The 288,358-nt window shown below is 39.5% G+C and overlaps 3 protein-coding genes, 2 non-coding genes and 1 pseudogene across 9 annotated transcripts; 2 read left to right on the top strand and 4 right to left on the bottom strand.

Moving 5' to 3' along the window:
- Window positions 1-14,209: 14,209 nt before the first annotated feature.
- Window positions 14,210-14,373, bottom strand: LOC128050118 (U1 spliceosomal RNA). The gene has a single exon (XR_008199630.1). It is a non-coding gene; the product is annotated as a U1 spliceosomal RNA (small nuclear RNA).
- Window positions 14,374-32,390: 18,017 nt separating this feature from the next.
- LOC128050129 (U6 spliceosomal RNA) lies at window positions 32,391-32,497 on the bottom strand. The gene has a single exon (XR_008199639.1). It is a non-coding gene; the product is annotated as a U6 spliceosomal RNA (small nuclear RNA).
- Window positions 32,498-53,446: 20,949 nt separating this feature from the next.
- USO1 (USO1 vesicle transport factor) lies at window positions 53,447-128,950 on the bottom strand. 2 transcript variants are annotated; one of them, XM_052641890.1, is made up of 25 exons: window positions 128,739-128,950; window positions 110,578-110,664; window positions 110,436-110,500; window positions 103,233-103,309; window positions 91,074-91,174; window positions 90,574-90,676; window positions 90,172-90,227; window positions 85,835-85,955; window positions 80,002-80,180; window positions 75,713-75,853; window positions 73,195-73,283; window positions 72,667-72,821; window positions 72,046-72,257; window positions 70,391-70,411; window positions 66,460-66,570; window positions 66,078-66,196; window positions 65,761-65,942; window positions 65,173-65,294; window positions 62,476-62,614; window positions 61,197-61,360; window positions 60,540-60,623; window positions 58,202-58,300; window positions 56,145-56,252; window positions 54,943-55,158; window positions 53,447-54,427 (listed from the first exon to the last, which is right to left on the bottom strand). In XM_052641890.1, the coding sequence occupies exons 1-25, from the start codon at window positions 128,802-128,804 to the stop codon at window positions 54,338-54,340; spliced, it is 2,907 nt and encodes a 968-aa protein (XP_052497850.1). In that variant the 5' UTR covers window positions 128,805-128,950; the 3' UTR covers window positions 53,447-54,337. The 2 variants fall into 2 exon arrangements, with proteins under 2 accessions (XP_052497850.1, XP_052497851.1); XM_052641891.1 differs by lacking the exon at window positions 70,391-70,411.
- A 260-nt stretch (window positions 128,951-129,210) lies between these two features.
- Window positions 129,211-217,497, top strand: G3BP2 (G3BP stress granule assembly factor 2). Of its 4 annotated transcripts, XM_052641882.1 has the most exons (13): window positions 129,211-129,343; window positions 129,443-129,561; window positions 200,478-200,596; window positions 202,796-202,877; window positions 203,597-203,770; window positions 204,225-204,315; window positions 205,178-205,280; window positions 205,800-205,980; window positions 206,969-207,067; window positions 211,350-211,452; window positions 212,680-212,808; window positions 214,079-214,197; window positions 214,528-217,497. In XM_052641882.1, exons 3-13 carry the CDS (start codon window positions 200,502-200,504, stop codon window positions 214,798-214,800), a joined length of 1,449 nt encoding a protein of 482 aa, XP_052497842.1. In that variant the 5' UTR covers window positions 129,211-129,343; window positions 129,443-129,561; window positions 200,478-200,501; the 3' UTR covers window positions 214,801-217,497. The 4 variants fall into 4 exon arrangements, with proteins under 4 accessions (XP_052497842.1, XP_052497845.1, XP_052497843.1 ...); XM_052641885.1 differs by lacking the exon at window positions 206,969-207,067; XM_052641883.1 differs by lacking the exons at window positions 129,211-129,343; window positions 129,443-129,561 and adding an exon at window positions 180,402-180,551.
- Window positions 217,498-229,769: 12,272 nt separating this feature from the next.
- On the top strand, window positions 229,770-266,440 carry CDKL2 (cyclin dependent kinase like 2). The gene is made up of 12 exons (XM_052642099.1): window positions 229,770-229,937; window positions 240,919-241,113; window positions 243,364-243,542; window positions 245,206-245,318; window positions 248,028-248,167; window positions 250,548-250,636; window positions 252,414-252,549; window positions 253,984-254,282; window positions 256,448-256,541; window positions 259,889-260,012; window positions 260,238-260,344; window positions 266,375-266,440. The coding sequence occupies exons 1-12, from the start codon at window positions 229,770-229,772 to the stop codon at window positions 266,438-266,440; spliced, it is 1,710 nt and encodes a 569-aa protein (XP_052498059.1).
- A 17,757-nt stretch (window positions 266,441-284,197) lies between these two features.
- LOC128049550 (fatty acid-binding protein, heart-like) lies at window positions 284,198-285,647 on the bottom strand (annotated as a pseudogene).
- Between the last annotated feature and the right edge of the window lie 2,711 nt (window positions 285,648-288,358).

Raw genomic sequence — 288,358 nt, 5'->3', positions numbered from 1 at the left:
AATAAATACAAATAAATATTTCTTAAAAACCTGTTAGAAAAACAAAAGAAGACTGTCAGAAAAGCAACAGATTTGAGTCAAACGTAGCAGGGAACCTCGCCTGGCCTCAGAGCACAGCTGTGGTTCTCAATCTTGGCTGTACTTTGGAATTGCTTGGGAAACTACACAAGTCCTAAGGCCTGGGTCCTGCCCTCCCAAGCCTGACTTAATTGGCCTGGGGATGCAGGCATCAGGATTTTTATCATCTTACCAGGTGACTGTTTCACTGGGCAGCCAAAGTTGAGAAGTGCTGGTGGAGGAAGGGGTGTTGACTGCTCTGGAGAGGCCCTTGATGAACTCTGAGACCACTGGAAGCCCCATGGTGGTTTAGGAAGACTGCAGCTCAGGTTGTTGCCATGAACAAAGCAGAAAGTGAACACAATGAGACAATTACAGGCTTACCTCGGAGATATGGCGAATTCAGTTCCAGACCACAACAATAGAGCAACTATCTCAAGAAAGCGGGTCATATGAATTTCAGTTATGTCTATATTATAACCTATTATGTATGTATGCAGCAGCGTTATGTCTGCCAAACAATGTGCACCTTAATTTTTTTTGTTCGCTTAAATTTTTCCTTTTCTAAAATTTATTTTTAAACCACGTGTGCTTTTATTGAAAAATAATTTATTGCTAAAAAACACTAACCATCATCTGAGCCTTTAGCAAGTCCGAGTAGTAACATTAAAGATCACTGAGCACAGATCACCATGACAAATATAATAATAATGAAAAAGCTTGAAAGACTTGAGAATTATCCAAATGTGACTCAGTGAGCGAAGTGAGCGAGTGCTAGTGGAAACTGGGACAGTAGACCTGCTCGTCACTGGGTTGCCACAAACCTTCGATTTGTTTTGAAAAATATGTACTCTCTGTGAAGCACAATGAAACTAGGTGTGCTTATATTTGAGATAATGTTTTTGGTACTAAAACAGATTAGTGACTGATGTTAACAGATATAATATTCATTTGCTTATTCTAAAAACAAATGTTTCTTGAGATGGACGATCATGCAAGGTGCCAGAACTACACAGATGACAAAACATAGTCCCTGCCTTTTGGGAACTCAAAGTCCAAGCCTCCTAGTTAATTACTCTTATTATCATTACATCTATTTCCTCAGTCTCCATATTCTGTCTCTCAATTTTCACAGGTACAAGAATTTTATCCTGGAATTCACCATGATTACTTCTTAAACTGGAAGGTAATTGTGTGCGCGCACGTTTGTGTGTGTGTGTGTGTGTGTGTGTGTTTTAAAAACCACCTAAATTAGGAATATTTGCGGTCTCCTAGGAAAATGTGATTTAAAGAGAAAATATGTGAGACATTTTCAAGAAGTAATATTTTCAGGAGCATAAAGTATGATTACAAGATTTTCTCTTAGGAAAGGGAACCCTCCTACACTGTTGATGGGAATGTAAATTAGTGCAGCCACTATGGAGAACAGTATGGAGGTCCCTCAGAAAAATAAAAATAGAACTACCATACGATCCAGAAATTCCACTCCTGGGCATATATCCAGACAAAGCTATAATTTGAAAAGACACGTGCACCTCTATGTTTATAACAGCACTATTTACAACAGCCAGGACATGGAAGCAACGTAAATGTTCACTGAGAGATGAATGGATAAAGAAGATGTAGTATATATAGAATGGAGAATTAGTCATAAGAAAGAATAAAATATTAATAATGCCATTTGCAGCAACACAGATGAGCCTAGAGAGTATCATACCAAGTGAAGTTAGGTCAGACAGAGAAAGACAAATATAATACCACTTATGTGTGGAATCTAAAACACGACACAAATGAACTTCTCTACAAAACAGAAATAGACTCATAAAGAACAGATTTGTAGTTGCCAAGGGAGAGTGGGATGGAGGAGAGATGGATTGTGAGTTTGGGATTAGCAGATGCAAATTATTATGTATTAGAATGTGTGTGTGTGAGTCACTCAGTCGTGTCCAGCTCTTTACGACCGCATGGACTGTAGCCCACCGGGCTCCTCTGTCCATGGAATTCTCCAGGCAAGAATACTGGAGACGGCTGCCCTTTTCTTTTCTTTTCTTTTCTTTTTTGCCCTTTTCTTCTTCAGGGGACCTTCCCAATCCAGGGATCAAAGTCGGGTCTCCCACACTGCAGGTAGATGCTTTACAGTCTGAGCTACTAGGGAAGCCCACACATAAAATGGATAACAACAAAGTTCTACTATATAGCACAGGGGAACTACATTCAATATCCTACATTGAAAAGAATATGAAAAAGAATATATATGCATAACTGAGTCAGTGTGCCATACAGCAGAAATTAATACAATACTGTAAATCAACTATATTTGAAAAACATTAAAAAAAATATTTTTTCCAAGGTAAAAATGAAAAAAATCTAAGGTAGGAAGCATAAGAACCAGCCTCACTGGCATAGCTAGGAATTCTGTGGACAGTTCCTGCCAGTTGGGAAAATCATCTCCAGAGAAACAGACCTCTCTAGGCCTGTGAAAATCAGAACATCAGCCTTGAGTTATCTCTTGTCTGAGTGAACACCACCGTTCTCAGTGTGCAACTGATTTAGATTCTTCTCTTTTGCAAATAAGGGGACAACATAAGTCATGAAACTGCTTTTACAAGTTTAGCGTAATCTGACCTCAATAATCTAGAACTCAGAAATCACCAGAATATTTTGTTTTTACAACGTAATATTATTTACTTTTCAGAGGATACATCACAGAATGAGACCATATCAACGATTCCTGTATCACATGGTAAACTCATTCAATCTAATATCTAAAAGTCCTCATTAAAAAGTTACACATGCGATTAATTCCTTTTAGAAGACTTCATCTCAACTGACAAATGTCTTTTTTTTTGCTAAACAAGCTCAGAGATAAATTTATACTTATTTTCAGGAATTATGTTTCATATAGACTTTTTGATCTGTAAATGGCAGCTTCTTGGTATATTGCTTGCTTCTTTGCATCTCCCTGAAGATGCTTGGAACATCTTTGAAAGTTCAGGTTTCTGCTCAGAGAGAACTGCCAAAGCATATAGCTCTCTGTTCCTCACCTTGGTACTTGACTGCCCTTTCCTTTCATAGGCAGGGATGAATCTCTATGTTTCTATGGATCCTTGTTGCTTTTTTTTTTTTCAGTGAGGCTGCTAATCTCTGGAAAATTTTTGTACCAGTACTCTTCTCGGCTAACTCCTAACTCCATTCTCTTCATATGATTGTCCAATTAACATTACAACAAGCCCCTTTATTATTCACAGACTTTAAAGTAATTTTTGTAATTTCCTCTTGGAAGTAATTTTTTTTTTTGAGAACTTAAAAAAATATCTTTGAACTGAAACAAAATTTCCTAACAATTAAGTGTCAGATAACTGTTTTGGTTTTTCTTTTCCCCCTTACAGTGCCTTCAGAGGCTTTATGAGCTCTGCAATACCTGTGTAAGTTTTCATTCTTGATTTTCTATCATTATCAGCACTTGAGAGAAGAATGAAGGCTCAGGAAAATAAAGGGAAAGACATAGGAAACGTGAAATCATGTTTGAGGGTTTGTCATCATAATATTGGCTAATTTCCCATTTATATCTTGTTTTTAATACAACTTTAAGTCACTTATTATGAATTAAGAATGTTCCACATACAACAAAATTACTAATTAATGGAAGAACTAACATTTGTGAATTTGTTTGAAAAGCCTTAGAATTTTTTGAAAACGTTGAAGACAGTTATTAAGCCAAAGTCCTCTCAAATTTTCATTACATGTATCCTACTAATAATATCTGAGAAGGAACTTCAATTTTTAAAAAAATACATATATTCATATATTTAAATATGTGAAATTATTTAATAAATCATATTATATTTCCTTCCTTCCACTTTTCAGCTCTAAAATGTCCATTTTATGTCAAAGTCACCATCTTATCTTTTAATCCCTTGAACATTTTAATCATAGCTATCTTAAAGTCGGTGTCTACTTTTTTCCATAACATGGTGATGTATTTTGTAGCTGTGTTCCTTGGCTGGTGGTTCCCTCTTTGGTATCATTTATTCATATTCTAAGACAGTGTTCGGCATACATGAAATCTCATCCTCTCAGGGGAAGTATAAAGCATTTTCCACCTGTGCATCTCACTTCTCAGTTGTCCCCTTATTTTATTTAAGGTTTAGGAGTATACCTTAGCTCTGCTGCTACCCACGGCTCACACTCAAGCCTAACAACCTCAGTGATGTACACTGTGGTCATACCCATGCTGAACCCCTTCATCTACAGTCTGAGAAATAAAGACTTAAAGAGAGGTTTGAAAATACTCTTTGGAAAGGTGACTCTAAAAGGGCCTGTTTATCCCAGGACTTATGAAGCATCCTGGGTAGCAGAGCTCAACACAAGAGCCAAATGTTGCCACTCTTCGATGAGACTATAAACATAGAACATGCCTCTTTCATTTCTTGGTGTGTGTGTGGGGCAGGGGTGGAATTCTACTTTGATTTCAAATTCTCTATACAATGTATGTAACTCTATTTTATGTTTTGTAATATCTCTCATAACCAGGATTTTTCCCTTTTTCATTTTTCAACTCTCATCATTGTATTCCCAAACTTGTTTGTGAAATATTTGGAAATTCCCACTTATCCCAAGGGACCACATGGATTCCCTTCAAGGATAATTTCTTCTCAAATAAAATAGATCATATGGAGTAAAAAATAAATAAATAAATAAATAAAGTCGGTGTCTAATAACTACAACTATTTGGATCTCCTGAGAGTCTGCCTCTCTGATCTAATTTTTTTTTTCATAGTCAGTCCAATCTTGTCCCTACCACTCCCTCTGATACTTTTTTTAAACCTGGTTGTTGTTGATTGAGCAGTTAACATTGTTTTTGAAAACTGTAGACAATTTGAGGTTCTAGATGAAATTGCCTTCCTCCAAAGAGAAAGTATTTTTTTTTCTTAGACTGTGTAGACTATGGGCACAACATTCACAGACCACCTCGATCCATACAGAGACTGAGTTGATTAGAACAAGTCCTGCTGGTTGACTCTTACTCCGAGGGTGAGGTCTTTGGAGTTCTAGCTATAAGACTGGTTACTTATTAAATCTCCTTCTCCCTGCATGCTAAGTCGCTTCCGTCTTGTCTGACTCTTTGCAACCCCAGGAACGTGTATAGCCTACCAGGCTCCTCTGTCCATGGGATTCTCCAGGCAAGAATACTGGAGAGGGTTGCCATGCCCTTTCTTCACTCCTTCTCCCTGGCAGCCCCTGAACTTGGAACTTTTGTTCCCTAGCCCTGTGAGTTTGTTAAAAGTCCTGCTCAGCCTTTCAGCCACTACTTTTGAGATTGCCAATTGCCTCCCTGGGATTCTTGCCTCCCCACAATCTTGAGTCCATAAGCTCACTTTCTTATAACTGTTACCTTCAGAAGCATGCTTAAACATTTGTGGGGGTCGTGGGGTGGGGGTCCAAGTCATCCAGTTGTTCTTCCCGAAGGGATTGGCTGGAACAACAGGTTGGAAAGAAAGTCGTTGATTTTCTTTTCAACTATCAAATACAAACAATGTGAAATTTCATTAATTGTCTTACACATACAGAGAACTAGAAGAAGCTGATAATTTTAATAAAACTTTTTAAACACGGTACTGGTTGAAAATTCTATCTATAGTAAATTTAACAATGTTTTATTATTCAAGCAATGGCTGTGTAATATTTGTATGTTGAGTATTTATAGATGCATTCTTGTGTCTGGATTTTTGTCTTATCAGAGGAAACCACCAGTGACCAGACAGACTACCGTAGACTCCTTGCTACCATTCTCACCAGCGACAGAGATTGGTCCTCCTCTGAGTCCTACCCCATCAGGCCCCTTTACCCCACCAGGCCCCTTTACCCCTGACACACGGGGAGACATATGATTCATGAAGTTCCACAGAGGCTTCCTAGACAAACACAGCATTCTTTCCCCTGCATTGTTTATCACCACTACTGATGATCAGAGATTCTCTCTGCTCCTTGGACCACAGCGCACCCTTTTCAGTATCCTGGATAAAACGGCAACGCTTCATTAAAAAAATGCTTTTATCACTCCTATTATTCCTGAGTGGAATGTCATTTTCCATCATTATTGACATTTAAAGATAGATCAGGAAAAGGAGCAGAGGAATCTCAGAAACAGGGTCTCTTTCTCTGGGAAGTCACAGGCCTATAGTTAAGAACCAGAGGTTCTATGACAAAGGAAGGAAGGAAAAAGAATTTCGGGGAGGGGTATGCAGCCTGCAGTCTCTGCCAAACATGGGGAGGTGAGAGGTGACAGGACCATCCCCAGCCTACATCCAAGCCCTTGAGAGACTTCTGGGATGCTTTCCAGCAAGAGGAGATGGCGTTTTTGACCCTTTTAACTGGGAGGGAAACTGATGAACCCATGAAGAAATGCACTTAAAATTTATTTTTGTCTTATTTGAGAGGCAAAGTTACAAGTTTCTCCCTGATCTGTTTATCCAGATGTACAAAGCAAAAAGGAAGAAAGATTTTATGGCTATGACTCCTTCTCCATCTCTATAAATACCAGGCCCACTGTTCAGGAAAGAGAATGGTTACCTTGGCACCTCTGAATTAAGAACAATGATCACAATCTATTAGTCTGTTCTGTTCCTCCACAGTGAAAAACCACTACATGACATTCATAGGGGACTTTGGTTTTGTTGGGAAGTTTCCCAAAGGTCTCTCCTTACACCGGGTTGCAACAGGCTATACCTAGAAACCAAAGGAAACGAACTCTGCATAGGAAAGGTGTGTGTGCATGCTACGTCTCTAAGTCGTTTCTGACTCTTTGTGGAGAGAGCCCGCCAGGTTCCTCTGTCTGTGGGATTCTCCAGGCAAGAATACTGGAGTGGGTTGTCATGTCCTCCTCCAGGGGACCATCCCAGACACAGGGATCGAACCCTCATCTCTTATGTCTCCTGCACTGGCAGGAGTTCTTTACCACTAGCGCCGCCTGGAAGCCCATAGGAGAGGACACACAATCAGCTTCACAGAAGTCAAAGTCTCAGACTTGAAAAGAACCTTAGAGGCTCCTGAGTTGACATGACCTGGGAGCTTGTTAGAAATGCAGGTGAGATCAGGCTCCACTGGGGACCAACCCAAGCAGTATCTGCATTTAATCAGGAGCCCCTGATTAAGTGTTCCTCCACAACATCACTGACATACAGACAGCTGCCAGAATACCTCAGTCTATGCAAGAGAGCCATTCCATAGTCCTTTCTTGGCTAACTTTGATCTTGGGAAGTTATTCTTTAAAACAACAATACAGTATACTAACGCATATATATGGAATTTAGAAAGATGGTAACGATAACCCTGTATGCGAGACAGCAAAAGAGACACAGATGTATAGAACAGTCTTTTGGACTCTGTGGGAAAGGGAGAGGGTGGGATGATTTGGGAGAATGGCATTGAAACATGTATATCATATAAGAAACGAATCACCAGTCCAGGTTCGATGCAGGATAAAGGATGCTTGCGGCTGGTGCACTGGGATGACCCAGTGGGATGGTACGGGGAGGGAGGAGGGAGAGAGGCTCAGGATGGGGAACACGTGTACACCTATGGCGGATTCATGCTGATGTATGGCAAAACCAATACAATATTGTAAAGTAATCAGCTTCCAATTAAAATAAATAAATTTTTTTAAAAGTTATTCTTTGTATGGAATTTAAATTTGGTTCTAATCCACTCTTTGTGGTCATATCGGATAAATCCAGTCTGTTTTCTCAATGTTAACCTTTCAAATCAATAAAAATAATTTAAACAGTCCTGCATTCCTCCAAGCAAAACTTGCCCAGTCCTCCAACTATTCTCTGTGTGACATGGTTCGATTTTTCCCCCACATCCTGGGAGTCTTTGCCAAATATTCTCTAGTTTTTATATTGTCCCCACCCTCAATGGTGGTTTTCAGAACTGCACATAATACCACAGATGTGATGTGGAAAAGGACAAAAATGGGATGATTGCTTCTGACATTCCAGATCCTACACCTGTTAATATGATCCAGGGCTGTCTCTCTGGGTAACCACAAAGTCCTTTCCATGCATTGCTGAAAACACAGCAGATGTCTTCTGTGCCTGGACCCTTGGACAGAAGGATGGGACCTCACTTACATTTACTCCTGTTATCACTTATGTGATCAGACCCAGATCAACATTCTCACACACAGATATTTCTAATCTAGTTATTTAAATGTATCCTCTAGTCTTTAAATGTATTCAAGTTCATACTCAATGTTATGCTGTTAGGCAACCTGGATAGAAGGAGAGTTTTGGGGGAGAATGGATACATGTATACGTATGGCTGAGTCCTTTCACTGTCCACCTGAAACTATCACAACATGGTTAGTTTTGTTTTGGTATACAAAAAAAAAAAACAACAACAGTAAAAAATAAGTTTAAAGTCTGAAAAAAAAATTTTTAAGTATCTTTTTAAAAAGCAATGAATAAATTCAAGTTCAGTAGTTCAATATATGGTCTTAACCCAGTTTGTTCACCTATCCATCCAAAAAAATTTAAGTATCTCCTCAGTTTCAGGGGAAACAGATGGGAAAAGGACAGTCTGGGCTCCTGTCCTCATCTGATTCTACTGCTTTGAAGCAGTATTTGCCATCCCTGGGAGGGTGCTTTTAAATATAATGAAATATATTTGATGGTATAGCAGATACCCTAAAGGCTGTAAATTACAGTTTCATAAGCACCGAGAATGAACGGAGGAAGGACTTAGTAAAGCAAATATTTACACAGCTAATAAAGGATATGTTACATGCATCTTGACAGCTGGGTCCTGTACGAAAATGCTTATCCAGAACTACCTAGCCCCGGCTCCACTTCAGAATCATCTGGGGACTTTAAATACACCAAAGTCCCATTCCAAGCCTACTGAATTGACCATTTGTGGTTGCGGAAGGAACCAGAGCATCACCATTTTTTAGTTGCCTGGGGTGGTCCTAACATGTAGTGGGGTTTGAGACCCACAGCTCTAAACGGATTCTCGGAAGCACAGATATCCCTCTGCTCTCAGAGATTGGCTCCAGGACCTCCTCCCCAACAGATACTAAGACCTGGGGGTGCTCAAGTTCCTTACATAAAATGGCCCAGTATTTGCATATGACCTATATACATCCTTCCTCCCTGAATACTTTAAATCATTTCTAGATTACGTGGTGGGTACACAGTTGCTCAGTCCTGTCTGACTCTTTGGGACCACATGCACTGTAACCCATCAGGCTCCTCTGTCCATGTAATTCTCCAGCCAAGAATACTGGAGTGGGTCGCCATTTCCTTCTCTGGGATCTTTCCCACCCAGGGATCCAACTCCGATCTCCTGCAGTGGCAGGTGGATTCTTTACTACTGAGCCACCAGGGAAGCCCACTTATAATACCCAATACAACGTTAAGTACTATGTAAATAGTTTTTACATTGTATTTTTTAGGAAATAAGGATAAGAAAAAAGAAGTCTGCCTGTGTTCAGTACAGACACAACCATCATTGGCCTAACTACATAGTACAAGTCAAAAACAACCTAACATTTTCTTTCAACACTTAGACTGCTTCTGTTTAATGACCTCAAAGAGAACTACAGAGAATAAAACAGTATTTAAAACACAAGTACATAGAGAAAATATAAAGAAACTATAAATTCATTCCCTCTGTCTTCCACACACACACATACACTGTTAACACTCACCAAAACCCTGGTTTTTCTCTCCTGATAAACCTAGATAACCACATCGATGATGCTGAGGACCACTGCCTGTATGGTGCCTACAGTGTCCATGTGGATGTCTGGCACTGAGATTTCAGGCTAAGCTGAACTTCTGACAGAACATCAGAAGGATCATCTCAGTGGGAGAAACTGAGTCCTGATTATAGATTATGTATATTTCAGAGGAGGTTCAGTAACAGCCAGGACCTGTTATATAATAGAAAACTGTTCCCTTTGGAAGTGTCACTAACCCCACGCTCGATGAAAATCAGACCCCTCAACACTTGCACCTGTTGGAAAGCTGCCACAAACTTCTCAAATTTCCAAACCAAGAAAACCCACTGTAACAATTCTATCCAAGGCAAACCATTCAATATCACGGTAATCCAAGCCTATGCCCCAACTGGTAATGCTGAAAAGCTGACGTTGAATGGTTCTATGAAGATCTACAAGACCTTCTAGAAATAACACCCAAAAAAGCTGTCCTTTTCATTATAGGGGACTGGAATGCAAAAGTAGGAAGTCAAGAAACACCTGGAGTAACAGGAAAATTTGGCCTTGGAGTACAGAATGAAGCAGGGCAAAGGCTAATAGAGTTTTGCCAAGAGAATGCACTGGTCATAGCAGACACCCTCTTTCAACAACACAAGAGAAGACTCTACACATGGATATCACCAGATGGTCAATACTGAAATCAGATTGATTATATTGTTTGCAGCCAAAGATGGAGAAGCCCTATACAGTCAGCAAAAACAAGACTGGGAGCTGACTGTGGCTCAGATCATGAACTTCTTATTGTCAAATTCAGACTTAAATTAAAGAAAGTAGGGAAAACCACTAGACCATCCGGGTATGACCTAAATCAAATCCTTTACAATTATACAGTGGAAGTGAGAAATAGATTTAAGGGACTAGATCTGATAGACAGAGTGCCTGATGAACTATGGATAGAGGTTCGCAACACTGTACAGGAGATAGGCATCAAGACCATCCTCATGGAAAAGAAATGCAAAAAAGCAAAATGGCTGTCTGAGGAGGCCTTACAAATAGCTGTGAAAAGAAGAGAAGCAGAAAGCAAAGGAGAAAAGGAACGATATACCCGTTTGAATGCAAAGTTTCAAAGCATAGCAAGGAGAGATAAGAAAGCCTTCCTCAGTGATCAGTAAAAAGAAATAGAGGAAAACAATAGAAGGGGAAGACTAGAGATTTCTTCAAGAAAATTCTCTTCGGAGAAGGCAATGGCAACCCACTCCAGTACTCTTGCCTGGAAAATCCCATGGATGGAGGAGCCTGGTAGGCTGCAGTGCATGGGGTCACTAAGAGTCGGACACGACTGAGCAACTTCACTTTCTCTTTTCACTTTCATGCTTTGGAGAAGGAAATGGCAACCCACTCCAATGTTCTTGCCTGGAGAATCCCAGGGACGAGGGAGCCTGGTGGGCTGCCGTCTATGGGGTCGCACAGAGTCAGACACTACTGACTCTCCTGACACTACTGAAGCGATTTAGCAGCAGCAGAGATCTCTTCAAGAAAATTAGAGATATCAAGGGAACATTTCATGCAAAGATGGGCTCAATAAAGGACTAAAATGGAATGGACCTAACCAAAGCAGAAGATATTAAGAAGAGGTGGCAAGAATACACAGAAGAACTGTATAAAAAAGATATTCATGACCCAGATAATCATGATGGTGTGATCACTCACCTAGAGCCAGACATCCTGGAAAGTGAAGTCAAGTGGGCCTTAGGAAGCATCACTACAAACAAAGCTAGTGGAGGTGATGGAATTCCAGTTAAGCTATTTCAAATCCTAAAAGATGGTACTGTGAAAGGGCTGCACTCAATATGCCAGCAAATTTGGCAAACTCAGCAGTGGCCACAGGACTGGAAAAGTTCAGTTTTCATTCCAACCCCAAAGAAAGGCAATGCCAAAGAATGCTCAAACTGCCGCACAAATGCACTCATCTCACACACTACTAAAGTAATGCTCAAAATTCTCCAGGCCAGGCTTCAAAAATATGTGAATCGTGAACTTCCAGATATTTAAGCTGGATTTAGAAAAGGCAAAGGAACCAGAGATCAAATTGCCAACATCCTCTGGATCATCAAAAAAGCAAAAGAGTTCCAGAAAAACATCTGGTTCTGCTTTATTGACTATGTCAAAACCTTTGACTGTGTGGATCACAATAAACTGGAAAATGCTGAAAGAGATGGGAATACCAGACCACCTGACCTGCCTCTTGAGAAATCTGTATAAAGGTCAGGAAGTAACAGTTAGAACTGGACATGGAACAACAGATTGGTTCCAAATAAGAAAAGGTCCCTCTAGTCAAAGCTATGGTTTTTCCAGTAGTCATGTATGGATGTGAGAGTTGGACTATAAAGAAAACTGAGCACCCAAGGATTGATGCTTTTGAAATGTGTTGGAGAAGACTCCTGAGAGTCCCTTGGACTGCAAGGAGATCCAACCAGTCCAACCTAAATGAAATCAGTCCTGAAAATGCACTGGAAGGACTGATGTTGAAGCTGAAACTCCAATACTTTGGCCACCTGATGCGAAGAGCTGACTCATTTGAAAAGACCCTGATGCCGGGAAAGATTGAAGGCGGGAGGAGAAGGGAACCGACAAGGGATGATGGTTGGATGGCATCACCAACTCAATGGGCATGAGTTTGAGTGAACTCCAGGAGTCGGTGTTTGACAGGGAAACCTGGCGTGCTGCAGTCCGCGAAGTCGCAAAGAGTCGGACACGACTGATTGACTGAACTGAACAATTTTACCTCGTCATTGAGCTCTCAGTGGTTCACGTCGTACCCTTCTCCAAACACCTGAAGTAAAAAGTGCACCCGACACCCCCTACCTTCAGATTCCGAACACTCCGAATATTCGGTCATTCTCTTCATATAAGCTCTAGTCTGTCACTTACAAAAGAAAGACTTCTCCGAACTACAAAAGCCAAGCAATAATATTTTGGATCCCAGAGTATCTGCGAAAATCGTACAATGTGAACAAGGCCAGAAGACGCTCCGCAAATTTACATGCTCCACACCCATTTTAAGTGACGTCATTCTCTAGCCCCTGAGAATGACAAAAAAATCCGCAGGTTTTATGAAGGTGGAAGGCTGAATATGACAGCCCACCAAAATTGTCCACATACCAATCTCTGGAACCTGCGAATATGTTCGGTTCAGTCGCTCAGTCGTGTCCGACTCTTTGCGACCCCATGAACCGCAGCGCGCCAGGCCTCCCTGTCCATCACCAACTCCCGGAGTTCACCCAAACCCATGTCCATCCAGTCAGTGATGCCATCTAACCATCTCATCCTCTGTCGTCCCCTTCTCCTGCCCTCAATCTTTCCCAGAATCCGGGTCTTTTCAAATGAGTCAACTCTTCGTATCAGGTGGCCAAAGTATTGGAGTTTCAGCTTCAACATCAGTCCTTCCAATGAACACCCAGGACTGATCTCCTTTAGGATGGACTGGTTGGATCTCCTTCCAGTCCAAGGGACTCTCAAGAGTCTTCTCCAACACCACAGCGAATATGTTACTTCATACAAAAAAAATTTTGGCAGATGTGATTAAGGATTTGAGCGGGAGAGCAGTACTGCAAATTACCAAGACGGCCTTTTAATAGGAAAGGCCAGAGAAAATAGAAGTCAGCGGACACAAGATGCTAACATTGTTGGCTTCAAAATGAAAAAAGGCCAACAGCAAGTAATTCACAGAGGTGGCAGAGAAAGAAGAGTGTAAATTCTTCCCAGGAAAAGAAAGGGAGCTCCTACATTTCGACGTTCGACCTGTAAAAACTGATTTTTCTGAACACTTTCAAAGCCGCGGTTAACGTAGTACATCCTCAGAAAGTAGTACTTTGTAGATCAGAAACCAAAAACCAGCGGCAGCTCTGGAGTCTGACATCCGCCTCTGCGCACACCCACTAGAGGGCGGAGCTAATGACGGAAAACAGGACGCGCGCTTTACTCGCTGAAGTACTGAAGAGAAAAAAAACGATTCATGGGAAAAGGCTGATTCTGGGAACGATTGAAAACGAAAGAGAAAGGAAGCGACAAAAAAGATTGTGGGAGAGGAGCGTCAGCAACTCAACGAACGATCTTTTTGTAAAGTTAAGGAAATTCCAGAAAATAGTTAAGGACAAGAAAGCGAGGTGTGCTACTGCTACGTCGCTTAAGTCGTGTCCGACTCTGTGCGACCCCACAGACGGCAGTCCACCAGGTTCCCCCCATCCCTGGGATTCTCAAGGCAAGAATACTGGAGTGGGTTGCCATTACTACAGAATCGTAAAACACCGATTTAGTATCTAAATAATAGGTAACAACCATCACGCCTATATAAGAAAAAGTGAAGACTCATCACTTAATTTTCAGTGAGTAATAAAAACCCAAAGAGTCTATTTTTAAACAAAGAAAGACTAGGGGAAAGCGCGAACGCAGTCCCCCACTACCACAAATTATGCAGTCGAGTTTTCCACATTTGGGGAAATCGCAGGGGTCAGCACAGCCAGAGTACAATAGATGAACCTCGCCCTGGGAAAACCACCTTCGTGATCATGGTATCTCCCCTGCCAGGTAAGTATGAGTTGCTACCGCTGCTTGGTACCACACCATCAGACTCAAATCACTCTCTACGTAGGACGACTTTTCTCATGCAGTCTATACCACTCCCCTTCTGAAGTATAAAGAGTTTCCAAGAGATAATTACCACCAGCAGCATTTGACATCTGGAAATTGTCTAAACTCTTAGGAAATATATATGTTGCTTAAGCACGACCAGCAGTCACCGCGCGTATCTACATATTCCACACCCCTTTCGTGATCTCATTTAACGCGCGTCCTGTTCCTAGCAGTTAGTGGCGCAGTTCCAATAAAATTTACAAAGGTAAAGACGCTGCACAAACTTAGGCAATATAAATAAGCTTCTATCTTGAAAGCCTTGGGACAAGTGACGTCGATGTTGACATCTGGCGCGGTTCAACAAGCCGCTGTCCACGTAACTAAAACAGCAAGTCAGGAAAGATGAAACTTGACAAAAAAAAAAAAAAACACCCTACGTTTGACGGTCCAGTCCTTGGGTCGATAAAAGTAGGTTGTCAGTTTAAAGCTTCAAGCCCAAGGGCAAAACACACTTTCAAACAAGCAGCAAATGATCGCCCTTAACCTGAAAGGTCAGTTGCATAAACACTCACTTTGACTCTGGCAAACTAGACGGACAAGCTCACACAAGCGCCCCCCTCCCTCATATCTGTGCAGTCTCCGGACTTTGCACAGCCGCAGTGATCACACTCCGCCAGCGGAAACCAGCTTCGTGATCAGTGTCTCCCTTCCCAAACAAGAATAAACTGTGTTTCCTTGTATTTTTAAACCCTCGTGCTCAGCGCTATAAGCACAGGGTCATCTGTTCCCTTTTTCACAGACCTTTGAAATCCAAAACAAGACTGCAGGAGAATCCATCTTGCAAGAAAAAAACTTCCGAGCCCTCCTAGACTCATATTAAACTTCCCAAAGAGCAAATCCTGTCTCAGGCAGCAGTTAGTAATTCACATTTCCACGTTCACGAAATAAACATTATCAGTGTCCCCAGTCCTCTCCCTCCCTCTGTTAGGAAACAGAGGTCTTGGCCTTCCCCAATCAATAGAAATCGACTAGCGGCCCATGCTGTGGCAGAAGACGGGGAGAATAAACAACAGGTCCCCTTGATTGCTGGTTCCCAAGAGTGGGGGAGAAGCTTATTCCTTATATGGGGTGAGGGGAGGGGTATATGGCTGGGGGCAAAGGAGTGGTTTAGGTGTTTTGCCCACTCCTTCAGGTGGTGCAGTGTCCAAGGTGAACGCTCAATACTCCGCTTTTGCTCCTAACAGTTTTTGCTCCAGGCTCCTCGAAAGGGGAAGTTGGATTTTTTGACCTCTCTGCATCTTTTTGGTCCCAAATTTGCGGCAACTGCATGCACACAGTTATTTTTAGTCCCATAGAGTTTCTTTGTATTTTGTTGTTCCAGGAGAGGTGTGTCCAGGTGCAAGCATTGAAACAAAGTGTCCCAGGTCCCAGCCTGACTCACTTCTTCGCTGTGAATTAGAACTGGAGTTTCCAAGTTTACCTAGTCTTGAATCGTCTTTCCAGGGATTGCACTGAAGGAGGAAACAGAACAGGCTCTATCTTGAAAGCAGGACTCTTATCTTGGGCCAGACTATGGATTTTGAGCTATATGCCCAGTATCTATGGAAACAACATACACCTGGAAAACCAGGACCCTGGAAGGAAGAACCCCAAAGCTCTCCATCGCCTAAAAGAATACCCTAATTATCTGTGTAACCTAATAGAATCATACATTCTGTTATGCTTATTGGGATATGACCACAGGCCTATTGATAATTGTTCACTGTTAACTACCTAGGCTCAAGGCATATGATCACAGATTAACTTTGATTCTATCTTTCTTTTTTCTTTGTTCAGACTAGTTTCAGGGAAACTTATACACTTAGGGTATATAAGCTTTTCCCGAAAACTGGTCGGGGTCCTTGCCTAAGAGGAGACTCTGCCTTGGACCCGCCGCTGTAATAAACTGCACTCCACTATCTGCAGTATCCTTCTGAGTGAGTTTGTTTCTGGGAATGCGTGGCTACAACAGCACCAGTACTATTTTGGTATTCTCCCTTTGGCCAAAATAAATTAGCCAGAGTTTTGTATCTTTAAAACAGGAAGAAATATTGCTGTTTTTTAAAATCTTAATAAAAATGAACCAGAATAATTGAGAAAACAGAGGTGTCTGAGGTGGGTAGAGACACAAATATTATTAGAGCAAGAAAGGCGCGAGCTCTGTTGTTGAAGGGAAAAGCCAATTCTGACTCCATGTTGGAACTGTTCTTTGACTTGCATTTCCTCACGTTTATTATTATAATCATACAGAATGGCATGCCTCAGAGAATCCTGCCCTCTCAGCGTGACCCTGTCTACCTGCTGGATGGGGCAAGAGGAAGAAATTAACACATCCCCTTGCCTGAGGCTTGCCATTCTAGGACATATTAGAAAGCATTAATGACCTTTTTACTTTGTTTCCTCACCTCCCCCATCTCTGTTCAGTAAAAGAACCTGGCACTCAAAGGACCCCCCCACCCTGCAGAAGATGGTCATTTTGAAACATTAGTTTGGTATTTTCTCAGTGGGAAGCTTTCTGAGCTTTCCCAATAAAGTCATATTCCTTGCCTCAGCACTTCCTCACTCAGATTCACTGGCCTGTCCTGCTGGGAGCAGACTTGGTAATAATGTGAGCTGCAACTATTCCTGAAATCTGACCTTTTGACAGTCTACTAGTTTGATTTTTTACAGACTATCTCCTCCAAAGTATTATGTAATATAGACATACATATGGTACATACATCACCCACATAAACTTATATATAGATAAAATCTATATATAGTTTGTTTTGTGACATAAAAGTGAAGATACTTGGAACTCTGGTTTGGGAACCACTCATGTAAGGGGAAAAAGTGGTGCTACACTGGGCTTCCCAGGTGGTTCTAGTGGTAAAGAACTCTCTTGCCCGTACAGGTAGACTTAAGAGATGTGGGTTCAATCCCACATCTTGGGAAGATCCGCTGGAGGAGGGCGTGGCAACCCACTCTGGTATTCTTGCCAGGAGAATCCAATGGACAGGGGAGCCTGGCAGGCTATGGTGATCACACAGAGCTGAAAACAACTGAGCGACTAACACACTATACTAAAACAGTAGTCTAGTGTGTGTGCGCGTGTTTGCTAAGTTGCTTCAGTTGTGTTCAACTCTGTGCAACACTATATACTATAGTCCGCCAGGCTTCTCTGTCCGTGGATTCTCCAGGCAAGAATACCAAAGTGGATTGCCAATCCCTTCTCTAGGGCATCTTCCCAACCCAGGGATCAAACCCATGTCTCATGCATTACAGGCAGATTCTTTACCAACTGAGCCACCAGATTACTGTCACCATCAAACAAATTTTAAATGCAAAATGCCATTTTCATGTTTGCAACTAATAGTCGTTTCTTAAATAACAGAGCTGTTTAAGAGCCCATAGTCTTTCAAGACTAGTCTCAATATTTTACAAAAAAAATTCAGGGGCTTCCCTGGTGGTCCAGTGGTGAAGAATGCACCTGCCAATGCAGGAGACAGAGGTTCAATCCCTACTCAGAGAACTAAGATCCCACATGTCATGGAACAACTAAGTCCATGCACCACAAGTGTTGAAGCTTGTACACCATTACTCCTGAAGCCCCCTAGAGCTGGTGCTCTGCAACAAAAGAAGCCACCACAACTCGAAGCCCGGGCATCACAATGAAGAGCCCCTGCTCACCCCAACTAGAGAAAGCCCACATGTAGCAATGAAGAGCCAGTGAAAGTGAAAGTGAAGTCGCTCAGTCGTGTCCCACTCTTCGCGACCCCGTGGACTGTAGCCCACCAGGGTCCTCTGTCCATGGGATTCTCCAGGCAAGAATACTGGAGTGGGTTGCCATTTCCTTCTCCAGAGGATCTTCTCTACCCAGGGATCGAACCAAGGTCTCCCACATTGCAGGCAGATGCTTTACCCTCTGAGCCACCTGAAGAGCCAGTGTAACCAAAAATAAATAAATTAATTTAAATTAAAAAATTTTAAATAAATTCATTGATTTTGGCCTAGGAATCAAAATATTTGTCTAAGACAGTCTACCTCAGGGCAAGAAGGTCCTCCACTCTCTGGTAGTGGGTTAATTAAAGCATTAGCGTTATAATCCTCACAGAAGCCCTGAAGATCTGGATATCCTTTGAGGAGAGTCGTATTTGATTAGAGAAACATAAGGAAATATACATGTGTGTTCAGTTCAGTTCAGTCACTCAGTCTTGTCTGACTCTTTGCGACCCCATGAATCGCAGCACGCCAGGCCTCCCTGTCCATCACCAACTCCCGGAGTTCACTCAAATTCACGTCCATCGAGTTAGTGATGCCATCCAGCCATCTCATCCTCTGTCTTCCTGCCACCAATCCCTCCCAGCATCAGAGTCTTTTCCAATGAGTCAACTCTTCACATGAGGTGGCCAAAGTACTGGAGTTTCAGCTTTAGCATCATTCCTTCCAATGAACACCCAGACTGATCTCCCTTAGGATGGACTGGTTTGATCTCCTTGTAGTCCAAGGAACTCTAAAGAGTCTTCTCCAATACCACAGTTCAAAAGCATCAATTCTTTGGTGCTCAGCTTTACAGTCCAACTCTGTGCAGTCTGTGACTACATGACCACTGGAAAAACCATACCTTGACTAGACGGACTTTGTTGGCAAAGTAATATCTCTGCTTTTCAATATGCTATCTAGGTTGGTCATAACTTTCCTTCCAAGGAGTAAGCGTCTTTTAATTTCATGGCTGCAATCACCATCTGCAGTGATTTTGGAGCCCAAAAAAATAAAGTCTGACACTGTTTCCACTGTTTCCCCATCGATTTGCCATGAACTGCTGGGACCAGATGCCATCATCTTCATTTTCTGAATGTTGAGCTTTAAGCCAAAATTTTCACTCTCCTCTTAGATACTAATATAAGTTAGCATAGAAAAAGCTTCTTTAGTCATTTTGCAAAGGTTGAAAACCTCATGCCAAAACCAAAGTAGACATAATAATCTCATAGATAAATCTCATCTATGAACAAAAATGTAAAACTCTTAACTAAACCTATAAAACCTTTATGCACTGAAGCTGCTGCTGCTACTGCTGCTAAGTCGCTTCAGTCGTGTCTGACTCTGTGCGGCCCCAGAGATGGCAGCCCACCAGGCTCCCCCGTCCCTGGGATTCTTCAGGCAAGAACACTGGAGTGGGTTGCCATTTCCTTCTCCAATGCATGAAAGTGAAAAGTGAAAGAGAAGTCGCTCCTGGAGTGGGCTGCCATTGCCTTCTCCGGCACTGAAGCTAGTAGGGTATTATTGAAAGACATATGCAATAACTAAATAGGATTCACACCAGGAACGTAGGCCTGAAGTACACGTAAGTATACTGTACATATATGCAGGATACAAATTCACTCTCTAGAAATCTCTGTTGGAGGAACTCCCCTTGCAGGTTGTGGATGTGTACATTTTCTGGTACATTTCTATGTGCCTACCAAGGGTAACATTGGAGCACAGGCCAGCACAGGAGATGTGATGTAACTTGCTGCTGTTGCTTAGTCACTTCAGTTGTGTCTGACTCTGTGCTACCCTATGGACTGCAGCCTGCCAAGCTCCTCTGTCCATGGGATTCTCTAGGCAAGAGTACATGCCCTTCTCCAGGGGATCTTCCTGACCCACAGATTGAACCTGGGTCTTCTGCACTACAGGCAGATTATTTACTGCTGAACCACCAGAGAAGCCCCATGATATGACTTAGCTTCACTCAATTAGAATTTGACATCTGCCTTGTATTTTTCTCTGACAACAGTGGTAGTTTCAACTTGGAAAAAAAATAAAACTGACACACAAAGCATTTCAAATGTTACTCAACTGCAGTATTTGGTTCTGTTTCTTTGATGGGTTCTCTGCTGGTTAGGAATTCATTGTCGGTTCGTGTTCAGTACACCCGGGCCTCACCCAGCTTCTGACGTGTGCAGTCCCCTCCAGCCTCCGTATAATTATGTGAAATCAGGGATGTGTGGTTGGCTGCAAAGCCAGGGGTAAGCAGTTCTCTTAAAAGCAAATCCTGAAAACAGACTGTCACTCCCCATCTGACATCATGTTTTGTAAAGCCTCCAGTCTAGCGAGCGCAGAAAGCCATGGGCATTTTGTGGGGCTAAGAGGCCTGGTCGGTGTTACTCTTGGTGGAGCTTCCTGTCTATCTCACAAAGCTCCAGCGGCAGCAGGTGAGTCTTGAGGAGTCTGGAGGGAAACACCTACCCTCAGATTTGTTGATTTATGGATCTGAGGCTTAGTGAACCTTTTGGTGTCAGCTAGAGGGGGAACGCCTTCTGGTGGATGTGGCAACAGGAGATGGTCACTGGAGTAGAGTGTTTGTATCCTGGGGGTGGGCAACAGACCCACTGGGGAAGGAAAATATTTTAAGATTTTTGTATTTTTAAATTCCATACTTTAAAACTTATTTTTCAGTGATTTCTATAATGTACATAATAAATATGCAGTAGAACATGCTTAAGGATGGATACATAATTAAATAATATCTATATCTATAATTTATATATACATAGTGCATGCTCAAAATTTTTTACTGATGAAATGTATGATAAAAAACAAGAAATAAGACCACGGTGGTAGAAGTCTGTGGGCCTGATTTCCCTGCAAGGTTTCCAGTTCCTTCTCCCAAAAGCTCTCCCCCTGCAGTTTTGCTGAAGGGAAAAGGGAGAAACGAATCAGCCAAGTTTGTGGCTGCGAATGCAAAAGATTTCTCCTTACATTTCTTTGTTATTCAAACTTGAAATGGTAAGACTAGGTCATTATATGTTTTCCCTTTTGTCAAACATCTAGAGGAGTGTATAGTTTAGTAGAAGTGCTGCTGCTGCTGCTGCTAAGTCGCTTCAGTCGTGTCCGACTCTGTGCGACCCCATAGACGGCAGCCTACCAGGCTCCGCTGTCCCTGGGATTCTCCAGGCAAGAACCCTGGAGTGAATTGCCATCTCCTTCTCCAATGCATGAAAGTGAAAAGTGAAAGGGAAGTCGCTCAGTCGTGTCCAACTCTCAGCGACCCCATGGACTGCAGCCTACCAGGCTCCTCTGTCCATGAGATTCTCCAGGCAAGGATAATGGAGTGGGTTGACATTTCCTGCTCCAGGGGATCTTCCCAACCCAGGAATCAAACCCAGTTCTCCTGCACTGCAGGCAGTCTCTTTACCAACTGAGCTATGAGGGAAGCCCCTTGTAGTTTGTTGGGAAGGTCAAACAGATAGCACAGTGCCTTGGCTGTAATGAGACCTTAGTGAGGATTAGTTTTATTATGATTGGTTTTTTAATTATTATTTAAAACTTTTTATCGCTATGACAGAGCTCCCCACTTGGCCTAACTTTCCTGAGGTGGTTCTCTAGATTTCTGGAAGCTATTTGGGACCCTGAGAAATGTATTCTCTGTGACCCTTTCTCCAGGCAGTTCTGGCTTCACTTCTCATTGTCCCTGACCAAACATGAGTGCATAATTCTCCTCTGACATGGAGCATTCTTAATAAGCAGATTGGGCCAGGTTGCTTTTCCTTCATAAGTGCCCAGTGTAACTGGCAGACCTGACAAGCCTTCAGTAAAAAGATACTAACTGTCATCTCTTTATCCCTATCACCTTTCACAGTAAATGTTTATTGGATTGAACCAAATATTAGGAGAGGCAGTAACTTAAGTCAAAGGAATGATTATTTAAAGGTGGACTATCAGACAATGTCATAGGGAGGGACAGAGAGCTCATCTCTGTGGGTTAACATTTCTCAGACAGAGAATCAGCTTAATCAGCCTCCATAAAGTCAGGCCAGCTGTCCTTCATTAATACAGAAGGCTGAATGGTGGATGGGGAATGGCCCACTCTGGGGAGTGCTGGTCTGGGGTGTGTTAGAGGAAGACCCTAGATTCATGGGAAAATAAAAGTAGACAGTAACATTGTGCACGACGGGCAAGTGGCTCCCAGGTACAGAGGTATCCCAGCACCTGGAACTGTACCACACTAGAACCAAGGGGCTTGAAGAGCAAGTCTTGGGAGCAGTACAGCGGGCCTATGTCTTAGCTTGGGCTCCTATAACAAAGTACCATACGCTGGGCAGATTGGGTATTTATTTCTTACAGTTCTGGAGGCTAGGCATGGTCAGGGGCCGGCATGGTCAGGGGCCAGCATGGTCAGGTTCTGGTGAGGGCTTTCTTCTTAGCTTGCAGGCAGCCTCCTTTTTACTGTATCTTCACATGATAGAGACACAAAGAAAGAGAAGCATGCAATCTGTCTGATCTCTTCTTAAGGGCACTAATCTTACCAAGGGCTTTCCTAGTGGCTAGGCGGTAAAGAACCTGCCTGCAGAGACCTGGGTTTGATCCCTGGGTCAGGAAGATCCCCTGGAGAAGGAAATCGCTACCCACTCCAGTATTCTTGCCTGGGAAATCCCATGGACAGAGGAGCCTGGCAGTGTATAGTCCATGGGGTCGTAAAGAGTTGGACATGACTGAACAAATAACACTCATCTTATCAGGAGGATCCCGGCTTTATGATTTTCATCTAAATTTACTCATCTCCCAAAGGCCAACCTGTAACTATAATCCCAGAACACAATGTTTGTCAGCTCCGTGGCTTCCAGGCAGACTTCCATGAATACAATAGGCACTTGCAAATGTAAGTGGCAGGCAGTTTGGCCACTGGCATTGTGATTTTCCAAAATGGCGGACGACTCCTGGGAAAATTCCAAATAAAGTTCAATTTTGCCTGGATCTACCTGAGAACCACAGCTTTAGGCTGTTTTGAGAAAAGGATTGTGTAAATGGTAAAATATTTATGCATGCCCATTACCCTGTCCAACTCCAAAGAGCCTAGTAAGAAACAGAGGCATGGGGATCAGAAAAAATCAGCTGGAATCAGACAGACATTCAAACCCTGCTGTACCACCTCCTTTGGTGTGACCTTGGAGATCTTATTAACCTTTCTAACCTTGACTTCCTCATGTACAAAATGTGCATATAAAATACCCTCCTGATGCAGTCACTGAAAGGATCAAATGAAATAATATGTGGAAAGCGCACTACATGGGACCTGGAGTATAGAAAGTTCTCAATAAGGGATTTTGGGGTGGAACTTCCCTGTGGCTCAGTGTATAAGAATCTGCCTGCCAATGCAGGGGACATGAGTTCGATCCCTGCTCCAGGAATATTCCACATGTTGCGGAGCAAATAACCATGCACACCACAACTAATGAAGCCCGTGTGCCCAGAGCCTGTGCTCCAGGAACAAGAGAAGCCACTGCAAGAAGAAGTCCTCTCACTGCAACTAGAGAGTAGCCCCCTGGCAGAAACTAGAGAAAGCCACACATAGCAAAAAGACCCAGTGCAACCAAAAATAAATAAAAAGGATTTGGGGGTGACAGGTAGGCAGGAAATAGGGAAGGGAAAAAATCCATTTTTTCCTTTACTCATTTTAGGATCTCCAGTTGGAACCCTGGAAGACTAACAAAGACAAATAAACAAGAGAAAAACAAGCAGAAGTTTGTTAACATGTGCATTGCACATGTGCATAGGGAGCACCCAGCGATGAGAAACCTTAAAGGTGTTGTTAGAACTGGGGCTCATAACCTATCTTGTGCTAACACAAAGGAAAGTGATTTGGGGCTTCTGAGTGCGAGGGGACAAGTTATGCATGTCAAGAAGCATCCAGGACCTCAGCAGTGTCCAGTGCTTAACCAGAACCTGATTTTCTAGGACCCATGCACCACTAGGTTGCTTTAAATATTTTTCAATGTCAAAAGATTCATCTTCTGATCTAGACAGCTGTGCAAGGCACTGTTCAGGTCAAACTCACTCTGAGTTGCATCCAGTTTATGGATCCTCTTTATCTCATTTCCCTAGTGGCTCAGTTAAGAATCTGCCTGCATGAGGGAAGACCCCAGTTCCATCCCTGGGTCAGGAAGATCCCCTGGAGAAGAGAATGGCAACCCACTCCAGTATTCTTGCCTGGAAAATTCCATGGACAGAGGAGCCTGGCAGGCTCTAGGCCATGGGGTTGTTGTAGGAAGGGGTTGCCGCTCTCCAGGGCCCCAAGAGTGGACTCTGGTCTAACACTTGGAAAAGAATTGTCTGAGGAGACACGTGCTGACAAAGCAAGAGACTTTATTGGAAGAAGGCACCCGGGCAGAGAGCAGCAGGGTAAGGAAACCCAGGAGAGCTGCTCTGCCACGTGGCTCAGTCTTGGGTTTTATGCTAATAGGATTAGTTTCCGGGTTGTCTTTGGCCAATCATTCTGACTCAGAGTCCTTCCTGGTGGCACACGAATCGCTTATTAGTTCCGTATTCCTTACCAGGACCTCCTGTCATAAAATGACTCATGTGAATGGTTACTAGAGAGCCTGGCCAGGGTGGGCGGTTTCAGTCAGTGTGCTGCCCCTAACAGGGTCACAAAGAGTTGGACGTGACTGAGCGACTAACACAAGGGATAAAGCAGTAAGCAATGGAGGCAGAAATCCACTCCTTTTATTTAGTCTCTTGGACAGACTATAAATTCTTCACAGCTTGGCCTCTGTTTTATTTCTCTCTCTATTTGCTGCCCAGCTCAAAGCATGGTAATAATAATAAAAGCTAAAAACGTATAGAGGGCTGCCGTGTTCCTGTACTATTTTAAATGCATCATATGAACGTCCTCATTCGAATTTCATAATCACCCTTGAAATAGCTTTTAATATTATCTGCATTTTATAGATGAGAAAAATAAGGCACAAAGAGGTTAAATAATTTGTCCCAGGTCTCACAGTTAGCAAGTGTTTCAAAGTGAGGATTTCAAACCCCACCTGCTCTAGTACCTTGTGCTCACGGTACATGATCACTGCTAAATAAAGACTGATCAAGACATCATCTGTGTTATACACACTTGTGTTCATTTACATGAATAACAAAGTTTCTCTTGTGCTTTCAGCCACTCAGCATGGCGCAGCATGTGAGTCTTCTGGTCTTTCTCCACGGAGTTCTCACATTTCAGATGGTGAGTCGCCACTGATGTCTTCACATTACTTTCCCTTCCAGGTCATCTAAATTTACCTATAGGAACGCAAAGGCACGTGACATCTAGATTTCTCATGCTCTGGACATAAGAGTGACTTTATCAATTCTTTTTTTTCCCCCTACATTCTCCACCCTTTTATATCCATTCCCTCTTTCAAGAAAGGATCTAAATTCATTTATGCTAAAATGAAAGCAACTAAGGGTAACTTGCATGCGTGCTCAGCTGCTTCAGTCGTGTCCAACTCTGTGCAACCCCATGGACTGTATGTAGCTTGCCAGGCTCCTCTGTCCATGGGATTCTCCAGGCAGGAAAACTGGAGTGGGTTGCCATGTCTTCCACCAGGGAATCTTTCTGACCCAGGGATTGAATCTGTGTCTCCTGCATCTCCTGCAATGCACGTGGATTCTTTACTGATGAATCACCAGGGAAGCCCTAAGGGTAATTTAGGTATCCATATGAATCCCAGGGACAGCGGAGCCTGGTGGGCTGCTGTCTATGGGGTCGCACAGAGTCAGACACGACTGAAGCAACTTAGCAGCTTAGCCGCAGCATGATGAAAGTGAAAGAGGATCGTGAAAAGTTGGCTTACAGCTCAACATTCAGAAAATTAAGATCATGGCATCCGGTCCCATCACTTCATGGCAAATAGATGGGGAAACAGTGGCTGACATTTTTTGAGGGGCTCCAAAATCACTGCAGATTGCATGATTGCAGCCATGAAATTAAAAGACACTTACTCCTTGGAAGGAAAGTTATGACCAACCTAGACAGCATATTAAAAAACAAGAGACATTACTTTGTCAACAAAGGTCTGTCTAGTCAAGGCTATGGTTTTTCCAGTGGTCATTTATGGATTTGAGAGTTGGACTATAAAGAAAGCTGAGCGCAGAAGAATTGATGCTTTTGAACTGTGGTGTTGGAGAAGACTCTTGAGAGTCCCTTGGACTGTGAGAAGATCCAACCAGTCCATCCTAAAGGAGATCAGTCCTGGGTGTTCACTGGAAGGACTGATGTTGAAGCTGAAACTCCAATACATTGGCCACCTGATGCGAAGAGCTGACTCATTTGAAAAGACCCTAATGCTGGGAAAGATTTGAGGGCAGGAGGAGAAGGGGACGACAGAGGATGAGATGGTTGGATGGCATCACTGACTCAATGGGCATGAGTTTGAGTGAACTCCGGGAGTTGGTGATGGACAGGGAGGCCAGGTGAGCTGCAGTTCATGGGGTCGCAAAGAGTCGGACACGACTGAGCGACTGAACTGAGCTGAACTGAAATGTTCAGAAGTGATGTTTAAATTACTCCAAGGCATGAAGAGAGACTAACTTGGATAAAGGGAAGGTGTGTCTCCTCAAGAATAGTTCCACAACACATTCTACCTAAAAAATATTTAAGTTTAGGGTTTTTTTTGGAAGACTCAGAGAAGAGCCCATAGGCACAGAGGCAGAAGAAAAAGGAGAGCAACAGAGATCCTACTCAGTCTCCACTGTTGCTGCTTACTTCCTCTGAAATATTTTTGCCCTCCAGCCTGCCCCAGAGATGCCCTCCTCCCCATCCCCAAACCCTTCACTGCTAGTCATCCCTAGGAGTGTGCTTTGAACTTCACTTCCCTGATCCTCCCTCCCCATCCCCAGTCTAGTCAAATCGCCCCAGGCTCACTTGCACTCCCTGCAGTTCTTTGTAGCACTTCTAACAGTCCTGGCTGAATAATCCATGCTGTACTTAGTTGTTTGACATGTGTCTTCCCTACTATAATTTATGTTCCCAAAGATGGGGACTCTGTCTTGCTCAATACTGTGACCCCCGCGCCTGGCAACATAGTGGGTGCTCAATGAATGTGTGAGTCGTGTGTTGAATGAACTTCCCAGTATTGTGGTGTTGGGGGACTTGGTGAGCAGTGTGAATCCTCTTTCTGTGCCTCTGTCTGCCTTCGGTAGGACCTGTAAGGCATGTGAGCATGGCAGGAAGTGGACACCATCTGAAGCCTGGATGGGGTTCAAGTCCCCTCTGCATCACTCACTAGGTTCTCGTCACCTTGGGCAAGCCTCCCAGTTTTGTCATTTTTTTTTTTCATGAACTGTCTTGAGAATCAAACAATCACACACGTGAAAGGGCTTTGTGTGCCAAAAGGCACCTTGTAAACTTTGCCCTCTGTGGGGATTCATTTATGTTGTGTGGCATGAAGCCAGTTCTGCTCAGAGACTAAAGGTCCTCTTGTGGAATCCAGGTACCTTACAGGCAGGTAGGTAGAGTCAGGTGATAAGAAAGTGTCTTCTCAGTGCCCCAAATCATACTGAATTGGTGGCCACTAACATAAGGCTTGTCATGGAGAAGGAACTGGCACCCCACTCCAGTACTCTTGCCTGGAAAATCCCATGGATGGAGGAGCCTGGTAGGCTGCAGTCCATGGGGTCACTAAGAGTTGGACACGGCTGAGCGACTTCACTTTCACTTCTCACTTTCATGCATTGGAGAAGGAAATGGCAACCCACTCCAGTGTTCTTGCCTGGAGAATCCCAGGGACTGGGGAGCCTGGTGGGCTGCCGTCTATGGAGTCGCACAGAGTCAGACACGACTGAAGCAACTTAGCAGCAGCAGCAACATAAGGGTTGTCGAGAAGAAAACATCCGAAGAATAAAGGCAGAGTAAAGAAAAATCATGAAACACCGAAATTTAGTGACAATCTGGCTAGTGCATTTATTCCAGTTATTGTCATTTTGCCTTTGACTGTTTTATTTTAAATTTTTATTTATTTATTTTTGGCTGTGCTGGGTCTTCGTTCCTGCGCAGGCTTTTCTCTAGTTGCAATGAGTGGGGGTTAACTCTTTGTTGCGGAGCACAGGCTCTAGGGTGCACAGATTTCAATAGTTGCAGCATGTGGGCTCAGGAGTTACAATTCCCGGGCTCTAGAGCACAGGATGAACAGTTGTGGCACAGGGGCTTAGTTGCTCCAAGGCATGTGGGATCTTCAAGGACTGGGGATGGAACCCTGTCTCCTGCAACAGCAGATGAATTCTTTACCACTGAGCCACCAGGGGAGCCCTGCCTTTGACTGTTTTAGAACACTGGAGAGATAGAAGTTAACTTGCACAAAACTGATAGTAACGTAATTAAATCCTGTGCATAGAGATGAGAACTGTCTGGTAGGACACAATTGATTATCGCCTGTGGATATTGACCAGTTGTGCCCATTTTGCACTATCTGTAAATTCATTTCAGTTTCCCTTATCTGAGCAGAAATGTGTGGTATTGAGTTCTTTTTTAAAGTGTTGTAACAGCTTGCCAGTGCCCCCATTAATTAATGAATTAAATATGATGCTTGACACTTGTTCCTTTTATGTTTGTGTAAGAATCATGGCTACATTCTCTTTTTCTAGTGAAAGTGAAAGTCCCTCAGTCGTGTCTGACTCTTTGTGACCCGATGGACTATACAGTTTGATCCCTGGGTCCAGAAGATCCCCTGGAGAGGGAAATGGCTTCCCCCACTTCAGTGGGAAGGAGATACCCACTCCAGTATTTTTGCCTGGAGAATTCCATGGACAGAGGAGCCTGGTAGGCTACAGTCAGTCCATGGGGTTACAAAGAGCTGGACATGACTGAAGCAACTTAGCCCCCCCCCACACACAAACTCTCACACAACACTCTGGACCTCCCTGGCGGTCCAGTGGTTAACACTCCATACATCCAATGCATGGGGTACGGGTTTGATCCCTGGTTGGAGAACTAAAATCCCATGTGCTGCGTGTTGCTGCCAAAAAGTAAAAATTATTTAAAAAGAAAGAAAACCACCATGTGAATCCATTAAATAACATTATAATAATGTTTTTAATGTTTACAAAGTCAGAACATTAAAGATCACCTCAGCATCTTAAACACTGCTTATTCTGATTTTGTTTTCTAATCAGCTCTCTTTCATCAGCCATGTATAAAATGCTTTTTCCTTTTCTAGCATTTTGTGGATCATTTTCAAAGTTTTAAAATATATGTATCTGTTAAATATTTGAAAAGGAAGCCACAAAATAACAAAAGGGGTTCTAAGACAACTGCATTTTTCTGTTTACAGAAAGGGGTGCTTGGTTTGTCTGAAGAGAGCAGTGACAGCAGTCCTGGCTACAGAAAAAGCTACTATATAGTTCCAGTGCTGGTAAGTCAGGGGAGTTTATGTTTCCTCAAAGAATTAAGTTACTTTGGATCAGTGTGTCTCAACAGCAGCACTTTGGGGCTGGATAATTCTTTGTTGCTGGGTTGTGCTGCATTGTAGGATGTTTAGCCAGCATCCCTGACCTGTCCCCTCTAGATGCCACTAGCACCCTTTTCCTCTATTGGGACAGTCAACAATGTCTCCAGACATTGTCAAATGTCCCCTGGAGGGCAGAATTTCTCCCAGGCTAGAATCCTTGTTATAGATCACTTACAAAAGTCTGTATCTGAATTGTAGAAACAGCACACTGCTAATATTTGAGGGACTGGTAAAATTAAGGTGTCTAAATTTTTCAAACTTCTTGTGTACTGAACCCAAATAGAAATGTTTTAGATTCAGTGAAAACAGATTTTTTTTTCTTATCATATTCTTCTATCATAGCAGAAAAGTTCTGTACTGGGAATTTTAGTTTAGAAGATATAAAGTTGAAACTATTTCAATTCCAGTATCATCCTGAAGGAAATCCTAAGTCTACAATAACAGCTACATCAGGAAAATATTTAATCATTTAGGACACAATGACTAGGATGTTTGTAGGCCACTTAAGAACTCTGTGGCTCCCTCAGCAAGAAAGACCAACAGAACTTGGGCTCAGTAAAAACTACGTGAGACTTTCCTGGTGGTCCTCTGGTTGAGAATCAGCCTTCCAATGCAGGGGACGTGGGTTTGTTTCCTTATGGGGAACTAAGATTCCACATGCCATGGGGCAACTAAGCCGTGGGCTGCAACTACAGAAAGCCCACACACTGCAATGAAGACCCAGCGGAGCCAAAATACAAAAAGAAAGAAAAAGTTTGACCTATTTGTATTTGCTTGTGGCACTTTACCATTCTAATAGGAAACTGGTGACAAAAAATAGGTCAATGGAGACAAGAAAGATACAAAATATTAGACCAAATTAAAGGACACTGATTGGTGAAAGGGTTTGTAGAATATAGCACAGTAGTGCCAAGAGGATTTCTTTGTTGAAAATGTCCTACCGTTTTGACACACTAATACTAAAGGGGAGAAAAAATGAAAGGACAGGAAATATCTGGCCCACTGTAACTGTTTGGTCAAAGTACCAGCATGGACATGACTCAGGCCGTGGGTGGCATGGATGAGGGTACAGCAGGGATTTAAGGACACTTTAGAAACTTTCTCCTTGGGGATGTTGACGTGGACTTGTCCTTGGGACGTGCTTCCTTATGCTCTACGTTTGTATCTCTGGGGACAGATGGCATTCAAAAACTCAGCAAAGCAGGCAAAAGTCAAATCAGTTTCCCAGTTTAGCCCAACTTCAACCACACCTACCTTTTGCAAGTCACCCCAGTCTCAGACACCCTCTTCATCTCCTGCAGCGGCCATACACGCACTGTGTATGTGTTTTAGTCACTAAGCCGTGTCTGACTCCTTGCGACCCCATGGACTGTAGCCCTCCAGGTTCCTCTGTCTATGGGATTTTCCAGGCAAGAATACTGGAGTGGGTAGCCATTCCCTTCTCCAGGGTATCTTCCCGACCCAGGGATCGAACATGGTCTCCTTTATTGCAGGCAGATTCTTCGCCACTGAGCCAATTCTTGTGCACTGCTCCTTCCAAAAAAAAAAAAAATGTTCTTTCAGGCCCAAACAGTCAATTAGCACAGAGCGGCCTGTATATTCCAGCCAGGAAGTGTCTTCTCTAACTTGGTCTTTCCGTCCTCCTTACAGCCAATTCAAAGACCGATGGAGCAACCAGAGTATGCTTACAACAGGGAGGCAGCGGCCTTGCTAGCTTTGTGGCCATCCAGCATTTTTGGAGTGCCAGATGGAATTAGGCCCAGAGTCAGCACGGTGGCACGCATCCAGCTTCAGCCAGTGCCCGTCATTTCCAGACCGAGTGCGTCCACCCGGGCCCCTTCCTTGTCTGGGAGCACAGCTGTGAGCGGCCCTGTCCTCACACCCTCTGCCCAGCCCAAGACCTCGGAGGGGAACAGAGAGGCCTCTGCACCTGGGAACCTGGGGACCTACTGTGGCATGTCAGCCAGGTTTTCCCCGACACCCCAAGTTCTGACAACTCCAGGTCTCCCCACAAAGGGTGCACATCACAGCACTAGCTCCCCCACCTCCTCTCCAACTAAGGAGCCTCGAGGAGACGTGTAAGCTGAAGTCTGGGAGGAGGCCAGGCCCCACGTCTGCAGGGACTGCTATCTGTATGTGGAAGCTACCCTCAAGGGAAGTCTTCAAAGCGCAGGTGTTCCTGGTCACAGTCATTCACCCTCGGGGATGTATCCTCTGAACCTATTTTTATCACAGGATTCACCTCAATCACCAACTCCTATAGAAACGAAGTTCCATAAGGAAGCTCCATAGAACCAGGAAAGTGGCATAGTCTTTGAGGCAATTTCTCAGTTACCTAAAAATAAAACAGCACAACTTTTAAACCACCTCTGAGCTATTTATTTTATTATTTTTTTAAAGCCGATTGTAGGCAAAAGTGGGAAGCCATAGGAATTTGCCATCTGCCGCCCTGTCCTATCTTTTTCTTTTTGCTTCTTTTTCCTGTCTGAGGGATTGGAATCTCCTGTTCTCAGATTGTCTCTACCACATCTGGAAACATTCTGATGTTGGTAATTTATAATTTTAATTCCTATAGTACTCTTTAGATTATTGAGATTATCTTGATGTCATTGTTTTCCAACATTTGAAATCTAGCTTCCAAAGAAAAGGAGAAAGCCTGGACAACAACAAACGGAATGATTCTAAATTGCAGAATTCTTTTTTTTTCTCATAAAAGTATGGAACACTTCATGAATTTGCGTGTCATCCTTGTGCAGGGGCCATGCTAATCTTCTCTGTATCATTCCAATTTTAGTATATGTGCTGCCGAAGCGAGCACTAAATTGCAGAATTCTTAAAAGCCTCAGAAAACTATGTACCATTCTGGCAGGAAATTAAAAAAAAAATACATTAGTTTTCTTCTCGGTTAAATCAGAGTCTCCTTCAAATGGAAATAGCTGTGTTGACAAAGTATCTTCAGAGAGTGAATTGGGAGACTTCCCTGGTGTTCCAGTGGCTAAGACTCCACACTCCTAAATGCAGGGGGCCCGGGTTGGATCTCTGGTCAAGGAACTAGATCCTGTGCGTGCTCAGCTGCTCAGTGGTGTCTGACTCTGCAACCCCATGGACTGTAGCCTGCCAGGCTCCTCTTTTCATGAGATTTTCCAGGCAAGAATACTGGAGTGGGTTGTCATTCCTTTCTCCAGGGGATCTTCCTGACTCAGAGATCAAACCTGTGTCTCCTGTATCCCCTGCATTGGCAGGCGGATTTTTTTATTGCTGAGCCACCTGGGAAGCCCTCTAGATAGGGAAATCTACCTAGATCCCACATGCCGCAACTAAAGATCATACATGCAACCAAGACCGAAAATCCCAAGGGCCACAACTGAGACCCAGTGCAGCCAAATAAATAAATAAATATTTTTTTAAAAAACAACTGTATTTAAAAAACAGAGAGAGAGAGAGAGTGAATTGGTAGAGATGATAAAAGAATAGTGAGCATGAGTTAGAAACTAAACTATGCTAACTATGCAGATGACTGTAATTGAAAAGCTGCAACAACTACTACACTTTGATTACGGTACAACTGCCAGAGATTCAAAGAGTTTAGTGGTGCTTGTGTGCAACAAATGAAATAGAAAACTTAGAGCTGACTCAAAGGAAGAAGCTCACCTACTCAATGAGACAGACGTTGATCTTCTGTTAGCCAACTTCTGTTGTCTAAACCAACGATAAAATTATCCTGTTTAGCCAAGGTTGAAAGGACAAAGCATATGACTTGGTAGAAACCTTCCTATGAACTGATTGCACCAATCTTGAAACTGGAAGGAAGAAGGATGATGTTGAGCACCTCAAAAGTTAGGATTTGGTCATTAAAACTTAATAAATGATCAAGTAGATTTTTATAGGCTTAGAGCAGTGGTGTGCTGGCAAATGTTTAATAACAGGCTTTCTAGGGGGATTGAACTCTAAATTGTGGCTTTTGCCCTGACATCACTAAATACGGAGTTGGAAAGAGGTAGGCAGTAGCACACCGTATACAGTGTTGCCTCCACGCGGATTGATGTATGTGAGTGCGTTCTCAGTCACTTCGGTTGTGTCCGACTCTGCAACTGCATGGACCATAGCCCACCAGGCTCCTCTGTCCATGGAATTCTCCAGGTAAGAATACCGGAGTGGGTTGCCAGGCCCCCTCCAGGGGATATTCCTGGCCCAGGGATTGAACCCGGGTCTCCTGCTTTGCAGGCAGATTCTTTACCACTGAGGTACTGGGCAAATCCCATGCAGATAGATAGAATCAGCATAAACATCCTCAAGAGCACAGATAATAGTATAGTAAAATAATTACAAAGTGTTGGGTTGAGTTTGGAGTACTTATTACCTATGTTTTTAGCATAATTTATTTAATTGCAAGTTTATATAAGTCAATTTTTAGTAATAGCCATGTTTAAAAACCAGTTCACAAAATCCCTGAAAAATTAGCAAGCAGATCCAGCACACCACCAGGCATGAAGATTAAATCAGAAGACAAGGAAATCTTGCCATACCGGAATGGCTATATTATTGTGTTTCTATATGTAACACAGGAACATTAAAAGAAGATGAAAAATGAAAGTGGGAAGTAGACATCCTGGTGCTTACAGTTGTAAAGTACCACAGGAATTTTCTACACTGTACTGTAGGTAGGAAAGCATGTGCATTAATAAAGAATCCAGAGGAAGAAAGTGAAGAGAAATACTCAAACAGATGAGGCTGTGCTAGAATGGGATGAAGAAATAGAAGGAAAGGAAGAAAAGGACGCAGCTGGTGAAAAATAGAGCAATCTGAGAGATTTAATGTGGCCTTTCTGTAATTTGGAATAATTTTTTGTATTTTGGGGTCTTAGACAACATAAAAGCTCTTGCAGTGAGAAACAAAATTTAGAAATTTAAGTTGATTCACTTGCTTTATAGACCTGCTGACTCCCAGTGGAGATTGAGAGGAGACAGTGTCTTCAAAATCCAATTTAAGGAGCTGGGAAGCAATTGCTTCCTTCTTCCACAGAAATCTTCCACTCTGAAAATAGGTGAGCATTTGAAAAGGATCAGGATGCACCCTCTGCCCGCCACCCGCCAAGGATGCCACTTTGGCACAAGGATTATTTTGAGCTGAAGGCAATTGAGAATCAACAGCTACAGGGAAGTTCTCTGCCTTCCCCTTATCTGCCTGAAAGCAAGCTATACATTTCCCTTTAGGATGGTATAGTAAAACAATAAAATGTATAGCAAGCTTTACATTTCCCACTGTACTGGGAAGAGAAGAGCATTCTTATCATCAGAGACTGGGAGTCAGCACTGTGATGAGTTTACGTAAACAGGCTTTACTAAAATAACACTGTCTTCCATTTGTTGTTGTTGGTAGTGGTCAGTCGCTAAGTGGGTCCATCTCTGCGATCCCATGGACTGCAGCACGCCAGGGTTCCCTGTCCTCTACTATCTCCCGGAGTTTGCTCAAGTTCATGTCCATTGAGTCAATGATGCTATCTAACCATCTTATCCTCTGCTGCTGTTCTTTTTGCCTTCAGTCTTTCCCAGCACCTTCCACTAGTTCTTCTATAAATTTCCTAGTCACTTCTCCATAATTTATCTTCCTTTGAACTTCAAATGCCCTTTCCTTTGTTAAAAATGGTATAAAGTCCCCAAGTCTAGCCACTTTAACTTTTTTTTGTCCTGTGCACATAAAAAACCCAGTAAATTTAGGGACTTCCCTAGTGGTCCAGTGGTTAAGACTGTACCCTCCCAACTCAGGGAGCACGGGTTTCATCTCTGGTCAGGGAATGAAGAGCCTACATGCCATGCAGCAGGGCCAAAAACTCCTCAAAACAAACACATTTATATCTTTTTCCTCTCCTATTGCCCTGTCTTTTGTCAGTAAAATTCACAGACCCCATTCATTAAACAAACCTAACAGTGTAATGAAAAGTTTTCCTACTCTACACATTAATGGTAACTCAGGGTCTTTCAAAGTTTATCTAAAAGCTTAACTGTGCTTGGGCACAATCATAGAAACTGAGCCTACTGTTAATGGCCTGTGTATCCAGTTGCCTTTAATGGAGATAAAATAGCCATTAGGATCTTTTCCAATTCCTTGGGTATTTGATGAAAATTTTGCAATTAGTGTAGCAGGAGCTTTTGGCTTTGAAGTTTGACTTTAAGCAGCTGTTTACTTTCTGAGGCGGTAGATAGATGATTTATGTCTGTTTCTTATGACCACTTGAAATTTTTATTGTTTTTAGAATCATTTGAAAGTGAGTTTATTGTTCCCTCCCAAATGGTTTATCTTTCTCCAACACGTCACACACACACACACATACACAAGAGAAAACTTAAAAACTCAAAAAGAAGGAAACTCTGAGAACAAATGTTTTAAAAAATCAAGGAGTGCTTAAGTTTATTAAATGGCATTTTAGCCCATAGAGAACTTTTTGATTCAAGAAGGTAAAGTTAGTGGACAGCAAACACAAATGAACCATAAAGGTCCACATTACTCCTTAACTAAGATGGGAAATTATTTATCAATATCTCTGTATTAACAAATATTAAATACTTAATCAGAGGAAAATACTCATTATAATCAAAACAGATTTATCATGAATAAACACTAGTGGATAATATAAGAAAAATTACTATTAATTTCACAAAATGCACAGGTTAATTAGCTACTTAAAAGGGCATTCCTTTGAGCATTTTGGAAGAAAAAGGCCTTTTGAAGGAAAAATAATGAATGTTCCCTGTAAGTTAAGCATAAAACCAAGCAATTCTATGCCTGCTGCTGCTGCTTAGTCGCTTCAGTCGTGTCCAACTCTGTGCAACCCCACGGACTATAGCCTGCCAGGCTCCTCTGTCCATGGAATTCTCCAAGCAAGAATACTGGAGGGGTTTGCCATGCCCTCCTGCAGGGGATCTTCCAGTCTGCCCTCCTCCAGGCAGACTACAGTCCCTGTGGTTGCAAAGAGTCAGACACAATTGAGTGGTCTAGTGGTGATTGTGAGGGTGTGGCCCCATGATGGGATTAGTGCCCTTATAAGAAGAGACACCAAAGAGGCTTTCTCTCTCTCTCCCTCTCTCTTTCTCTCCTTCCCTCTTCCTTTTCCTGTCCTTCTCTTCATGTGTAGACCAAGTTAGGATGGTGGCAGCTGCCTACAAGCTAAGAGAAAGAGCCTCAGAGGGAAACCTACCTTTAGGGCACATTGATTTTCGATTTCTTGGATTCCAGAAGTGAAAAAATAAAATTCTGTTGCTTACGTCAGCTAGTCTGTGGTATTTTGTTTTGGTAACCTGAGCTGATGTAGACATGCAGACATTTGAAAGTATAGATGCAAGGGTTTGTACTTAAGTCTGCCTATTCTTTGGGCTTCCCTGCTGGCTCAGATGGTAAAGAATCCGCCTGCAATGTGGGAGATTTGGGTTTGATCCCTGGGTTGGGAAGATCCCCTGGAGAAGGACATGGCACCCCACTCCAGTACTCTTGCCTGGAGAATCCCATGGATGGAGGAGTCTGGTAGGCTGCAGTCCATGTGGTCGCGAAGAGTCGGACATGACTGAGTAACTTCACTTTCACTTTCTGCCTATTCTTTATATTCTTTTTAAGTATCGAATCTGTTTGCTCACCTCCATTACACCTGTAGGATAAATGGGAAAACAAGTTGAGACTAGTGCCCACCAGCTGTGGAACACAATGTTTCTAATGAACTCATTCTGCAGGTGAATTACTGCTTGCTGCCGCGGCCAGCACAAGCAAGAGTTGCACCTGCACAGGGAGAGAACGGAGCGTCCCCGCTAAGAAAAATAAGAGATAGAGACAAAAGATGGGGTTGAGAGGATCAGACCACAAATGGCTGATGCCTTTTTTTATTAGGCTACAATATTTATAGGATAAAATACGTGACTTAAGACATGCACAGGATTATTTTTTAACCTCAGGATACAATCACCAGACCCTTACCATTGTGTACAGAGCACTATAAGATTATCTGTCTTACATGTTGCAGAAACAAGACATCTTGGGGCTTTAAGGGCTATAAAAATTCTTGAGGGTGGCGGGACAGGGAGCTTAGGAACGTGCCTAAGGCTCTGCATATCTGCCCAGCAGCTCCCAAAACTTAACCCTTTACGGGCAGTCCCCCGCAGCTCCCCTCTCTTTATTATTTAAAAGTTCCATAAGATGTCGGTGTTGCAACATGTTTTTATGTATCAGAATTTTTACATGTAAAAATTCTTTAACAATACTACGAATAAAACAAGGAGCCAAACAAATCACGATAAGTACAACAGTCAAAACCACGCCCACAGCAATTATGCTTTGCCACAGTGAATGCAGGCTAGGGAAGTTAGAAAATAAATTTTGTAAAAAATTGTTGACAGTATCAGCTATATTTAAAGTAGCCTTAGGAGAATTTTCAATATTAAGGATTTCATTATGTAATTGCAATAGATCTAGAGAAACATTAGTATTAAACCAAATTCCTTGTAGATGTTTTTTCACCTTATCTCACGGAAAGTCAGATGCATTATAGGCCTTTTTAGTAACACAAATCTATTTATAATTAGCATGACATTGAATTTTTATACGAAAGTTAATGCTCTGAACTTGTTCCCCTAGAACTCTAACCACATCATATAAAGCTGATAATCTATCTTTTATTTTTTTATCTATATCTTCTTGTGTTCCCATTACTTTAGTAACGTTATATGACAAGGAATCTATAGTATGAGCAGCTTGAATGTATTGTGCTAGAGATACAGAAGCGGTAACAGCAGTTGCTATAAGGGTGATTAAAGATACTATACCCAGAACAATCAGGCTCACACTTCTTTTAGTGCGGCTAAGAGCCGTGTTAATGCATTGTAGCAATTCTAAAGCAGTCTCGTCATACCAAGCTTCAGTTATTTTAACTGGTAACATTACAAAAGCAGGTTGTTTTACTATTATAACTTGTTCTCCTTTTTCAACACCTCTTATGCAATTGGTAAGTATGCAATTAGAACAATTTAAATGATAAATATTCAATGACAATGTTATTTTTATATGGCCTTGTATCAACATGAATGGGTAAGGGACACAAGCTCGGGGATATAAAAACCCCGTAACTCCTACATTACCATATTTACTCCCACTGATATTGGGTTGCAAATATAGACTATTACCATGACCAAAGGCAGCCAAAAGTTTCCACAGTTCTGTTTGATATACATTAGCAGTGTTTACAGAGAGAATGGGTGGATGCTGTCCTCGATTTTCAGGAAAATCAGGTTTTCCCCCAGGTGCCCAATCCCACAAAAAGGTGGTATTTGCATTGTTGATGTTGTACACCGACGCAACCCGGGCTCGACATAAAGTCCAAGGAGTGTCTATTCCTATGCGGATGCTTAGATGTTTGTCACAAAACGGAATGTCGAGAGGTCCAGTTCCGTCACGGTGCGATCTTTTTTTGGTTTTTTTATCAATGCCAGAAATAGTCACTCGAGGATAGGATATATCAGCTGACACCTGTATACAGTGAAGATGTTGTAATTGATAAGAAAAGCATATAGGATATTTCGTAGTAAGACCATAAAAGGAGATATTGGCTTGCTGAGGGGAAATATGAGTGTCTGATTTTTCTCCTAAAAGACTTGTGTCGTTGACATAGACAGGTACTATTTCTTTATCCCATCTTAATGATTGAATCATAGGCGGGTCAGGAATGTATGCCCAAAAAGCCGTAGCCTCTCCGTTTTGTATCCGCTGTAACAATAATAATAACATGATCAATATATTTGTAGGTGTCACTGGAGGTTTGTATACCTTGCTGCCGATTAACATCGGCTATACGAGCACACTGTTCAAAATATTTAGATTTTCACAATAAATAATCTCCCCCCGAAAGACAAGCTCTAGCTATTTGTTTTTAATCATTTGGGGGTAGATTTTGAGTACCCAAATTTTTTATCATAGCAACAGTGAATGGAGCGGTGGGACTGTATTGTGAGCAAGCAATCTTTAACTCTTTTAATTGTTTGAAAGGCAGCGCTTTATAGAAACGCTCGTTGTTATGTTCAAAGACAGGAAAAGCAAGAGAAAAATCGGAGACAACCTCACCAAGTCGTTGTGCTTGTCTTAATGCCTTTTGTAGCGGAGACACAATTTCAGATGGCGGAGGAGGAGGAGGCCCCGGAGGGGGATCGAGACCCGCAACAACAGAAGGAGCATAGGCAGGGGGAAGAGGCGGAGCAGAAGCGGATTTTAAATTGTTATTAGGAAACTTAATTCTTGAGTTCTGTAAAGCAACAGTGAGATTTTTTAAACATTTAACCAATTCATCTTTAGATGTTAACGCCCCCTTTTCTTGTGCTAAAAAACCCCAGTCTTCTCGATGGTATTTAGCAGCCCCTTTGTCTAATTCCACCTCATCTGTGGAGGAAAGTGAATCATCATTATCCGAAGGACGCGATAAGTTACAAAATGGAGGGTCACCTTTAATTCCCTCGGGAACAGCATACTTGGGCTCCGAATCAGGAACATGAAGAGGATTTTCTTCCTGTTTTAAAAAATTTTCTAAACGTTTTAATTCATCATTATCAAAGTCCAAGCAATCACGAATTAGTGTCCAAAAAGATAAAGTTTCTACAGGAACCTTTTCAGGGCCATGTAAAGTATAATGAGTCCGAATTTGTTCCCCTACCTTCTTCCACGTCTCTAAACTTACTGTGTCTTCTCTGGGGAACCAAGGGCAAACTTCTTCAATAAATGAAAGAAAATTGATGAATTTAGGTTTGGAAATAGTAATTCCCCGGTGTTTTAACATTACAGATAACATATGTGCAAACAATTGACGACTATGCGTCTGTCCCATATTTATACTCTCAACTATATACCTTACTACTCCTCCTTAATTTAAATCACTTGTATACTTATATACTCACTCTTTTCAGCTTAATAAGAGTAGTGGCGAGGAAAACTGTCGATCTGCCCCACGTTGGGCGCCACCTGCCGCGGCCAGCACAAGCAAGAGTTGCACCTGCACAGGGAGAGAACGGAGCGTCCCCGCTAAGAAAAATAAGAGATAGAGACAAAAGATGGGGTTGAGAGGATCAGACCACAAATGGCTGATGCCTTTTTTTATTAGGCTACAATATTTATAGGATAAAATACGTGACTTAAGACATGCACAGGATTATTTTTTAACCTCAGGATACAATCACCAGACCCTTACCATTGTGTACAGAGCACTATAAGATTATCTGTCTTACATGTTGCAGAAACAAGACATCTTGGGGCTTTAAGGGCTATAAAAATTCTTGAGGGTGGCGGGACAGGGAACTTAGGAACGTGCCTAAGGCTCTGCATATCTGCCCAGCAGCTCCCAAAACTTAACCCTTTACGGGCAGTCCCCCGCACTTGCTAAAAAAGAACTGTCATGAAGGGGGAAATCTCCCCCACCCTGTACCCCCCTTGTGTTCTTGCTGCTAGACTAGTAATAAAATGGACACAGGACAGATTAAGAGGACAAAAAAATTTTTTTTTAATTTGTGCATAAAGAGGTTTCATAGAAATGGGACAAAAGGAAGCGGCCAAAGTGGGCAGCTTTTATACTTTTTAGACAAAAACTATAAATTTGAGAGGAATTGTCAGGACAAAGAAATTGAGGTTTGGGATGCTCAATTAGCAAAGGATCTAAATAGAATTGGGGCTTAAGGTAGAAAACTGAAGAAGTAACGTATTTGTAATACAGGCCTCTCAGCCCTCATTCCCTGTCTCTGACTATTAGGGGTGTCCTTCTACTTCCAGATGTGGGGTGGGGGTCAGGGGGCACCTTTCACAGGAGAGATTTAATTCCTATTTCAGGGAGACAGAAAACGTCTCCCATAGTACCCTCCTTATGTTGACCATTTCTTAAATAACTTTAATTCAAAATCAGCAATATGCCATCGAGGCCCATGTTGGTGACCTACACTGGGCCCCATCAAAACCAATGAGTAAAAAGTAAATTTAGGAAGATAACTGATACTGTAATGAATTTTTCAATTAATCTTCAGACATTGGTAACTTTGCAGTACTTTATGCATGACAATCACAAAAATATACATTAAATAGAGATCATTTGATAGGGCTTAGCATTCAGAATATTTTTAAAGCCATAACATAAGAATTTCATATAAGTGTGACCATTATATGAAACAATGGGAAGAGTGGGTTTGGTGCTTGAGTTGCATATCTGGTCTGTGATATAATTCATGCCTAACATGAAATAGCCAACTTTTCAGTAGGATTTTTGACACTAATCCCCATCTCAGCAAACAGCTACAGAGACCTGAGAGAAAATTCAGTTTTACCCTGATAGTATGTACGTCTTAAATATACACAACAGAGGCAACATATTGCCTACCCAACCTCCTTTCACTGCCAGCCCTTGGTACCTGTCTTTCCTTCTTCTTAACATAACCTTTGTTGTGTCCAGTATGTCCCACGCATACAAAGCTGTGGGCTTTCAGAGAAGCATTCCCCACTTATCCACACACCCCAGTGTGAGTTGCAATTAGTCCATGCAATCACTGTGGTCTCGTTTCCTTTGCCGTTAATCGGTTTGCCAGTAAATGGGTCTGTGAGCCAATTCTGGCCATGACACAGGAAGACATAAATCGAGCTAAGGATTCAAATGTCAATCTGTTCAAATGCCATGCTTTCCCATATCAGCAGTAGCTTGGGTTTTGACTGTCAATCAAACTCATACAGTAGACTTTATTCTAATACTTCATTTTTCTTTAACTTTACAGAGGGATGAAGAGAGGAGTGTTGAGTGCACACTGAAAGTGAAAGTGAAGTCACTCAGTCATGTCCGACTCTTTGTGACCCTGTGGACTGTAACCTACCAGGCTCCTCCGTCCATGGGATTCTCCAGGCAAGAATACTGGAGTGGGTTGCCATTTCCTTCTCCAGGGAATCTTCCCGACCCAGGGATTGAACCCAGGTCTCCCGCCTTGCAGGCAGACTCTTTAACCTCTGAGCCACCAGGGAAGCCCCAAGTGCACAGTACCTTCATGCTATCCACAAGTTGAGGGACTACCAATACACACAGCCTCTTGGCCCCTGTAATCTACCCGGGTCACGTATAGGAAGTTCCAGGTGCATGGATTCATTTGATTGGCTTCTCACCAGTTTCTCTCTGGATGCCAGCTTAGAGCTTCCCCTCTGCAGGCGCAATTCCACAGACCGGGGATTTCACAGGAAACAGGCAGATAGCTTCCAGCGCAAAGCATTCCTCTCTAGCTGAACGTGACAGTTGCCAAGGAAACAGTGTTGTGAGAAGTAAGATCCCAGGTAGGTCTAAATCTCTGTGGAGCTCCAGGCCTGATGTTAATTCTTACTCATAGGCACCTGGCTGGGAGCTTCAAGGAAATGCTTCCAGGCTCTTAAGAAGGGACAAAGAAGAAGACAGTCTTATTCCTCCTCACGTTTTTACGTCTGAAATTGATGCCTAGAACTACATTTTCCTGGTTCATTGAATTTCCCAGCTCAACTCTAAGATATCTGTTTTCACGACTTCTCCACTTTCTTCAAACCTCTTTTCCCAGTTCTTACTTCCAACTGATATCTTGCTTTCCTACTTAATGGAGAAAATAAAAGCAGTTAGAGGAGAACTTCCACACACACCCACCACCACCACATACCAAAAGGTCTCCACATCCTCCACCTCCCCTCTTGTTACTGAAGATGTATTGTCTACCCTCACTCTAAGGCCACCTTCCACTTGTACTTTATCTCCTGACCCCAGTCATCTATTCACGGACATCACTTTAGCAACTGTAAACCCTTCTCTGCTCTAGTTGGTTATTCCCATCTGCAAACAGTCATTAGTATTTCCTATCTGAAAAATCTTTTATACTGGACCCCACTCCTAGTTCAACTGTGGACTATTTCTCTACTCCCCATTAGAGCAAAACATTTCTATGTCTGTTATCTCCAATTCTTCTAGTGTTATTTTTCATAATTCTTTGTAAATCAAGTTGCCTTAAATATTATTGCATGAACTCAATAATTTTTTCATTAAATACTGTAGTTACTATGACTCAAGGTTATCAAGTTGTGAGAAAGAATGCTTCAGTATGAGAAATCCATCACTGAATAGTAGTGTATTGGATTAATTTTCGAATAGGACCCAACAAATAAAAGAAACGTTCATATCCAAACTTGAACAAGGAAGTTACTTCTTTGAATCGCTCAGTCATGTCCAACTCTTTGTGACCCCATGGCCTGTAGCTGCCAGGCTCCTCTGTCCATGGAATTCTTCAGGCAAGAATACTGGAGTGGGTTGCCATTCCCTTCTTCAGGGCATCCTCCTGACCCAGGGGTTGAACCCTGGTCTCCTGCATTGCAGGCTGATTCATTACCATCTGAGCCACCAGGGAAGACTTTGAATCTTATATCCACATATTTTTTCATAAATGATTTATTGCCTTGGCCCAATATGGGAGTATTTGAGAGATTATGATTGACAGCAAAGTATAGTATTATCTTAGCAACCCAATTATATGCTTTGTCAATTTTTGGGCACAAGATGCTACCATTTATCAATAAGAAAAACGTTAATTATACAAGATTAGAAAATTTAAGTTATTTGACATGTCATGTATGTATTAACTCTGTGGCATGATTAGTTGCTTCAGTCTTGTCCAACTCTTTGTGATCCTTTAGACTGTAGTCCACCAGATTTCTCTGTCCATGGGATTCTCCAGGCAAGAACACTGGGATGGGTTGCCATGCACCCTCCAGGGGATCTTCCTGACCAAGGGATTGAAGCTATGTTTTCTGTCTCTCTTGCATTGCAGGCAGATTCTTTACTCACTGAGCGATCACGGAAGCCCATGTATTAACTGAGGTAGTTTAAAGTGAGCTTCAAAGTTCTGTTATCTTTATCACATATTTATTAAATATCTTTATGAGATATCTCGGAGAAGGCAATGGCACCCCACTCCAGTACTCTTGCCTGGAAAAATCCCATGGACGGAGGAGCCTGGTAGGCTGCAGTCCATGGGGTCGCTGAGAGTTGGACATGACTGAGCGACTTCACTTTGACTTTTCACTTTCATGCATTGGAGAAGGAAATGGCAACCCACTCCAGTGTTCTTGCCTGGAGAATCCCAGGGACAGGGAAGCCTGGTGGGCTGCCGTCTATGGGGTCGCACAGAGTCGGACACGACTGAAGCAACTTAGCAGCAGCAGCAGCAGCATGAGGTATCTTATTAGCTGCTTTAATCCATGAGTGATATCAGTTATGTTGTATGTTTATAGTATTTCTTTAAAAATTATTTGGCCATGCTGTACAGCATGTGAGATCTTAGTTCGTTGACTAGGGATAGAACTGATGCCCCCTGCATTTGGAAGCACAGAGTCTTGACTACTGGACTTCCAGGAAAGTCTTATAATTTTTCTTAAATAAAAAACAAACTTGAAATTTTATGTTTTCCCTTGTGTGAGTATACTGAATTATGGCAATAACTTGGTGAAGTCAATGAAAGTGTTAGTTTCTCAGTTGTGTCTGACTCTTGCGACCCAATGGACTAGAGCCCACCAGGCTCCTCTGTCCTTGGAAATCTCCAGGCAAGAATACTGGAGTGGGTAGCCATTCCCTCCCTGGTGGCTCAGAAGGTAAAGAATTCACCTGCAATGCAGGAGCTCCAGGTTTGATCCTTGAGTTGGAAAGATCCCCTGGAGAAAGTGAAGTCAGTAGAGCAAAACAATTCTTCCATTTTTTTTAAAGAGGTGGCTAAAATGAAGTGCTTATGATAAAAACCAGGATATGATAAACATCCAAAAAGGCTGAAGAAATGCAGGGGAACCACATGCAAGTCTAAATTTAAGCAGGTATAAAAGATTTTATCCTTTGGAGTCCAAAGAACAACTACACAAGTACAGAACGGCTGAACCATAGCACTGATGGAAAACAGGGCAATGAGCCTGCAATTATATTTGTCTGCAGTTGTATTTCAAAACTCTACCAAAATCTTAGATTGAGTTGAGAACAGGATTTTTTGTGTTTGGCCTACATTTACTGAGCATTGTACTGGCCTTGCTTTACAAGGAAAAAGCAGCTGTCATACAAGGAATACTCAGAATATGGAGGTGATTGTTTTTTCCACTCAATTTGGGCACTATGTACACAGACACGGTTTCTCCCAGGAACCACTAAAGAACACCTGAAGGAGCAGGGAAGATTTCTTGGAGTGCAGCCCCAGGGATACATGTTTGCTGTTTAAGTCTGCATGACCGTAATGACTCAAGCTATGATCAATGAACAGGGCCACGGGAAAACAGATTTCATCCCAGTAAATATGGCAGAAATTTGGGATGGTAAAAAGCACCAAAATTAGCAAAGAGAATTGAGAAAGGAAAGGGAACCAGTACTATGTACCATACAACACGGATGAGCTCTTTATTGCTGCATCATAAATTATCCCCAAACGCAGTGGCTTAAAACAGCACACACTTATCGCCTATGGTCTGCAGGGTAGGCTTTGGTCCATAGCTTTGCTGGGCCTTTTCCTACAGGGTCTCTCAGAAGGCTGCAATCGGGTGGCAGCCAGAGATGGCGTCATCTCAAGATTCAGCTGGGGCAAGAACTGCTTCCAAGTTCACTTTATGTTTGTTGGGAAGGACTAAGTTCTTTCTGGGCTACTGGACCACAGGCCTTAGTTGGCTGTTGGTTGGAGGCTGCCCTCAGTTTCTTGCTAGAGGTGCCTTCTTCATCAGAGCAAATGCTTGGGGAAAGACTTCTCAGGTGGTGCTTGTGATAAAGAACCTGCCTGCCAACACTGGAGACATAAGAGACATGGATACGATCCCTGGATCGGGAAGATCTCCTGGAGAGGGGCATGGCAACCCACTCCAGTATTCTTGCCTGGAGAATCCCTGGATGGAGGAGCCTTGGCGGGCTCTGGTCCATAGGGTAGCAAAGAGTCAGGCACAACTGAAGTGACTTAGCACAGCACACACACATACAGGGTACCCTAAAATGGAAGAAAATAGACAGAAATGAGAACTTCTTAGTAACTGAAACCAAAGTTGAGAGGTAGGTATTAAGGATGACTGAAATTTCTTGTTTGTGCAATAGGAAAAAAGGATGGCACCAGTCCACCTGAAACGAGCCTACAAGAGGACCAGGCTTAGGGAGGGAAGGAACATAAATTTGGTTTTTTAACATGTTGTATCTGAGATAGCTTTGTGATACCACTTGGAGACAATGAAGTGGACATCAGCTCTGAGCACAGAATTGGCCTGAACATAAAAAAATTTGTGACAGTATGTCTGGATGGTGGTTGACAGCTTTACACTGTTACACTTATTACTGACCACTGTTACAGTTACTCTGACTTGTTTAATCATTCATTTGCAGGGACCCCAGCCTGGAATAAGGTGAGGTTAAGAAATCAGTCAGTTCAGTTGCTCAGTCATATCCGACTCTGCAACTACATGAACTGCAGCATGCCAGGCTTCCCTGTCATTCACCAACTCCCGAAGCTTGCTCAAACTTACATCCATCGAGTTGGTGATGCCATCCAACCATCTCATCCTCTGTCCTCCCCTTCTCCTGCCTTCAATCTTTCCCAGCATCAGGATCTTTTCCAGTGAGTCAGTTGTTTGCATCAGGTGGCCAAAGTATTGGAGTTTCAGCTTCAGCATCAGTCCTTACAATGAATATTCAGGACTGATTTCCTTTAGGATTGACTGGTTGGATCTCCTTGCAGTCCAAGGGACTCTCAAGAGTCTTCTCCAACATCACAGTACAAAAGCATCAATTCTTCAGTGCTCAGCTTTCTTTATAGTCCAACTCTGACATCCATACATGACCACTAGAAACACCATAGCTTTGACTAGATGGATCTTTGTCAGCAAAGTAATGTCTCTGCTTTTTAACATGCTGTCTAGGTTGGTCATAGCTTTTCTTCCAAGGAGCAAGTGTCTTTTAATTTCACCATCTGCAGTGATTTTGGAGCCCAAGAAAATAGTCTGTCACTGTTTCCATTGTTTCCCCATCTATTTGCCATGAAGTGATGGGACCGGATACTGTGATCTTAGCTTTCTGAATGTTGAGTTTTAAGGCCACAGGACTGCAAGAGGTCAGTTTTCATTCCAATCCCAAAGAAAGGCAATGCCAAAGAATGTTCAAACTATTGCACAATTATACTCATCTCACCCCCATGTGGCTCAGCTGGTAAAGAATTCGCCACCAATGCAGGAGACCTGGATTCGATACCTGGGTTGGGAAGATCCCTTGGAGAAGGGAAAGGCTACTCACTCCAATATTCTGGCCTGGAGAATTTCACAGACTGTAAAGTCTGTGGGGTCGTAAAGAGTTGGACACTACTGAGCGACTTTCACTTTCACATGCTAGCAAAGTGACGCTCAAAATTCTCCAAGCCAGGCTTCAACAGTACATGAACTATGAACTTCCAGATGTTCAAGCTGGATTTAGAAAAGGCAGAGGAACTAGAGATCAAATTGCCAATATCCATTGGATGATCAAAAAAGCAAGAGTTTCAGAAAAATATCTACTTCTGCTTTATTGACTATGTCAAAGCCTTTGACTGTGTAGATCACAACAAACTATGGAAAATTCTGAAAGAGATGGGAATACCAGACCACCTGACCTGCCTCCTGAGAAATCTGTATGCAGGTCAAGAAGCAACAGTTAGAACAGGACATGGAACAACAGACTGGTTCCAAATCAGGAAAGGAGCACGTCAAGGCTGTATATTGTCACCCTGTTTATTTAACTTATATGCAGAGTACATCATGCAAAATGCTGGACTGGATGAAGCACAAGCTGGAATCAAGATTGCTGGGAGAAATATCAGTAACCTCAGATATGCAGATGACACCACCCCTACGGCAGGAAGCAAAGAACTAAAGAGCCTCTTGATGAAAGGGAGAGGAGAGTGGAAAAAGTAGGTTTAAAATTCAACAATCAGAAGTTAAGAGATACTTGCTATTAAATTTATTACCTCCTTCCAACTGCACTCATCATGCCCCCCACCCTCAACACCTTGTTTAGGTGTTAAGGTTCAATAAAATAAAAGCATGCAGCATCCCATGATCTCCACATCCTGGTATTCATGCCTCTGTGTAATTCCTTCTCAAGAGTGGGCAAGATTCGACTTGCTTCTAGCCAACAGACTATGGCAAGGTGGTGGATGCCACTCCTGTGATGTATTTTGTATAAGACCCAGTCTGCTGTGGCTAGACCTTCCCTTGCTGTCTTGATGAAGTCAGCAAGCATGCCGAGGGAGCCCATGAGAAAAGGGAACTACGGGTGACCACTAGCTACTGAGAACAGGCTTTGGTCAACTGCCAGCAAGAAACTGAAGCCCCACTTCTACAACTGTAAGGACATGAATTCTACCAACAACTGAATGAACTTTGGAAACCGATTCTCCTCTAGTTGAGCCTGCAGATGAAAACACAGCCTTGCTGCCACCTTGACTGCAGCTTTGGGACAAAGGCAGAGGATCTAATTAGCTGTGCCCTGACTCATGACCCAGTGACTGTGGAGATAGTGAGTGTTAAGTCACTAAATTCGTGGTAAGGTGTAATGCAGAATAGAAACCTAGGTAATATTTAAGCTTTTATTCAGCTCATCCTACTTTTAAACATGCTAACCATTTTTGTTGCATAACACTTGCCTGCTTTTTTTGTTTCACAGGCTTTATTTATGCTATCTCATTTTGGATCTAGAACATAAGGGTGAAAAAAGGATCAGAAAGCCCTCATCATGTCCACTGCAGCAACTAATTTACATCTCACCTTTTCCCTGATATTTATTATTATTTCAGGGTATTAGCAACATGAAACCATAGAGAGGTGAGAGAGCTTATTAAGAGTCACAAAATGGTGAGCTTTACCTCTATAGATATCCCACTAGATTCAATACATTTAAATAAATCTAGAATTAAAAGCCAGAGCTAAAAAGAGACTAGCAATTAATGGAACTCCTGTTTACATTCTCATAGGTAGAATAATGTAATTACAAAGTTGTCTCATGTTTTTGTAATAAGAAAAATCAAAGGTAATATATAATTGTACCAAGGTTGCTGTGTAAAACTTTTTCAAACTAAGGCTAGTCACAACTGCTTAGAGTGAATATGGAAAAACTTACATCAAGACAAAAAAATGAGTTAATCCAAAGGAAGGGAAACTACATTTAAGATACGTGTGTCATACCTCAATGTTTTTCCCTCTGCAAACAGTTATTTTCATTCTGAAAGGTTACAGAAAACCATAAAGCTTCTGAGTTGTAGACATAGAAAACTGCAAGAATAATTTTAGAGTTTCTGGAAGGGAAAGTCACTAATCCACAAAAGGGACAATTTGATAAAGTAACCTGCATTAAAATGAAACCTTTCAAAGTATATTATTTTCTTTAGATATATATCTTCTATTTGGTTAGCAGGGCAGATTCTTAATAAGAAGACAGTTTGATTAGGTTCACTAGTAAAGAACTAGCCTACATTGATGATGTCTTTCATTAAAGCTGTTGGAAAAGGCTTTTTTCATTTTTCAGAATTGCAGTAAGAAACCAGTTTGAAGGTCATAGCTTGCTGTTCCCTTAATTCCAAGGCTCAAATTTGCTGTGGATAAGATGATTTCATTGTGCATTTAATGTATCTTAAGACCCTTCCCCAGGACTCAAGGCTGAGCCGTCCAAAGGTATAGTCTTCTCCCTATACTCACTCTCTGTAAGAACTTACTCTGATCGGTGGGCTTAAATTCCATCTATATACTATTTTTTCCAGCCCTAATTAGCTCCAAACAGCCTACCAAACATCTATTTGCAGAAATATATCTCCTTGAGTTTCAGATTTAGCAAGCCTAACACACAACTTTAGATCCCACACCAAACCTGCTCCTCCCACCTTCCCTGAGTTATTCTTGTCTTGCTCCTCTACTCCCCAGACACGTGCAATTCACCAACCAATCTTCTTGAGTCTACCCGTAAAATGTATCCCCAATCCCACCATTTTAGACCCTACCACCCCTACAGTGTAGTCTGAACTATATCTGTTTTTGCTTAGATGAGGCCAATAGCCTCCCACTAGTCCCCTGGCTTTCTCTTAACCTCTTCCCCAAAGACAATTCTTGATATAGTGGAGAAAGTAATCTATTAATACAAACCAGATCTAATCACTACTCTGGCTTCCCATCAGAGTAAAATATAAACTCCTTTCTAGAAGCTACAAAGCATTTGATACTTACGTACGTGTTTACTGTTGTTTACACTGCCAGATATATGGGGAAGTTAAATGGGGAAGGGACTTTTTCTCATTTATAAACTCAGTAAATTTTCATTGAATGAATGCATTTTGCTCTAACAGTAAAGCTTTTTGTTCTGATGAGCATTATGAGGCCTCTACCTCGCTGCAACAGAACTTTCAAGAACAGGTTTGATTTTCTATCAGCATAAGTTCAAAGTAACTAAGTTGATGATAGATAGGGAGGCCTGGCATGCTACAGTCCATGGGGTTGCAAAGAGTCAGACATGACTGAGCGACTGAACTTACACACTGAAAATGTGAGCTGTTACTTAACCTCTTGTAGTAATCTTGGATGATTATTCTTTTCTGACATGCCAGAGACATGCAACTGTACTTGAATAAAACTTAAAATAAGGAAAGGTATGTTTTGTGATTTATGATTACTCCACTGTTGTAGTTTCCAATACATGGGAAGAGGCGCCCTCCACCTTTTTCTTTCTTTTTTGGCTGTGCCACACAGAATGTGGGATCTTAGTTCTCTGACCAGGGATTGGAACTGTACCCCCTGCATTTGCAGTGTGGAGTCTTAACCACTGAACCTCCAGGGAAGTCCAGAAATAGCCTTTAATGTGAAGGCTGACAGTTGAAAGAACATGTTCAAAAGCAAAGTGAAGGATGAAAAAGAAGGTTATGTGCCCTGATAGTTAATATATTGGTATAGATCTAAAATATTCTTGAAGGAAGCAAAATTAAAGAGTGGTAGAGCACTGAGGGTCTTATTCTTCTGGCTAAGGACTCCAAACAGTAGGCAACTGGAGTCTCTTTGGCTCCTGTTTTCATTTCACGAAGCTTCAGTTCAGTTCAGTCGCTCAGTCGTGTCCCGACTCTTTGCGACCCCCAAAACTGCAGCACACCAGGCCTCCCTGTCCATCACCAACTCCCAGAGTTCACCCAAAATCACGTCCACCGAGTCGGTGATGCCATCCAACTATCTCATCCTGTCGCCCGCTTCTCCTCCTGCACTCAATCTTTCCCAGCATCAGAGTCTTTTCAAATGAGTCAGCTCTTCCCATCAGGTGGCCAAAGTACTGGAGTCTCAGCTTCAACATCAGTGCTTCCAATGAACACCCAGGACTGATCTCCTTTAAGATGGACTGGCTGGATCTCCTTGCAGTCCAAGGGACTCTCAAGAGTCTTCTCCAACACCACAGTTCAAAAGCATCAATTCTTCGGTGCTCAGCTTTTTTTATAGTCCAACTCTCACATCCATACATGACTACTGGAAAAACCATACAGCCTTGACTAGACAGACTACTGTGGTGAATACTGAGGACGGCCCGGAGAGGCAACAACCAATTGGAGGTGGAGACTGGGTTAGGAGGCTTCAGAAGCAATTCAGGTAAAAACAAACAAACAAACAAGACCCCCAAACTATGGCTACGTTAGGAAGGTGTCCTTTTGGGCTCCAGGCTGGACTGTGCAGCTTCAAGGGCTTCTTGCATCTTCTCTACTCCAAGCCAGCCTGACTGAATTCTGGCAAACTCTCACTGATTTTGCAGCTCTTTCTTTCTGAAGATCTTTGGTATTCTGTTATTCTTGGAAGTCTTCTTCTTTCTCCTGACCCACTTTTCTTTATTCTTATAATATTGGCCTGAAAAGGTCACAACATGGTGTCAACTTTAGAATAAACGTCACACAGTGTGAGCTGGTCTGGTAATAATCACATGGTCCTCTGATGGCTGATGCCATCTCCAGAGGCGTGGCAGTGTGAGGGGGTGGGATGTGCTGCGTATTCATGGGCGCTCTGTAACACACAACCATCTTCCTTTTCAATACTTCCTTTAAACGTTTGTGCGTCTTTATTGGATTCCTCAAATTATTACTGAAACCAGGAGGTAGATGAAATATATTATGCCCCAACTCTCTTGCTGTTTTGCCTTTAAATAAGCCTGTTGTCATTGTTCAGTCACTAAGCTGTGTCTGATTCTTTGTGGCCCCATGGAGTGCAGCACACCAGGGTGCCCTGTCCCTCACCATCTCCCAGAGTTCACCCAAGTTCATGTCCATTGAAATGGTGATGCCATCCAACCATTTCATCTTCTGCTATCCTCTTCTTTTGCCTCCAATTTTTCCCAGCATGAGGGTCTTTTCCAATAAGCTGGCTGTTCACATCAGGTGGGAAACGTACTGGAGCTACTATAAGTAAAAATCATTGTGAAGAAAGAACTCCACTGCTCAGTTTACAAACCCTACTTCATCTGTTTTTGTTCCAATTAAGTCCTCTCCAATCTTATGGAATCCCAATTGTTAGATTTAAATGATAAGACTGCTGTTATCACCCAGTTATAGCCAAGTCCTCTTAGTAAGAGAAAGACGCTTCTCACCGCTTCCCCCTGCCTCATCCTTTACAAAGAACAAAATACTACTCTCAAAATCTTAAAAAGGGAACCAAGACTAGGGATTAAGTGAACATAATATCTATTTTTATTACGAAAACATTAAATTTTGACACATTGCTTCATTGCTTTTTTAAAAATCTATGATCTGACTTAAACCTATTCAGCAAAAATGCCAATAAATTATATAAACCATAGTTTGAGTCTTTTTTAAAACTAGGAACATAATATGTTTTATAATAATCAAACAATAATACTAAATCTGAGTTGTATGAGCTGTTAATTTGTAATGTGTTTTAATGTTTAGCTAAAAATAAAACCAAAACCAAACACATGCTAATACACTGTTGGAAAAGTTTCTCAGAAACCTCCTCCTCTTCACTGCGTGTCTGCAGCCTTCTTCACTGAGGTACAGAACACCGCCGTGTCAAGTATCAAGGCACTCACTCTGAACTGTCTTGTCCTGCTCACATTAGGAGTCATACTGGGTGAAGGGCTGATGACGGGTTACCCCCAGACCATGCTATCTTGCCTTTAAGTACATCCATTTCTTCAAAAGGAAATCATTAGCTAGGAACTCCAATACTTAATTTAGAAACAGTGATTCCAACATATATTAAATCAAATGTGTTAGTACTTAAAAATCACAAATTCTGAAAAGTAAAAATAGCAGACAAACACAGAACTTCCATAAACAACCAACGAACTAAGGCAAATAGCACTGCCACCACATGCCTGAAAAAAGAAAAGGTATATTTTTGGTGTCTATAGTTCTTTGCAAATTATATTTTGGGATAGTTCGGTTCAATAAAAGATGTATATTCTACATAAAGTTAGAGTAACAGGATTATCAACATGGGTGGCATCATTTAAAAAATACATCAATAGTCATATTAGTGAATGTTTTCCACTTGGTTTCTAAATCTTTATTTTCTGTGGAGGCAAACCAGAGCACTGTCTTAAGACTCCATCTTCAAAGTTACAATACAGTCTCTATCATTCCTAGAAATTTTAAAGCTAGATATGACCCTGTTCCTTGCCATCATCTTCATCTTCATCATCCTCATCATCTTGGTCTCCGGATTCAAGTTCATCCTCTTCTTCAACCTAAAGGGAAAATACTCATTTAACATTATGAAGATCTGGTCACGTCACATTCAACACAAAATGATATCTATTCCATGGATAAATTCTTTACTCTAGTAATTATAGTAGATTATGGGCCATCTAATTTCCTTGATTTAATATTCAAGGTTTCCTGTTATTTTTAATATGAGACAAGATACACAGGTAAACTTGCTGCCAGATGGCTACAACTCTCTACACATAAACCTGAACCAACACAGCAAAATGGGGATGGTACATTTGGATGGTGAGTATCTCTGTTACCACAGGAGCAAATAAATCAAGTCACTTTCCAGGCTCAGATTCCGAAAGAGAAGAGTTAACAAAAGCTGGAAACTGCATCTAATCTGTGTCTTAAGTCAATTCACATATCTACAAATCTATGCCTGTAGTGCTGATATACAAGCATAATAACATTCCCAGGACACAGGACAATGTTTAAAAACACATCATACAGAAACACATATAAACCATTTTTTGAAACATCACAGTCTTACTGGATGACCAAGTTCCTTGAGTTTATTCTTTAATGAAAATATTTTCTGATCTTGATCGGCCAACAGCACCAAGAGATCATCTTGTTCTCTTTTAGCATCTATAATGTCCACCTCGAGCTTGTTTTTCTCATTTTGTAAGATGGCAATGGTACTGTTAGATGAATCCAGCTGTTCTTTAATAGCAGTTCTTTCCTCAGACAGAGCTTTAATTTCATTCTAAGAGAAAAATGGTGAAAATCACAATCAAAAATTAGTATTCACTCTCCTATGGTTTTAACAAATATATTCTTTCTATGACAGATCTCTGTACTCATGCAATCTGAAGAGTTTGGGGTTAGGTGTTGGGGGGACAGGAGATTCAAAATACACACACACACAAAGTCATCTAGTAACATGAGAATTTATGTTAGGCTATATACATCAAAGATGATGGCTGTGAAAATCAGAGTTTGACAACAAAAAAAATAGTTTTAATTACCTACTCCTCAAAAAATCCTACTATTTCAGATAATCAGAGGAATAAATAAAGACATTAACATCTTACAGCAGAAGCCTGGTTAGCACCAGAGTTAGGACTCAAATTAAAAAAAAAAAATTTTGTCCCAACTTCACATATACAATTAAATGGGAAAGAAAGATAGCTTCAAGTAAAATCCATAGCTTAAATATAAAATAATTTGACCACAATCCAAAATGCAAAATCACATGTTATCTTCCTCTTGCCATGTTTTAATTCCTACCTTTCTATTTTTATTACTGTTACCTCATTCTTTACTTCATCCTATCTGTTTTGATTTTTCTGTCACACAATAGGCTGGCAGGATTTAAGGTGTCTGTGTTCTTTAGCTTATGGCTTGTGTATTAGCCAAAGCTATATTCCTTGTTTCTTACTGTGATTAGAGATCGATAAGAAAACTTAACTCTTTTTTACTTTGACTAAACATGTGCTTTTACTTTCAAGTACACTCATATACAATCTTATTTTACGTATTTGATACCATTATTTGAAACAGCATTTAAAAATATTCATTTGTGCCACCTTTAGTCATCAAAATAGGAATGGACTTATTGTGAGGTAAGATTATGTCCCATTTACTTTCTTCATAAATCCAAGAATTTGAGAAATTAAATGAAATAAAATCAAATTCCCTGGAATTCATTTCACATAATATACAATGAATAAAAAGTTTCACCAAACCAACTTTTAACTCTTTAGTTTCTTGTAATAATGCTGACAGTCTTCCTTCTACATCAGTAGTTTTTGTAGCTATTACAGTTTCACTCTCTCCTGGTACAGGAGCTGATTTCACCTGAAAGTAAAAAGTGGGAAAAAAAAAAAAAGTTTCTTTAAAGTTATAATCAATATGAAATTCTAATGATGATTTTTCTTGCTATTTTGAAATTTTATTTCCAGTAACAGAAAAATCTAATTCCCTCAGTATTTACCCTCAGTATCGTGCTCTCCCTAACAGATGAGTTGCCCTTACAGTGGAGCAGGAGGCTGGGTCAGGAGGGGTGTTGTATAAGCACTCATCAGAGTATAAGGAAGGTTGGTTTAAGCAGCCTCAAGGCCAGGTCAGGCAAGTTATCAATGACGCAGCTCTAATGTAGCTACGGCATAGCATTTAATACATAGAGAACACTTTTCAGTCTTTTCCTCATAAAATTCCTATAAGTTAAAACTTTACTATCATTTCAGAGAGACAGATGGGGAAATTGAGTTGAATCCCATTAACTGGTAAAATGCAAGTATTTTCTTAAGAGCTATAAGAAATAATCCTAAATCAAAAATTTTCAGTCCTTCCCTCATCTTTTTCCTTCCAAAATACTGGGAAGTGGGGGTGTTGATCTCACAAATACCTTAAAATGAGGAAAGGGCTTTGGAACTGGAAAAGAATTTTGAGGTTCATGTTAGACTAAGTCTCAACTGCCTTGAAGACACTGTTGGTAGAAATATGAACATTAAAGGCAATACCAGTAAGGGCTCATAAAGAAAGAGGCAGCCTATAGAGAAAGTTTCTATGGTCTTAGAGAAAACACATGGCATCATAAACAGAATGCTGGTAGAAGTATGGATGTTAAAAGTTTCGGTGAGGTCTCAGATGGAGGTCGAGGCTTCCCAGATGGCTCAGTGGTAAAGAATCCACCTGCCAATATAGGAGACTCAGGTTAGATCCCTGGGTTGGGAAGATCCACTGGAGTAGGAAATGGCAACCCACTCCAGTATTCTTGCCTGGAAAATCTCATGGACAGGGTCCCCTGGCAGGCTGTAGTCCATGGGGTCGCGAAGAGCTAGACACAACTCAAGTGACTGAGCACGCACACACAGAAATAGAGACAAGGAACATGTTATTGGAAAGTGGAGAAAAGGTGATCCTCGTTATAATGTGGCAAAGAACTTGGCTGACTTATGTTCTAGTGTTGTGGAAAGCAGAATTTGTGAGTGATGAACTATTCTAGCTGACGAAATTTCTAAGCAAAGCATTAAAGGTGTGACCTGGTTTCTCCTCGCTGCTTATAGTAAAATATGAGAGGATGAAGATGGATTGAAAAAGGAACTGTTAAGCAAAAGGGAGTCAGAACTTGATGATTTAGAAAATTCCTGGCCTATCCCTACTGCAATCAACAACAAAGCATGTCCCAGTGAAACACCAGTGTGTGGCTGCACAACCATTTGGGAAGAGGTTACTCGTGTGACACACGGACCCAATCAACCATCTCTGCAGAAGCTGGAATAGAGATGCGGTTCCCCAGGAGAGATCCAGGAGAACCTTCTTGCTTGTTGGCTTGGAACCCTGGGAATTGCATGGGTCACCAATAAGGTTTTTGATAATTTTATACCAGTAGAAAACCTGCCAGCTTAGACTGAAAGATGGGGTGAAATATAAAATACCAACAGGGACTTCCCTGGGGATCCAGTGGCTAAGAGTCTGCCCTCCCAATACAGGGGTCGGGGTTCAAAGCCTGGTCAGAGAACTAGCGCCCACACACTGCAACTAAGACCTAGGGCAGCCAAATAAACAAATAAAATACCAACAAAATGAACCATAACTAACTGATAAAACTGACCTGGCAAGTCTGACTATAATGCACTGTTTGCATGGCCAAGAAGTCTATGTATCTGAAACTCTGGCTAATGAATAACCATGGAAGGTGCTATCTAACAAATTTGCTTCTTTTCCATAGTGGCTGAGAAATAACCTCCTGACCTTGTATATACTACCTTTCAGAACAAACAAACAAACAAAAAACAACTTACAAATGCTTCAGTTTTCTGTAACAGCTCCTGTTTTTCGGTCTGTAGTTTGGCAATCTCCACAGACTGTGAGTTTAACTGAGACTTTAAAGTTGCCAGTTCCTAAGGGACAAAAATAGTTGGGTTGTAACATTAAATAGTATTAATTTCGTTAAGGAAACGTCTATTTACAGGAAGAAATTATTTCCTTCCTTGGCCCTTCTCTCTAAAATCATCACTTCCAAGTTTTAAAATTAAGTGAAAGAACTACTCTTGAACTTTGGGTTCAAGATGGAGAATTAAATGCATACATTAAACATGTTCACCACTGCTTCCTTGCAAGATCCAGTGTAAAAAAATCACAAAGGGAGGATAGAAGGAGGAAAGGAAGAAAAGGTGGGAAGAAGGGAGGGAGGAAGGTGGGGAAGAAGGAGGGAGAGAGGGAGTGAGAAAGGACAGGCAGGAGGGAGAAACCCACAGAGACAGAGAATAAAAGAGAAAACAGCACTAAAGTGTGGAATTTCAGAAAGCAAATGACAGTGGTAACCAACTGGCACACCAGAGAGAGCTGAAACAGTAGCTGACCTTTAGAGAGTCACTCTGCTGCCTGATTTATAATGCAGAACTACCAAAAGGCCTGGGAACTGGTACCACCAGATATTTTGGAACTGTGAGTAAAACTGGGGTCAAAAACAGTAGGGTTGGAACTTCCCTGGTGGTACAGTGGTTAAGAATCCGTCTTGCAATGCAGGGGACGTGGGTTTGATCCCTGGCCCAGGAACTAAGATCCAACATTCCACGGAGCAACGAAGTCCAGACGCCGCAACTAAGACCCGATTCAGCCAAATAAGTAAAAACAACAGTAACAAAAACCCAGCAGGGTTGGCTGAAAGTCTGCTTAGAAATAGAGCACTGAATCCCTGTCCTAACTCATGCCTCAGGTAATGTCTCCTTTTCTTTTGTCTAAAGACTAGAGGTATATTATTTGGAATGGGCAAAATAAGATGGTTTTAGACTAGGGGGCCACCAAACACTGATGAAAGTAGTAGCACTGTAGTGAAAGTGGTGGAATTAACTGGAAGTTTATGTATTAAGGTTGAAGTTTCCAACCTTCTTGCTCACTCCCCTCAAAACAAGTCCAGGAAAATGAAGCAACACCAAGGGCAATCTTCCCCCATGATATCTGGCAGTGTCTGGAGATACTAGGATGCTGTCATGTAAAAAGTTTCTTATTCTCTTAATATTTTCCATCATGTACATGTATGTCTTTTCTCTGACTGTTTTGTTTCTTTGGTTATCAAAGTAAATTATGTAAAAATTATGGACCATTTGGTCTTCTTTCTATACTCTATTTTACTATATATTATAAAAAAAACCCAAAACTGTTATTTAAAATATATCTTTGGCAAATATGAAAAGTAAATTTTTACTTAGGAGTTATAGACTAAGAGTATATATTAATAAATTAATTTCATTTTAATATAATTTTATATTTCATAAAATCAGAACAGCATATTAACTCTTCCTCATAAGAAGAAAACATTATGGCCACATTATTGGAGAATTGTAAATCATTATTGACAAATTATTATTATTTTTTAAAATGTTTTATTGTAGAATCCACTCTAGGGTACAGAGGCATTACCAAAATAAGACATTTTGCTTCTCTCTGTCCAGGCATTCCCATCTGAACATGCATGTCAGAGGGTGAGGACCAGCTGACTACTGGAGAAGGAAGTCAGTCCTAGGTTGGTCAAGCTGTTAATTTCTCTTTTTAGTATTACTTTTTTTTAAAAAAAGAAACATATATTCCTTTTATAGAAAAGGAAGGAAGGAGAGGGGGATGGAAGGAAGAAAAGGCACATTTGCATTACTACAGCAGAAAAAGTTATTTTGCTTTATTTTTAGCTAGAGTCATCTAACTGAAATGTATACAACTTTACTTTCTGTTTTTCCCTTTTCCAATTCTAATAACCAACATTTTTCTGGATAGAACAATTTAAATGCCTGATACATTTAACCAAGCAGTTACCAAGAAAATTAAGCACAAGACTTTGTATGTTCATATTTGCAGCTTATAAATATATTTAAAGTTTCCTTAATTGCTTACTGGTAATCTACAAATAATCTGGGTAAGATGCTGAGATCTATTAAAAAGAACACCGCTGAAAAATAAATATACCATAAAAAGCAAAATACCATTATTGTACAATTAAAACAGCTTCTGTATTTTCAAATGGCTGTTTTCACTTGATAGAGAAGTGAAGACGCCTGACAAAGCAGTTCTAGATTAATGCAGGGCTGTTATGCTATTATAATTAAAACAAGACAAAACAGAGCCTGAATCAAGCTGAAAAGTGACCTGTTTTAACTCTGCAATTTGTTCAGAATCTCCTGCTGTTGCTGAAGACTGTTCATTTGTGCCAGGTGATGGTTGGGAAGATTTCTACAAAGAGCAGAGAGATAAACTGTGAAATAAATTCAGTTTAAATAGTTAGCAAAAACCGAAACAAAACTGTACACATATAAGCTATGCCTGGTACATGTACACCAAAAAATTCCACACTGACATTTAAAATTTTATGCCCAAAATAACATTTCAACATAGCACATCTTGTCAACAAATTTTCCATAGCTAATCAACTCATACCAAGTAATTTATTAAATCTAAGCACTTAACTGAGATAATATGAAGAAAAGAGCATAAAAGCAGGTATTTACTGAGTGATTTCCATGTATTAAAAGAGCTTCATATGGAGTACCTCATTTAAATCGCACAGCAATGGGACAGATACCACCCCACCATTTTACAGCTCAGGAAACAAGTTTAAAGAGGTTAACTAAGTTGCTCAAATTCAGTTAGCTAGGATGCACTCATGCTTTAGACAGTCTGACTCCAGAGCTCACGTTCTAAAACCTTAAAATGATAACTTTAGCTTAAGGGATCCAGAAATAGAAACAAGCAGGATAATGAGAATTATTTTTGACCTCGTTTAAAAATTTTATAACATTCACTTACCAAATTTTCAATCAAAGAGTCTTTTTCAGCCAGCTGACTTTGTAAAAGTTCCCGATTACTTTTTAATTCTTCTATCTCTTCTCGCAGCCTACTAATTTCTTCTGGCTGAACGCCATTCATCTGAGCCCCATCACTGTAAGGACCTTGATGCTGACTGTCTTTTCCTATTAGCCATGAAATTTGAGAAGTCAGCATGAAACTTTTCATTTTTTGAGCTGATAATTCAAGTATAAAATAAATACATAATTTCCTGAATAATTACTTTGGAGGCACTTTTGTATGCACATTTCATCTTTGCAAACCAGTGCACTGACAAAAATAACGAACTGATGTTTCCACGGTTTCTGGGAGGAAAAACAGCATAGTCTTAAGACTAAACTGGCTTAGTGATCTAAAATTAAGAATTATAGTAGTTTCAATTCCATCACTTAATATAAGAGAAAATAAAATCTTTTTAGAAATCTTCACAAAAGAATAGCTTCCATTAAGGCCTAAAAGAACTGACGAATTATTGTCATAAATGGAGGAAGTAAAAGTTTTTTTCTTCTGAAAATTTTGGTTACCTTCATATAAATAAAGTGAAAGTGAAAGTGAAGTCGCTCAGTCGTGTCCGACTCTTTGTGACGCCATGGACTGCAACCCACCAGGCTCCTACGTCCATGGGATTTTCCAGGCAAGAGTACTGGAGTGGGTTGCCATCTCCTTCTCCAGGAGATCTTCCTGACCCAGGGATCGAACCCGGGTCTTCCACATTGTAGGCAGACGCTTTTACCGTTTGAGCTACCAGGGAAGTCAAACTATGTTTCTAAGTAGCCAGCATTCCAATCATAAGCAGTATAGAATGAGACTATTTATAAGCATTTGAGCCCTTAGCATGTGCCAGACACCAAACCAGAATTTTATGTATATTATTTTATTTAAATCTCAGCTCCACTTTGCAGATTAAAAAAAAAAAAAATGGAAAGGTTAGACCAGTCCTTCAAAACTGGCTATATACATTAGAATCACCTGGGGAGCTTGTAATAATCACTGATGCCTGGACCCAATCCCTAACTAATTTAATTAGAAACTTCAGTGGGGGTCTCAGTATCGGTATTAAAAAAAATCTCAAGGGATCTCAATGTGCAGGTAGCTAAGGTTGAGAATCAATGGAAAACAAAGAGATTAGACTTCAAATTCTGACTTACACTTCTGTCATAGCGATTAAAGTTAAAGAAAGATGAGTCCACAAGAATAATCTCTAGGGGACACTACAATAGGAATGGCTAGCTGCACTTACCTAGCTGTACTTTAAGAAGATTATATTGATCCTTGTGTTGCTGAATCTGAGATAGTTGTTGTGTGACTGCTGTCTGGAGCTGTTCATTTTGACATTTTAATGTAGAAATCTGCTGCTTTAATTCCTCCAGTTGCAGATCCTGTGAAACAAAACATAACTCAAGTTTTTTAAATTCATACTAATGAGCTAAAATTAAGAACAAGTTAAAAATTAGAGATTACTTTGGATGAGGATGTTAAACTATTCAACATTTTCAAAATCATTCAATAATTAAGCAATAACATATTAATATATGTACTAAGGCCAGTTAACATGTAGCAGAACTGTAAGATTTCAAGGCCCCACTACAAGATACAACCTGCAATCTCACTGTGAGTTTTGGTTTGGGGGCAGCGGTGGGAGGGGGGTGGTGGTGTCAATTTTGAAAACTTCATTTTATGGTCCATCAAACTAAAAAATGTACACACACAAAAAAATGTACACCAAATTATTTAAGCTTAGCATATGTATGCACCTCTATTACTTTTAACACTAAAAGACATTCAGGGGACTTCCCTGCTGGTCCAGTGGTTAGGTTAGGACTTTGCCTTTCAATGCAGAAGGTGTGGGTTCTGTCCCTGGTCAGGAGCTAAGGCCCCACATGCCTCTTGGCCAGAAAAACCAAAACATAAAACAGGAAGCAATACTGTAACAAATTTAGTGAAGACTTTAACAATAGTCCACGTCAAAAAAAAAAAAAGACAATCACAGAACATTTAGAATTAAAAAAGAAGGCTTTCACTTCTTACCACCTCCTAATTTAACTGGTTGGAATGTGATCTGTTTTTCCAATCCAAGTTTTTTAAACTTATCATAATCAGTCCATACATCATTTTTTAACCTTTAATCTGCCTACTATTCAATCATAATTTCCTCATATTAATCAGGAGATACAATGTAATTTATATTCAAAAACAACACGAAGGCTGCTCTCCATTTTTCTAAATGATAGTATCATTACAATAAATATCTTAGTCAATATAACTGTTTTCCTGAATTTTGGAGAATTTCCTTAGGATTGATTTCCAAATATAATTCAAAGTTTATATAAACATTTTATAGCTCTTGAGGCTTGTTGCCTAATTGCCAAATGATATTCTAATTGGTGAGAATATTTAAAATTAACATTTCTAAAGAAGAGTCATTATAGTAATTGTGTCAAATCACTCTTTTCTTCTTCCAAATCAACCATATTTATCAGCTCCAAGTATAGGCTATAATATTGCCTTCCAAGTTCTTATTTCCCACTGCTGTAAAGATTACATTTTTACCATCTGGAAATGACTGTCATTTTGTACTAAGATAGATGAAAAATTCTAATAACCATGAGCAGAGTAATGATTCAAATTTGGATCATTCAAAGATGATTCTAATTTACTAATTTGCTTATAAACTGAAAAGCTCAGACTGAATGCTAAATATACCTCCAGTATATTTTTATTCTTTTCTAGAGTTTCATTCCCAGCAGTATACATTGTGGGGAAAAGAAAGTGAAGTTAGCTCTCATTTACAGGGCTCTACCCTAAAGCTCCTTCTTGCCACACCTGCCTCAGCTGTGCACAGTCAGCAGGGAGTGGAGGGCAGCGCAGGAAAGGGATGGTGGACCTGCCTCACGTGAAACTGTCTTCATGACCCTTGAACTTTAACACCAGTAATCTCATTTTACAGATAATACTGCAGCACTTTCTAGGATTCCGTTCCAATAAAGGTACATATGCCACAGTGAGGAATTAAATGAGAGAAGAAAATCAAGAAACACAGCTTGAAGGAATAAGAAGCTAAAGTGCTGAATACTATTCAAGTGTGGGCTTCACTGGTATCCTGCAGAGAAAATGTCAGTTGATGACTGTGAAACTATAGTTTCAACTTCAATCATTACCTACTCTAATAAATCAGCTCCCCCTACTTTGTAGGGATATTGTGAAAATGCTGTGAAAATTAAATGTGACAGTATTTAAATGTGCTCAGTGAGTACCCACAACACAGGAAACAAAAACCAGCAGTCACCATCATCACTGTCAGCTCCCTAGTTTCCACCCATCACCACCATATCCTTCCTTCCCTCCAGCCCTGCCTCTCAAATTTCCCTTTATATAGCCAACAAAGATTCTGTGTACACATCAGCAACAGGTGTCTTCCTTCTCTTTCCTTTTGCTAAGCTTACTCATAGTTATCCTTTTAGGGGGACTCAGCTTCTCTGTTTTCCCCAAGCTTCTACCTAGATAAATTAGGTACCTCTCAGTGCTGCTATACACCTTTGATTCTTTACTACTCGACTTGCTAAACACATATTAAGCTCTCAGTTTGCTGAACACTCAGATGCTTTTGAATTATTTAGGTAAATGATGAGTTTTACTTTGTGTATCCTCTTGCATTTGGAAATGCCAAGAGAAATTCTTCCCTAAAGCAGAAAAGTATGAGTGCTTAGTCATGTCCAACTCTGCAACTCCACAGACTGTAGCCCGCTAGACTCCCCAGGCAAGAATATTGGAGTGGGTAGCCATTCCGTTCTCCAGGGGCTCTTCCCAACCCAGTGACTGAACCTGGGTCTCCTGTGTTCCAGGTGGATTCTTTACCATCGGAGTCACCAGGGAAGCCCCAGAAAAGTATCTAAGCTTCTAGTATAACAGAGACTGTATACCATTTATCAGTACATACTTGCTCTCGAATCATATTTTTGTAGTGAGTCACAATACTGTCATGCTGCTCTAATGTTTTCTTCACCTCTTCTTCTTTTTTATCTTCTTCACTGGACTTATAAATAGCCTTAGTTATCACACCTATAAAAGAAGACATTTAAAAATACTGTTTTATTATCAAGACTTCTCAGTAAAAACACATGGCCTAACTGCATGAGGCTTTGGGCTTCCTGGCGGCTCAGCAGTAAAGTCTTTTGCCAATCCAAAAGACGTGGGTTGAGTCCCTTGGTTGGGAAGATTCCCTGGAGTAAGAAATGGCAACTTACTCAAGTATTCTTTTCTGGGAAATCCCATGGATAGGCTACCGTCCATGGAGTCACAAGAGTCGGACATGACTTTGCAACTAAACAACAACTGCATGAGAGATCAGAAGTCATCTTTCCAATCTTACTGAATGCCAAAAGTCCTTGAATGGGCTACAGACCAAGAGCTAAAAAAAGGATACTTTTAGGCTGATCATATAATCTGCATGCATCCAGAATATACATATAAAGTAAAATCACAGGTACTTTCTAATGAGTGTCAAGATGAACTCTTGTCGTCTTACCTTCAAGTTCTTTCACCAGTTTTGTAAACTCATGATCAAATATCATGTATTCTGGACTGGGGAAGTTTGGCTGGGGTTTCTGAGACGCTCTGGAATACAGCTCATGTTTGCTAATAAATCCTAGTTTCTCTATGAAATTCTCTTTGCCAATCCTCTTCTCTATCAGTTGTTTTAGTTTCTCTCTACAGAGATAAGTATATTGAGATGCTTAAAAAGTCATAACAAAACAGAAAAGCCTGGTCTACATTATGCTTTGGCAGAAAAAAATTTATCATTATCTATTGATGACATCAGCAAATCATTTTCCCCTTACTTACTTCATATAGGTCTCCAGAGAGTTATCATTGAAGTAAATTGAAATGCCCAACAAGAGAGCACATAAGCCTTGGACCAACTGTTCTTCTTCTCCAAGATTTTCTGCAATTTGTCCTGTAAGCTGAAATCTTTGTTAAGGAAACTAATGGTTCATAGTATCAAGAATAATTCGTTTTACAATTTGAATCTGACACGTATTTCATGTAATTTTCAACAAGAAATTCTATATGCAATCCAAGAAAACATAAAACAGTGGTATATATGTACACACATGCCCCCCCCCCCACAACACACAGCTTAAGCAAGCATCAGCTACCTCTAATCGAGAAGAAGAAATAGAAAAAATAAATACTTACATGTATTTTACTAAAACATAAAGGATACAAATGGAACATTGGCTGAATTGTGAAGAAAGTGTGTCACTGCAATGGGGCAGTTGCTAAGCCAGGTACAAAGCAACATTAGTAATCCAACTCTTGTCTGTATTTTGCTTCCCTGCAATAAACAAGTTAGCAGAAATCTTTTTATGTTTTTCAAACCTGAAGTTGCCCTAAGATCCCTCCCCATCTATATAAAAAGACATTTAACAGCCTATAAAAGATGTACCGGGAATCTGGATTTTAAAAATTGAACAAGAAAATGCACTCTTGTGTCCTCTTTGGACTGTACTTCCGAAACAGCAGAAATTAGACTTGATCCATGTTTATAATCATATACCAGGTTATCTAAAATATTGTTAGTGGAAAACCTGATATGCTCAGGAAGAAATATATGATGTGGATGCTTATAATTTATCAATCTTAAAACACTTTAGCATAAATTTGCTGGTAAATTTAATATGTTTCAATAGGAATTAAAAAAAAAAACTAGTTCCTAATAAAAACACAAATCCTCCCTCCTTCAAAAAATATTAAAACAAAACAAAGACATAATCTCCTGAATTATTTAGTTAAATTCCATTAAAGAATATATTTCTCTAATAGGAAAATAAATAAACCACGTTACAAACTCCTGAGAAATGCCAAATAATGAAATCACAAGCATAATGGAGAAGAAAAAGATTTCTTTAAATTAACTAAGTGCCTCAAACCTCTAACTATACTGCTGCTAAGTATGTTAAACAATATTGAAAACTAGCATGTCCATCAACATTACACTTTCCTAAATTTCCATACAGCACATTTATATCCCTTATATGAGGTATTTTCTTAGCTCATAATATTCAGTTCAGCTCAGTTGCTCAGTCGTGTCAGACTCTTTGTGACCCCATGAACCAGAGCATGCCAGGCCTCCCTGTCCATCATCAACTTCCGGAGTCTACCCATTCATTCCATTGAGTTGGTGATGCCATCCAATCATCTCATCCTCTGTCATTCCCTTCTCTTTCTGCCTTCAATCTTTCCCAGCATCAGGGTCTTTTCAAATTAGTCAGCTCTTCGAATCAGATGGCCATAATATTGCCCTTGCCCAAATTATATTACATAACCTGCATTTCTGTTTAAGCAAAACAAAACTTGCTTGAAAGAAAATAATGGAAATTAGCACAATAATGCATTGCTCTGGGATTAATTTCAGAAAATATCCAAAATACAATTGTTTAAAAATCAAGACAAGGGAGGGATTCAAAAGTAACTATTACTATGTTTTGAAAAATTTCTATCACTCATCCAGACTATTCTAATTTTATGAACCTTAATATCAATATCTTGGCCTTTCTATAACCTTTTTTCAAGTATATTTAATTAAATTCAAATTAGACCTCTTCAAATGCCAAGTAAGCATTTATTAGCATGATTTAGTTTTTACATAAAGCACTAGTTTTACTTTTTCCTTGCCTTTATGTCATTATTGTGTCCACAGTATATCTTCATGTTACCCAGGTAAACTGAAAATAAAATTTATTATGGGAATACCATTTGCAGGTACCAAACATACTGACATTGTATAAACAAGGGCATCCTATCAAATCACTGACTGATGTCTGAGCAAACAAAAACGGAATTAGGTTCAGTTTTGAAAAGTATGTCCTTTGGGGTCTAGATGAAGGTTAAAAAGAGCAAAGTCAAACACTACTGGTTAGAACCAGGTAGAAGATAGAATGGACCACCTTGTTTATTACAGCAACAGTTCTGATTAGGAATGAGCCTAATCAAAGTTGTATATGTACACTAGTATATGTAAAATAGATAGCTAGTTGGAAGCTGCTGTATGCACAGGGAGCTCAGCTCAGTGCTGAGATGACCTGGGCAGGTGGGGAGAAGGAGGGGTGTATGTATACATATGGCTGATTCCTGCTGCTGTACATCAGAAATTAACACAACATTATAACACAATTATCTTCCAATTAAAAACATCAAAAACAAAACAAACAAAATAGGAGGGAAATTCAATTAGAGTAGTCACGGAGGGCTCTTTTTATTTAGAAATGAAAGTTCTAAAGATGTTCTCATCAATAGTATTATAAGAATAATAACAAAATGTTAATTTTTTAATATATGATTTAGAAAAAATAATTCACTGGCTATATCATGATGTCATTTAATTATACTGAAGCTAACTGCTACTAAAATCTCTCTCTCCTGAACTTCCCTGGTGGTCCAGTGGCTAAGACTCCGACTACCAATGCAGGGGGCCCACGTTCAATCCCTGGTCAGGGAACTAGATCCCACATGCTGCAACTAAGGGTTCACATGCCACAGGTAAAGATCCTGCCTGCCGCAATGAAAACTGAAAAGTCTGTGTGCCTCAACTGAGATCCAGCACAGCCAAAAATAGAAAAAAAATCTCTCTCTCACTGTTATCAATTATTCCCCACTGTAAGAAACAACCAAAGTCAAATATTTCTACATATTGACAACATGGATGTACTCATTCTACTACTCGAATTTTTTCCAGCTTGAAAAAATAAATAGATAAAAGTATCATTAAAGGGAGCCTTAAAAAAGTGGGAGAGGCTAAAACTGACCAAAAATCTTAGTTTGTTAACTAGTGAAAAATGCTCTCTTTTTTTAGGGAGGGGGGGAAGCTCTATCTAAACTAAAAATGTTTCAAAATACTGTTGGAACCTTTGTCTATCTGAGAATACTTTTGCCTGCCATTCACATATTGCATGATGCATTTGAGTTACACATCTACTGAAAAAAAAAATGGCTGAGAATTATTTCAAATCTTGTTGCAGAGAACCTCGAACATTTCAGAAGAAATAAAGTATTATTTCTAAAAATACATTAATAATAAAAGATATGTAAAGTTAACATTTTAAACAACTAGTGTTTAAGTTATTAAAATGAGGTTCAAGAGTGTTATGATCAGATTTACTTTCTAGTGGTGGCCTCTGGAGACAGAGAACTAATAGGAAAGGGACAAGATAGAACTTGTGGGATTATGAACACTATGATGCATATTTTGTCTTGGGTGGTGGTTACAGAAATATATTCAACCATGAAAATCATCAGACTGAGTACTTAAGGTCTGTGCATTTTACTGTATATAAATTATACTTTCCAAAATTTCCCTTTTAAATGAATGACATGCACACTTATAAAATTCTTTACTTAGTAATGAAAATTCTGACAGCTAAAGCTGCCAAATCTGTGTGTGAGGTATTAACATGCGTTAAATCATGCTCATACACAAAGATACAACTCCCAATAGAACTTCAGTTATTAGTATCCACACTGCATAACTGAATACATGCCCAAATATGGAATTAAAAGTACACACATTTTTGGCCAAATATCCCAGAAAACAGATCAAAATCAAACACAAATCACACTCTCCCCCAGCACACATCAAAAACGAATCCGAAATGGTAGTGTAGCACATACGTAACACCCAGAATAACTCAAAATGTTTAAACTCTTTCAAATTACAAATTTATACTTACTATTGTATATTTTCAATAACCTATATAATATAAAAGTCATCATATTCTTCCATATGCTGATTAAAGACAAAATTTTTAACTCTTAAATTTTACTACCTCTGAAATGGTTTCACTGGAAATAAAGCAGCAAGCTTGGGTGAAAAATCACACCAAAAACCCCAAACCAAGGAATTCCAGAAAGTGCAAGCATCCCCAGAGGAAGCACAAGAAGAGCTTCAGATGCTCACTCCCACAGTCCTTAGTAACACCACTACAGTACCCAGAGAGAAACCCGAGAGTCATGGTAGAGATTAACTTGCTGACACATACAAGTGTGAGTAGGATATAACTTCAAACAAGCAGTTAAAAAAAAACAATTAACAAAACCCAAGACAAAGAAAAAGGCTGGCTGTAGGAGGAAATGCCTAAGCCCAAACAAGTGATACATACCCGTCGGTTGATCTTATCGCCCTGCAAATTATACATTAAAGATTATTTGAAAATATTACTGCTTGAGAAAAATGTATACCCAGAAAAATCCCTCAAATACAGTCTCTCTAGCAACCCAAGCCAACAGTTTGGAACAGGATAGATCTAATCTTTTATTTTACCAACGTATGTACATTTTAGAGGAGAAAGGCTAATTTTATAGCACTGTGATTACTTAAAAGTGGGAAGACATCACTATCTTGAGGATTTCTCATTATGCATTAGTTAGAATTGCAATGTTAGAGCTAAGTATGTGGTGATGATGGTCAGACAGTTAATTACTATTTGGCTTAAGAAAAGCTGTTAAACACCACTATATTTAAAATAAGTAACTAATAAGAATGTAGTGGGAACTCTACAGGGAACTCTACTCAATATTCTGTAAAAATCTTTATGGGAAAGAATCTAAAAAAGAATGGATATATGTATAACTGATTTACTTTGCTGTATACCTGAAACTAACACAACATTGTAAATAAAATATACTCTAATACAAAATTAAAAAAAGAAAAGCTGTTTTCCATATACAGCAACGAGAGAAAAACAAGTATTAAATAAATAAGACTATGAATATTTTGGACCACTTCTAAAAAATCACTAAGATAGATAATAAAGATAAAGCAGGCTTTCAATCAAAGTACACTGATTCTAAGTAACAAAGGAGAGTTCAACTCTCTTTTCACTAGCTAATTTTTAAGCCTTCATTTATAACTCCCTATGGATGGTAATGATGTTTCTTTAAAAGCTCATAATAAAACAATTCAACAAGTATGGCAAAATTAAAAACTGAGAAGCACTCCACATATCATGGGGAAGGAATAAGATAATACCAGTGGATAGAGCAATTTTAGACTTATGGACATTTTCACTCTCCTTGAATGACTCTGAACATCTATGACTTTAAAGTTTTGCTTAAGCATCAACCTGAATCATTCAACAGCAAGGCTTCCACATGTGGGCAAATCATCTAAAAATAGTAAGGGATATTCCTAAATATCAATCCTTTAGCATTCACGTTTCAATGAAGCTTTGCTACTTTCATTAGGCGTCTAAAGGAATGCAAACATTTTATGTTTATTTGCATCTTACTAGGTAAACTATACACCTTGGGGTTCGGAGGATTTGGGAGCTCACAAACATCAAGGGGTGTACTGTTTAACTATGTAAGCAATGGATTGGTATTTTATTTCTGTTTTCTGAAAGGAAGATCAATTGCCCTGGGAAGAGAAAGAGCAAGCTGTGAACCACTCTGTTCTATTCCCTCTCATACACTGACCCGAATTCAGCTATTGAACAGTAAGAGAAACTGTGTGGATGATATAAAAAGAAAACAAATACCCCCGCCTTCAAAAAAAATCCACCACCTTCTGTCCAGAACATGTGATTCCATCCTGATGCAGACCTTATTCATTATTTGGCAAAACCATTCTGACAGGAGTATTATTTCCTGCTTTCTCTCCACAAAACCATTTCTTGTAACAGTGAGCTAATGAGCAGTCTTTGCCTTGTTCCCTTTCCATCTGTATCTACTAAGGACATCCTTAAATCCTTGTGTCACTGACATCAAAATGAAACCTCCCACCCCCTCCCTAGAGAAGTCTTGCTGGTCACTTTACCTGTGAAAGAATGTTGGTGCACTGCTGCAACAAAGAAACTGGAGGATTGCCGATGCTTGTAGCAAGCTGAACCCTGAGCAGCTGTTCTTTCTGGGTAGCATTTTCTTGCAAAGCGTGGGCAAGGGCCACGGCAGCACACCAATTTGAAAGTGAATCAGTAGAAAATAAACCTCCGCATAACAACTGACCAGCTGAGACCGTATTGCCTGTTGCTAAAAAGGTGGCAGGCAAATAACAATAAGGTGAAAATGAATTATGTTGTTTCCAAACACACAAAAATAATATGAAATAATACTTAAAAATCTATTAGCAGCATTAAGTAACACTTTCGAAAGTCTGTTTTTACAAAATAAAATTTAAAAGATGACAAAGAAGTATCTTGAAAGAAAAGTAGCAAAACAAAGAAATATTAGAACACTTCAGGCATCAAACTGATGATGGTATATTCCAGAAATTATGACCTTAATTGAAAACTATACTTCTAAAACAGACTGAGAGGAAATGTTACATTTTAAACATTATATTACATACTAATATTCTACATTTTAAATATCTACTGCACTTTTTTTTTACTATTAAAAGATAATTATTTATTTTAAAAGTTAGAATTAAATTATTTACCATCAATAGTGGAAGGCAGAAGTGTTGACACAATTTCTCCTTGTCCTTTCTGATTTTTATATAAGAAACACTGGAAACAGTAGAGAACAGCACAGCGTAACACAAACGGCTGCCTTTCGTTAACCATGGACATGAGCAGCACTACGATGGCCGGTCTGTTGCATTTAAAAAGAAAAGAACAGAAATACTGCAGTCTACGTACATACATCGATAGCTAGTCATTTTTGTTGACTGAAAAGCCACAGCCAGAATACCAGCAAGCTAACAATTTCATCTCCATTTCACAGAAAAGATATCTGCAGCTGAGAGAAACGAAGTGATCTGCTTGCTAAGGCACACAGCTAGGAAGTGATACCCAAGTACAAATACATAGGTTCTAAAGACTGGAAACTCTTGAAATACCAACATATTTATCTTGTCAGATAATTTCTTGTTTCAAAACACAGAACTGAACTCCTTAAAAGAATAAGACGTGCAGACAAGATATACTAATTCGTCTGCAGGATCTCAGCATTTCTCTTTTCCTACCTTGGTGGGTTTGAAGGTGCATTTACAGAAGCGAAGTAGTCTTGGTTTACTTGGCAGCCTCGAATAACTTCTGATACAGTATTAATGGTCTGAAATGAACATGAGTGGAGAAGAAAATTTAGAGAAAGTGAGTTGAAGGAAAAACCCTGTTTTTAAAAGAAGAAAATGTTATATTCTTTTGCTTTTAAACAACAAAACTTAGATAACAAAAATGTCAGTTACAGCATTATAATCTTGTATCACTTCTGTGAGATTATATTTTAAAACACTGAGTGCCTCCAATTAAACTTGACCACATGCATTTAAAATCTCAAAAAAACTAAAATTAATAATATCCTCTAAAAGAGAGAATCTATTTCTACAAAGCAAGAAAAAGGATGCTTAAAAATAAAATCAGAGAACAAATTTAAAATGTAACAAATTACAAATTCAATTTAAGGATAAGGCTGAGAAAAACCTCCAAGTAAACAGAATAAAAAGACACTGGGTCCAGAAAGTCTAATAATCTATTAATGAAGTTCAAGACACAGAAAAGAGGAAACTGTCAAGGAACACATAAAACTTCCTCAGAACTGAAGTACTTATGTCTCTAGTTTGAAAGGGCCCAATGAATACTAAAATTTAGTGGGGCTGAGAGGTAGAGTCTGTAATAGAGCACATCATCAGTAAATTTCAGAAACCAGAAAGAAAGATTCTAGAGAAAGAAAGTAGGTTACATAAAAAGACGCAAAATGGCTTCAGACTTCTTAGTAGCAACACTGGAATAATGTTCTGAAAGTTGAGCGTTGCTGCTGCTGCTGCTAAGTCGCTTCAGTCGTGTCTGACTCTGTGCGAACCCATAGACGGCAGCCCACCAGGCTCCCCTGTCCCTGGGATTCTCCAGGCAAGAACGCTGGAGTGGGTTGCCATTTCCTTCTCCAATGCATGAAAGTGAAAAGTGAAAGTGAAGTCGCTCAGTCCTGTCCGACTCTTCACAACCCCATGAACTGCAGCCTACCAGGCTCCTCCGTCCGTGGGATTTTCAGGCAAGAGTACTGGAGTGGGGTGCCATTGCCTTCTCCGAAGTTGAGCGTTAATGATTTCCAATTCTGAATTCCATACCTAACCAAACACTAGACTAATTCTGAAGGTGGAGGAATGACATGAAAAAGCTAAAACCAAATTATCTTGCCATTCACCCCCTTTCAGGAAGTTAAGTAAAATAACATAATGAACCAAGGGGTGGTAGAAAATGACACAGAATCTAGATAACCAAGGAATCCCCTGAGGGCTCAGACGGTAAAGAATCCACCTGCAATGAGGGAGACCTGGGTTTGATCCCTGGATTGGGAAGATCCCCTGGAGGAGGGCATGGCAACCCATTTCAGTATTCTTTCCTGGAGATTCCCAATGGACAGAGGAGCCTGGTGGGCTACAGTCCATGGAGTTGCAGAGTCGGACTTAACTGAGCGACTAAAGCATGGCAAAAGGATCATTAGAGAAAGTGAATCAAAGTCCCAGGACAGGGACCTTCCTGGTGGTCCAGGAGCTAAGACTTAATTAATGTTCCCAATGTAGGGGGCCCAGGTTGAATCCCTAGTCAGAGAATTAAGATTCCACATGCCACATACAACGAAGATGCAAATAAATAAATGAAAGGTAAGTTCCAGGATAAGAGCTGTGTGATGGAAGAAGAGAATAAGCAGCCCATATGGGAGCAGGAGGATAGAGGACTTCCAGAAGGTCTGAAGTGGGGAACATACTGTTAAGCACATGACAGTGTTAATATGCATAGATAGACAGAAAATCAGTAAAATGAAAAAGAATCTTATTATAACTCAGGAAAGAAAAAAAGGTTATTTTTAAAAAAAAGCATGGGGCTCTGTCTGGCTTAGCAAAAAACAGTACTGGAATAGTGACAAAACTATAAACTCTGATTAGCAATTTAAAAATAAATTACTAGGGTGACAGGAGGAAGTAAAGTGGGACAGTTAGTTATACAGGGGGAAGTGAGGCTTAGATAGGAAGGAGGGAGTCCAAAGATAGTTTTTCTTATAAAACTTTCACTATTATCTGTACTTTTAATGTACATGTGTTAATTTGAGAAAAGAAATTTAAACAAACCTTTCTTTTCTTCAAACTAACTTCTTTTTCTTAATAGGCAGGAAACAGAAAATGCGATACATCAAGGAAAAAGAATTTATTATTCTACGAATAAGATTCACGTCTGACTTGACTAAGTCATAATGTTCTCAAAATTAAAAATATAAATCATTACTGTGCACTCCTGTTGAATACAATAAAATTAACAAGAAATGTTCTAAGCGTTAACATTATTTACATGCCATTTGCGGAATGAATACACCTTTTGGAATTGCTACTGTCTTCATTATGCTAATTATACTTTATAGTGTCAGTAAGGAATTTAACAGATAAGAATGGTTAACAATTGCTGTTTCTCATTCAGCTGATATCTAGTTCTTCCCAGGCTTCCTGATTTCAGCTTCCACAGAGTGGCTTCTGCCATCACTTGGTTTACCTCAGTCAGGATGTCAGCAGGAACTCCAGTGGCCATTAGGATAGTACAAAGCTGCTGCAGTAAGCCACACTGGAACATAGCTTTTTGGCAGCTACTGGTAGCACCAGGAGGGTTGTTGGGAGATACTAGTACACGAACAAGCTGCAAAAGAAAGAGAACACAAAATCTGTCTTTCAGAGACTGGAAAAGTCTTGAGACAAATTTGATCTATATGAATAGAAAACCTGTGTAATGGATTCCCCAAAATGCTCAGCCAGATCTATAGCATTCAATGCTTTGACAGCATTTTACACACACTTCTTTCAAAATTGGTGTGAAAGTGTTAGTCACTTAGTCATGTCCACCCCATGGACCTGCAGCCTATCAGGCTCCTATATCCGTGAAATTCTCCAGGAAGAAAACTAGAGTGGGTTGCTATTCCCTTCTCCAGGGAATCTTCCTGATCCAGGGATCAAACCTAGGTCTCCAGCACTGCAGACAGATTTTTTACTGTCTGAGCCATCTCCTCTCAAACCCTGACACTGCTTAATCAGCTAAGTTTTTGTAATATCCCGTGCTGTCATTTCCTCCTCAAGGGGATCTTCCCAACTCAGGGACTGAACCCACATCTCCTGCATCTCTTGCACTGGCAAATGGATTCTTTACTACTGTGTCACCTGCGAAGCCCCATCAAAGTCCTAGATGGCATCTTTTTCCAAGAGAAAGCTGTTTTATCTGCATTGAAAATCTGTTGCTTTGTGTAGCCACCTTCATTAACTTGCTGCAGCTTCTACATCAGCACTTGTTTCACCTGTGTTAATACTTCTACGTTATGAAGAAGATGGCTTCTTTCCTTAAACCTCATGAACCAACTTCTGCTAGATTCAAAATTTTCTTCTGCAGCTTCCTTACCTTTCTCAACCTTCATGGAATTGAAGAGAGTTAGGGCTTTGTTCTAGAGTAGGTTCTGGCTTAAGGGAATGTTATCACTGGTTTGATCATCTATCCAGGCCACTAAAGCTTTCTCCACATTAGCAATAATGCTGCTTCAGTTTCCCATCACTCATGTATTCACTTATTCTTTCCTTCAATAACTCTTCCTCTGGATTTACAATTTGGCTAACTGGTACAACAGGCCTAGGTTTCAGCCTATCTTTGCTTTCAATATGTCTTCCTTACTCAACTTAATCATTTTTAGCTTTTGATTTAGAGTGAGAGACATCCAACTCTTCCTTTCACTTGAACACTTAGAGGCCACTGTAAAGTTATTAACTGGTCTAATTTCAACACTTATGTCACAGCAGATAGGGAGACCCAAGGAAAGGGAGACAGGGAATGGTCCATTAGAGGAGCCATCAAACACACACATGTATCAATTAAGTTGTCCATTTTACAAGGGCGTGATTTGCGGTGCCACAGAACAATTACAACACTTATAGCAAAGACCACTGATCACAGATCGCCATAACAAATAATAATGAAAAGGTTTGAAATACTGAGAATTACTAAAATGTGACAGAGACATGAAGTGAGCAAGTGCTGGTGAACAAAAGCTGACAACTTGCTTGACACAGGGTTGCCATAAAACTTCAATTTGTAAAAAGTACAATTATCTACAAAGCACAATAAAGTGAAGCACAGTAAACTGAGATATACCTGTATTTAAAACAAACACCAAATTATGTGTCATCTTTCCCGTAAATATTTCCATATGCCTCCGATAAAAAGATTTAAAAAATATAATCATGCTATTATTATACCTAACAAAATCAACAATAATTCCTTAAGTAAGTAAGTGTTAGTCACTCAGTTGTGCCCGACTCTTTGCAACCCCATGAGATTTTCCAGGCAAGGATACTGGAGTGGGTTGCCATTTCCTTCTCCAGGGGATCTTCCCAACCCAGGGATTGAACCTGAGTATCCTACACTGCAGGTAGATTCTTTTTTTTTTTTTTTATGTTTATTGCAGGTAGATTCTTTACTGACTGAGCTACGAGGGAAACCCAATAATTCCTTAATGTCATTTAATAGCCATTGGGTATCTTAACTGATGCTATAAATAATCACATTTCTAGATAACAAATAGTTATATTCAAATACATTATAAATATGCAAAATATCACAATAGATTGACTTATATTTTCCCAGAGAGAAAAACCAGGGGAAGTTTGTAGATGTTATATCCAGGCAGATTTTGACTCATTATATAGATTAAGCTTTTTATAATTAGAACTATCCAACAACAAAAAGGAGGCTCTCATTAGGTAATGAGTTTTCTGAGAGTCAATGGCAGTATCGGTCCAAAAAATGAAATAGAAGGGATTCGTACAGGTAGAAACAATCATGAAATTACCATTCCAGGAAAAAATTTAAATGTTTCACAACTAAAAAAACTTCAAAAAGACGCCTTCTTCACATTTAATTTGCGAAATTTAAATGAACGATCCTCAAGTGGATCAATTTCAATCTTTAGTGGCTTAGAATTCTATCATAATTATAAGTGGGATGATGAATAATTCCAGTTTGGACATATATATCCAAAAAGGATTGTTCATCACCATTTACAATGCATTTTCACTTGTTATATAACCGAGAACTTGAAATATAAGCAACCCTAAATATAAGCAATAAAGCTATCAAGAAAGCCTTCTAATAGTTTGAAAAGCAGAAGATAACCTGTGGCCTGTGAAGCTATGAAATACATCAACTACTTCGTCTTTGAATGGAGAATACATTACAGTGAATTAAACTCAGTTTATTTCGAAGTTTATCTTCTTCAATAACTACTATCTACTTTATTCACTTTCTAGAAGAATACTGAAAGAACTAACTTACTTCTATATATAACTAGAATACTGTTTTTCTGTTTATACGCAGCATTCTATTCTAAATTTTTTTGGTAAAATAGTGCTTTACTTTTTAACAAGTGACTTTCTTGTTAACAATTACTTTTTGCAAAAGTTAATTCTTTAGGTATTACTCAAAGCTATAAGACATGAGTAAGCTCCTCAAGCAGTTTAGATTTTCACTCTGGAAGGAAATATATATATATAACTGGTACATCATGAGAACCCTTCATTTTCTCTAATCACATTTTGAAAATCATTTTTCTAGAGGAATTTCCTTTGTTAAGAAGGCAGTGTTGAGCAAAGATATCAACTTTACCACTGGGACACTATTTCTGAAACGTTAAAAACTAATAGCCTTGAAATGTGTGATACTGACATGTAAAAACAGAAACAATGAAGTTGGGAATATCAACAGATTCTGCCCATGTTCCCTGTAAAATATTTCCCTAACAGTTTTTAAGGCATATTCTAAATAGGCTAACTATAGTTTATTATCCAAACTGGGACACTTCTGACGTGAAAGAGGACATGATTAGTAATTACAAAATGAATACTGACCTGGTAAACTGGGGCATATGGTCACCCTAATTATCAATCAACCCTATGTGGGAAACTCCCAGAGAAGGCAACAATATGCAGATTCTAATTATCAGTCTGATTAACCACCTAGTTTTGAGAACACAACTTTAGGAACACAGGGACATTCAAAGACCCACAAGAATCACTAGAGAGTAAGTCAGGAAACCGGTATAAACTTAAGGGTCTGGAGAAGGGGGATTCAATAAAGGGATAAATAAGTAAAATACTTAAAAAATGTCATAATTTTCTGATACAGAATTCATTTGGGATCCTACTGTCTTCACCTTTACTATCCATCACCACCAAGCTTTCACCACAGAGCTTAAATGAAATTACATGTGACTTGTTAATTTAACTTATATTAAATTAAACATAAAACTCAAGACTATTAATCTTTGAGGGTAGGGACATCTTCATCCACTTCCAAGCATCCAGGGTCTGGCTCTCAGTAAATGTTTACTGAATGAATTTCTATGCTGAACTTAATATTCTGAATACTAAAATTTATGATATTAGAACCTTAAATGAAGAAAATAGATTTAAAAAATTCAACTCAACTTATTATCTTCTAGTGCAAAACCTATCAGGAAACTATGTTTGGATGTGCTTTAAAATAACCCAACAGGGCAAGAGAGGGGAATAAAAGATGAAACAGTATTGTCAGATGTTAACAGTTATTGAAACAAAGCGTATGTGTGGGAGGAAGGGAATCTCTATTTCTGAATATAACTGCAAATCTCTGTATCAGAATGTTCTTACTCTTTTTTTAAAGCTCACCTGAAACCAATTCACCATCCTGGATTGACCAAAGGCAAAACATTTTTTTTTTCTTTAAAAGGACTGTTGTGAAAATTATCACATTTATGTCTGAGGACAGCGTACCTGTAACATTAGGTGCAGATTAGTCACCTTCTGTGCGGACCAGCCAGAATTTTCATCCCCAACTTCAAACCAAGGTTTCATACGCTGAATATACGAGCCTTCTTTAAAAAAATTTTGATTGGAATTGTTATTTTTTAACAAGTTTTGGAGCAGAATCAGACAATCTTCCACTACTATACCTGGGGAAAGAATGTAAAAAACAGAAATGTGAAGGCTGACAGAACCTGAAGGAAAATTCAATCCCCAAACATTTTAAAAACAAAAATCTCCATGCACAGCATCTCCTCAGCTTGCACGGCAGTGAGCCTGCTCTTCCTCAGGTCCCCCTGGGATCTCTTGACTTCTCTTTTTGACTAGCCACTCATCTCAGTAACTCACACTGTTTCTTCACATTTAGCTTACACGTCATTTCTTCAGGAATGATTAGTGAGATCCAATGACTACGTTAGGATCACGAGCTATATGCTCTCACAGTTGCCTGCTCCTTTTATTATTATGTAGCATCTGTCTTCTCCACTAGATTGTAATTCATGAAGACAGGAATTTGTGAATGTCCTACTCACTCTGTATTCTCAGCAGATATAGAGATAAGACATCAGACATGTACAAGATAAAGTGAAAGTGAAAGTTTCTCAGTCGGGTCTGACTCTTGGCGACCCAATGGACTATACAGTCCATGGAATTCTCCAGGCCAGAATACTGGAGTGGGTAGCCTTTCCCTTCTCCAGGGGATCTTCCCAACCCAGGGATCGAACCCAGGTCTCCCGCATTGCAGGTGGATTCTTCACCAGCTGAGTCACAAGGGAAGCCCCACATACAAGGTATGCACGTATGCATGTGAAGTTGCTCAGTCGTGTCCGACTCTTTGCAACCCCATGGACTGTAGTCTACCAGGCTCCTCTGTCCATGGGATTTTCCAGGCAATAATACTAGAGTGGATTGCCATTTCCTTCTCCAGGGGATCTTCCCGACCCAGGGATCGAACCCGGGTCTCCCGCGTTGTAGACAGACGCTTTACCGTCTGAGCCACCAGGGAAGTCCTCCAATATTTAGTCCTACTAAACATTTGTTAAATGAATCAATCATTGTAATCTCTAAGAAGCACTTGACATTGTTGTCTCAGTGTCTCTTCCTTGAAACTTCCTCTTCTCTTGGTTTCTAAAACGCTAATGACTCCCTCCCTGGTTTTCCTTACAGATGTCTGGTCACTCCTCAGGCTTCCTAGGCAAAGAGCTCTCTGTTTCCTCTGCAAAGCCTATGACGAAGGCTGGATGCTTATACTGAGTAGGTTCCTCTGTATATATACCCACACTTTTGTGCCTACTACTTGAGCTGTATGATTATAAGAATTAATTGCTTTTTAAAAATTAAGACTATTTTTTCAGAGCACGTTCAGGTTTAAAGAAAATCTGAGCAACAAATATAGGGAACTCCCACATACTCTCTCCCTGCCAGTGTCCACTACTCTTACTATTTAGCATTAGCGTGAGGTACATTTGTTAGACTGATGAATGAATACTGATACATTATTAACTCATGGTCATAGTTTACACTACGGCTCATTCTTTTTAAGTTCTATAGGTTTAAAGTATGTATTAATTTTATGTACCCACCATTACAGTGTCACATAGAATAGATTCACTGCTCTAAAAATCCTGTGATCCACCTATTCATTCCTCTTTCTTTTCTTCAAGACTCACTCATGATAAAAACTCTTAGCAAAAATCAGAGTTAAAGGTGAAACATCAACATTCTCATTAAAGTCAGCAATTATTCTAACACTGTATTAAAGATTCTACTGGGCTTCCCTGGTGGCTCAGATGGTAAAGAATCTGCCTGGAATGCAGAAGACCTGGGTTCGATCCCTGGGTCAGGAAGATCCTCTGGAGAATGAAACAGCAACCCACTCCAGTATTCTTGCCTAGAGATCCCAAGAACAGAGGAACCCGGCAGGCTACAGTCAATGGGGTTGCAAGAGCTGGACACCACTTAGCGACTAAACCACCATAAAGATCCTAGTCTGTGTGATGAGAGAAAGAGGACAAGAAAATTGGTACAAGAAATGAAAGAAAGAAAACAGGATTACACTATTTGTGGAAGACATCGTATCTACACAGAAGGTCCAATGAGAACTAATGATTCAATAAGATAATTGGATTCAAAATCAATATATAAAAAATCAAATAGCAGCCATTTGAAAGTGTAATTAAAAAGAAAGATCCCATTCATATGTAACAAAAAGTACAAGATGCCTAGGAATGAACCTAATTAAAAAAAGGTATATAACTCTTGTGTTTAAAATTATAAACATTACTGAAAGAGATAAAAAGACGACTTGAATAGATTAAAAGATATACCTGGGTTCATGGAGAGAAAACGTCAATGATGATTCTCTTTAATCTTTAAACTCTGTATATGTTCAATAAATATTCCAACTGGGATTTTCAGACAACTTGACTAGCTATTAAGTTTCACTTAAATGAAGAATAAAGAAAACAGACACTAAGACAAATTATGAAGAGGGCCAAGACAGGAAATTCTTTCAATATTCTAATAGGAGATTATTATGAAGCTTTAGTAATTAAGAAAGTATGGTTTTAGTGCAGAACTAGACAAACACTAATGGAATAGAAAAGAGAACTCAGAAAGACCTTCACATGTATGAAATTTGATTAGAAATCTTATACCATCATTCAAAAGAAAATCTCTATTAATTAAATGCAAAAGGCAAATTTTTAAAGCCTTTAGTACAAGAAAGTGATGGAAACTCTTTTTATGACCATGAGATAGAGATAGATTTCTTAAACAAAACCCAAAAGCATAAACTATAAAAAAATCTAACATGATTATATTAAAATTTTAAACTTTAATAGAAACACTATAAACAGACTAAGAGAAAATAACTAAAACTTGTATAATCAACAAATGATTAGTGTCCAGAATATATAAGAGGTTCCAAGTAATCAACTGGAAATGGAAAAATGATCTTATATAAAAATGGGCAAGAAGGTAATTCAGAGGGTTCAAGGATATACAAAAATAGACAGTGACTATACTGCAGATGGTGATTGCAGCCATGAAACTAAAAGACACTTACTGCTTGGAAGGAAAGTTATGACCAACCTAGATAGCATATTCAAAAGCAGAGACATTGCTTTGCCAACAACGGTCCATCTAGTCAAGGCTATGGGCTTCCCTGGTGGCTCAGAGGTTAAAGCATCTGCCTGCAATGCGGGAGACCTGGGTTTGATCCCTGAGTCAGGAAGATCCCCTGGAGAAGGAAATGGCAACCGACTCCAGTATTCTTGCCTGGAGAATCCCATGGATGGAGGAGCTTGGTGGGCTATAGTCCGATTCTTTGTGACTCTTTGGGGTCACAAAGAGTCGGACATGACTGAGCAGCTTCACTTCACAGTCAAGGCTATGGTTTTTCCAGTGGTCATGTATGGATGTGAGAGTTGGACTGTGAAGAAAGCTGAGCGCCGAAGAATTGATGCTTTTGAACTGTGGTGCTGGAAAAGATTCTTGGAAGTCCCATGGACTGAAATGTGATCAAACCAGTCAATTCTAAAGGAAATCAATCCTGAATATTCACTGGAAGAACTGAAGCTAGAGCTAAAGCTCCAATACTTTGGTCACCTGATGTAAAGAGCTGACTCATAGGAAAAGACCCTGATGCTGGGAAAGACTGAGGGCAGGAGAAGTGGTGACAGAGGATGAGATGGTTGGATGCAGCAACTCAACAAACACGAGTTTGAGCAAACTCTGGGGCATAGTGAAAGACAGGAAGCCTGGCATGCTACAGTCCACAGGGTCACAGAGTCAGACATGACAGTGACTGAACAACAACATACCCATGAAAATATGCTTAATCTCAGTATTAATTTAAGTAATGAAATAAAATCTCAGTAAGATAACTCTCTTTCTTTGCATGTGCGCTCAGTCCATGTCTGACTCTTTGCAACCCTGTGGACTATAGCCCGCCAGGCTCCTCTATCTGTTGGAGAGAATACTGGAGTGGGTTGCCACTTCCTTCTCCAGGGAATCTTCCTTACCCAGAGATTGAACCTGTGTCTCCTGCATTACAGGTGGATTCTTTACTTGCTGAACCATTGGGGAAGCCCTAAGTAACTCATCCAATCTTTTCTGCTTATCTAATTTTGTTTCATCTATATTCTAATGACCCAAATCTTTATCACCTGCATGGCCCTGCCCTCCAGATTAGTGAGCCTACTCTCAACCATACTATGGTACTTACTAACTCCAGTTCAGTGAATGCAAATATACTCATTTGTCTCCTCTGACTCTGGTGCTAGGTTTTTTCGATCAATTTCTCACTAAAAATATCTAAAAATGCTGAACTAACAAAAACAAGTCTAAGAGCAATGAAGTGACAGTACAGCAGGCTAAAACTGACAAGAAAATGGTATCTACACAGCTAGCTAAGTATAAAAATGCCTTTTGGCTGGTGGTACATTTCTTGATTTTGATAAATCTAAACTTTTCATTTTGATAGTCTCATGGGACAGAAGGAAAATAAATCAAAGCCAAGGGTATACACAAGGTAGGCAAGAAATCTAACAGAAAACTCTTCATCTAATAAACCAGAACCTCAAAAGGACATATCCCCAGGGGGCAAACAGTGAAAAGTTAACCAGTACTCATAGATTGGCCTGGGTTTGCCTTGCCTGATGGTCCAGGAAATGTCAAGCCTTCAATCGGGAATAAGGTGATCCCACATAAACTGCAACCCCAGGGCTTGCCAAAGACAAACACATTTTCTATGCAAGAAATTACCTTCATCCTAGGATTCAAATTCCTGTAACTAATTCTCTTAAGTACGACACAAAACACAGTAAAAGAAAGCCACGTACACAAAAAACATTGTACCATGTGTAAAAACCAGCAGAGCAAAGTACCACCAAGACTTAAAATACTGGGATTATCAGAGACCATAAAATAATTGTTTCTTACATTTAAAGAAATGAAAAGATAAATTGAAAATATATACAGAAAAAAGAAAAGTGAAAGTGAAGTCACTCAGTCGTGTCTGACTCTTTGCGACCCCATGGACTGTATAGCCTAACAGGCTCCTCAGTCCATGGGATTTTCCAGGCAAGAATACTGGAGTGGGTTGCCATTTCCTTCTCCAGGGGATCTTCCAGACCCAGGGATCGAACCCAGGTCTCCCGCATTGTAGGCACACGCTTCACCGTCTGAGCTACCCAGAGAAGCTCCATACAGAAAAAAGGAAGTTGTAAAAAAATTACCTAGCAAATTTGCCAAAGTACCAGACAGAACTTATAGAAAGGAAAAATTTTAAACTCAATGATACATGCAAAAGCTGATCAAATACAGGTGAAGAGAGAATTGGTGAAATAGGAAATAGATCAGAAGAAATAATCCAGAAGAAACTCTGGAAAGATAAAAAGACAGAAAAAATAGACGAGAATGTATGATGATAAGGTGAGAATCTAGTCAGATGTCAGAGAACTGACTCTGAGTTTAGGAAGATTTCAAAACACGTGACAAAGCAGTATTGGAAGAGCGATAGCTGAGATTTCCAGAAATGAGGAAAGACACCAACAGATTCTGAAAGTCTAAGAAATATTAAGCAGGATAAATAAAAAGAAATCTATACTCAACAAACCACAGAGGAAGAAAGAAAGACTATAAAGCATCCATCCTCCCTCAGGAAAGCCTCTTTCAACATCTAACAAAACAACAAAAAAAGGCATAAGCCCTCCTTTCTCCCTTCAGTTGCATTCCTCAGAAGTTAACAATTCAATGAGAGCAAAAGGAACCTTCTCAAATCAATCTCTTCATACTATACCTCCATCACTGTTCCCCTCCTCTGTAATAATGTCCAGTAGTCTCTCAAAAGCATTTTCAAAAGCAACAATTTTCTGGATTGCTCCATTGCTTCTTGTTAGTGCCTGTAGTAGTAAGACGCCCTTATGGAGAAGAAAGATAATGTTGAGTGCAATACAACTTTTTAAAGACATTTAAAGATTACTTTAAAAATCACAGAGATTTAGAAGTGGCAGGAATTTTACAAGTCCAACTCCTTTGCTTTATAGATATGGAAAAAAAGGATACAGAAGGTGAGCAATTTGCCTCCCTAAACTATACAGACTTCAAAAGACAGACCCCCTGACTAGAATCCATGTCTAGCAATTCCTAATTCAGTTCCTTTTTTCACCACTCAATTACAAATATACAACAATTCTTGCACATTCATCAGTCTATATTACATAGTTTTCACTGTGGTCTAAGAGAGCTGAACATGATTTTATCTATTTCAGTAATGCCTCTGTATGGACTTCACAACAGTAACAGTAAGAAACTGTGAAATCAATAATATAAGTCAATAAACATCACCACATTCTAGCAGGGAAAGTTCAACTATTCTTGTAATTATTCAGCCTGCAAATTCTCCAGATTTAATTCTAAAAGTTGACAGGTGGGAAAAAAAAAGGAAGGATGAGAATTCATATCTCATGACTGGCATGTCTAGTACAAAACAATTCTCTGTAGTCTTTGATTATGATTTTTAGTTTTACTCAGTTCCTATTGAGCCAGATTTAGTTTATATATCTGCAACCACTTAATCATTCAAGAAAAACTGTTAACCATTTCTGCTTATTTCACTATCAAACAAGAATTTTACGAGTTCACAGGGAGTCTAAAAATATCATAATGGTCAAAGAGATAGAAAATATTTAATGAAAAAAGCAGATATTACTTAGAGGAAGAGGAATAGCAACTAATTCAAAAGTGCCTAAGAGGCCAATTAGCTGTTGGCTGTCCATACTTGGCAGGTCAGTATTCATACAAGACAAAAAATGCCCAGAGCCTTATTGCACTTTTCCTACTCATCTTTCTGACTGTCCACTCTCAACATTAATATGAGAGAGAAAGAGAAAGTGGTTATATCAAATTCTCCTACTTAATGAGTTTAACGGCTAACAAAGGAGGAAGAAATACAGTGGAAGAACACTAAGGCTATGAATTAGACACAGTGGGTTTTTTAAAGTTCTGGTTACTGCTTGTGCAACTTGAAGCAAATTACATAAATTCTGTGTGTAATTTATACAATGTAAGTCTCAGTACACCCATGTGTAAAACGAGGATGGTATCTTTGTCAGAGGGTTTTAATGAGGACTAAAGGAAATAAAATAGCCCCTACAGAGCCCAAGTTTTCACTACATATCAGTTTCTTTCATCTATTATGAGAAGTATTCCTCTATTCAAACATATCCACTAAAATGTTATTGAAAATCAAAGTATACACTCATTGGTCATTGAAAGTAAGTGGGCACCAATTCCTGACTTTAAAAACTGGTAATTAAAGGGATTTATCAATTTATCCTTTCTTTCATGTATGAATTGTAATTCAGGGTAATAAAATACACTGTTCCATGAAGTAAACTTCCTCTTTGAGGAAGATTACAGCTGAATAAATGTGAAAGAATGACAAGTTCTAGAAATAATTTTGAAACTCTTAACAAAATAACTGGTTCAGGCAATGTTCATTAATGAATGATAGGCTATAATGGACGAAAGGATCCATGCAGGGATCCGAATGTGATCACCTGAATCAAATCCACTGATCATACCAGTGAGACAGCCAGGTATTTCATTTCCTGTTGTGTTGCAAACTGCATCACCCAGGGGACATCAAAGCAAAGAGGTGAACCAAACCCTAATCAAGGCCTTTAGAAAAGTAACAGACATTAACAATCAAATGTAATGAGAGAACCTTGTCTGGATCCTGATTTGCAAACCAACTGTGAAAGACATTTATGAGAGAAATGGGAAACTTGAGTACAGAATAGTTATCGTATTTAAACTGAGGGCTAAGACAAACTTGTTATCTCATTGTATGTGATAATTGCATTGTAGTTATATAAGGAAACACATACACACTACATGTATACTGAAGTATGCAGTAGTGAAATTATACAGAAATAGTGAAATCAGACAGGTTGATTCTTTTTAAATATTTCAGTTAAAAATAAAGGAGAAGAAATAAATTTAAAAAAATAAAGGAGAACGGTAGATGAAGCAAGTATAAAATCTTGAAAATTAAGGGGTTTAGGGGATGGGTTTGTCTGTGTTTTCTCTACTTTTGTGTGTGCTTACATTTCTCATAAGAATAAACTAAAGAATGCAATTACAGACTATCACTTAGAAGTGAGCTGGTACCTAGAGTTTTCTCAACCTTTCTCACTAATTTTTAAGCACTAACTTGAATAAATATGATATTTCAGTGCACCTATGAAAAATGACTAACTAATTCTCTAAATCCAGATCAAAATCAATTTTTCAAATACAGAACAAACTGAGACTAAAAATCTTTACCAATAGGCTCCCTGAGAGATTTAGTCATGTTGGTAACTATCACTGAATGCAATGAGAAATATTAAAAAGAAAGAAAAGAAGGAAATCAAAGTTTTAAAAGGATGAAGAAAGAAAACAATACAAAAGAGCGAGGGGAAGCAGTATACTATTCTAGGCAGTCACAGGGTGCCACTAGTGACCGCCAGGGTGCCGGTTAGTTTCTTCTGATTGCTATATGGTATAATACGCTGCTTACTACATAACACTCAATAGTAAGTATGCACAAAAAAATCAAATGAATTTGTTAAACCACAGGAAAGATGGCTGTAAAACTCCAAAATCTAAGAAACATTATAGCAAAAATATAACTTAATCCCTAATTGTAAAATCAATGAAAACCAACATAAATAGAGAATAATTTTATCTGTCTCAAATAGAAACAGGAAAAAAGGTTAGAAGTAGGAAAAAAGAAAAACACTACATAGTTAAAAGAAGTGCTGTATTTAAAAACCAAGATAATGCAGTTATATACACACACAAATTATATCTGAAAATGAAAGTAAATGATAATAATACTAATAACAACATAGGAAGAGAGAATTTCTTTATTAATTGCTTTGTATGTATGTAATAATTCTTTATTAATTGGTATGTATCTTATTTGAACTGAGGACCAAGAAAGGAGCGGAATAACAAATTTGGGTTTAAGACACATAGTAGTATTTTAGTCAAGAAAAGACACTCAAAATTCCTAATAGGTACACAATTCTTTATTAAGGAATAAAAAAATGTCCTCAGAAACCAATAAATTTTAGAGCAATTTTCCTCCAATTAAAAAATAAATTAAAAAAATAAAAAAGCCCTTCTTACGAGTTTTATTACTATATTATTTCATCACTTATAATACTGCATTCACATACATACTACAAAGTTTTAAATACAAAACTAAAAATACTATCTATATGGATAAGAAGTCAAGAGCACTTCAGTTTTGTCTTTGCTTTGCCATGAACCAGTTGTGAGACCAAGAACAATCCAAATGGTATTTATTAGCACTTAAGATGAGGAAGGAACAAGGCTGGGTGCCACAAATACAAAGATCTTAAGACATCCCTAACAAAGAATAAGTCACTTGGTTTCTGTGCATCCTGGGTCTCTCAGTGTGAATATGGAGACTAAATTAGTTTGATAAGATCTCCTAGCTCTAAAGTTTAATTTTAAAGATTTTTCCAATTGCCATCTAAAGTAATGTGGTTTGGTCAAGTTGTAGATAACAGAAAAAAACGGTCAAGCAGCAAAACAGTACTGCATCAAAACAAAACAGTACAGGTCAACATAAAATACTCAAATGTATGCAAATATTAAAACAAATCAGAATGAAGAATTAACTCCAGAGCAAATCATGTGAGTTAAATAGAGATTACAAGGAAAATCCTTTGAAATATATTCAATCAATTAAGGGTGGAGAGTTCAAATGCAGCACTTTGTTAAGTTTATGCAGTTCAATGTCTAGGGATGCTTCCTGTACTCTCTCTGGAGACACAGTTTGGGGTCAGTACAACCTTTCAGAAAAAGATGGAAGAAATCCTAATCTTATAGAAGGCATAAATTCGAATAGCAAAATCATCTGTCTAACCAAAATACTGAATAGGCAGAAAACAAAGAAATAATGGGGCCTTGTATATAACTTTAAAAGGTCTAAACCATTAACCCAATTTTCCAAATCTAATTTCTTATAACTCTGAAAAAGGGTCAACAAAGATTTCATTTGCAAAGAGAGAATAAAAGCTGCATATTCTTAGGCTTAAAAAAAAAAATTTAACTTACATCATTACGTATAACTTCCCTGGAATCTGCTAGTAAGTCCATCAATCTTGAAACACCTAGAACATATAACCATGTGTAAAACACTGGCAGATCAAAAATACCAATAGTGATTCAAATTATAAACAATTTATTAACACATCATTTCAGTTATAAAAGTGATCCTTACTTTTATTTTCTTGTTATTTTGTTTTTTGTTTGTTTGTTTTGTTTTTTATAATCCTCACTTAGAAAAAAAATTTTTTTTTGCCTTGTCATGAGGCATGTGGGATGTTAGATCCCTGACCAGGGATAGAACCTACACCCCTTGCATTCAAAGTGCAGAGTCTTAACCACTAGACTGCCAGAGAAGTCCGTGATCCTCACTTTTAAATCAAAATAATATAAGGAAGATGAGTCACTTACCCATGGGACTGACTAAAATAATCTGCTGAACCTGAGGCCCTAGTTGTTTTAAAAGAGAAGTAAGAAGCTTCACACCAGGCCAGCGGACATGGAAATCAAACTCCTACAATATAAGAATTTGAAATATTTAACATCTGTAATTCATATTTTCAAGAAAAACTTTTTTTTTCAATTAGTAGTATGGTACCAAAAACTATAAGCAAACAAAAAGAGTTTAGCAAACTTTAAAAAAGTAATTTAAGAAATAAAAAGAAAAGTTATAAATGATCAAACCGATTAAACTATTACTGACTAGATATAGTTGTACTTTGTAAAAATGGAAACAAGCAAGGCACTATTTGAAGAGATTATTTAGGTCTTAAACATGTGAACCTCTTGCAACGATACAACAAATTTCACTATCTTAAAAAGGAACATATGTATTGCTTCCTCAATAACACCCAAAAGGGCAACAAAAGAAGTTTATTAAGATGACAAAAACAACAAAGTTCTTTACATACCTCCAATAAAGATAAGAGAAGAGTGACATTTTCTTGCTGCTTAATGAAAATTTCTGTAAACTGGCTTCCCAAATCCTCACTCTGTCTTGTGGAGTTTTCTTCTGTAACATTCAAAGATAAAGTACTTGAACATGATGCTTTATTATTTTAAAGTATCTGTTTTGCTGAAGATGCTAAGCAGAAACGATAATTTTCTTGGAACAGTGTGGCTGGAAGTGGTATCACGATTATGCTGGAAGGACATATCCCTAAAATTACTTTCAGTGTCATTTAAATAAATGTTTATTCTTTAAATGTTTATGATATTCAAAGAAAATGTATTTAGATCTCCACATTTTCTCAAGGTCATTTTTAGGTTAAACTTCTAATTAGAGTACAAGGGAACTTACTGGGGTGATGAAAATATTCTATCTCAAATGTGATACTGGATACTGGTTACGCTACCATATACATTTGACCAAACACACAGGACTATACAACCCCTAAGAATAAATTTTAATGGACGTAAATCATACCCCAAAATCCCCTCCCCGAAAAAGATTACTTAACACACAGTCCTTGCTGACTCTTAGTCTCTTAGTATTACTGAGTTAAATAATTTAATTTTAAAGTTAAACCAAACATCTAAAGATTCTTCAGTATCTTTTTCAAAAAAATTAACACATACATCCTAGAAAGTTATTTGGCAGTAAAACCAGAATTTGCATGTAATTTTTCATTCATTTTTTTAAAGATTTTATATTTGTCCTTAAGATGTAATTCTTTATCCGTTGTTTCAATGTACTCTGTCAAAAAAAATAAAGGGTCACTAAAAACTGAGACAACAACTGCCAAAGCAAATTAGCATTTAAAATCTGCCTACCCTATAAATGCAATATAGAGATGGCAAATACACTACTCCCATCCGCTCACCTATTCCAGACACACCCATTCCTTTTCCACATATTGCTCCAGGCAGTGACTACAGACAATGGAGTTGGCAGTCAAGATCAAGCATATTTATTATCTCTCAAATTGTTCCTTATTCAAATGTTAGGTTTTAATATTAATATACTTTAGAAATAGAAAAAACACAGCAGACCAAAAAAGCAAGACAATCCAACACTGATAGTGATAATCTCATTATTTGAAGAGAAAAGAAAGAGACCAAAGTAGAAAACAAAAGTTTTCACAAAGTTATTAATATAACCTAATTTTCTAGCATATTAATTAATATGCTGGGTTCATCCTTCAGAAATCCTAATAAATATGTCTCTTATCATCTTTTCTTATCAGTAGAAGAATTCACTGTTTCTGAACCTTAAAACTATATTACTAAAATATACTTTACTTTTAAAAGGACTAGTCTGGCTGTGCTAAGAAGATGCCAAGGGAAGGAGGGAAATAATAGGCAGTTCATTTAGAAGGCAATAATCGAGGTAAGCAGTGAAGGTGGCTTAGAGAGTGGTCATAATTCTCATGAAAACAGAAGGAACAGGATTTGTTGGCATATTCCTTAGAGGAGTGTGAAAAGGGGAGAAAAATAAAAGGAAGAGTGATTCTAAGGTTTCAGCCTGAAGAAGTGGAAGGATGGCACTGCCACTTACTGAAGATTGCAAACACTGGAAGAAGTAAGCTGACAATACATAGAGAACCAGAGGTTTAGTTTTGAATGTGTTCAGTTTGAGGCACATAAAAACTTGAGTGGGGTTATCAATCAACTGGATAAATGAAAGCATAACTGTTAGTGGATAGGTTTGGGTTGGACATATATATTAGAATGGTAAACATAAAAATGGTTATAGTCATAAGACTGGATGATAAAGGGCATCTACAAAAACCATAGCTAACATCAGAACTTAATGGTAAAAGATTGAATGATTTTCACTTAAGATGAGGAAAAAGGCAAGAATATCCACTTTCACCAATTCTAATCAACATCATACGGGAGTTCTTAGTGTCACAGGGCGGAAAAGGAATAAAAGGCATACGGGCTAAAAACAAAGAAGTGAATTGTACTTATGCTTGTCTATGTAGAAAATCCTATGGAATCTACAAAAAACCTATTAGAGAGTGAGTTTAGCAAAGTTTCTGAATAAAACGCCAATATACAAAATTAATGGCATTTCCTATATATTGATGATAAAAAACTAGAAATTCAAAATTTAAAAAATAGCACTAATTAGGAGTGCCAGAAAGGATTAAAGACTTAGGGGTAAATCTGATAAAAGATGTATAAAATCTATATACTTTGAAAACTCCAAAATGGTGATGAGAGAAATTAAGATTTAAATAATATACACTCTGCATTCCTGTATTATTGTTGTTATTTAGTTGCTAAGTAGTGTCTGACTCTCTTGTGACCCCATGGACTGTAGCCCACCAGGCTCCTCTGTCCATGGGATTTCCTAGGCAAGAACACTGGAATGGGTTGCCATTTCCTTCTACAGGGGATCGTCCCAATCCAGCATCTCCTACATTTGTAGGCGGATTCTTTATCAATAAGCCACCAGGGAAAAGCTTTTGTATTAGAAGGCTCAAGATTGTTAAAATTATCAGTTTACTCTCATATCAATCTCCAGATTTAATGGAATCCCAATCAAAATATCAATAAGCTTTTTTTAGGTAGAAATTGACAAACTGCTTCTAAAATTGATATGGGAGTGTTAAGGACCAAAAAGAGCCAAAATAATTTTGAGAAAGAACAAAGTTGGAGGACTTACACTGGTAAAGATTTACTATAAAGATAAGAGTAACCAACAGGGGCTTCCCAGGTGGCGCAGGGGTAAAGAATTCACCTGCCAATACAGAAGACACAGAGACACAAGTTAGATCCCTGGGTCAGGAAGATCCCCTGGAGTAGGAAATGGCAGCCAACTCCAGTATTCGTGCCTGGAACATTCCACGGACAGAGGAGCCTGGCAGGCTACAGTCCAGGAGGTTGCAAAGAGCTGGACACGACTGAGCATATTCACACGCACAGTAACCAATACCATGTCATGCAGGCAATATGAAAGACACAGAGACCAACAGAATAGTAAGTCTAGTAACAGACCCATTGGTTCGCAGACCTAATTACAAGAGTTAAAACTATACAACTTTTAAAAGAAACCACAGGAGAAAATTTTAATGATTTTAGGTTTGGTAAAGATTTCATAAATAGGAAAAAAAAAGGTTTCATAAATAGGAAACAAAAGGCCCAAATTATATAAGAAAAATAATCAATAAACTGGAATTAATGAAAATTAAAAATTCTGCTCTTCAAAATACGTTAGGAAAATAAAAAGGCTCGAAGACTGAGAGAAAGTATTTGTGAAACATATATCACAAGGGCTTTTATCTAGAATATATACAGAACTCTTACAAACTGAAGTATAAGAAGACAATCGAGTAAAAGAAAAAAGAACAAGGGATCTGAATAAACATGTCACCAAAGAAAGTAAAAGGGCTTCCCTGATAGCTCAGTTGGTAATGAATTCACCTGCAATGCAGGAGACCCTGGTTCAATTCCTGGATCGGGAAGATCCCCTGGAGAAGGGAAAGGCTACCCACTCCAGTATTCTGGCCTGGAAAATTCCATGAACTGTATGGTCCATGGGGCTGCAAAGAGTTGGACACGACTGAGCGACTTTCACTTCACTTCACAGAAAGTATATGGGTTGCAAATAGCCACATGAAAAACTGTCAATATAATTATTTATTATGAAAATATAAATCAAAACTACCATGAGATACTGTTTCACGTCCATCAGAACCGCTAAAATTTAAAAAGATAGAAAGAATTGGACAGGATGCGGAGGAAATAGAATTCTTATACACTGCCAGTGGGAATGTTAAATGGTATAACTACTTTGAAATACAGTCTGGTTATTTCTTGTAAAGGTAAACATACATCTACTCTATCACTTAGCTAATCTATTCTTAAGTATTTGCTCAACAGAAATGAAAATATATGTCCACAAAAAGACTTGTACATGGAAGCTTCACGGGTAACAGCTAAAAACTTGGACAAACAATCCAAACGCTCACCAACAAGGGAAGGGATTAACATATTGTTATATATTCATACAACAGCAATAAAAAAAGGATTAAACTCTAGATACTCACTATGAATGAAACTCAGAATAATTGTGCTGAGTGAAAGAAGCCAGACCAAAATAAACCAAAAAGAGTATATATTGTATGATCTTATTTACATAAAAATTCCAGGAAAATGCAAATAATCTACAGTAATCACAGATCTATGATTAAATGGGGCTAGAAGGAGGAATTGATTACGAACAAGCACAAAGAAACTTGGGTATGTTCATTATTTTGGTGGTAGTGATGGTTTCATGGGTTTGTACATATGTCAAAATTCATCAAACTGTATATTTACACATTTATTATATTTTAATTATAATTCAATAAAGTTGTGTGTGGGAGGAAAAAATTTAATTGGAGACATCAAGTTAAATATTTGAATATACATATATGGATATCAGTGGAGAGGTCTGGGCTGGACATACATATTTGAGAGGCAGGCATCCAGACTGTACTTGAAGTCACAAGCCTAGATGAGGCTACCGAAGGAAAAAATAGAGAAGGAAAGAAATCCATGCCCTGGGACATTCCAATGTTAAAGACTGGCGAGAAAAGAAAGAAAACAACAAATGAGACAAAGAAAAAGTAGCCCAGTGAGATCGGAAGAAAATTAGGGAGACTGAGAAATGAATGAAGAAGTGTTTCAAGGAGAAAGGAGCAATTACCTGTCAAATACTATCTCTGAACTTAACATGACTGAGAAATAAAGTAGCACTGCTAACACAGGCAGAATTTGTTTATGAACAGAATGGCTAGCGTGTGTGGTGTGGTCAGACACTTTTCTGAAAGGCAGTAAAGTGAAAAGAAAGCTCACAAAGGTTTTAAGTGAGACTGATTATACCCATATTCATCCATTTAGTAACATTACTTTGGGCAAAGAGCCCTACTGTATCAAGCTTCAGATTCCTTACTTGTAAAATGGGAACAGTTTTCTTTTACACAGGGTTTCCCTTGAGGATCTGAAGTAACTAAAACATCTAGCACAGTGTTTGGTGAATAATAAGTGCTCAGTAACAGTAACAACATGGTCATCATCATCCCTAACACAGGATTTCTCAACCTTGGCACCACTGACAATGACATTGTTGTGAGAGGCTCCCCAAGCATTGCAAGATGTTTAGCAGCACCCGTGGCCTTTACCCACAAGATGCCAATTGCAATTCATTACAGTTACTCAAGTTGGGACAACCAGACACGTCTCCAGAGGTTGACAAATGTCCTTCAGGTGGCAGGAGGGGCCGAACTGCCCTTAAGAACCACAGTCCTAAGATTTGTAACATACTATATATCTACATGCATTGATATTATCAAGTTTTCTTTTTTTCGGTCAGTTTCTCGACCAGGGATCCAATCTGGGCCCTTGGCAGTGAAAGTGTGGACCACCAGGGAATTCCCTCAAGTTTCACTGGACCACCAGGGAATTCCCTCAAGTTTCAAAATTATACAGAACATAACAATCTTCTTTTAATGATTCAAAAAAATTTTCAGATTCTTATAAGGTTACTATCAATGAGTATTATACCAAGATGCAAGAGATGTCTAAGAAGAAGTATAACCTATGATATTCCCAGAAACATGCTTATCTGTAAACAAATCCTGTCACTGATATTTTACCTTGTATCTTTCTCGTAAAAGTTATATGCAATCTACTAAAATAAGTAGTTATTTGAGTTCATGATTGATTGGATGCCAAATAAACTTGTTTCATTTTTTTTAAACATTAGTGAACAATTTTTTCTCCTTTTAGTTCAATTTTTTAGATTAATGGTGGCTTCAGAAGAATTGCCTAGGTAAGCGGTATTATTTCCATTGAAATACTTCCATTATTTCAGGGAAAACAGGTCAAGGACGACATGAAGGGATTAAAAAAACTACATTTGAAAGCGATCATCATGTTACTGCATAATTATTATGTCAAGGGTACTAAATTAAAGGGGCAAAGGCTTGATGCAAAAAAGGCCTAATAAAATCATAAGGAAGTCTAATACTCAAACATAACTCGCATAGACTCAAGGGACAATATCTATCACTGATCTGCTTAAAAGAGTTTCTGCTGTTCCTTTGGGAGCAGATAAAATCCTGTGCCCTGATTATTCACACATCTCTGAAAGTAAAATTCTGCATGGTACATTGTGGTTTTCAATACTCAAAGCTGAATTTATCTACAGAGTTGGAAAAAAACTCAGACTAGGTAAGTAGCAGGAACTGCACTCCCTTTCCATTTTATTTGCAAGGTGATGTGATGATGGGAAGGGAGATAACAAAGAAACTGGGAAAGATATGAGAATTTGGAAGCTAATAAAACCTTTTGAAGATCTCCCTCTTTAGAATCAGCTATGAAAAACAGCCCTGATTCCCATGGTATGGTAAATGCCCTTTATCCCATAAAATTTCACAAGGTTTGCTGGGCTAATGAGTCTATCTTGTTTATAGCTACCCTGGAACCCTAACAAACCATGGCTATGTGGGGGATGGTACCAAGAACAAATACTTAGCCAAAATCTACAGATAAAAAAAGCAAAGAAAACTGTGCAAAAAGTGGCCCACACATGTCAAGAGAAAAACTCCATATACATGAGAAATGTTGAAAAGGCAAGTAGCTTAACTGTCTCCCCCTTAGAACTGTTTCCTTCTAAGAGAGTATTAATACAATCACGGCAATCCAATGACCTTATTGTGATGCTTTGAAGGTTATTTTACATTTGCATATTTTCATATTTATTACATGAAAGCACACTGGGGTATATAAGTAACAATGTTTTTGAAATATAATTTATTTTAAAATGGTTTTTATGAGTGCTGTGAATATAGTAGAGAATATAAACTCAACTACAGGGACAAGACAGTAATGCACATGAATGAAGCAGGCCAGGTGTAAGACTATAAGGAGGATGGAGACTATGTGTTTGTCTAAGGAAAGCAGCAGTTACTCAGCTCCAAATGACTGCTGCCATGGGACAGTGCAGGCCCAGGTGTCATCAGTCTTCAGACTTTTTTAGCAGTTCAAAATCTAAAAAGCGATATCAAAGTACCCCATTTTTAATGTTAGCGACTTGTTTATTATTTAAAATACTAAGTGGTCAAACAACCTTTCATGTAAGACAGACAATGCCCTTGGTCCCAAAGACTGTGACCTCTAGAGAAGGGTTCAAAATAAAATAAAAGTCAATGGAATTTGGGGGACTTCCCTGGCGCTCCAGTAGTTAAGAGGAGTCCATGCTTCCACTGCAGGGTGCATGGGTTTGATATCTGGCCAGGCAACTAAGATCCCACATGCCACAGAGTGCAGCCAAAAAAAAAGATTGACATTTGGGAGAATATTCAAACTTATAAGTTAATCTTAAAATGAAGGGAGGAAAACCAAACACAGATTTGATGGATTCTTCCTATGAAATATTTTTATGTGGACAAATGCAAATAACCAAGCTGTAGGTTTGTTTAAGTCTTGGTTAGTATTTCTCAAAATCCAGGATTGCGTGGCATGTGTTAACAGGTATCTCATGAAAGCAAGCACAGGTACACAAACATATCTGGATTAAACAAAACTGAATAGGCTCCTTTTTGCAGAATTCTCAATATTTTCTACACTAATGTAAATTTTGTGACATTTCAGAGGGAGATATAGTATGTTATGGTTAACTACAGACACCTTTTAATACAGAGAACTCTAGAACTTTTGTGCTATACTATAAGGAACACAAGTTTAACCGAAGAAAAAGTTTAATTTAGTGTAGGCATTGAGCACAAGCTAATAACTTAGCAAGAAGTAGATTTAATACTATACCTGCAATTTATTCTGTAGCTATACTCTATAAAATACTATAGCTTAGCAGTATATAATTAAGATCTATGTTTTGAATTGAACTAGTAAAGTATGAGCCTGTTCCAAGGATCTATTGTTCCTTCTGATTTAATATTAACTAAAAAAGTGTTAGTGAGATGTACTCTACTTCCTTCAAGTTACAGTCATAAGACAGTGCTTCTAGATTTTAATGAAGAGTCCCACAAAAATTTGCTAAGTGATTAAAGTAACATACAAAGCTATTTTGATGTAGAAGTTAGTCAAGCTAAAACTACAACACTAATTATATCTAAAGATTGTAAAACAAAACTATATTCATGAAATACTACGTTTTTATAAGTAGGCAAAAGAATGAAACATGTAAACAATCCCTTTTCATCCAATATAATTATTTAAAAATTTCCAGAGTTAAGTCTATTTTTTAACATCCTATAGGTTATGCACTATTTGGTATACTTATTATAACTTGTAAAAGTAAATATCCCTTTGTTGTTGTTTAGTGATTAAGTCATGTCTGACTCTGTTGCGACCCTATGGACTGTAGCCCGCCAGGCTCCTCTGTCCATGGGATTCCCCAGGCAAGAATACTAGAGTGGGTTGCCATTTCCTTCTAAAGGGGATGTTCCCACCCAGGGATTGAACCCCAGTCTCATGCACTGGCAGGCAGATTGTCTGCCACCAGGGAATCCCAAATGAAAAATTAAGAACAAAATGACCTTTTGAAATTATAGTGAAAATAAACCTAAGACAGGCATATCAAATTAAAGATTGCTTTTTAAAAAGTCCATATAAACCTCTGGAAACATTTCACACCTATTTACGTGGCTTTTAACTAAATATGTATATACACATTTACTCTTCAAATGTATTTACAGTTGTGTTCTTCCCAGTTATTTATACAATATTAAAAAACATTTCTGGACCTTCTCGTTGAAACTCCACATTGAGTTCATAATCCGTATTATGGAGGACAAAAGAGATATTCTGGTAAAAGTAGTTATAACTCAGAGTGAGGGAATACCAAGTAATCTTTTACACTGTGGTCAATTAGTGAAAGAAGCAGACCTATACTTTTAAACATCTGTCTGCTTTTCTGATTATTAAATCAGAAAACTATGGAATTCAAAAAAACGTATAAAAAATTTGTTACCCTATTTAGTAGACAATATTATGTAAATTATCTATCTCTGGGGTTTCTCTTTAGTAAAGAGAAAAATATTACCTACCTCACAGTTTGCTAACAGGATCAAATAAGATAATGGACATAAAAGCACTGTAAAATTTAAACTCTATAAACAGGACGAAACAATAATAGTACTACTCAACAAGGACACAGCATTTTCGCAAGAGTCAAGGCATATTAATTAATTAGGCAGTCAATATTCTCTACTTTGAAACAAGGGGTTCAAATTTCACAAAAGGTAATGTTATATAGCTTAAAAGTTAGTTTCTTTGTTAGCTTTTTGTTAGGTTTAGGAAATTTTGTCCCATTTTAAACCTACTTTAGATGAGGATTTTTTTTTCTTCATTTTAAAAAGTTAAGGATCTCAGGAAAAATAGTAAAACAAAAAAAGTGTGGTTACTTTAAATTAACTATGAGGAAAAAAGAATCAATGTTAAAAAGTAAATGGAAATTGAATCAGACCACTAGAAAAAAGGCAATATTGGTGAGTTTTATAAATTAATATTAAAAAATGTCAGTAACCAGGCCTTGTGCATGCATAATTTTAAAGGGACAATATCAACATATAAGTATTCTCTGAACTGGAATACCTTCCAGTTCTTCTTGAATATAGGTAAAATTTATATGTATACATGTATATATATGTATACATATTCAAATATTATTTTTATTTTTAAATAAACTGGCTCAAAAATTCCCCCTGGAAACACATAAGAAGTAATTCTAATAAACTGTCCTACCAGAGAAAAAACTTTAATTTCGTTAAAATATGTACTAGAATATTTTCTGTGTCCTGGACAATAAGTAATTTAGTAGTCATAGAAATGATAAATAATAAGATTATAAAATATTCCTTTTTAATGAAGGAATTCTTATATATTAAAATAAATCTCAAGATTTTTTTTTTACCAGCCAGAAGAAACTCACTTGACAGTGTCCTTTTATATTATCAGAAATTATGCCTAAAAGCATCATGCATATTAAATGCAATCTTTTACCTTCAACATCATCTGAAAAGGTAGACAAAATAAATAAAAGTGGGTGATAAAACTTCTTTATGTAGTAGTATTCACAATAAAATAAATACGAGCTTAAAAACATCAAATAAGCAATATCATTTCTTAAGGGAAGCACTTCATACTCATTTTACTCAAATATTTTAGATATTCTAATAGATATAGCATGTGCTATATATGCAGAGTTATGAGACATATTTACCAATAAATTGAAGGATTATTAAAATAACTACAATGAAGTTGAATTCATTTTAAAATGAAGTTCATTATGTCCACTAAGAAATATCTTTTAATGAAGCAGTAAAGAGAAAGTATCAATAATAGAATTGAAGGCCCTATTTCTCAGTATCTAGATTTCTAAAAATTGACTCAGGCTATTAGCCTAAGTTCATATTTTAATCTTTCCTAGAAAAAAATGACTCCACTATTGTAGTTTCTAGAATTGTTTACCTGGTTTCATCCAAAGAATCACTTTTTAGATGGTAAATTAAAAATAAGGAGCCCAAATATATTAAACAGAAGCAAAAAAATGGACTTAAACATCACTAGATTATGAATTTATAACAAAGGAAAATCACCTGCTGCTGCTGCTAAGTCGCTTCAGTCGTGTCCGACTCTGTGCGACCCCAGAGACGGCAGCCCACCAGGCTCCCCCGTCCCTGGGATTCTCCAGGCAAGAACACTGGAGTGGGTTGCCATTTCCTTCTCCAATGCATGAAAGTGAAAAGGGAAAGTGAAGTCGCTTAGTCGTGTCCGACTAGTAGCGACCCCATGGACTGCAGCCTACCAGGCTCCTCCGTCCATGGGATTTTCCAGGCAAGGGTACTGGAGTGGGGTGCCATTGCTTTCTCCAGGAAAATCACCTAATTGATGCTAAACAGTTTCTTAAAAACACAAAAATTATAAAAAAAAAGAGCGAAATTTTCGATCTGAAACAACTAAGAAAAAATTTAATGTTTTCTAATAAGTATAACTACATCTAATTTTCTGAGAAATGACTAGTCGAAATAAGTATCTTTTTCTTCAAAATGGTGATACTGTACTTAAGTACTGTTATGTAACTGACAGCCTCTTTTTCAATGAGAACAAAATTCTGTTTACTAAAGATTTTTTTACCCATGAGAAATTAATAAAGTTGTGAGGTAGATATCACAGAAAAATAAAAATTTAAGAGAAAGGATATTCAACTCTAAGAAATTGTGATTATGTAACACAATCCAGTTTCAAATGTTATTACTGGTATTTTGTGAAATTAGTATCTATATATATTTCTGTTCCACTTTTACTTTAATAAAATATGTGTAAACAATAGTATCTATACATTTCTTTATGTTACCTACTCAGATTTTGGAGGATCCTATGATTTCAGTCTAAATTAGACTTATAATATACATGAATACCACCCATTAGATTGTCTAGAAAAATGAAAAACCCACTATGTCCTACTGCAACAGTCAATGTGAAATAAGGAAAGCACTCTTCAATAGCATTGTAAAATGTTACTCAGTGTCTGTTTTTACAATACATGGAATAAAATGTACGGACTTCCAGTCAAGTATTTCACATGCTGGGATTTCCCTGGTGGTCAAGAGGTTAGGATTACAGGCTTTCATTGCCATGGCCTGGGTTCAATCCCCAGTTGGGGAACTGAGATCCTGCAAACTGCATGGTGCGGCCAAAAATCAAACAAAAAACCTTCTAAATATAAAAAAGTTAACATAAGATCTGTTAGAAATTCAAGTATATATCAAGAACAATTCCTCTAACTTCATACTGCTCACCATATAACATATAAATAAAAGTTTGATTTTTAATCAATAGCCAAAAATGATTATTTAACTGAGATTACTAATATTCATTCTGCTTAACTAAACCAATAAAGAGAGAATAATATATTTCAAAAAGAAGAATCTAATTCCACCTCCAAATCACATACAAAGCAGTCATCTTAAAGATATTTTCTAATGTTTTCCCTTTATTGATTAGAACAAAAGAAAAAAAATCTTAAAAATAAACTTATAAAATCAATCCTAAACAGCAAAAATGGCACAATCCAGTTAATTTTATGTACAGAAAACACAGTGAAAGAAACTTACCTACTTCTTCCTCTTCATCATTAGATATTATATTATACAGTGTGTCCAAAGCATAACCTATTATTTCAGAATCCGAACTGGAAGAAAGAAATTGTTACACTTACACACTGCCAGTTTGTATAGGCTGTTATGACTATTTTAGACTTTTCTTTAACAAGACTGTATAAAACACTAATCTCACTTCTGAAGACCCTACCCTAAGAAAATATCAGAGTGCAAACTGTGAAGACATATAAAGGTCTATTTTTTGTAATAATACTGAAAAATTAGAAGCAACCTAAATGTCCAATAATATTTTTAAAAAGTGTGGTAAATCCATATATAGCAGCAATTAAAAAATGTATTTTTAAAGAATGTTTAATGACATGGTAATTAAAACACCCCTGATTTAATGCCAGTAGGAAAAAAATGGAATACAACAATCAATGTGAAGAATGATCCCATCTATGAAAAACCATATATATATTCACGTGTGTAAGTATATATTTTAAGGAAACCTTATAAATCAATTTGGAAAAGAAACCCAACTTTAAAACAAGCAAAATCAGCATAAGCCAGGTAATTTTTTAAGTCCGTGTGTATGTTTACATATATGTTTTATAACATAAATATGTTATAAAGTGTTATCTCTAGTTGGATCTCTAGAATTTGTTTCCTTGATCTGTATTTTATTTTCTTAAAAAAAAATACAGTAAACATTTACGACATTTAAAACATCAGGAAGTATAAAATTTTTTCCTTTTACTCATTTGTTTCAGGAGGTATAAGATTTTTTTTATCTTTTTCTCTTTTGTTTCAGGAAGTATAATTTTTTTTTGTCTTGCGGCATGTGGGATCTTAGTTCCCTGAGCAGGGATTGAAACTATACTCCCCGCATTCGAAGTGCAGAGTCTTTTAATCACTGGACTGCCAAGAAGTCTAAGGAAGTAAATTTTTGTTGTTGATAAACAGAAAATTTGAAAGCACAGTGGAAGATGATGGCATTCAGAGTGAAAAGCAAGAATGAGACACAGGTCAGAAAGATTTAATAAATATAAAGAAGTGATGAGGAGTGAAAGCAAAAATGAGGTACAGAGGGTCACAACCAGAGGATGCAAATATCAAATAAAACAGATCTTTAAAATTATTATTACCTGTTTTTGAGAAACTTAAGAGGGACATCTCTTAAGAGACCTTTGAGAAAGCAGGAATAGAAGGAAACTTCCTCAAAATGAAAATCTGACAACTAACATCATATGTAATGGTGAAAGACTAAATGCTTCACCCCTAAGATTAATAATAAGATAATGATGTCTCCTCTAGCCACTTCTACCCAACATTGAACTTGAGGTTCTAGCTAGAGCATTTGGCAAGAAAAGGAAATAAAAAACATACAGATTAGAAAGGAAGAACTAAAACTATCCCATTCACTGATGACATGACCTTGTACATAGAAAATTCTAAGGAAACCACTAAAATCCTATTAGAACTAGTGAATAAATTCAGCAAGGTTGAAGGACACATGCTTAACATAAAAAAAAAATCAACTGTACTTCTCTATACTAGCAACGAACAATCAGAAAATAAAAATTTTTAAATTCCATTTAAATAACATAGAAAAGTTTTAAATACTTTGAAATAAATTTTACTAAAGTCCAAGACTTGTACACTGAAAACTACAAAACAGTGTTGAAAGAAATTATCTAGAACTCAAATAAATGAAAAGATATTCTGTGTTCATGAATAGGAAGATGTAATGTTGTAAACATGGTAATATACCCCAACTTGACTTACAGATTCACACAATCCCTACCCAGCTACCAGCTGATAGTAAACCTGTATGGGAATGCTGGGAATGCAACGTATCTAGAATAGCCAAAATAATATTCAAAAAGAAGAATGAAGTTGAAGGACTCACATTTTCTGATTTCAAAACTTCCTATAAAATTATAGTAATGAACACAATACTGGCATAAGGACAGACACAGATTAATAAAGTCAAACATTTATTTCAGTTTATTTCAGTTGATTTTTGGCAAGGGTGCAAAGACCACTCAATGAGGAAAGAACAGTGTCTTCAACAAATGGTGTGATGGACAATTAACACCCACATGCAAAAAGCTGGATTCTAATTTCACACCTTATATAAAAATTAACTCAAAATGGGATACAAGATTTAAAAATAAGAGTTAAAACTATAAAACTCTTAGATGAAAGCACAGGTACAAATATTCAAAACCCTGGATCAGGCAATGGTTTCTTAGATATGATACTAAAAGCACAAGCAAGAAAAGATAAAACAGATAAACTGGATTTTGTCAAAAGTAAAAACATTTGTCCTTCAAATGATACTGTTAAGAAAGTGAAAAGAAAACCCCAACTATGGGAAAAAATACTTGCAAATCATATGTTTATTAAGGGATTTGTATCCAGAATAATATACAACTGAACAATAAAAAGAGAACTTAAAAAAAAAAGACAAGTAAACAAATTAAAATTAGGCAAAAGGCTCAGTCATTTCTCTAATAAAGACACATGAATGGTAAATAAGCACATGGAAAGACACTCAACAATAATTAGGAATATGCAAAGCATAAGTCATTAGGTATGTGCAAAGGAATACTACAAGCTATACTCACTAGGATGGCCATTTTTAAAAAAGGGCAATAAAAAATGTTGGTGAAGAGAAACTGGACCTTTACACCTGCAGATGTAAAATGGCACAGCACCCCCCCCCCCCCCATGTAAGAGTTTGGCAGTTTCTCAAAAAGTTAAGACTACATGACCCAACAATTGCATTCTTTTATATAAAATATATGTTCACACAAAAACCTGTACACAAATGTTCATAGCAGCATTATTCCTAACAGTCAAAAAATGGAAATACCCCCAAATGTCTGTCAACAGATGAATGGATAAACAAACAGGCAATATCCGTGTGTGTGTGTGTGTTAGTTGCTCAGTTGTGTCCTACTCTTTGTGTCCAAGGAATTTCCCAGGCAAAAATACTAGAGTGGGTTGCTATTTCCTTCTCCAGGGGATCTTTCCTGGAATATTATTCAGCCATCAAAAGGGATGGAATATACTAATATATGTTACAACATGGATGGACTTTGAAATATTATGCCAAGTGAAAGAAGTCAGACATAAAAGTCCCACATTTTCTGATTCCATTTATATGAAATGTTCAAGACAGTCAAATTTATACAGACAAAAAGTAGATTAGTTGTTGCTAGGCACTTGGAATGGGGTTGGTAGGCATTAGGCAATGACAACTAATGGATACTATTGTTTTTGAAGTGATGAAAATGTTTTGGAACTAGACAGTGGTGATAGTTAGACAACTTTGTGAATATACTAAAACCACTGAAAAGTTAAGCCACTCAGTCGTGTCCGATTCTTTGCGATCCCATGGACTGTAGCCCACCAGGCTCCTCCATCCATGGGATTCTCCAGGCAAGAATACTGGAGTGGGTTGCCATTTCCTTCTCCAGAGGATCTTCCTGACCCAGGGATCGAACCTAGGTCTCCCGCATTAGAGGCAGACACTTTAACCTCTGAGCCACCAGGGACTGAAATGTACACTTAAAAAAAAAAAACAACTATTGAGATGACATGGTTTGGAAACATTAGTTTCTATCAGACAACTTTCAAGCCCTGAATGTGAGACTTGGGAGAATAAGGAGTCGCTCCTCAAGTTTTAATAGAAATGGACCCATGGACAGATGGAGTTTCAAGACATGCCAAGAAAGGGAACACAGCTCTCTGTGATGCAGCTAAGGATGAAGGGGATTCAGTTGCAGGATTCTTAGAGTATTAGTTAGATGGCCAAGAGCATAAGCATAAAAGAGTAATGAAGATGAGAAGTGGGAAGAGATGGCTGCAGAATATATACCTTTGCAATCAATGAAGTCAAGAAAGCACTCGTAGCATGTTTTGAGAATAGAAGATAACAGATAAATATAGAAGACAAATGGATATGGAATTTGACACAAGAAAAGAAATAAAACACAAGAAGGTTCACAGACGTTTGGCTCTGTTGTGTAAGATGCATAATACAATACCCATCAGCCTCTAATACGATCAATTATTAGTTCACACATTCACAAGGCTACGTGGTAAACCTTATTTCTATATGGTACACCTTATGATGCCTGGCACAGAGTAAATGTGCAGTAAATGTTTTTTAAAATGAATTTCTTAACCTTTATATCAAGACTATTATTTTCTACTGTGCCCTAAAAATGACAATAAGGGCCACTTTATATAAGGGGTAGCATTCTGCTTTCTGTATCAAGATAGTAGTTGTTTCATAACCAATTTTGTAAGACTCAATGAGAAATGGCATGCATAAAGATACATGGAAAAAAATTACATGTATCTTTAATAATCACACTAATTTTTTTGATCTAACATTTGTTTTCTCATAACTTATTGTTTAAAGCAGATAGCATTCTTGGGTTACTTCATTAGTTTTCTATTGACGCTGTAGCAAATTACTACAAATTCAGTGGTTTATACAACACAAATATACTGTTCTGGAAGTCAGAGAGCTGAAATGGACTAAAGTCCATTCAGTGGACTAAAGTCAGGGTCTCATCATGGGTGCCTTCTTTTCTGATGCCTTTCAGGGAGAATCCATTTCCTTGCCTTTTCCAGGTCTAGAGGTCCCCTCTCACTTCTAAAACCAGCAAAGACAGATGGAGGTCTTTTCATTTTACCTCATTCTGACCTCCTCTTTTGCATTCCTCTTCAACTTTTGAGAAGCCTTAGGATTACCCTGGGCCCACCTGGCTACTCCAACATAATTTCTCTATCTAAAAATCCATAACTTAATCATATCTCCAAAGTTCCTTCTGCCATCTAAGGTAACATTTATAGGGTGTGCTGAGAGAATATAAACATCTTTGGGTGACCATTATCTTCCTACTGCAGTTGCCCACCTGGTGTTAAAGTAACAGATAGTACTGCAGCTGCCCACTCCAGTGTTAATAACAGATAGTTCTAGAATAACATCTGATGAATTTAATCAAACACATTAGAATTAATTGGCTTTGGGGGGCTTTCCTGGTGGTCCAATGGTTAGGACTCTGCGATCCCAGTGCAGGTGGCCCAGGACTGATCCCTGGTCAGGGAAGTAGATTCTAAATGCAACTAAGAGTCCACATGCTGCAACAAAGAGCAAAGATCCCATGGGCTGTTAAGACCCAGTACAGCCAAATGAATAAGTAACAAAAACAAAAATTAGTTGGCTTTGAAAGGTGGCCAACATGAGTTACACTGAGGAGGACAGCAAAGATTCTATTCAGTATGAACAAGCAGCTGGGCATTGATGACATACAATTTTAAAAGAGGTTATGAGTTTTGACAGACAGGCAGTGTCTAAGCCTTTAAAAAGCTTACGTGCGGGACTTCTTTGGTGGTTCAGTGGTTAAGAACTTGCCATCTGATGCAGGGGACATGGGTTCAATCCCTGGTGAGGGAAATAAGCTCCCCCATGTGCTCAGAACCACATGCTGGAACTACTGAGCACACAAGCTCTGGAGCCTGTGTGCTGCAACTAGGACCTGATGCAGCCAAATAAAGAAAGAAATATACATATATTTTTAAATGCTTATATGCTTTGCTTTGTTTGAGGAACTTGGACTTCACACTGCACTCAGTTGGTTAAATGCATTAAACAGGTGAGTAATAGAAAATTAACACTTCAGACAGATAATTCTTGAAATGAATGGAAAGACAAAGAGGTCAGAGGCAAAGAATAGAGTCTGGAGGTGGTGGGTGGTTTTAAATTATGTAAAAAAAAAAAACCAAACCTCTCTGTTACAGCTCTCTTCAAAAGGTGGACCCTAAGTCTCCTCTTATTAAGTACAGGCTGTATTTATTAACTTGCTTCTAGTAAAGTAGAATGTAATGGGATTGACGATAGGTGACTCCTAAGACAAAGTCCTGAAAGGCACTGTGGCTTTCTCTCTATTCTCCCTCTAAGATCACTTGCTCTGGGAGAAGCCAGTTTCCCATATCATGAGGATGCTCAAGCAGTCCTTTAAAAAGAGCAACAAGGTGAGATATTGAGGCCTCTCGCCTCAGGTGAGTGCGCCATCTTGGAATCAGAAACTCCAGCCCGAATCAAGCCTTCAAATGACTCCAGTCCTGGCTGACATCTTGTGCACAACCTCGTAAGACACCTTGAGCCAGAACCAGCTAGCTAAGCCACTTCTGAATTCCTGATCCACAGGAACTGTGATATAATAAATATTTGTTATTTTGAGCCAGGAAGCTTTGAGGTAATTTATTACACAGCAATAGATAACTAATACAGTGGCTGTGAAAATGACTTAAGTGATTGATACTGAGAGCCAAAACTAGGACTGACAACTGAAATCAAGAGAATTCATGGATTCCAGCTTTTTTTTTTTTTTGGTCTGGATGGGCATAATGGGTTAAGCAGAGGGATGAGTTCAGCACAAAACTTTCAGTTTCTTATTTTAATGGGAAGGTGATACTGGGATGAACTTGGGTCAAAGGCAGCTGAGGTGGATCAGGCGGGTGAGGGGATGTGGTGGAGTATTATATTAGCAGGACAACCAGAGACATATTAACTTTTGAACATTTTGAATTTAAGACACCTGTGAAGAGATCTTGATATGGTGGAAATGTAAACTGAGCAGCTAAAGCTTGTAAGGTATTTTTAACTAGGGATAAGATCTAAAGTTGTTCAAGCACAGTTGTTAATTAAAAACAAAGATGCAGATGCTCTTTTAAAGAGAAATTGAAAGAACAAAAACTAGGTTGAGTGACTTTTCTCTTAAGACTTCACTCTATTAGTATGAGTTTAATTCTCTCCCCTCAGAAAAACAAAGTCTAGATAAGTGATATAACATATAATATGTATATTACCGAATAGTACGCTATAGTATATCTAAGTGAAAATCAATACACTAATTTGTTCAATTCAAACTCCAAATTTTAAACCTTTAATTGACAGTTACTTCACTCCATTTTTATATAATGGTAAGCTCTCAATCCCTGAAGATTTAGATTATGTCTGTCCTAAATGCTTAGTAAAATGGTTTGGATCTAGTGTCCAATAACTGTTTACTGAATGACAACTGAAAGTAAAAACTTAGGTAGCCTTAATCATTTCTGGAACAGTGACTCTAAAACAAATTAATTAAAATTTTAAGAAAAATTAGGGAGAAAAATCATTAAACAGAGACATACCGATCTGTTTGTAGAACACGAATAAGATGTTCCATAGCTTGAATACCCACTTCCAAGCGGTATTTCTGCACAAAAGAAAAATGTTATTTAAGAAAGGAATATCCAACTTAATAACCTTACTAACTGATAAAGTGTTACAGACCTTAGATAACGATTTGAGGGCTCGCACAGCATCTCTTCGATCATCCAGTAAAGTAGATGAAGCTACTCTGTCACAAAGCTTTTGAATCTGTCATGGAAAAATGAAATAACATAAATAGAATAAAAAGGAAACAAAAAGATAGATAAAGTTTCCTCCAAAATTTATACCATTTAATCTGAGGGGGAAAAAAAGGACGTCACTATTTAGGTAGTATTACAGATATCAAATAGATTTTTCACAGAGACTTGAAAAATGGAAGTGGTACAAGAGAAGTCAAATAAAGTTAAGTCATATAAACTAAAAAATTGAAAGAAATTAGTAGAATCAGAGCTTTGCAAATGTACCTATTACAGCTCTTTGAACTAAGAAGGATCCATTAGGGCTATGGTATATGATGTGTTAATAAAGTTAATAAACAAAAATTTTCAAAGTGATGATTGCTTACATCATAACTTCACCCTAATGTTTCCACTACATATCTGAATGAGAACAGTCAGAAACTGTTTATCAAAAATTTAGTTTTAAGTGTGCCTCAAAAATCTAGAAGGGTAAAATGTTCTAAGCTTCTAATAAATTTTCAGGAATTAAAATCTGAACTGAATTTTAAAATAAACCTTGGAGCATTATTTAGAATAGAAAAAAAATAGAAAGAACTGTCCATCAAGAGAAGAAAAACTAAATAAATTATGGTATATTTGCCAGTCAAATACTATTAAAACTACTCAAAAGATGTTAACTGTACTGACATAAAAATACTGATTTAATAAATAGTGAAAAAAAAAGAGCAAGTTGTAAAACTATGTAAATTGTGAGCTCACTGTGACAAAAGAACCAAACTATGTATGTATGTAAAACTGCACTAAAGAAGAATCTGGAAACTTAAAAGCAACTATAAAACTTCTAGAAGAAAGCACTGGAGAAAATGCTTGTGGCTTCAAATTAGGCAAGAGTTCCTCAGACACATATACTAACAGTACAATCCATAAAAGAAGAACATAATAATTTGGACTTCATCACTCCTGTTTTTCAAAAGACACTGTTAAGGGAATGAAAAGATAAGCCATAGAAAGGATGAAAAAACATGGAAAACATGTGATAAAGAACAGTTTTTAAAACCGTTACACTCGGGTCCTTTATAGCTCCAACAGTTTTTTCCTATCTTATTATGCTGTTATTCACTCTAATAACAGTTTTTACTCAGATTCTATAAATGATTTTGGCATGTCACAAATTTTGCATCCAATGTATCAAAATTAATGGTGTTTAAATACATATAGTGTTTTCCAAATTATGTTCTGTAGACTTCCAGTGTCCCAGACGATATTAACAGACTTCTAAGATCACAACCACTGGGAAACATAAGGTTATATACAAAATTAGGTTTCTGCAATGCAGAATTTCTATGTCTTTACTATATTGATTTCCATTTCTTCACACTACAGATGCAGTATGTTAACCAAGCCTAGCCTGACCTTTTGATTTTATTCTCAGTTCAGTTTAGCTCAATCGCTCAGTCGTGTCAGACTCTTTGTGACCCCATGAACCAGAGCATGCCAGGCCTCCCTGTCCATCACCAACTCCCAGAGTCTACCCAAACTCATGGCCATTGAGTTGGTGATGCCATCCAACCATCTCATCCTCTGTTGTCCCCTTCTCCTCCTGCCCTCAATCTTTCCCAGCGTCAGGGTCTTTTCAAAAGAGTCAGCTCTTCACATTGGGTGGCCAAAGTACTGGAGTTTCAGCTTGAACATCAGTCCTTCCAATGAATACCCAGGACAGATCTCCTTCCTTTATGATGGGACTGGCTGGATCTCCTTGCAGTCCTAGGGACTCTCAAGAGTCTTCTCCAACACCACAGTTCAAAAGCACCAATTCTTCAGTGCTCAGTTTTCTTTATAGTGCAATTCTCACATCCATACATGATTGGTCAATAATTTCAATGATTTTGGAGCACCCCAAAATAAAGTCAGCCCCTGTTTCCACTGTTTCTCCATCTGTTTGCCATGAAGTGATGGGACAGGATGCCATGATCTTCGTTTTCTGAATGTTGAGCTTTAAGCCAACTTTTTCACTCTCCTCTTTCACTTTCAGCAAGAGGCTTTTTAGTTCCTCTTCACTTTCTGCCATCAGGGCGGTGTCATCTGCATATCTGAGGTTATTGATATTTCTCCCGGTAATCTTGATCCCAGCTTGTGCTTCCTCCAGCTCATCATTTCTCATGATGTACTCTGCATAGAAGTTAAATAAGCAGGGGGACAATATACAGCCTTGACGTACTCCTTTTCCTATTTGGAACCAGTCTGTTGTTCCATGTCCAGTTCTAACTGCTGCTTCCTGACCTGCATACAGGTTTCTCAAGAGGCAGGTCAGGTGGTCTGGTATTCCCATCTTTTTCAGAATTTTCCAGTTTGTTGTGATCCACACAGTCAAAGGCTTTGGCATAGTCAATAAAGCAGAAATAGATGTTTTTCTGGAACTCTCTTGCTTTTTCGATGATCCAGAGGATGTTGACAATTTGATCTCTGGCTCCTCTGCCTTTTCTAAAACCAGCTTGAACACGTGGAAGTTCACGGTTCACGTACTGCTGAAGCCTGGCTTGGAGAATTTTGAGCATTACTTTACTAACGTGTGAGATGAGTACAATTGTGCGGTAGTTTCATCATTCTTTGGCATTGCCTTTCCTTGGGATTGGAATGAAAACTGACCTTTTACAGTTCTGTGGCCACTGGTGAGTTTTCCAAATTTGCTGACATACTGAGTGCAACACTTTAGCAGCAGCATCTTTCAGGATTTGAAATAGCTCCACTGGAATTCCATCACCTCCACTAGCTTTGTTCGTAGTGATGCTTTCTAAGGCCAACTTGACTTCACATTCCAGGATGTCTGGCTCTAGGTGAGTGATCACACCATTGTGATTATCTGGGTTGTGAAGATCTTTTTTGTATTGTTCTTCTGTGTATTCTTGTCACCTCTTCTTAATATCTTCTGCTTCTGTTAGTTCCATACCATTTCCATCCTTTACTAAGCCCATCTTGCATGAAATGTTCCCTTGGTATCTCTAATTTTCTTGAAGAGATGTCTAGTCTTTCCCATTCTTTCCCATTGTTTTCCTGCTCACATTTAGAAATTATTCATACCTTAAATTGAATTTATTTCTTAGTAATTATACTGACTTTAAAAAATGGAATAAAACTTTCTCTTTATTAAGTAATTGGTTGACAGTTTTTCTCATTTTTTTTTAACCAGGAGAAAAACTACACAATTATCTTCTGCAAACACGAATCTCACTATTCTCAGCTTAAAGAATTCCTAAAGCTAAAGAGTTTTCCTGAGTATGACTGTAAAACTGTTAGCTAAAGATAGATTTCTTTTCTAATGAGTTCAAATTATATATCTTCAATTAACTTTGATTAATAAATAAAATCACTAGTTTTTTCAGAAAGTTGTAAAATGTAACTTAAAAACTAATTACTAAAGTGTACTATGTATATATGAAAATTCCTGAGTTTGGGTAAATATGTCTCAAGACTATTTTTAAGACGACAAACATGCTGGGAGTTCCCTGATGGCCTAGTGGTTGAGATTTCAGGCTTTCACTGCTGTAGACAAGTTCAATCCTTGGTTGGAGAACTGAGATTTTGCAAGCCACCTGATGCAGCCAAACAAAACGAAAAGAAAAAAGACTATAAACATGCTTTTTATCTATTAAACTTGGGTTTTAGTGGCAAGCACATATTCTTCTCAACTGGTGATTTTAATCCAAACTTTCTCTTTAGTGCCTTAAAACAATTAAATCACCACGCTGCAAAATCAATAAGTCAAAAATGAATGTAAGAACAACTTATTTATCCAGAGCCATAATTAAGCTATTTCAGATACTTTCGGTCAGCCACCAAAATGGCCTTTTCATTTTAATGATTTCTGATAGCAATCTAAAACTAATTACAACCTTCTCTGGCTTCTTAAAGAACATAATTATAAGCTTTCTTGGCATTTAAACCTAAGTCCTCTCCAATATCAGATACAGGGATGTTTTAGGTGGTAAATGAAGAAATGAATATAAAAATCTTTGAACAGTACCTGGCACTATAAATGCTCAATAAATGTTAACAAACTTAATTATTACTAAACTTCTATGATTCCTTTGTATTATTTTTCTATCCTATTAGGCTTTTGACCATCATTGACATCACGTACGTTTCTAACAGATCATTCAGATTTTGCAGATTTTCAGTGAGAAATCTGATCATTAAGCTAGAAAGTAATATGTCTATAACTCCAAACTATTCAGGTTTCAACTCAAGACTGAGTACATGGACTTTGCAACTTCTACTTTTGCTGTGAGAAAGCCTTATTACCTTGTAATAATATTTCACAGAGTTGGAGTTTCTGAGTAAGTGATCTCTCCAAGATGAAGTGTTATGCTCCTAGTTTTTAAAGACAATGGAAACCAAATGAAGGAAATTATTATATATGTTTCAAACCTTACAAAGACTTAGCCATATTTTAGGTCAAACACAGGTCTGTATTTTTTAGGTGACATTTCAGTCCAGTTCAGTCACCCAGCTGTGTCCGACTCTTTGCGACCCCATGAACCACAGCACGCCAGGCCTCCCTGTCCATCACCAACACCCGGGGTTCACCCAAACCCATGTGCATTGAGTTGGTGATGCCATCCACCCATCTCATCCTCTATCGTCCCCTTCTCCTCCTGCCCTCAATCTTTCCCAGCATCAGGGTCTTTTCCAATGAGTCAGCTCTTCGCATCCGGTGGCCAAAGTACTGGAGTTTCAGCTTGAACATCAGTCCTTCCAATGAATACCCAGGACTGATCTCCTTCCTTTATGATGGACTGGTTGGATCTCCTTGCAGTCCCAGGGACTGTCAAGAGTCTTCTCCAACACCACAGTTCAAAAGCACCAATTCTTCAGCGCACAGTCTCCTTTACAGTTCAACTGTCACATTCATACATGACTACTGGAAAAACCATAGCCTTGACTAGACGGACCTTTGTGGTCAAAGTAATGTCTCTGCTTTTCAATATGCTATCTAGGTTGGTCATAACTTTCCTTCCAAGGAGTAAGCACATTTTAATTTCATGGCTGCAATCACCATCTGCAGTGATTTTGGAGCCCCCCCCAAAATAAAGTCAGCCCGTTTCCACTGTTTCTCCATCTATTTGCCATGAAGTGATGAGACAGGATGCCATGATCTTCGTTTTCTGAATGTTGAGCTTTAAGCCAACTTTTTCACTCTCCTCTTTCATCAAGAGGCTCTTTAGTTCACTTTCTGCCATAAGGGTGGTGTCATCTGCATATCTGAGGTTGTTGATATTTCTCCCATCAATCTTGATTCCAGCTTGTTCTTCCTCCAGCCCAGTGTTTCTCATGAGGTACTCTGCATATAAGTTAAATAAGCAGGGTGAGAACATACAGCCTTGATGTACTCCTTTTCCTATTTGGAATCAGTCTGTTGTTCCATGTCCAGTTCTAACTGTTGCTTCCTGACCTGCATACAGGTTTCTCAAGAGGCAGGTCAGGTGGTCTGGTATTCCCATCTCTTTCAGAATTTTTCAGTTTGTTGTGATCCACACAGTCAAAGGCTTTGACATTTACCAAGAAAAAAATCTGTAGCACAAATATACTTAACTCCTATTCAGAGTATTTCAAATACTTCAAAGACCACTGAATATTTCAAAGACACTTATTCTATTTATTCCTGACTTGAAACACGAACGAAATGCAGTGTAATTGTGTTCATTATCTATTCTTTTCTTCTTGAGTTATTAGAACCCTCTGTGTTTTAGCTGGGCACAAAGGCTGTCCATCTAGACTACCTTCCAAGCTCTCCTTACACCCAGGCATAGAAAGTGACTAGCTTCTGGCCAGTGAGTTGTACCTTCCAAGTCATGTCCTTAAAAGGAAGCTATATGCCCATTTCTCTTTCTCCTTCCCTTAGCCTGGGACTTGAACCTGATGCTAGTGAAGCATCTCCCACAAGACACTATCATAGGGGATGGCAGAAAAAAATAAAAAGCAGCAGCCGGGCCCCTGGACAACCCTGAGGAGCATAACTAACCTACCCAAGGGATCACCTTCTAATGAGACTTTTATTGGAGAAAGACACAAACTCTTATCCTGGTTGCTGCTGCTGCTGCTGCTGTCACTTCAGTCGTGTCCGACTCTGTGCGACCCCATAGACGGCAGCCCACCAGGCTCCCCCGTCCCTGGGATCCTCCAGGTAAGAACACTGGAGTGGGTTGCCATTTCCTTCTCCAATGCATGAACATGAAAAGTGAAAGGGAAGTCGCTTAGTCGTGTCCGACTCTTAGCGACCCCATGGACTGCAGCCTACCAGGCTCCTCTATCCATGGGATTTTCCAGGCAAGAGTACTGGAGTGGGTTGCCATTGCCTTCTCCCTTATCCTGGTTAGACCTCTGTTATAGTAGCTGATCCAATACCTAAACTTATAAGACATTTTACAGGAGTGGAAACTAAGGTTCAGGGGTGAAGAAATGCACCCCAAAGTACACTGCTAGTTCGGTGGTATGGTCCAGATTCTAAATGAGCCATAGAGGTCTTATTCCAAAGCCCACGCTGTTTCTACTACCCTTACACTGCCTAACACTTATCTTACACTGTGCAGGGAAATGTGAGCCTGAGCACCTGCTGCAAACTACAGGCATTGCAAGATTTCTTCCTTGGAAACAGGGGAACATGGTAACACAGTTTCTGTGAAATGCTTCCACTAGCACTACACCCCACCAACGATGCTGATTAACCTTGGCCTTAACTGCCTAGTCACAGTACAGATGGAATAGCCCCTTGTTCCAAGGGAGTTGGAGCTTTACATTGGGAAAGCTATAATCAGAAGCTGCTGCTGCTGCTGCTAAGTTGCTTCAGTCATGTCCAACTCTGTGCGACCCCAGAGACGGCAGCCCACCAGGCTCCTCCATCCATGGGATTTTCCAGGCGAGAGTACTGGAGTGGGTTGCCATCGCCTTCTCCGATAATCAGAAGCTATCAGGTATTTAAGAAAAAGGCAGCACCATATACAAGTACTTCAGAAATTAATACACTCACTTTGAAAGAATCTGGCTGAGATAATAAAGACAAACTGGAACAGAAGGAGGTTATAGAAAATATGTCAGTTCATTATAACAACATGAAGTAAGGTTTTTTTAAAAAAAAGACATTAGGGTGCGGACAATGGGCAAAGAGCTGTAGAGATAGATAAGGCAAAAGGATACTTGAAAAAACTGAATTTAAGAGGCCAAGAGGCTTGAGAAGAATAAACTGTCTGAAACAGCTACTGTTTAGAATTCAACTTCTAGCATTTTGTCCTTGGGCAATACATGCACATGTGCATTCATAATTACAAGAACAACCACTCCAGCACAGTAACAGAAAGGGAACAAGACAGAAGTACCTTCAATGCCCATTCCTGGAGGACTTTCATTTTTCACTTTACATACGTCTACAGCTTTTCCTTCAACAAGTATGTATTCAAATGTCTCTCTTATCATTAGAAAAAAAAAAGATTCAGAGAATCAAAAAGCATCAGTGAATAAGCTAGTTGAAGTTTGACATGAATCAGCAATCACTCTTCAATATCTCAGAATATTCTAGCTTTGATAAGGTTAAAGGAATGACAGAGTCTGAAGAAGTCAGTGCCGTAATTTTGAAGCTGGTAATTCATTCATTCATTCATTCAAAAAATGTTACAGAGTACTGCTACCCTCATGGGAACCATGGTCAGTGCAACCAGAGTTGTGTTTGTGACAAGGTAAATTCAGAAACTGGACTAAGCAAAGGTGTGAGGGATGAGTAAAACAGTGAGGGAGATGAGGTACAGTTATAAAATAAGTCACAGAGATATAATGTACAGCATAGGGAATATAGTCAATAATACTGCAGTAGCTTTGTATGGTGACAGATGGTAACTAGACTTATAGTGATGATCATTTTGTAATGTATAAAAATATCAAACCACTACATCGTACACCTGAAACCTATATTATAAATCAATTATACTTTAATAAAAAAGAAAGAAACTATGATTATAAATTAGCAACTTCCGTAACAATTGGTTACGTTTATGGTTGTTTAATTAAAAATAACTGGGCTTGCATATTATATATTCATGAGTATGAGTGTCTGTGTTGTCATTTCATTTTTCCTAGCAATCCATTTTTACTATGTTTTACAAAAGTATTGGTCTGTGATGAATTGGAAATTAGGGGGCACAGGGAAACCAATCCACTGGTCCTTCAACACAGTCGGTTTGAGAAATACTGCTAAATTGCTTAATATTTTGCTGGGGCCTGCAAAATTCTATTTTGGGAAAACAGCAGTGGATCACTTTAGAAAGTACATACTCAAATGAAACTATAAAAGCAAGGAGACAACAGAATAAATTAAAAACAAGTAAGAAATATACAGAAAATACTAAGTATGATGAAGGAAATGATTATAGAGAAATGAGACAGAGACTGGAAAGACAATACTGCTTTGGATAGCACAGCCGATCAGAAGGCCTCAAGTTAAGCAGTGATTTGGATCTGGTGGACGTGTGGGTTAAGGGTAACAAGAATACAGCAAGCAGAAAAGCAGAGTGAAAGAGGACCTTACCATCAGAAGAAAAAAGGACAGTATTTTAGAACTGAAGAATATGTTTATTCAGTGTCCCAAGTGGGATCCTGAGGTGAGGGACTTTGTTGCCAGCAACTCACTCACTCTCTCAGAAACTGACCAATGAGGCCACTTAGTAATTTAAAGGAAATGCATGAATTTACTAGTCAAAGGCTGTTATCCTAGTTGACACTCTTACCTACAAAGGAATTACAAGTTTAAATCCCACAGATTTTAATGCTACCTTGCTCCTTTTCAGGTAACATTTTGCTGCCATTATTGATGAAAAGAATGAGTTACAATACAGAAAATATGAATCCAGTCTACTTTTGTAAACAGTCAAATATTTCCTAGGCCTTTTACCAAAGTACTCATTACAGCATACTACCAAGGCACAACATTTCAGATGACCATTCTGCAGACTTGAAAAAAGTGACCTTCGAAGAATTTTACTGCCTGAATCAACAGAGATGCAAATGTGGTTGACCCTTGAACAAAAGATCTGAGCTGTGCAGGTCCACTTATATTTGGATTTTTTTCAACAGTAAATACTATAGATTCTCAACCAATTAAATCTAAGGATATGGAGGAACAGAGGATACACAGAGACAACTATAAATTACAAGAGGATTTTCCACTGTGCAGAAGGTTGGTATTGTTCAAAAGTCAATGCATAGTCAATACATGTAAGGTTATACAACAGAATACTGGTAACAACCAAAAAAGACACTTCAGCCTATTTACTTGAAACAAACTTTTAATTAAAAAAAAAAAACACAACTCTTGCTGTGGGGACCCAACTATGTTCATTAATTAGTAAACAGAAATATTCTAATACCTACTGCTAAAATTAGAAAAAAATCAAATATCTGTGAATATAACTATCTTAGTTTATAAATAAACTCGTTTATGTGATAAACATTGGTAAATGCAAAGCAAACACTCTGGAAGGATGTACACAAAACTTCCTTTGAGATTACTCCTAGTAACAGGAAATAAGATTGTGGAGAGAGGAAGAAAGGGGCAATCTGAGCCTATATATTGATTTGGATTATTTATAATAAGCATGTTTTCAACTAGTGCTTCAATAACAGAAACATTTAAAGACACTTCCAGAATATATCAGCCCTTGCTCTTATTCTAGTACCTGCTTTAACAGATCACCTGACTGACTCATCATCTACTGTTCATCTACTGTTCTCAGATGACTGTTCATCTACTTTCTGAATACAAGTGGTGCCTGTAATTCCTGATAGTTATGCTCTACAGTTATCATGGACACTGAATTGGCAGATACTTAACCACTGTACTGGAGAAGGCAATGGCAACCCACTCCAGCACTCTTGCCTGGAAAATCCCATGGATGGAGAAGCCTGGTAGGCTGCAGTCCATGGGGTCACTAAGAGCTGGACACCACTGAGCGACTTCCCTTTCATTTTTCACTTTCATGCATTGGAGAAGGAAATGGCAACCCACTCCAGTGTTCTTGCCTGGAGGATCCCAGGGACGGGGGAGCCTGGTGGGCTGCCGTCTATGGGGTCGCACAGAGTCGGACACGACTGAAGCGACTTAGCAGCAGCAGAACCACTGTACCTAAGGGAAATGCAGGCCCAGGATGTTATAAGCCTCTGGTAACATTTTCATCATTGGATCAAATACATAACCTTGTTTAATGTGTGCTTCTGTTTAAAGACACCTTGCTCAATATATATCTTGATTCATTAACACTGAACTCACAGCTAAAAGTGCTATTACTCATGCCTGAGGGAAGTTAATCTCACAAACATATTTTCTCCATAAGGTACATCACAACTTCCTTATCCTTCGCAACACTAGGTAAGAGCTCAGCACTATACTTGGGGCCAGTTTTAACTGTGAAATCAACAAAAAGCACAAAAATGCAAAACACATGACACTAAACAGACTGTGAAAAAGACGCATGATTACAGTATGGGGATGGGATTTAAAACCATTAAGGTCTGCAGCAACTAGGTGAAGCTGAGCACTAGCTACATTCTCAAGGCAGGATGTGCAGGCTTCAGTTCCATCCCAGGCCTCTCTGCTCTCTTTTCTAACCTGATCTGCTTCACTGAATAATGATGTTACCCAGCTGACACTGCTGGGATTTGATATTGTGATTCTTGCATTAAACAGAGAACTATGTATTAACAACAACAACAAACCCAGTTCTAATGAGAAAACATACATATGAGTAAAATTTAACTGACAGTTTTATTTAAAAGGATTGAAGGGAGTAATTAAGAAGGAAAAACTTCAGAGACAGCAGTATTTCAACTAATTCATACTATGCTAACTAGGTACTAGATTTTCTTAGAGATAAATACAATGATGAACTAGACATGAGTTGAAAAAGAGCCAGACAAAATTGAACAACTGACCACTCACTCTTGTTATCAAGATATAGTCTCTTAGAAGAAGGTACGTAGTTAAGAAAACGAAAAATCCGGTGTCTTAAGTAATTTCTAATAAAGTAGCTTTATGTTTTAATATGCAAAGATCTCCAAGACATACCAAAGAAAAAGATAGCTGCAGAACCCTATAAACAGTGTATCATTTATGAAAAAGAGATAAACATGCTCATACAAACATATAATTCCATACTGAATAAAGCGTGTAGAAGGATTTATACCAAAATAAGAGTAGTAATTATTTCAGGAAACAGAACTGAAATTGGAGACGGTAGTCAAAGAGGACTTAAACTTTACCAGTATTGTTTGCCATTTTGTATAATAAAATTAAAAGGCTAATTAGTAAAATAATATGTATAACATCATGTAGCTCATGGAGGTGATTATGTATCAGGACCCTTGCCTGATGAGATTGTCATGTGAAATTCACAAGTTCACTTATCAAGAAAAATATGAAAAGGACAAAAAATTCCATTAATAACTGGTAAAGCGGGCATAGTCAGAATTACAACCTCATAACCTATGGCACAGTGGTAAAGAATCTGCCTGCCAATGCAGGAGATGGGGGTTCAATCCTTGGATCAGGAAAATACCCTGGAGTAGGAAATAGTAACCCACTTCAGTATTCTTGTCTGGAAAATTCCATGGACAGAGGATCCTAGTGGGCTACAGTCCATGGGATTCTAAGAGTTGGACACAGCATGAAAGCACAGCATAATCTGAATTTGTTTGCTTGTTGTTTACTAATAGTGCAAATTTGTTTACTAATAGTTTATTTTTACTCAGTGATACACAAAAGAGACCAAAAAAGAAGCAAAAGGAAAAGGAATGAATAGGGAATAAAATTTGAGATGAGGAATATGAAAATAAGAAATCACTGAGAATTAAGAAGGGAAAAAGAAAAGGTACCATAAAACTAGGATGCTGAGGTACGTTTAAAGGACTCTGACATAAAGCAGTTTGCAATATTTTTCACAATTCCTAATAGAAATTCATATTTTCTAGTATTCAGTAACTATTTAACTGACATGCGAAAATGAAAGTCAGTAATGCCCATTAAAAAAAAATCAAATTCAACCATTCAATCATTTATTCAACAGATACCTATCAAGCACCTAACACCAACTTTTTTCTTTTCTTTCCTTCCTTTTTAAAAACATCTTTTTGGCTGCTATGCATATAGGATCTTAGTTCCCCAACCAGGGATGGAATCTGTACCCCCGGAACTGGAAGCTTAGAGTCTTAACTATGAGACTGCCAGGGAAATCCCCCAAGTTATTTGATATAACTTTGCCTTCATGAGGTTTAAAACATAGTTATAACTTCTTTTGAGAGAACTTTCCTAACTATGACTATAGGACTAAAATAATTCATGCTAATCAACAGTCAATTTGATTTATGTTGTTTTAATGAAATAAAAAGTTACTGGTTTTGATTACAGAAAGAGCCAGAAATTTGTTTTAAAACAAATTCTATCACTGAGAAGATTTTACTAAAAAAAAAAGCAAGAGCCAGACTTATCTTCAGATGATCTGAACTGTTTCAATCTTAAAGTGCGGGGGTGGGGGCGGGGGGCAGATTTCAAAGTCAAACACCAGTCTCTTTTCAGATCAATCCATAAACCTAACACAATCTATTTCCATTACAATTACTAATAAGTTAGCCAACATAATATACTGCTTCATGTATTCCCCATGCTTTCTCTAAGAAATCACCTGTTTTCCAAAAGCAAACGCTTTTAAGCAAGGCATCATACTGAAACTTGTCTAACAAATAACCTATCACAAATGCTAGCATTTCAAAGTCTAACAGTATATAAGCTTCCAAATTATAAACTTTAATTATAAATTTTATAAATTATAAAAATTTGTGACTTTTTATACAGAGTTTATGGCATTTCTGCCTGAGGTATAAAAATATAAGCATGCCTTTTCTAGGATATCTACAACAGAAAAACCAGACAAAGCAGTATAAATAATAAGAGGAACATGTACAAAAAGAAAGACAAATTTATATAAGAAATTCTTATATTCTGTCCTAAAAGATAATTCAAGTGATTACAATTATAAATCATAAAACATCAAGAATTATTTAGTCTTTAAGGTTACCCAAACGGCAAGAGTTCATGGACTCTATAAAACTGATGATAACAAAGGACTTCTATTTTAAATGCAACATTCCTTTAAAAAATATATCCTCTAGGAACATTTTATCCAATATATGTTTCTCAGAACACTAGACCTACATGGTTTCCTGGAGGGAAAAAAAGGATATGATCAATCAGATTTGGCAAACACAACTTACTTTCTAACTCCATCTTGAAAATATTTGAAGCGTAACATACTGTCTATTTAATAAACCTTGTACAAATATCAGGTTTTCTGTTTTGTTTTTGACCATCACACAGTATATGTCTTTAGTAACAAAATCCTTTCAACTACAGCTACTCACATTCTTTGGGATACCCTTTGATATGTAAAATTTAAATGATACAAATACTCTACATAATTAACCTTCAAGAAAGCCATGTAGTTTTCAATAGGCACTACTTTTAAAGACTATGAGACACCTTTGGTTGGGTATAGTGGTGGGCTGTAGTCCATGGGGTCGCTAAGAGTTGGACACGACTGAGCGACTTCCCTTTCACTTTTCACTTTCATACACTGGAGAAGGAAATGGCAGCCCACTCCAGTGTTCTTGCCTGGAGAATCCCAGGGACGGGGGAGCTTGGTGGGAGGCCGTCTATGGGGTCACGCAGAGTTGGACACAACTGAAGCGACTTAGCAGCAGCAGGGATCAAAACACAAATCATTATTATGGCTTTCTCTGATACTGTTATTGTAAGAGAGCTAAGAGAGAAAACACATACCAGTTCCAACACTGACTGGGTTATTAATACAGAATATGAACCACGAATCCAGATATAGGAGTTTCAGGCTACACATTTTATAGTAACGTGGTATATAATGTGCTCGACTAAACCAAAACTATGTCTAAATTTAAGCACACATTCCTTAATAACAATTTTTATTAAAAGAAACTACAGCTGTGTCCATAAAGCCCTTTTGCTTTTCAAGTCAGCTGACCAAAGTCTGATCTAAAAAAAGACACTTTAGCAGTACAGTAATTGTACATATCTTTTCTGGACTTTTGCAGCTTTCATGTTTTGGGACACAATTTGAGAGGAGAACCCCACCCCTATGATTTATCATCACAAATAGTTAACATTTTTCTTGGAATCTGCAAGAAACTCACCTTCAAAAAAGAAAAGAAGATATTAGTTGGAAGGCAGATGGAAAATTAAGCATGTCTGAGCTCTCAAAAGGGCTTCCCAGTTTGAACTAGTAGTAAAGAACCTGTCTTCCAATGCAGGAGACTCAAGAGACTAAGGTTCAATTCCTGGGTCAGGAAGATTCCCTGGAGGAGGGCACTGCAACCCACTCTGGTATTCTTGCCAGGAGAATTCCATGGACAGAGGAGCCTGGTGTGTTACCAGTCCATTGGGTCACAAAGAGCTGGACAGGACTGAGGTGACATAGCACTTAGCATGAGCACTCAAACAAACAAGTAGGATATTTACTATAATCAGTGTTTATCTGGACCTAGCAAAGTATGCCAAGGCTGCTGCTGCTGCTGCTAAGTTGCTTCAGTCATGTCCGACTCTGTGCAACCCCATGGACTGCAGCCTACCAGGCTCCTCCGTCCATGGGATTCTCCAGTCAAGCGTACTGGAGTGGGGTGCCACCGTCTTCTCCCATGCCAAGGCTAAGGAGGCTTTAATCATCAGAAATCAGTTACTGCCTTTCTCTACTGAAGTAAAAAAGAGAAATCAAATTAAAAAGTATTTGACGCTATGAAATATGAAAGGTTTAATGTGAATGAAACTCCAGACTTAAAATATTTCAAACTTTATAGAATTATTGACCATCATATGATATAAACACAAATATTTACTACTTTGTTTCGAGAAAACATCTTAATACCAGTCCAAAGTTACTGTTGACTGAGTATGAAAAGCTAGGTAACATACAATCAACAATACAACTCAAATATTTAGAAGAAATTTGAGGTAAGGAAAAGCAGGAAAGCAGTCAAAGCACAGCAAATCTGAAAAATCCCTGAAGTAAAAAGTTTGACATAATTAATTTCAATCATTTCAGAATTTTGATTTCTACAGTCTTTAAAAAGTATTGTTTTAACACCTATTAATTTGCACTTGCTATGATTATAGATCTGTGATTTCTTTCATAATACTGTAATAAATAATATAACAAATATTGAGTACTACTATGGAAAAACAGTTTAAAATATATATGAACACTGCACCAAAGATGCTTAAGAATGTAGAAGAGATGGGGCAGATATAAAGGGTAGAAAGTCTAACAAATGCACAATCTAGCTAATCTGAAGATTAATCAGAGGAGAAATACTATCTGCAGTTAACTGGATGGAAAAATAAGGGGTGCAAATTAGGGAAGGGATCCATGATGGATTTGAAGGAGAGGTAGAACTTAAGACAATGAAAAGAGGCTTTCCACTGGAAAAGATGAGGAAGCAAGAAGGAAGGGAAACCACAATGGAAATAATGTAATTTTGCAGAAATGGACAAAACTACAAAATACTGATAAAGCAGAAGTTAGAAATTCTAAGCTCTGGCAACTAGAATATCCAGGTCACATCAAATCACCAATTAAAAGATCTAATATTATACCAACAGTCTACCAATGCTCTATAAATACTCCTAAATTAGCGGCTTATGATGCTGTATACCAATTACTCTTCCTGATGGAATGAGATGGTGAAATAAATTTTATTCATACTGAGTAAATAGTGTAATAGTAACTCAGAGTAAACTATTAATTCTCATCAGAAGACATTGGTTTTCCAATTTTGAATATACACGTTCAAGGTTAGGCAAGAACAAGGGCCCCCCACTTCCCTTTCAGTTTATATACACGTGATACACAAGTGATTCCAGTCTCACTTTGAAATCATGATATAAAAGCTGTGTTGTTCCATTCACTATGGCAAGATCAAAGTGCTCTAGTCTCAGCCCTGCATTACTGTGCAAGTGGCTTCAGTGCTTTGTGCTTCAGTCTCCTAACTTGTAAAATGATGGGGTTCCACCTGGATGACGTGCAAAGGGCCTTTCTGCTTTAATATCCTATACTCAATTAGTCGTACACCATCTTTTCTGGAGAGGACATTGTGACAAGACTATAACAACAACAAAAAAGAAAGTATTCTTTTCCTGAAAACATGTAATAAGGGACTTCCCTGGCAGTTCAGGGGTTAAGACCTCAAGCTCCCAAGGCAGGGGGTGCAGGTTTAGTCTCTTGCCTGGGAACTAAGATCACACATGTTGCATGGCACAGCCAAAAAAGAAAAAAAAAAAAAAGTAATAAAAACTTAGCTTTTATTGAACACATACTAAGTGCTAGTTTCTTTCTATTTTTTATTTCACTTAATCCTCATTACACCCATCAGAGTAGGCATTTTTCTGATTTTACTCATTGGGTATTAGTCATCTCTTGCCTGTTCAATCTAATGAGAGGTGGAAGGCAAGGATTCAAATCAAGTTCTAATAAACCACACTTTAAAACCTAGTGCCTCAAACAAAAATATCTGATATATAAAATACATGAACAAAAGCTGAAGAGGTGGGCTGTGACTATGGTAACCTGAAGAGAGCATGTGTATGTGTACGTGCGCGCGCATGTGTGTGTGCACATGACCGTGTGTGAAATCTCCTGATTTTCAAATGAAGGAAAGCAGATTCACCAGCTTTCAGCTTCTGCTTTAAACAGTTCTAACTCAGATGACATAAATTCCCAAAATTCCCAGATATGTATTAAAATACAGACATCAGCAATAAAGTCTAGGCTTTGATGTAAGGCAAGCTTTGGTTGAATCCTGGCTCCATTACTACTAGCGTGACTTAGGTCAAGTAACTTCACCTCTCTAAGCCTCAAGTTTTCACTTGTAAAGTGAGGATACTATCACCTATCCTACAAGGTGGTTGGGGAGCTAAGGAAAATGAGAATGTAAACTACAAAGAACACAGAACCCAGCAGAAGGTAAGAACCTGGCAAATGAAAGCTATTATTGAACCTTCAGGATCCTAGTAACACAGAACATAGGATCAACATTCACAGACAATCCAGCAGTGTCTACGAATACTAACCACAGTTTACTTTTACAATGCCATACTTTGTCACTTTTTTTGTAGACCTAAAATTACTCTCAAACCAATAGTTAAAAAAAAAAAAGTCATACACTTATTCCTAACAGACACTAACCAAATTTCGAGATTTATCCTAAACCTAAAGTCGAACCAACTTATCAAAAATTGTGTTGAGTAGCTAACAATTTTTTTAAAGTGACGCTGCAAATCCTGTTACCACGAGTTCAGACTTCTGAATGGGGAGAATGGAAGGGACGCGTGTTCCCAAAGCATTTTGAGCGCGAAAGATCCCCACAACGTCCAAGCGAGTATTTCCCAAATAGTGGGCGAGGCTGAAAAACGGGGTCCGAACTAATGACACCTGAAAGAACGACCTGCCTCCAGTTGAATGGGCAGGGGCAGGTGGCTTTGTGACCCAAACTATCGTATTATTCTCAGCCACTTGCTCTGGTCAACTGCTGGGTTTTAAACCTTCCTGCAGTCTTCCTCAAAGCCCCATTCCAGACTGCGAGGGAGGTGGACTTTAGGTTCATCACCGCCAGTGAAGACACTGGCGAAAAGGGAGGGACAGGCTCGCGGCCCCGAAGAGCGTGGGAGGCAGGTCAGGCCACTTCTGCCCAGGATGGATGCCTTTCCCGGCGGTACCACCGCGGACCACCACCAAGCGGCCTGTGGAGCTTCGGGGCGCGGCTGCTGTCAGCAGGGCCAAGCCGCCGCGCTGGGGGTTGTGCTGCGGGTGTGAGGGAATAACTTGCGGGTTTCAGGAGAGGAAAAGAGGCACGGGGGCAAAAGGGGAGGCGGCATGTAGACTCCCGGCCCACGGTGACGCGCAAGGGGGTGACCTCCGGGCCCCTATGTCCTCCGTCCCGGTTTCTGCCCGGACCCTTCCCAAGTCCCGGACCCGCCGCTCCTCTCACCGTCTCGGCTTCTGTGTGCTGGGGTCCGGCACTCTGACCCCCCATAACCCCGCGGAGGAAATTCATCTTGCCGCTCAGCCACGGGCTCTACCGGCCTTTTCGGGAAAGAAGAGATAACTTCCCCTGTCCTCCGCAGGGCCTGACCCCCAAGCCTGCACTTTGCACTCCCCGGCCGCCACCGCCACAGCCTACTCGGCGGCCGCTCCAGCCCCCTAAGCCCGGAAACAGCGTCCGCCACCAGTTGAGATGCGCATGCGCGGCGACGTGGCATTACGTGGCGGCTCGAAGGGCGAAGGCAAACGAGGAAAGTAGGCGAGAGGCGGCTGGTAGCCCAGGTCCTCCTAAGCCCCGCCCACTGCGAAGGCTCCGCCCTCCCCCGTAAGAACACGCCTCCCACTCCCGCCTTCGGCTGGTGCCTCCTGCTGGCCCCAACCACCCACGTGGTGCGAGCCCGGCCCTGCCGGCAGGGGACCTTACGGATTGTGTACGCATTTTGGCTTGCAAGGTGTTTAATTGTTGCCGGGCGGGACTTACTGCAAACTGTCAAGTCTGGGGTTGTGTTTTGTTGAGTAGAAAGAGAAATTTTCCTTCGGCCGACGTGACAGGTAAGGGGTCCCGGCCTCTGGGAGGGTTCATTTGGTTTTGCGGTATAGCAGTACGAGCTTTGTGGCCTTCTCATCCCCACAAATTGCATTTCTTTACAGGGCTTTGTTTGGTGAAAAAAGGGTACTTGAGCCCCCTCATTCCATTGCCACGGGAGGGCGCATTTCTCAGCTTTTGCTCTTCCAACCTGCTAAAAGGAATTCCTGGATCTAAACACCAGGTACACCGCTATTTTCTAGGGGTGTGAAGAGGAAACCAATCCAACCCTGCGTTTGGCTTACTAGATTAAATACGTTGATCTGCAGTGTCATTTTGGCAGCAGGGAACATGATGTTTTGTTATTAATGCTAAACTCTTAGATTTTCAGCGTGTGTGTGGGGGGTTAGCATGAAAAATATTCGTTTTTCAAATCGGTATGCCTTGTTTCTTTTGAAATGAGAGTGCCAGATACACATGCTTATGGAGTAGTCTTGTCAATGTCTTGAACGTGAAAGCGCAGAGTCTAGTTATAACTGATTCATACACCACTCCCCTTGGATGCCCCACAGGTCTTAGACTCCCCAACCTTCCTTTAAAAAAAAAAAAAATCAGTATGCTTCGTTCATGTGCCCTGCTGCACTCATCAGTACCACTAGCCAAATAATTGCCTAAGCTGGAAGGAGGAGGCTGGGAGGAATCTGAAACTCTGGATTTCACCCCCGCATGTCCAGTAGTCAAATCCTGTCATGCCTATTTATAGACTATTTTTCAAATAGGTCTCTGCTCTCCATGCTCTCTGCGTCTGACATGGTTTATGTTCTCATCATTTTTCACCAAGATTATGGGCAATAGCTTCCTAACTAGTTTGTCAGCATTTAAGCCTTGGGTTTCTTCCAGTCACCCAAGTCCACTCTTGGGTGAGCCTGACAATGACAAAACATCTGTCCATGTTAGTCCTCGTCTGAAAATCCTCCGGTTGTCGCCCATTCACCCCAAAATAAAATCCAAACTCCTTAGCTTGATGTATAGGCCTGTTATGTTCTGGCTCTTGCCTGTTTGTTCAGCTCCTGCCTCCCACACATACTCTGGATATATGCCTGGATAAGTCCTTCCCCTCCCTCCACTTCATCAAGGAAACTCCTGCTAGTTCCTTAAAATTTAACTTTGGTATCTTCAGAAAGCTCTCCCTGAAATCTAGATACATGTGTATATGCTATTCCTTTGCAGTTGTTGATATGTGGGAAGCTCTCAATAAATGCCTATTGAGCCAGACTGTTAATGGCAGAATGTGTTATTCATTTTTATATCTTTGTGGCTTAGCATTGTCACATAAAAGGTGATACTGATAGATACATGAAGAAAGCATTAAAGGGTATATGAATATAATGATGAGGAGGAAGGTCCTTTTTTTCATCTGTAAGGTGGGTTTGCAGATAACACATATCACAAAGGCTATGGTGCAGTTTCCTTTGCTAGTGCCAAGGTTTTAAGCTTCTGTGAGTTGGAGAACAGTGGGGATCATACTGCCAAAAATATTGTACACTAAGCATTGTCCTCTGTTTTAAAACTGGACACTTGACAGTTTGCTTTAGACATTTTCCACCAGGGCATTTCCTTGCAGCCTAAAAAAAGTAACCAATAAATGCTCAGCATTTTTATTACCAAGTAATATCTGCAAAGAACTTCATCTAGTCCTTAAGTGTCACCCCTCCCTGAGCCTCTCCTAACCTCTAGGGGTAAAGCTCTGAGATGGAGTGGGGCTCATGGATGTTTATTACATGTATTATTTGGTAATAAAAAGCAGCGCCTTCACATTTTAACAATCATTTTAAGGCACCAACCTTTCCAAAATGCCCTGCTTTGTTTTAACTTTCCGTGAGTATAGCAGACGCTCAAGAACCATTTCTTAAATAAAGGAAAAGAAAACATGAAAAATTGTGACTGCCCGACTTATGCCGTTATACTTCTCACTTTTATAAATCTAAATATTCAATGGAAGAATGCGAATCACTAAAATACATATAATTCATGGCTCAACTGGTAAAGAATCTGCCTGCAATGCAGAAGACCTGGGTTTGATCCCTGGATTGGAAAGATCCCCTGGAGAAGGGAAAGACTACCCACTCCAGTGCTCTGGCATGGAGAATTCCATGGACTGTATAGTCTGTGGAGTTGCAAAGAGTCAGACACGACTGAGTGCCTTTCAGTTTTCAAAATGTTAACTTGGGTAAATAAAAGTGATTTTTCTGAGAACAGAACGACTAACAAAACTCATTGATTTGAAATTCATTTTTAGATTTGCTTGCTTCCAATCCCCTAGCTCAGTGGCTCTCTTCAGTGGCCCACTTTCCTCATCCTTTTTTATTTTCTATAGCAAACTCAACAATAACAATGAAATATCATTGTACAAGATTGGTTGAGGGTGGTGGTAATGCAGTGGAGTTTTGTCCATACCTGCTTTGGAGGATGAGTGGAGGTGATAATTTGTGTCTAAAGTGTATCAGTCACATACAGGTTTTTAAAGACTAGTTACTGGAAAAGTCAGGGTTCAAAAATATTGTTGATAAAATTTTGCATTAAGTTTTATTCATTAACCAAACAACACACAGCAAAATAAATTGATAATGATGAAGCAGTAATTGACATTCAGAACCAACCAATAATGACAGTATCAAATACACTTGTGCTCTTTCTTTGCCAGACTATTCAAAGGACTTTACAAGAAATGAATTGCTTAATTCTCCCAACAACCTTATGAACTGAATAATCTTATTAGCCTCATTTTTCCCGTGACAAAACAGGGACAGAGAGTAACTTGCCTGATGTCATATAGGTAGAAAGTGGCAGAGCTGGAACATAAATTGGTAATCTGACTCCAAAGCCTGTGCTCTTATGTACTACCCTGTCTGACCTCTCTAGACTCAAGACGATGATCCTGCACTAAGTAGACAGGTGGTCTACAAGTCCCTGTGGAATCTGGCCTCTCTGTTGTCTCCCTGACCTCACTCACTTCCTGCTTTATTCCCTCCACTCCAGCAACACTGGCTTCCTTAGGTTTCTGAAACTTGATTTCCCCTCATGGCCTTTGTGCTTGTCTTTGCTGTGTTTTGGATGCCTGCTCCTCTACCTACATAGAGAAATGCCTCACTCCCTTCACCTTATTTAAGTCTGCTCAGATGTTACTTGGGCTTCCCTGGTGGCTCAGATGGTAAAGAATCTACCTGTAATGCAGGAGACCTGGGTTCGATCCCTGGATAGGGAAGATCCCCTGGAGAAGGGAATGGCAACCCCTCCGTTATTCTTGCCTGGAGAATTCCATGGGCAGAGGAGGCTGGCAGACTAAGTCTATGGAGTTGCATAGAGTCAGACACAACTGTGCATGGACGTACACGTAAATGTTACTTGGGTCTCTCCTGACTGTTGTAAGTTGCCATCTCCCCATACTCCTTCTTCCTCTGCTCTGCTTGTGGTCCCCTGTAGTCCTTATTAGTCTTACTTTATTCATCCATATATATATATAATTTTTCCATATTTCATCAGATCTAAGATGCCATCAAGTGTACCTCAGAGAAAGAAAAAAAAGACTGTTATTGTTATTCATTTGCTAAGTCATGTCCAATTCTTTTTGACCTCATGGTCTATGGCATGCCAAGCTCCTCTGTTCTCCACTGTCTCCCAGAGTTTGCCCAAATTCATGTCTACAGAGTCAGTGATGCTATATAACCATCTCATCCCACCTCCTCCTACTTTGCGTTCAATCTTTCCCAGCATCAGGGTCTTTTCCAATGAGTCAGCTCTTCACATCAGGAGCTTCAGCTTCAGCTACAGTCCTTCCAATGATTATTCAGGGTTGATTTCCTTTAGGATTGACTGGTTTTATCTCCTTGCAGTCCAAGGGACTCTCAAGAATCTTCTCCAGCACCACAGTTCAAAAGCATCAGTTCTTTGGTGCTCAGCCTTCTCTATGGACCAACTCTCACATCCATACCTGACTATTGGGAAAAAAACCATAGCTTTGACTGTGAGATGCCACCTATCAAAAAATGCATGCCAATTTTAGGTTTCATAAAATGTGAAGAAATGTTCATCATAGGATTAATGGAATATAGTATTTATTTTACATCTTTATTTTGTTTATAGTATATTTCTCCACTGTCACCTGAATGTAAACCCATAAAGGTAGGGATTTTAAATGCTCCCTTTTGTAAATTGCTCTTCCTTCAGTAGCTCTCCCTGGTGGCTCAGATGGTAAGGAATCTGCCTGCAATGTAAGAGACCCGGCTTTGACCCCGGGGTTGAGAAGATCCCCTGGAGAAGGGAATGGCAACCCACTCCAGTATTCTTGCCTGGAGAATTCCGGGGACAGAGGAACCTGGCAGGGTACATCCATGGGGTCACGAAGAGTCAAGACACGACTGAGCGACTAACACTTTCAGGTTCTGTCTTCAGTGCTTAAGCACAGTATATGACACATGGTCAGCACTTAGTAGCTCTTTAAGGGATGAATGAACTCCTCAAATGAAGAAATTCCCAGTTCAGCTTGTGTGCATGGAAGCAGAAATTCTGCAGTGCTGTGTTGCATGGCATCCACACTTCCTCAACAGAGTCTGAGAAAATTTTCCTCCGAAAATTTGATTAACTAAATTTAGTTTCTGAATATTTTGTTTGCTTTCAGCAATCAATTTAGTAATTAACACTTAGTCATATGTAAAGATAAATGTCGAAGAAAGGAGTTAAACTTTGGGGATCAGATAGCAGCCCATTGGGAGAACCATTTCAACCTCCCAGTGGCAAGCTCACTTTGGCTTGAAATTCATTACACTAATGCAATTATTGTCATCATGGTGGTCTCCTCCTCCTTCTTTAGGACAGGTAATACATTCACATGGTTAAAATATAAGTGACAAAAGTGTACTTAGCAAAAAGTTTCCCTACAATTCCTTGGCCACCCAGGCAAATATAGACAATTCTTGTTTATCCTTCCAGATACACATATATGTATATGTACTCTCTTTTAATAACACAAATCAATGTAGCACATTGTATAAACTGTTCTGCACCTTACATTTTCCTGTTTAATAATTCTTGGAGATTGTTCCATACAAGAAGTATTCTTTATCCTTTCTTATTGTGTTCTGTGGAATGCTTTTAAAATACTTTTTGAAGCCCTAGGAATTCCTTGGAAGAGAGGGGTGCAAGACAGAGGGTTCTGGGGCCCCATCCTGCTCCATTTGATGGATTTCATTTGTTTATACTTCCTGTGTCATTTGGAAGAAAAGAGGCTAAAATGTTGGATAGCCACCTCTCTTAAGAGATGTGAAACGTGACCAAGGCAAGGACCTGAATAGCCAAGTAGTTTCACATGCTCTAGAGTCCAGGATGCAAATTCCTGCTCTACCTGTTTTGAGAAGGATAATAATATCCTCCTCATGTGGTTGTTGTTAGAATTTTATTACATAATAGCTTTAATGTGCTTAGTACTTTAGTGCATGAAACAGAGTAAATACTCAATAAAGGTCAGAGTGGAGACCTAGGTATCTTTGGTGCATATCATCAATTTCTTAACAACTGAACATTTAAAGATATTACCCTGTAACAGTACTCACTTCAAACTGTTGGCTCATGTTACAGAAAAGTCCATTACTTCAGACATGGCTTGCTCTGGGGAACATCCAGATAATCTCTCGAGGATCTGGACTTTAATTATTTTATCTGGACTCTGCTCTTTCTGTTGGTTTCCTTCTCTGACTCCGTGCAAGGGCAAGTTTGCTGTCAGTTCCTGCAGTCCTGTAACCTCCGAGGACCGAGTTTATAGAGGAAGACTCCTTACCTCTCTCCTTCGAATCCCAGCAAAAGCCCTGCTATTACTCACTGGACCTCACTGGGGCATGTACCTTTGTATTGGACGAGTTCCTATAGTCCAGTGTGTGAGATGCTCTGACTAGCCTTGGTTTACATGCCCACCTCTAAAATAAGCAATGGGCATATAGCATAAGAACAGAGAAATAGGGACTTTCTTCAAAGGGAAGCTGGACTACTGTGCCAGCAGAAAATTTATCAGGATAGGAAAAACAATAGATGCTTGCTACATCCCTGATGGACTTGACTGCTTGCCAGTTTTTTTTTTTTTCCTGCAGTGCCACTAGCACTAGCTAGCATAAGCACTGTTGCTCTACAAAATGTTCAAAAGATCATGTTGCATTACTTAATAAAAGTAATTTCACGTTGCTTTGTATTTATATCTGCAAGCAAAGCTGTAGCTATACCCACTTTTTACAAGAGTACAGTCCAGGTGTGTTTCCATTCTTTGGAAAATATAAGAGAAGTGCTTATTTAATAAAACACTTAAATTAGGAAATCCCATTTTCAGTTCCAAAGGACTTTTTGTAAGACTGAAATTTTTAAGTTAATTAATGTATTTTTGGCTGTGCTGTGTCATCATTGCTGCAAGTGGAGAGCTACTTTAGTTGTGTGTGGGCTTCTCATTGCGGTGGCTTCTCTTGTTTTGGAGCACAGGCTCTAGAACGCAGGCTCAGTAGTTGTGGCCCTCGGGCTCTAAGTATGTGAGCTGGGTAGTTGTGTCATGCAGGCCTAGCTGCTCCACAGCATGTGGGATCTTCCTGGTCCAGGGATCAAACCCATGTCCCTTGCCTTGGCAGGGGGATTCTTAACCGCTGGATCACCGGGGAAGTCCTATAAGAGTGTTTATTGAGCGATAAATTTATCAGCTCGAGGCCCAGGCACTCTTATCTCCTGTAGAGAATTTGACTGTCATCTCTCCACACCCACTGTGTTCCCCAACTCTCTGCAGCTAGCTAAACAGGCAAGTCCTGAATGGCCAGAATAGGGTTGAAGATTTTACTGCCCCATTCCACAGCTAAACTGAGTCTTTTGAAGTTCGAATTACTGGGTGATGCTAAGACTTCCTGGAAGTTTAAGGTAACTTCTCGTGAAGTCATTGCCATGTTCATTAGCAATCCATGACCAGGCAGTTGCAGCTGACTGTCTCATCTGCCTGAGCCTGTGGTCAGGTGAGTACAAGAGCAGGGGACTCTGTCAAAGTAGATTGGGCCTCCAGGGCCAGCAGGGTGGTAACTGATTTGGACCAGAGCATTTCAAAGCCAGCGCAGATCTCCAAGGTCTCCTCTCTCCCCAGTTCCAGTTCTTTAATGATGTTGACTATAAGCAACCAACATACTACATGAATAATTGGGGAAGCTCAATAAGTTGTAGATATTAGGTGGAGGGTCCAGAACTGGCATATAGGAAAGAAGAGGGAGTTGGCTGTGGATGTAATTGTCTGCCAGCAGCTCAAAAGTCTATGCGCATAGAAATAGAAGATAGAAGATTATGAGCACAGAGAGGCCGAGGACAGAAGCCTTCTCTCTGGTTCGACTGTTCCTGATGCTGTCTTGCCCAGGATCTCAAATACCACACTAGTCATGGGTAATATAAAGAAATAGAAGAGCTCCAGCTTATTCTCCCACTACCTTCTCCTTGGGCTTTCCAGGAGGCACTAGTGGTAAAGAACCCACCTGCCAATGCAGGAGATGTAAGAGATGCGGGTTCAGTCCCTGGGTTGGGAAGATCCTCTGGAGGAGGGCATGGCAACCCACTCCAGTATTCTTCTTGGAGAATCCCATGGGTAGAGGGGCCTGGTGGGCTACAGTCCATAGGGTTGACAAGAGTCAACTTTGCATGCATGAACCCTCTCCCTACCTCTAATACCCCAATACACACATGGTCTTTCCAGGGCAGGGCCATAGTTGGTGAGACCCAAGATGACCCAGAGCCAAGTCCTTTAACTGCTCCCTCTCTCCCAGGTATATGCATGATGAGTCCTAAATAGCAACCAGTCTTCTTGTGCAGGTGCTGCTGTCTAGATGTGGTTCAAGTTTCTGTGTGTGCATACTAGGTAGCTTCAGCTGTGTCCAACTCTTTGTGACCTCATGGACTATAGCCCACCAGGCTCCTCTGTCCATGGGATTCTCCAGGCAAGAATACTGGAGTGGGTTGCCCTCCTCCATGGGGGATCTTCTCAACTCAAGGATCAAGCTGCAGTCTCTTATATCTCCTGCATTGGCAGGTGGGTTCTTTACACTACTGGCACCTGGGAAGCAAAATGACTATACTTGTATTTGGGTACTTCTTTTATGGTATAGTAAATACCAAGATCTTTGTTTTTTTAAAAACAAAATTCATAACCATGGAAAACATATCAATGAAACTACAAATTTAACCCATTTCATTCTAACAGAATGAGTGGTTCTATGTTCTGCTGTATCTTGCATACCTGATGGGCTGGTTAGGCCTGAATTCAGCATCTTTCTGTACCTTTCACTTTTCTGTTTGGGGCTTTTGGAATCTTGGTCTGTAGGTAACTACTCGGCTCTGGCCAGAGACTTGGGCTCCTTTTTTTTTTTAATTTTTCCTTGCCAAATTTAGGAATGATGGTCCTTGTGGGTTAACTCCTGACCTCCCTGGCAGAATGAGCCCCTTTATTTGTAGAACTTTTCTCCTCTAATTCATACTCAGCCCCTCCCTTTTTGAGGGTGGGTTGGGGTGGGAGACGGAATTGCAAGAGCTGATTGATAAGGTAGGGGCTTAGAGGGGGTTAGTGGGGCTTCTATGAAGGAGAGAACAGTCACAGAAGAGAAAGGGGAGAGAGTAGAGAAAGAGATCCAAGAAACTGAATGAAACTGCTGACTAATATCTGCAGCTAGAGTATTACACCCACATAAATACGTGTTGTTTTTTTTTTTCTTCAGTACTTAAAAATAGCTCAGTATAGCAGAATACTGAAAACAGATGTGCTTGGTTTCCTGAGCTACTGATTCAGCAAACATTTGAGTGTCTGTCCTCTCTGCCAGGCCCTGCTATAGCTTCTTTCCCACTATACGTTCCTTCTGGAGTGCTGAAATTCTTATTTGTGTTTTCACAGAGAGTGAAGCCTGGGCTTCAGCATGGTATAAAGTAGAAAGGAATGTTTTGTTTGCAAACCTAAACAGAAATGGGTCCTACCTCTTTGGAATGGTGTAGTCTTGGGCAAATTAGACTTAACTTTGCTGTCTTGGTTTTGATTACCTACTGCATTGCAAAAGAAGAACAAAGAATGCCTTAAAACAAATTGTCTGGGATCTAAGATGGTACCTTTCTGCTAAGCCATGCTTGGCTCGAAGCGTTGTCTTTTTTGTTAAAAGCTGGTTGTGGTTGTATCCTTATCTGGGAAGAAAGGAAAGAAAGGAGGAGAAAGGTCAAGATCAAAAGTTATCTATGGACAAGTTATCTGTCCATCCTCTACTTTTTTACTCATGTAATTTTTATTCTGAATTAATTTTAGAATTGAGAAAAGGTTGCAAAAATTATACAAAGAATTCCTAAATATTTTCACCCAGATTCCTTGAATGCTAACATTTTTATCAAGATTACTTTATCATTTTTTTCTCTCTAAATTATGCATTTCCCCCTAAACCATCTGGGAAAGAATTTTTAAGCATGATGTCCCTTTATTTTAGTACCTAATTCCTAATTCCTAAAAAAAAGTTTTCTTAAATAACACAGTGCAGTGATCAAATCCAGGAAATTAACACTGATATCAATGCAGTTATCTAATCTACAGACCTTATTCAAATTTTGCCAGGAGTCCCAATTATTTTCCTTTCTGGCCCGATATCCAAACCAGGATCACACATTGCATTTAGATGTTATCTGTCTATAGTCACCTTTAATCTGGAATGGTTCTCTGTCTTTGTCTTTTGTGATTTGATATTTGGAAGAGTACAGGTTAGATCAGTTGCGTTGCAGCACGCTGCTCAGCTGGAGTTTGTTGGATCATCCTGATTAAGTTCAAATGGTGCATCTTTGGCATCTTTGCTAGGAATATCCCAGATATGCTCTTCTTCTCACAGTGCATCATCTCAGGAGATACATAACATATACTTGCCCCACTATTAGTAATATTAATTTTGATCCTTTGTTTAAGGTGTTGTCTGCCTCTCTACTGTACATTTAATGATTTTTCCCTTTGATATTAATGTATATCATTTGAGGAATGTGCTTTAATATTGCTAGATATCTTGTTTCTCCTCAAACTTTCACCCTTCTTTTTTAGGATCCGTTGATAATTGTTACCTGAATCAATAGTAGTTGCCAGTCTGATGTTTAGGGGCTTCCCAGGCGGCACTAATGGTAAAGAATCCTCCTGTCAATGCAGGAGATGCAGGAGATATAGGTTTGATCTCTGGGTTAGGAAGATCCCCTGGAGGAGGAAATGAGTTGGACACGACTGAGCACACACAGTCTGCTGTTTGCATAAAGCCTTTTCTGGAAGCTCCATCTTTCAGCCTCTACCTATTTTGCTAAGAACTGCGTCCTTGTGCGTGCGAAGTTGGTTCAGTCATGTCCGACTCTTTGCAACACTGTGGACTATAGCCCACTAGGCCTCTCTGTCCATAGGATTTCCCAGACAAGAATACTGGAGTGGGTTGCAGTGCCCTTCTCCAGGGGATCTTCCCAAGCCAGGGATCAAACATATGTCTTGCTTCTCCTGAATTGGTAGATGGGTTCTTTACCACTAGCGCCACCAGGGAAGCCCTTTAGGAACTGCTGCTGCTGCTGCTAAGTCACTTCAGTCATGTCCAACTCTGTGTGACCCCACAGACGGCAGCCCACCAGGCTCCCCCGTCTCTGGGATTCTCCACCTTAAGAACCGCATCCAAGCTTAATTGGATCCCAAGAGAGCCTGGGAAATGCATTATTATATATGTATTTTTTGGTATAAGCATATTTGTTTCCCCAGGAAAATTGGGGTTCTCTTAGTAAAGAGGGGAGAATAAAAGCTTACTACAACTTGCCAACCCAATAGCATAATTTATAAGAATTAACTTTTCTTTTTTGTTTTTAAATTTTGGCAGCACCGAATCTTAGTTCTTAGTTCCCTGGCCAGAGATCAAACCAGAGCCCCCTGCATTAGAAGCACAGAGTCATAAGGATTAAATTAAATGGTCTTTGTAAAACATCTACCAAGGAACCTATAACATGGTTGATACTTTAAAATATTCCTCCGCAACCTATGGGAACAGAAATTTGTTTGTTTTTTTGATCACTTGTGGTCACATAGCTAGTAAATAACAGAACAGGTCTACAAACCCTAGTCTGGTTCCTACACTATAGTTTCCTTTTGCTGGTTTTAAACATTCTGTAGTCTCTTTAATCCCATGGATGGAGGAGCTTGGTAGGCTGCGGTCCATGGGGTCGCTCAGAGTCAGACATGACTGAGCGACTTCACTTTCACTTTTCACTTTCATGCATTGGAGAAGGAAATGGCAACCCACTCCAGTGTTCTTGGCTGGAGAATCCCAGGGACAGGGGAGCCTGGTGGGCTGCTGTCTATGGGGTCGCACAGAGTCGGACACAACTGAAGTGACTTAGCAGCAGCAGCAGTCTCTTAAATCTTCTCAGCTATATGACTAAAACTACCTCTACAGTATTTTAATATAGAAAACTCTACATTAATCTATACAATTCTTATGGAATGGTTCTATTCACTAGATGAAGATAACATTATGTGTATGTTAAATAAATAAAAACCTGACTTAATTTCTTTATATTTGGGCATGTTCCTTTTTGTGTAGTCCCAGGCAATTGTTCTCTTTTGGGGCAATGGCTATTTATTCTTCCAGGAATCATAATCTGGAAAAACTTGGGAGGGAAAAATGGTTAGAGAATAAGTGTGTTTGCTCAGCATTATAAATAAATACAACCACATGTTTTATTGATTCTTTGTAGTTTTTAAAATATTTAACAGAAAGAGAGAATTGTAAAACTGTTTTGTCTCCTGCCAACAATAAGAATTGGAATTTTAAAATTCCCTTGTCACAGAATCAGTATGAAAGAACATGAAATTTTAATACCAACTGGCAGCAGAAAACCTCAGTTCATTTAACTTAGAATTTTACACTGAATATCATGGAGGAGAGTAATATCAGTACATGACAGAAATAAAATATGATGGTAGAAAAATGATAAATCAGGATACATGAAATTGTATATGAAAACTGAGAGTGTTAGTCGCTTAGTTGTGTCCAACTTTTTGTGACTGCTTGGACTCTAGCCCACCAGGCTCCTCTGTCCATGGAATACTCCAGGCAAGAATACTGGAGTGTGTTGCCATTTCCTTCTCCAGGGGATCTTCCCAACCCAGGGATCAAACTTGGGTCTCCCTCGTTACAGGCCGATTCTTTACCATCTGAGCTACCAGGGAAATTAACAGCTAAGTTTAAAATATATGGGGAATTCCCTTGTGGCCCAGTGGTTGGCATTCTACACTTCCACTTCATGGGGCACAGGTTCGATCCCTGGTCAGGGAATTAAGATCCAGCAAGCTGATCCTGCCGGAGAAGGCAATGGCACCCCACTCCAGTACTCTTGCCTGGAAAATCCCATGGACGGAGGAGCCTCGTAGGCTGCAATCCATGGGGTCGCTAAGAGTCGGACATGACTGAGCGACTTCACTTTCACTTTTCACTTTCATGCATTGGAGAAGGAAATGGCAACCCACTCCAGTGTTCTTGCCTGGAGAATCTCAGGGTTGGAGGAGCCTGGTGGGCTGCCGTCTCTGGGGTCGCACAGAGTTGGACACAACTGAAGTGACTTAGCAGCAGCAGCAGTAAGCTGATCCTGCAAGCTGTATGACATGGCCAAAAAAAAAAAAAGATAAAATAAGCAAATAAAATTGAGTAAATATTTTAAATGTATGCATAGGAAGAAACCTAGAAAGAAATGTAGGATATGAATTCAGAGTGTTTGTATTTTGGTGGAAGGATATGGGTCATGCGTTTTTCTTTCAACTGCTCCATAATTTCTACTGGATACATTTTTCTTTAAACAAACATGCATTCCCCCCCCCCCCCCCCCCCCCCCCGATAATCACAAATAATAGCAAGATTAGAAAAGATATTAAGTAGAAACATTTTCAGAAGGAAACATCAGGAGCTCCAGACAAAAGTTAGTTTGCTTTGGAGGAGAGACCCCAGGGGTCGCAATTTGGAGCTGATCCTTGAGCCTATTTCATTTTATCCATCTTGGTACCATCTCTTTTCCTCCCTCTCTTCCATTCTTTCTTTACTTCTTTTCTCTTTTACTGTAAGGTAGGTGAAGAGACTGAAGAAGGAAATGGCAGCCCACTCCAGTATTCTTGCCTGGAGAATCCCATGAACAGAAGAGCCTAGTGGGGTCCATGGGGTCACAACAAGTCAGACACATCTGAAGCACCTTAGCATGCAGGTGAAGAGATTAATTATAAGAAAGAGAGCTTCATAGAGTAGAAAGAACATTACAGTTTGAAGTCAGACTGACTTAGATTTAAATCCTGGCATTCATTCCACAAACATTAATTGAGCAATGAGTATGCCATGTCCTGCTGTAGGCATCGGAGATTCAGCAATGATTAAAACAGATAAAAATGTTCATCTTTGTGAAACATGTTCTGGTGGGGGTAGACAATGTGATTTAAAAGGTCCAGGAAAGGCCCTTGGATGAAAAAATATCTTCCCAACAGTTGTTTATAATGCATAAAAGTACGCCATGAAGGACTTAGCCTTTTGGATCCACAAACATCTTCTTTTAAAATGCAAATATTGGTGGAAAAAGTACGTCATCATCACGCTTAACTGCCCTTCGTAGGTTAGTATGAATTAATTTTGTCGTATACCTCAGGAGCTAAATGAAAGCCATGCTTTGTAAGAATGAACATTTTAATTGAAGAGAGGACCATTAGGTACTATCTGAGAAGGGGAGACCTAAGTGGGTTTCAGAGTAAGCAGGAGGAGGGTCCTGTATCAAGGGGCAATTTCAGAAGGGCAAGACAGAGGAAAAAAGGACAATGCGGGGATAAAAAGAGAACGGTGGTAGAGAACAGTGGTAGAATTCCGGGAATAAATTTCATTCTTAACATATATGAGTTTGTCTTGGGAAAAGATGCAGAAGTCTTCCCAGGTTTAGATAGCTCCCCCTTCCTCCTTCCCTCCCTAGCCAATTAAAGAGTGTCTTAGGACCAGGACATTTCTGAGGTATATACTTGAGACCTTCTTAAATCCTCACATTGTCAAATACTCCTAGAATGTGTAATCTCTCTCATGAAATGCTTAAGATAGGAATAAAAGAGTGAATGAATACCTTTTCTGAAAAGGTGTAAGAATCAGTAACAGTCCCACTAGGGTAAAATGGAGGTCCTCTACTCATTCAGTAGCTTGCCTCTTCCTCAACATTTTTTTAAAATTTATTTATTTTTTAATTGAAGGATAAGTGCTTTACAGAATATTGTCATTTTCTGTCAAACATCAGCATGAATCAGCCATAGGTATACGTATGTCCCCTCCCTCTTGGACCTCCCTCCCCATCTCACCCCTCTAGGTTGATACAGAGCCCCTGTTTGAGGTCCCTGAGTCATACAGCAATTTCCCACTGGCTATCTATTTTACATCTGGTGAGGTAAGTTTCCATGTTACTCTCTCCATATATCTCACCCTCTCCTCCCCTCTCTCCCGTGTCCATAAATCTGTTCTCTATGTCTGTTTCTCCATTGCTGCCCTGCAAATAGATTATTTGGTACCATCTTTCTAGATTCCATATATATGCGTTAGTATACAATATTTATCTTTCTCTTTCTGACTTACTTCACTCTGTATAATAGACTCTAGGTTCATCCACCTTATTAGAACTGACTCAGATGCATTCCTTTTTGCCTCAACATTTTTAAATGACAGTTCATTAACTGTCAGAGACCTCTAGGTCTGTGAAAATTACAAGATTTAAAACACGTAGATACTGAGGTTCATACGTACATCTCTGTCTCCAAATCCTCCATCCTCTCTCTGGTTCACTTTCCTCCTCAGCCATGATGGTGCTTCTATTTCTGTTATATTGAGATTGCATCACTTAAGGTTGTGAAGAAATTCCCTGAGAGTCTGGAGTCCATCCAGAAGGAACTCAGCTCAAGAAGGGTCTCTTGTTAAGGATAGAGGGGAATCTTCAAAGAAATCTTTGGAAAGTCCAGGCTGGCCTCATGAGAACCAAAGAGTGACAGGCAGGTAGTGTGTGTGTGTGGTGGAGATGTATGTGTTTCTATCTGTATCAGGCTTTGTAGTCTCATAGTCTCGTCTGTGCTTTTTTCAGTGAGTCTGTTCCATTCTCCTGCTTTCTCTGCAGACTCACTGCCTATCGGCTGCCAAGCTTGCAAGCGGCTTTGGCCATTGCCTGGACCCCAGCCCATATTCAGTGTAACCTCACAACTCAACTCCTTCATTATCATTGCCTACGTTCTCTTTTATCATGGCTTGCAGTGTAGTGGGAGGGGGCGGGGGGTTGGGAAGACAGACGATTTGCTGCATCCTGTTGTGAAGACCCTTTAGGCTGTTAGGTTTTACCTGAGTGCAGTGGGAATTGGTATTAGTTCCTAACAACAGCAGTTACTGAGCTTCCCTGATAGCTCATTGGTAAAGAATCTGCCTGCAATGCAGAAGACCCCAGTTCGATTCCTGGGTCAGGAAGATCCCCTGGAGAAGGGATAGGCTACTGACTGCTCCTGACCACTGCCATAGCTTAACCAGGCTACTTCCCCTAAGTAAGCTTTCGCTCTATGGAGAAGTAGATACTTTGTGAGAACGGGAACTCTCACCAGTGGGTTACAGAGAGGTCCACCCTGTAACAGTGTTTCCTAGTTTCCAGTCTGAAACAAAGCTGTGATCTTGCCAGAACTTATGTAGGCAAGAAGAGGCTGCTCTCTTGGTTTCTCATATTGAGTCATCTACCAACTTAAGAAATAGTCCAAACAGCCTACACTTTAGCTTTTAAATAAGTTATAAATTATCGTTAGTGTTCAATAATAGTTTAGTGCTTAGTGCCTGGTATGTGGTGGTATGTTCAGTAAGCTTTTTTCCCACGTTACACTGAAGTAGCCAACTTTATCTTATGTCCTCTAATAAAATTGAAGCCAAGCATCATTAGACCTGGTTTGTTATTACCCAAGGGTCTTACTCCATTTGAGCCACTGTAATAGAATACCGTAGACTGGAGAAATTTATTTCTCCCAGTTCTGAAGACTGGAGCCCAAGACCAAGGCACTAGCAGATTTCATGTCTGGTGAGGATCCACTTCCTGGTTCATAAACGTTGGTCTCTTTGCTGTGTCCTCCCAAGGCAGACGTGACAAGGGAGGTTTCTTAGGCCTCCAGTTTGAGGGTACTATGATCTCATCACTTCTCAAAGGCCCTATCTGTTAGGGGGACACAAATATTCTGACTTTAGCACCACGTTGCAGTTGAAGGTGAGTTGATGGAATTGAAAGGAATCATGATTAACAGGTTAGCAATGTTTCTGATAGATGATTTTGTAGGGGGAGAAAGTACACTTTTGAAGTAAAAATTAGCCACAAACTTTCAGATTTTATACTTGAAGACGATCCCAGTGCAGTGAGGTCAGCAGGACCATAATGTCATCATTGTGTCCCCACAGTGTACCTTTTTGCTGCTGCTGCTAAGTCACTTCAGTCGTGTCCGACTCTGTGCGACCCCAGAGACGGCAGCCCACCAGGCTCCCCCGTCCCTGGGATTCTCCAGGCAAGAACACTGGAGTGGGTTGCCATTTCCTTCTCCAATGCATGAAAGTGAAAAGTGAAAGTGAAGTCGCTCAGTCGTGTCCAACTCTTCGCATGGACTGCAGCCTACCAGGTTCCTCCGCCCGTGGGATTTTCCAGGCAAGAGTGCCTCTGTAGGTGTCTCACAAATTACTTCTGCCACCAACATGGTGGCCTCTAGGAGGCACCGTTTCCCCTCCGTGGCTGTGGACCCATCGCTGGCTATGAATCAGATCTCCAGCTGAGCCTGACTCAAGCTGAGTTCTATCTGCTAGGAGCTAACCACAGGAAAATAAACGCCCAGAGTGAGAGTGACGCCAGTCTTTATAATCTGGTTTATGAGGAGAGTGTATTGATCCTGTTTTCCAGCTCTTGAACTATTGATGCAGATTGAGCCCGTTTACTCCCAGCACTGAAGAATCATTTACCAGACTTGGTGCTTGGGGTCTGGCAGAACAAAATGCAAGGTCCCTTATCAGAGTCAGAGACATGGCAAGAGAGAGGCCTGCCAGTCTTCCTTAGAACCACCCTCACGGTGCCTGGTTTGACATTGAGGCTGCTTCCTTTCAGACAACACCTGTCCCCAGCAGGGAGTTAGCCACTCCAGCACTCAGCACTGTCCTAACTGATTTTGTAAATTCCCACCCCACATAGTCTATCATGGAGGGTCTGTTTGTTGCATATGCATTTGAATTTCCTATGAAATAAATATCTATATAAATTGGCCCAAAAGCAGATATTAAGAATAACAACTAAGAAAATCAAATTAGCTAATTCATTCCATTGGGATGGGATTATGTTTACATCTTCATTCTCAAGATTCAATCTTTAAAATTGAATAATAGATTCTACTTTTATTAAATCCAATTCTGCTCTGAATAAATGTCATAAAATTTGAATGATACAAATTTATTTTAATATTATAAAATTTACATTTGGCAAGACTATGGTCAATCAACGTTTTTCTGCATTGATATGTTAAATCCTAGGATTCTAATAAAGCTTTCCAATAGGTGGCTCAGATGGTAGGTAAAGAATCTATCTGCAATGCAGAAGAGCTGAGTTTGATCCCTGGGTTTGGAAGTTGCCTGGAGAAGGGAATGGCAACCCACTCCAGTATTCTTGCCTGAAGAATTCCATGGACAGAGGAGCCTGGTGGGCTACAGTCCATGGGGTTGCAGAGTTGGAAATGACTGAGTAACTGACAATTTTACTTTTTCTTCAGGATTTTAATAAAGCTAACCAATAGAAGAAAGGTGAATGGTATCCTCATTCATCAATTTGATTATTATTTGAAATTTTATAGATATTATCTCCAGTTCATTCCTTCTCCCTCACCTGGTTATGAATATGCAGGACTGAAGGACCATGTGTCATGCCCACATATTTTTTTATTATGCTCTTCTCCCATCAAACACTTTTCTATGTTTATAGTTGGTTATTTATGCTTTTACATTCCCCTTTTGTTATTAAGGTTGTTAGCTTTCAGTTCTCCCTGCTATCAGGATAGTCCTTTGCACTCTGATTTGCTATTTGTGATCTAACGTGGACCCTTAGTAGTGGCTAACTTTTATTGTACATGTACTGTGTTCCAGGCATTGTTCTGAGGACTTTGCAGGTATTAGCTAAAACAATCCTCATAACTACTCTTAGACGGTTAGTAGCGTACCTACTGTTATCATGCCACTTTGTGGTTTTTTGGCCAAAGTCACACAGCCAGAAAGAAGCACAGCTTGGGATTCAAATCCACTGGGGCTACAGAGTCTATGACACTATGCAAGAATATTCAATACTGCCTCAATATTCAGGTGTATTAGACTAGCTGAAGTCTAAGAGTTAGTAGAATCTTAGTAGTTTCCGAAGGACTCACCTGTAAATGATATCTTGCTACGTATATACCCTCTCTGAGACTATTTCCTCAACTATAAAATAGAATAATAGAGCCAACCTGATATGACTACTTGAGGATTAAATGAGTAAGATGTGTGTATTATGTTATATATCAATATGTACGCGTGCATATGTGAAGAATCTTAAACAGGACCCGGCATATAGCAAGCACTCATTATGCTAAGCACTCTTCCTGTGCTCAATAAGTTATAGCTGTTCTTACAATAATCCACTGGTTTCAAGGCTAGTAAGGCTTTCTGATATCCAATGGTCAAGGTACTGAGAAGCCCTTACACTCATTCCTCCTTCATAGCCCTTTCCCACAGCTCGTTTACCCTCTACTAACACTTTCATTTCTTTTTAATAATTTTATTTATTTAGTTTTGGTTGTGCTGGATCTTCGCTGCTGTGTGGGCTTTCTCTAGTTGTGGCAAGCGGGGGCTACTCATAGTTGCCGTGCACCGGCTTCTTATTACAGTGGCTTCCCTTGGTGCAGAGCATGGCCGTAGGATACCCGGGCTTCAGTAGCTGCAGCACGTGGACTCAGTAGTTGTGGCTCAGGGATTTAGTTGCTCCAAGGCATAATCTTAGAAAACTAAGATCATGGCATCTGGTCCCATCACTTCATGGCAAACAGATGGGGAAACAATGGAAACAGTGAGAGACTATTTTTTGGGGCTCCAGAATCACTGCAGATGGTGACTGCAGCCATGAAATTAAAAGATGCCTGCTTCTTGGAAGAAAAGCTATGACCTACCTAAAAAGCAGAGACATTACTTTGCCAATGAAGGTCTGTCTAGTCAAAGCTATGGTTTTTCCAGTAGTCGTGTATGGATGTAAGAGTTGAACTATAAAGAAAGCTGAGCACCTAAGAATTGTTGCTTTTGAACTGTGGTGTTGGAGGAGACTCTTGAGAGTCCCTTGGACTGCAAGGAGACCAAACCAGTCAATCCTAAAGGAAATCAGTCCTGAATATTTATCGGAAGGACTGATGCTAAAGCTGAAACTTCAGTTCTTTGGCCACCTGATGAGGAGAACTGACTCACTGGAAAAGACCCTGATGCTGGGAAGGCTTAAAGGCAGAAGGAGAAGGGCACGACAGAGGGTGAAATGGTTGGATGGCATCACCAACTTAATGGATATGAGTTTGAGCAAGCTCTGGGAGTTGGTGATGGCCAGGGAAGCCTGGCATCCTGCAGTCCATGGGGTCCCAAAGAGTTGGACATGACTGAACAACTGAACTGAACTGAAGGCATGTGAAATCTTCCTGGACTAGGAATTGAACCTGTGTCTCTTACATTGGCAGGCATATTCTTTAACCATTGAGTCACCAGAGAAGCCCTTTATGTTATTATTATTATTGAAGTACAGTTAATCTACAATGTTGTGTTTCAGATGTACAGCAAAATGATTCAGTTATATATTTATATATATATATATATTCTTTTTCAGATTCTTTTCATTATAGATTATTACAAGTTGTTGAATATAGTTCTCTGCTATATTACAGGTCCTTATTCACCCTCTTCCAGCTCTAAAGGACACTGCCAGTGCTCAGATGTGAACTGTCATAGGTGACTGTAGAAAAACATTTCCAGTGTCCTTAGGGACCTGCTCCACACACCACCGCCCCCCCCCCGCCCCAACACCACCCCACCGCCTTCTTTCCCGGCCAGGCTGCCCCCACTTTCACTCTTTCTTGGGAGACCCCTCTCCCCAGGCCCAGTGTGGGTGGGAAGTGCTCAGGCAGTCCTCTCAGCACAAGCCTTTTGTTTTCTAAATAAACTTTACAGCTAATCCCTGCTGGGGAACTGACTGGAAACAAGCCTAGAAAAATCTATAAGAAATTACAAAAGTGACTTAATTTGGCTCTAGTCCATAATCTTGACTTCCATTGAAATGGTAAACTAGAGCCTCCTTCAGGCTCTGCCCCTGTGCTTTTGCTTTTGAGAATAAAACAGATCTTATTTTCTCTTGGTGGGCTTTTACCTCCTAGGTAGCCTGAAGGCGCAGCTCAGGCTGGTGTGGGTGTCCTGTTTCCTCCGTTGGGCAATTTGCATCTTTGAGGAACTACAGGTGGGGACCTCAGGCAGTTAAATGTACCCTCCCCTCCATGGGGATTATCCCTTCTCGGCATATCCTCCCTAAATTGGGCACTGAGTTTAGGAAATCTCAGGGCAGGGCTAGAGATTAAAAATAAATAAATAAAAAATAAAAATTCTTAGAAAAATTACAGAGAGCATTTAGCCTAAGAACCAAAGTATATTTATCAAGAGAAGCATTTCCTCTGTGATAGACAAGAGACATTGCCATAAAATGAAATTATATTTAGGTTAAAATAGATCTTCTAATCCACCTCATAATAAAAAAAAAAAAATGAAATGACCTTGAAAACATTTTATGAGTCAAATGAATAGTGAAAGTAGGGAAGGAATTACGAATGCAACGTAAGATATTAGGCCAGCTGCCTAAGATATTAAAGGCACACCTTGCCATCTGTCTTTCTCCTGCTCCTTCCTTTGTTCTTACTGGAGCCTGTGTGATATTTTTAAGAAGGAAAGCACTTCTGGTTTCTCTCTTGGCTAACATAAGTCAGTACTTCCCCACTGCCTTCAGATTAAATTTAAAATGTTTGATTTATAAAAGTCCTTGAGGCTACAAATTTGCCCTCTCATTACCCCAGCTTCCTAAACTCCAGCTTCAGTAAATAACTTTCAGTTCCTAACTGTTCTTCCTTTCAGGAATTTGCCCCTGCTTACCCTCTACCTAGGCCACTTCCCATCCACAAAGTTGCCTATTCTCTTTCCGTTTCAGTGCCCCACCCCCCAGAATCTGCCTCTCTCACATATTTTATCCGGCTGTGTTAAACTTCCGTGTTGTATAGTTCAGCAGACCTCGGTCTACAGAAGGCCAAGAACCCAGCTTTGTCTGTTTCACAGGCCTTCATCCAGGTTAGTGTTTGACTCGTGTGTGAAAGTTGCTCAGTCGTGTCCGACTCTTTGTGAGCCCATGGAACTCTGCAGGCCAGAATACTGGAGTGAGTAGCCAGCCATTCTCTTCTCCAGGGGATCTTCCCAACCCAGGGATCAAACCCAGGTCTCCCGCACTGCGGGTAGATTCTTTACCAGCGGGGCCACAAGGGAAGCCCAAGAATACTGGAGTGGATAGCCTATCCCTTCTCCAGCGGATCTTCCCAACCCAGGAATCGAACCGGGGTCTCCTGCATTTCAGGCAGATTGTTAACCAACTGAGCTATCAGGGAAGACTCTTGTAGACAGTAAGTAGCTGTTGAGTGAAAGGATGGCCGGGGGAGAGGCTACCAGTGGAAGTTGCATAATTGATAAGCGTCCCGGATGGGAGGATGGATGGGTGGAGTTTTGTGGACTAGGGACTGCTCCCTCATTCTGCGTCAGATCTCTGAGTGTCTAGTCTTCACGACTGGTCCATAAATTGGTTGAAACCCAGAGAAACTGGCTTCTGCTAACTGAACCTTGCACCAGCCTGAAGTCTGTTCATTTGTTAATGTGTAAGAAGATGTAGTAACTGTCGGGAGGAAGAGACTACTTGTCAGCACTTTTTCTTCCTGCAGGAAGTTACAAGGAAGCCAGATTACACTCAGAAGCTTGCTTGTGGGAACCTTCTTCCTTCCTTCCTTCTGTAAGCATTTACTTGTTAAGTGCCTGCCCCATTGGAACAGAAGCTTGTGAGTGATTTTAAGGACAGCGCTTCAGCAGAGGCAGTTAGGAGACTGCTCTCTGTGCTATGGAGGCAGCACCATAGCGGTGGAGTGGCGCTAGCCCTGGGCTGCAGGAATCGCCCCCAGACTGGGCCCCGGGTGCCTTTCTTTTATCCTTTCAGTGTTGACCAGCTGCCCTTCTCACTGACTCCTGTTTACATCTTCAGTCCGGTTAGGTCCAGATTTACCTCACGGAAGCATTTAGAAGTCTCTTCTGGGCCATTGACACATCTCTGCTGTTTCTCATGCCAATCTCATTTCCAAACTCCAGCATGGGCCTGGTGGGCAGGGATGTCCAGGGCAGTAATCACCTTGCTTGTAGCTTCCAAATATGCTTCTGCTGTGCTGTGCTGTGCTTAGTCACTCAGTTGTATCCAACTCTTTACTACCCCATGGACTGTAGCCTGCCAGGTTCCTCCGTCCATGGGATTCTCCAAGCACGAATACTGGAGTGGGTTGCCATGCCCCTCGTCAGGGGATCTTCCCAACCCAGGTCTCCCGCATCGCAGGTGGATTCGTTACCATCTGAGCCACCAGAGAAGCCCATACGTCTGCTGATATAAACGTAAATAATGCTTATACTTATAGCACGGCCTATTAGAGATTTACAATTGAGTATTTGCAGTGAAATATTGGATTTTCAGGTTGTCAAGGAGAAAGAATTGCTCTATATTCTTAGGTTCAGTCGTTGGGGTACCTTTGAATTCAACTGACAAAGGACAGTTAAGGAAAAAAACTAAATTCAACTATTTGTTTTTATTAATGTGTGTATAGGAGTTCACAGAGACTGTGACTCTGGGGAAAGTTAGGATTTGGGGATTATATACCATCTTAATGGAGGAAAGGGAAGGGGAGAAGGGCATTTGCAGGAAAACAAGAGACTTCTTAAGAGAAGGGAGAGGGAGAAAGGGCCTATATTGGAAAACAGATGAGTTTTTTGAAAGGTAAATAGGCCCTGAGAAGTATCACAGGAGTTGGTGGTGGTGTCCAACTCTTTGTGACCCCATGGATTGTAGCACTCCAGGCTCCTCTGTCCTCCACTATGTCCCAGAGTTTGCTCACATTCATGTCCATTGAGTCGGTGATGCCATCTAACCATCTCATCCTCTGCCGCCCCCTTCTCCTTTTGCCTTTACTCTTACCCAGCATCAAGGTCTTTTCCAGTGAGAGGGCTCTTTGCATCAGGTGGCCAAAGTATTGGATGCAGCTTGAGCTTCAGCATCAGTCAGTCCTTCCAATGAATATTCAGGACTGAGTTCCTTTAGGATTGACTGGTGTGATCTTCTTATAGTCCAAGGGACACTCAAGAATCTTCTCCAACACCACAGTTAGCAATTCTTGGGCGCTCAGCCTTCTCTATGGTCCAACTCTTATATCCATACATGACTAGTGGAAAGACCATAGCTTAGACTATACGGACCTTCATCAGCAAAGTGATGCCTCTGTTTTTTAATATGTTGTCTAGGTTTGTCATAGCTTTCCTTCTAAGGAGGAAGCATCTTTGAATTTCATGGCTGCAGTCACTGTCAGCAGTGATTTTGGAGCTTAAGAAAATAAAATCTGTTATTCCACTTTTTCCCCTTCTGCTGCTGCTGCTTCTGCTGCTGCTAAGTCGCTTCTGTCGTGTCCGACTATGCAACCCCATAGAGGGCAACCCACCAGGCTCCCCTGTCCCTGGGATTCTCCAGGCAAGAATACTGGAATAGGTTGCCATTTCTTTCTCCATTTTCCCTTCTATTTGCCAGGAAGTCATGAGATCGGATGCCATGATCTTAGTTTTCTGAATGTTGAATTTTAAGCCAGCTTTTCCACTCTTCTCTTTACCCTCATCAACAAGCTCTTTAATTCCTCTTCACTTTCTGCCATTAAAGTGGTATCATCCCCTTATCTGAGTTCAGTTCAGTTCACTTCAGTCAGTTCAGTTCAGTTCAGTTCAGTCACTCAGTTGTGTCTGACTCTTTGTGACTCCATGAATAGCAGCACGCCAGGCCTCCGGGTCCATCACCAACTCCTGGAGTTCTCTCAGGTTCATGTTCATCAAGTCAGTGATGCCATCCAGCCATCTCATCCTCTGTCGTCCCCTTCTCCTCCTGCCCCCCAATCCCTCCCAGCATCAGAGTCTTTTCCAATGAGTCAACTCTTCGCATAAGGTGGCCAAAGTACTGGAGTTTTAGCTTTAGCATCATTCCTTCCAAAGAAATCCCAGGGCTGATCTCCTTCAGAATGGACTGGTTGGATCTCCTTGCAGTCCAAGGAACTCTCAAGAGTCTTCTCCAACACCGCAGTTCAAAAGCATCAATTCTTTGGCGCTCAGCCTTCTTCACAGTCCAACTCTCACATCACATCCAAGCTTGATTCCAGCTTGTGCTTCATCCAGCCCAGCATTTTGAATGCTGTACTCTGCACAGAAGTGAAATAAGCAGGGTGACAATATACAGCATTGTTGTACTCCTTTCCCAATTTTGAACCAGTTTGTTGTTCCATGTCCAGCTTTTTGACCTGCATACAGGTTTGGCAGGAGACAGGTAACATGGGAGATATGGTAGTTTTTGCGACAATGTCTGTGTAGGTGTGGTGTGGTGACTTCTCATGATCTCTGGTGATAAGAATGTTCTTTGGTTGACTTCTGACAGTTTTCTTTGAGTTCTTTGGGGAGGCTCTGCTCTTATACAGATAAGAGATTTCAAGAACTCAAATGCCTTCTGCTCAAAATAAGTGGTATGCTACAGTGACATATTCTGGACCTTTCTTTTTTACTCTAGAATATTCCAGTGGGTAGAAGATAATTGGATGAAATTCTTCTCCCAAGTTATATCAGTATTTGTATTTGAGCCCAGAAACCTTCAAACAAGTGACTAGAATATAAAACAAATAAAAACAAACATAGTGACCAGGATATTATTTACTGGATCCAGATGACACTTTGTTCCAAGCATAAAATATTGTTTACTCAACATGATTCCTTTTAGCAAATTAAGAGGAGTAAGAAAACAATTTGATTCAGACCAAATGGTTTAAAATGATTAGTCTAATTCTAGTTGATCTTTCCCTGGTATTACGTGTGGAATTAATAAACTCTAATAGTATATTTTCAGCACCCTTTTTGCTTTTTATGATAGTAAAAAATAATCTTGGTCATTCAAGAAATATTTACTGTACAAGCATTCTCCTGCTTGCTGGGAGTTTTATTTTAGCTTGATTTCTGTGATATGCCAAAGACGGACATGGAAACTAAATACAGGATGAAAAAGACAAGAACTTGCTACTCCAAGGAAGAAGAAGTGAATGAAAACTGTGAGGAAGTAGCCAGCAAAAGAGAAAGGGAAAAGCGTAGGCCAAGAAAGGCAAAAGCCAGCCACCAAAAGAGAAAGGGAAAAGTGCAGGCTGAGCGGTCAACTCTTGAACGGTTAGAATTGGTAAATTATGGCTAAAGCTGGAGAAAAGACCTAATAGCTACAAAATAATGTAGCAGACCTTATCTTTTTGGGAAGTAGGACACAGAAGAAGAAATATCCTTTATTGGTTGGGTTGACAGAATGACCTCATCTCTTTGGAACCTAGAAATCCAAAGAGTAATGAGGCTTTCTAGAATAGTGATGCCAAGTTAAAGAAGTTTGACCTGAGCTGGAAAGGGCTAATTAGAAAATATAGAGTTGAGGAGATAAGCTGTTATACAAATAATATGCTTTCTGATCAGTTGTGTTTAATATATTATATGCTTTCTAAACATTTTTTGATTTAGTTCTTATAACAATCTCATAAAGTACTAGTATTTTGACTTTAAAGAAGAGGAAACAACTTATGTTAACCTTTTATTGATGGATATTTATTTTTTTCATGCTGAATTAAACATTCATATGTTTAAAACATCCATTAATGTCCTTAAGTACTCCTGTTTTTATTTATGTTGATTTCTTTGCATATCTTAATGGATAATATAGGTTTACTTTTCCATATTTGCTATGCTTATAACTAGAAAAAGCATACATATTTAAACGGAAGGAAATAAAAGTGCTAACGTTATTTGTATTCAGTGGTATAATTATGGCTGATGTAGTTTTGTTTCCCATTTTCTACATTTTTGTGTTGAGTACGTATTACTGAAGATGAAAATAATGAGTAAACTAAATGAATGGGTGATATGGGGGAATATTCATGAGATCTTCCCTAAAAGCAAGAGCTACAGGATAACAGGCAGATAAAATCTGAAATATAATAGTTTCAAAATCAATATAGTATGCTGTGGCTCATAAACTAATTAGAATCAAATCTAATAAACACTTTATAAGACATGCACATAGGCCTAGTGTTACAGGAGGCTGGCTGAGTGGTCCAATTTGTAGGAGAAAGTAAGAAAGGACAGTGGGAGGGCCAAGCTGAAGCAGTGGATAGGAACAGCCCAGCCTTCAGAGTCAGCTGTGAACTGATGTGTGGTTTTGAACAAGTTCTTTCTTCTGTAAATGGAAATGATTCCTGCCATGCAGCTCTGTGCTGAGAATGGCACCAACGGGAATGGGTTCAAAAAGAGAAGAGGAATTAGAGACAGCAAGTATAGAAAACTCTTTTTTGAGGAATTTTACTCTAAGGAGAAGCAGAATTCTAGCTGGAATGGTAGCTAGAGGGGAATGTGGTAGGAAAGTTTGTTGTTGCTTTGAAGTCCGTTTATTGGGGCTTCCCTGGTGGCTCAGCAGTAAAGAATCCACCGGCAATCCAGGAGACGCAGGATACGTGGGTGTGATCCTTGGGTCAGGAAGATTTTTGAAGGAGGGCATGGGAACCCACTCTAGAATTCTTGCTGGGAAAATCCCATAGACAGAGGAGCCTGGTGGGCTATGGTCCATGGGGTCGAAAAGAGTCAGACACAAGTGAATCGACTGAGCAGAACAGCATGTGCTAATGGGAATGATCCAGTGGAGAGAAAGACTGGTGATGCTGGAGAACTGCAGGAGTGATGCTCTTGAGTACGTGAGAAGGGAGGATTGGCCTTAGGTGGGAGCGCAGTGTAGGCAAAGCAGCAGATGGGACAGAAGAGTGGGTGGGTGCAGATGCTGGCAGCTGGAAGAGTTTGCAAGTGACTTGGTCACTCTTGACTGTTGTGGAATTAAGTCTCGCTAGCAGACAGCACCACCAAAGAGCATGTATTGGGGGGGAAGTGGGGGAAGCTGGCACCTTGAAGATGACAGAGAGAGTAAATTGATAGGAAATGTTGCATGATTGCAGTGGCTGTGGTGGTAGGGTCCCTAAGGGCCCGCTGGAAGTCAGTGGGCTGGAATTTAAAGTGAGACCAGCCAGCGTTGTGTTTTCTTCCAGCACTGGAACTGGGCTAATGTCAAGATGTCAGCAGGACTGCTTCCTTCCAGAGGCTCCAGGGGAGAATCAGTTTTTTTGCTTGTGCCAGTTTCTAGAAGCTGCTTGCTCTTCTTGGTTCATGGGTCCCTTCCTCCATCTTCAAAACCTGCCACATAACATCGCTGAAGCTCTGTCCCGACTCTGCTCCCTTTGTCCTTCCTCTCTGACAGAGGCCCTCTTGCTTCCCTCTCTAGGGGACCCTTGGGATACTTGGGGCCCACCCAGGTAATTCTGGACTGCCTCTCCATCCCCAGATCCTAATCAGTCACATCTGGTGAATCCCTTTTTTGCCATGTAAAATAACATATTCACATGTCTGTGGATTAGGACTCAGACATCCTTCAGGGGGCCATTATTCTGTCTCCCATCATTAGTGAAATTGAATATGTTTTCATATGATTATTAGCTTTTTGTGTTTCTTCTTTTGTGAGTTACCCATTCCTGACACTTTTTTTCTATTAGCTGTTAGTCTTTGTCATTCATTTGTAAGAAGTCTTTCTCCCTTAAGGATATAAACCCTGACAGTGCAGCATCTTGCATTATTTCCCCCTAGTTCATTGCTTGCTTTTCAACTTTGTTTACAAAATATTATCCTACTTATAAAAGTATTACTTTAACAAAGTTTATCTTATGGAAAATGTCAAACAAATAAAAGTAGAGAGGTTATTATATTAAGTCTCCACATATTTATCACCAAGCTTAAATAATGATCAATTCAAAGCTAACCTTATCTTATTTGTATTCTTACCTACTTCCCCTATGTTATTTGTCATATTCAATGCCAGATATCATTTCATTTTGTCCATAATATTTCAGCAAAATACATTAACTTTATGATATTAATTTTCTTAAAATTTTCACCAAGGTTTCTGGTTTTGGTACTGCCTATGAAAAAGCCCAATCCACTTGTCTTTTTAAAGAGGATGAAAATAAAGTCCGAATGTAAGTTTTTTACCTTTTAAAGGAGTCATGTTTCTTTTTTCTTAACTTTTTTTTAGAAGTGACCATTTTCTGACTACTTAAACATGTCTGTTTGAGCACCTACCATGTGGAAAATGCTGTGAATTCAACTTCATGTTACCCTTTGCACTCATGCGAAGAGGGAACTGTGTAAAAGGATTACAATTATAAAATTAGCAGCCTGCCCATTGGTGTCCGCATTCCTGATTTAGTCCTCTTTCCATGATGACACTGATGGCTGGGGACAACTGCTAGAAGGCTGGCAATTGTCGGCCATGCCTGCATTATTTACACTTTTCAGTGTTTTATGCCAAGGCCGCTGGGCACTGGCAAGTAAAAACAAATATGAAACGGAGGGGAAGACCATATCCCTTTCTTCACAGTCTGCTGCTTGGTAACCCCCTTTCTGTTCTCAAAGGCATGAGCCTCATGGTCCTTTGTTTAACACAGCCCACTCCATGATGGATTGTTGGCAACCAGAAATGGAATTAGAGAACCATTGACTTCCACGTCAAAAAAGAAGAAATACAACCAGTACAGTTATTAATTAGGACCAGGTGTGGACATGAGTTTGAGTGAACTCTGAGTGTGGTGATGGACAGGGAGGCTTGGCATGCTGCAATTCATGGGGTCACAAAGAGTCAGACACGACTGAGCAACTGAACTGAACTGAACTGAAGACTGAGTAATTCAGGTGATATCTTAGAGTTCCTGACGTAAAAGGGGGGTAGTGGGGCAGGAGTTCAGTGTGTGCTTGTCATAGCCTAGCAACTCCACAGCCAAAACAAACCCAGCTCAAACTTTACTACCATAAATACCAACCGATTTGTTTGGCAGCCTCTAACATCCTACTCTTAACTCCTTGAGATCTGGTTTTGTGAAAATTCTTTCAAAGGTTACCAGCCGGATTCTGGACATCATTTCAGTCTCTGTGCTGTGTGTCCTTTCTTTGGTAAGTGACTATTAAGAGGCCCTTTGTTTGAACTTCTTGTCCTCTTATCCTCTGCGATGCTAAGTGATTCTGTTCTTCCCATGTTTCGTGTGAGTCTTTGACGACTATGGTAGCTGCTTCCCTTCATCCCTTAATTGCAGCTCCACTTCAGGCTGTGAGAGTCACCTGTGCTTCTGTCTTACAACTGACTCCTTAGCTTTAATTCTTTGGCTCCCAAATCTCTCTTTCAAGCTCAACTTATTTCCCATGTTTCTGGCTAATTTCTGGGGATATCCAAGTTGATTTGGCTCACCTTGGACTTCTTAGCTCAACTCGTGCCTTAAACTTTAGGACCTGGGGACTTCCCTGGTGGTTCAGTGGTGTAAGACTCCTCACTTCTGCTGCAGGGGGCCAGGTTCAATTCCTGGTTGGGGAACTAAGATCCTGCGTATCATATGGCACAGGCAAAAAAAGACAAAAACAAACAAACTTGAGACCTTGGACACCCAATACCTCCAGGCTTGGACTCAACTTGTTTAGGAGATGATCATGGTAGCAACCGAGAAGGATCACAGTTTGACAGATCTTAGAATTGAGTCTTACTGCTATAACCTGGGTAGGCCTGAATTGAGCCTGTGGTACCTGGCAAGGGCTACAGTTGTACCACCTTTCCTCCTGGGCACCAGAATACTGCTTGTGTTTTTTTCCAAGAATTTCACTTTCCCTCTAGGTCTGAAGCCTGTTTTGCTGAGGCCTTGAAAGTGCTGATGAGTGTTAGCACATCCCTTCCCAATCAATTGCTTTGTGTTTTCCCAGCCCCACGAGTGCTGTGTTCCAGCCCTCATGGGCTGAGCCTCCCGGGCACTGGCCTTAAGGCACAGGGCTATTCTGGCTGTCCCTAAGTCTTGACTGTTAGCCCTTCTCAAAGTCTGGCCTTCTTTTGTGTCCCGCTGTCCCAGCTGCCTCCATTGCTTCACTTACTTCATGCTCATACTTTCTGAAAATCCCTCCAGCTGTTATTATTTCTGGATGTGGTACTTCACACTTCAGCTCATCCTACCTTCTAGTGTCATCTTAAATTCTTCATGGAACTTGGTGAGGTATGAAGATATACTTACCTTTAAAATAGATTTTCTTTTTTTTATAATTATTCATTTTCTTAGCATTATTTTTTGTTGTTTATTCCCAACTGCACAGCATATGAAAGGTTGGAGGGCCTGGCTTTGCCAGTGTCTCATAAAGTTAAGTAAGCACTCTTGATATATGTGCTTATTTATTCAAGTTGTACCTAAAATATTTTCAAGCACTCATCTTATTGTGTTACTACGTGGGAAAATGCCTATAGTTACCTCTCACCCCAGGCCATAGTCCACACTTACTGGTGTGCTATTGGAGGTCTTCCAAGAACACACTCTAGTATTTTTTTTTTTTATTGAGACACAGTTTATTGAGATATCTTTATTGAGATACGGTTGACATACAACATTTTGTACGTTTGTACAGTGTGAGGATTTGATATAACTCATTAGCATTATTTTTTTTAATGTCTTGCTTTTTAATTAAAGGATAATTGCTTTACAATATTATGTTGGTTTCTGCGACACATCAGCCCGAATCAGCCATAGGTATACATAAGTCCACTCTCTCTTGAATCTCTCCCTCACCTCCCACTCCATCCCACTGATATAACACTTTAGTAATATTAATAGGGGGGTTCTCCTTCCTCCTCCTCTTCTTCTCTACCTTCCATTCTAATGGACTAAATAATTATTGATCACCTAGAGAGGCAGGTCAGTAAATGAAGACATGAAGCCGGTGGCAGTGGGGGTTACAGAGACTGGAGGGAGGAGCCCCATCCCAAGGGAACAGACAGCATCTACTGCTCTCTCCATTGTTTCTGTGGACTGTGGGTCCAATGTTGTCAAATTGTTATCTTTTTCAGGAGAATTTGGGCATCTGTTTCAGTTAGGGCCCCATGCTTCCACTGTAGGAGGCACAAGTTCCATCCCTGGTCAGGGAACTAAGATCCTGTATGCCACGCAGCCAAAAAAAAAAAAAAAAATTAGCAACCAATTAAAAATCTTTTAAACCCTGTGACACTAAGCAGAACAACTGTGAGCTGGATCTGGCCTGTGGGTTCCTAGTTTGCGCTTTTACTCTCCAGAAATCCCCTCCAAGCCCCTCCATGTTCCCTGATACCTTGTGTTTTCCTGCCTCTTCCTTTTGTTCTTCATGTCCCACTAGCTGGACTGCCCAACCCCATTCTCTCCATTGATCCAAATCCTAACTCCTACCTGATCTCGAAGGTCAAACTCAAAAGTCTGCTGTGTGGCATGCTTGGCTTTTCAGCAGCAAGCAGGAAAATCCAGAATCAGCAGTGGGTTGACAGGTGGTCTAGACAGCAAATCTGGGAGGTCATCCAAGGCAGGGATCGCATTCTCAATCTACATGGCTAGGGAACAGGGAGCCAGGGGACAAGGGGTTCAGTGACTTGGGCGAAGGATTCTGAGCAAGTCCTAGACACAGGACACAGAAGATTGGAATGAAGCTTGATGGTAGTTCCAAGACAACCGCTTTTAAAAATAAAACAGGATTCTCTAGTTTTTGAAGGGAAAGAAAAAAGGAAGGGCAACTTTCTGTCCTAGGTATGTCTCAAAGGCATACTGCAGTTTAGAGAGATCAGATAGCATATTCATGTCATAACAGCTAATGAAATGCAGGGCTAGAGTTTAGATTTTCTGTTCCTTGGAGCTTGAGCTTCAGCATCAGTCCTTCCAGTGAATATTCAGGGTTGATTTCCTTGAGGATTGACTGGTTTGATCTCTTTGCTGTCCAAGGGACTCCTCAAGAATCTTCTCCAGAACCACAATTTGAAAGCCTCAGTCCTTGGGTGCTCAACCTTCTTTATGGTCCAACTCTCAAATCCATACCTGACAACTGGAAAAACCATAGCTTTGACTATATGGATCTTTGCTGGCAAAGTGATATTTACACTGTCTAGATTTGTCATAACTGTCCTTCTAAGGAGCAAGTGTCTTTAAATTTCATGGTTGCAGTCACTGTCCTCAGTGATTTTGGAGCTCAAGAAAATAAAATCTGTCACTGCTTCCACTTTTTCTGCTTCTATTTGCTGTGAAGTGATAGGACCAGGTGCCATGATCTTAGGTTGTTTTTTTCTTGGCTGTGCTGGTTCTTCATTGCTGTGCAGGCTTTTCTCTAGTTGCAGCGAGCGGGGACTGCTCTCTAGTTGTGGTGCGCCAGCTTCTCATTGCTGGAGAAGGAAATGGCAACCCACTCCAGTGTTCTTACCTGGAGAATCCCAGGGACGGGGGAGCCCAGTGGGCTGCCATCTCTGGGGTCACACAGATTTGGACATGACTGAAGTGACTTAGCAGCAGCAGCAGCTTCTCATGGCAGTGGCTTCTGTTGCTGTGGAGCCCAGGCTGTAGCGCATGCAGCCTTCAGCAGTTGTGGTTCCCAGGCTCTAGAGCACAGGCTCAGTAACTGTGGCACACGGGCTTAGTTCCTCCATGGCATGTGGAATCTTTCTAGATCAGGGACTGAACCCGTGCCTCCTGCATTGGCAGGCAGATACTTTACCCCTGAGCCGTCAGAGAAGCCCTTAAGTTTTCTGAATGTTGAGTTTCAAGCCAGCATTTTCCCTCTTCTCTTTCACCCTCATCCAGAAGCTCCTTAGTTCCTCTTAGGGAGGCTCTGAAAGCAGGGGTGGGGGATGTGCGTCTTGGGCTGTGCTCTGTTTGCCAGAATATCACAGAGCCACTGGGGTGTGAGGTCAGTGTCTTGGTTTGAGACCAACCAGAACAGAAATATTAAAAATGAAGGCTCTGCAACGTCTAAATATATGCAACAAACATCAGTTCAGTTCACTCGCTCAGTTGTGCCCGACTGTTTGCGACCCCATGAATTGCAGCATGCCACGCCTCCCTGTCCATCACTCCCGGAGTTCACTCAAACTCACGTCCATCGAGTCGGTGATGCCATCCAGCCATCTCATCCTCTATCGTCCCCTTCTCCTCCTGCCCCCAATCCCTCCCAGCATCAGAGTCTTTTCCAATGAGTCAACTCTTTGCATGAGGTGGCCAAAGTACTGGAGTTGCAGCTTTAGCATCAGTCCTTCCAAAGAACACCCAGGTAACCAATGCATATGCTTCCTTCACTAGGTAATGCTTTCCGGTGCCCATAAAATGAGCAATGATGTTTAGTCCTCAGACCAGAAATCTCCAAAAATGATATGAAATATGTATCCCTAAGCCAACTGGCAGAAACCAGTCACTTCTATGGGTTTCTTTGACTAAATGTTATTATAGCTTCTTCTGTGATTCCTTTTTAAGACACCACGTTTTATAGCAAAGGTCATCAGACCCCTTCCTAGTCCAAGAGAAAGAAAAAGAACTGCTTTTAAATATTTAAAATCTCTATATTTTCTCAGTTTGTGCAGAAAAATAGGGAAGAAATGCAGAGGTTTTTCATGGAAATTAAGCCCAGCTTTTCTTAGACCTCTGTGTTGTCATCTTTGCCTGTCATAGAAGTAGGTTCTGGGATGAAAGTATTTGTGCAATTACTTTTTCTGGGATTTATATACAGTGGAAAAGCTTAAAGGTAAAATTTCTTTAAATGCTATTTGCCCTGCCCCCCTCCTTTTTGAGATATTGGGTTCAGCCTTGAAGCTGATGTTGTGGTAACACCAAACTACCTCTTCTTGCCAATACATGTCACCATTGCTCCAGCTTTGTACTTGCTCTTCCTTCTGCCTGGGACAGCTGTTGTCAACCATTGCACTTCCTTCCCTGGCTCATTCTTTTGTTGTTGTTGTTTAGTTGCTAAGTTGTGTCTGACTCTTTGTGACCCCATGGACTATAGCCTTCCAGGCTCCTCTGTCCATGGTGTTTCCCAGGCAAGAATACTGGATTGGGTAGCCATTTCCTTCTCCAGCAGGTCTTCTGACCCAGGGATCAAACCCACATCTCTGTTGCAGGCTGATTCTTTACCACTGAGCTACCTGGGAAGCATGGCTCATTCTTATGTCAAGATTCAGCTCAGGTGTCATCTCCAGGAATTCTGAGCCTCCAGGTTGATGTCATTGCCCCTTCTGTTTGTTCTCACCCCGCCCTGAGCAAACCTCCATCTTAAACCTTAGTATAGACACTCCTTGAAAGCAAACTATTAATAAAAATGATGGCTTATATAATGTCCTTTTATTTTTCTTTTAAAAACCATAATATCGGCCAATTTCCAAGCTTTAGGTTTATTTAAATCCTTAATGGAAAACATGTGGCTTTGTGAAATGCACAGTATCATTATTATTTTGTCTACTATTAAACAGAAATGATCTAGATGAAGATTCTAAGTCCTTAAGTACACCATGATGCTGAGCAAATATGGGCTGGTGTACACATTGTGAAAAATTGCCTCATCTGCTTTTGTTTTGTGTGTCTTTTGTGTGTTCCTTCCTTTACTAACCGCTTATGGTCTCTGTTGAGGCTTCCCTGGTGGCTCAGACGGTAAAGAATCTGCCTGCAATGCAGGAGATCCAGGTTCAATCCCTGGGTCGGGAAGATCCCCTGGAGAAGGGAATGGCTACCCACTCCAGTATCCTTGCCTGGGGAATTCCATGGACAGGGGAGCCTGGCAGGGTCTCAAAGAGTTGGACGTGACTGAGTGACTAATACTTTCACTTTTCACTACTGTCTCTGTTAAACTAGATTTTCTTTCTTCTGATTTCTAAAAAGTAGTTCCTTGTTTATGCTGTTTACTGCCGCTTTAAGGATTTTTGTTTCCAAGATTACCCCAAAGGAAACAATTTCCACTTTAACAACCATATATGAAAACCATGTACCTGCCACTCAGTGAAGGCTGATATCCAGGCTATGAGCATTTGGCCTAACAGTAATCATAATAATTTATATCTGTACCAGCAGGTCTATGAGATAGGAATTGCAATTGTGCCTTTTTACAGATTCAGAGAACTTAATAACTTTTCCAGCATCATGCAAGTTATAAATGCAGAGCTGGGTTTAAGAACGAAACTCCACCAGATTCCAGAACTTATGTTTTAAAATTTTTAACTCTTTTTGCAATAGAATAAGGATAGATTAATAGAGAGTTGCAAAGAAATGTGTGGGGAGATCCTGTGCAACCCTCACCCCATCTCCCCCAATTTGACACCCTGTGTCACTGTCAGTTAAGTTCAGTTCAGTCGCTAAGTTGTATCTGACTCTTTGCGACCCCATGAATCGCAGCACGCCAGGCCTCCCTGTCCATCGCCAACTCCTGGAGTTCACTCAAACTCACGTCCATCGAGTCAGTGATGCCATCCAGCCATCTCATCCTCGGTTGTCCCCTTCTCCTCCTGCCCCCAATCCCTCCCAGCATCAGAGTTTTTTCCAATGAGTCAACTCTTCACACGAGGTGGCCAAAGTACTGGAGTTTCAGCTTTAGCATCATTCCTTCCAAAGAAATCCCAGGGCTGATCTCCTTCAGAACGGACTGGTTGGATCTCCTTGCAGTCCAAGGGACTCTCAAGAGTCTTCTCCAACGCCACAGTTCAAAAGCATCAATTCTTCGGTGCTAAGCCTTCTTCACAGTCCAACTCTCACATCCATACCTGACCACAGGAAAAACCATAGCCTTGACTAGATGGACCTTAGTCAGCAAAGTAACGTCTCTGCTTTTGAATATACTATCTAGGTTGGTCATAACTTTTCTTCCAAGGAGCAAGTGTCTTAATTTCATGGCTGCATAGCCTTGACTAGACAGACCTTTGTTGGCAAAGTAATGTCTCTGCTTTTCAATATGCTATCTGGGTTGGTCATACTTTCCTTCCAAGGAATAAGCGTCTTTTAATTTCATGGCTGCAGTCACCATCTGCAGTGATTTTGGAGCCCCCCAAAATAACGTCTGACACTGTTTCCACTGTTTGCCCTTCTATTTCCCATGAAGTGATGGGACCGGATGCCATGATCTTCATTTTCTGAATGTTGAGCTTTAAGCCAACTTTTTCACTCTCCTCTTTCACTTTCATCAAGAGGCTTTTTAGTTGCTCTTCACACTGTTCAGTTCAGTTCAGTTCAGTCGCTCAGTCGTGTCCGACTCTTTGCAACCCCATGAATCGCAGCACACCAGGCCTCCCTGTCCATCACCAACTCCGAGAGTTCACTCAGACTGCGTCCATCGAGTCAGTGATGCCATCCAGCCATCTCATCCTCTATCGTCCCCTTCTCCTCCTACCCCCAATCCCTCCCAGCATCAGAGTCTTTTCCAATGAGTCAACTCTTTGCATGAGGTGGCCAAAGTACTGGAGTTTCAGCTTCAGCATCATTCCCTCCAATGATGTCAACATCAAAACCAGGAGATAATTCAACACCCCTTGGTGTGGTATCCCCCAATTTGACATCCTGTATCACTAGTCAACATCAAAACCAGGAAATAGTTTAGCATCCCTTCATGTGGTAAGCCAAAGTCACTGATTAGCATAGAATTTTAGTTAAATATGGCTTTTGAATGAGAATAGCTTCTTTATATTGTAAAGCCTTCTTTTAAATAAACAACTCATTATTACCATGATACACACTGAAGAAGAATGTGGTTTAGATCATTAGTTCTTAACCTTTTAGGTTAGATATATTTTAGAAGGCAATGCAACGTGGACCTTCCGGGCAAAAAAAGATGCATGCATGCATATGTACAAAATCATGGTTTCCTAAACATCCTCTATCTCCACCCCTCAAAATGTGCTGAGACTTAGATTAAAAACTTCTGGTTTACAAGCAGCATTTAAGGAAGTCACATTTACTTAATCTGAAACAGTCCTTCTTAGTGCTTTTTTATCTTTTCCCAACTCTGCTTATAGAGAAGCCTCCAAACTCTCTTATTACTCTTTTGTTGACATTTAAAGGGCTGAAAGTTCCTTGGGTTTCCTACAACTCTTGGTGGCTTAGGGAAAAACCGTTTGCAACATTATTGCTCTTGTGAACACACTTTATCTGGGTCTGCTTTCCTGTGCATAGAAGTCATTTGGTCAATAACTTTTAAGTTGTCTTTCCTTTTCACAACTTGGGTAATCTGGGGTCCTGGCTCTGGAGTTAGGGATCAGGCCTGGGATCTCTGAAGCCCAGCTATATATGAAAATGCCATTGAGAGCTTCTGTCAGTTTTGAGCCAGCTACCAGGACCCTGGAAATGTATTTCCACAGCCAGGGCTCACCCAAGAGAGTTCGAGTTAACAAGTCAGATGTCAGAGCCACAACCTGGAAGGAGGAGGGTAGATATATATCTGTATATATAAAGTCAGGCTGATGGTCTGGCCAGAAGGGTAGGACAAATCTTGGTTATGAAGAAGATTCTTGCCTTAATCATAAACCTCTTATATGCTTCCTGCTGAGGTAAAGCTCAGAGGCGTGTTCTGCTGCCGGAAGCCAGAGTTCAGTGAGCCAAGAACCCACAAGGAAGTGGTCACACCTGGAAATGTGTGGGTGAAATTAAGGGCTGATGCTGACACTTTGCATGAGGAATTGGCTGTATTTTGCGCTCAATTGGCTAAGGCAGAAGAAAGCCAAAATACTTTTACTGTGTATCAGCTACCTGATTTTTTATGATGATCTTTTTCCAGTCAGAAGAAGTTTCATAGCAGCTCTATCACTTTTTTTGAAGTTTTCTGTCTGCTGATGAATGCATTTTATTTTGCATACAGTTGGCTTTTTACTGCCCTGAATAATTCTGTAGCCTGGTTGCCGAAAGAGACTAGTTGAATAAATTGCTTTCAAAGGTATGGTATCCATTTCCTCCTCCTGAATTTGTCTACTTAAGACGAAGTTTTTTACCGTGGTTTCTTTGTACTGTCAAACTAAGTATTTGACCCAAGAGGAGAATGAAGATTGGAAGAAGGGAGGGTGGTCCTGGGTTAGTGTCTGTTTCTAACTTTGTCAAGTGCTGTGTTGGGGTCCCCTGTTGTTGAAGGTCTGCCTCAGTTTTATAACAGGAATCAGACTCTTATATCTACCATGCCAGACACTGTGCTAAACACTATAAATAATCCTCCCAACAACCCTAAAGTTGGCTCTTTTCTCTTGGCCGTGCTATGTGGCATTCAGTATCTTAGTTCCCTGACCAGGGATTGAACCCATGCTTCCAGCAGTGGAAGCACGGAGTCTTGACCGCTGGACCACCGGGGAAGTCTCCTAAAGTTGGCTGTTTATCCATGAGGAAAGTAAAGGTCAAAGAAATAAACTAACCTGACCAGTGTCACAAAACTAGTGAGTGAAGAAAAAGGGATTTGATCCCATGTGTTTCATCCTTCTGTATTTAAGGGGAGGATTTGGCCCTCAGCTCTGGCTTCTCATGCTACAACCTCTCTCTTCCCCTCATCCCTCCATGAGGAAATCTGGCTCAGGGATAGGAGTTAACACTTAATCCGTTGAAGACTGATTAATGACCCCAGAATGCCTTTTCACAGAAGCAGATATGCCTTTCCAATAAACAGAATATCCACTGACCAGGGACCCTCCTCTGGGTCAGAGTGCTTAGTGAGAACTGCTGCTGCTACTGCTGCTAAGTCGCTTCGGTCGTGTCCGACTCTGTGCGACCCCATAGAGAGCAGGCTCCCCCGTCCCTAGGATCCTCCAGGCAAAAATACTGCAGTGGGTTGCCATTTCCTTCTCCAATGCACGAAAGTAGAAAGTGAAAGTGAAGCCACTCAGTCGTGTCCAACTCTTTGCAACCCCATGAACTATACAGTCCATGGAATTCTCCAGGCCAGAATACTGGAGTGGGTAGCCTTTCCCTTCTTCAGGGGATCTTCCCAGGGATCGAGCCCAGGTCTCCCACATTGCAGGCAGATTCTTTACCAGCTGAGCCACAAGGAAAGCCTGGATACCTTGAAGGTATCTCATATCCAGGCTGTAGTGTTAGTTGCTCAGTTGTGTCCGACGCTTTGCGACCCCACAGATTGTAGCCCACTAGTCTCCTCTGTCCATGGAATTCTCCAGGCAAGAATATTGGAGTGGGAAGCCATTCCCTTCTCCAGGGGATCTTCGCAACCCAGGGATCGAACCCAGGTCTCCTATATTGCAGGCGGATTCTTTACTGTCTGAGCCAAAGGCCTGAAGAATTAAACACAGCCTGTAGCCCTGAGATGGCTATAGGCCATGTAGCCATCTGCCAAATATAGTCTACCCTGAACAGTGCAAGATAAACACTGATGAAGCTTCTTTCCAAAGTCATCATTTTCTGGACTCCAGGCAACTCAGGGCAGATGACTCTTCTTTTATTTATGTTATCTTTAGTTGTTAGGATTATTCTATCTCTTAGATCACTTAGCCTGAGGTGATTTTAGCTGTCATCATAACTTTCTGAGCATTGGATAGAATTCATTAGAATTTACAAACCATTATTCAGGGTGGCTTACTTTTGTAATCCCAAGCCTATTTCTTGATTTATGATGAGATTATTGTCTCTAAATTCTGAAGAAGTTATCTCAAGAGTTTGCAGCCTTTATTCTGTCAAGCTTGGTAGCTTTTAGAATCTCCTCTACTTGAAGACTTTAGTGATCTAAACCAGCTACATGGCTGAAAATCCACCATCTAGAGCAGTCATTTATTTACATTTTATACTGAACAGCAAATGGGCAGGCTGCACAAGTTTTTAATGCACTTTATGGATGTGTGACACTTTCACATACAATGCCTGAATCGAGAGGAAGAACATCTCAGTCCTAGCCTGTCCCAGTCTCACAAAGATAATGGATGGAAAGATTTCAGGAGAAATGAACATTTTGTTCTTTGTTCAGGCCATAATAGTCTTTTTCCTTTTCTGCCTTAAAAGGAATGAGGTTTATCTTACTCACCAAAGTAGGTTTCTCTTTGCATCAAAAAGCTTTGTAAAGGAGCCAGCTGCACCAAGAGAGTCCTGAAATTCTTGAGAAACCAGTTTTCAATTAGGAAGGCTTGATCCAAGGCTAAGGGGGTTCATCATTTAGTGGCACTAAATTAGCCATGGGGGACTCTGGGGTCTCTTTCTAAATTGGCCACTTTTAGCCTTGTGCAGCCTGCCTGCTTTGTGAATTGCTTGTGAAACTGCAATGAGGTAATGTTTTGAAAGTGTTTTGAAAACCATAAAATGCTATATACAACTCTGAGTTGTTCCTTCAGAGCAAAGCAGTGAGCAGTGAAAACGGAATCAGCTGAAAGCAATTGGTGCATTTACTTTTTCATGAACCAGACAGGAAGTGCTGATGTTTACACTCCAGTACTCTTGCCTGGAAAATCCCATGGATGGAGGAGCCTGGTAGGCTGCAGTCCGTGGGGTCGCGGAGTCGGACACTGAGTGACTTCACTTTCACTTTTCATTTTCACACATTGGAGAAGGAAATGGCAGCCCACTCCAGTGTTCTTGCCTGGAGAATCCCAAGGACAGCGGAGCCTGGTGGGCTGCCATCTATGGGGTCGCACAGAGTTGGACACGACTGAAGCGACTTAGCAGCAGCAGCAGCAGCAGGCATGGTATAAATGTTTTGCTTTTATTAACAGATCTAATCTTTATAGTGTTGTAATAAGGTCGAGACCATTGCTGTTGTTTAGTTGCTAAGTCATGTCTGACTCTTTTGTGACCCCATGGCCTGTAGCCCACCAGGCTCCCATGTCCATGGGATTTTCCAGGCAAGAATACTGGAGCGGGTTGCCATTTCCTTCTCCAGGGGGTCTTCCTGACCCAGGAATTGAATCTGTGTCTCCTGCTTTGGCAGGTGGATTCTTTACCAGTGAGCCACGAGGGAAGACCATAAGGTAGATATTTATGGCCCATTTTACAGATGAGAAACACTGAAGCACAGAAAAGTTAAGCATCCTGTCCAAGGTCATATAGAGGAAATATACTCAGGTCATACATTTAGTAAGTGATGAGATGAAGCTGGGATGCAAATCCTGGCAGCCTGGCTCCAGAGCCCAGACTATACTGCTGGCAGTCTAATCCTTCCTTACTAACTGAATTGGTAGCAGGTCCAAGACATTCGTTATGTATGTCTCAAAAGGTTAAATGTTATGTAAATCTTGAAAGGTTAAATTTGTGATGAGTAAAGACACTAAGAAAAATGAGAATCCTTTAAGGATTTGGATTTGATTCTCTTCTAATGCCTAGTCTTCATAGTTTTGGGTCCTATCTTACTTATACAGAATAAGTGTGGTCCTTAAACATGCTTGTAAAGTCATCTCTTAAACACCCACTTCATCAGCAAAATTGTGGTAATGGAATTGTTTGATCTTTAAAGATCAATAAGATTGAAATGAGAGGGTATAAGGAAAAACTTTATAAAGTAAAATGTCAGTGAAGTATTTTATGCTGAAGTCTATAATAAAAATCAGCATCAGTTAATATAATTCTAATAATTTTACTCTTCTAAAAAATTCACCTGCTTATGGTGATTGGCTCTCTTTTCCTTTTTTTTTTTTTGTAAAAAAAACAAAAACAAAAAACCCCAAACTGGCCACACTTGCCCTCTGCAATGGCCCACACTCCGTCTGTGGACTGCGCTTCTCTCAATCTGAATAAATCCATTTCTTACCTAAAAAAAAAAAAAAAAAAACCAAACAAAAGTATCAACTATATTTTTTAACCTAAGATTGATTCATAAACATGTTTGGATTTCATACTAAAATATAAATATATAACTTAAAAATATATTCTTAAATATTTAAATCTATAGCTTTTGATGTATATGTGTCAAGGATATGTGTCATAGTTAACCAACCATTCACTATTATCAGATATTTAAGATGCCTCCAATTTTTAAATGATAATAAATAATATCACAATGAATTTCTTGGTGCATATCTTCAGAGGAATACCCAGAAGTAGAATTATTGACCCAAAAAGTATAGACATATGAAAGCTTTTGGTATGTCTTGTTAAACTTTTTTTAGAAGGATGAATTAATATTTACTTGCGACAAAAATGTACAGGGTATATATTTTTTGAAAATTGGACGTTTTCGTTTAAAAATATTTGCCAGTTTATGGTTTGCATTGTTTCCATTTAACAGCTCTTCATATATGTTTGATGCTAAGTCCTTTTTTTTTCTATAAATGGGACATACTTTGCATGTCTATTGGTTAGGTTTTCATACTGATTTCTTATGAAGTTTATTAGTCCTTTTGATTCAATTTGTAGCAGAAATGTGTTATTACGTAGCTTATATTTATTTTGATTCCATCCTCATAATTTTCTTTGTAATTTAGCTTAAAGTCTCTAAGCTTAGGATGTCATTTCTCACCTATGGAACCATTGAAAAGAATTAAGTACTAATAATATAAAGTGCAATGGCACCCCACTCCAGTACTTTCGCCTGGAAAATCCCATGGATGGAGGAGCCTGGTGGGCTCCAGTCCATGGGGTCGCTAAGAGTCAGACACGACTGAGTGACTTCACTTTCACTTTTCACTTTCATGCACTGGAGAAGGAAATGGCAACTCATTCCAGTGTTCTTGCCTGGAAAATCCCAAGGATGGGGGAGCCTGGTGGGCTGCCGTCCATGGGGTCGCACAGAGTTGGACATGACTGAAGCGATTTAGTAGCAGCAGCAGCAGCAGCAATATAAAGTGCAGAGAAGGCAATGGCACCCCACTCCAGTACTCTGGCCTGGAAAATCCCATGGACGGAGGAGCCTGGAAGGCTGCAGTTCATGGGGTCGCTGAGGGTCAGACACGACTAAGCAACTCACTTTCACTTTTCACTTTCATGCTTTGGAGAAGGAAATGGCAACCCACTCCAGTGTTCTTGCCTGGAGAATCCCAGGGACGGGGGAGCCTGTTGGGCTGCCGTCTATGGGGTCACATAGAGTTGGACACGACTGAAGCGACTTAGCAGTAGTAGCAGCAATATAAAGTGATGTCCAGTTACACTGTTAAGAAAAAAAGAGAATGTCTTGCAAAACAATGTTAATTATGATCCCATCTCTCTCCCTCTTTCTGTCCCCCCATCCCTCTCTACCTCCATATACATACACATACACGTTTATTTATTTATGAATTTATTTTGAATGTCTCCTTTGTGGCACAGATATAGCATTGGTCAAAGCAGACAAAATCTGAGTCCTTATGGAACTTGGTTTATTGGAGAGGCCATACACCAAAGGATTGGGAATTCCCTGGTGGTCCAGTGGTTATGAGTCTGCACTGTCACTGCTAAGTACCTGGATTTGTTCCCTGGTCGGGGAACTAAGATCCCACAAGCCACGGGAGAAAAAAAAAAATCACCAAAAATAAATAGAATGTTAGATTGTGGTAAGTGCTATTAACAGAAGTTCAGTTCAGTTCAGTTCAGTCACTCAGTTGTGTCCGACTCTTTGCGACCCCATGAATCTCAGCAGAAGTAGAGCAGGGTAAAGAGATGGAGAGTGACGGGGGCTCCTTTAGATTCAGTGGTCAGAGATCTTTCTAACGTGGCATTAAGATCAGAATGTATTGAATGAAGTAGCTAGTATAATATTGTATATACCCATATGGATAGAAGAAACCCAAAGTTCTGTGTTCCCCTTCTCACTGAATATTAATGGTGGTTCTTTTGTCACTCAGACAAATCCAGCAAAGGAATCTATCCTAAACTTTTCCCTTACCTCCCATACCTAGTTAATCATCACATCTTTGCCACTTATATATTTCTAAATTTCTTTTCTACTTGCCATTGTCTTCTCTTAGTTAGGCCTTTGCCACTTTTTGTTTTCTTTCACTTTTTGAAAAGATATAGTGGTTTATTTTTATGCACCAAATAGTGTGTAATTAAAATCTGTAATACACTTGAACTAACTTGGTGTGGCTTCCACTGGTCAAGGGGGGGTAATGTGAGCATGAAAATAAACATTAATAGTAATGGATTATCAAATAGGAATCTGGGAGTTCACACTGATATAAACAAAAGAATTTTTAAAAAAGAGAAAGAAGAAAAGGTCTTACCTATAGTAGAAATGCAGCTGATCAATGTGGAAAGAATGATAGAATTAGAAAAATCATAACTAGGTAGCCACTATTACAACAGCTGACTCGGCCAAGAGTCGTCAATGGCTGCTAAAACTGGGTGAAAGTATGATGATAAATGGGATATATATATAATCTCAAAGTAGTCGCCTACACAAGGTACTTACTGATTATAAAGGGAAAAATAGTAACTTATAGTGGAGAATTCCTTCAGACACTGCATTAACCAAGCAAAGCAAACATCACTGGTAATAGGACACCTGGACATCACGTGCCTCCATCATGCACTGAGGACAGAACAGTACTTCTCTGGTATTTTTGCCAAAAATGCGTAACCTAGATCTAAATACCACGAAACAACATAGGTTACCAAATGCAGGGGCATTCTTCAAAATAATTGTCCTGCACTCTTTAAAAGTATCAAGGACATGGTATTTCCCTGGTGGTCCAGTGGCTAAGACCCTGTACTTCCAATGCAGGGGGCCTAGGTTTGATCACTGGGTGGGGAACTAGATCCCACATGCTTCAACTAGGACTCGGTACAACCAAATAAATAAATATTTAAAAAAAAATAATAAAAATATCAAGGTCATGAAAGAAGACTGAGAAACTACTTTAGACTACAAAAGACTAAGGTGACACATGATAATTAGATTCATTTGTAATCCTAAATTGTATCCTGGTTAGAAAACAATTTTCCCTTTTGATATTAGTCAGACAGTTGATGAAATCTGAATGTCTAAACCCACTCCAGTATTCTTGCCTGGAGAATCCCATGGACGGAGGAGCCTGGTGGGCTACAGTCCACGGGGGTCGCGAAGAGTCGAACACGACTGAGCGACTTCACTTCACTTCACTGGTGGCTCAGATGGTAAAGAATCTGCCTGCAATGTAGGAGACTCATGTTTGATCCCTGGGTTGGGAAGATCCCCTGGAGAAGGAAATGGTAACCCACTCCAGTATTCTTGCCTGGAGAATCCCGTGGACAGAGGAGACTGACAGGCTACAGATGGTGGGGTCGCAAAGAGTCAGACATGACTGAGCGACTATCACTCATTCACTCAGATTATAGTAGTGTATAAATGTTAATTCCTGATTTCGATAACTATTGTGGGTATAGAAGGAAAAGCCCTAGTCTTTTAAGAAATAATACTAAAGTGTTTAAGGTAAAGCATGTCCAAAGAAAATTTCAACTAGAACCTCTTCTAGATGCTTTTTCATGGATGGAGGTCATATGACAATCTATCAATTGTCTGATGTAGTATCCATAATAACCACTTGCAGGTTTCTTTGATACTCCTGGATTTGTTCGTTCAGGAGCCATCACTGAGTGCCAGTGTGTAAGCACAGTACTGTGTATGCACGGGATGAGGCAGGAACAATTGAAATGTGTCCTCAGGGAGTTGACAACCTATAGGAGACAAGCCAAAGAAAATTAATGAGAATGAGAAAGCAAATGTAGTAAATACTAACATTTGAGGAATGTAGGTGACGGGTATCCATTTATTATTTTTGCAGATTTTCAGATCTGTGAAATTATTGCAAAATAAAAAGTAAAAAAGGTAAAAACTATTAGAAAGATGATAATAAATTAAAAGACAGTAAAAAGATTTCAACCGCGAAGGAAAATAACAAATTCTACAAAGCACAGAAATGTACACACCATACTCACAGACTACGAGCACTAAAGCAAGTAAAAATAAAGTGTTTAAAAATCCAAACCGCTTAGACAATCTCAACTTTCTCTAAACCATAACTGAATCAAAGAAGAAATACTATATACTTCCAAACAATTTAGAATACGTGTTAGTTGCTCAGTTGTGTCCGACTCTTTGCGACTCGATGGACTGCAGTCCACTAGGCTCCTCTGTCCATGGGGTTTCCCAGGCAAGAATACTGGAGTGGGTTGCCATTCCCTTCTCCAGGGGATCTTCCTGACCCAGGGATCGAACCCAGGTCTCCTGCACTGCAAGCAGATTCTTTATCAACTGAGCCACCAGGGAAGCTCATTTAGAATATATTTATATATTTAGAATAGAAATATATATTTCTGTATTTAGAATATAATAGTAATGAATAAAACCTCTGGGATGTTGCCTAAAATATAGGCAAGGGAAAAATCTGCAGTCTAAAAACTATTATTATTCATCAAGAAAGAATAAAAATCATAAGCTGTTTTAGAAATTAGGGCAAAAGTATAAAAACTACTAGAAGTCCAAGAGGAACACTGTGGTGCTCTCCCTTCTCTGCTCTCACAAAGCTTTGTCAGTTACTTTATGGAGCAATTTAGGGAGCAGTTTCAGTGGGCCAGTACCGAGTGCTGGACTGGAGAAGCAAACAGGAGTATCTCTTTGTGGAACTTTCAAGGTTTGTAAGAGAGGGAAAATATCAGATAATAAATTATAAATCCAAAAATTCAATGAAGGTTAGGAAGGTGAAATACACAGTGCTATTCAATATCCCTGGTGTAGTGTCACTTAACAGGACTGTCTGTTGGCACTGCCTCCTTCCCTCCTGTTTTTCTCCAACTTTCCCTCTCCCTCTTTTCCTGTCTCTCCCTGTCTTTTTGTTTTCTCTTTTCTCCTCTCGCTCTCTCTCCCCCGCCTCCCAATTTCCTGAAGACAATATGCTTATTTTTGCCTCATCTTGAGCCTAGTTCTTTGTTTGATAGCACTCAGTAGTGGCCACTGAATGAACGTATTGAGAAATTAATGAATGAACCCTATAGGCTATTACTGAGTGGACACTCTGCCAGACAATGTGTAGGTTACCATTTGATAAACTATTTATAAAAAAACAACCTAGAAGAGAACATAGGAAATATATACTATAGAGTACAAAATAGCCACAAAATACTGTTTAGACAAGCTAGTAGACTGTTTGAGCAGTATAGGGTTAATTGAAATTCTATGAAGGGTAGTTTGTGTAAGGGAAAATCATGCCTAGTTTATTTTTTAGAATGCCTGAATGAAGTATTTCAGTGTACTCTGGGAAATCAGTACATGCAGTTTATTTTGATTTTTCACAGAATTTTGATGAAGGTTCACATTCAAGACCCACACTGGGGTGGGAATGTGAAGTGTCAAAGGAAGGACTGAGGTGTAGGAGAGAAAAAGTAGTAAGAAAAGACGTGGAAGTAATAAGTGAGGACTAAATTAGGGACACCTTGCATGGTAAGGACTTGGGATTTTATTGTGCTGCCTTTGGAGAGTTTTGCAAATGTTATCTGATTTATAGCTGTAAAGGATCTGGTTGCTGTGAGGCTAAACCATAGTTAAATAAGAGCAGTACATAAGACTAAATAAAAGGTTGCTGCAGTAGCTGACGGTGGTATGAACTACAATAATAGCAGTAATAGTAGTTAGGTGAAGGTGAAGGTGCAGCCGCTCAGTCGTGTCCAACTCTTTGCGACCCCGTGGACTGTAGCCTACCAGGCTCCTCCGTGCAGGGGATTCTCCAGGCAAGAATACTGGAGTAGGTTGCCATTTCCTTCTCCAGAGGATCTTCCCGACCCAGGGATCGAACCCAGGTCTCCTGCATTGGAGGTAGACACTTTAACCTCTGAGCCACCAGGGAAGAAGGCAGAGGAACAGAAATTTACTGTGATTTTCTGTGTGGTGTAAGAAAAACAGAATCAAGAGTGACTTAGAAGTTTTTGACTTGAGCCATTGAATGAATACATTTATATTGTCTCGCCATATTGCCTGAAGAGGAGTGAGTATTTCATGGAGGTTGTTTCTGTAGGACAGGGAGATTACTTAGGAGGTTGTTGCAATCGTTCTGGAAAGATGAAAGGGGCCTGAATCCAGGTATCAGCTCTAAGTACGGAGAGATATTCAAAGGTCACATTCTTGAGAGACATTTAGGAAGTAAAAATAACGATTTAGGAAAGCAGTTTCAGGTATTTCAATAAAAATTCAAGATAATGGAATTTTTCCCAATAACTCCACCTACTGATACACTAAACCTTTGAGCAAGGTTTCTCTGAGGTCTGTTTTTACACAGCCCAAAAGCTCAGAATGGGTTTCCCAGGTGGCACAGTGGTAAAGAATCCACTTGCCAATGCAGGAGACTCAGGTTCGACCCCTGGGTTGGGAAGATCTCCTAGAGTATGAAATAGTGACCCACTCCAGTAATCTTGCCTGGAAAATTCTATGGACAGAGAAGCATTGAGGGCTACAGTCAATGGGGATTGCAAAGAGTCAGACATGACTGAGCACACATGGACAGAGCTAAGAATTTTTTTTTTTTTAACATTTTCAAAGTATTTTAAAATGCAGATGAGCTTGGATATGTAACAGAGAACATTTATGGCTTCCAAACCTAAAACATTTACTGTCTGGCCTCTTAACACTGTATGTTTGCCAACCCATGGTGTGGATCAGTGGCTTTTTTTTCGTTTGTCTTTAATCTTCTATTTCTTTAAAAAATTATTTTTTAATTGAAGGATAATTGCTTTACAGAATTTTGTTTTCTGTCAAACCTAAACATGAATCAGCCATGGGTATACATATGTCCCCTCTCTCTTGACCCTCCCTCCCATGGATAAGTGGTTTTTAAAGTGTGGTTCCTAGAGCAGCAAGCAGCACCTGGTAACTTGTTATAAATTCAGATTTTCAGGCCTCAACACACACTTGCTGAGTTAGAAACCCTGCGAATGGGACCCAGCATTGTGTGTTTTAACAGGTTCTCCAGGTGATTCTGATGCATGTTAATTTCTGATAATCACAGATCTAGAGAAATTTTTGTACCTGGTGAAAAATCACGGCTTCTCTGGAGGCTCAGTGGTAAAGAATCCGCCTGCCAATGCAGGTGATGCAGGTTCGATCCCTGGATGGGGAAGATCCCCTGGGGAAGGAAATGGCAACCCATTCCAATATCCTTGCCTCGGAAGTCCCATGGACAGAGGAGCCTCGCAGGCTATAGCCCTTGGGATTGCAAAGAGTTGGAAACAACTTGGCAACTGAGCACATGAAGAATAACAGTATTGTGCATAAGAGCTTCAAACTGCAAACAGAAATGTCAACCAATAGCAAGGTTGGTACGATGAAAATATTTAATCGCTTGTGGTAAAGGGCATGTCACTGAGTGCACATAAAAGGCAGAATGCTTGTGTTTGAATCCCAGCTCCGTCAGAGTAGCAGCTGTTATGACCTTGGGCAAGTTACTTGACCTCTCTAAGCCTCAGTTTCTTCATGTGTTAAATGGGCATAAAAATATTAACTACTTTATAGGGTTACTGTGAGGATTAAACAAAGTAGATGAGTGGTTGGTACATAAGTATTAGATATGAAGGGCAATCTACATTTAATGTATTATGCTACTTCTAAGGAAAAACATGTCAAAGTTCACTTCATAAAAGTGACAGCCCATATATTTTGCATATAACAAAAATAACCGAGCAACCTAAAAGTGTAGATTTTGGAGGTTCAAATGTTGGCACTGCCCCGTAAACCTGTTTTCACACGTGAAAAAAAGCGCTTTAACTTGCTTTAATAGGATTGTGAAGAAAACTGCTGAAATGTGTATGCCTACATTTTGTCTGTATATGGGCATTTCCTAATTGCCTTTAATTTCTTTCACCATTTCCTCAGCTCCTCTTTTCCAAAATTCCTCAGCTGTCTTGATAGTCCCTGAGAAACATTGCCAGAACTAAGGTGCAAAGTGGCTTCCTTGACTGTAAGCAGATTTGGCTTTTTCCATAAATCAAGGTCATGAGTCGGTGTCTAGCGTTTTCTCAGCTATGCCCCCGGGGCCAAGTCTGAGCCTAGATCTAGGACAGGGCTGTAATCCTGATATCTCCTGGGATTTCACTCTTTTAGCTGCTTTGGCATATGAAATGCTTAGCATGTACTTAGCAACGCCTGAACACTGAACAGGCACACAAAGAAATAGAACCTCCCCCCGACACCCGTGGAGGCCACGTCGTATTTTTTTCCACATCCCAGTACCTAGAACGCAGTAGGCCCTATAATGTACGTTCCGTTAAACCTGTTTGAACGGATGTGCCCTTCTCCGTGGAGCTTTAAAACCTCCATTTCCTAGACTGAGTTTACGGTGCAAGCAGCTAGAGCCACTAACTGCATTCTACGCTCGTCTAGAGCAGCAACCTGCAGATACCTAGTTCAGAAAGAAGAATCACTACATTCTCTCCCCCCTTAACATTAATAACGTAAACGGACCAGAAAAATCAGTCCCCAAAATGGCACAGCGCAGAAAGCACAGCGCTGCAGCCACCCGGCTCCTGTTACGCCGCGATCTCGAAGGGCGACGAGGCCCGAGCCTTGGGCCGGAGAAAGGCAGCCTCCTTGTGACGTCAAATCAGCGGACTCTAGCCCCGGCTTCAGGCCGGTTCCGGTTCCCCGGCTTTCCGGGAGCGAGAGTACGTGAGCGAGGCGGCGTTCTGCGCGTGCTCCGCAGAGGGACGCGAGAAGGTTGGGTCCAGCTCGCGGAGGAGATGCTTGATTGGCTGAAGCCGTGCTGGGGGGTTCCCCAGCCCTTTCGGCAGGGGTAAAACAATAAGAGGGGGCGGCGGCAAAGGGGGCGGGACGTCCGTGTTCCCTGTCGCTCGCCGCAGCGCCTGGCGCCCGGGAAGAGGTGTTTGTGAGGGGAACCAGCTCGGCTCTCCGGCTTCCTAGGCTTGAGATTTGTCAGAGGGAGGGGGCGGCGAGTGAGACGAACCCGCTGCAGCCGGTCTCGGCCACTCTCCCGCTGACCTCCGCGCGACGTACCCGCCGCCGCTGTTGGTTGGAGGTGTGTACGGGGGCCGGGAAGGGCGGTCGGTGTGGTGGTCGGAAGGGGACATTCCCGTCGCGCGCAGAGGCTCGCGGCAACCGTTCTGTGCGTGAGCCCCGGTGTCGGAGGTGTTGAGGCCGAGAGAGACATTGTTCTTGCCGGCTGCCTACGCTGCTGGTGTGTGCGTGAGAGAAACCGAGCCTTTCCTCTCAGGTGAGGGATGGGAGGCCGCGTGGGCAGGGAGGTGACCGGCGCGCGTCGTGCGGATGGAGGGCTCCGAGGGCACAGGTGGGGCCGGGGTTGGTTGGGGATGAGATGGCGAGCTGGGTAAGGGGACGCAGCGGCTCCAAAGGCGCGCTGATGGAGGCTTCGGACGGGACGAGGGGGAGTGGGCTTGCCGGAGAGGATGTTTTCGGGTGCGGAGCCCCCCACTCTCATTCTCGACTCTTGCGGCTCTTATTCCCGGTTCCCCGGGAACGGGGAGGCCGCCGCTGCCGCCCCGCCCGTGGGGGAGGGGAAAAGAGGCTGTGTCGGCGGAGGCAGAAGCGACGCAGATGCGAAAGTAGCGGCCTCCGGGCACCATTTCTCTGCACGGAAACAGAATCCGGGTCTGAAGGCAGCCGCTGCTTTGCTTACCCAGTACCTGGTGTTCCGCGGTCTCTGACCCCCTCGGTTTTATCCCGAACGAGTTCTGAAACCCGGGCTATATATAACGTGCTCCTTCTCCTTGCCCTTTTATGCAGGCGATCTCTTACTGACTCAGGAATAGAAAAGATGTTTGCGTGCTCTGGGGAGGGGGTTTATTTCTTTTCTCCCATTTCTTTCTTGGGGAGAGTGGGAAGAATAGTCAAGGGGAGGAACATAGCGTCCCTAGGTTGTGTTAATTTTGTTAGTTGAATCTGATCGAATTTTACCTGCACCTCTAAAGGCAGATTTCTTAAGATGGCCCTGTGCCGCTTTGGGGGCGAGTGTAGATTGCAGCTACAATTTTCCGCATAGATCAATTTTTTGTTCCTCCAAGGTATGCCTAATTTCTTAACAGAATTTTTTTTTTTTGGAGGGTCAGTGCCTTTGCTGTCTTAAAGATCAAAACACAAACAAAACCACACACGTGCACCGAAGGTGGAGTAATAGCAAAGTTATTCCATCTTGCCCCCCCATATGATTGTTGTGATAATAACTTGTGTCGAAATGCTTTAGCACCTCGTGCTAGTCTTTCAAATGTTAGCATTGCGTGTACCTGGATTCGTGAAACATTAACTTCAGTTTGGGGAGCCTCCTAATATTAGAGGGGAAGAAAATGGGAATTCCTTGCCTAGCTCCATATTTGGCAGTTAATATAGCCTTAGGCATGTGAACAAAGTTTCAGAGTAAACATTTGGCCCTGTAAGTATCCAGTGGTCCTTTTGATGTCCAAAATTCCTGGTCTCAGAAAGTAGACTGTATGATTCGTTTAAACTGAAATGTGTTGTTTCTTTGGTGATATTAATTTCCCGTTAAATATTTGGGATTAGCTATAGTATTTGGGATTACCTTGTTCCCTGGTGGATCAGAGGTTAAAGCATCTGCCTCCAATGCGGGAGACCTGGGTTCGATCTCTGGGTCGGGAAGATCCTCTGGAGAAGGAAATGGCAACCTACTCCAGTATTCTTGCCTGGAGAATCCCCTGGACGGAGGAGCGTGGTAGGCTACAATCCACGGGGTCGCAAGGAGTCGGACACGAGTGAGCGACTTCACCTTCATGAGTAAACATGCATTATGATTTCATCTCTTGAGGGTGTTTAATTCTGAAAAGTTAGCAAGGAATTGAAGGGAGGATAAGGACCTCAAATGGATTTCTTTCTATTTAGGAGCTGTTATAGTTCAAGTTGTTGAATATTTAGGGGTTGAAATATAGATAGCATATTGAAAAGCAGAGACATTAGTTTGCCAACAAAGGTCCCTCTAGTCAAGGCTATGGTTTTTCCAGTGGTCATGTATGGATGTGAGAGTTGGACTGTGAAGAAAGCTGAGCGCTGAAGAATTGATGTTTTTGAACTGTGGTGTTGGAGAAGACTCTTGAGAGTCCCTTGGACTGCAAGGAGATCCAACCAGTCCATTCTGAAGGAGATCAGCCCTGGGATTTCTTTGGAAGGAATGATGCTAAAGCTGAAACTCCAGTACTTTGGCCACCTCGTGCGAAGAGTTGACTCATTGGAAAAGACTCTGATGCTGGGAGGGATTGGGGGCAGGAGGAGAAGGGGACGACAGAGGATGAGATGGCTAGATGGCATCACTGACTTGATGGACGTGAGTCTGAGTGAACTCTGGGAGTTGGTGATGGACAGGGAGGCCTGGCGTGCTGTGATTCATGGGGTCACAAAGAGTTGGACACGACTGAGCAACTGAACTGAACTGAACAAGAGGAAAGAACTAGAATGCTTGTGGGGTGGATAGGGACCGAAAATGGAAGGAGAAGTAAATGTCTTTAATTTGGTAGTGGAGTGAGTGAGTAGTTAGTAGGTGAGGAGAATTGCTACCAGACAGCTCTTGAGTTTGAATAGTATTGGCACTGTTGGTAGTAGGTTATTTTCATTACCCACAATTCACTTAATGAAAACGTCCCTATCAGTTACTGAAAATATATAAATACCAGTAGTGTCTTTAGGTTAACAGTTTCCTTGTCCTGAAGAATAATTGTTGTTAATTGCCCATTATCAGGATTGAAAATTCTTCCCTTGATTGTTTAAATAAGACTTTTGCCCTCATATTTTATACTAAGTATGGAGGTGAGGAATGACCCCTTTTCAAGGCTGATTTTGATAATTACAAACTAGAGGGTTGTTCCTGAACTTAAATTCAGTAGAATTTAATTGACAGACATGACTCTGTCCGCTGGGAAACATTTAAAAGCTGACAGAACAAACAAGTTCCATCTCCTGGAACTCGACTGGCTTCAGCAGCAGTGTAATCAGTTTCTTGATGGCTGTCCTTCAGCTTGTTTTTATCTTTTAAATTCTAGATGTTTTACCCTATGTTGATAGTGTAGGTATGTTGGGATGACTGTTGTGGATTTCTTTTTGTTACTGTCTTTTGTCTTTTAACTTCTCCCTACAGTATCAAATAAACTAACAGTTGGACTTTAAATTTTTTTTATATTCTTGCATCCCTGAATGGTCTTCAAAAGTGGTAGTTCTTAAACAGATATAGTGAAAACATCACTGTCCTAGGGAGGAGACCTGATTTCAAATGCTCTCTCTCATAACTGAGGGACTTTGAACTCCTTTCCTTAGGCTCTTAACATTGTGGCTTCCTTTTCTGTAAATGAAGCTATTATCCTATCTATCTCAAGGAGGTAAAGGGATGTGTAGGTTACTTGTTTAAGGTTACCTTAAAGCATAATATAAATACACACTAATTTTTGTGGGGTAACATTTCCACTTTAATGCTTGGTCACTTTTAATACCTTCTGAACTTAAAAACTCACCTCCTTACCTTTGGGGCCCTTGGAAAGAAAAGGCTTAATCCACAACTATCTCTCATTTCTGTGACGTGCTTAGATCTTGTTTGTGATGCTTTCATTCCATGGTGTGCCACAACAAATTGAAGGTCACTGCTTTCAGATTAGATAAGCATTGCTGTTTTGATTGGTAAAGTCATTTTAAATAGAGACCCTTTGATAGTTGCAAAGGTTTCTATTTTAATATGGGGTTAGCTTTTAAGAATGGGTATTACAGCCCATGCTTCAGTGACATTGGACCCTGAGCCTGACTAGTGTGAGCCAGCCAGGAGTGAGGGGCTCTAGAGAGGAAGGGGTGGGGAATAATTATTCAATAGTAGAGATAAGTTCTGTCCTAGCATAGACATAGCCTTTGGTGACATAGTTTCTGATAAGAGAACTGCATCTTCTTTCTAGGAGTTCACTTTTTTTTCAAATAGAAAGCAAGATAGAGTACTACTTCTAACTTCACAATACTGAAAAATTATTTTTGTAGAATTTTTTGTTTTCCAAAAATGTCATTTTCTTTTGGCTTCTTGACTTTTTTAAAAAACAAGACAACATGGGGTCTCAACTTTTTTAGCAGTTTTTATTTTGGACTTTTTTTCCCTAAGTATTAAATTGTGATGGAATTTCATGTAATTAGTTTGCAATAACTGAAATTCCCCATCCCCAACTGTTTGAGCTAAAGATCCTGCAGTTCTCATCACTCGTTATAGATGGTGGTCAGAGTATTCCAGGCTCTTTGAAGAGTGAATTTTCAATTCTGCATTTTGATGCTTATGGGGCTTCCCAGGTGACTCAGTCATAAAAGAATCTGCCTGCAATATGGAGACCCTGGTTTGGTCCCTGGGTTGGGAAGATCCCCTGGAGAAGGCAATGGCAACCCACTCCAGTATTCTTGGCTGGAGAATCCCCAGGCAAAGAGGAGCCCCAGAGGAGGCTGGTGGGCCACAGTCCATGGGGTTGCAAAGTGTCGGGCATGACTGAGCAACTGACACTCACTCACTTTGATACTTAAATATGGTTGAGGTGCAGCTAGGTGTTTAGCAGTTTAGTATAGTTAGATTTTATGATCATGTGTAGATAGAGCCATTTTATTACTGAGTAGAGAACGGAGGTGCCATTTCAGAGATTCCTAAGATTAAAAATTATTAAAGGAACACAAAAGTATTTCACTTGGATAACCTTATCTTTTGTATTGTATTCTGCACTGATCATTGTTTTGCAGTAGTAGATCTAAAGAATTAATTTCATTTTCCTGTCCAGGTGCATACATTGCCCTTCATGTTATTGAAATCATACTTTAGTTGCAGATTTTATATTTCATTATTTTCCCCCTATGGTTTTAGCCTTTGACAGTATTTTAATGACTGCATATGAACTGATGTTCCACAGTTGGGGTTCAGTATATTACATTTTTGTTTTCAAGACCATTAAATTAACATTAAGCTATCAGAAAAAAAATAGTACTATATCAGGTAAGCATACCAGATGTTTTTAAAATTACCTCTTGGAAACAACAATATTCCACTGTACCTTTGGATCTAGGCAGTAAGTTTCTTTTTGTTTCTCTGTGTAGCTGCTCATTTTAAATTCCAACATGGTATAGCTTTCCTAGTCTGTTCCCCTCCACCTCCACCTACTCAACTTTATCTTCAATTAGTTGGTAGTATTTAAGCACACTCAAGATTTTAACGATAAATTGTCACTAATGTAGCCATAATGTCGGATTATTTTTGCTCTGCTACTAGTGCTAAATTAATTTTCACACTTTTGATCTTTATTTTAGAGCCATGTTTTTGAACCAATAACATATATCTGTTATGATTATCAGAAAGCCAAGTGAAAATTTTAAAATGTTTTTTAAAATTACAAAATTAATTATACTCTTTTTAATAATAAATAGTTTACCAGTGGTGGTGCGAATTGATATGCAGTTTTTTTCCCCCCCCTAGACCCACAACACATTTTATCTTGTATACTTCTTTTTGTATTATCCCCCCCCCCCCCCCCCCCCGCCGAAGATGGGATTTGTAGCATTCTAGAATTTACTGTTTCTCCCAGCAGTCTTGATTCCAGCTTGTGATTCATCTATCCCAGTATATCACATTAAGTCCTCTGCATATAAATTAAATAAGCAGAGTGACAGTATACAGCTTTGTGTTCCTTTCCCAATTTTGAATTCTGTTGTTCTGTGTCCAGTTCTGTTAATAACTTGCTTCTTGACCTGCATGTAGATTCCTCAGGAGACTGGTAAAGTGATCTGATACTCCTATTTCTGAAAGAATTTTCCACAGTTTGCTATGATCCACACAGTCAAAGGCTTTCTCATAGTCTATGAAGCAGAAGTGGATGCTTTTCTGGAATTCTCTTGCTTCTTTCTATGATCTAACAAAATGTTGGCAATCTGACCTCTGGTTCCTCTCTGGTTTTTCTAAATCTAGCTTGTACATCTATAAGTTCTTGATTCACATACTGTTGAAGCCTAGCTTGAAGGATTTTGAGCATTATGTTGCTAGCATGTGAAATGAGTGTGATTATGTGGTAGTTTGAACATCTTTGGCTTTGCCTTTCTTTGGGATTGGAATGCAAACTGATTTTTTCCAGTCCTGTGGCCACTGCTGAGTTTTCCAAATTTGCTGACACATTGAGTGCAGCACTTTAACAGCATCATCTTTTAGGATTTGAAATAGCTCAACTGGAATTATATCACCTCCACTAGCTTTGTTTGTAGTGATGCTTCCTCAGACCCACTTGACTTACACCCCAGGATGTCTGGCTCTAGGTGGTTGATCACACCATCGTGGTTATCAGAGTCATTAAGACCTTTTTGTATAGTTATTCTGTGTATTCTTGCCACCTCTTCTTAATCTCTTCTGGTTCTGTTGGGCCGTTACCATTTCTGTCCTTTATCATGCCTATTCTTTCATGAAATGTTCCCTTGGCATCTCTGATTTTCCTGGAGAGAGCTCTTGTTGTTATTCAGTGGCTCAGTTGTGTCCAACTCTTTGCGGCCTCATGGACTACACACCAGGCTTCCCTGTCCTTCACTGTTTCCCAGAGTTTGCTCAAAATATGTCTATTGAATTGGTGATGTGATCCAACCATCTTGTCCTCTGTCATCCCCTTCTCCTCCTGCTTCAGTCTTTCCCAGCATCAGCGTCTTTTCCAATGAGTCAGCTCCTCATATCAGGTGGCCAAAGTATTGGAGCTTCAGCTTCAGCATCAGTCCTTCCAATGAATATGCAGGGTTGATTTCCTTCAGGATGGGCTGGTTTGATCTCCTTGCAGTCCAAGGGACTCTCAAGAGTCCTCTCCAACACCACAGTTCAAAGGCATCAGTTCTTCAGCGCTCAGTCTTTTTTATTGTCCAGCTCTCACATTCATATATGACTACTGAAAAAACCATACTTTTGACGATATGGAAGTTTGTTGGCCAAGTAGTATCTGTGCTTTTTAATACACTGTCTAGGTCTGTCCTAGCCTTTCTTCCAAGGAGCAAGCATCTTTTAATTTCATGGCTGCAGTTACTGTCTGCAGTGATTTTGGGGCCCAAGAAAGTAAAAGTCTGTCACTGTTTCCATTGTTTCCCCCATCTGTTTGGAATGAAGTGATGGGACGGATGCCATGATCTTTGTTTTCTGAATGCTGAGTTTTAACCAGTTTTTTCACTCTCCTCTTTCACCTTCATCAAGAGGCACTTTAGTTCCTCTTCGCTTCCTACCATTTGAGTGGTATCATCAGCATATCTGAGGTTGTTTATATTTCTCTCAGCAATCTTGATTGACAAGGGCATTTCATATGATGTACTCTTCATGGAAGTTAAAAAAGCAGGGTGACAATATACAGCCTTGATGTACTCTCCCAGTTTTGAACCAGTCCGTTGTTCCATGTCCGGTTCTACCTCTTGTTCTTGATCTGCATGTAGGTTTCTCAGGAGGCAGATAGGTGGTGTGGTATTCCTGTTTCTTGAAGAATTTTCTACGGTTTGCTGAAGAATTTTCTATGGTTTGCACAGTCAAAGGCTTTAGCCTAGTCAGTGAAGCAGAAGCAGATAATTTTTGGAATTCTCTTGCTTTTGCTATGATCCAACAGATGTTGGCAATTTGATCTCTTGTTCCTCTGTCTTTTCTAAATACAGTTTGTACATCTGGAAATTCTCAGTTCACATACTGTTGAAACCTAGCTTCCCATACTGAAAGAAGTCTATCTTCTTTCTCATTCTGTTGTTTTGCTCTATTTCTTTGCATTGTTTACAAAGAAGGCCTTCTTATCTCTCCTTGATATTCTTTGGAACTCTGCATTCAGTTGGGTATATCTTTTCCTTTCTCCCTGCCTTTCCCTTTTCTTCTTTGCTCAGCTATTGGTAAAGCCTCAGACAACCACTTTGCCTTCTTGCATTTCTTTTTCCTTAGGATGGTTTTGGCCACTGCCTCTCCTGTACAATGTAATGAACCTCCATCCTTATCTTCAGGCACTCTTGTCTACCAGATCTAATCCCTTGAATCTACTTGTCACCTTTGCTGTATATTTATAAGAGATTTGATTTAGGTCATACCTGAATGCCTAGTGGTTTTGACTACTGTCTTCAATTTGCGTCTGAATTTTGGAATAAGGGGCTTATGATCTGAGTGATCCTCAGATTGCTCCGGGTCTTGTTTTTGCTGACTGTACAGAGCTTCTCCATCTTCAGCTGCAAAGAACATATCAGTCTGATTTCAGTATTGACCATCTGGTGATGTTCATGTGTAGAGTCTTCTCTTGTATTTTTGGAAATGGTGTTTGCTATGACTAGTGTGTTCATTGGATGAAACTCTGTTATCCTTTGCTGTGCTTCATTTTGCACTCCAAGGCTAAGTTTACCTGTTATTCTTGTATCTCCTGACATCTTACTTTTGCATTCCAGTCCTGTATGATGAAAAGGACATCTTTTTGGGGGGTTCTAGAAGGTGTTGTAGATCTTCATAGAACTGGTCAGCTTCAGCTTTTTCAGCATCAGTGTTTGGAGCATAGACTTGGATTACTGTGATATTGAATGGTTACCTTGAAAATGAACCAAGATCATTCTGTTGTTTTTGATGTTGCACCCAAGTAGTGCATTTCAGACTCTTGTTGACCGTGAGGGCTACTCCTTTTCTTCTGAGGGCTTCTTTCTCACAGTAGTATGTAAAATAGTCATCTGAATTAAATTCAGGCATTCCCGTCCATTTTAGTTCACTGATTCCTGAGATGCTGATACTCACTCTTGTCCTCTTCTGCTTGACCACATCCAATTTACCTTGATTTACCTTTACCTAACATTCCAGGTTCCTATGCAATAATAATACTCAAAATTCTCCAAGCCAGGCTTCATCAGTACATGAACAATGAATCTCCACATGTTCAAGCTGGATTTAGAAAAGGCAGAGGAACCAGAGATCAAATTGCCAACATCAACTAGATCATCGAAAAAGCAAGAGAGTTCCAGAAAAACATATACTTTTGCTTTATTGACTATGCCAAAGCCTTTGACTCTGTGGATCACAACAAACTGTGGAAAATTCTGAAAGAGATGGGAATACCAATCCACTTGATCTGTTCCCTGAGAAATCTGTATGCAGGTCAAGAAGCAACACTTAGAATTGGACACGGAACAGCAGACTGGTTCCAAATCGGGAGAGGAGTATGTCAAGGCTGTATATTGTCACCCTGCTTATTTAACTTATATGCATAGTACATGAGAAACTCTGGGCTGGAAGAAGCACAAGCTGGAATGAAGATTGCCAGGAGAAATAGCAATAACCTTGAATACGCAGATGACACCACACTTATGGCAGAAAGTGAAGAACTAAAGAGCCTCTTGATGAAAGTGAAAGAGGAGAGTGAAAAAGTTGGCTAAAAACTCAATATTCAGAAAACTAAGATCATGGCCTCTGGTCCCATCACTTCATGGCAAATAGATGGGGAAGCAGTGGAAACAGTGAGAGACCTTATCTTTTTGGGCTCCAGAATCCCTGCAGATGGTGACTGCAGCCATGAAATTAAAAGATGCTTGCTCCTTGGAAGAAAAGTTATGACCAACCTAGATAGTATACTAAAAAGCTTTAATAATGTTTCATTAAGAAGGAGACATTACTTTACCAACAAAAGTCTATCTAGTCAAAGCTATGGTTTTTCTAATAGTCGTGTATGAATGTGAGAGTTGGACTGTAAAGAAAGCTGAGTGCTGGCAAGAATTGATGCTTTTGAACTATGGTGTTGGAGAAGACTCTTGAGAGTCCCTTGGACTGCAAGGACATCCAACCAGTCCATGCTAAAGGAAATCAGTCCTGAATATTCATTGGAGGGACTGATGTTGAAGCTGAAACTCCAATACTTTGGCCACCTGATGTGAAGAACTAACTCATTTGAAAACACCCTGATGCTGGGAAAGATTGAAGGTGGGAGGAGAAGGGGACAATAGAGGATGAAATGGTTGGGTGGCATCATTGACGTGATGGACATGAGTTTGAGTATGCTCCAGGAGATGGTGATGGACAGGGAAGCCTGGCGTACTGCAGTCCATGGGATTGCAAAGACTTGGACACGACTGAGAGACTGAACTGAACTGAATGTTCCAAGTTCCTATCCACTACTGTTTTTTACAGCATCAGACTTTATCTTCACCACCAGACACATTGAAGCTGAGCATCATTTCTGCTTTGGCCCAGCAGCTTCATTCTTTCTGGAGGTGTTAGTAATAAAGCATCTGCCTGCAATGCAGGAGACCCAGGGTTGATCCCTGGGTGGGGAAGATGCCTTGGAGAAGGAAGTGACAACCCACTCCAGTATTGTTGCCTGGAGAATCCCATGGACAGAGAAGTCTGGCGGGCTACAGTCCACGGGGTTGCAAAGAGTCGGACACGACCGAGTGACTTCACTTTCTTTCTTTCTTTCTTTCTTCCCCAGTAGCATATCAAACACTTTCTAACCTGGGGGCATCTTCTGGTGTCATACCTTTTTGCTGTTTCATACTCTTCGTGGGTTTCTCATGGCAAGAAATTGGCAGCGGGTTTCCATTCCCTCCTCCAGTGGACCTTCTCCATGTTTTGTGAGAACTCTTTGCTATGAACTGTCCTCCTTGGGTGGCCCGACAGGGCGTGGCTTATAGCTTCATTGAGTTAGGCATGCCCCTTCACCCGGGGAAGGCAGTGATACATGAAGGGGAGCATTAACTTTATCTTTGAGTAATACTTTGGAAACTCATTTATGTTGTTGCATTTTGTGTGCTAAGTCGCTTTAGTTGTGTCTGACTCTTTGTGACCCTATAAATGCAGTGTAGCCTGCCAGGCTCCTCTGTCCATGAGACTTTCCACACAAGAAGAATGAGCTGCCAACCCAGGGATGGAACCCATTTCTCTTAGGTCTCCTGCATTGGCAGGTGGATCTTTACCACTAGTGCTACCTGCATATTACTGGTAAATTATTTTTATTGCCAAGTAGTATTTGACTATTTGGATTTACCACAGTTTGTTCATTCACCTGGCTAATGATCATTTAGTTGTGTTCCAGGTTTTGAGTGTTAATAAAGCTGCTAGAAAAAACATACAGTTCTCTGTATAGACATATGTTTAATTTCTTTTGCATAAATATCTAGGAATGGAATTGCTGGGTAATATGAGACATGTATGTTTACTGTTATGAGAAACTGCCATACTGTTTTCCAAAGTAACTGTACCTTTTTTCAATTCCTACCAACTTTTCCTATCCTTGCAAGCACTCAGTACTTTTAGATTTTGATGTAAGTATTATTAAAGATATTTAGTGCTATGTCATCATGGTTTTAACTTCCAAATTTTAAAAAAAGTATTTATTGGCTTTGCTGGGTCTTGCGCTTTTCTCTAGATGCAGCAAGTGGGGGCTGCTCATTGTGGTACCTTCTCTTGTTGCTGAGCGTGGGTTCTAGAGCACAGACTCAATAGTTGTGGCACATAGGCTTAACCCACCAGGCACCTCTGTCAATGGGGATTCTCCAGGCAAAAATACTGGAGTGGTTTGCCATGCCCTCCTCCAGGGGATCTTCCCAACCCAGGGATCGAATCCCGGTCTCCTCCATTACAGGCGAATTCTTTACTGCCTCTCTGAGCCACCAGAGAAGCTGAAAAATTCTTGAGTGGGTAGCGTATCTCTTCTCCAGGGAAACTTCCTGACCCAGGGATTGAACCAGGGTCTCCTGCATTGCAGGTGGATTCTTTACCAGCTGAGCTACCAGGGTTGCAACTAAGTGCTGGGGCAGCTAAAAGAAAAAAAAAACTAGAGTGTAAAAGATTGGCTTCCAAAATGTTTTGAAATTACATGATTAGTGACTTAATTATTTTTCCATTAGCATTCCCACATTGCATCAGATGGTAAATCATATGCCTGCAATATAGGAGACCCAGGTTTGATCTCTTGGTTGGGGAAGATCCTCTGAAGAAGGGAATGGCTACCCACTCCAGTATTCTTGCCTGGAGAATTCCATGGACAGAGGAGCCTGGCCAGTTACAGTCCATGGGGTTGCAAAGAGTCAGACACAACTGAGAAACTAATACACAATTGTCATAGCATTATATAAGTTTGTGTACAGCAAGATGATTAGACTTACACACATTATGAAATGATTATCGTAATAAGTGTTTGACTATCCATCCTCTCATACAGATAAGAAATTATAGGAATAGAAAGAAAAAGTTTGTGATGTGACCTCTTTGAATTTACTCTCTTAACAGCTTTCATATGTAACAGAGAGCAGTGTTAATGTCTCTTAACAGCTTTCATATGTAACGTAGAGCAGTGTTAATAACTTAAATTTATCATGTACATTACATCCCTCATAGCACTTTAGAAAGTATTGAAATACCTTTGTATTTTGGTAGGCTCCTTCTCTTAAGAGTGTTTTGTGGGTTTTTTTTCGGCCGTGCTTTGTGGCATGCACAATCTTAGTTCCTTGACCACGGATGAAACCCCTGCCCTTGGCAGTGGAAGCATGAAGTCATAACCACTGGACCACCAGGGAGTTCCCTTTAGAAGTCTTCAGCATCACAGATTTGTTCAACAATTTTTTTTAATCCTCTTAAGTACAAAGGAGTCGTAGATGCTGCAAAGAATCTCTTGAGCATCTCCTGGAAGCATAACACTGCCAGGCCTTTGTTTAGCATTGACTTAAGGAATCTTCCAAACAGGAGAGGGTTATGCCTGTGCACATGCACACATTACTAGGACTAAATGTGTTAATCAAAAGAGCCAAAGATGATACACGTAGTACTAAGAAGAAGAAATGAGGGACCTATTTAAGAAAGCCAGGTAGGATTGGAATAGGATCTTGAGTATGTTTTTGAAAAGCCCATGAAGGAGAATTGATGGTTTAGAAGAGATGGTCGTTCCCTAAATATTTTCTCTTTTATTAATAGCTTTGATTTGGAATACTTCCTTCAATCTTCTGCATGCCAGATTTCTGTTCCTGTTCCAGTTCAAGTGGTACATTCTTTGCGGTAGGGCTGTAGCATTTATCACATTAGATAATTGCATTTAGGAATTCTGTCTCCCACTGGACTTGAAATTTCTTTGGAGCAGCAGATCAAGTCTGTCATATTCACCTCTCTTTTTCCTTGCATAGTTTCTGGCCCTTAGACAGTATGTATTTAATAAATATTGAATGAATTTTTATTGTCCCACCTATTTATCCAGCTGGTGTTGAATGAAGTAGGACAGTAGCCTAGAGTATGAAAATTGCAAGTTCAGGGAAAGATGCTAAGTGGTATGATACTCTTGCTTATTTGCTCAGTCATGTCTGACTCTTTGCAACCCCATGGACTGTGGCCCTGCAGGCTCTTCTGTCCCTGGGTTTCTCCAGTCAAGAATACTCGAGTGGGTTGCCATTTTCTCTGAGAGATGTTCCTAACCAAGGGATTGAAACCAAGTCTCCTGCATTGCAGGTGGATTCTTTACCATCTGAGCCACCAAGAACATAGAATTTGTTTAGAGAGGTGAGAAGTGTAGGGGAAGGTACATTTGAAATGTTGGTTAGGGCTGTGTATATCAGCCTGGATTTCTGTGGAAGGCATAATACTTCAAACTGAATGCAGGTGTTTCAATTTTACATGTACAATGAATGCTACACATGATACAGAAGTTTGGAAGACTTTTTTTTTTTAATGAGGACATTAAACTTAGAAAAATTATTCCTTTATTTTTGGTCGTGGTGGATCTTTGTTGCTGTGTTGTGGGCTTTCTCTGTTTGAGTGAGCAGGTGCTGCCCTTCCTTGTGCTCCGGCTTCTAACTGAGGTGGCTTCTTTTGTTGCTGAGCACTTGCTCTAGGCACAGAGGCTCAGTAGTTGTGGTCACGGGCCTAGTTGCTCCACGGCATGTGGAATCCTCTCAGAACAGGAAGGAACCTCACCCCTGCCCCCTGCGTTGGCAGGCGAATTCCCATCCACTGTACCAGTTTGGAAGGCTTTTGAGAAAGAACTGAAAGAGTCTGAATTTTGTGGGAAACAGAAAGGATGGGACAAATTCCAAGAGATTTTTGAGTTGTCAAGATTTTACTTGGAAGCTTTTTAAAGAGGACAACTCACTTAGGACTGAGCTTTCAAGTAAAAAAGGTGGTGGCATCATTAACAGACACAAGGAAACTGCTCTATCTGTATAGGGGAGCGTGTATGTATTGGTTTACTTATGAGATCATGTGTGCGTATTCAGCAAGGGGTTAAGATGTCAAATTTGAATTCTAGCAGAGACTATACAAATTTAGGTAAATCTGGGAGCTGAAGTTGTTTGATGATCAGTAATTGACGCAGTAGAAGACAGACCTTGAGAACTTTGCATTTTAATGAGAAGGAAAGTTGCCTCATGGTAGAACTCCAGAAGTGTTAGGAGGAGATGAGCATCAATGGTGATGCAGACTGGTAGAAGACTGAGGTCATCGGATTTTTGAGAATCGTGACTTTCTAGAGAATTACATTTAAGGGAGAACTTGGGTTATAATATTTGAGAGGGGAGTAGAGAAGGGGAAGACTAAGATAGATGCACGGTTAGTAATTAAGGTCAGAATATGATTAATAGAGTGCAGAGTGCATGATAGCTCCTTGTCAAAGTTATGACCAACCTAGACAGCATATTAAAAAGCAGAGACATTACTTGTACAATAAAGGTCCATCTAGTCAAAGCTACGGTTTTTCCAGTAGTCATATATGGATGTGAGAGTTGGACTGTGAAGAAAGCTGAGCGCCAAAGAATTGATGCCTTTGGACTGTGCTGTTGGAGAAGACTCTTGAGAGTCCCTTGGACAGCAGGGAGATCCAACCAGTCCATCTTAAAGGAAATCAGTCCTGAATATTCATTGGAAGGACTGATGCTGAAGCTGAAACTCCAATACTTCGGCCATCTGATGCGAAGAACTGACGCATTTGAGAAGACCCTGATGCTGGGAAAGATTGAGGGCAGGAGGAGAAGGGGACGACAGAGGATGAGATGGTTGGATGGCATCACCAACTCAATGGATGTGAGTTTGAGTAAACTCTGGGAGTTGGTGATGGACAGGGAGGCCTGGTGTGCTGCAGTCATTGGGTCACAAAGACTCGGACATGACTGATGACTGAACTGAACTGAGTGCATGATAAAAAGTACTTTGAGAATTCAGAGGAAAGACAGGAACAAATAAAAAGATGTTTGAAGATACACAGGAGTTACAGGCAGAGTTAGTGAATGACCTCTGAGGTAGTTGAGGTTCTGTTAAATAGTATGGAAAGCCAGATGTAATCAGGTTGGTATCTTGATGAATAAATAGGATGATATTGCTTTTAACTGACAGGAAAAGAGTACCTTTTACACTGTATGTTCCAGTGTGACAACAGTCTCCACATAATCACGTGTTTTGGGAGAAAGTAGGACTTTATAGGGGAATTTGACATTCTGTAAAAAGGTGTTAGATGATAATTGCTCTTTGAAGTTGATTTGAGGCTAACAACCTTCTGAAGATTCTTTTTGTACATAAGTATTCTTAAATCTTGCCTGGAAAATCCCATGGACGAAGGAGCCTGGTAGGCTGCAGTTCATGGGGTCGTTAAGAGTCAGACACGACTGAGCGACTTCACTTTCACTTTTCAGTTTCATGCATTGCAGAAGGAAATGGCAACCCACTCCAGTGTTCTTGCCTGGAGAATCCCAGGGATGGGGGAGCCTGATGGGCTGCCGTCTATGGGGTCGCACAGAGTTGGACACGACTGAAGTGACTTAGCAGTAGCAGTATTCTTAAATCTTGGCTCTATAGTCTTGTAGGCTTGACTAAACATCACTTCTTAATTTGTGAGTTGAGAAATCACTTAACCATCTCAAAAGGTTAAGGCTTTTTCATGGCTTTAGTTAAAACCCTTTCCTTACTTTGATGTTCAGGGTTTTATTTTATATACAAACATAAGTGAAAGGACCCAAATCCCATAAATTTCTTGCCTATGACTTGGTTTCTTTTCTGTGAATGCATTTCCCTACTCCAGGGGAGAAAACTGAAAGATGGCGGTTCTTTGTGTAAGTAAGTGCAAGTGTTTGTGTAAGTAAGTGTTAGTCGCTCAGTCATGCCCAACTCTTTGCGACCCCATGGACTGCAGCCCATCAGGCTCCTGTATCAATGAGATTTTCCAGAAAAGAATACTGGAGTGGGTTTGCCATTTCCTTCTCCAGGGCATCTTCCCAACCCAAGGATTGACCTTGGGTCTCCTGCGCTGCAGGCAGATCCTTTACCGACTGAGCTACAAAGGAAGCCCTTGTAGCTTCCCATGTTGTTTGTGTAGAATACATTAACCTGTTGTTAAAAGTAGAGTGAGGTTGCTTTCCATACCCCTCCCCTCCATACTTTTTACTTTCTGGTTAATGTAGTTGATTTCCCATCAGTCAGTTATATTTTAGCCCTCTAAATTGAGTCCATTTAAGTCAGTGTATTTAATTGGAACACCATCCTCTATGTAACATCTTCATTTCATCTATTCCCTGTGGGAGTTTACCTGTAACTTTTAAAAACTGGACTTTGCACAGCCTCTTATGCATAGCTGTTTGTTTAGGCTTTTACCAGGTTAGCGCTGCTTTATCTCATTCCCCATTCAAAGTTCACTTTTCAGGTTATCTCTTTTCGAATAAATGTAATTTATTGAGTAATCAAATAAAAAGTTACCCCCACTGCCAGTTTCCTTTGCCTGTCTCTCTGATCTAAATTGATGATACCATGGCTTCATGGCCATCAACTTTAGTAACTGTAAAGGTAGTGGGCAGTGTGAAGCCTCTCTTGAACTTTGTTGCAAAAACTCCAGTGTATTTTGACCTTTCTTTGATATTGATTGTGTGACACTTTTTTTTTTTTTTTTACTCTGGCAGTACGTAGGTGACAAAAGTGGCAGGTGAATGTGTACTTTATAAATGTGATGGGAAATTGGGATAAGTAACAAAGTCTCGCTGGAGAAGGCAATGGCACCCCACTCCAGTATTCTTGCCTGGAAAATCCCATGGATGGAGGAGCCTGGTGGGCTGCAGTCCATGGGTGGCTAAGAGTTGGACAGGACTGAGCGACTTCACTTTCATTTTTCACTTTCATACATTGAAGAAGGAAATGGCAACCCACTCCAGTGTTCTTGCCTGGAGAATCCCAGGGACAGGGAAGCCTGGTGGGCTGCCATCTCTGGGGTCTCACAGAGTTGGACACGACTGAAGCGACTTAGCAGCAGCAGCAGCAACGAAGTCTCGCTGAAGAAAATCTGGAAGTAGAGAAGAAAATAAGGGGAAAATGAGAATCCCCAAACTCAGAAACAATACCTAATAGTGTTTTTTGTCATTGACCTTTGAACAAAACTGTTCTGTACATAATATTTTATTCAGAGGGTAAGTTAGTATTTTGCCACAGCTTGACATCAGTTGTTAACAGTAGTATTAAATGTACATAATTTCCACGTTTTTGTTGTTTTATAAAATTTTACTAGATAAATCTCCTGTTCCTCAACCTTGCCTATCATTCTTAATAGAAATACTGTGGTTTTTTTCTTCACTATTTTTTAGGAGTGTTTATTTGCCTGTGTCTTCATTGTGTCCTAGAGGAGCTTACCTTTTGGTGCTTGGGCTTTCTAGTTGTGGTGCATGGGCTCAGGCTTAGTTGCTCTGTGACAGGTGAGATCTTAGTTCCCCAAACAAGGATCAGCCCCATCCCCTTGCATTGCAAGGTGGATTCTCAAACATTGAGCCATCGGAGGAAGTCCCTGCTTCATTTCTTTAAACATAGCAAATAAGTCTCTTTATGCATCAGGATTTGTTAATCCTTATTGTTGGAGGTTTTTAGGTTTGGGGGAAACTAATGGCACCTGAAATGACTGTGTCTAATTTTGCTTGGTGCTTTATCTTTTTTTAAATGAGTTGATTTAAATGTAAGTTGCACAGAATTTAAGGTAGAGCAAAGATTGAAGAACAGACTGCCTGGATTCTAGGCTGGGTTTACTTTGACCTCACAACTAGGATAGAAATGACTAAGGGAGAACTGAAGGGATAAGCCACTGTGTGAACATTTCTTTTCTTGAATGTGCCGCGGGCTCCAAGACAGCACTTTATTCTAGCTTATTTGTTGTTGTGTAGTTGCAAAGTCATGTCCAACTCTTTTGTGACCCCATGAACTGTAGCCCGCCATGCCGCTCTGTCCATGGGGTTTGGATTTCCCAGACAGGAATACTGGAGTGGGTTGCCATTTCCTTCTCCGGTGGATCTTCCTGTTCCAGGGATTGAACCCACTATTCCTGCATTGGCACATGAATTCTTTACCACTGAGCCACCAGGGAAGCCTTTTATTCTAGCTATTGGTGGCAAAAAATGTTATGAAAGAGAATGCAGTGTTTAAACAGCAGCGAAAGTAAGGATTACCATCACCGGAGGCATAAGGAACAGCTTTTTGCCAGATTTCCAAATTCTGCCTGTGGCCTGGGGCGCCTTCTGCATGGCCTTCGCTTTTAGCTCCTCCAGCTTCTCTGCTCCTCTTTTTGTTACTGCTTGAAAGCCTTACCTTTCTCTTCCATCTCCTTCTCCTGTTTCTTCGGCTGCTTCAAGGACTTCTTGCCACTGCCTCTCCCCCCAGACCTTGGCACTGGAAGCAGTTAAGCATTATATAAAAAAAAGAATAATAAAAAAAAGAATATTTTTTTAATATCAACTGAGAGTTTCAAGGCAATCGCAAAAGGAGAAACAGGGAACCTAATACAGTATTATGTAAAAATTGAGTTGGGCGTCACCAGGATTAATTTAATTGAGTTTTATCTGTAGGCTCCTTTATGGCTGGTATCTGATTTTTATTAAAAAGCATCACAGTGGTAATGATAATGGTGGGCTATCTTTGTGAAATTTTTTAAAAGGGGACCTACTTTGGGGGCATTCCCTGGCAGTCCAGTGGTTAGGACTTCTCACTTTCACTGCCGAGGGCATGAGTTTGATCCTTGACAGGGAGCTAAGATCCAGCAAATTTAGTGCAGCAAAAAAACCCACGTTGAAGTTTATTTGTTAACAGGAATTTAAACTGCATCTTGATTTGCTCAGTAGTTTGACACACAAACGTGTGTGTGTATATATGTGTATTTAAATTAGTGATACTCATATTTTCTCTTTTTTCCTCCCATTTCTCTTAATTCCTAGTGTTATGACTTTTCCTGTTTGGAGGGCTCTAGGCATACATTATTTACTTTAAATGATGAAAGGTTATGTTTCTATTATATTTTTTACTTATCTTTGAGAGTTGGGGCTTAGAGGTACATTTAGGTCGCACCTAACCCATTCTGTTCCCTGTTTGCGTGTCTATATTCCATGATAGATTATAAACTCCGAAGGCTAGAGTCCTGTTCACTGAGGTATCCCACTTACTATGAACAGTGCCTGACATGTAGTTAGATAATTAATGTCAAGAAAGGTTGAAAAGACATACACTACATGTAAACACCATTATCTGAGTATTTCAAGTATTGCTGATTTTTAATGGTAATTATTATGATTTTGAAACAGTGCAATTAATCCCTAGAAGGCGAGAGTATTACATAAAGAAGACAAAAGCTAGTACTGTCTGTAAGTGCAATCTCCCAAGTCTTGAGTTGCGCCCTCTGCTTAGTTTTCAAAAACAAACCATTAGAATTTAAGAGTGTAGGAGATAATGTTCCCCAAAGGAAAAATATACTATGAGTAAAAAGACTTTATTATGGTGCCACCTAGTCTGAGACAGCACTGGACATGCCACCACCCCTTGTATTGAAACATAGGGAGATCAAGAAATAGAGACATTGAGAGAAAGAGGAAATGGCAAATGTTGGAGGTTGTAAGTAGTTATTGGGAATTTATTATTTTACTGTTATTTTTTAATAAGTGATATTTTACTTTCATTTGAATGGCTAAGAAAATTTGCTTCATGGTATTTAACAAAGATGACTTTTAAGAGTTATTATTCCTGTGTTTGTTTCCCTAGTATTTGACATTGTGCAGCAAAGAAATGGTTATGGAGAAGCCCAGTCCGCTGCTTGTAGGGCGGGAGTTTGTGAGGCAATATTATACTTTGCTGAATAAAGCTCCAGAATATTTACACAGGTAAATTTTAATTGGATTATTTACTATTTTTATTTACTTTTATTTTCTTGAATATGACTACATATAAATTTTGTCTTTCCTGTCTCCTTGCATCCTGACAAGTATCTTTACAAAGCTCATCCAATATTTTAACAAACTGATGGCATAAAACCCATCTTTTTTCAAGTTTCCTCCTTGAATGAAATCTGCAGTAAGAAAAACACTTATCAGATCCCATTATATAACACATTCACATCTGTACACACACTTAACATACACAATTACATAGTCTGGTATTTTATGTTTGTTTCTTTTTTTAAACCACAAACTTGACCAACTAATGGGTTCTAGTCTTGATGGGAATCACAGGTTAAGTTTTTCGTTTGGTTTTTGTGTGGTTTTTAAAAGTTCTCTGTAGCAGTGTTAGGAAATGAATCAGTTAATTGATTTCGTTTGTGAAAATTCCTTCAGATTGATTCACAAGAAAATATTCCTTTGTGAGATGGCAACAGTAGTCTTATTTACTAGTTTGGCAAGACATGTATAAGGTTACTTTTTTCCAGAGATTGAAATGAAATTGATTTATATTATGAGTAGTATTTATCATTTTTGTTCTACCTGTTGTATTTTTTAGTAGGTCAAAGATAAGTGAGACCTTTGTAAGGACGCTTTGCCAGCGTTTGTTGTAGAACACCCTAGCCAGATGAGTTAAGGATAAGTATGTCGTTGCCGCTTTGCATGGGAAAGAATGTTAAAGGACTTTTCTCTTTGATATATAGGTTTCTGTATAAATGTGCTGGGCATTCTAAAGTTCTGTTTTGCATTGTGCCCTGCCATTGTTAAGCATGTGTGTAATACTCCCTGTGTTATTCCAGGAGACATTTTTAGATAACTAACACTGCCCCCCTCCCCAAAAATGAATCAGTACCTGTACATTTTTATGATTATAAAAATAAAAACATTCCTGTTGACAGTATATGTGAGTTTGAAGGAGAATGGAATTATTAAGGCTTTTCATTATCTGAAATTTTATCTTCACTGTGTAGGTATTAGCATTTTTAACTTTTTCTTAAGTTTGTTTAAAATTTTTCAGTTACTAACACTGTAGTGCATGTCCTTACATGTGCGTTTTTGGGCATCTTTCTAGTTGTTCCCTTAGGATAACTTCCTAGAAATAGAATTGTTAAATCAAAGGTATGATTTTCTCTAAAGCTTTTCTTATGCACACCTAACAGCCAAATTGTCCAAATGATAACTGTATACATGCTTGCCAGTAGTACATGAGACAGAACAGTGTAAACATAAAAAAAAATATGGGTAGTGGTTAAAAGCATGGGCTCTGGAGCCAGCTGCTCTGACTTGATAGGTGTGTAACATTTGAGGAGTTAATTTAACCTCTTCTGAACTTCAGTTTGTTCATTTAGATAACAGCACTTAGTTTAGTCCTGAGGTTGTTAGGAGACTAGAATGAATCAATACATGTGTAGTGCACTGAGAAAGTTGTTTGTCATAGAGGAAGTCTTCCATGATTTATTGCAATAGGAGCTGAATTCTCTTTATGAAAAAATTTATTTTGCATATTTGATAACCTTAATTTAGGAAGATCTCCTAGTTGCTTTAATACCAGAGAAACACTATAATTTATCATGTACTTAAGAGCAGTATAAAAAATATTGAGAAATTAGATGCTAAAATAATATATATATATTTTAAACTTGATCTCTGAATTATTTCAATTAATTTAAATCTAAACTTTTAACCTTAGCCTTTGGAATTAGTAGTCATTTGGAACTCTTAGTAGAATGAATGTTAAATAGTATCTGATTCTAAACAGATCTAAACAACTTTTTATATTTGACAAAAATGGGTAAATAAATAGCATCTGTATTTAGAATATTTTGAATGTCTCATTTTCCCACTTAACAGCATATAGATACAGTAAGATGAGAATAGCTAAAGACAGCATAACTAATAGCCACGTACACTAAGAATTCTATGTCATTGCTCATTTAATCCTTATAGTAACTCTGTGGAGAAGTTACTCTTGTTCCAAGTTACCAAGGAAAGTGAACTTGAAGACTGTTAAGTCTCAAGGTTACACAGCTAATAAATGACAGAGCCAGACCTGGAAACTAGCTCTGCTTAATAGCGGGACTCTACTCCCTCTTAGACTTCTTTCTCTTCATAACTTAATGTTAATCATTATCAATGCTTTTACAGGTTTTATGGCAGGAATTCTTCTTATGTTCATGGTGGAGTAGATGCTAGTGGAAAGCCCCAGGAGGCTGTCTATGGCCAAAATGTAAGTGTCAATTTCATATACATTTAAGATTATTTTAACTTATTTAAACTTACTTTAACTTGTTTAAGTTAAGATTATTTTATTTAAGTTAAGTTAGAGGTTTGGAAAACAGCCTTCTTGTGCCCATGGATTTCTTCTTGACTGTAATCAGTTAGCTGTGCTAAAATTTATGTTGCAATACTTGTCAAATGTGCTTTGAGTTCTTATAAACATTGATTTTGTAGGAAGCACAGTATTAACATTGGCATGGATACAAAAGAGAAAATGGGACATTTTTATATCACTGGTGTATTTTATACCTGAAACAGTTGAGACAGTGTATAACATTTATAGAAATGTGGGCTAAACCTTATGTTATAGGAATGAATAGAAATATATTCCTTATGACTATGTAGAGGATGTGGGATTTTAGCTAGTCTTTGAATTATAGGATTGGCCTTACCAAACAAGATGAAACTGAAGGAAGAAATGCAGACAAGCAGGAAAGTAAAACCACGTGTGAGGTCATGTAGTAGTCAACATAGTTTATGGAGCATGGGTCTGTCAGTAATGCATAGCATGGCGGAGTGGATTCAAATGAGGCAGAGAGATTAAGCAGTTAGAATTCTAGAGTTGTGAGGAAATCGGTGAAGTCTGTAGTATTGAATAGGTAACCTAGTATTAAAAAGGTAATGCAATATCATGAGTTTGTATTTCCTCCCTACCTTCTCCTAATAAAGGATATACACCACAAAGTATTATCTCTGAACTTCAGCGAATGTCATACTAAAATTCGTCACGTGGATGCTCATGCAACCTTGAGTGATGGAGTAGTGGTCCAGGTCATGGGTTTGCTGTCTAACAGTGGACAACCAGAGAGGAAGTTTATGCAAACCTTTGTTCTGGCTCCTGAAGTAAGTTTTCGTTTCAATTAATTTTCATTTATGTGATTTCATTTTGCAGTTAACTAGTTGCTGGAAGTGGCTAGAGTTTCCTCTTACAGGTATAGATATGCATGTAGCTGTTTTTGAGAAATCTGTGTTGGACCTGTTCGTTTATTTGAACTTTCTGTGCTTTGACTATTTAGCAGAAAAAAACGAGATTCTGATACAAATGTGCAAACAGATGATTAAGATTACAGAAGTAATATTAAAAGTGTATTAATAGTTTGAAAGTAATTTCTTGAGTTTAAGTATTCTGTGATTTTCTTCATATTAACATTATAGCATGTTCAGCTTTGGAAAATTATATTTAGTCTATATATTAATTCTGTATTAAAATTCTGTATTAAAATAAAAACTTTATTCTCTTTATGTCATACCATGTTTATGGGTATTTATGGAGTATTTGGGTGTTTTTTTTTAATAGGGATCTGTTCCAAATAAGTTTTATGTTCACAATGATATGTTTCGTTATGAAGATGAAGTATTTGGTGATTCTGAACCAGAACTTGATGAAGGTGAGGTTACTTTCAAGATACAAGGGTTTTGTTGGTATCACTACTCTTTAATAACATGTAAAGTGTGAAACTTACATAAATTTGACTCTGTAACTGAGTCAAAGCCCCTTTGCTCCTTTTTGTTCTTTTTTTTTTTTGGTTTGTTTAAAAAACAGGTGTTCTTTATATGAAATTATATAAAAATCATACACAGAAAGTAGGAAAAAATCTCCCTCAATGTCATTCTCTATAGATAACCAAGAATTTGGTGCCTACTACAGAATTTTGTTATATTCTAAAAGTGGAAGTAGCTGATTCAAAGCTAGGCCTTTTTTTTATCTAATATATCTTTGTTAGCTGTTTATTTTTTTGTCTATACCATAATTATTTAATCTTCTATTGACATACATCAGCTTGTTTCTTATTCTCTGTCATTATTGCTTCATTGAATTAATGTGGCAAAGGAAACTGAGTTATGACTTTAAGACCATTTTTTCTGGGGACTTTGCTGATGGTCCAGTGACTAAGACTCTGCACTCCCAATGCTGGGGGCCCGAGTTTGATCCCTGGTCAGGGAACTAGAACCCACGTGCTGCAACTAAGATATGGCACAGCCAAATAAATAAATATTTTTTTAAAGAAAGACCAATTTTTCCTACTCTTTCCTTTTCTTACTAATAGATCTTTTTAAAAAATAGTGTAATTCCAAACTTCTTCTTGCTTGCTCTTTTTTAAGAGAACAAGGAATATTAAGTGTCTTTGTACTTTCAAGAAATACGCTATTTTTAAACTATGTTATGATTTCTTTGAACATTAAAAATATATATATGAAATTGTATATTAAGCCTCTTAAAAAAAGATGTGGTGTATTATGTGTTGTCAGAATCAGAAGATGAAGTAGAGGAAGAACAAGAGGAAAGACAACCGTCTCCAGAACCTGTGCAGGAGAATGCTAACAGTGGTTACTATGAAGCTCACCCTGTGACGTAAGAATAGTGCTTGCAGGGCCACCTTTGGCCTAAACTATTCATATCATGTAGTTGCAAGTGGTTTTTGTTCCTAGAATTGTTGCTGAAAGTAAATTCTTGATAAAGCTATGTAGCCTGTGCCTGAGTATTTACCATGTATATGCAAGAAATTTGGAAAGCATTCTTACGTTTAATTCAAAAATCGAACGTGGATTTGACCTAAAACTAATCACTTGCTAATGTGTACTGTTTGGGACAACACAGAGTAGGCATTTAATTTTTTAAATAATGGGTTTTCCTTACTTCCTAATAGTTAGTGCTAAAGTAAACATGTTGAGTAATCCAGTTTTTACATTTAGGTTAAAGAAATGCTGCTTGAGAGTATTGTTCCTTCTGCCTTCTGGTTCTTAATGAACTTTGCTTCAAAACAGTGTATATTACTTGTTCTGCCCATTAATTAGAGAAATGCTGAATTTTCTCCTATTTGAGTTGATCATTTCACTCCTGCTGAAAAGTGAACGAAATGTTTTGTTGTAGTAATGGCATAGAGGAGCCTTTAGAAGAATCCTCACATGAACCTGAACCTGAGCCCGAATCTGAAACAAAGACTGAAGAGCTGAAACCTCCAGTGGAGGAGAAGAACTTGGAAGAGTTAGAGGAGAAGTCTGCTTCTCCTCCGCCTGCTGAACCTGTTTCTCTGCCACAGGAACCACCAAAGGTTAGATCAGAGGAACTCTTTAGACCCGTAACATCACGCTTTCATACGGTGCCATTAATGAAGCATGACCTTTGTTCTGTTGTGTTAATTGCTGAATAGTAAACTATGCTTTTTTATGTGTATGAAAGAAGCTGTGGGGTTTTTTTTTTTTGTAATTCTGAGGAAATCATATTTCACCCCCTAAAAAACACCCCTCAGAATAAAATTTAAGATTGATTCTTATCTGTGTGCAGTGTTTAGTACCATACATGAAATTATTTGAGTCCATGTAATAAAGCCGAGAGTTGCTCTTCCATTCTGTATTAAGTCCTCTACACACGGATGCAAATAGGAGTCATGCAGTTTCCCAAGTTAAAACAAATTGGCCTATTGTTAAAACAAGTGATACGTGTGCTATTTCTGGTTTAAATGGGAACAATTTCCTTATTACTACACCAAACTGTCTTGGAAAGATGAGTGATACCCATAGTGTTTCATTTAAACCTACCTAAAACATCTTTTATCTTTCTGTAAAGTAGGTATATTTGGGTAGTGAGAGGAGGAGATTGCTTGTTCTATTTGTGAATGTCTATTAAAGTTTCCAGCTAGTACTCTCTTCTTTTCTGTCCTTCCTCTCTCCCCTTAGCGCCATCACAACACCTTATCTTCCCCCCAAAAGGGGAAATAAATTGATTCTATTAGGTTCTTATTTTTCTAGCATGTGTAGTTGTTAGTGGTTTTGCTTGCCACTTGCTCATCTACTTAGAGCGTATAGGAACTTGCTTGTGGATTTATTTAGTAGTTCAGACAAACAGTCATAATCTTGCATAATGAGATTTTGAAACCTGGCACATAGACTGGCATGTGTGTGTGTGCCTTTCTTTTTAGGAGTCCTCCAATATAGAGCAATAGTTTAGAAATGAAAGAAAATATATATTTGGAAGTTTCCCTATAGGAATGTTGGTGGTTTTCCATGATTAGTAGCCTAGGTTTGTTGCATTTCCTGCAGGCTTTCTCCTGGGCTTCAGTGACCAGTAAAAACCTGCCTCCTAGTGGCACTGTTTCTTCCTCTGGAATTCCACCCCATGTTAAAGCACCAGTCTCACAGGTAACCAATCTGTGAACACATTGGATTGTATCCTTGTTACATTGCCAATTGCTTATCTTTTTCATACTTTTTAAAATGAGTCAATCAGAAATTATGGATTAAATATACAAAAAAATTGTATTAAATGTCAGTTGCACCCACTTTAAATGCCAGATCTCCATTCATCATCTATATAGGTGGTATTTGGGGTATGGGTGTGTGAAATACTACAGATTTAGTTAGTTTTAACAATATATATTGTCATTTAAAAGCCTTCTTAAAATAACCAAAAAACTCCTTTTTATAAGTTTAAAATATCATTTAGCAAAAATATTAGGGAAGAAATTTGAAAGCCACAGAGTAGTATGGCATTATAAAGAATCATTGTTATTTTTTTTAAACAGAAAACTTAAAAAAAAAAAAGCACTGCCTAAGCTCTCAGTCTGTAAGTGGTTCATACTGTTTAATTGAAGCCTGTACCAACTTATGACTGTAGTGTTCACCTTAACTGATCATTCTAGTATTCTACCTTTTGTCTGTCATCTTACCCACCTCAGAGCTTTCAAAAACATTGAAAAATAAAGACACTGGCTACCTAATGTGTTCATTAGATATACTTTAGAGTTAACCAAATTCTAAAGTAAATAGGCACAGTTAAAGGGTGTCCAGTACTTCTCCTACATTTTGAGTCAAGCTTCATTCCGGTATAAAATTTACATTTAAAATGGTTAGTGCACATAAAATTGTGTTTATACACCTCTTTTTGTGCTCTAAACATTGAAACTGTGAGATTTCAAAAGTAGCTAGGAATTATTAGGCAGTCTGCCTGGTGTTGGTACACATAATTAGCTATGTAATAGAATACGTGGCCTTGTGGTAGCTTTTTTTTTTTTTTTTTCAGCTAGATATTCAGGAAATACTGAGTAATTACCTCAGAACACAAACTAGAAGTCTGTCTTAATGAAGAAAATTATTTTGCCAAGTACTGATTGTACTTTTCTACCCATCTGAAGACTCAAGAAGTGATTTTCTGAATTTTCTTTTGGAATTCTTGGTTTCTTACCAGATTTGTGTTTGGAATTTTTTGAATTATTACTTGAATTTCAGAGAGTTGGCTACATTTATTTTAAACTTAGCGCTAGTTAAAAGTTAGAGTAACTAATGCCTGTTATGCCTTTAGTATGGCACCACACATTGTGCAAAGTACTTATTTATTCTTACCTAATCCCTACAACCACCTTGTGAGAATGGTTACTATTATTATTCCTGTTTCACAGACAAGTAAATTGAGACATCGAGTACTTCACCTAAGGTCAGACAGCTATATAAATAAAATAGCAGGGCTTTGAATTCATGCAGTTGGATACCCATGCAAGCCTGTAGGTTTCTTCAGCCCTTGCAGGGCAGTGTATCTCTGTTTACATCAAAGAAGAGGAGTGCTATATCTAAGTCATGTCTGTATATTATATTATATTAGATCCTAGCCTTTTGTCTAGAGAAATAAAATTTTAAGAAAAAAAAATAAGGGTAAGAGACTGGATTGTGTTTTAATAACCTATCCCCTTATTAAGACAAACTTTTAAACATTTATAATAAAAACTTTAAGTTTCTGATCTCCTTAAGCTGTATAAGAATGGATTCATAATTGTTTTCCTTTTGATTTAATAAACCATTCAGTTTTATTTGTCACTTTGGTATGGTATCCATTTCCTTAACACTTTGAGCATAGATTATTAATAAAAGGCTTCCCAGGTGATGCTAGTAGTAAAGAACCCGCCTGCCAATGCAGGAGACATAAGAGACACGGGTTCGATCCCTGGGTCAGGAAGATCCCCTGGAGAAGGAAATGGCAACCCACATCAGTATTCTTGCCTGGAGAATGCCATGGACAGAGGAGCCTGATGGGTTCCAGTCCAAGGGGTCGCAAAGAGTCAGATATGACTGAAGCGACTTAGCACACATTAATAAAAGAATTAAATGTAATTCCAAAGTATTGGTAGGCATGAATTTAGAAGTAGTTAAGTTATTTTCTTGGCAGATTTGTTGGAAGTTGATTAGTTCATTTAAATAGCTTTTGTTTGGTTGAAGTACGTATTAGTTGTGGTTTTACCTGCTGTTACTGAGTTGATTTGATGGTTTCATTTTTATTTCATATTCTGTTTGCTTTCATTTGTGGAATTTGTCATGTGAGCACACTTTCTGGTTGCATGGAATCAATTTTCAGGCCTGAAGGTTGTATGTGGTTGTCTTAGTTACTTTATCTCCTTGGAGCAAGAAGTTTTCATGAAATTAATCCTGAAGAATTGTAAGTGCATAGCTGGCTTAGTTGACACATATTGAAAGAAATATTGATAAATTTTTTTTGTCTGGTATTTTTCTTGTACTGACATCAAATATCTAAAAAGTTGCTAAATTCATGTATGGGTTATTTGTAAGATGTTGGAACTTATTTAAACTTGTGTTTTTAATATTAAATCCTTAAAGGATAAGAACTTTTTTGTTTTGCTACTTGTAGTTATTTTTGTTTTAGTTATCTTTTGAAAAGAATCTGAATCAGTCAGCTAGGATTCTTTTTCTTGGATTGAGTGAATTGAGGTTTTTCTAGATATTTAAATTAAAAAGTGTGATTTGCTTTGTTCCTTAAGTATTAGCTTCATCAAACTTTAGAAAATATCTGTTCTTTAATAAGGTTTTTTATTCATACTGTTCAAGTTGTGCTTTTAGGCCCTGCCCTCCTCAGTTGAAATTTCTAAATAACTTGCCTTTTCCATTAAATTATTATGTAGTCTTAAATTCTAAATACAGATAGCAGTGGTCTCAGGGCTGTAATGTTGGCTCCCTGGTCAGGCTAGAACATTCTCCTACAGGTTCTGAATTAGAGAACCAAATATAATTTAATTTTAAATGAACTATTAGTTACTGAACATCTGTGTTTAATAGCACTGTACTTGGTACTTTTTCTGGTGTAGAAATAAGATATGGTCCTTGAAGGAATAAATACACATAAATAATTTAAATACCTGAAAGAGTTAGACATTGAAAAATTTTCTTTTAGCTAAAAATTCTAGAACATGGGAAGCAACTTCATTTTGAGAGAAGTAGGAACTCTAGAAGAAAAATAACTGAGTGAGACAGGCAAATTTATTAAAGACTGCTAGGATAGGAGATAATATACCTTTTGGTTACAGTGGGTGAAACAAGAAATTGTTTTTGGAAAAAACATAGCTCTTTGTATCAAAATTTGTCCTTGCAAATTATAGTATCCCAGTTATATAAACTATGAAAGAGTTTGAGCCACTCTTGGGCTGAGGTACTCAGAGGTGGTCAGCCATAAAGATAGCTAGTTTTCTGACTTGAGGACACATTCTCCACATTTCTGCTGAGTGTTTTCAGCATTCTTTGAAGGTGCATATGTTTTCTCTCTTCCTTGGACCATAAATATTTGGGCAATAGACTGCCTGAAGAAGTTGGAAATACTGAAATGCCATGTATGAAGGAAAAGGTAATAGATGTAGATGTCATTTTATGTTTTTAATAGTTATTTAATTACATGTATTTAATTTAGCAGTTAGCAGAAACTTTTGGAGGGTAACTTAAAATGATCTATTACTTCTCCTACCACCCTCAAGAAACAGTTAAGAAACATTATTGGGGTCAGTCCTTAAATAAATGCATACCTCTCTCATAAGGAAGAACAACAGGGAGCTAAAGGACATCTTTGACTGTTTGAGATGCTATAAACGTTCCTGTATTGTTTTTTGTGTGCATCTTAACTTTAAGGTAGTATTTTTAGGTGCCAGCGTATACTAAATTTTATATTTTGAATTACCAAAATATTGATTTAAAAAATTATTCATGATGTGGAGTTTATATGAGCACTAAATTTGAAGGGCAACAAACTAGGTAATTAGAAGTATGTATCATATATTCTTATCTTCCAAAGATAAGACGGCTTTTTATTTTGTATATGTATTTACATGAAATGGCTCATCTTGCATTTTTTACTTTTGTAGCAGTATCTGTCTCATTGTGGATGTAACTTTATTGAAAAAATATGGTTGTAAAAAACAGCTTATGAATTATAACCTAGAGTGAGAAAACAAAATTTACCCTACAGTCCTAGATTGGTACAGAATATCCTTATAAAAATTTATGTTTCACATATATAGGACATATATTAAAAATATTCTAGACTTAAAATTACCATAATGCCTGCTGGTGACTTGGTTGTTGCTTTAGTTTGGTTGTTTTTCTCCTGTGAAATGTGTTTCTTTATAATGTGTTTTTTTCCTTTGTATTTTAGCCGAGAGTGGAAGCTAAACCAGAAGTTCAATCTCAGCCACCTCGTGTCCGTGAACAACGACCTAGAGAACGACCTGGTTTCCCTCCTAGAGGACCAAGACCAGGTGAGTCAGCCCCTCCTGTGATCTTCAGCAGTTAGCACTTGAAAAGTTAGAAAAAACTGAACTGAAAAAATTTTTTTAAATTATAATGTATTTTATATGCAAATCCTTTTAGTACCAAGTTGCTTAAAGGCTAAAGTAATCTGATATATATACAGCCTGGGTAAAACAACTAACTTTGAGGGGAAATTAGTTGACATGCCATAGAGACATGTATTTTGAAAATGTTAAGAGAATTTTGAGACACATTTTCTTTGGTTATTGTCACTGGTTCTAAGAATTCAAAACCGAGCTGCCAATAACCTACTCTCTTACTTAGCACTCTTATCTCTTCACAGATAAACAATAAGCACACCCTGATTCTTCTTATTTTGATTGTCTTAGGTATTAAGTAAGTTGCCATGATTTTTGACTTGTTTCCATTGTTAGCTAATATATGTAGAACCTATATTTGAATTCTATAAATATGTTTAGATTGCTTTCGGGAGGAGGTGGGAGATAGTATACATCATATTTAGAAAATAAACTTTTTTTAATAAAAAAAAAGTGTGTTAGTAAGCCAGGAGTTATGGGAGCTGGGATTTATCCCAGCCTTGTCACTGAGTTTGTGATCTTGGGTAAGACCCTTAAATCATGACATTCTCTTAAACCATTCAGTTACTACACACATTTTTTCTGTGTGATGCCTTTCTTTATATGCCTCATTCTGTTCTTTGTGTTAGTGGGAGGATCATATAAGATTTTACACATGTAAAAAAAAAAAAAGATTTTACATATGTATATATGAGCACCCTAAGGTGTATAAAAGCTTATATAAATGACAGTATTGCTGTTAAATTGACTGATTTGGCTATAATTTTATACAAGATTAATTTGTGAACTGTAAAGTACTAAACAAATATTTAGTATACATCTCACTATATCTAAAATCAGTTTGGTTAAGGAGACATACTTGTACTGCTGATACTTGGCTTTCACATGATCAGACCAGTAGATTGAGAAGAAGGGACTTTAGCAATCTAGTCAATACCCTCGGGTAACACTTCAGTGTCATGTTGTTTTCTAACTAACCTACTAATAATAGGCAGTTCCACAACTCAAAGGAGCTTTTTATCTTATTAAACTAAAACAAGAATATCAAGTGTTGGGGTTTTTAACTTTCATTGCTTTGAGCTAATTTTTATTATATGACATTGTAAACTTTAATATCTGCTCTGTTCCTCTTCTCAGGCAGAGGAGATATTGAACAGAATGAATCTGAGAACCGTAGAATAATTCGCTATCCAGATAGTCATCAACTCTTTGTTGGTAACTTGCCACATGATATTGATGAAAATGAACTAAAAGAGTTCTTCATGAGTAAGTGGTTTACTTTGCTTTATGGTAAAATTAAGCAGGAGGTGAAGAGAATTTTTTTTCTACTCATAAGACTTATTTTTCTTGACTTTTATTTCAGAGAAAGCATTCTGTTGTTAATAATCAGGATTTTCACATAATATTATATTCCATATAATTGACGGTAATGCCAAATATTTCTGACAACTATTTTGATTTGCTGTAGTTTCTAGAGTTTAAAAAAAATTTTTTTTTAGACTTTTCTTCCCCTTTGTTAGTTACCGATTATTATTTTTTTAAACTTTTTATTAACAGCGTTATAGTTTCAGGTGAACAGTGAAGGAACTCAGCCATACATATACATGTATCCATTCTCACTCAAGCTCCTTTCCCATCCAGGCTGCCACATGACATTGAGCAGAGTTCCATGTAGCTCTACAGTAGGTCCTTACTGGTTATCCATTTTAAATATAGCAGCGTGTACATGTTGATCCCAAGCTCCCTTAACTATCCCTTCCCTTTTATGCGTGCCCCCCCCCCCCCCCCCCCCCCCCGCCTCCTGAAACGATAAGTTCGGTCTCTGTGAGTCTGTTTGTTTCATAAGTAAGTTCATTTGTGTCATTTCTTTTTAGATTCCATGTATCATGTCATATGATATTTCTCCTTCTCAGTCTGACCTACCTCACTCAGTATGGCAATCTCTAGGTCCACCCATGTTCCTGCAGATGGAATTATTTCATTCTTTTTAATGGCTTAGTAGTACTCTATTGTATATGTGTTCTACACTGGGGAGAGCTCTTTTTTCATAATACGATTTTTAAAAAAAAATTTACGTGTGTACATAGTGTGTATCTTTAGGTACTGGTCCCCTTTAATTGATCAGGAGTATAAGGTTATATCAGATGTTTCCCAGTGAGTGTACTTAGTGTTGATTGACCTGGTTCTGTAGAGGTTAGAAGAAAGAGCTGGGTGAATCAGTCTTAAATTGGGAAATGGGATTCATCCGGCAAATACAAATCTAATATAGAAAATAAAATTGTCTCTCTAAAATGTGTAGGTAACTTTTCCTTTTGAATGGACTGATAAAGATGCAGGGCAACAGAATAGGCTAGTTGTTGGCATGTTAAGTGAATGACCTGTAAGAGTGAAAGTACCTTAATGCACTGGCTATAGCAGCTTGCAAGTTGTGTTTTGAAATGGATCAGGAAGAATGAGGTATTTCATTCTGAACAGTTAAAGTTACAAAATATTCTGTTAAAATATTGTATCCTTTGTGTAATGTATATTTTCACAGGTTTTGGAAATGTTGTGGAACTTCGCATCAATACCAAGGGTGTTGGGGGAAAGCTTCCAAATTTTGGTTTTGTGGTTTTTGATGACTCCGAACCAGTTCAGAGAATCTTAATTGCAAAAGTAAGTGACTTAAATGGCATAATTGAATACCTTATTATTCCTGTTGTATTTAATGTGAATAAGTCTGTTTTAAATGGTACAGTTAAAAATAGTTTACTATGAACTAGTATTTATGCAAAGAATAAAGATGTGTTAGTAATTTTAAAATTTGAGGTATGGGTCATTTTAAAATAAATTTGTTTGATTATTTACTCTGGTAAAGAAGGTTGGATATTGAGAATAGATTGCATATTGAGAATTTTGAAAGTTTTTTTTTATGTTTTTCACTATTTCTTACACCACTGTTACCGTCTAACCTGCCCATGTACATTTTTTTCTTCCTTTTTAAAGCCAATTATGTTTCGAGGGGAAGTACGTTTAAATGTGGAAGAGAAAAAGACAAGAGCTGCCAGAGAGCGAGAAACTCGAGGTGGTGGTGATGACCGCCGGGATATTAGGCGCAGTGATCGAGGTCCTGGTGGTCCCCGGGGAATAGTGGGCGGTGGAATGATGCGCGACCGGGACGGAAGAGGACCCCCTCCGAGAGGTGGCATGGCACAGAAACTTGGCTCTGGGAGAGGAGCCGGGCAGATGGAAGGCCGCTTCACAGGACAGCGTCGCTGAGGCTCCACTGTTGGCAGAGTCTTGGCAGTGGTACATTATTCATCGTGTTTGCATTCTTGTTAATTTTTTTTTTGGCTTTGGAATGTGACACAGCCTTTTTGATCATTTCTTTGATGTGAAAAGCATCTTTCGGTTATCAGTTAAATTGAGGTGGACATTATTTCCCCAATTTTACAACAGGATTCGCATTGTTAATTTATAAATCTAGACTTGGAGAATTAAGGACTGAGAAATGACCATATCTTAAACTGTCTACAACAAAGTGAACTTAAAAGGACATGCCCAACTGAATTCAGGTCCTTTGAGTCAAAAAAATCCTCTGCTGCACATTTTGTTTAAGTGTTACTGTTTCTGCCTATTATTGTTGGAAACACAAATAGTGCAATTTGTGCAATTGGAGAATCTTGCCTTTTTTTCTTGGCTCCCCCCAAAAATACAAACCAACAGAAACTTGTTATGCACTCATCAGAATGCACTAATGGGTACTCTGAACTCATTAACCTTGACATCTGCAACAGGAGGCAAGAGGGGAAAAAAATCTTTCATCTTTTTTTCCAGTAGAGCATAGTTTGTGAAATGATGAGGGCATTTTTACCTGCTTGCTGTGACCAGCGTGTGTACACATAAACCTTAACAAGACTACAAGTATATTCCAGAAGGAAGTCATTTAGTTATGAACGAAATAACAAAGATCAGAACTTCAAATGCTATGGTCTTGAATGTTAGACCAGATTTAGTAGCTCCATATCTAAGGTTTTTTTCTACCTGCCCCTCTTCAGTACAGGGATGGCTGGCTGCTCAACACACTCCTCCTCCCCCTTTTCCTTTCTTTAAGCTGTGTACAGTGAAAATTGTCTTTACTGTATTTTTGTTCTCTGGTAATGTAATACGCATGATGGTGCCTTCTATTAATACATCATTCCAGTCTAGCTGGTAATTTTGTACAGTATAGTATATAAATTGCTGTGCTGCAAAGCCAAACAGCTGCAAAATGTTGAGAAATCATTGAAGTATATAAAAATTGCAGTATCTTTAAAATCAGTAAAATTGACTAGTATATTATTTACCTTGTTCTTCAGTTAACAACTTTGTGTTCTCTGTGGGAGGGAGTCTTGTGTGTTTGGGAGGCAGAGGGAAGGAGGAAGTCAGTTATTTGAGTCAAAGTCTCTTGTTGACTTTTCTCTTAGCCTGAAGGTGAACATTGAAGCGTATCACTCGAGAGGTGCTTGGAAAAGTCAGTCAACTTGATCTACATTGTTAGTGACCTTTTAAAAGCAGTCAGATTCCATAAATGGCACGTAAACCTGAAGTAAGGATACTGCAATTTTCAGAGAAAAAAGAACAGCAGCTCTTAAGTGTTCGCATTTTCTATTTGAGGGGGCAGGGAACTGTCATTCATTTTGCACAATTCTTGACCTGATGTCAGCACCCGAGTGGCTCTGAATTTAAGTCTGGGATGACATCTTTTATTTTTACATGAATCTCTAAACAATTCTGTGAGCAAAGTTTGTAGCTGCTGGATTATTGTCTGTCTTTATAGCAAGTTCCGGTAAACCACAAATATGACAAAGGATATCCGATTTTATGCTTGGAGTATTTGGTACCTACCAGTTTCTGATGTTTCAGGCCAGGAGTGGGGTAAATAAGTGTGACCACTTAAAGCTGCTTGTAGCATGGAAGACTTCTCCATTCTGTCTTAGTAAAAACAAACAAAAAATGCACTTGACATAATAGCAAACTGTTTCTTAATTATGAAACTGTTTGCTATTTAGTAAACTAGCAAATGATGCACATATTTTGTTTTCCATGTACTGGGCAATGTAAGTAAAATTAAGCCTGTCCCCTTTTTCCCCACCTTGAATGAGGTCTTCCATGTTCGAGGAAAAGTCTTGCACTATTGGATGTATTTTGGGGACACAGATTTCTCAGTTTCCATTTTGGGGGGCTTAAGGATTTTTTTTCCTGTTTGAAATACATTTACGCTTTCTAATGTATAGTACTTGAAGTTCTTACAAGAAAATTACTTTCGAGTTTTGAAGCTTTTATTCAAACTGCTTTTAAATAAGTGGTTTCTTGTCAGTGTTTTTTTTTTTTTTATATATATATAGCATATTGTTCCTCTTTTCATTTCTTTCTCCTCCTTCATTTGATATATATATATGTAAAATTTTCAATCCAAGATATTGCCCTACCGCCCATGAAAACTGTTCTGGCACCAAAAGTAATGATAAATGTTAAGTGTAATAGAAAATTAAAGCAAAGAGCCATTCAGCTTCAGTCTTTACATACCATGAATAAAACTTTAAAACATCACATGGAGAAGTTTACATGGTGATTGTTCACCTGCAGTACTGTGGACTTTTAACATTTTGTCCCCTTTTCAGTGAACCAGAGTAAAAATATTCATCTACCATAACTGTTATTTGCTGGGTTTTTTTATTGTTGTTGTTGTTTGTTTTTATTTTTTGGATGGTAATATTCTATTCTATCCTTATGACACTATTGCAACCAAATTGGCTTTACCATCTTGGCTTTAGTAGGTATAGAAGACAATGGATTACCATCTTTATTGCTGTAATGTGTTAAGCATTATATGCTAGTAGTATCTAGTTTAATTGTTTCAGGTGGAAAGTATTCTTTGAGTTTCCATTTTGAATGTGTTTGGACTAAACAAACAATAAACTACTGATGTCTGCAGCATTTTATTTATGTCCCTAATTTAATCTTTAGGTTTGTGTTCCGAAATATTTTCTCCCAGTTGCATTTCACACAGCCTCAGGAAATAAGGAATTGTTCTAACATCAACTGATGATTATTTGTGAAATTTGATACGTAAAATTATTTAAGTAAGACTTGGAACATAATTACTTGAACTGAGATAGATGCCAGTTCAGTTAGATAATTGATAAACAAGATAGAGAATGTTAGACCAGAATAATAAGTAGTGAGGAAGGTGAGAAGCAGACTACTAAATGTTTATTTATTTGTTTTTAATAATCTTGGGTTTTCTAAAGGATTGCTACTTCATCTCAGAAGGAAAAAAGGATGGGAAGATCGAGGTGATCTGAAGTTATGGACATGACCAGTTCAGCAATTGGAACAAATTTGTGAAGCTCTAAAAGAATATTAAAAGGGAAAAGAATCATTCACTCATAGTTAACAAATATATTCTTCAAATGAAAAATAAAATCACAAGGCATATGTAATTTTAGAACTTGAGACTTTTACTTTGTTAATAGGGATAGTACAAGTGAATTTTTCCTGATATATTTATAACACTATGAAGATTCCATAAATCAATCTTTACTAGTTTGTACTGGAGAAAAGCTAGACTGTTATTCAAGTACTTTTAGGAAGTAAGACTTAAGATTTTTTAAGTGTCTATTAAGCTCACTTTCCATTTTAATTATAATGTATAATATTTAATTTTATGGCTATGGAAAAACATTATTCAGAAGGGATAAAACGTATGTGCCATACTATATTGAAAAAAATTTGAAGAAGTAAAGTATCATTTGGTCCAGGAAATATGGAACAAAATATTTGAAAGTTGAACCACACATGATGCTTCATTTCAGTTGTGTTATATAATATAGTCTTTGTATCAAGTAAATGAAAATGTAATGAATAGCTAGCTGTTCATATCTTTTCTTCAGGATAACTTGCTCATCATGATTTATATTTCAACCTCAGGTGAAGACTTGATTTTTTTTTTCCTTTCCAGTCTGTTTTCATAAGACTTTCTAAGTATTGATCATTTTAATGCCAGAATTCTAAATTATCTTAAATGACTGGATAAATGAATTAACGTTTCATTATGGTCTGAAAGAGATTTCCCTTCATAAAAGATATGAGTAGGTTCATAGACCATAAAAGATGTAGTTTTGTTTAAAGCTATTTGCATAGTTAAGCCAAAATTCCTTCAGTTTTCAAGGTTTTTTGACAATTGAAGTCTTCCAATCTGTTTATGTAGTATGTAACCACACCTTATACTTAAGAATTAATAGGAAATGAAATTGGTTTTTAGCATTACCGAATACTGGGCAAAATACTATAAGTGAGAGTTTAGAATTAAACATTCACAGTAAGATTACTACTCTTGTCCTTGATCTCCTAAGAGTTTTGATAAAGCTGGCTGCCTATTTGGAATGCTTTCAGTTTTATGACAAAAAACTCATCACCCCATAACCACCACCACCTGCCCCCTACGCACATACCGATCCTTTCTGTCCCCAGCCTCTTTCCCCACAAGTTTTCTCTGAATGGTTTCATTTAGGCCAGGAATTATCTTAGCTTCAGTATATTGTCCATTCAGTAAATTTCATGTAGTGTGATGATAAGAGGTGGGCTTTGAAGACAGCCTGGCCTTGAATGGGAACTCTACCATTCAGTGATGAGCCATTTTCTGTGCTCCTGTTTAACTCATTTGTACGCTAGAGAGGAGTGTGAGGATTCAGTGAGTTAATAGGCGAAGCTCTTGAAACAGTGTATGGGGTCTTCAGTAAGTGTTACCTGTTACTTTTTTTGTAACAGTTGAATTTCTACTGTCTTAAGGATAACTATGTTTCAAACATTTCTTTTTTTAATCCTATTTTGCCTTGTCCTCTTTTAAACTCCTGGTAGTGGTTTAGTTGTTAAGTCATGTCTGACTCTTGTGACCTATGGACTGTAGCCTGCCAGGCTCCTCTGTCGTTGGGATTCTCCAGGCAAGAATACTGGAGTGGGTTGCCGACTCCTCCAGGGGATCTTCCCGACCAGGGCTCCTGCCTGTAGGAAGATTCTTTACCAGCTTCAAAGAGGCAAGCCCTTTGAAGTCCTAGGTAATTCAAAATTCAGAAGTCCAAAGCAATGTGTTTTCTAACTGCCATGCTTCTCTAATGCATACTTAATTCTGTGATAGTGAACATCTCTATTAACCTAAAAATGTTTGAAGTCTCATCTGTTCTGCTTAATATTTTCTCTTTGTCTCCCTTCTGTCCATTTTTCAGGATGCAGGAAGATTTGTTCATGCTATTCTGATTAACTTTCACTGGCTTATTTAAGTCATTAATGATTGAGCTTCTGAATGCCAGGTGTGTTTTAGGTACTGTCGATAAATGATGAAATAAAACAAGGTTGCCTGTTCTCAGGTTAAAAGGTCTGAAACAGTGGTTGCATATTTAAGGTAGCTAAGGGGACTTCCCTCACAGTCCAGTGGTTAAGATTCCATGCTTCCAGCTCCAGGGGAGCTCAGGTTCCATCTTTTTTTTTTTTTTTATAAGGAGAAACTAGGAAGCCGACTGTGAGGAGGTGGTCTTTATGACAAAAACAATAGAAAGTTGAAGGTTTATTTGGCAGGATGGTAATTCTATTTTGAAATATCTGGCTACAGAGTAAACAAAGTGAAGGAGTTAATGAGTAAGTTGGGTGAAAGGATGCTGTATTTCAGTAAGCCATGATAGTAGAGTGGTTGTACTGGCTTGGACTAGAGTGATGTTAGAAATCTAGACAATTTGAAAGACTGTGGGTAAAACAGCCAGGTCTTGGTGAGGAAAAAGGTAGTATCAAAGAATCCAAAGTTGTTCCCTTGCATAACTACAAAAGCAAAGTGATATGTGGAGTGTTTTAAAACCAGCCTTTCATGATAGGGAGGCAGGAATATTCTAAAAATGTATATGTTTAAAAAAACCATGCCATGCTTTCATGATAGGGAGGCAGGAGTGCTAGTGGAACCCTCTTGGATTTTGATACGAAGTGGACCTAAAAAGAAGCTGTATAGGAGAGTGTAATTTTGACTTGTGCCTTTTAATTTCAAAAAGAGTATATAGAATGATTTATGTAGTGTGCTTTAACACAAAAAAGCATGCTGTGCCCATTGTAGAAAGTACAGATAATCCCAAAGAATGAAGTTGACAATGTAACCCATGGGTGATTTCTATAAATAGCTTGGTGGGTGTGGGGGTGTGTTTTCCTTTATAATATTAATGAAGACAGACCACTTAACACTGTTTGTCAAGTGTTTATTGAGCACCTGTGTGCCCCAGGCCCTGTTCTTGAAGATAAATGAGCAAGAAGTTTCCTTAGTAAATGTGATGTAAAAGAAGATAACACAAAGCAACTGAGTGGCAACTTTAGAGAGTGTTCCCCAATCACCTAGAGTTGACATGGGACATAGGAGCACTCCAGTCAGAGGGACTAGCTTATGTAAAGCCTATGAAATTAGAAAAGTGAAGAGGGTAAGGAGAAGCTGGGATAGGTAGAATTGGGGTTCAAGGGGTGGCAAAGTGATAAGAGGTGAACTAGACTGGATCATGTAAGCAGCCCACATACTTAATTTGGAGAAACTAATTGCTACATGTGTACTACCTAAAGCAATCTACAGATTCAGTGCAATGTTTCAAAATTCCAATGGCATTTTCCACAAAATAGGATTTTAAAAAAATCCTAAAACTTGTTTAGTAAGTAAGCATTAGTTGTTCAGTCATGTCCAACTCTCTGACCCCATGGACAGTATAGCCTGCCAGCATCCTCTGTCCATGGAATTCCCCAGTTAAGAGTACTTGAGTAGGTTGACATTTCCTTCTCCAGGGGACCTTCCCAACCTAGGGGTCTCCTGTGTTGCAGCCAGATTCTTTACCAACTGAGCTACTAGGGAAGCCCAATTGCAACATGAAGCCATTAATTATGAAGACAGTTAATGATGGGAGTGATATGCTGTGTACAGGTTAGGTGGTAGGAGCATAAGAATGGAAACAAGGCTGTTGTGGTATCTGAGGGGGAGGGAAATAGATTTAGGTTATTTTTTGGCAGTTGACATTAGGTGTCTGAAAGGAGTTGATTCAAGTTCTAAATAGCATAAGTATACAAATCAATGAAAACGGTGTAACCAGTAAGATAGTTATCTTTATACCCATTTTCATCTCCAAAATTGAGTTTTCTCCAATATCTGACCTAATATTTAGGCAAACTCAGGTGTAGTTATCTTTTACAGACAGCGAGACTGAGGCTCATACAGTGTATATAGTTATACAAGCATGAAGTAATTTGAAATACTGGATTAGCTAAATGTGTTGATGTGCTTCAAACTAATTTAGAAAAAAGATGAGTTTTAAGCAGTGAGAGTTTAAACTTTGAATGCAGTGCATTTTATTCTGGTTTTATTTTAGAAAATTGAAAAAAATCTGTTTCCAGCATGAGTAGGCCTAAAATTAAGGATCCTTTAATCAGGAACTACAACATTCAGGAAGTTCAGCATTAATTAAAGTAATGAGGCAGGGTGGTGGACTTGGAACAGAAACAAAATACCTGTTAAATACTGAGAAGAGAATAATTTTTGAGGACCTGTTATTTTACTTAGGTTACTACATCTTAAACTCTGATAATCTGATTTTCCTTTATTATTTTTAAAGAGGTGAACTAAAGCTTGGAGAGGTGAAAACAAAGCTCTGCTTGACATGTAGCAATGAGGATAGTGACCTGGAATAGAAAACAGATGTGAGACATTTCAGTTGGAATATCGCTTACCAGGAAGGATTAGTGATGTTTCAAAGCAAGCAGTGAAATTACCAATATGTGTGAAGGCAGTGAGAAAGATTTGTACAGCAGTCAGTGAATATTAGCATCTTCTTTGGTGGCACAGACGGTTAAGAATCTGCTTGCAGTGGTGATGCAGGAGACCCAGGTTTGATCCCTGGGTTAGGAATATCCCTTGGAGAAGGGAATGGCAACCCATTCTAGTATTGCCTGGAGAATTCCATGGACAGGGGAGCCTGGCGGGCTACAGTCCATGCAGGTCACAAAGCGACATGGCTGACACGTGCCAGAAACTACTCCTTGGGTGCTGGCTGGCAATACACCTGATCCAGCCTACCCTCAGAAAACTTGTAGTTTTTGAGGGAGGCAACAGACAAGCAATTACAGTCCTCATTAGTCCTGGGCATAATACAACTCATTTAGTTCCAATAGTAATCCTGTGAAGAGTCCTATTTTACAGATGGATAAACTCAGGCACAGTGGGGTTGACTGCTTTTCCGATAGCACATGGCTAACAGTATAACTAGTAGACGATGTAATAGTGGCTAGAGATGGGGCTGTTCCTTCATCCCTCCCAGGGGTGGTATGAAAGGCTTCAGGAGGTACATTTGAGATCTGAAATGAAGAGATGGCAGCTTTAAGGAAGAAGAGCATTCCAGATAGAACCAATGCTGTGCTTGCAAGGAGCTTGGTGTGTTTAAGGACATTAACACCAGCGTGGCCATGATAGTAACCAGATGATATCAAGAGGTAGTGAAATGAAAGTCGCTCGGTCATGTCTGACTCTTGACGACCCCACGGACTGTGTAGTCCATGGGATTCTCCAGGCCAAAATACTGGAGTGGGTTCCCTTCTTCAATCAAGAGGTAGGTAAGAGCTAAATTGAGGATGGCCCTGTAGTTGGATTTTACTCTTGAACTGGGATTGTAGGCATCTGGGCAAGGAAATGATGTGAGGACCCTGTCAGGAAGGGATGCTGCATTATGGCAGTGGTCTCTTGGAGTAGTGAAGATGGTGATAAATGGTCAGTTAATAACTGGGATACAACCTATAAGACTATAATGGATTGGATTTTTTGCACCTCATGGCATGTGGGATCTTAGTTCCTCCACCAGGAGTGAACCCTTGCCCCTGCACTGGAAGTGTGGAGTCTTCACCACTGGACTACTGGGAAAATTCCATTATGGATTGAATTTTGGATGTGAGGGAAAGATATTCAAGGATAACTCCTAGGATTTTGAAGCAACTTGGGTGGAAGGCGGTACTCTTACTGAGATAGAGAAGGAGATAAAGAAGGAGCGTGAATTAAATGTGGAGGGAAAATCAACATTTCTCTTAGGGATTTCCCTGGTGGACTAGTGATTAGGATTTTGGGCTGTCACTGCCACAGGAAACTAAAATCCCTGTGGAACTAGAAGCACATGGTGTGGCCCAAACAAAATATCAGTTCTATTATATCCATGTTTTGTATGCCAATTGAATATCCAAGAAAAAGATGTAAGGCAGTATGATTTTGGAATTCTGAGGGTGCTTTGCTGTGACTGGTCAGTATAGGTCTTTGCAGTTATTGGGTTAGATGAGATCATCTAGGAAGAGAGCACAGAAGAGGCTGAGGACAGTGCTCAGATAATCCCCACCTTTAGGGTTCTACAACAGGAAGAACATGCAGAGAACACACAAAATGTGGCAAGTATTGGTGTCAAGGGAAGCTAAGTTTCGGGAATTTGTTTTGCAAAGTATAGTAAGTTGTTTAAATGCTGCTGAGAGGTCAAATAATTAGATGGATACTCAGATGGTAAAGAACCTGCCTGCAATGTGGAGACCCAGGTTCAGTCCCTGGGTTGGGAAGATCCCCTGGAGAAGAGAATGGCTACCCACTCCTTTATTCTTGCCTGGAGAATTCCATGGACAGAGGAGGCTGGTCGGCCACAATCCATAGGGTTGCAAAGAGTCAGACATGGCTGAATGAATAACACCCAACTGCTAAAATAAACAGACCCTGAAATGTGTAATAGCTCAAACACAATAGTTTTCCCCCGTCTCATGAAAAAGGAGTGGTGGTGAAAAGGTCAGTAGTCACTCCCTCACTCAATCATTTAGGGACCTAGATGAATGAAGGCTCTACCAGCTTCACGGTGTGGTTTGAAGATCACATTATAGTCATTTCCGTTACTGCTAGCTGGAAGGGAAAAGTAACATGGAGGATCTTGAATGGAGATTTTCATGGGCAAGATCTGGGAATGGTACACATCTCATATTCCATTGACTTCAGTCACATCACCACCCCTAACTGCAATGGAAATTTCAGAAAATAAGCCACACAGAGAAAAAAGGATCCAGCTTATTGTGAGTGTCCAGTAGTCTGCCACAGATAGCTTTGTAGGTCATAGTGACTTCTGGGAAGAACTATTCCAATGAAGCGAGAAGGATGAAAGCCCAAGAGAGAACAAGAAATTAACAATTTTTTTCTGTAGGTTGGCTATGAATATCTTGGAGAAGGAAATGGCAACCCACTCCAGTATTCTTGCCTAGAGAATCCTGTGGACAGGGGAGCCTGGTGGGCTGCCATCTATGGGGTCGCACAGAGTTGGACACAACTGAAGCGACTTAGCATGCATGCATGCTATGAATATGAACAGAGGAAGGGGATAGAGGCTAGAGGGAGAGAGGGAACATCAAGGGAGAGTTTGTAAGAGTCTTGTTATCAGTGCAAACAGAATATGCTATTTTTAACATTTGAGGAATGGATTCCAGGTTTATACTATTATGATATAGCTGTTTTGGTGACTGACAGATCAAATATGGTGTATATTGAACTTGACCAAGTAACTGGTGTATTGTACTTTAGGTTTCCAAATCTATTTGTCTTAATCACTTAAATGTGGCAGTGAGGCACTGAATCAACTACTAGGTTGAGACAAATGTCTGTCCTTCCATCAAAGAACAAGAACTGCTAAATGAGTCAGTCTATTTTCTTAATACAGTGACAGAATGCATTCATAGCTGCATGAGCCATAATATACTGAAGATAACCTTACTTTTTGTAGTCTGAAGATTTTATGGCCCTTCTGTTCACTTGGTAACTCAACTGAAGTGATCCCAAAATCCCATGATCATTCAGTATCGCAAGAGACCTAAGTGAGAGGTTTTTTAAAGTTTTCTGGCAAGAAACTGACTGAAGCACGTTGTTTTGGGATATCCAGATACATAGAGAATGATTGTTGCCAAGCGTTATTTAACAGATGACTGCTAAGGTGAGAAAGAACTGGGCTGCTTAAAGCTAAAATATATAAATTTACTGAAAAAGATTTCTGGGCCAGCTATGAATTTGTTATCCTCCAGTATGTCTGTTGTTTTATTGCAATATCATTCACATACATAAAATGCACCCCTTTAAAGTGTACAATTCAGGTTTTAGAAGATCTATCCAGGACACACTCCTAACTGGATCAAGGAATTACAGAGACCAAATACCATTATAAAATAGTTTTTATGATTTAATGTGAAAATAACAGAGTTTAAGGTGTCCTCATACCTTACCTTGCAGAGGTATGGAATGAGGAAAAACCCTGTTGTTGTTTTTTTGTGTGTGTGACTTAAGCATCTACATGAGTCTGGCCTACCAGTTTTGCATAATCATGGATTGAGTTAGTCTGTGCCTTAAACATAGCATTCCTAACTGCACCCTGCTTGGCTGTCTGTCATATGGCAGTATTGCTCATGTCTTTTAGTTCCCCAACCGTCTTAGCCACTTTCCTGTTATTTCATCCCTGTCCTCCCTTCCCCTTTCGTTATCTCCAAAATATTTCCCTCACTTTCAGTGTCCAGGCTGTCCTCCTCAAGGTCCCTTCTAACGTCAGTTCTGTCGTCACTTACCTACCTTCACATTGCCTCGCCTACTTATCACCTCCTATACTGTCGCTCTCGTCTACCTGCCCCACACTGGCCCCACTGCCCAGACCGGAAAGGAAGGGTCGAATCGCTCTCAAGTCCGAACATTCCCGGGTGAGAGCTGCAGAGCCCACTTCCCGGCTCAGCGGAGGAGCTTGAAGAACGCTTCATCGCGCTATTTTCACGGTTTCCCCCTTCCATTTTCACCCAATCCTACAAAACCACCACCACTTTTAGCGTCTCCGTGAGCACCAGAATCGCTGTTCTCCCAGTCTAGAGGAGAGATCTCCCAGCGAAGGAAAGAAGGAAAGGTGCTCCCTTACTTGAGAACGTAGATGTATGCTGATACTAGGGTCTGTGCATCAGAGATTAGATCCAGAGCCCAGCCCCTGGTGAACTGGCTGGATAGGTGATGCTAAGCCAATCAGAGATCTTGACGACAGAGCTCAACCAATCAGAACACGGGCGGCTTGGCGCACTCGGGGGCGGGCCTGGGCGGGTGAGGATCCGCCCCCTTGCAGCTTGGTGGCCAACGCCTTCGCTTAGGGCTAGCCAGAGCTGAGCAGTTTCACTGACTACAAGGACCAGGCATCTTAAGAGCTGCGGGGCGGTGCCGTCTCACCTTCGCTTATTTCCGTACAGGCCTTGGCCTTAACAGGTGTTGTTGCCTGCCGTGGACGCATTTACACCCCGGCCTTATCTCTCTCTGGAGAATTTGTGCCTATGGTTGGGGACAGAGTGAGGTCGTTGCCTTGACGACGACAGCATGCGGCCCGCGGTTCTTCTGAGTGTAAACTTGCGGCGGGTTGAGGCCAATCTGCCTACCTGCCTGCTTCACCTGGGACCCGTGACTGTGTCCGCAGAAGATATAAAGACAGCAGTGGAATTGCTAGTTTGCTAGTCAGCATCTTTTAGACCTGCGAAGAAGATGCTCTTCACCTCAATTTTGTCTCCAAGTTGAAAACCTTTGGGACTTTCCACGCGGAAAGATTTAGAACAAACAGTAAGTATAATACTTTTTAAAGCTTCGATTATCTCGTTCTTTCACCTATAATAGATTTGTGTCTTTAACAAATAAAAACAGCATTATTTTTATTATCTAAACTATTGGTAGAAGAACTCTGTGCTTCCTTGGCATATGTCCAGAACTACCGCATTGCCAATTGGTCAGATTTCCTTTTAGTTTGTATCACCCTTTGCATTCACAAGTAGAAGGCATGAGAAGTTATGGTTTATGAGTAACTGTTTCAAGAAACAAGAAGCTTTTTCAGCCTTGATACTTTTAAGGTATTTGTAGGCAGTGCCACTTGAAAAAGCAAGTGTGTTCAATGTACCGTGACCCAATGTGCAGTTGGTTGGAGAATACATTTGGATTAGTTAACTTGCGGAATGTTAGCTTGTGACATGCTTAAGGTAATTTTAACTTTGTTCACTTTGCATTTCCAAATATTGAGGACACCAATTACAAATTTTTTTTTATTGGTTCAAGTTATAGATTCCAGCTATTTTTGTCCTTGGTATAATAAGCCTGAAGTCTAGTCCTTAATAAAATATGCTGTCTTAGTGAAAGGAGAAAAACTTAAGGAAAGGAGAGAGACAATTACATTGATGTTTTTTCAAACACTGACATTTTATTTAAAAATAGTTAATAGAAGTTAAATGGAAGTTAAAATGTCAAGTGTATGACAAGTTAGTGTCAGGGACAGTTTATGGGAGAACCTCCTATCAGAGCTGGTAGTAAAATAATGACATAATTGGGTTGGTGTTGACTGGGATTTATTTTTCCTCCTTTCGAAGATCAATCTTCTGATTTTCCATGTTTATCAACATATATATATTTCATTTAATCTCTCTCTATTAACTATTTTCAAATAAAATGTCAGTGTTTGGAAAAAATTATCAGTGTAATTCTCTCTCTCTTCTTTCCTTAATTTTTTTCCTACCACTAAGACAGTATATGTTACTAAGGACTAGACTTTAAGGTTTATCATACCAAGGGCAAAAATAGCTGGTGTGTATATATATATATATATCCTAAACTGTCAAATGTAAACTGATGAAAATGTATACATTGGGTTTTCACAGTTTGCTAGAACAAAGAGAATATTTGTTTTGTTGTAGTCATTAGTGTACCAATAGGGAAGAAAAGAAAATATAACAGTTCACAGTCTGGGTGGGTAAATTAGTTTTAGATTTTCATAAGTACACAACTAATGTTATAGATAAGAATTTGTTTCTTTCCAAGTTTTATGAGTGAGTGTTTCTATATTGTCAGGTTAAAAAATTTCAATTATGAATCATCATTTGAATACATATTTTGTTGTTGCTTAGTAGCTAAGTTGTGTCTGACTCTTTTGTGACCCCATGCACTGTAGCCCACCAGGTTCCTCTGTCCATGGGATTTTCTTTTTCAGGCAAGAATCTGGAGTGGGTTGCCATTTCCTTCTCCAGGAGATCTTCCCAGCCCAGGGATTGAACTTGTGTCTCCTGCACTGGCAGGTGATTATTTCTCAGCCACCAGGGAAGCTGGAATATATTACCAAAAGACTTTTTTTCCCCAAAAAACTTTTAGAATCACATTGAAATTAAAAGCAATATTTTTTATTTTCTGCTTCTGGAATTTAATTTCAAAAACAGATATAAAAGTAAATTTAACTTTGAGATTGTAGTTTATTAGTTTTTATATTTCTTGACAATCAAAACTTATGAATTAAAACCTAACTGTATCTGGACTGAAAAGTTTCTTTCTATTCCAAAATATCAAGTGGAATGGTTGCTAGTCCTTCACCAATCATTGGTAAAGTAAGACAGACTTTGTTAGGATTGCCTTTTTTCAGAAAATGTCATATAATGTGATGTAAAATAATTATAAACACAAAATTCAAATAATCATACTTCTAGAGATTAATCATTAAAGGATTTTTGAAATACAGTATTTAGAACATTAACATTTAATTTTTAAAAATCTGCTTACATACTGTGTGACTGTTATTTAGTATGTTCAATGTAAGAATTTAATTACTATGGTAAGAAAAGTTAAAAAAAATAGTTTATCAGAAGTTGTTAGTGTTACCTTGGTAATACGTTCCCTGACTGATTAGAAAGGCTATAAAGATCCTTAATTTTGATCTTTTAAACCTGATGTAAAAAAATAAATTTTATCTTCACTAAAACCAGATTCACTTGGTTTTCACATTTGAGTGAAAAGGAACTGTGTTTTTCTAAGGTAGACTGTAATTGTTTTGTATAATAGTTCAAGCATTGCTTTATCTGCATTAAAAATATATTGAGATTTCACTAACATGACATTCAGTTATTTAAATTTGAAGTTAATGGCTTCAGTTCCACTTGCCTTGTCTATTATGAAATGTATGTGAATATTTTGAAAACATAGCTTAGATAGGAATAAATACACAGGACAGCTATTAATGCAGTGTCTGCTCTAATATGGAAAACAAGTGAGGAAGAATTAATTTGGGAGGGTAGAGGAATTAATATATTCAACACAATTAATGCCATATTTCGGTTCCCACAGAGAGAAAAGTTCTTAGCGGTTTTGAATTAAAATGGAAAAATATGAGAACCTAGGATTGGTTGGAGAAGGGAGCTATGGAATGGTGATGAAGTGTAGGAATAAAGATAGTGGAAGAATTGTGGCCATCAAGAAGTTCTTAGAAAGTGATGATGATAAAATGGTTAAAAAAATTGCCATGAGAGAAATCAAGTTACTAAAGGTGAGTAAACACATATATTGAATTGAAAAAAAAAAAAAAAGAGTTGTTTCTTGGTTAACAGTTTTAGAAAGTGCTTTTTTAATATTTGTTTTATTTCCATAAGTAAATTTAAAGTATAGATTTTTGTTTTCTCTTTTGGTAATAAACAGAAGGATTACATCTGAGTATTCATTTATCCATAACATAATTTTTTATTATTTATTTGGATGCTCCAGGTCTTAGTTACTACAAGCAGGCAGGATCTTTAGTTGTGGCATGTGGGATCTAGTTCCTTGACCAGGGATCGAACCCAGGTCTCCAACACATTGGGAACCCAAAGTCTTAGTGACTGGACCACCAGAGAAGTCCCAAAACATAATTTTAAAAGTATTTGTTGCCCCTCTCTCTATCTGTCTCCTTATCTATTTACCAACAACTGTGTTGGGAGTCTTAAAGACCACCCCAAGTTTCAGTGATTAGGAGGACTCACAGCACCCAGCAAATAGTTGTACTCTTGGCTATGACTTGTTAAAGTAAAAAGATATACAGTAAAATAAGCAAAGGGAAAAGGCACATGGGGTGAATTTCAGAGGAAATCTGTCGCTTTTTTCCCAGTGGATTAACACAGGATGCACTAATTTCCTCCAGCAATGAGTTATGACACTACTTGTGATTGTCTAGTAAGGAAATTCATTAGAGACTCAGGGCCCAGAGTTTTTTTACGGGGCTTGTCATAGCAGTACTCCCTGCTTTGCTTGTACCAAAATTCCAGACTCTTAGTAGAACTGCAGGTATTCAGCATACACCATATTGTTTGCACCATGAATCACTTTATCAGTTCTAGAAATGAAGGAACACTTCTGAAATCCAAGTACCTAGGTACAAGCCAAGGGCTTACTTCACAAGCCAACTTCCTAAGGATCAAGATCTCAGACCTGCTATGTTAACTCCCTCCCCCACCCCACCCCCATCAATCTAACTGGAAGTTTATCCATTTTATTTATCTTTAGAAAGAACCAGTGTTTGGCTTTGTTGGTCTTTCTTGTGTATTTCTTTTCTATTTCATTAATTTTTGTTCTTTAGCATTTTATACCTTCTACTTATTTTGGGTGGGTTATTTTACAGTTCTTTTCTCTAATGTTTTGAGTTATATGCTTAACTTCTTTTATTTCTAGTTTTTTTTCCCCTCATATATGCATTTAAGGCTGTCATTTTCCTTCTAAGAATAGCTTGTATGTGTCCTAGAAATTTTGATTAGCAGTGCAAAATATTTTCTCATTTTCCTTCATTTCCAAACTTGTGGAAATTTTCTAGGTTTTTCTCCCTTGGTTATTTAGTTTTGACACAATTGCCCTGTGATCTGAGTATGTACTATGTAAGATTCTTATTCCTTTGATAAATACCTAATATTTGTCTTTTCCATTATTTATCAATTATTCATACATTTCTGAGCTTCCATCTGGGATCATTTTCCTTGTACTTAAATCACATCCTTTTATTTTCTTTGAAGCAGATCTGCTAGTAAGTAATGTTGTCCGTTTGTGTTTGTCTTTCAAAAAAAGTCTTTGCTTTCTGTTTAAGAGAGTGTTTTCACAGGACATAGAGCTCTACGTTGGCAGTTAGTTACATCTGATTTGTTCAAGATAACATTACACTGTTCTGCTGGCTTTTATTTGCATTGCTCCTATTGAAAGTTCAGATATTCCTTAGTGGGTCTTTTTTTTTTTCTGGATGCATCAAAGCTTTCTCTTTGACTTTGGCTTTCAACACTTTTACAATAATATGCCTAGGTGTGGGTTTCTTTATATTTATCTTGCTTGGATTTTATGGCCCTTGCATCTATAAAATAATGTCATTTGTCACTGCTAGAAAATGCTCAGCTATTGCTGTTTCGGGTATTGCTATGGTCCCATTCTTTCTCTTCTCCATATAAGATTTCAGTTTCATATATGAGACCTTCCTCATATGTGTCTTATATTCTCTTGTGTTTTTCATCCTTTTGTTTTCCCTTGCTTCATTCTACAGATTTTCTTCTGACCTATCCTCTAGTTCAGTAGTTCTTTTTTAAAATTTTATTTGTTTCTGACTGTGTTGGGTCTTCGTTGCCATATGGGCTTTTCTCTAGTGAGGCATGGGCTCTAGGGCACTCAGGTTTCAGTAGTTGTGGCATGTGGACTCAAAGTGTTTCAGCTCCCAGGCTCTAGAGCACAGGCTCAGCAGTTGTGGTACACAGGCTTAGATGCTGCGAGGCATGTGGGATCTTCCTCGATCAGGGATCGCACTCCCGTCTCCTGCATTGGTAGGCGAATCCTTTACCAATGAGCCACCAGGGAAGCCCCAGTTCAGTAGTTCTGTTTCAGCTATATCTAATCTATTGGTAAACTCACCCACTGATTTCTTAAAGACATATTTTAATGTTCTAATTTTTAATTCAATCTTTTTCCCTATAATTTCCATTTTGCTTCCAAACCCTCTATTTTGCTTTCTATTTAAATCACAGGCTTTTCTAAAGTCCATGTCCAGTAAATAGATCTCTCACATGTTTATTTCCATTGTTTTTTTCTTGGTTTTTGATTGAGTCTTATCTCTTGATATGCCAGTATTAATTTCTAAAAGTTCTATAGAGTTTCTGGATGATGTTATCTTCCCCCCCGAGAGGAGTTCTGTTTGCTTAAATGAGGCTCTTGAGAGTACCCTTAAGGTACTTGGTGGCACTAACATTCAGAAATTTTCTAGAACTTTTCTGTTCTAGAGTTTTTCTTTGGGTTCAAATCTATTGTATCACTTTTTTATGGTTTCAGTTTCCCTCAGTTTTTTGACGTTGACTTTTTATGCATAGTCACTTATATGTGATAATTCCAATATCTGAACTCATATTGCATCTGTTTTGATCAGCTTTATCTTCTGATTTTTTTTTTTTACTTATAGTAACATTTCTTTGCATGTCCTGGTTATCTATTTTTTCTCTGGACATTACATTTGAAACATTATTTTTTTTAGGGATAATTTGAGGCTAAAGTGAAGATGTTTTCTTCCCAAGATTTTTTTTCTTCTATGTTCATGGGCTACTGTGCCAGATATCAATTTTCAGCTTCGAATCACTCCTTTTTGCTCTGCTTTGTGAAACTGGAGGGGGCCTCTGCAGACAGTTCTCCTTTTGCCAGCTTGTATGATTTTAGGCATTGTCAGTAGAGGCTTCCTTTCCTGGTGGGTCCTTTTTTTGGCGTGAAGTGAGCAGATCATTGGGGGCAGGAGAAGAAGGGGACGACCGAGGATGAGGTGGCTGGATGGCATCACTGACTCGATGCACGCGAGTCTGAGTGAACTCCGGGAGTTGGTGATGGACAGGGAGGCCTGGCATGCTGCGATTCATGGGGTCACAGAGAGTCGGACACGACTGAGCGACTGAACTGAACTGAACTGAGCAGATCATTATATGGTGGACTTGGTAGCTTGTGTCAACATCATTCATGGAACACCTCTGGTGCACCTGCACTTTCTCCACTTGGCTGGCTGATGTCCTGTGGCAAATGTCTTCACCACTGGCAGTCTGTACATTCCTATGGCACCCATGCCTTCTCTAATGAAGTCGGAATCTCAGCTTTGGTCCGTTAGTAAGAAAAGCAGAGCAATAGAGGAAGAGAGGGGGGATGGGGGATAATATGAAACAGATAGCCTGTGTTTTAATTTAATTCAGAAGTGTATTGTTCAATCTCTGCCTATTTTGAGATTTTCCAGTTATCTCTATGTTATTGATTTATAGTTTAATTCCATTTGATCTGACAGAAGGCCTTGCATGATTTCTTTGTTTCAATTTGTTAGTGTGGTCTGTGGCCCACAGAGTGGTATATCTTGGTGCATATTCCACATGAGGTTAAGAAAAAAGTTACTTCTTCTGTTGTTGGATGAAGTAGTCTATAGATGCCAGTTCTACCCAGTTGTTGGATTGTGTTCTTGAGTTCAACTCAGGCCTTACTGATTACCTGCCTGCTTGGATCTATTTCTGTAAATGTTGACATTTCCAACTATGATAGTAGATTCATGTATTTCTGCCTGCACTTCTCAATTTTTGCATCACATAGTTTGATTCTTTCTTGTTAGGTGCGTTTTGTTGTTGTTGCTCAGATGCTAAGTTGTGTCCAAGGCTTTGTGGATACATACTGTAGCATGCCAGGATCCTCTGTCCTCCAAAATCTCCCAGAGTTTGCTCAGATTTACATCCATTGAGTTGATGATGCTATCTAACCATCTTATCCTCTGCTGCCCTCTTCTCCTTTGCCTTCAATCTTTCCCAGCATCAGGGTCTTTTCCAATGAATCAGTTCTTCGCATCAGGTAGCCAAAGTATTGGAGTTTCAGCTTCAGCATTAGTCCTTTTAATGAATATTCAGGGTTGATTTCCTTTAGGATTGACTGGTTTGATCTCCTTGCAGTCCAAGGGACTCTCAAGAGTCTTCACCACCTCAGGTCAAAATCATCAATTCTTTGGCACTCAAACTTCTTTATGGTCCAACTCTCACATCCGTACATGACTATTGGAAAAACCATAGCTTTGACTAGACGGACCTTTGTTGGAAAAACGATGTCTCTGCTTTTTAATGTGCTGTCTAGGTTTGTCATAGCTTTTCTTCCAAGGAGCAAGTGTCCTTGAGTTTCATGGCTGTGGTCACCATCTGCAGTGATTTTAGAGCCCAGGAAAATAAAATCTGTCACTGTTTCCACTTTTTCCCCTTCTATTTGCCGTGAAGTGATGGGACTGGATGCCATGATCTTAGTTTTTTGAATGTTGCATTTCAACCAGCTTTTTCAATCTCTTCTTTCACCCTCCTCAACAGGCTTTTTAGTTCGTCATCACTTTCTACCTTTAAAGTGGTATCATCTGCATATCTGAGGTTATTGATATTTTTCCCAGAAATCTTGATTCTAGCTTGTGATTCGTTCAGCCTGGCATTTTAGGTGATGTCTCTGCATATAAGTTAAATAAGCAGGGTGACAGTATACAGCCTTCTTGTACTCCTTTCCCAATTTTGAACCAGTCAGATATTCTGTGTCTGGTTTTAACTGTTGTTCTTGACCCTAAATGATGATGCTGTCAAAGTCCTGAATTCAATATGTAAGCAAAATTGGAAAACTCAGCAGTGGCCACAGAACTGGAAAAGTTGAGTTTTCATTTTAATCCCAAAGAAGGGCAATGCCAAAGAATGTACAAACTACTGTACAGTTTTGCTTATTTCACATGGTAGTAAGGTTGTGTTCAAAATCCTTCAAGCTAGGCTTTAGCAGTACATGACCTGAGAACTTATAGTTTACAAGATAGTTTCAAAGAGGCAGAGGAACCAGAGATCATATTGCTAGCATTCTTTGGATCATGGAGAAAGCAAGGGAATTCCAGAAAAACATCTACGTCTGCATCATTGACTATGCTAAAGCATTTGACTCTGTGGATTATGAACAGTGACAAATTCTTACAGAGATGATAGTACCAGATCACCTTACCTGTCTCCTGAGAAACCTGTAAGTGGGTCAAGAAGCAACAGTTAGAACCAAACACAGAACAACTGACTGTTTCAAAACTGGGAAAGGAGCACACAAGGCTATCTATTGTCACCCTGCTTATTTAGCTTATATGCAGAGTATATCATGTGAAATGCCAGGCTGAAATAAAGATTGCTGGGAGAAATATCAACAACCTCAGATATGCAAGGAATACCACTCTAATGGCAGAAAGTGAAGAGGAACTAAAAAGCCTGTTGAGGAGGGTGGAAGAGGAGATTGAAAAAGCTGTTTTGAAACTCAGCATTCAAAAAATTAAGATCATGGCATCCAGTCCCATCACTTCATGGCAAATACAAGGGGAAAAAGTAGGAACAGTGACAGATTTTGTTTTCCTGAGCTCCAAAATCACTGTGGACGGTGACTGCAGCCATGAAATTCAAGGACGTTGCTTCTTGGAAGGAAAGTATAAAAATGTTAATCGCTCAGTCGTGTATGACTTTTTGCTACTCCAGGGACCTGTCGCCCACCAGGCTCCTCTGTCCATGGAATTCTCCAGGCAACAATACTAGAGTGGGGTGCCATTCCCTTCTCCAGGGGATCTTTCCCACCCAGGGATCGAACCTGGGACTCCTGTGTTCACAGGAAGACTCCTTACCATCTGAGACAAACCTAGACAACATATTAAAAAGCAGAGACATCATTTTTCTGACAAATGTCAGTGTAGTCAAAGAACCACAGCCTTGTCTAACTCAATGAAACTAAGCCATGTCATGTAGGGCCACCCAAGACAGACAGGTCATGGTGGAGAGTTCTGACAAAACGTGGTCCACTGGAGAAGGGAATGGCAAACCACTTCAGTATTCTTGCCTTGAGAACCCCATGAACAGTATGAAAAGGCAAAAATATAGGACACTGAAAGATAAACTCCCCAGGTCGGTAGGTACCCAATATGCTACTGGAGATCAGTGGAGAAATAACTTCAGAAAGAATGAAGAGATGGAGCCAACGCAAAAACAACACCCAGTTGTGGATGTGACTGGTGATGGAAGTAAAGTTCAATGCTGTAAAGAGCAATATTGCATAGGAACCTGGAATGTTAGGTTCATGAATCAAGGCGAATTGAAAGTGGTCAAACAGGAGATGGCAAGATTGAACATCGACATTTTAGAAATCAGCAAACTAAAATGGACTGGAATGGGTGAATTTAACTCAGATGACCACTATATCTACTATTATGGGCAAGAATCCCTTAGAAGAAATGGAGTAGCCATCATAGTCAACAAAAGAGTCCAAATGCAGTACTTGGATGCAATCTCAAAAATGACAGAATGATCTCTGTTCCTTTCCAAGGCAAACCATTCAATATCACAGTAATCCAAGTCTATGCCCTAACCAGTAATGCTGAGGAAGCTGAATTTGAGTGGTTCTGTGAAGACCTATAAGACTTTCTAGAACTAACACCCCAAAAGATGTTCTTTTCATTATAGGGGACTGGAATGCAAAAGTAGGAAGTCAGGAAACACCTGGAGTAACAGGCAAATTTGGCCTCAGAGTACCGAATGAAGCAGGGCAAAGGCTAGTAGAGTTTTGACAAGAGAATGCACTGGTCATAACAAACACCCTCTTCCAACAACACAAGAGAAGACTTTACACATGGACATCACCAGATGGTCAATACCGAAATCAGATCGATTATATTCTATGCAGCCAAAGATGGAGAAGCTCTATACAGTCAGCAAAAACAAGACTGGGAGCTGACTGTGGCTCAGATCATGAACTCCTTATTGCCAAATTCACACTTAAGAAAGTAGGGAAAACCACTAGAACATTCAAGTATGACCTAAATCAAATCCCTTATGATTATACAGTAGAAGTGTGAATAGATTCAAGGGATTAGATCTGATAGACAGAGTGCCTAAAGAACTATGCATGGAAGTTTGTGACATTGTACAGGAGGCAGTGATCAAGACAATCCCCAAGAAAAGAAATGCAAAAAGGCAAAATGGCAGTCTGAGGAGGCCTTACAAATAGCTATGAAAAGAAGAGAAGCAAAAGGCAAAGGAGAAAAGGAAAGATATACCCATTTGAATGCAGAGTTCAAAAGAATAGCAAGGAGAGATAAGAAAGCCTTCCTCAGTGATCAATGCAAAGAAACAGAGGAAAACAATAGAATTGGAAAGACTGAGATCTCAAGAAAATTAAAGATACCAAGAGAACATTTCATGCAAAGATGGGCACAATAAAGGACAGAAATTGTATGGATCTAACAGAAGCAGAAGATATTAAGAAGAGGTGGCAAGAATACACAGAACTATACAAAAAAGATCTTCATGACCCAGATAATCACGATGGTGGTATCGCTCACCTAGAGCCAGACATCCTGTAATGTGAAGTCAAGTGGGCCTTAGGAAGCATCATTACAAACAAAGCTAGTGGAGATGATGGAATTCCAGTTGAACTATTTCAAATCCTGAAAGATGATGCTGTTAAAGTGCTGCACTCAATATGCCAGCAAATTTGGAAAACTCACCAGTGGCCACAGGACTGGAAAAGGTCCGTTTTCATTCCAATCCCAAAGAAAGGCAATGCCAAAGAATGCTCAAACTACCACACAGTTGCACTCATCTCACACGCTAGTAAAGTAATGCTCAAAATTCTCCAAGCCAGGCTTCAGCAATGTGTGAACCGTGAACTTCCAGGTGTTCAAGCTGGAATTAGAAAAGGGAAAGGAACTAGAGATCAAATTGCCAACATCTGCTGGATCATGGCAAAAGCGAGAGAGTTCCAGAAAAACATCTACTTCTGCTTTGTTGATTATGGCAAAGCCTTTCACTGTGTTGAGCACAACAAACTGTGTAAAATTCTTCAAGAGATGGGAATACCAGACCACCTGACCTGCATCCTGAGAAATTTGTATGCAGGTCAAGAAGCAACAGTTAGAACTGGACATGGAACAACAGACTGGTTCCAAATCAGGAAAGGAGTACATCAAGGCTGTATATTGTTACCATGCTTATTTAACTTCTATGCAGAATACATCATGCGAAATACCAGGCAGGATGAAGCACAAGCTGGAATCAAGATTGCTGGGAGAAATATCAGTAACCTTAGATATGCAGATGATACCACCCTTATGGTGGAAAGTGAAGAACTAAAGAACCTCTTTAAAGAGGAGAGTGAAAAAGTTGCCTTAAAACTCAACATTGAGAAAACAAAGATTATGGCATCTGGTCCCATCACTTCATGGCATTTAGATGGGGAAACAATGGAACCAGTGAGAGATTTTATTTTTGGGGGCTCCAAATCACTGCAGATGGTGACTGCAGTCATGAAATTAAAAGATGCTTGCTTGTTGGAAGAAAAGTTATGACCAACTTAGCATATTAAAAAGCAGAGACATTACTTTGCCTACAAAGGTCCATCTAGTCAAAGCTATGGTTTTTCCAGTAGTCATGTATGGATGTGAGAGTTGGACTATAAAGAAAGCTGAGCACCAAAAAATGGATGCTTTTGAACTGTGGTGTTGGAGAAGACTCTTGAGAGTCCCTTGGACTGCAGGGAGATCCAACCAGTCCATCCTAAAGGAAATCAGTCCTGAATATTCATTGGAAGGATTGATGCTGAAGCTGAAGCTCCCATACTTTGGCCACCTGATGCAAAGAGCGGACTCATTTGAAAAGACCATAATGCTGGGAAAGATAGAAGGTGGGAGGAGAAGGGGACGATAGAGGCTGAGATGGTTGGATGGCATCACCAACTCAATGGACGTGAGTTTGAGTAAACTCTCGGAGTTGGTGATGGACAGGGAGGACTGGTGTGCTGCAGTCCATGGCGTCACAAAGAGTCAGACACAACCGAGTAACTGATCTGAACTGATGTTTTTTCCATTAGTAATGCATGGATGTGAGAGCTGGGTCATACAGAATGCTGAGTGCTAAAGAATTGATGCTTTCTAACTGTGGTCCTGGAGAAGACTCTTGAGAGTCCCTTTGACTACAAGAATATCAAACCAATAAATTATAAAGGAAATCAACCCTAAATATTCATTGGAAGGACTCATGCTGAAGCTGATGGTCTAATACTTTGGCCACATGATGAGAACTGACTCATTGGAAAAGACCCTGATGGTGGGAAAGATTGAGGGCAGGAGGAGTAGGGGGCAACAGAGGTTGAAATGGTTGATTGGCATCACTGGCTCAATGGACATTAGTATGAGCAAAATCCAGGAGGTAGTGGAGGACAGAGGAGCCTGATGTGCTACAGTCTATGGGATCGCAAAGAGTCGGATACGACTCAGTGACTAAACAACAACAAATAGTTGATTTAAAATGTTCTGTTAGTTTCTGGTGTACAGCAAAGTGAATCAGTTACACATATACATACAATCATTTTTAAAAAATATTATTTTTCCATATTACATTACAGAGTGTCCTTCTCTTCTCTTATTGTCTCTCTGAATAGATTCTGAATTCGTTCCTTTTTGATTGTTTCTTATCTTGCAACAAAGTGAGACCCTTCTGGACCAGCTATCTGAAGGAGGTTCATTTTCAGGAGAAGCTGTGGTCTTGTTCCAGGCTAGCAGGAATCCACCCTGGTTCACAGTGATATTCCTAACAACAGAAGCCCGAGTGTGGGATTTATTTACATTCTCCTTAATTTCTCTGAAACTTGTAATTGCAGATTTGTTCATAATGAATTGTTTTGCCTTCCGCTTGGTTTCACTGACAGACTGCTTCCAGCAAATGAGTTTCTATGGGATTGTTCACCCCTCCTCTCTTGTTTCCTGGTACCATTCAGTTCTTAGGATGCTTTCACTGACAGTCTGTGAACCCTGTTCTCATTATATCAAAGAAGGGTATTTTTTGGTTTTGTTTTTCTTTTCAGGGTATGTCTTCAGCTTTGGAAAACTCTGCTCTGCTAGCTTTGTAACCACAGATAATCTTATGGTATATCCCTAGACTCCTGTTTGACCTTGATGGTGCTACCTCATTCGTTGGGGGTCGGGTTCCTCAGTTCAGTTCAGTCGCTCAGTCGTGTCCGACTCTCTGCGACCCCATGAATCGCAGCACGCCAGGCCTCCCTGTCCGTCACCAACTCCCGGAGTTCACCCAGATTCATGTCCATCGAGTCAGTGATGCCATCCAGCCATCTCATCTTCTGTCGTCCCCTTCTCCTCCTGCCCCCAATCCCTCCCAGCATCAAAATCTTTTCCAGTGAGTCAACTCTTTGCATGAGGTGGCCAAAGTACTGGAGTCCTAGATCCTTCTTAATTTCATCAAAGATGAAGCTACCCTTCTTTTTCTCATTGGCTTTATTGTGTTCTCTGAGAGGAGAATGGAGCAGTAAGGTCTTTTAACATATTTTTAAAGCCAGGATATAGTTTCACAATTTATACTGTTTATACATTTTATTTAGATGTTTTTCTTGTGCTGAGATCTATTTTATGCTGTGACTATTACTAATAATTGGGTCCTCTAAAAAATTATTTTTCACTTTTTTTTTGATAGCAACTAAGGCATGAAAATCTGGTGAATTTGTTGGAAGTATGTAAGAAAAAAAAGCGATGGTACCTAGTCTTTGAATTTGTTGACCATACGGTTCTTGATGACTTGGAGCTCTCTCCAAATGGACTAGACTACCAACTAGTTCAAAAGTATTTGTTTCAGGTTATCAGTGGGATTGGATTTTGTCACAGTCACAATGTAAGTATTCAGTTTAAATAATTATTTATAAAGTTGAAAAGTTGGAAGCATATACAGTGAATACCCATATACCTATCGCTTAATTCTATACTTGCTAACATTTTGTTATATTTGTTTTATGAAATATTTATTCATCTTTTCTTCCATTTGTCTACTTATTAATCTGCCTGATTTATTTATGCATTATTTGAAAGTAAGTTACAGACATCAACTTCAACTCTATATACTCGAGCTATGCATGTTATTAACTAGCCTTTACTGTGGATATCTAGGATATAATAGAAGTTAGTAGCTTTAGCCTATGCAAAATGCTCAGCAGTGTCAGTTTCTGGTCCTCTGAGAGTTTACAATAAACATATTTTCAAAATTTTCAAAATAAAATTTACTTGTATTAGAGAATTAGACCTAATTGAACTGTGGTGTTGGAGAAGACTTTTGAGAGTCCCTTGGACTTGCAAGGAGATACAACCAGTCCATTCTAAAGGAGATCAGTCCTGGGTGTTCTTTGGAAGGACTGATGCTAAAGCTGAAACTCCAATACTTTGGCCATCTCATGTGAAAAGTTGACTCATTGGAAAAGACTCTGATGCTGAGAGGGATTGGGGACAGGAGGAGAAGGGGACGACGGAGGATGAGATGGCTGGATGGCATCACCGACTCGATGGACATGAGTTTGGGTGAACTCCGGGAGTTGGTGATGGACAGGGAGGCCTGGCGTGCTGCGATTCATGGGGTCGCAAAGAGTCGGACAGGACTGAGCGACTGAACTGAACTGAACTGACTGAGAATTCGTACTATTGTTTCCCAGTGTCCTGTTTTCTCTTTCCATAGTCTCTCTTTTATAACCAACTGACCTTTTTTACATTTATAATTTTTACAAATGTAAAAATTTTTATTTTTTGCCTCTTTACATTTATAATTGCTTGATGTATGCCTCCACCTGGGTCCTCAGAAATCCACCTAAAAACACATATTGCTGAAACTAAACTGCTAATTATTAACCAAAATTAACCTTCTCTAGACTTTTCTATTTTTGTTAATGGATCCACCATTCCTTTAGATTCCCAAGTTTAAGGAAAGTATCTGAGATTGCTTCCTAAATTCTGTTAATTTAGAATACTTCTACACTCCACCTCCTCCTTTCCATTCCCTTGAGCACCAGACTAGTGCTGGCCCTTTGTTTTTGTTGTTCAGTTGTTAAGTCATGTCCAAGTCTTTGAAACCCCACAGACTGCAGCATACCAGGCTTCCCTGTCCTTCACTATCTCCTGGAATTTGCTCAGACTCATGTCCATTGAGTTGGTGATGCTGTCCAACCATGTCATCCTCTGTCGTCCCCTTCTCCTCACACCCTCAATCTATCACCTCCTATTTGTCCCACTGCTCTTCTTCCCACTTCTAGTCACCCTCTTTGCTTTATCTTGTTTATGGCCTTCTTTAAATGTTCAATATCTTCTTTAAACACCATATGGGTCATGTCATGGGTTCCCATGGGTTCCTATCACCTTGACATGAACTCAGACTTCCCAGGCTGGCAGTTGAGGCATAACCTATTAAGTAACCTCTACTCCAGGAAAAACATTTCCCTAGTGGCTACTGGTCTACTCTCATTCTCACTCTTTTGCTCTTTTTGTCCCCTTCACTTGGATTGCCCTTTCATTTCTATATTTATCTAGGTCACACTAGTATTAAAGACCTGTCTTAGAGCCTACCTTTTTCATCAAAAATTTTCCCTGACCACTGCAGTCTTCAGTGATAGCTTTACTGTCTTAGTCTTGAGAGCCCTCATTATCAGAGCAATTGATTGGAAATTCACTGAAGGCAAAAGAAGAAGGGGCTGGCAGAGGATGAGATAGTTAGATAGCATCACCAATTCAATGGACATGAATTTGAGTGAACTCCAGGAGATAGTGGAGGACAGAGGAACCTGGTATGCCACAGTCTTTGGGGTCACAAAGAGTTGGACATGCCTTAGTGACTGAACAGCAACAGCTACATATATTTCATCCAATATCATTATTCATTTAAATAAAATTTAATTGTTTAAATAAAATTTCAAGCATAAGTGTTCTTTTTTCCCCAGCTAGGTCTCAGGTTTTTTAAACTCAGGAACAACTTTATCTGCTTCTATCTGTCTTCATTATAGGAACAAAACCAGTGCCCTGCACGTAACAAGTGCTAAAAAAAAGTTAATTTGCTTAACTTGATGTGCCGATCAATATATGTCATACTCTGCTTTTTATATCATAGATTATACACAGAGATATTAAGCCAGAGAACATATTAGTCTCCCAGTCTGGCGTTGTCAAGCTATGTGATTTTGGATTTGCACGGACACTGGCAGCTCCTGGGGAGGTGTATACTGATTATGTGGCAACGCGATGGTATAGAGCTCCAGAGCTGTTGGTTGGTGATGTCAAGTATGGCAAGTAAGATGTTGTTAGCAAGGTGGGGGTGCAGAGGGCAGACTTGACTCTCTTTTTTTCATTAAGTGGAATATGTTTTCAATATAATGACAATCCCTCTAATTGGGCTTCCTTGGTAGCTCAGCAGTAAAGAATCTGCCTGTCAATGTAGGAGCCACGAGTTCGATACCTTGGTTTCAGAAGATCCTCTGGAGAAGGAAACGACACCCCACTCCAATACTCTTGCCTGGGAAATCCCATGGACAGAGGAACCTGGTGGCTACAGTCCTTGGGGTTTCAAAAAGAGTCAGACACGACTTAGTGACTCAATACTCGCCCTCTGTGATGGCCCACACCCTTGTCTGTGGAGTGTGTTTCTGTCTAAATAGATCCTACTTCTTATGTTAAGAAAAAAAAAAATCCCTCTAATACTGAAAGGAAGTTTTCAGTTTAGAAAACTTTAGAAAGTGATTTGTAATCATTTTTGTGTTTCCCCTTTAAACATTCTTGTGAAATGGGTTGGTATGAGTATGATTATTTTAGAGGTAGAGAAATCCAGGTGAGTAAGTGGTCTGTTTTTAACAGTAAGTTAGAAATAGATATATTTATCACTTGTAAAGAGAGGTAACATTGATTAGGTAAGTCTGACACTTGCATTGAGGCTGAGCTGAGTGGGCAAGGGTGGGGGTAGAAATGGAATTAAGTGAACCATTTTAAAAATACAAATCATCTTCATAAATGAATTCTTCAAAGAAGAAGGGATTGCAGGTTTTACCAGTTTCAATAGAAATTGTTCTAAAATATTTTCTATAATTTCTCTGTTTTTAGAGCATATATCATTTAATATTTTCTTGATTACTCTGAGCTCTCATTTACTGCCATGCTGTAATTTCTGCCAGCTGTGGCCTTAAGCAATTTCAAGGTAGTTGTTCCTATGGTAATGATGCCAGAATATTCTAAGTTCTTGTGACCAATTTTTAAGAGAGTTTTTCTGTTTTCTCAGTATTAGCTTTCTGTTCTCCTTGTTGTTTGTTTCCCCAGTAACCATCTTGTTCTGGTATGCTGTTTTCAGTGTCTAGTTGGATAGACTGATGAACCTTGTTCAAATTATGTGTAAACAAAAATGAGTAGCCTCTGAAAACAAACCTGGAAGGCTTATTTCCAGAATAAAGTATACTTAACAAGCATTTTGACTCTTTGGAAGCCTTGTGTCACATGCTTGAAGTTTCCTGAAATCTGATTTATGTAATATTGGTAGTTAATACTTAAAGTTTATAGAAAAAAAAAACTTGAGCATAATTTAAGGCTTACTATTACTTTTCTTGATACCAAGAATACAAAAATAGTAATATGCAAACGACAGAGGATAAGATGGTTAGATGGCATCACCAACTCAATGAACATGAGTTTGAGTAAACTCTGGGAGATAGTGAAGAACAGGAAAGCCTGGTGCACTGCAGTCCATGAGGTGGCAAAGAGTTAGACATGACTTAGTGATTGAACAACAACAGCAACAATATACAAAACAGATTCAGTCATAGTAAGCATATTAGGTGTTGGTGATGGACAGGGAAGCCTGGAGTGCTGCAGTGTATGGGATCGCAAAGAGTCCAACATCACTGAGCGACTGAACTGAACTGAAACATATTAGGATCCCGGATTTTACATCACATTGCTTTTCTTTCAGGGCTGTTGATGTGTGGGCCATTGGCTGTCTGGTAACTGAAATGCTCATGGGGGAGCCCCTCTTTCCTGGAGATTCTGATATTGATCAGTTATATCATATTATGGTGTGTTTAGGTAAGATTATGCATCTGTATTTTAAATTTTAGTTATTTTTTCCTATGTGGTTTTGTTTGTATTGATTTTGCAAGTTGTTGGTTCACTAAAGATGATGCGTGTTTTGAATGAATATAGGGAGCAAATAGGAGAGCATCTCTCTCTCTCTCTCTCTATCTATATATATATATATATATGTATATATTCATATATTCATTCATTCATCCTCTGCCTGGCTTTTGTCTATCTGACATATGATCCTAATAATGCTTTTACGTGTCCTCCTGCCCAGCTCCCCTCTAAAGAACAGAGCAGACACTGGACATTTTTCTGCACTTTTGCATTCAGTAAGTCACACGTAGAGAGAATACAAATGATCATATTATCTTTGGGTCAGCAAGCATTTGGTATAATATGACTATTACCTCATTCTCATCTTTACATTGAGTGGCATAGGGACTTCCAAGGTAATTTAATCTTGCCTCAGTTAGGACTTTTGCTGTTTGGACAGAATTTCAAAGCAACATTATCAAAGTCTTCTCATATTTGTTGAAATGTCAACTTTCTGTTGGGTGAAGGAGTTTGGAAAATGGAAATTATGGGAAATATCTTGAGGATTAAATGTTTAGGTTAGAAATTCCATAAACAACACAGTGGTTTCTTACAGCAGAATTTTCATATGTATATTTTATATTCAGTCAGTTAGTCAGTTCAGTCACTCAGTCGTGTCCAACTCTTTGTGACCCCATGGACTGCAGCACACCAACTTTCCTATCCATTCCAACTCCCGGAGCTTACTCAAACTCATGTCCATTGAGTCAGTGATACCATCCAACCATCTCATCCTCTGTCATCCCCTTCTCCTCCCACCTTCAATCTTTCCCAACATCAGGGTCTTTTCTAGTGAATCAGTTCTTCTCATCAAGTGGCCAAAATATTGGAGTTTCAGCTTCAGCATCAGTCCTTTCAATGAATATTCAGGACTGATTTCCTTTAGGATAGGTTGATTAGATCTCCTTGCAGTCCAAGGGACTCTCAAGAGTCTTCTCCAACACCACAGTTCAAAAGCATCAATTCTTCCATGCTCAGCTTTCTTTATAGTTCAACTCTCATATCCATACATGACTACTAGAAAAACCATAGCTTTGACTAGATGGACCTTTGTTGGCAAAGTAATGTCTCTGCTTTTTAATATGCTGTCTAGGTTGGTCATAGCTTTTCTTCCAAGGAGTAAGTGTTTTTTAAATTTCATGGCTGCAGTCACCATCTGCAGGGATTTTGGAGCCTCCCAAAAGAAAGTCTCTCATCTCTTACTGTTTCCATGGTTTCCGCATCTGTTTGCCATGATGTGATGGGATCAAATGCCATGATCTTAGTTTTCTGAATGTTGAGTTTTAAGCCAACTTTTTCACTCTCCTCTTTCAAGAGGCTCTTTAGTTCTTCTTCGCTTTCTGCCATAAGGGTGGTATCTTCTGTGTATCTGAGATTACTGATATTTCTCCCAGCAATCTTGATTCCAGCTTGTGCTTCATCCAGCCTGGTATCTCGCATGATGTATTCTGCATAGAAGTTAAATAAGCAGGGTGACAATATACAGCCTTGACATACTCCTTTCCTGATTTGGAACCAGTCTGTTGTTCCATGTCCAGTTCTAACTGTTGCTTCTTGACCTGCATACAGATTTCTCAGGATGCAGGTCAGGTGGTCTGGTATTCCCTAGAATTTTCCATAGTTTGTTGTGATCCACACAGTCAAAGGCTTAGGCGTAGTCAATAATGCAGAAGTAGATGTTTTTCTGGAACTCTCTTGCTTTTTCAATGATCCAATGGTTGTTGGCAATTTGATCTCTGGTTCCTCTGCCTTTTCTAAATCCAGCTTGAACATCTGGAAGTTCACTTACTGTTGAAGTCTGGCTTGGAGAATTTTGAGCATTACTTTGCTAGGGTGTGAGATGAGTGCAGTTGTGGGTAGTTTGAGCATTCTTTGGGATTGGAATGAAAACTGACCCCTTCCAGTCCTGTGGCCACTGCTGAGTTTTCCAAATTTGCTGGCATATTGAGTGTAGCACTTTTACAGCATCATCTTTTAGGATTTGAAATAGCTCCACTGGAATTCCATCACCTCCACTACCTTTGTTCGTAGTGATGCTTCCTAAAGCCCACTTGACTGCATTCCAGTATGTCTGGCTCTAGGTGATTGATCAACCATTGTGGTTATCTGGGTATTTTATATTAGGTTAGGTATTAAAATTGAAAGTGATTAAATCAGGCAAAAATCACTTGGGTAAAAATCAAATTCTTAAAGAGTGGAAGTCATTTATTTAGATTAGATTCTGACCATACAACTATTAGTATTTTCACTTTGGGTTAGCATTTTGTGCTTTGTTGTTGGAAATAAAGTATTTTTTTATACAATTATAATATATTATACAATGTTCTTTACCTGTCCTTTTCCTAAGCTCCACCCTCATGTCTTCAAGTTTCTACACAGTGGTGTGGGAACTTTTTGAATGAGTATGTTGAGATATGAATGTCAGTTTCCTTTGAGTTGACTTTGTGTCAAAACCACCATAATGACTGCCAGGCACCACCACAATAAGAGCACTGTCTTTGGTTGCGTTTGCATGCTGAGAGAGTCCCCACTTTACATACTGAGTTCCTCTCAACTCTACTCCTCTCCGCCTGTCCTGTGATGCATAATGACAGAGATGTGTGCCATTCTCACTGCCAGGGAATCTAATTCCAAGACATCAGGAGCTGTTTTATAAAAATCCTGTGTTTGCTGGAGTGAGGTTGCCTGAAATCAAAGAAACGGTACCTCTTGAAAGACGCTATCCCAGACTCTCTGAAGTTGTGATTGATTTAGCAAAGGTAATCAATACTTTTTTTTTTGCTCTTTCTGACAGGGAATTTATATTATGTGGATTTGATTTTCTCTTTTTCTTTTCTGATCTACTTGATCTTTTCGGTCAACAGTTTCCTCTGACAACTTAAATTTTTGTACATTAAGAAAGGAGAAAGGGGGCGGCAGAGGATGAGATGGTTAGACAGCATCACTGACTCAATGGACAGGAATTTGAGCTAATGCGGGGAGACACTGGAGGACAGGGGAGCCTGGTGTGCTGCAGTCCATGGGGGCACAAAGAGTTGGATACAACTTAGCCGCTGAACAACAACAACAACAACATTAAGAAAGAATTTAATTTGGTGGGAACAGAGATGGAGGAATGTCAGAGATAAAGGCCTGAAAATTTTGCTTGTTTTTTAAAAAAAATCATTTTGTATTATCTAGTGTGTTTTAAGTGTGAAAACAGTCCCATAATGATGTGTTTTTAATGTTTAACATTTAAAATGTAGGCCTTGTATAAGTGGAAAAGAGAAGAAAATAGGAGAAGAAAATAAAAAGACAAGTAGAGAAGTATTACAGTCTAGGGCTTTAATTTAAAGTATTAAGGTCTACAGATCATGTTCTGTAGTATATTGTTAAAAAGCAGTTTTGTTCAACCACTAGATTCACTGAAGCTAATTTTTACATGATCATCATCTTTGCCTTGTATTTAATTGAGGAAGATATTAGGGACATTCTCACTGGATCAAATTGTTTTTAAAAGTGGACCTTTTGAAATTATTAGTTCAAAAAAAACTTCATTAGTTAGGATTGTCCTAAAGTGTTGTTTTTTTTTGGGGGGGTGGCCCACGCCATGTGGCATGTGAGATCTTGGATCTTGGTTCCCTGACTAGGAATCAAACCCAAACCCATGCCCTTTGCTGTGAAAGCACAAAGTTTTAACCCATTGGACGACCAGGGAGGTTCCTGTCCTAAAGTCGATAAAATAAATATCTCTAAAAGAGCAGGGTCACTAAGATATTTTTTGCTTTTTTACTTCTTTAAATAAACTAACTCATTTAAAAAAAGCTTAGTAAGCTTATGAATAGTTATAACAAGTTCTTAGAAAAATACATTGTTATTTTTCTACATAATGTAACAGATCCAAATATTCTTTATTTAGACTAGCTTTATGATCTGTCTATAAAGAGATTTAAAAGGAATAAAGGTAAAATGATTGTCCAGCTTATGCCCCTTATGGTAGAATCATATGACTTTTTGAACATTTTATTATAGGAAATCTTAAACATAGAAAAGGAAGTAGAAAAAAATAGTGGTGTCACGAACCCCCATAAGCTGGTCATTAGCTACAATGGTTGGAAATCTTTGGAAAATATTTCATCTGTCCTTTCCACACACTTAGGAATTTTGTTTTCCTCATCAGTTTTTTACTGTGCGGCCTGGGGATCTTATTTCCTTGACTAAGAGTTGAACCTGTGCCCCGTTAGTGGAACCACAGAGCCTTAAGCACTGGACCACTAGGGAATTCCCTCAGCAACATTTTTTTTGGAGTATTTTGAAGCAAATTGCAGATATTATGGTATTTCACTTATAAATACCTTAATTATTTGTATAATTTTCTTGTTCATGTAAAGCTACTTATTGAGTCCCTTCTATTTTTACTAGCTGTGAGTGGTAACACTGGGACAGAACAAGATATAATAAAATGTATATGAAAATGAAAGAACAAGATAAAATGAAATCATCTATGTCAAGTGTCTAGCACAATAATAAGCGCAGAGTAGTTCCCTTCCCTTCCATTCTGCAAATACTGCAAATTTTAAAAATTCTCAAAAATTTCATAATGTAAAATGTCTAATCACTGCTCAAAGTTTCATTAATTTTCTCATAATTCCTTTTTATGGTTTGAATTAGGATCCACATGAAGTCTAGAGATCACAATCAGTTGATATGTCTCTTTAAGACAATTTACAAGCTCCTCTTCACCTGTTTGTTTTTTATTTAAACCTTGCCATTTATCTGTTAAAGAAAATAGGTTGTTTGTCCCATAGAATTTTTCACATAGTATAATTTAATATGTTCTTCCATTTCCCATATTTTGTATAAACTCATAGTAGAGCTAGAGCTTGATTGGAATTAGGTTGAATTTTTGGCAAGAATACTTCATAAGAGGTTTGTATATTCAGAGACACTGAATGTCTGGTGGTCTTTCGTTTTGTGATATTAGCAGTCATTGGTGGTCACTGTCTAGATTTGTGCTTTATTCCTTATCACTTATTATAGATGTTTAAAATTCATTGACTCTGAAGAAGAATTTTCTATGTTTACACATGTAAATGTAGGCAGTTTTTCTTTGATATGAACTATATATACTGAACTGATATATATTCCTTGGTTTCCCAGAAATGCTTACATATTGACCCAGACAAAAGGCCCTTCTGTGCTGAGCTCCTGCACCATGATTTCTTCCATATGGATGGATTTGCTGAGAGGTATGGTACTATGTGTTCTATGTCACATCAACCTAGAGTAAAAGTAAGGCTGCCATAGCAGCACATAACAGTAACAAACAGTATTTCTATACCCACCTATTCTAACAGGATCTCAAATGTTTATCACCTTACCTCCATTCACCCTTAGCAACAACACATTCCTAGGAGTGGTTCCCTGTATTTGCTAAGTTAGGGCCCTTGGTTTTCACAAAGCAGTCCCTTCATGCCATTCTTTCTGTCCCTGTGATGACCTCTGTCACTCAGGTCACTGATTTCTGGTCTTGCTATCAGCTGTGCGATGCTATTATCTTGGGTCCCGATGTATTTGCAAAGGTGTCATCTCCTGTTGCTGCTGAACTTACACCACACCCAGTCCTATGTTACACTGCTGACTCTGTGAATGCACATGGAGACCCTGATGTGCCAAACCTGTGGGTGCCAGAGTAGCTGGCATAGTCTCCTGTGCTGCTCCAGCTGCGGGCATCAGTACAGCTGACAAAACAAAAAATAGGGAGATAAGTGGCAATGCATTGCTTTATGTTTTTGCCAATCTATTTATTATTTAACTTAGTAAAAGATAACTGGATCCTCGTATTTGCTTCCACATTCGATTTCTTATGCTATGTTGTTTTGGTTGAAATACACAGAGAAACTGTGGCCTCACATACATATGTAGTTGGAAAATGAAAGAGAATTTTGATAGTTGTTTTAGGTCACCGTGGGTATTTTTCTTTGATTCCATACCAAAAAACTTTGATACCGTACCAAAGCTTGACAGTGGTAGTTTCTTAAAGGTTGCTTGTATTGTGGAATCTGAAACCGTATCAATGAACTTCTTTTCCCATTACATTAAAATCCACTTGTCTGTCTTGCACTTTGAGTAGATCATGCATGCTTTTGTAGAATCATTCATTAGTCATTTGGAAAATACTCTTTTGCTAACTTATGTAGAGCTTTATTTAATAATGTTGACATTTCATTGGACTATATAAAAAAGTTACATTCTCATCAGAAAAACCTTTAGTATTAGGAATCTGCTAAGTTCACAGCAGTGGATACAAGTTGAATGAAATTCTAATTTTTTATGAAAGTGTGAATTTTATCATTAACGCAAATATTATCGGATTTTTCCTTGAAGTAACAAACTCCTTTGTTCATTTTTTAAAAGAAAATATCTGCTGATTACCCCAAGTCTGAGTAGTAATAATTTTTCTGTCAGTTTTTCAAGTAATAATGTTCCATGAAGAAAGTGGCTGGTTTAGCTTGTAACTCAACCAGCTACACAAGTGCTTTTCTTAAGACAGCCATTGCACTTTGATTTGCAGCAAAGGTACCTTTTCAGGGGTATAGACTTAACAGTAAATATATATATTTACTGTTCCATCAGGGACGTTCTTAAAACTGCCCCCTCCCCAACTTAAATTTGAGAACTTGTGGCTAGAAGAATATAATAAAATCTGTGTAAGGTCTGTAAAGTTTGATGCCTCTGCTTCAATCTTGGTAAAGTACCTGCAGTTTACCCCCCATTGCTTTTTATTTCATCAAATGTCAGATGGTGAAAAAGAAGTCACCTTCATAATAAGATAAGAGCTTTGATCTTATGAACCTCCTGAAAGATTTTCAGAGATCCCCAGTGATCTGCGGAAACCTCATTTCTCACTTTGAATAACACAGTCTAGTTTAGTACTCAATTCTTAAAGATAAGTATCTTGAACACCAATTTTTCCTAGATTTATCTGTTTCATACAGTCTTATTGACAAATGTATTTTTATGTAGGTTTCCTCAGGAACTGCAGTTAAAAGTACAGAAAGATTCCAGAAACATTTCTTTATCTAAAAAATCTCAAATCAGAAAGAAGGAAAAGGAAAAGGATGAGTCTTTGGGTGAAGAGAGAAAAACACTTGTGGTACAGGTAAATTTCCATGTTTTAATGCATATTAAATTTTAAGTTTAATATATCCTTTAATTTGAGGGAGGTATGGGATATGAAGATCTTAAAAGTTTCCTGGGTGGTTAACAAGTTCACTTTTAGCTTAGTATAAAAATGTGTTTTCTGTAGACATTACCTGTTTTAAAAAACATCTTAGGATATCATGTACTGTGCCTACTGTACACAAATCTGTACAATAGGGCTTGTCAGTAAATCATACTCATTCAAGAACATTTAGACATGCATGTGTACACTCATATGCAAATACATACACCATTTTTCCCCTTAGATAATAGGAGAGAAAAATAGAATTTTTAGAATTTTATATAAAGTAGAGCATTTAAAGGAGAAGGCAATGGCACCCCACTCCAGTACTCTTGCCTGGAAAATCCCATGGATGGAGGAGCCTGGAAAGCTGCAGTCCATGGGGTCGCTGAGGTTCAGGCATGACTGAGCAACTTCACTTTGACTTTTCACTTTCATGCATTGGAGAAGGAAATGGCAACCCACTCCAGTGTTCTTGCCTGGAGAATCCCAGGGACAGGGGAAGCTGGTGGGCTGCCGTCTATGGGGTCGCACAGAGTCGGACACGACTGAAGTGACTTAGCAGCAGCAGCAGAGCATTTAAAATTGAGATTTGGGTACTCAGTTTATTTGAAATTTACTTTTCTTGGTAATTTATGCAGAATCTGTTCTCAGTAAGATAATTCAAATCTACAACCAACTCACTCACATTTTCTCAAATGAACCCAAAGAAGAAAGAGGACTCAATTTTGTGTTCCCTGACTCTAAATACAAGAGAACAGAAGTCAGCATGCTGGAGTCCTCTTTCATTGTTTTCCACTGAAATATAATTTGATATGTGTATACCTGCTTATGTGTATATATAATTTTTTTAAAGTTATTTATGTTTGACTGCACTGGTCTTCTTTGCTGCATGTGGGCTGTCTCTAGTTGCAGTGAGTGGGCTTCTCACTGCAGTGGCTTCTCTTATTGTGGAGCACGGACTCTAGGGCATGAGCTCAGCAGTTTCAGTACTCGGGCTTCAGAACTTGTGGCTCACAGCCTTAATTACCCCTTGGCAAGTAGAATCTTCCTGAATCAGGGACTGAACCTGTGTCTCCTGCATTGGCAGGCAGATTCTTAACCCCTGGACCACGAGGGAAGTTCTGTGTGTACATCATTAAATCTGATAAATATATATGTCAGAGCTAGTGTGAGTTGCATTTTCATTTGAAATAGGTGTCTGACTGAGAATCCCAGGTTTAGTTTTACTTCCATAGGTAGAATAAGAAAATAACCGGAGCACAAGAAGGTGTTCTGTCTGGAATTCTGGTTTTGTTGACAGGTACTTCATAGGAAAAGGTGATTTTTCCTTCTCCTCAGATCATTAATGTTGTTAACATTTTATAACAGGATACCAATGCTGATCCCCAAACTAAGGATTCTAAAGTATTTAAAATAAAAGGATCAAAAACAGATGGAGAAAAAGTGGAAAAAGCTAGTCGAGCTTCAAATGCCAGCTGTCTCAATGACAATGGGATGAGCCCCGTCAAAATAGTGTCTTCAACAAGCCTCCGAGATTGCAGCAATGGCAGCGTGGACCAAACAAGAAATCCAGGCATGGCAATTCCCCCACTCATACACAATCTTTCTGCAACGGCTCCCACTATTACTTCTGGAATGGGAACTATCTCAGGAATTCAGAGTTACAGGTATGAATTAGGAAAAGAAGAACAAAATGTTCTTACATATTTACAAGCTGCAAATATTAATCAGTCCAACCACCTGCATTATTACTTTCAGACTTTTGGATACTATTCATTTTTTTAAAAATTATTTATTTATTTGGCTGTGTCAAGTTTCACTTGCAAAACACAGGATCTTTCATTGCAGTGCACAGACTCTCTAGTTGTGTCTCACCAGCTTTAGAGGGCACAGCTCAGTAGTTGAGATGCACAGGCTTAGTTGCTCTGTCATATGTGGGATCTTAGTTCCCTGACTAGGGATTGAACCCATGTCCCCTGCAATGCAGGGCAGATTCTTAACCACTAGACCACCAGGGAAGTCCCTGCTATTCCTTCTTGTCAGGCTGCTGTTTCAAAAGACTTCTTGGCCAGTGTGATGAAAATTATTAGTGTTTGATCAAAAAATTTACCAAGTCCTAAGAAAATAGAGTTGTATTATTTAAGGTGAAGAGACTCTCTATAGCTGTTTAGTCTAATAACACAAAAAGAGGTTGTCGTAATAAAAGAGATAATTGGTTTTGCATGTCTGCTGCTCCATGGTGTGGCTGTGGGCATTTAGTAGTACAGTTCAGTTCAGTTCAGTCCTTCAGTCGTGTCTGACTCTTTGCGACCCCATGGACTACAGCACGCCAGGCCTCCCTGTCCATCACCAACTCCCGGAATTTACTCAAACTCATGTCCATTGAGTTGGTGATGCCATCCAACCATCTCATCCCTCTGTCGTCCTCTTCTCACCTTCAATCTTTCCCAGCATCAGGGTCTTTTCAAATGAGTCAGGTCTTTGCATCAGGTGGCCAAAGTATTGGAGTGTCAGCTTCAACATCAGTCCTTCCAATGAACACTCAGGACTGATCTCCTTTAGGATGGACTAGTTGGATCTCCTTGCTGTCCAAGAGACTCTCAAGAGTCTTCTCCAACACCACAGTTCAAAAGCATCAACTCTTCAGCACTCAGCTTTCTTTATAGTCCAACTCTCACATCCGTACATGACCACTGGGAAAACCATAGCCTTGACTAGATGGACCTTTGTTGGCAAAGTAATGTCTCTGCTTTTTAATATGCTCTCTAGGTTGGTCATAACTTTTCTTCCAAGGAGTAAGCGTCTTTCAGTTTCATGGCTGCAGTCACCACATGCAGGGATTTGGGAGCCCCCGCAAAATAAAGTCAGCCACTGTTTCCACTGTTTCCCCATCTATTTCCCATGATGGGAACGGATGCCATGATCTTAGTTTTCTGAATGTTGAGCTTTAAGCCAACGCTTTACTCTCCTCTTTTACTTTCATCAAGAGGCTCTTTAGTTCTTCTACACTTTCTGCCATAATGGTGGTGTCATCTGCATATTTGAGGTTGTTGATATTTCTCCCAGCAATCTTGATTTCAGCTTTTGCTTCATCCAGCCCAGCATCTGATGATATACTCTGCATATAAGTTAAATAAGCAGGGTGACAATATACAGCCTTGACGTACTCCTTTTTCAATTTGGAACGAGCCTGTTTTGCCATGTCCAGTTCTAACTGTTGCTTCCTGACCTGCATACAGATTTCTCAAGAGGCAGGTCAGGTGGTCTGGGATTCCCATCTCTTTCAGAATTTTCCACAGTTTGTTGTGATCCACAAAGTCAAAGCTTTGGCATAGTCAATAAAGCAGAAGTAGATGTTTTTCTGGAACTCTCTTGCCTTTTCGATGATCCAGCAGATATTGGCAATTTGATCTCTGGTTCCTCTGCCTTTTCTAAATCCAGCTTGAACATCTAGAAGTTCACGGTTCACATATTGTTGAAGCTTGGCTTGGAGTATTACTTTACTAGTGTGTGAGATGAGTGCAATTGTTCAGTAGTTTGAGCATTCTTTGGCATTGCCTTTCTTAGGGATTGGAATGAAAAGAATAGGCAATAAATTCTGATTAAACTGCATGTCACTTGGTGGTAAGTTTTTGTTCAGTCACTAAGTCGTGTCCAACTCTCTGCGACTCCAGGACTGCAGCACACCAGGCTTCCCTGTCCTTTACTGTCTCCTGGAGTTTGCTCAAATTCATGTCTGTTCATGTCACTTGGTGTTGGGTCATTTAATTTTGTGCTTGAAAAAAATAATTACTGCTGATTCTAACATAATTTTTTGTTGTTGTTGTTACAGAGTGGATGAGAAAACCAAGAAGTATTGTATTCCATTTGTTAAACCAAATAAACATTCTCCACCAGGAGCTTATAATATTAATGTGACCACATTGGTAAGTGAACTGTTCTCAGTGGTAGAAGAGCAAGCATTAGTCATTTCTAGATTTTATTAATATTAAACATGGTAGTGAAGAACTGAGAGTTTGGTTGGGAGACACATCATAATGTAGAAGCTTAACTATGTCTATATCATCCCAGCCCATCAAAGTCAAGTTTAAGTTTTATAAATCTAGAAATTTAAATGTAAGATGTTATTATTATATAGAATGGATAAGCAACAGTGTCCTACTATATAGCACAAGGAACTATATTTAATATCCTAAGATAAACCATAATGGAAAGGAATATAAAAAAGAATGTATATATAACTGAATCATTTTCCTGTACAGCAGAAATTAACACAACATTGTAAATCAACTATACTTCAGTCAAAAAGATGTTATTATTAAAATGACATCTGCTTTAATTTTTTTCAGTGATCATAAATTTTCTTAACCTAATGTTTGGTGATCAGTACTTTTATAGAGTAGATGAAAAGGTAAATTATCTTATCTTACCCAGATCAGATATCTGGTAGAAATATTCTATTTATTCACTTAACATATTTATTATCTATTAAGCAGAAAACATGGAGAAGAATAAGTTAATCTTTTTTTCAAGGAGCTCGTGGTCTAGTAGAGAATAAACAAATTAAAACATAGTGTCAGATTGCAGTAGTAGAATCATGTCAAGGTTCAGAGGTCTTCCGAAGGTTTAGAGGAGTATTATCAGGCCAGAAGTCTTCTAAAAGTGAAGTTGAATCATCATTGCTCTTCCACTCAGAACCCTTTGTTGGCTTCTTATCTCTGAGAAAAACCCAAGTGCTTTCAGGGCCTTTTGGCCCCTGAGTGATTTACCCTCGCCATCCCTCCATCCCACTCCTGGCTACTCTCATTTTGATCACTGCAGTCCCTCCAGCTTGATGGTGGTTAAGAATCTACCTGCTAATGCAGGAGACACAGGTTCAGTCCCTGGGTTGGAAGATCCCTGGGAGTAAGAAATGGTAACCCACCTCAGTATTCTTGCTTGGGAAATCCCATGGACAGAGGAGCCTGGGGGCTCATGGGTTTGCAAAAGAGTCAGCCATGACTTAACAACTAAACAAGTCCAATCACATTGATTTCCTTGCTATTCCTAGAACGTGGCTAGACATGCTCCCACATTTGGGTTTTGCACTTGCTGTTTCCTCTCTTTTAGAGTGTCCTTACCCCAGATAATCCAAAGAATTTGCTTTCTCTCCTTCTTGACTTTGATGAAATCTTACTGTGAAGTCTTCTCAAATATTTTAACTAATTTTGTCTCCTATTATTTTCTCCCCTCCCCTTGTTTAATTCCCCACCCCTAATTACCTTACCTGACATCCTCTGTATTCTCTTATTTATATAATGTCTTTCCCCGCTACCCCTTTCCCTGAATGGAAACTTCCCAGGAGGAATTTGTGCTTTCTTTGTTTTCATTACTGTTCTGTCCCACACCTTGAGTAGTGTCACATGCATTTAAACTGCTTAAGAAATGTGGTGAATGGATTCTTCTGCCAGGAATAGGGAGGTATGGATGTATATTTCCAAAGGAGTATTTTTCTCACAATTTTCCCTTCTCTACCTCTCTCATCATTCTCAGAGCTGAAAAGTATACCCTTCTTTTCCTATCTCTCATGATTGAGACATTGCATTTATTTTTCTTTTAACTATTCTTTAGCCTATAATTTCTGTATCCATAGTACTTTCCTTTTTTTTTTGCTATACTCTGCTCATTTATTTATGGATTTTTTGTGTGTTTTACATTCCTGATCTGCTTTGGAAGACTATTTTAATCAGCAAGGCTTTTCAAAGTAGCTGGCTCAACACTGTTTGCTGCAATTGATATCAGGCTTCTTTCAGGCATTACATAATCAACGCTGGCTGATAAACAGATCTCATTTCTGTTTATCTTCCTTTGGAGCAGGGACTCAAGAAAGGAGGTAAAGATTAGTGGGGAGAAGACCCATGGCGTCTTTTCTTAATGAAAATTAACAGAGGCAGAACTAAGCATATACTTTCTTCAACTTCTAGGTTGAATATCAATACCCTTCTCCCATGCTTTGTACCCTGATTCTGAGATGTAGATAAGTACACTATTATAAACATCTCTTACGTATTTTAACTTGTCACTTTTTGAGTATACAAATCTAGTAGTTTGTACTCATTATTTTATTTTATTGTTTTTTGCTTGTGGATAGTTTTTTTTTTAACTAATTATTTTATTTTATAGTTGATTTGAAACTTGAGGCTTAGCACTAATTCTATTAAAAGAGTAAATAGAAACATCCAAAATAAAGAAACTCAAAAGTTCACTACAGTACTTCTGAAGACTTTCTGGGAGGCAGAGTAGTTCAGAGAATTTTTTTTTTAATATAAATTTATTTATTTTAATTGGAGGTTAATTACTTTACAATATTATATTGGTTTTGCCATACATCAACATGAATCCGCCACAGGTATACTCAAGACATCTGGAACCTCAGGGGCTTAACACTGTCATTATAGTCTTTGTGTGTATATTTCACTGTTTATACATATATGTGTATATACATGGACATACATATGATTTCATCATCTATATGTGGTTTTTTCCTTTTAGAAAATCATATAATATCTCTGTGTATCATCTGTTTTGAAAATGTGGAAAAGATTTTAGAGTTTCTGTGTCTCTTAAAGGAAACAGATTGGGAAAATGTCAAACTCACAAAGGTGCAGAATTGAAGTGTTACTTCTGTTCTTTATTATTTTTCCAGACTTTATAAAATATGAAGTAATAGTACTAAGATTAGGAAAATAATTTGAATAATAATTTTATACTTTATACCTTAATAAAATGTATTTCTAGGGAGATAATATCATTTGCTAATGCTGAGGAGCGGAGACAAGGACAAATTTAAAAATCGAGTAACAAGATTACCATTGGGAAAGTGAAAAATGTGCTAGGCAATGTGATGTGTAACAAGATGAACTATTCACAATTCAGGTGTCAGTAACAACTATTTGCATAAAAGTCCAGCAAGTGTCACAAGGCCTGACCTTGCTGGCCTGAAAGACCAGGACACTGATGCCCATCTTTTAACCTTGTGACGCTTGTCAGAACCTTGGAGGGAGAAACTCAGCAACCAAGCACCCCACTTGTTAGCAATTTTAGTAAATTTAATTAGGAAGAGATTTGAAATAACTGGGTGAAGTTGTTTCATTTGTTATTAGTGTTCCTCAAACTTTATATTTTTCTAGCTTTTGAATTCCATAAATTTTAAGATATGAGTATAGTAGTTATGAAAGGGGACAAGCTTACCTGGAAGCTAATTCATTTGTGTTAACCATTCTGATGATATTAGGTTGCTAGTGAAAAGAGCCTACTTCAGGCAAATAAGAAAAGAAGGGAATACTCAAAGACAGATGTCCGTTTGCCTGAACTAAATTATAATCATCTCCCTGAACTAAAAGCCCTGGAAGGCATCGGTATGTTTATAATGCTTTTACTATTTCAGCTCTTTTGTATACATTGTTTAAAATGTATGTTAAGTAAACTAACAATATAAAAATTTTTTAGTAACTTTACATATTTAAGTATGTGAAAATGTAGACTTATGTACAATAACTACAGACTGAAGGACAGATATAGAATGCGAAAAACTAACAAAAATGTCTCATTTTCTCACTCTGTTTATGGTTATTTTTGTCTAGCTCGGAATTCCAGGCTAATAAAGAAAGAGAACAAAAATCTTTCAGAATCCCGAATTCCATCTCTGGCCACAATTGACTTGCACACCCCCAGTATCGCATTACAGCAGGTACAGAAATACTGTCTGTAGGTTTCATGGAACTTGGGTTTCTCTCATACTTTCTTTTGGGCTTACCGGGTGGCTCAGTGGTAAAGAATCTGCCTGCAATGCGGAAACTGCAGGAGACGTGGGTTCTATCCCTGGGTGGGGAAGATCCCCTGGAGGAGGGCATGGCAACCCATTTAATATTCTTGCCTGAGGAATCCCGTGGACAGAGGAGCCTGGTGGGCAACAGTCCTTAGGGTTGCAAAGAGTCAGACACAACTGAAGTGACTTAGCACGCACACATACTTCCTTTTAAAGTGTCATATGGAGAGTTTGCTTTTATTGATTGGGTAGGTTTATTAGTGGTATCTATAAAATTTGCATGTTAAATTTTATTTTATGATTCATTGCATTCAGTTCAGTTCAGTTCAGTTCAGTCGCTCAGTCGAGTCTGACTCTTTGCGACCCCACGAATCACAGTACTCCAGGACTCCCTGTCCATCACCAACTCCCGGAATTCACTCAGACTCACGTCTATCGAGTCAGTGATGCCATCCAGCCATCTCATCCTCTGTCGTCCCCTTCTCCTCCTGCCCCCAATCCCTCCCAGCATCAGAGTCTTTTCCAGTGAGTCAGCTCTTCACATGAGGTGGCCAAAGTATTGGAGTTTCAGCTTTAGCATCATTCCTTCCAAAGAACACCTAGGGCTGATCTCCTTCAGAAAGGACTGGTTGGATCTCCTTGCAGTCCAAGGGACTCTCAAGAGTCTCCTCCAATACCACAGTTCAAAAGCATCAATTCTTCGGTGCTCAGCCTTCTTCACAGTCCAACTCTCACATCCATACATGACCACTGGAAAAACCATAGCCTTGACTAGATGGACCTTTGTTGGCAAAGTAATGTCTCTGCTTTTGAAAATGCTCTCTAGGTTGGTCATAACTTTCCTTCCAAGGAGTAAGCGTCTTTTAATTTCATGGCTGAAGTCACCATCTGCAGTGATTTGGGAGCCCAAAAAAATAAAGTCTGACACTGTTTCCACCGTTTCCCCATCTATTTCCCATGAAGTGATGGGACCGGATGCCATGATCTTTGTTTTCTGAATGTTGAGCTTTAAGCCAACTTTTCACTCTCCACTTTCACTTTCATCAAGAGGCTTTTTAGTCCCTCTTCACTTTCTGCCATAAGGGTGGTGTCATCTGCATATCTGAGGTTATTGTTAAGCACCCTTATTACATATATATTTACATAAACATTTCCTAGCTTACAGTGATCAGTTTTTTATAGGTTAAAAAATTGTGTGTGTGTGTGTGTGTGTGTATGTAGCCTAGCTGTGGCTTTAATATACCTATTCTTTATTGTAGGTTATGGCATTTCACTATAATAATACCAAAATTATTAATAGTACCCATCTTTCAAAGAGTTAAACTCTGGAATTGTTTTTATCTTCTTAAAATGTATTGTTTATTTGACACTTTTCCCTAGGGCAATCCGCTCCATCCATGCTAGAGATTTTCTATTTAAATTTATTTATTTTAAATTGAAGGATAATTGCTTTACAGTATTGTGTGGGTTTCTGCCATACATCAGCATGAATCAGCCATAGGTACACACATGTCCCCTCCCTCTCGAACCTCCTTACCACCTCCCACACCATCCCACCCCTCTAGGTTCATGCTAGAGATTTTCTAATCCATATAGTCTTTTTCTATAATTTGTCTTATCTCTCCAGAATATTTATGTTTCTGCTACTTTCATATCAACAACAGTCATATCCCTAAGAAAGCTGGCAAACTTTATAATCTCTTGGGCCATCCATAACTAACTACAAACTTGAGACATGTATCACTGAATTTTTCCCTTTACTTCTTTTTTTCCCCCACTTTTCTTCCTCAAACAAGTTTTCACTTCTGCTTGATGCAACTTTTATTTTGGATTTCTCCATCCCAATTGTTTAAGTATCTCCATTTCACAGACAGCCCCTGTACGTACCCTCTTTCTCGGTGTGGGTACTTTTTCCTACTGTTACTCCTGAAATAATTTGTACAACTCTGCAAACAAGGGGAATGCTATAGCTGAGGATAACAAATTACAGAGGCAGTTACTGAGTGATTCTGAGAAAAACATTTATAGACAGTTGTTGCTTTTTTGGCTTATCCCTTACCAGCCATTTTGGGAGCAACATCATTAAAGCTAAACAAATTCCTATTGTGTGAAGATGAAGCATGGCCACAGATTTTATTTTTAGGAACTACAGTGTTGTGGGAAATTCCTTGTATACTTCTAAACTTAAATGTAAAGCAGATTTTAAAGGCAAAATTTTGCACTTGCTCTTTGTGAGCACATTATTGTTCAAAGCACTTTTTGGGTCAACATAGCTCAGTCTAGTTGCATGCGATAGAAGAAAAGCTTTGGCTGCCTTCCCCCTTCTTCAGTATTTTTCTTTCTCATTCTGAACTAATCATTTTATATCTGTAAACTGGTTCTGCATTTTTCCTCTCTGGTTATTTGTTCAGTTTCCATTTGTATTTAAAATACAATGAAAGAGAAAGTAGATGTATTGAAAAAGCACAGATTAACACCAAAATACCATGAATTTATGTGTGGAAAATCTGAGTGGAAAGAGACACGACTGGAGACTGAAAGCCAAGGGCCTGCCTTCTGAGGCTGTGACCTGCCTTGCACTCTTACTTTATGGTGTTCATCAGTGCACTGAACTACATAACATTTTCACATTTATAAAAGTATATTACATACCTTCTGGAACAATCTGTAAGATAAATTTTGTAAGTGAAGTATTGCTTAATCCATGGACTCTGTCTCCACTCCCTTACCCCACCCCATGCTTATACATCTTATATTTACAGACATAACTTCAAATGTTTTCCTTTAAGCACTGTTTGCTTCATCCCACAAATTTCCACATGTTATTTTCATTATCATTCTGGTCAAACATTTTAAAAATTTCCCTTGTAATTTCTTCTTTAACCCAATAATTATTTATGAATGTGTTGTTTAACAGATACTTGGGTATTCTTTAGATACTTTATTATTAATTTATAATTTAATTCCATGTGGTCAGAGCATATACCCTGTATGATTTCAATTTTTTTAGATGCATGGAGATGTGTTTTATGGCCCAGCACATGGTCTGTCTTGGTGAATAAACCTTGTTCTCTTAAAAAGAAGGTATATAATTAGTTAGTTGTTGGATGTAGTGTTTTATAAATGTGAGCTTTGATTAAGGTTGATAGTGTTCAAACATTGTATATTCTTGATGATTTGTTTAGTTCCTTCAGTTCCTGAAAGATCTTGATAGATCTTTCACTATGATTGTGGCATTGTCTATCTTTCTGTTTATTTTTGCCTCATGTATTAAAAAAAATCTGTTTTATTAGGTACAGACACATTTATACTTGTTTTGTCTTTCTGATACATTGTCCCTTTTATTATTTTGAAGCATCTCACTTTATCTCTCTTGGTGCTGTGTGCCTCAAAGTCTATTTTATTTGAGATTAAAATAGTCACTTCAGCCTGCGTGCGTGGTAAGTCACTTCAGTCACGTCTGACTCTGTGCAACCCTGTGGACTGTAGCCCACCAGGCTCTTCTGTCCATGGGATTCTCCAGGCAAGAATGCTGGAGTGGGTTGCTCTGCCCTCCTCCAGGGGATCATCCTCACCCGGGGATCAAACCCACGTTTCGTATCTGCTGCACTGGCAGGTGGGCTCTTTTACCACTAGTGCCACCTGGGAAGCCTTCACTCCAGCGTACTTACAGTTATTTGTCTCCATAGTGTATCTTTCTATCAATACTTTCATTTACTTTCAGCTTATCTGGTTTTTATGTTTAAAGTGTTTCTTTTGCCCACAGCATTAGTATCCATTCTGTCAATTCTGATTCTTTTAATTGGAACGTCTGTTTGTTTTCTATTTCTTCTAACAAGTTACTACCAATTTAAAACAATCTCCACTTGTTCAACTTCACAATTTCCATAGGTCAGAAGTCAAGGTACGGCTGCTGGTCTCCTTAAGAGTCTCATAGGCTGAAATGAAGATGTCAGCAGGGCTGCGTTTCTCTCTGGAGGTTCTAGGGGGGGAATCTGTTTCCAGGCTCATTCAAGTAGTTGGCAGCATCTAGTCCATATGGTTGTGGGGCTGATGTGGGGCTGACTGACACCTGGGGGGTGGTTATCGGCTTCTAGAGGCCATTCACGTGGCTCATGGCCTAATTCCACAGCCCTCAAAGCCAGCAACTGTGGTTGAAACTTTCTTACTCCTTTGACTCACTCTTACCTCATCTGCCTCACCTCTCTGACATTCTTCCGCTTTTAAGGTCACATGTGATTCCTTGAGCCCACTGGGATAATCTCTCTGAGGGTCAGCTGAATTGCTAAATTAATTTCATGTGCAAAGTTCTTTCACAGAAGTAGCTAAGTGAATTCAATTGACTAACCAGGGACAGATATCTTAGGGGAATATCTTTAGAATCCTTCCTACCACTGAATATTTAGGCCAGTTAACATTAATGTGATTATTCACGTGTTTGGATCTAGCACTATGTTTTTATTAGTTGCTTTTTGTTCCTCTGTTTTCCCTTTCCAGTCTTATTTTGTATTTAAGTATTTTTAGTACTGGCTCTTTGGTGATAATCTCTGCATTATTTTTTTTAATGAATTCTCTAGGGATTACAGTGTATGTAACTAATTTTTTCATAGTCTATTTAGAATAAGTATTGTATCACTTATAAAATGTAGAATCTTTCAAAACCGATTTCTTTTCTCCACACCTGAACTTTATATTAGAGTTAGCATATGTATTTTATTCACATACATAGAAAGCCTCACTACACTATGTTATCTTTTTGCTAAAATAATTATAAGTATTTTAAGCAGTTTATGCAAAAAAAGGTAGTTTTCTATGTTTACCTAGCTACTGACTTTTAATGTTGTTCTTCCTTCTTTCTTAAAGATTACAGTTTTAATTTCTGATATTATTTTCCTTCTGTCTGGAAAACCTCCTGTAATGCTTTTTACTGAGCAGGTATGATAATGACAAACTCTTACTTTTCTTTCATTTGGGGATGACATTATTATTTTGCCTTCTTTCCTGAAATATATTTTCACTGGATATAGAGCACGAGTTGGTAGATTTAAAAAAAATTTTTTTTCTCTCAGCACTATAAAGATAATTATTTCTCTGTCTTCTAGTCACTACAGTTTCTGGTGGGAAATTATCAGGTATTTGAATTGTTCCTCTATATGTAGTGTTTCATTTTTCTTTAGCTGCTTTCGATATCTAATCTTTGTCTTTTGTGTTCGTTAGCTTGAATATCTTATGTTTGGGCATAGTTCTCTTTGAGTGTATCCTTCTGAAATTTGCTGAGCTTCTTGAATCTGCAAACTGATCTCTGTTACCAAATTTGGCAAGTTTTGGTTATTATTTCTTCAAATATTTTTTCCTGCCATAATTTCTTTCTTTTCTCTTTATGAAATTCCAGTGACTTATATGGTAGACCTTTTGGTAGGTTTTATTTTTTACAGGTTCTTGAGGCTTTTCACCTTCTTCAATCTTTTTTTCTGTTTTTCAGATTGAGTAATTTCTACTGATCTATCTTGCACTTCCTCACTACTCTGATAGTGGAGCTTGCCTTTTGGGCAAAGTCACAGTGGGGAAAAACAAACAAAACTGGAAACTTACTCCCACATGAAGGGTTGTATCTCCAAGTTTTGACTCTTGTCCTTCATCCTCAGTTGTTTTTTTTTGTATTTTTTTCCAAACGGTTTTGATTTGTTTATTTTGTTGATAGGTAGTAAACATGGGTTACAGCAGGTTTACATTGCCGTGGCACATCAGAAGTATCATTTAGCATATATATCAACAACAAGGTCAAAGAGTAAGATGAAGCCCTTACTTCATCTTTTTCTGTATAAGCAGCTTGAGCTATCCATATGAATAGTTAACCCTGATCATCTGATGTTTGAACAAGAATTGGGATTTGGGGGAAGTAGGACTTTGGCAATTACTGAGAATCTATTATGCTCAATTATTAACTTCTAGGTATCAAAATCTCCCCTGTCAGATGATTCAGAGGCTGATTTGCCTTCCGTGGAACACCAGCATTGAGTGTCCTGTCGATTCTGAATTGGGTAGGTCTGGTTTCTCACACTTGGAGCTGTGTTAACCTTCATGGGAAATGTTTTGTGTTGATAGCTTGCTAAAGCTACAGATTTTCAGCCAAAATATTCTTCCATGTTTGGCTCTGTGGGAACTCCTGATAGACAAAGAATTGTACCACTTAAAAAAACAGGAGTAGCATTTGTCTCTGGGATGAAATCCTTTTTCATAGAGTCTACATCTCCTGCTTTTAAACTAATCTGCTGTATTTTATTGGATACAGTAATGTGAACTTAGGGTGACAAGTGCTCCAGGAGGATATGGACTTATCTCTCTTATCAGTCATATGCCCTTTGGGCTTGTAAAACAAGAAAGAGTAAATGATTGCTAGATAATCTTTTTCCTAATAAAGAGGTATCAGCACTAAACCCAGTGATTGCTTTTCTTTTAAATAGAACTTTTTAATGCTAAAATCTTCTCCCCCTCCAAACCAGACCTTTTGGGGGTGATACTTTTCTATGAGAGCTCACACAGGTCATTCAAAATTGAGTACCTCATTAACTCTGTGAAATGTATTATTAATAAAATACCACATTCTCATAACTGTGTTGATTATGTTAATTAATCTTTCAACCTCCACAAAGTATTTTGAATGTCTGTGACACCAAATGTGAATTTACTGTGATGTGAACAAATATTAAATTTTAATTTCTCATTTTTAGAGGTCCTTTCCAAGGCCCTAGTAGAAGTCATTGCAATGCATTCATTGTACATACTGTTTAAACTTCAGGCTCTCTTAAAACTTGGATCTGTTTTGTCAAAATTAATCATTATTTATATAAAAGTGGATTGCTACACATTATAGTTTGGTGAGTAATTATCCTGAAGATTGTCTTTAAAATCTTGTTTTTGATATGCATGGTTTTCTTAGACCATGTAATACCTACCAAGACTATCAATATATACAGGGTAAGAAAACAAGAGATATAGAAATCAATTTCTAGAAGGAATTTATATAAACTATTGGGTGGTGTATATCCCCCTTTGCTTTTAGATGCTGCTATGGTACCTGAGATAACATTCTTGTGCAACAGAATTCTAGAAGCAGAGATTCATGGCTTTGAGCATTGACTTCTGAACTGCCTGCATTTTCTGAGAAAGGCCTTGCAGCAGAAGAAAAGACATCATCCATGTGTTTCACAGGAAGATTGAATAACTGTTATCTCCTCACCTTTCAAGTCTGTTGATGCTATTTCAAGATATATCAAATGAAAGAATAGTGATAGGGTTCTTGTTATATGAATGTGTATTTACTATTAGTAGATTGTGTATTTAAAGTGAGTAAAAAAGAGAGAGAGAGAAGCATTCAAAAGGTTTTGTTATTTATGCATTGACTCGTGTGTTATCTGTATAAATGTGTACATTTATTTGGAAGTGAGTTCAGTGGAGGTAGATGATCAAAACTAGGATCAATTGAAGAAAACAAAACAAAAAAAGATCAAAAAGAGATCTTGTTTCCTTTACTCAAACTTAATTATAAAACATTTAAAAATCTTGCTTGTTTCTATGCTTTAAGGAGAAAAGTAACTACTCTCTATGGATAGAAGTGCATCTTTGGTTTCTGTGATTATTGTTAATGTTTGATCAGTGTTATTGTGGGAATTTGGCCTCTCTGCTGATCTTCTAAGAACACACTAAAGCAAATTTTGCAAAGAAACCTTTATTTTTAATAACTTAGTGTGGTTCTGGCATTGGATAGTCCTCTGTTTTGTAAGATTCTAGTGCTAATGTTCCTGTGTGTAGGAATGTGATTGAAATGAGTGGTGAAGAAGAATTTTGTTAAGTTTACCTTGGAGCTGAGTACTGTGCTTCTCACATGAAAAAAAAGAGGCAACCATACAGAGTTTGAGGGCTGAAACTGCGTTATGCCAGTCGACTCAGGCTGATTACTCTTTTCTGGGCCAGTGTCTATGAAACTCCCCAGTTGGAAATGCTTTAGGGAGGGAATGTCCACCATTAGGACTTCACTCTTGTCCCACTGATAGTTTGAAGGTGACGTTAGGCAGAACCTAGAGATGTTCCTCTCTCCTTGTTTCCTCAAACACTTAGGCCTTCCCCAAAACTTCTTATCAAGGTGCAAAATCATTTACCATCAGCCCATACATCTTTTCTAGTGCACTGGTCCAAACTTAGGTGGTAATGTTAAACCAATTGGACTGCAGGTTTTTGGTTTCTGGGTTGTAAGTCATGCTCCTCATTTAGAGAATGGTTGTTAAGGGGACCAGAATTTGTGTGGACACTTTTTTTTTTGCCTTAACCAATTAACAACGTGTTGTTTTTTTCCAAAAGGCATTGGCTAGAACTTAACTCCCAAATTTAACTAGCACTTTTCTCTATTACTCTAAGGAGCTTAATATTGAAATTCTGACCTCAGATATTTGGGCTTCAAAAGAGTAGGACATTCTAGAGGAGGCAAAATAAGAGGCTCCAATGTGGAGTCTATCCGTGGTTCAACTAAAATTTGGTCTTGATTCTGAAGTTCTGTTTTTAACCTCTGACCAGGTATTTGACTAGATTGTTATGGCTAACATGTTGAACAAAATTTGTGTATAAGTACTAATTGGCTTCACATTAAAATATTATCTATTTTTACTTTGAAAAATATTGCCAAGAGACTCTATAGCTTTGAAAGAAGATGATACTTAAAAAGCCACGTGTTTCTCTAGTTTATTTCTATATTATTTTAATTTATAGATCAGTGTGAAAATATCATCTCAGCGTCTAAGGATCTAAGATCAATAACCTTCTCATTTCTATATTTGCTTTCGGGCAATTTTTTTTGTTTATTAAAACATATTGTGAACTTCAGAGTTAAGGAATTAAAAATGGTTCACTGTAAGTCCAGGTTGAGACTTGAGGATCTTATCTGGTTAGAACTTGCAGAACTACTTGAAAAAGAAGATTTTGCAAATTGGGGCCGTAGATACTGAACCAAAATAATCCCCCTTTTCAGTTTGAGGTTACTTTAACTTTTTCTCACCTACAAGGATATGATTGAGCCAATTACTAATAGAAAATATATGTATGTACTGGTGGGGGAATTGGGCTTGCTGTGTGTATGTGTTTTACAATTAATAAATATTGTATCTTACTGAGTTCCATCTATGGTTTTTGCTTGATTTTTATTTGAGACCATGAATAATGCATGCAGCACTGTATCGTTTTAACAAATAAGTTTGAAATAATCCATTAATTTTCTTTTCAAAATTTAGGAACCAGGGGTAGCAGGTTAATATTCTTGTACAGCCAGTGATACAAGCAGCCTGGTCCTATCTTGTCCTTTACTTGTCTTGTAAAGATGACCTGGTAAAAACTGGGACAAACTCAGTCTTAGAACCTGGTTCTTTTGATTGAGAATACCTTGCTTGGTTAGGATAGCTAACATCCTATAGAAATGGGGACACAGAAGACGCGTCTTCTCTTGTGACTCTCTCATCATGGGTTCCTTCACTTTAGTTTTGTTACGAGGCTGATTCTATAATAAATTATGTGTTACATGAGATGGGAAAATGTGCTTGACTTGTTTTCTAAGCCCTGCTTCCTATGACCGAACTATTAGCAGGAATTAGAGACCTCAGCATCAGTGCTTTTCAGGTTTTAAGGCTGGTCCTAGAAAATTGGACTAAATGGATTTTTTCCCCATTGTTTTGTGTTGTGTTTTAGCAACTTCCCTGGTGGCTCAGATGGTAAAGAGTCTGTCTACAATGCGGGAGACCCAGATTCAGTCCCTGGGTTGGGAAGATCCCGTGGAGAAGGAAATGGCAATCCACTCCAGTACTATTGCCTGGAAAATCCCATAGACAGAGGAGCCTGGTAGGCTACAGTCCCTGGGTTTGCAAAGAGTCGGACACGACTGAGTGACTTCACTTTCTTTATGGGCCCTTAACACTCCTCCATGTGAATGAAAAAGTATGTTCTCACATTACGTTTTAAAAGGTCTTATTTTCTCTCTTTGTAGCTTCAGACATGAAGTAACTTAAAGTGTAATTACCATGTTGTTGTTTAGTCACCAAGTGGTCTCTGACTCTTTTGTGACCCCGTGGGCTGTAGCCTTCCAGGCTCCTCTGTCCATGGGATTTCCCAGACAAGAATACTGGAGTGGGTTGCCATTTCCTTCTCCAGGGGATCTTCTTGACCCATGGATAGAACCCAAGTCTCCTGCATTAGCAAGCGAATTCTTTACCACTGAGCCACCAGAAAAGCTCATAATTATGATAAAGCTTATCTGTTTCTTAACATGTCTTTCTGAGAAGTGCCTTACCACAAATCACTTGTCATCACTTGTAAGTAACTTGTGATTTAGAGCTTTGTGTTTGTAGATATTTTGGATATTATTATTGTGGGTATTTGTGATGTTATTATATACTGAGAAACTGAAAACGAAACAAAAACTCACCCACAAAAATGTTTTCCTTTGCTTTCAGTGAAATTTTATTTCCCTCCATTGCATAGCCTTATTTAATCCCTTCTTGCTCTACTTTGGCGTGTAGGATCATCTCCTGTAGAAGTGAGGAAGGCTCTAGCCAAATTTTGGAAGCTGTGTTATTGGTTAACATGAATTAAATGAGGAGTCAGGAAAGTGAAACCAAAGTATTTCAATTCAGCATGTTTTCTTCTCCCTACAGTAGAGTAGGATCTCCAATCGGTCAAGAGAACGGGTTTTTATATCAGTTTATCTCCATTTAGCTATCTCCATGCTTCTAGAGCTTCGCCAGTGGCTCAGTGGTAAAGAATCCACCTGTCAATGCAAGAGACACAGGAGACACAGGTTTGATCCCTAGGTCAGAAGAGCCCCTAGAAGAGGGAATGGCAGCCCACTCCAGTATTCTTGTCTGGAGAATTCCACAGACAGAGGAACTTGGAGGGTTACAGTCCTCAGGGTTGCAAAGAGTTGGACATGACTGAAGCTGCTGAATACACACATGCCTCTAAATTTGGAAAACGACCTCCATTAACTGCTGCTCAATCCTTCTGTCCCACAACAATGTCTCCACTGGTTACTTCTCTCCTGAATCCGAAACTGGTGTTGTTTCAGGGGTTCTGACGAGCTCTGGTACTATAGTCCTTTATGTCTCAGCATAAAAAAGAATTCAGTGAGAAAAAAGTGGTAGATAAGAAGTGATTTATTACAGTAGGATGCTTCTGAGGCTTACAAGTGGGTGGGCAAGAAATGCTGCATACCGAGAACTTACTGGGCTACAAGTTTACAGTCAAAGGAAAAGTGGGGAGGGGAAGAAGAACTTCCTTGTCTCTCTTAACTAGACATTGTGCTTCTATCATCAGTTCCTCCTCCAGGTTGAGCAGGGGCGTTTTCTTGTCCTTACGTGGTTCATCCAGGTCCACAAATTATTGTTGTTTCTTCTGTGTGCAGAGAGCATGTCCTAGGGATCATTGACTTACTGACTTCACTGGGCAAGTGGTGGGCCTCATGCCACCCTTGTTTTATTGCTTTGGGGCATGTCTTGTGCTTCTGTTGCATGGTTTTGTTGCTAAGAAAGCCTGCTTGGTTTTATGGTTAGGCAAACTTGCTTTCTTGAGCTATCATTACAGGGGTTTTCCATATTTTTTCTACTTACACTCCCCTAGTGGGATTAACTAATCACTTGTATTGTCCCTTTACTCTGTCCCTGTCAAACCTACGTTTAGTCTCCTTCCTTTGATCATCAGTCCGTTTGCTTACATACATACCTACCTGTCTGTCTCCTTCACTGTATATTTTTCAAATAGAAAAGATGTTTACTGAATTACTTCTAGACCCTCCAGGAGAGTCAGGGCCAGATTCTGAAAGCACACAGACAGGCAAGATCAATACCCAGTGTCGCTGCCACTACCAACATTTCTGTGTCTTTAAAGATTGGGAACCACATCTTTTTTCAATAACCTCTTTCTGTTCCAAACCTTCTAGCTCTGTGATTTTTATCTGACAATAGTAATAGTAGTCCTATGAAGGTAGGAATGTTAGTCATGGTTTACAGGCAAAGTATAGGCTTCAAAAGCTTAAGAAATTTATTGTGTCACTCAATTCATAAATGATAGAGCCATGGGTGTTTGTTGAGAAGACTCTTGAGAGTCCCTTGGACAGCAAGGAGATCAAACCAGTCAATCCTTAAGGAAATCAACCCTGAATAGTCATTGGAAGAACTGATGCTGAAGCTGAAGCTCTAACACTTTGGCCACCTGATGTGAAGAACCAACTCATTGGAAAAGACCCTGATGCTGGGAAAGATTGAGGGCAGGACGAGAAGGCGGTGACAGAGGATGAGAGGGTTGGATGGCATCACCAACTCAAAGGACATGAGTTTGAGCAGACTCCGGGAGATAGTAGACAGGGAAGCCTGGCTTGCTGCAGTTCATGGAGTCATAAAGAACTGGACATGACTGAGCAACTGAACAACAACATGATTACTTAGATCTGGAATCAATAAAAAAAATATACTTTTTGTTTAGATAATATAAACTTTTGGAGTTTAGACTCCTGGAGCTACAAGTAACCTCATCCATTTACAGAGGAGGAAGCATGTTTCTCCAGCCATAAACAAAACTTCACATTAATTAAATCTGATTTGGATACTGCTCACCTTGAATCAAACATTGTAGCCAGGGGAATGGTGTGCACTGTTGGCTTGGGTCTCTGTTAAATGTCTTTGTATTAATGAAGGAGCAAAAGGAAACGGGATTATACTGATTGGTCTAGGTTAATGATCACCTGGCTTCCATCCAGCTGGGAGGCAAACAAGGAATGGATGCTGGAGAGACAGCCACAGTGCTCACCAGGGACATTTTGAAACTGCAAAAGGTATGCTTCCTCTTAGATTTTGACCAGTTCTGACATATTGTCCTCCAGAAATGCCATGCCAATTTACATTCCCACCAACAGTGTATGAGAATGTACTTCCCCACAACTGGACCATATTAGAAAATACTACTAATAGTTTCCATGGGGCTTCCCTGGTAGTCCAGTGGTTAAGAATCTGCCTGCTGATGCAAGTGCCTAGAATGTGAAGTCAAGTGGGTCTTAGTAAGCATCACTATGAACAAAGATAGTGGAGGTGATGGAATTCCAGTTGAACTATTTCAAATCCTGAAAGATGATGCTGTTAAAGTGCTGCACTCAATATGCCAGCAAATTTGGAAAACTCACCAGTGGCCACAGGACTGGAAAAGGTCCGTTTTCATTCCAATCCCAAAGAAAGGCAATGCCAAAGAATGCTCAATCTACCACACAATTGCATTCATCTCACATGCTAGTAAAGTAATGCTCAAAATTCTCCAAGCCAGGCTTCAACGATCTGTGAACTGTGAACTTCCAGATGTTCAAGCTGGTTTTAGAAAAGGCAGAGGAACCAGAGATCAAATTGCCACCATCTGCTGGATCATGGCAAAAGCAAGAGAGTTCCAGAAAAACATCTATTTCTGCTTTATTGACTATGCCAAAGCCTTTGACTGTGTGGATCACAATAAACTGTGGAAAATTCTGAAAGAGATGGGAATACCAGACCACCTGACCTGGCTCTTGAGAAATCTGTATGCAGGTCAAGAAGCAACAGTTAGAACTGGATATGGAACAACAGACTGGTTCCAAATAGGAAAAGGAGTACGTCAAGGCTGTATATTGTCACCCTGCTTATTTAACTTATATTCAAAGTACATCATGAGAAATGCTGGGCTGGATGAAGCACAAGCTGGAATCAAGGTTGCTGGGAGAAATGTCAGTAACTTCAGATATGCAGATGACACCATCCTTATGGCAGAAAGTGAAGCACTGAAGAGCCTCCTGATGAAAGTGAAAGAGGAGAGTGAAAAAGTTGGCCTAAAGTTCAACATTCAGAAAACTAAGATCATGGCATCTGTTCCCATCACTTCATGGGAAATAGATGGGGAAACAGTGGAAATGGTGCCAGATTTTATTTTCTTGGGCTCCAAAATGTCACAGATGGTGACTGAAGCCATTAAATTAAAAGGTGCTTACTCCTTGGAAGGAAAGTTATGACAAACCTAGAGAGCATATTCAAAAGCAGAGACATTACTTTGCCAACAAAGATCCATCTAGTCGAAGCTATGATTTTTCCAGTGGTCATATATGGATGTGAGAGTTGGATTATAAGGAAAGCTGAGCACTGAAAAGTTAATGCTTTTGAACTATGGTGTTGGAGAAGACTTTTGAGAGTCCCTTGGACTGCAAGGAGATCCACCCAGTCCATCCTAAAGGAGATCAGTCCTGACTGTTCACTGGAAGGACTGATATTGAAGCTGAAACTCCAGTACTTTGGCCACCTCATGCGAAGAACTGACTCATTCATAATGACCCTGAGGCTGGGAAAGATTGAAGACAGGAGGAGAAGGGGACGATAGAGGATGAGATGGTTGGATGGCATCACCAAGTCAACGGACATGAGTTTGGGTAAGCTCTGGGAATTGGTGATGGACAGGGAGGCCTGGTGTGCTGTAGTCCATGGGGTCGCAAAGAGTTAGACATGACTGAGTGACTGAACTGGGAAGATCCCACATGCCTTGGAGCAGCTAAGCCCATACACCGCAACTACTGAGCCTGTGCTCTAGAGCCCATGTGCCCGGAGCTTGTGCTCCACAAGAAGACAAGCCACTGCAATGAGAAGCCCATGCTTCACAGTGAAGAGTAGCCCCTGCTCGCTGCAACTAGAGAAAGCCCTCACTCTATATGAAGACCCAGCACAGACAAAAATAAAAATAAATGAGTAAGTCTTAAAAAATTTACCATGGGGACCAAACTGGGTGAAAGTTCACTTCAGTTCAGTTCAGTCACTCAGCTGTGTCTGACTCTTCGTGAACCCAAGGACCACAGCACGCCAGGCCTCCCTGTCCATCACCAGCTCCCAGAGTCTACCCAAACTCATGTCCATTGAGTCAATGATGCCATCCAACCAACTCATCCTCTGTCGTCCCCTTCTCCTCCTGCCTTCAATCTTTCCCAGAATGAGGGTCTTTTCAAATGAGTCAGCTCCTTGCATCAGGTGGCCAAAGTATTGGAGTTACTATGCTTTAGTTAATGAAGGATATTAAAAGTCTTAACAAAAACTGAAGCAGATATCAGCTCTACTATTGGAGATTTTCCTTTGTAGGTATGTTTCCCACCTCCTGAAAACAAAGGCAAACACCAGATTCAGATAACATAGTTTGGTACAAAGTATATTGTAGATCAAAAATTATTTTAAACTGGGAAATGCAATGCAGCCTGGAGAATGTATTTTTTTATTTATTTTTTTTACTAAAGGATAATTGATTTACAGAATTTTGTTGTTTTCTGTCAAACCTCAACATGAGTCAGCCATTGATATACATATATCCCTTCCCTTTTGAACCTTCCTCCCACCGCCCTCCCCATCTCACCCCTCTAGCCCCTGTTTGAGTTTCCTGAGCCATACAGCAAATTCCTGTTGACTATCTATTTTACATATGGTAATGTAAGTTTCCATGTTACTCTTTCCATACATCTCACCCTTTCCTCCCCTCTCCCATGTTCATAAGTCTGTTCTCTATGTCTGTTTCTCCATTGCTTCCCTGTAAATAAATTCTTCAGAACCATTTTTTTAGATTCTGTATATGTGCATTAGAATATGATATGTATCTTTCTCTCTCTGACTCACTTCACCCTGTATAATAGGTTCTAGGTTCATCCACCTCATCAGAACGGACTCAAATGCATTTATTTTTATGGCTGAGTAATATTCCATTGTGTATATATACCACAACTTCTTTATCCATTCATCTGTCGATGGACATCTAGGTTGCTTCCATGTTCTAGCTGTGTACATAGTGTTGCAATGAACAATGGGATACATGTGTCTTTTTCAATCCCGGTTTCTTCAGGTTTCCTTCTATGCCTAGAAGTGGGATTGCTGGGTCATATGGTGTTTTTATTCCTAATTTTTAAGGAATCTCCATACCATCTTCCATAGTGGTTGTATCAATTTACATTCCCACCAACAGTGCAAGAGCATTCCCTTCTCTCCACACCCTCTCCACCATTTGTTGTTTGTAAACTTTTTGATGATGGCGATTCTGACCGGTGTGAGGTGATATCTCATTGTGGTTTTGACTTGCATTTCTCTAATAATGAGCGATGTTGAGCTCATTATTTTCATGTGTTTGTTAGCCATCTGTATGTCTTCTTTGGAGAAATGTCTGTTTAGGTCTTTTCCCCACTTTTTGATTGGGTTGTTTGTTTTTCTGGTATTGAGTTGTATGAGCTGCTTGTATATTTTGGAAATTAATCCTTTGTCAGTTGTTTCATTTGCTATTATTTTCTCCCATTCTGAGGGTTGTCTTTTCACCTTGCTTATAATTTCCTTGCTTATAGTTGCTTGTAGTGCAAAAGCTTTTAAGTTTAATCAGGTCCCACTTGTTTACTTTTGTTTTTATTTCTGTTACTCTAGGAGGTGGGTCATAGAGGATCTTGCTTTGATTTATGTCATCATGTGTTCTGCCTATGTTTAAGTATACTTGTCATTCCAGGTAAGGTGGTCAGATCTCAGATCCCCTTTCTTGTGTTGAGTCTTGGGAGAAAATAAGTTAATGAGAGAGAGGCACTTTTCCCATTTAGGGTAGAGGAATGAAGAAGTCAGTCCTGCCTGGATGGCTGGAAGTTATTTAAGGAGAGTTATGAAAGTTCTGAGCTCGGTTCTGTAGTTGACATTGCCTCCACTTCGTTATGGTGAGCCCTACTCCTTTGGCTCCGCCCAGGGCTGCCCAGTGCTGCCAAGCATGATCCAGGAGGTGGCAGTAAAACCCCATTCACTGTAAGCGATTTTTGTCCTAAGGGGAAAAGTGCTAAAACCTGTGATGAATTTCACCTGAGGGCTATTATTTGCCCTTTTGTCCATGCAATAAATGGTCTTCTTTCCTCGTTTTTAAGGGCCCAGTGTTAAGGATTGCTTAATATATTTGATTTGGCAAACAGAGAGGGCAGCAGAGAATGAGACAGTTAGATAGCATCACTGACTAAATGGACATGAACCTGAGCAAACTCTAGGAGATAGTGGAGGACAGGGAAGCCTGGGTGTGCTTCAGTCCATGGGATCGCAGAGTCGGACACGACTTAGCAGCTGAGCACAAGGAGCTCTAGGAAGCATAGAGGGAGCCAAAGAGATCCAAGGTATGTGGACTTTGTCTCTGATTGAGTCAGGTTCTCCCCTAATGTCAGCAAGTGGCTAGTGACTCAGAGGTCAGTGAGGCAGAAGCAGTGGCTGGAGGAGAGCTATGCTGGTGGGAGCATTCCTGTGGGGAGGAGGAGCTGTGGATTTCACTGAGAAGCCTGAGCAAAAGAAAAGAATTTGGAAAATTATGAAAGTAAACTTGCCTCACAACGATGAAAGGTGAGCAGAAGGGTAAAGGCAGAGTGGCAGGAAGGCACATCAGCCCACTTCGAAGAAGGCTAATCCCAAAAGGGTGCTGAACATCTTTGGAATGAATTGGAAATACAGTTTCCAAGTGTGATTTACAAGTAGCCAAATGTAAGCTGATGCTCACAATGAATGGAAATTGGAGAATTAGCCTGCACTGGCACTGGTAAGGATGTGGAGAAAAGGGAGCCCTTGTAAACTACTGTTGTAAATGTAAATCGGTGCAGCCACTATGGAAAACAGTATGGAGGTTTCTCAAAAATCTAAAAATAGAACCACCATATGCTGGCAATTCCACTCTTGGGTATGTATCTTGGGAGAAAAAGCAAACCAAAAACACATGAAAAAAATACATGCACCTTAATGTTCATAGCAGCATTATTTACAGTTGCCAAAATATGAAAGCAACCCAAGTGTCCATCAATAGATGAAGGATAAAGATGTGGTACATAATGTACGTGCCAAGTCGCTTCCCTCGTGTCTGACCCTTTGTGACCCCATGGACTGTAGCCCACCAGGCTCCTCTGTCCGTGGGATTCTCCAGGCAGCAATGCTGGAGTGGATTGCTGTGCCCTCCTCTAGGGGATCTTCTCGACCTAGGGGTAGAACCTGCATCTCTTAAGTCTACCTGCATTGGCAGATGAGTTCTTTACCACTAGCACCACCTGGGAAGCCCCCAGTACATATATATTCAGCCCCTCAAAAAAGAATGAAATTTTACCATTTGTAGCAACATTGTTGAACTTGGAGGGCATTATGTGAAGCGAAGTAAGTCAAACAGAGAAAGACAAATAGTGTTTTATATCACTGACATGTGGAATTTTAAAAAGACAACAAACCAGTGACTAGAACAAAAAGATTCACAGATACAGAGAATAAACTAGTGGTTACCAGTGGGGAGAGGGAAGGTTCTATAGGCATAGGGGAGTAGGAGACACAAGCTATTAGGTATAAAATAAGCTACAAGGTACATTGTACAACATGAGGAATAGAGCCAATTTTTTTAAAAAATGTATTTTTTTTTTTTTTGCTGCTCTGGGTCTTTGTTACTGCATGCCCGCTTTCTCTAGCTGTGGTGAGAGGGGCTTTGCATGTTGCAGAGCCTGGGCTCTAGGGTGCTCAGACTCAGTAGTTGTGGCTCATGGGCTTAGTTGCTCTGCAGCATGTGGAATCTTCCTGGAGCAGGGATCAAACTCGTGTGCCCTTCATCAGAAAGCAGATTCTTTTTTATTAATTTATGGCTGCATAGGGTCTCAATTGCGGCACGCAGGATCTTCATTGCGTCGTGCAGGATCTTTGCTCCATGGTATGTGGGATCTTAGTTCCCTGACCAAGGACTGACCTTGTGTCCCCTGAATTGCAGGGTGGATTCTTAACCACTGGACCACCAGGGAAGTCCCAACAAGCAGATTCTTAACCACTGAACCACCAAGGAAGTCCTAGCCAATATTTTATAATAACTATGGAGTATAAACGATCACTTCATGTGAATTAGATGGGGAAACAGTGGAAACAGTGTCAGACTTTTTATTTTGGGGGGCTCTAAAATCACTGCAGGTGGTGACTGCAGCCATGAAATTAAAAGACGCTTACTCCTTGGAAGGAAAGTTATGACCAACCTAGAGAGCATATTCAAAAGCAGAGACATTACTTTGCCAACAAAGGTCCATCTAGTCAAGGCTATGGTTTTTCCAGTGGTCATGTATGGATGTGAGAGTTGGACTGTGAAGAAAGCTGAGCACCAAAGAATTGATGGTTTTGAACTGTGGTGTTGGAGAAGACTCTTGAGAGTCCCTTGGACTGCAAGGAGATCCAACCAGTCCATTCTGAAGGAGATCAGCCCTGGGGTTTCTTTGGAAGGAATGATGCTAAAGCTGAAACTCCAGTACTTTGGCCACCTCATGTGAAGAGTTGACTCATTGGAAAAGACTCTGATGCTGGGAGGGATTGGGGGCAGGAGGAGTAGGGGACGACAGAGGATGAGATGGCTGGATGGCATCACTGACTCGATGGACGTGAGCCTGAGTGAACTCTGGGAGTTGGTGATGGACAGGGAGGCCTGGCGTGCTGCGATTCATGGGGTCGCAAGGAGTCGGACACAACTGAGTGACTGAACTGAACTGAACTGAGAATTGTAACCCTTGTTTTCTTTAGAATCAGAAGCAGCTCTCTCTAGATTATGCAGCTGTCCTGAAAGTTTGTAATTATTGCTATCAAAATTGGATATCTCCTGTTATAGGCTGACTGCATCCCCTTCAAATTCCTATGTTGAAGCCTTGTCCACTGTACTTCAGAATGTGATATATTTGGAGATAGTACCTTAAAAAATAAGCAGGGTGACAATATACAGCCTTGACATACTCCTTTCCAATTTGGAACCAGTCTGTTGTTCCATGTCCAGTTCTAACTGTTGCTTCCTGACGTGCATATAGGTTTCTCAAGAGCCAGGTCAGGTGGTCTGGTATTCCCATCTCTTGAAGAATTTTCCACAGTTTATTGTGATCCACACAGTCAAAGGCTTTGGCATAGTCAATAAAGCAGAAGTAGATGTTTTTCTGGAACTCTCTTGCTTTTGCCATGATCCAGCGGATGTTGGCATTTTGATCTCTGGTTCCTCTGCCTTTTCAAAAACCAGCTTGAACATCTGGAAGTTCACAGTTCACGTATTGCTGAAGCCTGGCTTGGAGAATTTTGAGCATTACTTTACTAGCGTGTGAGATGAGTGCAATTGTGCGGTAGTTTGAGCATTCTTTGGTATTGCCTTTCTTTGGGATTGGAATGAAAACGGACCTTTTCCAGTCCTGTGGCCACTGGTGAGTTTTCCAAATTTGCTGGCATATTGAGTGCAGCACTTTCACAGCATCATCTTTCAGGATTTGAAAGAGCTCCACTGGAATTCCATCACCTCCACTAGCTTTGCTTGTAGTGATGCTTTCTAAGGCCCACTTGACTTCACATTCCAGGATGTCTGGCTCTAGGTGAGTGATCACACCATCATGATTATCTTGGTCGTGAAAATCTTTTTTTGTAGTTCTTCTGTGTATTCTTGCCACCTCTTCTTAATATCTTCTGCTTCTGTTAGGTCCATACCATTTCTGTCCTTTATCAAGCCCATCTTTGCATGAAATCTTCCCTTGGTGTCTCTAATTTTCTTGAAGAGATCTCTAGTCTTTCCCATTCTGTTCTTTCCCTCTATTTCTTTGCATTGATCGCTGAAGAAGGCTTTCTTATCTCTTCTTGCTATTCTTTAGAACTCTGCATTCAGATGCTTATATCTTTCCTTTTCTCCTTTGATTTTTGCTTCTCTTCTTTTCAAAGCTATTTGTAAGGCCTCCTCAGACAGCCATTTTGCTTTTTTGCATTTCTTTTCCATGGGGATGGTCTTGATCCCTGTCTCCTGTACAATGTCACGAACCTCATTTCATAGTTCATCAGGCACTCTATCTATCAGATCTAGTCCCTTAAATCTATTTCTCACTTCCACTGTATAATCATAAGGGATTAGATTTAGGTCATACCTGAATGGTCTAGTGGTTTTCCCTACTTTGTTCAATTTAAGTCTGAATTTGGCAATAAGGAGTTCATGATCTGAGCCACAGTCAGCTCCTGGTCTTGTTTTTGTTGACTGTATAGAGCTTCTCCATCTTTGGCTGCAAAGAATATAATCAATCTGATTTCAGTGTTGACCATCTGGTGATGTCCATGTGTAGAGTCTTCTCTTGTGTTGTTGGAAGAGGGCGTTTGCTATGACCGGTGCATTTTCTTGGCAAAATTCTATTAGTCTTTGCCCTGCTTCATTCTGCATTCCAAGGCCAATTTTGCCTGTTACTCCAGGTATTTCTTGACTTCCTAGTTTTGCATTCCAGTCCCCTAGAATGAAAAGGACATCTTTTTTGGGTGTTAGTTCTAAAAGGTCTTGTATGTCTTCATAGAACTGTTCAGCTTCAGCTTCTTCAGCATTACTGGTTAGGGCATAGACTTGGATTACTGTGATATTGAATGGTTTGCCTTGGAAAGGAACAGAGATCATTCTGTCGTTTTTGAGATTGCATCCAAGTACTGCATTGATGTACTGGACATGGAACAACAGACTGGTTCCAAATAGGAAAAGGAGTACGTCAAGGCTGTATATGGTCACCCTGCTTATTTAACTTATATGCAGAGTACATCATGAAAAACACTGGGCTGGAAGAAGCACAAGCTGGAATCAAGATTGCCGGGAGAAATATCAATAACTTCAGATATGCAGATGACACCACCCTTATGGCAGAAAATGAAGGGGAACTGAAAAGCCTCTTGATGAAAGTGAAAGAGGAGAGTGAAAAAGTTGGCTTAAAGCTCAACAGTCAGAAAACGAAGATCATGGCATCTGGTCCCATCACTTCATGGGAAATAGATGGGGAAACAGTGGAAACAGTGTCAGACTTAATTTTTTTGGGCTCCCAAATCACTGCAGATGGTGACTGCAGTCATGAAATTAAAAGACGCTTACTCCTTGGAAGAAAAGTTATGACCAACCTAGGTAGCATATTGGAAAGCAGAGTCATTACTTTGCCAACAAATGTCTGTCTAGTCAAGGCTATGGTTTTCCAGTGGTCATGTATGGATGTGGGAGTTGGACTGTGAAGAAAGCTGAGCGCTGAAGAATTTTTGATGCTTTTGAACTATGGTGTTGGAGAAGACTCTTGAGAGTCCCTTGGACTGCAAGGAGATCCAACCAGTCCATTCTGAAGGAGATCAGCCCTGGGTGTTCTTTGGAGGGAATGATGCTGAAGCTGAAACTCCAGTACTTTGGCCGCATCATGCAAAGAGTTGACTCACTGGAAAAGACTCTGATGCTGGAAGGGATTGGGGGTAGGAGGAGAAGGGGACAACAGAGGATGAGATGGCTGGATGGCATCTCTGACTTGATGGATGTGAGTCTGAGTGTACTCTGGATGTTGCTTATGGACTGGTAGGCCTGGTGTGCTGCAATTCATGGGGTCACAAAGAGTCGGACATGACTGAGCAACTGAACTGAACTGAACTGAACCTTAAAAAAGGTGATGGAAGTTAAAATGAGGCCATTATGGTGGGTCCATGGAGAAGGCAATGGCACCCCACTCCAGTACTCTTGCCTGGAAAATCCCATGGACGGAAGAACCTGGAAGGCTGCAGTGCATGGTGTCACTGAGAGTCAGACACGGCTGAGCGACTTCACTTTCACTTTTCACTTCCATGCATTGGAGAAGGAAATGGCAACCCACTCCAGTGTTCTTGCCTGGAGAATCCCAGGGACACGAAAGTCTGGTGGGCTGCCATTTATGGGGTCACACAGAGTTGGACATGACTGAAGTCACTTAGCAGCAGCAGCATGGTAGGTCCAAATCCAATTTGATTGATGTCCTTACTAAGAGAGTATGTGGATACACAAGAGAGACAGCAGAGGCACATAGGCACAGGGAGAAGGCCATGTGAGGAGGCAGCGAGCATGTGATCATCTGCAAACCAAGGAGAGAGTCCTTTGAGAAAACCCGTCCTGCTGAGGCCTTGATCCTGGACCATCATCCTCTAGAACTCAGAGAAAATAAGTCTCTATTATTTAAGCCACCCAGCCTTTATAAAGGCAGTCCAAGCAAGCTAGTACACTTCTTCAAATAACTTTTGAAATGCCATAAGGTAACATTTACAAGAGCAGTTGGCTCTTAGTTTTTCATGTTTAATCAGGAACTTAGCAAACCCTAGTGTTTGAATGTGCCATAGCCCAATCACTCAGGGGCAGACCTATGCAGACCCAAACTTCCTTCCTGGTTTGAATGTCCCTTGCTGACACTTGCTGCCCACAAATCCCTAGAAGGCACTTCAACACTACAGAAGTGGACAGCACCCCATCACACCCCCCAACCATGATGAAACCAGCACCTTGTATGAGAATGCTGCTGTCTTCTGACTTCCCAAAAGTATTTGCTTCTATTTTCCAGAGAAGGAGTAAGTTCTGTGCAGAGAAGTTCTGGAGAGAAGGGCCCCCTTCTTAAAACTGTGTGATACTTTGTCACATTGATCCCAAAGCAGCTCTGCTCTTTTCAGAGGCTCCTAAAGGCTTCTTTCTTTTTTTGGCCTTGGCTCTGTGTTATTGACCTCAGAGCAGCACCCTTTGGATGCAGTTAAAAAACCAAACATACACAATGAGATTGGAACTGGATTCATTTTGATGCCACCTGACACCAGGAAAATTTCCGCAATCAAGGTAGCTTTATATAAAATGCTAGGGGAGAAAAATGACACAATCTGGTGCCGAGTCCACGAGTAGCCAACTGGCAGAAGAACAGTCAGTAAAGGAGTGTACAGGTCATACCTCTTCCTCATAAGTACGATTGCAAACTGCACTGCTGTGGGTGAGTGGCAGGATGAGTTTCTCATCAACTATTTCCCGTACAAGTGTTGTCTCTTGTACTTCTGCACGTGGACAAGTTCGCCTCCATCCAGCATCACGATGGACTTGATTTTCCTGTCATCTGCTGTTGTCTCATTGAATTCTCTCCCAGCTCGAAGCTGACCTCTCTATTCTGGAAGGTGCTTTGTGTTTTTATGGTGATTGTGTCCCCATTCACTTCGATGACTGTGGTAGGCTTGGTAATATTGGCCGCCTGCTTGGTAGCAAAACCCACACCAAGAGACTTCATGTAGTCATTGAAATTTCGGCTATCCATTAACTTCCAGGTACCCACGAAGGTGTCCACTGTGCTGAGGCTGGGCTAGGCTGGGAAAGAGAGGACAGAGAATGCGTGCAAGGACTCTGGGATCCTGTTTCTTTTTAAAAAAAAATTTTTATTTTAAAATTTATTTTTGGCTACGCTGGGTCTTTGTTGCTGCACAGACTTTCCTCTAGTTGTGGCAAGCAGGGGCCACTGTCTAGTTGTGGTGTGAAGGCGTCTTATTGCCGTGGCTCCTCTTGTTGGGGAGCATGGGCTCGATGCTCACGGACGTCAATATTTGCAGCATGTGGGCTCAGTAATTGTGGCTCCTGGGCTTTGGAGCACAGAGGCTTAGTTATTCTATGGCATGTGGGATCTTCCCGGACCAGGGGTCGGAGCCCCATCATCTCCTGCATTGGCAGGAGGATTCTTTGCCACTGCACCACCAAGGAAGACCCTAAAGTTTCTTTTAAAGACATTGGCAGGGGCCCTTCTCTGGCATCCAGGCACAGGTTTGATCCCTGGTTGGGGAACCAAGATCCCACATGCCACGCTGAGTAGCAAAAAAAAAAAAAAAAAAGGCATTTTGATGATCATCTGCTGCTCATCACCCAGCTCCAGTTCAATCCAGGTGGTGGTTGTGGAAGGACATGCCATCTTATAGCCATCTTATATCTTTTATTTCTCCCTTTGATACCCCAGCCTCCAACTGAATTCCCTCTCCTTACCCAATTATAAACTGTCTTCCTCAGATACCAGTGAACATGAGTTTCAGCTCAGCCAGTCTAGATGCCCCATAACTCTTATAATCACCATATAAATCACTACAGGGTCGGTCATACTGTGGGCTGTAGGAATAGAATTTTATGTTTAACTTAGCTTCAAGGCATGAATAAATTCATGGTTAAATTTTTGTGAAAAATTTTTGGAGGGGTTTAGAACCAAACCTTTATTAATGCTTTCAGGAGGAAGAAAATGATGAGTAGTTATGTACATGATACAACAGAATTAGTTTTTACCACACAGAGCAGCAAATACGATCTTTTAAGCACCTACTTGAGCAGTTTCAGTTTCAAAAGAACACACCCAAACATCTTTCCCCATATGGGCATGACTCAGTTCAGTTCAGTTCAGTTGCTCAGTCATGTCCAACTCTTTGCGACCCCAGGAATCGCAGCACGCCAGGCCTCCCTGTCCATAACCATCTCCCAGAGCTCACTCAGACTCACGTCCATCGAGTCAATGATGCCATCCAGCCATCTCATCCTGGGTCGTCCCCTTCTCCTCCTGCCCCCAATCCCTCCCAGCATCAGAGTCTTTTCCAATGAGTCAACTCTTCACATGAGGTGGCCAAAGTATGGGAGTTTCAGCTTTAGCATCATTCCCTCCAAAGAAATCCCAGGGCTTATCTCCTTTAGAATGGACTGGTTGGATCTCCTTGCAGTCCAAGGGACTCTCAAGAGTCTTCTCCAACACCGCAGTTCAAAAGCATCATTTCTTCGGCACTCAGCTTTCTTCACAGTCCAACTCTCATATCCATACATGACCACTGAAAAAACCGTAGCCTTGACTAGACAGACATTAGTTGGCAAAGCAATGTCTCTGCTTTTGAATATGCTACTAGGTTGGTCATAACTTTTCTTCCAAGGAGTAAGCGTCTTTTAATTTCATGGCTGCAGTCACCATCTGCAGTGATTTTAGAGCCCAAAAAAGTAAAGTCTGACACTGTTTCCACTGTTTCCCCATCTATTTCCCATGAAGCATGACTACCACTCTTTAAATTCTAATAATTGTATCATGTCCAAGTCACTAGTTAAAAATTGGACTATCATGCAGACATATTTTTAAACATTAAAAAAAACAAAAACAAAAACTCAGAAGACAGAAAAATTCCAAGAGCAGAAAGTGTTTGGGATATAAAATTTTTTAAATAAAATTTAAGAACAAGAAGGATATGATAAGAAGCTACTGGTATTACCAACTCAGTCATGTCTGACTCTTTGCGACCCCATGGATGGTAGCCTGCACCCGGCTCCTCCATCCATGGGATTTTCTTGGCAAGAGTACTAGAGTGGGTTGCCATTTCCTTCTCCAGGGAATCTTCCGACCCAGGGATCAAACCCAGGTCTCCTGCATTGATAGACAGATGCTTTACTGTCTGAGCCACCAGGGAAGTCCCACATTACCAACTCAGGGCACAGTTCAGGAACAAGTATAAATTATCATACAGGGTTTTCAGATCTTTCCCTGAATTTTTACTGATTGTGTCTTGTAAAAGTCCACCCTTTTCTTTCCCACCCCAGGTTTTACTCTTAATTCCCAAACTGATTTTGGCTAATAGATTCTACTCTACTGCTGGATTATTTAAAAAGTATAAGGAAAACTTGGACTGAAGATACAACAAATTATTTAACCTTAGTAAGAGTACATGGATTCTGTTTGCTACCAAACATTATAGTCATTTTACAGTGACTACAAAAGACTGTTCCCTTCTTCTTGTTACAATGACTATGAAAAGAGACAGTAAGCAGAGATTTTTTTTTCTTACTACTGACCACAAACACAATAAAACCAAAAGAAGATGTGTTCACATGGCACAACTCAACATAAAATTCCTTTAAAATTACTGCATTTTCACTTTGCTCAGAGTTTTTAATCACAAAATATCTCAGTGAACAAAAGTATGAGTTACATCTCACCTTGAGTGTACACCAGAATCTTAGATACTTTTAAAGTCCACGTAGGTGTAGTCCCTCCCACAAGTCAAGTGCCCCTTCCTGGGGGGGAGGCAGGGTAGCAGGGACAGCCTAGCCTGCAGGGCACTGTGCTCCCCAAATGACTGCGACCACTTTCAATGCAGCTTTTCCCAGGATATTTCCCCCAAGATCTTCTTTTTAATCTTCCTTCTCTTTGTACCCCACTCCCCAGTCTCTGTCATCTCCCTCATGTGTTTCCTGAGACCTTAAACAGGCCAATTCCTCCCCGACAACTAAACCCCTATTGCTAAGTTCTGTGTTGTTTTTAATAATGTCTTTTAAATTTCATTTTGAAATAATTTCAAGCTACAGAAGAGTTGCAAGAATGGTATAAAGAACTGCCATATGCCTTTCCTCCAAATGTATCAATTATAAAAACATTTTCCCATGATTTTTTTTCACTCTCCCTCCCAGCCTCCTTCCCTGTTCCCCTTTTCTCCCTCTCTCTATCTCCCTTCCCTGCCTTCCTTCACACACACACACACACACACACACACACACACACACACACACATTTTTCCCCCAAATAATTTAAGACAGTTGCATAAAAATATTCCTTTACCTTCAGATTTTTATCTAAGGATCTTCTCTTACATAACTATCAAGCTCAGAAAATTTAACATCGATATACGGCTATTACCTAAAACATGGTTCACATAAAAATTTTCCAGTTGTTCCAATAATATCCTTTATGGCAATATCTCCCTTTCCTTCCCAGCTCCAGGCCTTGTTACATTTAGTTGTCATGTCTCTTTAATCGTCTTTACACTTTGTCTACCCTGACATCCACATATTTTGGAGATTACAGAGCAGTTGTTTTGTAAATTTGGGTTTGCTGGATGACTTGATTCAGGTTATGCTTTTTTAGTATAATTAGAACTTTAGACTTGCATAGGCTATTTCTGCCACAAAGCAAAAGATGTATTGAAGCATGTATAAAAGATGCATTAAAAAAGTCACATGTTCCCAACAGACTGCCATTGCTGCAGAAGAAGACAATCCCACCTATATGCTAAGAGGAACACATGTAAACTAGTTCATTTTGACCTATTAGTACTT

This window comes from Budorcas taxicolor, chromosome 6, assembly GCF_023091745.1.
Source record: "Budorcas taxicolor isolate Tak-1 chromosome 6, Takin1.1, whole genome shotgun sequence".
Lineage (NCBI taxonomy): Eukaryota > Metazoa > Chordata > Mammalia > Artiodactyla > Bovidae > Budorcas > Budorcas taxicolor.
The sequence above is the reverse complement of the archived record's forward strand: the minus strand, read 5'-3'. Positions and strand labels throughout refer to the sequence as shown.

Coding starts and splice junctions, on each gene's coding strand:
- CDKL2 (XM_052642099.1), top strand. CDS start 229,770: ATGGAAAAATATGAGAACCTAGGATTGGTTGGAGAAGGGAGCTATGGA. Junction 243,543..245,205: donor GGTGATGTCAAGTATGGCAA/GTAAGATGTTGT, acceptor CTTTTCTTTCAG/GGCTGTTGATGTGTGGGCCA. Junction 256,542..259,888: donor ATATTAATGTGACCACATTG/GTAAGTGAACTG, acceptor TGATGATATTAG/GTTGCTAGTGAAAAGAGCCT.
- G3BP2 (XM_052641882.1), top strand. CDS start 200,502: ATGGTTATGGAGAAGCCCAGTCCGCTGCTTGTAGGGCGGGAGTTTGTG. Junction 200,597..202,795: donor GCTCCAGAATATTTACACAG/GTAAATTTTAAT, acceptor ATGCTTTTACAG/GTTTTATGGCAGGAATTCTT. Junction 205,281..205,799: donor TATGAAGCTCACCCTGTGAC/GTAAGAATAGTG, acceptor GTTTTGTTGTAG/TAATGGCATAGAGGAGCCTT.
- USO1 (XM_052641890.1), bottom strand. CDS start 128,804: ATGAATTTCCTCCGCGGGGTTATGGGGGGTCAGAGTGCCGGACCCCAG. Junction 72,822..73,194: donor GCACCTTCAAACCCACCAAG/GTAGGAAAAGAG, acceptor TAAATGCAACAG/ACCGGCCATCGTAGTGCTGC. Junction 55,159..56,144: donor AAGAAACTAAAGAGTTAAAA/GTTGGTTTGGTG, acceptor TTTTTCTCTTAG/AATGAAATTAAAGCTCTGTC.